General features: G+C 50.6%; 6 protein-coding genes and 1 pseudogene across 24 annotated transcripts; 2 read left to right on the top strand and 5 right to left on the bottom strand.

Moving 5' to 3' along the window:
• Positions 1 to 11,815: 11,815 nt before the first annotated feature.
• On the bottom strand, positions 11,816 to 59,200 carry ZNF669 (zinc finger protein 669). Of its 6 annotated transcripts, none has more exons than XM_078357086.1 (5): positions 59,085 to 59,186; positions 37,996 to 47,825; positions 17,353 to 17,479; positions 17,100 to 17,160; positions 11,816 to 16,700 (listed from the first exon to the last, which is right to left on the bottom strand). In XM_078357086.1, the coding sequence occupies exons 2-5, from the start codon at positions 38,053 to 38,055 to the stop codon at positions 15,794 to 15,796; spliced, it is 1,155 nt and encodes a 384-aa protein (XP_078213212.1). In that variant the 5' UTR covers positions 38,056 to 47,825; positions 59,085 to 59,186; the 3' UTR covers positions 11,816 to 15,793. The 6 variants fall into 6 exon arrangements, with proteins under 6 accessions (XP_078213212.1, XP_054104382.2, XP_035136815.3 ...); XM_054248407.2 differs by lacking the exons at positions 37,996 to 47,825; positions 59,085 to 59,186 and adding exons at positions 28,154 to 28,581; positions 29,433 to 29,584; XM_035280924.3 differs by lacking the exon at positions 37,996 to 47,825 and having other exon boundaries at positions 59,085 to 59,200.
• On the bottom strand, positions 47,243 to 59,186 carry LOC144576395 (ERV-BabFcenv provirus ancestral Env polyprotein-like). Its single transcript, XM_078357082.1, has 2 exons — positions 54,844 to 59,186; positions 47,243 to 50,100 (listed from the first exon to the last, which is right to left on the bottom strand). The coding sequence occupies exon 2, from the start codon at positions 49,419 to 49,421 to the stop codon at positions 47,706 to 47,708; it is 1,716 nt and encodes a 571-aa protein (XP_078213208.1). The 5' UTR covers positions 49,422 to 50,100; positions 54,844 to 59,186; the 3' UTR covers positions 47,243 to 47,705.
• Positions 59,201 to 70,062: 10,862 nt separating the features above from the next.
• LOC144580330 (U1 small nuclear ribonucleoprotein C pseudogene) lies at positions 70,063 to 72,773 on the bottom strand (annotated as a pseudogene).
• On the bottom strand, positions 70,063 to 76,082 carry JMJD4 (jumonji domain containing 4). 5 transcript variants are annotated; one of them, XM_078357090.1, is made up of 6 exons: positions 75,791 to 76,082; positions 75,427 to 75,592; positions 74,438 to 74,545; positions 73,968 to 74,223; positions 73,396 to 73,542; positions 70,063 to 73,096 (listed from the first exon to the last, which is right to left on the bottom strand). In XM_078357090.1, the coding sequence occupies exons 1-6, from the start codon at positions 76,050 to 76,052 to the stop codon at positions 72,812 to 72,814; spliced, it is 1,224 nt and encodes a 407-aa protein (XP_078213216.1). In that variant the 5' UTR covers positions 76,053 to 76,082; the 3' UTR covers positions 70,063 to 72,811. The 5 variants fall into 5 exon arrangements, with proteins under 5 accessions (XP_078213216.1, XP_054104300.2, XP_035137199.3 ...); XM_054248325.2 differs by having other exon boundaries at positions 73,956 to 74,223; XM_035281308.3 differs by having other exon boundaries at positions 74,414 to 74,545.
• Positions 76,083 to 76,196: 114 nt separating this feature from the next.
• Positions 76,197 to 119,441, top strand: SNAP47 (synaptosome associated protein 47). Of its 9 annotated transcripts, none has more exons than XM_035281300.3 (8): positions 76,440 to 76,485; positions 78,607 to 78,710; positions 85,935 to 86,047; positions 86,178 to 86,713; positions 96,234 to 96,727; positions 105,034 to 105,158; positions 116,913 to 116,969; positions 118,794 to 119,441. In XM_035281300.3, exons 2-8 carry the CDS (start codon positions 78,647 to 78,649, stop codon positions 118,938 to 118,940), a joined length of 1,536 nt encoding a protein of 511 aa, XP_035137191.3. In that variant the 5' UTR covers positions 76,440 to 76,485; positions 78,607 to 78,646; the 3' UTR covers positions 118,941 to 119,441. The 9 variants fall into 9 exon arrangements, 8 of the variants coding, with proteins under 8 accessions (XP_078213215.1, XP_035137194.1, XP_035137195.1 ...); XM_035281301.3 differs by having other exon boundaries at positions 86,012 to 86,047; XR_013529912.1 differs by lacking the exons at positions 76,440 to 76,485; positions 78,607 to 78,710; positions 85,935 to 86,047 and adding exons at positions 76,197 to 76,258; positions 117,147 to 118,697.
• A 22,355-nt stretch (positions 119,442 to 141,796) lies between these two features.
• PRSS38 (serine protease 38) lies at positions 141,797 to 166,427 on the top strand. 2 transcript variants are annotated; one of them, XM_035280896.3, is made up of 5 exons: positions 141,797 to 141,984; positions 143,062 to 143,224; positions 144,051 to 144,322; positions 165,432 to 165,574; positions 165,912 to 166,427. In XM_035280896.3, exons 2-5 carry the CDS (start codon positions 143,079 to 143,081, stop codon positions 166,164 to 166,166), a joined length of 816 nt encoding a protein of 271 aa, XP_035136787.1. In that variant the 5' UTR covers positions 141,797 to 141,984; positions 143,062 to 143,078; the 3' UTR covers positions 166,167 to 166,427. The 2 variants fall into 2 exon arrangements, with proteins under 2 accessions (XP_035136787.1, XP_035136786.1); XM_035280895.3 differs by lacking the exon at positions 141,797 to 141,984 and adding an exon at positions 142,155 to 142,334.
• A 61,484-nt stretch (positions 166,428 to 227,911) lies between these two features.
• WNT9A (Wnt family member 9A) lies at positions 227,912 to 255,210 on the bottom strand. Its single transcript, XM_035280681.3, has 4 exons — positions 255,071 to 255,210; positions 234,741 to 234,997; positions 233,696 to 233,958; positions 227,912 to 231,711 (listed from the first exon to the last, which is right to left on the bottom strand). Exons 1-4 carry the CDS (start codon positions 255,163 to 255,165, stop codon positions 231,229 to 231,231), a joined length of 1,098 nt encoding a protein of 365 aa, XP_035136572.3. The 5' UTR covers positions 255,166 to 255,210; the 3' UTR covers positions 227,912 to 231,228.
• Positions 255,211 to 281,196: the final 25,986 nt, after the last annotated feature.

Genomic DNA, 281,196 nt, shown 5'->3' on the forward strand with positions numbered 1-281,196 from the left:
AGTAATGTTCTCATCAGCTCAGAAGAATTTAACATTTAACCCATATATTGTATATTAAGTATATTGCTTATTTTTTTTTTCAAAGTAAGTATTTCAAACATACATAAATCTGAAGGAGCCCATATGCCAAACCCCTGGGTACCACTCTCTGGGGCTATCAGAACATACTCATATGTAGTGATACTTGCTTCAGACTTTTTGTTTCATGAACTAAAACTTATATATGAAACAAAGCCCCCAGAACCTCCCCCACAGGCTTATTCCTCTACCTATCCCTAGAGGTACCCACTCTTCTTAATTTAGAGTTCGTCACTCCTGTGCAACATTTTATTGTTCTGCTGGCCTCACTGGCACTGGTGATGCTGGTCATGCTCAGGCTCCTCTTGATCTCGGCTATGATCGGGTCGATGTCCTCCTTCTGGTCCTCCAGGTCTCCATCCCCATGCCTCAGGTGGTAGTGGGAGGTGCTGGTGTTCCCATTGGCCTCTGTGGGGTAGCAGTCCTGGAAGCCCTCTTTGCTGGGGCAGCAGTGGCCACCTACTTCCTGGTCGTGGGCCTCCAGGACAGAGGGCTCCTCCTCCAGGATGGGCAGGTGGCCGTCCGGGTGGTCCTGGCTGTCCTCAGCACAACGGCCGTAAGGGTGCAGGCCCGCCAAGTCCAGTCACTCCTCTCCTGTCCCAGGGAAGGGAGCAGACGGGGCTGAGAGCAAGGGACCTCCTGGTACAGCCCCCGCAGATGCTGAAGCAAGGCGGTGGGAGGGACTGGGTGCCTTGCAGTTCTAATGGGGGCTGAGCTCTTCACTGGTCCAGTTACGAGGCATGTTGTGTGGATGCTCCTGGCACTCGTTGGTGTCCATGGGGTGCATGCTATGGACCAGGTACTCATCCCCGTTGCAGTCCATGCCCTCCAAGTAGCTGTTGTCCTTGGGGCAGTAGCAGATGTAGTAGGTGATGCCCTCCTCCTCCTCGGGGAGGCCCTCGTCAAAGTCCTCCTCCTCAAGGGTGTTGTTCACATGGTTGGAGCTGGAGTCCCCATCAGGGCTGTGGTTGTGGCACTCCTACTCCTTGGGCATGGGGCTCTCTGGCCGCAGGGTGGCCAGTTCCAGGCCCTTGGGCACATAGACCTCCAAGGGCAGCTCCACATCTTCACTCCTGGCCATGGGAGACAGGGCTCAGCCTCGCCCCATGGTCCAACATGCCGCTCCCCAGGCTGTCACGCTTCCAGTGAGCCACGGCAGGCACTCACACGGCCATCATCTCCTCGAGGGAGCCACTGTGCACTGCAGATGACAGGCAGGCCAGCAGCCTGGGACATGCAGCGGCGACCAGCTCAGCCAAGGCAGGACTGCAGGCGGGAGTGGCCAGGCCCCTGGCAACTCAGGATCCTGGATGCACTAAGCGCGGCCAGAGCTCGGAGCGGTCCCAAGTCTCTGCCTGCTCCGTCCGCAAAGCTGAGCTCCTCAGCGAGCCCGTGAGCAACCGCACACACCTTCTGCAGCGGAGTACCCCCTACTGATTACATTTTCCATTGTTTACGTCATATTTAGCTCTTTTCCAAATATGGCTTGTCAAGCTTAGAGTTCCTTGTTCTTTGCACATTATCATGTTTTTTTCTATTTCTCTCATTGGATTGACAAGCATTTTAAATGTAAGCTCTGTAACACAGGTAACATAGGTTGTAATTTCGATTTCCCTTATGGGCACAAGCACCTTTGAAAAGACTGTCTGCAGTCAGGTTACGTGTTTGTATTTTTCCATCTGCTTTATGGCAACGGGCAAGTCACATGGATATGGTATATGTGTGATCACCAGTATGTAAGAGAAACACTTGCTTCTTAGTTTGATTAATTTCTGGTTTGTTCCTTTGGTTTGCTTCTGCAACTGGGAAGTTATATTTTTCATTCAACTCTATTCAGCATTTTAAAGATTCTTGCAACTTTTTGAGAATTTTAGCTTTCTTCAAAGTTTTTAGAATCTGGTATTTTTCTAAAGAGCACCGATGTCAATATTGAATACAAAAGGAAAATACTTTTGTGACAGTTAAGAGCAGCTCATAAATCTGATTTTACATTTTGCGCAAATTTCTGAAATAAAGGTACTCCACTGCAGAAAACAGAACCTATATGTAGTGAGAACCACTGTTTTTCTATACCACTAAGCGAATACAGCAGAATTATTTACCTGAATTCGTTTTTGGATTCAATCACTATGCTTCTTCATTGCCACTTCCCTGAATTCATTTCTAATAGCCTGTTTGGGAGACTGATCCAAGATGGCCTATTAAAAGTGGTCTGTGGCGCTCACAGAGAGGAATGAAGAGGGGTGATTGAATTCAGCATCTTCAACTAAAATTTGCAGGTTCTCCCATCAGGATTAACTAGGCAAAAAAAAAAAAAAAAAAAAAAAAAAAAGAAATCCCACCTACAGAGAACAAAAAAAGTGGGTAGAGGGGAGTGACAGCCCACCTGGGAGCGGCACAAAAGCAAAGGATCACCCACACCCAGCCAAAAACAGCAGTAAGCGGGCCAGGCGCGGTGGCTCAAGCCTGTAATCCCAGCATTTTGGGAGGCCGAGGCAGGTGGATCATGAGGTGAGGAGATCGAGACCATCCTGGACAACATGGTGAAACCCCATCTCTACTAAAAAATATACAAAAAATTAGCTGGGCATGGTGGCGTGTGCCTGTAATCCCAGCTACTCAGGAGGCTGAGGCAGGAGAATTGCCTGAACCCAGGAGGCGGAGGTTGCCATGAGCCGAGATCGCGCCATTGCACTCCAGCCTGGGTAACAAGCGCGAAACTCCATCTCAAAAAAAAAATAAAACAACAGCAGTAAGCGATGTGTGACCCCACCTGGGAAACCACATTTCTCTTACAAATCTTTGCAACCCATGGATCAGGAGATCCCCTACTGAGCCCACACCACCAGGGTCTTGGGTCAACAGAGCTGTGTGGAGTTTCAGAAGAGCAGCTGCTCAGGCAAACACAGAGACCCAAAAGTTTTACATAATCCAGTCCTGGGATTTGTGGGAAGGTAGGAAATTTACCTCTACATATCCCTAGAAAGAGCTGAATTCAGACAGCTGAGCAGCATCATTCTCTGGGCCCCACTTCCACGGCATCTCACAATGTAAGACCCACTGGCTTGGAATCCCAGCGAGCCAGTGGCAGTGGGTTGGAGTCTGCCTACAGAGTTCCTGGGGAAGAGTCAGCAGGCATCTCTGTGGTGTGGCTGACTCAGCCACTCCAGCCTGCCAGCTGTGGAAAATAAAGGTGGTCCAGATGAGGAAGGGTCCCTCCCAACGTAGTATAACTGCTCTACCTAAAAGCACCAGACTGCTTCTTTGGGCAAGTCCCTGAACCCATTCCTCTTAACTAGGTAAGACCTCCCAACAGGGGTCTCCAGCACCTCTTATAGGAGGTGTGTGAGGGTAGGCAACAGGTCAGTACCCCCTGGGACAGAGCTTCCAGAAGAAGCTGGCTGCCATCATTGCCGTTTCATGGCCTTCACTGGAGAAGCCCCCAGGCATGAAAAACCAAGGCAACTTGGGTCTGGAGTGAACCCCCAAAAAACTACAGCACCCCTATGGTAGAGTGGCCTGACTCTTAAAAAGAACAAACAGCAGCAGCAAATCCCACAAAAACCTCATTCAAAGGTCAGCAACCTCAAAGACTGAAGGTAGATAACAAACCCAGAAAGATGAGAAAGAATCAATGTAAAAACACTGAAAACTCAAAAAGCCAGAGAGCCTCTTCTTCAAATGACCACAACACTTCTCCAGCAAGGGCAAAGAACTGGGCAGAGGCTGAGATGCCTGACTTAACAGCTTCAGAAGGTGAGTAACAAGAAACTTCACTGAGCTAAAGGAGCATGTTGTAACCAATGCAAAAAACCTGAGATTCATGATAAAACAATACAGGAGCTGACACACAAAATAGGCAATTAGAAAGAAATATAACTGACCTGATGGAGCTGAAAAACACAACACAAGAATTTCACAATGCAATCACCGTATCCATAGAAGAACAGACTAAGCAAAGGAAAGAATCTCAGAGCTTGAAACTATTTTCTGAAATAAGACAGGCAGTCAAGAATAGAGGAAAAAAAAGAGTAAACAAAACCTCTGAGAAATATGAGATTATGTAAAGAGACCAAACCTATGACTGATTGGGGTACCTGAAAGAGACAGGGACAACAAAATCAAGATAGAAAACATACTTTAGTATATCATCCAGGAGAACTTCCCTAACCTAGAAAGACAGGCCAGTATTCACATTCAGGAAATGCAGAGAACCCCAGTAACATATTCCTTGAGAAGATCAACCCTAAGACACATCATCATCAGATTCTCCAAGGCTGAAATATTCCATCATCAGATTCATTATTATCAGAGTCTCCAAGGTCAGCACTTCTCAGCAAATGCTGAGAAAATTCATCAACACCAGATCTACTTTACAAGAGCTCATAAAAGCAGCACTAAATACAGAAAAGAAAAACTGGTACCAGCCACTACAAAAACACACTGAAATATGCAGACCAGTGACACTATAAAACAACCACATAAACAAGTCTGCAAAATAACCAGGTAGCATCATGATGACAAGATCAAATTCACACATAACAATAAGAACACAAACTTTTAATGTAAATGGGCTAAATTTTCCAATTAAAAGACACAGAATGGCAAGCTGGATAAAGATTCAAGACCCGGAAACGATCCAAGATGGCCGATCGCTAACATCCCGGGATTGCAGCTCTCAGGGAAGGCGCGGAGAACTAGAGGACGCCACACTTTCAGACAAATTCTGGTCGCCCACGGAGCAGGAGATCCCCCAGTGGAGGAAACACACGGGTGGCCAGCGTGACTCTTGTGGCCGGGGCAGCGGTTCCGCCGGCACCTTGGCGCAGCAGCTCTTGGAGCAAAGTAAACAGGTTCAGAGGACCGGCCCGGGTCCCCAGCAGGACACCAGAGCCCAGCATCGGCTGTGACGGCACCTCGGCGCGGGAGCGCTCGGCACAGAGTAAACAGGACCGGTTCTCCTTTTGACCGAGGTTTGGAGCCCCGGGAAGGCAGAGTCGCCTACTACCGACACAAGAAGGAAGCCCGACAGGAGAATCCTGGGCAGAAAAGCACCATCAGTTTTAACGCTGCTGCTCTGGCCCTGGGAACTAACAACCTGGACGTCCACTCAAGAGACCTAATCTGAAAGTTGGTAATTTCAAAGACGGCAGGAGGATAAATTTACAATGACGGGAAGAAACCAGCGTAAAAAAGCTGAGAATACTCAAAATCAGAACGCCTCTCCTTCTAAAGATGATCACAGTTCCACATCAACAGTGGAACAAGGCTTGATGGAGAATGAGCGCATCCTGATGACAGAATCACTCTTCAAGGAATGGATAATAAGAAACTTCGGTGAGTTAAAAGACCATGTTGTAGCCTAACGTAAAGAAACTAGGAACTTTGAAAAAAGGTTTGATGAAATCCTATTGAGAATAGACAACTTAGAGCGGAGTATGAGTGAATTAATGGAACTAAAGAATACAATACAGGAACTCCGAGAAGTATGCACAGGTTTAAACACTCGAATTGTTCAAGTAAAAGAAAAGATAACAGAAGTCAAAGTCCAACTTAATGAAATAAAACGTGAAGAAAAGATTAGAGAAAAAAGGATAAAAAGGAATGAGCAAAGTCTCCAAGAAATGTGGGACTATGTGAAAAGACCAAATTTACGTTTGATAGGTGTACCTGAATGCGACGGAGAGAATGAATCCAAGCTGGAAAATACTCTTCAGGATATTATTCAGGAAAATTTTCCTAAACTAGCAAAGCAGGTCAATATTCAACCCCAGGTAATACAGAGAACACCACAAAGATATTCCTCAAGAAGAGCAACCCCAAGGCACATAATTGTTAGATTCACCAGGGTTGAAACGAAGGAGAAAATACTAAGGGCAGCCAGAGAGAAAGGTCATGTTACCCACAAAGGCAAGCCTATCAGACTTACAGCAGATCTCTCAGCAGAAACTCTACAAGCCAGAAGAGAGTGGGGGCCAATATTCAACAACCTCAAAGAACAGAACCTTCAGCCCAGAAATTTCATATCCAGCCAAACTAAGCTTCACAACTGAGGGAAAAATAAAATCTTTTATGAACAAGCAAGAACTCAGAGATTTTATTACCACCAGGCCTGCTTTACAAGAGCTTCTGAAAGAAGCATTACACACAGAAAGAAACAACCAGTATTAGCCTTTCTAAAAATACACCAAAAAGTAAAGAGCACCAACATAAAGGAGAATTTACACCAACGAATGGATAAAACAGCCAGTCAAGATCAAATGGCAGTAACCCTAAATTTAAATTGACTAAATCCCCCAGTCAAAAGACACAGCCAAAACCCAATGGCATTTTACATCCAGACCTGTTTCACATGCAAGGATACACAAAGACTCAAAACAAAGGGATGGAGAAAGATTTACCAACCAAATGGGGAGCAAAAATAAATAATAAATAAATAAAAAGCAGGAGTTGCAATTCTCGTATCGGAGAAAATAGATTTTAAAGCAACAAAGATATAGTGGTAAAAGGATCAATGCAACAACAAGAGCTAACGATCCTAACACCCAGATACGAGACTTAGATTCAATGAGACAGAAAATTAATAAGGATATCAAGGACTCGAACTCAGATCCAGAACAAGTAAACTTAATAAATATTCATAGAGCTCTCCACTTCAAATACACAAAATATACATTCTTGTCAATACCACATCACACCTACCCATAAGTTTAAATGAAACATTGATTGGCCATTATTAATACTCAATTTTTTTCAAAATAAAGCAATATTTCCATTTACTCTCCCTCTTTCTCTTCCTCTTTCTTCCTCTCCTTTACTTGTTTTTTTTTTTTCTTTCCTTCTCTCAAAAAAAAAGAAATCAACTTGTAAACCTCTAGATCCAGGTCGGCAATGTCTCTCTCATTGCTTGATTTCCTTCCTTCCCTTCCCTTCCCTCCCTCCCCGCTTCCTCCCTTCCTTCCTTCATCCCTTCCTTCCTCCCTACCGTCCTTCTTCCCTCCCTCCCCGCGTCCTCCCTTCCTTCCTTCATCCCTTCCTTCCTCCCTACCGTCCTTCTTCCCTCCCTTCCTGCCTTCCTCCCCCCGCCAAAAAAAAAAAAAAAGATTCAAGACCCATCACTATGCTGTCTTCAAGAGGATCATCTCATGCATGAAGACAGCTTAAGTTCAAAATAAAAAGATGGAGGAAAATCTACCAAGCAAATAGGAGTCAAAATCCTAGTTTCTGACAAAACAGACTTCAAACCAACAAAAATTAAAAAAAAAAAAAAAAAATGAAGAACGGCATTACATAATGGTAAAGGGTTCAATTCAACAGGAGCTAACTATCCTAAATATATATGTACCCAATACAGAAGCACCCAGATTCATTAATCAAGTTCATGGAGATCTATGAAAAGACATAGACACACACAATAATAGTGAGAGACATTGACAGGCGTAGTGGCTCACGCCTGTAATCCTAGCATGTTAGGAGGCCGAGGCGGGTGGATCACAAGGTCAAGAGATTGAGACCATCCTGGTCAACATGGTGAAACCCCGTCTCTACTAAAATTAAAAAAAAAAATTAGCTGGGCATGGTGGCGTGTGCCTGTAGTCCCAGCTACTCAGGAGGCTGAGGGAGGAGAATTGCCTGAACCCAGGAGGCAGAAGTTGTGGTGAGCCAAGATCGCGCCATTGCACTCCAGCCTGGGTAACGAGCGAAACTCCGTCTCAAAAAAATAAAAAAATAAAAAAGTGAGAGACATTAACACCAAACTGACAATATCAGACAGATCGCTGAGACAGAAAATTAACAAAAATATTCAGAACCTGAACTTAGCTCTGGATCAAGTAAACCTGATAGGCATCTACAGAACTCTCCCCCCAAAACAAGAAAATATACATTCTTCTCATCACTACATGGCAATCACTGTAAAATTGATCACACAGGCCAAAGTAAAATACTCCTCAGCAAATGCAAAAGAACTAAAATCAGAATAGTCTCTCAGATCACAGTGCAATCAAATTAGAACTCAAAAATTTTAAATTCACTCAAAACCAAACAACTACATGGAAACTGAAAACCTACTCCTGAATAACTTCTGAGTAAACAATGAAATCAAGGCAGAAATCAAGAAGTTATTTGAAACTAATGAAAACAAAGAGACAACTTACCAGAATATCTGGGTTGCATCTAAAGCAGTGTTAAGAGGAAAATTTACAGCATCAAATGTCCACATCAAATAGCTAGAAAGATCTCAAGTTAACAACCCAACATCTCAACTAGAACCAGAGAACCAAAAGCAAACAAAGCCCAAAGCTAGCAGAAGACAAGAAATAAACAAGATCAGAGCTGAAATAAAGAAGACAGAGACATGAAAAATCCTCCAAAAAAATGAATGAATCCAGCAGCTGGTTTTTTTGAAACAATTAATAAAATAGATATATCACTAGCTAGACTAATAAAGAAAAAAAAAAAGAAGCAGCAAATTAACACAATCAGTAAAAATAAGGGAGACATAACCACTGACCCACAGAAATACAAACAACCATCAGAGAATATTATAAACACCTCTATGCACATAAATCTAGAAGAAATGGATAAATTCCTGGAAACATACAGCCTCCCAAGACTGAACCAGGAAGAAAATGAATCCTTGAGCAGACCAATAATGAGTTCTAAGATTGAGGCAATAATAAATAGCCTGCAAACCACAAAAAAAGCTTAAGACCACACGGATTCCCAGCTGAATTCTACTAGAGTTACAAAGAGCTGGTACCATTTCTGCTGAATTATAATATATTTAAATGGAGGGACTCCTCCCTAACTCATTTTATGAGGCTAGCATCATCCTAAATACCTAAATGTCGAAGAGATACAACAACAACAACTTCAGCTCAATATCCTTCATGGACATCAATGCAAATATCCTCAATAAAATACTGGCAAACCCAAGACAATCCTAAGCAAAAAGAACAAAGCTGGAGGCATCACACTACCTGATTTCAAACTATACTACAAGGCTATAGTAATCAAAACAGCATGGCACTGGCACCAAAACAGAGATATAGACCAATGGAACAGAACAGAGGCCTTGAACGTAATGCCACACATCTACAACCATCTGATCTGTGAAAAACTTGACAAAAACAAGCAATGGGGAAAGGATTCCCTGTTTAACAAATGGTGTTGGGAAAACTGGCTAGCCATGTGCAGAAAGCTGAAACTGGACCCCTTCTGTACACCTTATACTAACATTAATTCCAGATGGATTAAGGATTTAAACATAAGACCTAACATCATAAAAATTGTAGAAGAAAACAGGCAATACCATTCAGGACATAGGCATAGGTAAGGACTTCATGTCTAAAACACCAAAAGCAATGGCAACAAAAGCCAAAATAGAAAAATGGGATCTAATTAAATTTAAGAGTTTCTTAAATCCCATTTGTCTATTTTGGCTTTTGAAATAGACAAAAGAAACAATCATTAGAGTGAACTGGCAACCAACAGAATGGGAAAAAATTTTTGCAATCTATCCATCTGACAAAGGACTAATATCCAGAATCTACAAAGAACAAAAGCAGATTTACAAGAAAAAACCAAACCCATTCAAAAGTGGGCAAAGGATATAAACAGACACTTTTCAAAAGAACACCTTTGTGAGGCCAACAAACATATGAAAAAATGTTCATTATCACTGGTCATTAGAGAAATGCAAATCAAAACCACATTGAGATACCATCTCACACCAGTTAGAATGGTGATTGTTAAAAAATCTGGAGACAACAGATGCTGGAGAGGATGTAGAGAAATAGGAACAGTTACACTGTTGGTGGGAGTGTAAATTAGTTCAACCATTGTGAGACTGTGGCAATTCCTCAAGGACCTAGAAATAGAAATTTCATTTGACCCATCAATCCCATTATTGGGTAAATACCCAAAGGATTATAAATAATTCTATTATAAAGACACATGTACACCTATGTTCACTGTGGCACTGTTTACAATATCAAAGACCTGGAACAAACCGAAATGCCCATCAATGATAGACTGGATAAAGAAAATGTGGCATATATACACCATGGAATACTATGCAGCCATAAAAAATGATGAGTTCATGTCCTTTGTAGGGACAGGAAAAAATCTAGAAATCATCATTCTCAGCAAACTGACACAAGAACAGAAAACCAAACACTGCATCTTCTCATTCATAGGCGGGTGTTGAACAATGAGAACACATGGGCACAGGGAGGGGAACATCACACACTGGGGTCTGTTGAGGGGTGGGAGGCTAGGGGAGGGACAATGAGGGTGGGGAGGTTGGGGAGGGATAACACTGGGAGAAATGCCTGATGTAGGTGATGAAGGAATGGAGACAGCAAACCACCATGGCATGTGTGTACCTATGCAACAATCCCGCAAGATCTGCACGCACAGCCAAGAACTTAAAAGTACAATTAAAAAAAAAAGTACTGGCTAACCAAATTCAGCAGCACATCATAAGCTTATCCACCATAATCAAGCTTATCCCTGGAATGCAAGGTTGGTTGAACAAACACAAATCAATAAATGTGATTCACTACATAAACATAACTAAAGTCAGAAATCACACAATTATCCCAATAGATGCAGAAAAGGCCTTCGATAAAATCCAACATCCCTTCATGTTAAAAACTCTCAATAAACTAGGTATCGAAGGAACATACCTCAAAATAATTAAGAACCATATATGCCGAACCCACAGCCAACATCATACTGAATGGGCAAAAGCTGGAAGCATTCCCCTCAAATACCAGAACAAGACAAGGATGCCCTCTCTCCATGTTTATTCAACATAGTATTGGAAGTTCTGACCAGGGCAATCAGGCAAGAGAAACAAAGGGTATTCAAATTGGAAGACAGGAAGTCAAATAATCTTTGTTTGCAAATGGCATGATTCTGTATCTGGAAAACCCCATCATCTCAGCCCAAAAGCTTCTTTTTTTTTTTTTGAGACGGAGTTTCGCTCTTGTTATCCAGGTTGGAGTGCAATGGCGCGATCTCGGCTCACCGCAACCTCCACCTCCTGAGTTCAGGCAATTCTCCTGCCTCAGCCTCCCGAGTAGCTGGGATTACAGGAATGCGCCACCATGCCCAGCTAATTTTTTGTATTTTTAGTAGAGACGGGGTTTCACCATGGTGACCAGGATGGTCACGATCTCTTGACCTTGTGATCAACCCTCCTGGGCCTCCCAAAGTGCTGGGACAAAAGCTTCTTAGGCTGATGAGCAACTTCAGAAAGTCTCAGGATACAAAATCAACGGCAAATGTCACTAACGTTTCTTTTTTGCTTTGAGACCAAGTCTCATTCTGTTGCCAGGCTGGAGTGTAGTAGCGCATCCTTGGTTCACTGCAACCTCCAACTCTCTGGTTCAAGCGATTTTCCTGCCTCAGCCTCCCAAAGTGCTGGAATTACAGCCATGAGACACGGTACCCGGCCAAAAATTGCTAACATTTACATACACCAACAACAGGCAAGCAGGGAGTCAAATTATGAATGAACGCTCTTTCACAATTACTGCAAAAAGAATAAAATACCTAGGAATACAGCTTACAGGGTTTTAAGAATGTTAAATTAATGTCTGGTTGAGTTAACCTCTTTGCTGTGGCACAAGCGGGCCACAGGTATTTTCACCAATTAAGAAGCAGGTTCACTGTACAATAGCTATGAACTTTTCTGAGTACAATGAGACCAAACACATTCATACATAAATCCCATGAAGTGAATTTATTATTTACAAATAGGAAACAAAAGACAGCAGAAGTCTAGGATTCAATATGAACTGCTACTACAAGATCAGGAAAACTATCCAGAGCAGATGGATGGAGTCTTGACTGCAAGTGCTTCACTTGGACTACAACTGAGGGACCCCAGAAAGCAGCCCACCTTGGGTTTTATATCGCAGGATGTGACTTGCTGGACAAGAGTTATAGGTCATTCTGTTTCGAGAAGGGACTGTAACAAATCCTGGGCCATTATAACCTGTTATCAGGATATTGCATTGCCAGCATATTGTACAGTTAGCTTGAGAACTACCAGTAAGACAGGGAGGAAAACTGGGTCGATCTGAGACTACCTAGAAAACTGTCCTGTACCCTTAAAACTGCAGGATCAGGATATTTGTTGTGACAGAGGCACAGACAGAAGCAAGAGAATGTTCTTGTGAGCCGTCTACTAGTTTTCTAGTACCGGCTTGACTGTAGCGTGGCACCTGACTGCTTTTCTTTCCTTTCAACGGAAACTGCTTCAGAGTATTTTCAGTTTCTACATATATAAAGTTGTAGCATGTAATCACTGGCAATGTAGACGATCTGCATGGTTAAAGGAAAGCATTCAGGAGCCCATCAACACATACTGGAGATCACCTAATCCTCCAGAGAGTGCCACTCAATCTTCCCAGGGTTAGCACCACATGCAGTAAGGCCATATGTCTAAGACCATCAAGACCTGCAGTCCAAAGATTAGACTTTTGACATGCTGTTAAGAGCAGTGATAAGAAAAGCCCACACACTTGCTAGGAATTTTGCAATGAAAGCAGCTAAGATGCTCCTTCATAGGCTTTGGCAGGGGCTAATATCAAACTCTTTCTTCCCATTTTCTTTACTCATCAGTGCCTGAACCATGAGGCACCATAGATGTACACCTCATCAGGAGAGTGTACAGGACAGCAGCAAGGGGAGCAGCAGTGCAAGGAACAAACAAGGCCACTACTTCTGCCTGCATAACAGTATCTATTGTCTTGGGAGTGCACAATTAATAATGTTCACATGGCTGCCCTAAGCATACAGTGATGGTGACCAGAGTAGATACATTGACTACAGAGATATAGCCTGATTCTTGCTAATTAGGACTTAAGTGTTAGCTTGTTTATGTGCTGTGCTTTTGTGCATTAATAAGCCAGGGCAGCAAAACTGCCTGCTAAGCACAGGACAAACCTGACAAATGTCATGCTGGAGTGCAATTAAACATTCATGTCTAGGAGATGAGAGCATTTTAGTGGGGAAGAGACGAAAACACCTGATAAAGACCGCAAAACATTGTACAGACCAAAGTGAAAGCCCATCATCAGCTCATGGCTCTGACCCAGGTGACTTCTGATGTATTATGGAACCAGTTAGCCAACAGCAGTTGCAGTTAGATAAAGCTGAGCAGGTGTCCTGCATGATGGTTGGTCCATTCCATTTGCATTGCCAATTATTTCAAGTGTCTCAAGTACCCACTGATGAGAAAGGAATTAGTACCCTAGGTCTACTGGCATCATTAAACATGTGACATCTATTACTAAACAGGTAAAAGCGACATCAGTTATTAGTTACATATAGGAGGATAGTGTAAGCTCCCACAGGCCCAAACAGGGATTAAAGTTGGGAGCAGAGTGGTATAGTATTTAAAAAGTGAGGATGTTCCTTTGTTCCCACAGGAGTATGTGATTGGTTTGTCTGTAGGGAACTGAATCATGTGATACTGACTGGTAAGAACATAATACTATAATATATTATAAACTATAATACCATAATGGTGTAATACTGTGCCCTATCTAATATCAAAGGCATTTATGAAAAACCCAACGCTATCATTAAATGTGACTGTGAGACTGAATCCTTTCTCCCTCAGATTAGTTACAACATTGTCCTATCACAGTTCTCTCTCCTTCATTCAAAGTGAACTATCCAAATAAAAGACAGAAATAATAAAGAGTAAAGGGAAACAAATGCAAAGAACTCACATGAAATGATACTGTATGACAAACCTGATCTACTTAGGAATTAATACCAACTCAGTATTAGCAAAAAATAAACATCTTTACACCAAGAGTATTTTTTCCTTTAACAAAAAAAGGTGGAATGTATTTGATGGACAAGGGAAAACCAAAATTTGCCTTGTAAGGCTTGTAAGGCTAGTAAGAAAATCCCAACAATTGATACTCATTATTCACCAGTTCATTAATCACAGAACAATACATAAAAATTAAACTTACATATTAGAAAAACATCAAAATTCAACCATGAGTACAGCACATTACCAAATGAATAGACAAAAATTCTACCAACAAACTTAAGAAAATATCATTACCTATTAAAATACTATTGCTTAAAGAACATTTAGAGCTCTTACCTCAATATTTCCCTGCAAAATAAGTTGAAACACGTACTCGTTTCTTTAAAAACGAGCATTAAAAAAAAATACTTGCAACTTGCATTACATTTCATATATGTGCATTTTTTTTCAAGCACCACATGATAATCTGCATCAGGCTTTCCACATTAGAAAAACTGCATTTATAGCATTTCTTTCCAGTGGGAGTTTTCACATGACTTTTCAAGTAAATGTTAAAACTGAAAACATTCTTGTAGTTTCCAAATACTAGTTTTAATCCTGTGTACATTCTTGCATTTACAAGTTCCAGCTTCATTATGCATTTTCATATGTCCTTGAAGGGATATGAGAGACATGAAAGCATTTCCACACACTGGCAATCACAGGGTTTTTCTCAGGAATGAGTTTATGTCTTCAAATGAAATAGAACTGAATGCCTTACCACAAGTTTACATTCAAAAGGCTTTTCTCCACTGTGGGTCCTCCCAAGTCTTCAAAAAAAAAAAGAAAAGAAAAGAAAAGAAAAATCTGAAGGCTTTACCACATCATCTTACATTCTTAAGGTTTCTCTCCAGTGTGAGCACTTTCATGTTTACGAGTGAAAAGGAAAGAGTAAATGCTTTATCACATCTTACATGAATAGGGCTTTTTCCCCCCCAGTGGCTTATGTCTTTGAAAAAGAACTAAGATAACTGAATGCTTTTATACATTTCCTTTTTTTTTTTGAGACACAGTTGTGCTGTTGTTATCCAGACTGGAGTGCAATGGCACAATCTCAGCTCACCGCAACCTCCACCTTTTGGGTTCAAGCAATTCTGCCTCAGCCTCCTGAGTAGCTGGGACTACAGGTGCGCACCACCATGCCCAGCTAATTTCTGTATTTTTAGTAGAGACGGGGTTTCACCCTGTTGACCAGGATGGTCTCGATCTCTTGATCTCATGATCCACCCGCCTTCGCCTCCCAAACATTTCTTACATTCATAAGGATTCTCTCCAGTATAACTTTTTTTTTTTTTTTTTTTTTTGAGACAGGGTCTCACTCTGTCACCCAAGAGGCTGCAGTACAGTGGCAGGATCTCAGCTCACTGCAGCCTCAACTTACCAGGCTCAAGTAATCCTCCCATCTCAGCCTCTCAAGTAGCTGGGACTACAGGCATGTGCCAACAGACCTGTCTAATCATTTTATTTTTAGTAGAGATGGGTTTTGTCACGTTGGACAGGCTGGTCCCGAACTCCTGACCTCATGTGATCTGCCCCCTCAGCCTCCTAAAGTGCTAGGATTACAGGTATGAGGAATCACACCTAATTTTTTTTGGAGACAGGGTTTCACTCTGCCACCCAGGAGGCTAGAGTGCAGCGGCAGGATCTCAGCTAACTGCAGCCTGAACCTCCCAGGCTCAAGGGATTCTCCCATCTCAGCCTCTCAGGTAGGTGGGACGAGAGGTTTGTGTCACCATGCCCAGCTAATTATTTTTTGTAGAGACAGGGTTTCACCATGTTGCCCAGCCTGTTTCACACTGTTTAAATCCGGGCTGGTTATGAACTCCTGGGCTCAAGCAATCCACACACGTTGGCCCTCCCAAAGTGCCAGGATTACAGGCATGAGCCACTGCACCCAGCCTCTACATCATGACTTCTTTCATGGCGAGTAAGGTGATTGGAACGAGTGTAGGCTTTACCACATTTCTTACATTCATAGGGCTTTTCCCCAGTATGAATTCTTAAATGGAGGTGGAGGGAATTGAGACGGCTGAAGGCTTTACCACATTTCTTACATTCATAGGGCTTTTCCCCAGTATGTATTCTTAAATGGAGGTGGAGGGAATTGAGACGGCTGAAGGCTTTACCACATTTTTTACATTCATAGGGTCTCTCTCCAGTATGAATACTTCCATGGTAACGAAGGGATGTGGAACAACTGAAGGCTTTATCACATTTGGTACATTTATAGGGTCTTTCTCCAGTGTGAGTCCTTTCATGAGTTTTAAAAGAACAAGAAAATCTGAATGTTTTCCCACATTCCTCACATTTGTAGGGTTTCTCTCCAGTGTGAGTTCGTTCATGTATTAGGCAGGAACTGGAAGCAGTGAACGCTTTACCACACTGTTTACATTTATAGGGTTTTTCCCCTGTGTGAGTTCTCCGATGTCTTTCAAATGCACTGAGAAAATAAAAAGCTTTTCCACATATCATACATTTATAAGCTGGATTTCCACTGTGCATTAGCATGTGTCTTGTAACACCCGGAACAGAAACAAATAATTTCCCACAGTGCTCACATTCATATTGCTTCTCTCCATATGGTTTGTATCCTGAGTGAGCTAGAATATGCCTATTAAGAAGGGAATGATGTATAAAGACTTTTCCACAAATACTGCATTCACATGGTTTTAATCCAGTAGGAATGTTATTGTTCAGATGAAGATTTGGAATTTGGCTGACAACTTCTCCATATTGATTACCCTCTTTTCTTTCACACAGTCTCTGTACCATATGATTTCTGTAAAAAAAAAAAAAATGACAAACACATTATTATTGTTGGATAATTTTATACTTATTAATAGGTCTTAGACTTACATTGCTACCAATATCAGGGAAAATGCATTTTTTTGCCATGATTGAATTATTTGAAAGTAAATGGGTTGACTACTGAAAATGCAGCTACCACCTGCATGGCTGTGACCAAAACAGTAATATTCAGATACACAGTTTTGTAGTACTGTTTCCAAGTAAACTGTTTCCAAACGCTACATTGAAGTAAGTCACATTTTGGGTGAAACTTTTCTAAAAGTAAATAAATTTCAAGTGGCTCTTATTTGTTTTGATTGCTTATTTTTAAGTTCATGACTTGCTGAAATTCCTTCAGAGGACTTTATTTCCTCTTCTCAGTGCAAATTACCTTATATCTTTCCCAGGTTTTTTGAAGTAATCTTCAGTATTCTGGTCTTTCCATTTGTTTCCTAAAATGTACACCCATAAAATTATGAATTATTAGAAACTACAGAAACATTACTAGAGTTAATGTTCACTGTACACAGTGCCCACGCCTGATTTATTCACCAAATCATTCCCTTGCCACATTCCAAATCATAAATAGCACTGATGACCAAGAAATGCTTCTGTAAGTGAGTGAAAGGTATTGTCATTCTTACCAACAATAGCGAGGTTCCTGCAGGTTTCCTCCATCACTTCTCTGTAGAGGTTCTTCTGAGAAGAATCTAACAAAGCCCATTCCTCCTGGGTAAAGTTCACAGCCACATCCTTAAAAGCCGCTGAGTCCTAGAACATCCAACACATGTGGATAGAAGGATGGGTGAGACTGATAGCACTAGGAATCTATACTCAATTCATAAGTTGTTTACATGGTTCTATAATTTCCAAGCATTTATTCTATGACTTGTCACAACTCGTACTCTGTTCACACATACTCCCTCCTACAGAGCAGTACTAATGCTAGAACTGAACTATTCAAAAAGGAAAGAGCAAAGTAGAAAAACCAATTTCATTAGAGAATCCAGGGAGTAAGATGCACTGCTAAGCCACCCCTTAATTTCACTTTGTACATGTCAAGTATCTGTCATAATAAAGTCCTACCTGATGTGCATAACTGAATTAATACTAGCAGTCCTGAGACTACTACTTCTTAAAAATGCCTGCTCACCAAGTTCAATCTTGGTATTAGGAACCTACATTTTGAAAAGGATTCTACCAACTTAAGTAATAAGAATGACTCACTGCATCTAAATGGTTTATACAATGTATTTGCCAAACCTTTTTCTGCTAAAGGTCTATTATCTTGTGTCACTGCAGTGGTGCTTAGGGAACCAGACACCAAAACACAGTCTGAACACTAAGTGCTTACTGAGTTTCCTCAATAGGCAATATTTTACATATGCTGTCACTTCTTAATTGGGGAGTTGAGCCCATCCCATGTGATTACACCAAGAGAGAACAGGTTTATTAAATTTACTTCAATAGTAAATAAAACCAATAATTGATATTTAACAATACTAATACAATAATTTTTAAATTTCTATTGCACAATGTCAAGGCAGATGAAGTAAGAGGAAATATGGCACGTTTTTTAAAATGACATTAATGTCACCAAGATGTCACCATTTCCAGATGCTATTTTTATGAAATCACATAAATTCCCAAATCGGGCTTTTTTAGGCAAGAAAACTACTTTTTCATACTTAGTAAAAATGACAATGTCATCTAACATATTTCTAATATTTTTCAAACAAAAATATTCACAACAGTACAGTAGGAGAGAGAGAAGCAAACAGACCAAAGGAAAAAAGTCTTCAATGACCCAGCATTTACATGGAAAGTTGATTAATAATAGCAGGCAGTGCAGAATAGAAAAAGAAATCACATGCACTTTAAAACATGAGGCAAACCCAGCTGGTATCTACTTGGGAAAATGCATTGCATTCTTCTCTATTACATGAATAATAATCAATATATCCAAATATGAAAGATAAAATCAGAAAACTTTCAGAAGTCACAGGAAGATTTTTTAATGAAAGATTAGGCAGAATCTTTTTTATGTAAGAAAAAAGCGATAAAGGAACTGACAAACTCAAACATATTAAAATTAAGAGAATAAAAAGAAAATAGAGTGGGCCGGGCTTGGTGGCTCACGCCTGTAATCCCAGTACTTTGGGAGGCACGCTAAGGTGGGCAGATCATCTGAGGTCAGGAGTTCAAGACCAGCCTGGGCCAACATGGCCAAACTTCATCTTTACTAAAAATACAAACATCAGCTAGGCGTGTTGGTGGGTGCCTGTAATCCCAGCTACTTGGGAAGCTGAGGCAGGAGAATAGCCTCAGGAAGGCAGAGGTTGCAGTGAGCCAAGCCGAGATCACACCACTGCCCTCTAGCTTGAGCAATAGAGACCCTGTCTCAAAAAAAAAAAAGAGTAGAACAAAAATCTGTAATACATGCAATACTGAAGAATTAGAGTGCAGAGTAAGATGAATAAATGATTTTAAAATAAGAAAACATTAATAAGCAAAACACACTTAACAGAAAATGAGAGACTAAATATGTAAAAGGTCCATCTACTTAACTATGAGGAAATAGCCACATAAAATGTCAAATGAATGTTTGACACTGATTAGAACGAAAAGCAAGTCAGAGAATCTCAAGTGATAATGACCATAGGCAAGCAAATAAAGTTGTGCATGAATAAGGAAGTCTCTGGCACACGTCATCGCTGTTTTTGGTAAAGTTACCACAATCTACAGCCCAGTAATTTTTCTCTGAAATCCAGAGAATTTATTGTGCATCTGTACTTGGGCACTGACATAAAATTATAATGGTATTCCTTCCAAAAGCAAAAAATAAACCAGAAAGAGCACAAACACCATAACTATTGCAATAAATGAGGAAACCAGCCCACAGCTCAGACACTAGCAAGTGTGAAACATAATAAAGTAAGGAAAGCAGGATAACCTTTACATTGCAATTCCATTCATACTTAGTTATTGGAAGTTCAAAGGAGGCTAAACTAAAAGAACACTGGGTTGTGGCAAGAGAAAGATGGTAAAGTTGTGAAAAATAGCCAAAGAATTGGGATAGTGGTCATGCAAGAGGTGAGATGAAGATGAGTCTGGGAGGGACCATCAGAAAATTAATGCTGCTCTTTAAATTTCACTAACATTTAAAGAAAAGCTGGTCTGCTCAAGACCCAGTCAGGGATCCTGATAACGATTCCAAAAATGTTTTTATTATTACTAAAACTTATGAGAAATGCAATTTACTTATTTATTTATTCATCAATGAATAGCTTTAGGGGTCAATTGGTTTTTGGTTACATAGGTAAACTGTATAGTGATGCAGTCTGGGCTTTTAGCGCACGTCACCCCAAGTATGCAGTGTACCCAATAGGTGAAAATGCTTTATTCATTTACCTCTGACTATAATTCACGATAAAAATTTAAACCGTTAATTAAAATTCAAAAACCCCACAATGTATATGTTTGTCCTGTAATGTGGTGATCTCAATTTCAATTTACAGATTTTGCAGACAAAGAAAAGAAAGCAGCAGAGCTCAAAGCAGCAAGTCTCCAGCAATCAGCAGGTCAAAGTACATGCTGCACGTCAAGCAGCGGCGGGACAGCAAGTCAGAGCAAGAGAAGACAGACCCATAGGGTGGCGGGCAACACAGGTCTACAAAAACTTAAACTGTGATTAGGAATTGCATAAGTTTGCGAATTAAAATTTCCAGGGTGCCCAGTTTCAAGGGTTCCCAAAATTTATGAGCTTTACCTCCAGAAACACTTCCAGACTCTCAGAGTAAAGATCACAGAAAAATTACTTCCTGGTTCCAGAAAGAAGAAAAGTAGCCATTTTCAAATATGCCCAGACAATTCTGTTCTTTCTAACAGTCCTGTCTTCAAAGGATACTATTTCTCAAAAGCTTAACCAACCGACTTTTTACCAGAGCCAAAGATCCTGGGGTAAGAAAAATGCCCAATTCCATCTCCCTCTAATTTTCCTGACTCAGTTAAAAGGACTAAAGGCTGAGAAGTATTTATGAAGTGCTATATCAATATCAGCAGAATACACATATAAGACCAGAACCCAACTAAAAGAACTGTATGCCTCAGACTTTATTTAGGAAGTCTGTAAGGATACATCGGTAAGTGGGTAACACTGAGGTAAACATGTCCAGAAATACACAATGTACCAAGACTACTGAATCATGAAAAAATAGAAAATCTGAACAGACCTACTCTTGGAGATTGACATAATAATCAAAACCCCACTCAAACAAATACAAATCCAATACCAAACAGTTTCATTGCTCAAATTTAGCTAACACAAAGAAAAACTAATACTAATCCTCCTTAATTTCTTCATAATTCATTGGCAGAAACACTTCCAAACTCATTCTGTAAAGCTAAAATTGTGCTGACATGAAAAATTAGCAAACACTAAAAGAAAGTTAACACAAATATCCTTTATAAATATCAATGTTAAAATCCTCAAATAGGCTGGGTGTGGTGGCCCATGCCTGTAATCCCAGCACTTTGGGAGGCCGAGGCAGGAGGATCACAGGTCAGGAGAGTTCAAGACCAGCCTGACCAATATGGTAAAACCCCATCTCTACTAAAAATACATTAGCCGGGTGTGGTGGTGCACGCCTGTAGTCCCAGCTACTTGGGAGGCTGAGGCAGGAGAATCTCTTGAACCTGGGAGGCACAGAGGTTGCAGTAAGCCAAGATCATGCCACTGCACTCCAGCCTGGGTGACTGACTCCATCTCAAAAAAATGAAAACAGGCAAGGTGCGGTGGCTCACGCCTGTAATCCCAGGACTTTGGGAGACCGAGGTGGGTGGATCACGAAGTCAGAACCTGGCCAAGATGGTGAAACCCTGTCTCTACTAAGAATACAAAAATTAGCTGGGCATGGTGGTGGGCGCCTGTAATCCTAGCTACTCGGAGGCTGATGTAGACAATTTCTTGAACCCAGGAGGCAGAGGTTGCAGTGAGCCAAGATCACACCACTGCACTCCAGCCTGGGCAACAGAGTGAGACTCCATCTCAAAAAAATAAAAAAATAAAATAAAATGAAATAAATCCTCAAATGAATACTAGAAATTATATTTGGCAGTATATTAAAAAGATTATACATCATGACCAAATGAGATTAATCCCTAAAATGCAAGAGTGGTTCAACCTATGAAAATCAATGTAATGCACCACATTAGCAAAATGACTTAAACACCATAATGACCTTACTTGACACAGAAAAAGCATGACAAAATATAAGACACACTTATAATAAAAGCATATGACAAACCAGTGCTAGAGGAAAACAACCTCAATGTAATAAAAGCCATAAAAACAAAAAAACAGAAAAAAAAAACAGGAACACCACAATCAGTGGTGAAATAAAAAAGGGTTTTCCTATAAGAACAGGAAAAAAAAAAAAAAGGTACCTGCTTTGATCACTTTGTTCAAGGCAGTGTAGAAAATTCTAGCCATGAGCAACTATGCAAGAGAAAAAGGGGGAAAAGGAAGAAGAAAAGAAATGCATCCACACTGGAAAGGAAGACATAAAAATTATCTCTGTTTACAGTAATCATATATGTAGAAAATCCTGAAGATTGCACACAAACATAAGAAAAAATACTCCCAAATATTTGAAACTAATAAATTTAGCAAAGCTGCAGGATAAAAAAGTCAACATGCAAAAACCAATTGTGTTTATATATACAAACTGAATAATCTGAAAAGGAAATCCATACCACTAACATAATTGAAATACTACTCAGAAAGTAGGCAAAATATTTGTACATTGAAAACTACAAAATTTTGAAAGGAATTAAAGATACAAATGACACGCTGTGTTCATGGGTTGGAAGACTTAATTTTGTGAAGATGTCACTACTACCCAAAATGATATGCAAACTCAATTTAATCCCTGTCACAATCCCAATGACATTGCTTTTACAGAAATAGAAAGCAACATCCTAAAATTCGTATAGAATACCAACAAAAACCAACAGTCAAAACAATTTAAAAAGCAAAGTTGGATGTCTCACTCTTCCTGATTTCAAAACTTACTCAAAGTTACAGTAATCAACACAGTGGTACTGCCAGAACGACAGAAATATACACAAAGGAAATGGAAAAGACAGCCCAGAAAAACACCCTTAATATGATACACTGATTTTCAGCAAGGTACCAGGATCACTCAGCAGAAAGTCTTTAGAAAAAATGATGCTGGAAAAGTGGATATTCACATGCAGAATTATAAAGTTGAATTCTAACATTACACCATATCCAAAAATGAAATCAGAATGGTAGCATGTCATGGTGGTGCACACCTGTAATCTCAGCTGCTCAGGAGGCTGAGGCACAAGAATGGCTTCAGCCCGGGAGGCAGAAGTTACTGGCATCACTACACTCCAGCCTGGGCAACCGATTGAGACTCTGTCAAAAAAAAAAAAAAGAAGAAAAGAAAAAGAAATCTAGGGCTAGGCATGGTGGTTTACACCCATCACCCAAGCAATTTGGAAGACTAGAGGAGGATTGTTTGAGCTCAGGAGTTCAAGACTAGCCTGGGCAACATAGGAAGACCCCCATCTCTATTAAAAAGAAATTCTAGCCGGGTGTGAGAGTGGCGCCTGTAATCCCAGCTACTCAGGAGGCTGAGGCAGAAACATCGCTTGAACCCGGAGACAGAGGTTGCAGCAAGCCAAGATCTGCCACTGCACTCCAGCTTGGGTGACAAAGTGAGACTCTGTCTCAAAAAAAAAAAAAAAAAAAAAAAAAAATAGCCAGGCATGGTGACACGTGCCTATGGTCTCAGCTACTCAGGAGACAGAGGGGAGGACAACTTGGGCCCAGGAGGGGGAGGCTGCAGTGAGCTGTAATTGTGCCACTGCATTCCAGCCTGGGTGACACAGCAAAACCCCGTCTCAAGGAAAAAAAAAAAAGGGATCACAGACATAAAAGAGCTAAAACTAAACAATTTTTAGATAAAAATACAGAGCAAAAGTAACACTAAATTTTGAAATAATTCTTGCATATGACACCAAAAGCTCAGTCAACAAGAAAAAATAGACATTTGACAGTGTTGAAATTAAAAACTTTTGTCCCTCAGGTGCTATTAATAGAATAAAAAAGCAATCTATGGAATTGTTAAAAAAAAAATTGCAAATGATAAATCTATCTGGCAAGGTGTTCATATCCAGAATGAATAAAGACTCAGTATTTCACACAATTAAAGCCCCTAGTACACTAGGAATAGGAGAAATCTTCCTCAAGGTGCTGGAAGGCATCCGTAAAACCCCACAGCTAATATCATATTTAAAAGACTAAAAGCAGCCAGGTGTGGTGCACCCATAATCCTAGCACTTTGGAGGGCCCAGGCGGGCAGATCACCTGAGGTCAGGAGTTCGAGACCAGCCTGATCAACATGGAGAAACCCTCATCTCTACTAAAAATACAAAATTAGCCAGGCCTGGTGGCGCATGCCTGTAGTATCAGCTACTTGGGAGGATGAGACAGGAGAATCGCTTGAACTTGGGAGGCAGAGATTACAATGAGCTGAGATTATACCACTGCACAGCCAGGGCAACAAGAACAAAACTCCACCTCAAAGAAAATTTTAAAAAAAGAGACTAAAAGCTTCCTTTTTATGATCAGAAACAAGACGAGGATGCTTGGTCTCCTCACTGCTATTTCACATAGTAAGAGAGGGCCAGGTGCAGTGGCTTATTCCTGTATTCCCAGCACTTTGGGAAGCCAAGGTGAGCAGATCACCTGAGGTCAGGAGTTTGAGACCAGCTTGGCCAACATGGCAAAACCCCATCTCTCCTAAAAAAAAATTAGCCAGGTGTAGTGGTAAACACCTGTAATCCCAGTACTTGGGAGGCTGAGGCAGGAGAATCACTTGAACTCAGAATTCGGAGGTTGGAGTGAACTGAGATAGCACCATTGCACTCCAGCCTGGATGAAAAGAGTGAAACTCCATCTCACAAAACAAAACAAAACAAAATAGTAAGAGAGGTGCTATCAAGCTTGGAGGTACAAAATATACAAAATTTTATTTATACATACTTGCAATTAAATTATCTGAAAATGCAGTTAAAAAATAAAGTCCATTTACTATAGTACCCAGAGAATACAAATAAATAAATTTAATAAAGTATAAAACTTCTCTGAAAACCACAAACCTTGCTGAAAGCTGAAGATCTTTTTTAAAAAAAATACCATTCTCATGGATTAGTAGGACTAATATAATTAAGATAGCAATATTCCCAAAAAATCAACAGATTTAATGCAATCCTATCAGAAACCAAGGTTACCACCTTGCTGAAATTGAAAACTAGATGTGGAAATTCATATAGAACTGCAAGGAACTCAGAATACCCTGAAAATCTTGAAAAAGAGCAAAGTCAGAAAACACACACTTCACAATTTCAAAACTTGCTGCAAAGCAAAGTAACCAAGATCATAAAAGTCATTCAGATCAATAAAACAGCACAGACTCCAAGAGGGTGAGATCAGCCAGTAGAAAGGCAGAGAGAGTATCTACTCCAAACACCTGTCCCTTCACAGAAACAGGAAAAACAAGCCTAACCGGCAGAACAACTTTGTCAAAACTCTTGAAAAACAACTAAGGTTTACAGCAAATGGGAATGCAGAATGAAGAAAAACGGCAGAAAACAGCAGAAAAGCCTCTTGAAGTTTTCAGTTGTCCTTGCCTGAGCCTCCCTGCTCAGTGCCAATTTTCAAAACAGCAATGAGATTGTAGTTCCACAGACAGAAGAGCAGATCTAAATGAAATAAGGCTCTGTCCTCTATTTCCTCTAAGCTGGGAGCCAATCAGTGTAAAAAAAAATGGCAGGAATTGCTTGAAAACATGAAATAAATAAAACACCCACAGACACCTGAAACAATAGATTATGATTGAGATGGGCATTAGAACACCTAAAGCCCAGGAAGAAAAGCTGGGGTAAATGTTGGTTGTTTTTATTTTATTATTATTATTTCTTCTTTGAGACGGAGTTTTGCTCCTGTTGCCCCGGCTGGAGTGCAATGGCACGATCTCATCTCACTGCAACTTTTGACTCCTGGGTTCAAGTGATCCTCCTGCCTCAGCCTCCTGAGTAGCTGAGATTACAGGCACCCACCACCACGCCCAGCTATTAAATTCTCTGTTGTGTTAGTAGAGACTAGGTTTCACTATGTTGAAAACCTAGGCTGGTCTCAAACTCCTGACCTCAGGTGATCTGCCCACCTCAGCCTCCCAAAGTGCTGGGATTACAGCCGTGAGTCACCACGCCCAGACTGGATCTTTATTAATCTGTAATATCTATGAGGTGTCCAACTCCAGAAATCAACTCACCAGTTCTGTACATGATTCTGTATGGAGATCAAACAAAAGTTAAGAATTTAGGCCTTGAAATTAGGCCTTAATGGATTAGATTAGACCTACCTGAGCTTATTTTAAAAAGAAAACAAGGGAAAGAGAGAGAGCAAGACAGAGAGAGAGACAGACAGACAGACAGAGACAGACACAGAGACAGAGACACAGAGGAAGAAGCGGGCAGATCATGAAGTCAAGAAATCGAGGCCATCCTGGTCTAGTGAAACCCTGTCTCTACTAATAATACAAAAGGTTAGCTAGGCATGGTGGCACACACCTGTAATCTTGCTTGAACCTGGGAGGTGGAGGTTGCAGTGAGCCGAGATCGCACCACTGTACTCCACCCTGTTGACAGAGCGACTCAAAAAAAAAAAAAAAAAAAGATCTACCTGAGCTTATTTTAAAAAGAAAAAGAGGGAGAGAGAGACTGAGAGAGAAAGAGACAGGGACAGAAAGAGAGAGACAAAACACAGACAGACAGACAGAGGAAGAGACACAGACAAAGAGAGACAGACAGAGAAAAAAACAAGAGAGAGACAGAGAGGCAGAGAGAGACAGATGAAGAAAGACAGAGACAGAAAGACAGGAAGAGAGAGACAGAGAGGCAGAGAGAGAGAGAGACAGATGAGAGAAAGAGACAGAGGAAGAGAGGGGCAGAGAGAGAGAGACAGACGAGAGACAGAAACAGAGGAAGAGAGACAGGCGCAGAGAGACAGACAGAGAGACAGAAGGAAAGGAGTACTCAACAGATAGTTACACATATCTTACATGCTTTCGATGCCATCAACAGTGGCCCAGGTATGCTTTTAAAACAACAACAAAAACAATAGCAGCAGTGGCAGCAACAGACAGAGAAAGAAAGAGAGAGAGAGAGACAGAGAGAGAGAGACAGAGACAGAGAGAGAGAGAGAGAGAGAGAGATCAGAAGAGAAGAAAGAGGGTACTCAAGAAATAATTACACATATTTTATAATGCTTACGATGCCACAGACGCTGGCCAGGGTCTGGCTGGCCAGGCTTTGAAAACAACAACAGCAACAACAGCAGCAGCAGCACTCACGGATTTCCAGAAAATGAGACCTTATGAAGCACCATTTACATCAACCTGGGAGGCGAGGGTTGCCGTGAGCCAAGATTCCAGTCACCATGAAGTAAGCTCTCTCAAATAGTTACTCTTTCATTGAGTTATATAAAACTCAAAACTAGGTTGTGTTTGTTGGTGAACAGAATGAAAACTGCTTCCAGAAATGCAAAGGAAAGACGTATGTCTGCCAAGATCCAAGATGGCAGGAAGTGTTACAGACTGAATGTCTGTACACTCTCCAGAATTCTTATGCTGAAAACCTAATCTTCAGTGTCGTATTAGAAGGTGGCCTCTGGAAAACAGCTGAATAGTATTAGATGAGATATAAGGGAGTTCTATAAATGGGGTTAATATCCTCATTACTCAGATCTTCAAACCTGAAACTAAAATTCTTACACACTAATCATGGAATAAAATTCTTAAATACTTGGGCAAATTGAAATGATATAGCAGCAAAATTTTACAAAGGAAATAAAAGGAAGGCAGCTCTGGTAAGAAGGCTGTTTCATCCACAGTTCACGAGAAACCCCATACTTGGTAGGTTAAATACTTTCTCATACTTAGGAACCACTCTTAGTGTGGAGATGTAACCCAGGTGGCTCACTCCTAGGTAGTGAGTGATAGAAACCTGGGCACCTGGGGAATTTAATTGTGGGAGCTCCACACACCTGCTAGTCCCCGCCTCACATCTAAAAAAAGCTCTCTCATCCAGACACTTCCATTTTCACCAGATATCGAAACTTGCTCAAATTCAGTTTAAGATTCTGACTCATTTTTTTCTGACACCAAACGTGTGAAGCCTGCTGAACACCAACCAATTCTCCAACACCAACTAGTGTCTAACAATTCAACTGTGACACCACCCAGAATCAACAGAGACTCCACGAATTCAGATCTCATCCCTTCACACTGCCCTCACTGCAGATGCCAGTCCCACTCCCCAGGGGGCCATCAATACGTCTGAACAACTACTTACAAATAGGGGGCTCCGTAATTCCCTCCTTGAGTTCAATAATTTGATGGAAATACTCATAGAACTCAGATAAACATAGTGTTAGATATAAGTACTTTTAGGTACTGGCAATTAATGTTTACCAGTTTATTATACAGGATAAAACTAAGGGATAGGCCGGGCGCGGTGGCTCAAGCCTGTAATCCCAGCACTTTGGGAGGCCAAGGCGGGTGGATCACGAGGTCAAAAGATCGAGACCATCCTGGTCAACATGGTGAAACCCCGTCTCTACTAAAAAACAAAAATTAGCTGGGCACGGTGGCACGTGCCTGTAATCCCAGCTACTCAGGAGGCTGAGGCAGGAGAATTCCCTGAACCCAGGAGGCGGAGGTTGCGGTGAGCCGAGATCACGCCATTGAGATCCAGCCTGGGTAACAAGAGCGAAACTCCGTCTGGAAAAAAAAAAAAAAAAAAAAAAAAAGCCAATTGGGATCAGTCTAGACTGTGCGGTCTAACCCTAGCCAATAGGAGAATGGCACAGTGGTAGGCGCGCCCCTCCCTCCGCATCAGTACCCCTTTCCCTCCCTTACCCAGCTGTGCGCTGCCATTGTTCCATCTGTGAGCCGCACTCTTCTACAGAAGTAAACTGCCTTGCTGAGGAAATTTATATCCAGTGCTACTTCTTTTGTGGCACCGAAAATTCTACTTACAACACTAATTTTAAGGGGAGAAAGGCGGGACTGGAAGCCCCATGAACCACAGCACCCCACGCTGGAACCCCGCACACGGGTCACAGGCCCCGCCCTCAGGAAGCTCCAGGGTGGTGTCAGGCTGAGGGCAGAGGCTGTGGCACTGGAGAGCTCTTAAGGCTGTGGCTCACAACGGCCTGCGGTCCGGAAGCCCTCCTGGGGCAGCGCCAGTGCCTCGGGGCCTTTGGAGGCCCCTGGAAGCACCCAGTCCTCTCTTCCCTTTCTCTGGGAGTTGACAGCGCCCGTAATGATACAAACGGTTCACCTATGCGTCCGGAAACAGCAGCGGTGGGTGCAGGGACGCCGCGTCCCGCTGGAAAGTTCGGCCACCTCGGCTGCCTCTGCAAAAATACTTTCCGCCACACAAAAGTCAAAGTGGCAGGTAGAGATGGGACGCAGGGGGTCCGCTGCCGCGTCGCCCGGCCTGCACGGGAGGGGGCCGAGACCCGGCCGCGCGGGGACGCGGTCCGCAGGCTCCAGCGCCGACCAAGCAGGTCCAGCAGGTTTCAAGCAGCCCTCTTCCTCACCTCGGACACCTGGCGCGGCCCACTCACCATTCCGCGGCTTCCCAGGTCTCCCGGCGTCACCCAGGGATGTCCCAATACCCGCGGGTCACAGGCGGGCAGACGCTGCCGCACCACCACCTGGGCCTCCCAGAGCCCAGGAGAACAGCAAGACGCACAAGAAGAGCCCTCTGGCGAAAGACGAAGACTTCGCCACATCCCAGAAGCCGCCCTCTCCTTTCCGGCGGCGCCCGATTGGATAGGGCTTCAGTCCCCGCCCCCTCAGGCCCTGAGTGACAGGAGACACGATCTCGCTTGAGGCTGACTGAGGTCAGAAGGACCGCCTTTGACTGTAGCGGTTTGTAGGCGGCGTGTCCTTCCTTAGCTGGGATCTGACCATGCCCGGAGGGCATTCGCATTCACCTTGTATACAAAGTTATAGGTATACATGCATAACATACGTCTAAAACTGGAAGCAATATAATGACAATTCTGTAACTGCCAGACGGGTTCATCTTGCTCTACCTACACAGCCAATTTCTCAACACAAGGGAATTGCATTAAAGAGTAATTCACGCAGAGTGCGGGAGACCAGAGTTTTATTTTATTTTATTTTATTTATTGCTCTGTTGCCCAGGCTGGAGTGCAGTGGTGCCATCTCGGCTCACTGCAAACTCCACCTCCCAGGTTCAAGCAATTCTCTTGCCTCAGCCTCCCAAGTAGCTGGGACTACAGGTATTCACCACCACGTCCAACTAATTTTTGAATTTTTAGTAGAGACGGGGTTTTGCCCTGTTGTCTTGGCCAGGCAGGTCTTGAACTCCCGACCTCCGATAAACCTCTGCCTCCCAAAGTGCTGGGATTAGAGGCGGGACCCACCGTGTCTGGCCTCGGAGTTTTATTATTACTTAAATTAGCCTCCCTGAGCATTTGGGGAACAGTATTTGCAAAGTTTATTTTGCAAGGTTGGGGATGCGTGTGCATGACACACCCTCAGGAAGTCCTGGTGACATGTGCCCAAGGTAGTCAGAGCACAGCTTGGTTTTATCCATTTTAGGGAGACATGAGACATCAATCAACATATGTAAGATGAACATTGGTTTGGGTCGGGACAAACTGAAGCAAAATTGAGTCAACTGGAAGCCAGGATGGGCTTCCAGGTCACAGGTAGGTGAGAGACAAACTGTCACATTCTTCTGGGTTTCTAATTAGACTTGCCAAAGGAGACAATCAGATAGGCATTTATCTCAGACAAGCAGAGGGATGACTTTGAATAGAATGGAAGGCAGATTTGCCCTAAGTAGTTCCCAACTTGAATTTTCCCTTTATCTTAGTGATTTGGGGATCCTACTTTCCTTTCTAATTTTCCACTTTTCTTTTTAGAAATATTTTGGGGAAAGCACTTTAGAAGAAAATCAGTCTCTGGTCTCAGGTTTTGTCTGATCTCTCCTGGCTAGGATGATTTATTTTTAGAAGGCTGTGAAGTTTCATGAGAGAAAATAGGGGGAGGAAAGGAGAAAAACTACAACAAACAAAAGAACAATCCTGGAAATATCAATATAAGCCAGATTACTCTGAAGTCCATACATCTATAGGCAGGTGTGAATGTGGCTTATGTATGTAAACAGGTTGCTCTTTTCTATTTAAGTTGTCTAGCTTCAGTTCGCAGGGCTTTAGGAAAGTTTAGTTTTCAGTGACTCCAAATTAGGTAAAATGGGGGAAAAAAGAAAAAAATGAAAATATTATTTTGAAGATTTATAGGCATGAAAAACTAGAATTTGATCTAAACTGCAGAAAACTGAAATACATTAGGCAAAACTAGAATCTAACAACAGGTGTACTACAGTTTTTGAAACATAATTTTTCTCTCTCCAGTTTCCCATTTTTTTCCTAAAGACAAATCATGGTAGGACTGGTTTGCTTTATTATACTTAGCCTAATTATGTGTATACAGTGCAACAAGAATAATTATTTTTTACATAGGCTTTAAAATTGGCTTTGATGGAACTTAGTTCCATTAAAGGAATCTCAGATAAGACTGTATTAAAGCTGAGCCCAGCCACAGATTTGTGCCATCAAATACCTATAATAACTCTCCTCTTGAGGTTCCAAAATCAACTTGGGGCTCTCTGCCTGTCAAAAAGTGACATTCATTACCTACCACAGTTCAGGAACCCTGTACAGGGAATGTGCAGACAGAGGTATGAGGTCAGTTTTTCCAGTGGGTTTGTATTGGCTCCATAAGTCAAGTTTGATTCCTTAAAGGAAAGTATACTGTTCCAATCAAACCCTTGGTAAAATAACCAGTGTCTCCAATTGTGTCCTGTTATAAATAAAAACAGATTCTCATTGCACTTATGCAAATAACTGAATTGTCATAAGTTAAGGATACTCAAAAATAGTTTCCAAATTCTGGAAAAATAGAGAGGAAGAAATATGCTCCAAATTTTGTTCAGATGAGTATACTTTACTCAATTGTTAAAAGGTGTGAATAGCTTAAAAGTTTCCTTGATTCTGAAAAAAAAAAAAAGGATTCGCAACATTTTAAGCAAAAAGTTAAAAAAATTACTTCAGTGTTCTATTAGTTCACTTTACAGTTAACTCCTGTTCTGCTTGATATTCATGAAAATTTCAGCTCTCCATGAGAGTCCTGAAAGTTTTTTCTTCTATTCTAATGTCACAATCTCCAAAGTTATCAGAAACCTGCATTTAAGAACACCTGTTAGAGTTCTATTGCTAATTATAAAACCACCTTCCAAGGAGGATCAAAACAAGAAAACGATAGTTTATGGATGACAAAAGGTTTTGGGGCAGCCATCATCAAAGGTGCAATTGACAAAAAAATGTGTTACCTTTGTGAAACAAAATAATTTAACATAATTATAATTTTACTAATAATACATACTATGTCCTATCAGAATTAGAGGGGTTTCCCATGATTTTGGAATACATACCAATAACATATTTATACAAATACAGCCTAAAGAAAACCAAACACCATTTCACATTTGGCAATGTTTCCTGTATAATTTTTATATCAAATAAGCCAAATTATGTCATTTTGGGACTTGAGGGAACCTAATATCTTAAAGGATTAATTGGATCATAAAAGGACATAATTTATAATTTGATTTTCAATAGTTTGTCAATTATCAGTTGTTTAAAACACTTGATATCACAGGTCATTGTAAAACAAGTCATTCATTTGACCAAAGTGATAATTCAAGGATTTCCAAAAAAGGGGAAACCTTCATTCTTTAAAAGACCTAATTTTCCAAATAAACCCTAATAAAAACAGTATGAAGCCAATTATTATTTTTTTTGATACAGAATTTCACTCGTCACCCAGGCTGGAGTGCAATGGCACAATTTTGGCTCACTGTAACCTCTGCCTCCCAAGTTCAAGCGATTCTTCTGCCTCATCCTCCCAAGTAGCTGAAATTACAGGCATCCACCACCAAACACAGCTAATTTTTTTTATTTTTAGTAGAGATGGGGTTTCACCATATTGGCCAGGCTGGTGTTGAACTCTTGACCTCAGGTGATCCACCTGCCTTGGCCTCACAGAGTGCTGGGATTACAGGCGTGAGCCACCATGCTGGCCTAAGCCAATTAAATTTGTTTTTCAAAATTGTATACACACTCTATAAACTTTAATTGTGACCATAAGATATAACTTCCAGCGCCTTTTATAACCTTTATAGCTTTTATTAGGAGTTGGTTAATGCTTCAAGAAAACTTTGTTAATCTGATAGAGGGACCCATATGCTGGTCACATCAATGTGCCTTTGACATTAATGATTAATTTATGGAGAAACTAAACTTATTTTATTTCTCAAAATCTCACATGCCCACGTCTTCTGCAACAGTCCCTGGTCCTTGAGAAGTTGAATAGCTTTAATTTTTGGCCCCGTGTCTCAGGAATGCAGTTTATTTTGATTGACATCTACCAAGCCTCAATATGGTGCTTTAATTACTGTTAATGTTAAAAATTTAGCAAGACTTGGTGTCCTTTTTAGACCTAAGAGTCAAAGCCCTGTAACTCAATGTCACAAGTACTTTAAAAGGACATAAGGACAGATACATGGGTGTAATAACCTTAATTTTTAAAAAATTTGTTTTTTTCCTAAGCAAATATAAAACTTAATAATAAAATGACAGCTTGATCATATAAAAGGTTTTAGTAGTCAGGCACAATGGCTCATACCTATAATCCCAGCACTATGGGAGGCTGAGACAGGCAGGTCACCTGAGGTCAGGAGTTCGAGAACAGCCTGACCAACAAAGAGAAACCCCACCTCTACTAAAAATACAAAATTAGCTGGGCATGATGGTCCATGCTTATAATCCCAGCTACTTAGAAGACCGAGGCAGGAGAATTGCTTGAACCCATGAGGCGGAGGTTGCAGTGAACCAAGATTGTGCCACTACACTCCAGCCTGGACAACAAGAGCAAAACTCTGTCTCAAAACAAGGTGGTTTTGTTTGTTTGTTTTTAATAAATTCTCTGTGACTTATACAGATAATTGATGACATGTTTGGACTTTCTGGTTTGTCCTGAACATCCCCTTTCTTTTTTTTTTTTTTAATTTTGTTATTTCCACATGTTTTGGGGAACAGGTAATATATGGTTACATGGGTAAGTCCTTTAGTGGTGATTTGTGAGATTTTTGGTGCATCCATCACCTGAGCAGTATACACTGCATCTAATATGTAGTATTTTTTCTCTTATCTCCTTCCCACCCTTTCCCTGCAAGTCTCCAAAGTCCACTGTATCATTCTTAGGCCTTTGCATCCTCATAGTTTAGCTCCCACTTATGAGTGAGAACATTTGATGTTTGGTTTTCCCTTCCTGAGTTACTTCACTTAGAATAATAGTCTCCGATTCCATCCAGTTTGCTGCAAATGCCATTAATTCATTCTTTTTAATGGCTGAGCAGTGTTCCATTATGTATGTATACACACACGTATATACATATACATGTACATATGTATAATTTCATTATATATAATGTGTAATATATATGTATATATAATATATACACGTTATACATATGTGTGCATATATATATATATATATTAGGAGCATTAACCAACTCCTAATAAAAGTGAAAAAGGTTATGAAAATCTTCAGAAGTTTTCTCTTATGGTCATGATTAAAGTTTCTTCTGAGAATTGTTTATTCATGTCCTTAGCCCACTTTTTGATTTTTTTATTTCAGAATTAAATGTGTGTATCAACATTTGCTATGTTCTCATAAACTTCTGTAATACGTGGAAATTCCTGGTCCACATTTGTAAGCCTCTACCTGAATATTATTTTGAAGCATTTATCTTGTTTTAATATTCCAAATGTCTATATAAAATTGAGATTTGGGTTTCTGAGATGAAATTATGGTAGGCGACTTAGAAATGCTTAAAAATTAGCCAGAATTTAAAATTAAGTTGAGGTTTACCTTCAAGATTCAACCTGAATGAGTCTCTCTCTGTATTGCTGGTAATAAAAAATAAGTCTTTACAGCTATAAAAGTAAACTTCAGAAAAATTTTTCCCCCAGTTGACATCTAAAAGCTATAAAAAATTTTATAGGCTTATGCACTTTTTCTGTAGAATTCCAAATTTTTCTAGGCCTGGTGCAGTGGCTCAAGCCTGTAATCCCAGCACTTTGGGAGGCCAAGGTGGGTGGATCACGAGGTCAAGAGATCGAGACCATCCTGGTCAACATGGTGAAACCCCGTCTCTACTAAAAATACAAAAAATTAGCTGGGCATGGTGGCGTGTGCCTGTAATCCCAGCTACTCAGGAGGCTGAGGCAGGAGAATTGCCTGAACCCAGGAGGCGGAGGTTGCGGTGAGCCGAGATCGCGCCATTGCACTCCAGCCTGGGTGACAAGAGAGAAACTCCGTCTCAAAAAAAAAAAAAAATTTTCTATACAGATTCCTGTGCATTTGAAACAAATGACTTTTTAGTTGAAATGCTTAAGCAGCTTTTAAAAAGTTAAAGCTGTTTTGTTTATACTTGTTTTAAATAGTTTATTTATTATAACTACATTTTAAGAGTTTGATTTAGTGTTGTTTCACTAAACTTTGGTTAAAAAGCAGAAAGCATTACATGAGATTCTTGACATACAGTTTCAAGAAATCTCTTAAAAATGTTAAAGGTAGAACTATTCAATTTAACATAAAATTGAATCTTTAATTGTGTGTTTGCATAATTTAAAAAATGTGTCTCACAGCTTTTTAAATGAATATGAGGATAATCATCCTAGTTACCATGTGCTAACTATATGCCATACAACACGCTAAATTCTTTATGTATATGTATCTTCTACTCTTCAGAATTGTTTAATAAGCTTGGCAGGTTTATTGTCTTTATTTTTATAATCATTATTCTTGATTCATTATATAATCTCATTTTTCTGTGCTTGATTCTTTATATTTATGTTCATTTATGTGCTTTTATGTCTAATAATGTAACAAACATTTGGAAATTATAAATTAGAAAACTGAGATTTAAAAGTGGAATAAATTATCCATGGGACACCCAGCTATAAGACGCAGAGCCAGGATTAAAACTGGTATCTGTCTGACTCTAAAACCTGCAATGGTAAATACCGTAATTGCAGAAAAACTTTTTGGTTGTTCTACATGAATTGACTTATCTGTCTCTTTTTCCTTTTCCTCTTGTTTATTTTTGTTCTTAGTACTCACTACTACTTGATGTGTGTGTGTGGATTTTTGAAAATAGAGATGGGGTCTTGCTTTGGTAATCATACATGTATAGTTTTAATTTGGTATCTGTTTCTCTTGATCTTTTTTTCACTGTTCTCCTAAAACAATTCCAGGCATTTGTATGTAGTTTGTAGGTATGGGTTGATACTTAAATTAATGAATGTAATTAGCATATTCTGTATACCATTAGTGCATATATTATTACAGATGTGATAAATTTTGTGTTTTCCTCTCTTTATATTGTTATTTCTGTACTGCAGCAGTCCCCACACTTTTTGGCACTAGGGACTGGTTTTGTGGAAGACAACTTTTCCACAGACTGGGCAGGTGGATGGTTTCAGGATGATTCGAGTACATTACATTTATTGCATACTTTGTTTCTATTATTATTGCATTGTAATATATAATGAAATAATTATACAGCTCATCATAATGCAGAATCAGTGGAAACCCTGAGCTTGTTTTCCTGTAACTAGACAGTTCCATCGGGGGTGACAGTGACACCCAAAATATGGTGCTTATGTCCAGTCTACTCTGTATTCTTGTTTTGGTTGCTGTCACTGCAAGAAAACCCTGCTTCACAAAGACAGGATGTTGGAAATGGAAGCAGGTATTTCAGTGATACTATTGACAAAGAAATGTCAGTGCTCCTGTGGAAACGGCAATGGCTTCACTATCCTTACTTTTTAGATAACATTTGCTATTATTGGTCCTTCTCTGTGTTCTTATATATTTTTTTCTGGTATCTCTCCTCTCTTCTTCCTACTCTTAAATGGTACATATAATCCTGTTCTTTTATTTCTAAATTGTTTAATGCTTTTCAATGTCTGCAGGTCTTTACTGAATATCTCCATAATCATTTAACTCCAATTCTATTTCAATAGCTAAGCTGCCCATCTGACATTTCCATTGATTATTGTACTTATTACCAACTTGATAAATCTAAAATTTGGTGCTATAATTTTCTTGTGGTAGTTTAAAAATATGTCCAAAAATTATTTGAAACTCTTCAAAAAGTATGAGGGATCTTCAGTTAATAAGAAATGCATATCATGAAGAACTATGCATAGATTTCAAAAATATTTTGCACCTGAATAAACTTGTACTAACTTGTTATACCACGTATGAACAGGATCTAATTTGAAGAATTATAATAAGAAAACTAACACCAATTTGAAAAGAGGTCTCATTAGAGCAACATAAATTCTGCTAAAATCAAAGCAAGAGTAAACATCAAATATATGGCAATTTTGGGTGAAAAAATAGTAAAATGACTGATTTTTTATGACAAGTTTATGTGGACATTTGCAAGTTTACAAATGAATAACTCAATTGAAAAAAGAGATAAGATGTTGAAGATAAAGCCTGCAGTGGCAGAAAATTCACATTAATTTACCAGAAAAAATTAATCTTGTTCATGCCCTGCTTTAAGACAACAGCATAAACAACAGCCAACACCATAGCCATCTGAATTGGTTACATTTACACAATTTTGAAAATTTTTTCACTCAATAGATTAGAAAACTCTTGCTTCCTGATCAGCTGCAGACAAGAACAGAGCTTTCAAGTGAAATTTTATGTAAGTAGAATCAAGATCCTGACGCATTTCTTCAAATAATTGTAAGAGGAGTTCAAATACAGCAGTTCCAGTGAAATCCTCAAGTCAGAAATACAATCAAAGCAATGGCTACCAAGAGGTGAAAGTGGTCCAGTCACAGCAAAAGGTGACTGGTCTAGAACAAAGCTTACAGCAAGTGTCTTAGAATGCTCAAGGCAGTTTGCTTGTTGACTTTCTACAGGACCAAAAACCAAAAACCCCAATAACATGTGCTATTATGAGAGTATTTTGAGAAAGTTAGGCAAAGCTTTAGAAGAAAAACTTACAGGAAATTTCAACAGAGAATTCTTCTCCACCACAGTAATGTTCCTCCTCATTCTTCTCATGAAAAAGAAAGACAATTTTCAATATAGCAAAGTATTAGGCATCCACCTTAGCCCTGATTTGGATCCCACTAATTTCTTTTTCTTTTCTGATTAAAAAAAAATTTTAAGGACACCCATTTTTCTTCGGTTAATAATGTAAAAAAGACCGTCTTGACATAGTTAAATTCCTAGGACTTTAGTTTTTATAGGAATAGACTAAAGGTCAGTATTATGCTTATGAAATGTCTTGAACGTGATGAAGCTTATGTTGAGAAATAAAATTTATGTATTTTATTTTTGTGTTTTACTTTCATTTTTCACATGGTGGTTCTGCTTCTAGTTATTTAAGAAATCGCCACACTAGTTTACATAGTGGCTGTACTAGTTTACATTCCCACCAGCGGTGTAGAAGTGTTCCCTGTTGACCACATTCATGCCAACATATACGGTTTTTTTTATTATGGCTTGCAGGAGGTAACATACTATTGCACTGCGTCTTTGATTTGCATTTCCCAGATTATTAGAGATGTTAAGCATTTTTTCATGTTTGTTGACCATTAGTATATCTTCTTGTAAGAACTGTCTATTCATGTCCTTAGCCCATTTTTTGATGGAGTTGTTTTTTTCTTACTGATTTGTTTGAGTTCATTACAGATTCTGGATATCAGTCCTCTGTCAGATGTGTAGATTGTAAAGATCTTCTTTCACTTTATAGGTTTTCTATTTACTCTGCTGACTGTTCCTTTGCCATGCAAAAGCTCTTTAGTTTAATTAGGTCCCAGCTATTTGTCTTTATTGCATTTGAGTTCTTGGTCATAAAATCCTTGCCTATGCCAATGTCTAGAAGGATTGATCCAGTGTTATCTTCTAGAATTTTTGTAGTTTCAAGACTTAGGTTTAAGTTCTTAATCCATCTTGAGTAGATTATTACATAAGGTGAAAGATGAGGATCCAGATTTATTCTCCTACATGTGTCCCAACACTGTGTGTTAAAAAGGGTGTCCTTTTCCCACCTTATGTTTTTGTTTGCTTTGTCAAAGATCAGTTGGCTGTAAGTATTTGGGTTAATTTCTGGGTTCTCTATTCTGTTCAATTGATCTATGTGCCTATTTTTATACCAGTACCACACTGTTTTGGTAACTATGGCCTTACAGTACAGTCTGAAATCAGGTAATGTAATGCCTCTAGGTGTGTTCCTTTTGCTTAGGCTTGCTTTGGCTATGTGGCTCTCTTTTGGTTGCATATGAATTTTAGGCTTTTGTCCTCTTGGGATTGCTGATTTGTTCTTGCAGTCCACCTGGAGCTAAAATTCACGATGCAAGCCTCAAATGTTCCTCTTTCCAAAGCTGCAATCTAGTCCTTCCTCCCATCCGCTATGATCCCCTGAATTCCCTTATATTTTAGTTTTTAATTCTAGTTTATGAAAACCACTTTCCTTTCCTCAAGACTTAGCATAAATGACCTCAAAAATCTCATTAAAGAACACGTTTAATAATTCACCAGATAACAATAACATGCTTTTGCAGTATGAGTTAAACATTTAGAGAATGTGTGGCATGAATTAGAGTGTATGATCTGCTTACCCCATGGGGAGAGAGAGAAAAACATTAAAATTCTTACCTATGTTATTTTATCTAATTTCATTATTTCTTTATGGGATATGACTTATACACAGTATATCTGTAAATCTCTGTGAATTCACTATATGTGACTCACTTTCCTAATATACTGCACTTACGTACATGTATCTAGGACAATAATAAGAGACAGTAATTACAAAATTATTCAGTGAAATTGTGTGTTTATAAAGGATTCTAATACAGAGATATCTTCCTTAAGACATGGGGAATTATCTTTACTATTAGAGAAATTAGTATTTTTCCAAGATATGAGAAAGTATTCCGCTATAAAGTCTCAAGAAAAGGACTGCCATGCAATTATTTTAATGCAAATACATCGATGTCATAAAGCAGAGAAAGGTGATCTTTGTCCTTTAACATTGAGAGTTGGATTTTAGCGATTTCCTACTCAGATTAAAAAAAAAAAGTTTACGTAGTATGCCGGGATAGAAACAAAACTGGAAAAGTCAGGATTATTTTAAAGACGTAGTTAATTAGCCCTGTGGTAAGTGAAATAATGCTATAAAAGATGCCTATGTCTCACCCCCAGGGCCTAGAAATGTATCACGGTATATAACAACGCATAATTAATGCTGCAGGTGAAATACAGGTTGGTGATCAGGTGACTCTAAAGTAAGAATATTAACTTGAATTCTAAGCCTGGCCTAACGTAATTACAAGGGTCCTTAAATGTGGAAGACAGCAGTCTAAGCTCAAGTCTCAGTATAATGCTGGTTCTCTAAATTCTGCCCGGGGCTCTTATAACGGGGCGTCATTCCACACTCCATCCCATCCTGTGCCTCTCCCGGTGCACTGTGGGCCTCAACTGCAGGGACTTGGAACTGGGAGCCCTCCCCAATAGACTGGCCTAGCCATGGACTGGTGGGCCTCAGTCCCAGGGTGAGATACCCTGGGCAGGGCCTCTCGGCCAGCTTTTGTACATTCCAGCCATTTAACCTGGTGTCCTGGCCTTGCTGGGTCCCCAGCTCTGTGGGGTGGAATTTCTCCCTTGTGTTACAGTGGAGGAAACTCAGCACAGGACCAGTGAATGACAAAGTCAAGGAGATGCTCTAACTGCGAAATGCCCCTGAGGCCCCGCAGGTCCCTCCAGGACACAGTATCCCTCAGGCTGCTGCATCAGTGGGCTGTTGGCTTGGGCACCCCAAGCTCAGCACCATGTGGGGATGACACTGGGAAATGTGGGGCAGGGATATTCATCTCTCACATCAGCACAGCAAGAGTTTCATTCTCTGATGTGTGTGGATATCACTGCATGTGTGGGTAAGAGTGGGACCCCCATTTTGTTAAGAAGGAGCCCTTCCTGGGGTCTCTGGGGAAGCCAGGGGCACCATGTGTGCCTGGCAGCTATCCGAGGTGTTGAGGGGCTCCACTGGCTTCTCAGGAACCCTTTTACACTATTGGTGGGAGTGTAAATTAGTTCAACCACTGTGGAAGACAGTGTGGTGATTCCTCAAGGACCTAGAAATAGAAATCCATTTGACCTAGCAATCCCATTACTGGGTATCTGCCCAAAGGTTTATAAATCGTTCTATTATAAAGACACATGCACACGTATGTTCACTGTGGCACTGTTTACAACAGCAAAGACCTGGAACCAACCCAAATGCCCATGAATGATAGACTGGATAAAGAAAATGTGGCATGTATACACCATGGAATACGATGCAGCCATAAAAATGGATGAGTTCATGTCCTTTGCGGGGACATGGATGAAGCTGGAAACCATCATTCTCAGCAAACTGACACAAGAACAGAAAACTATACACTGCATGGTCTCACTAATAAGTGGGCGTTCAAACAATGAGAACACATAGACACAGGGAGGGGAACATCACACACCGGGGCCTGTTGGGGGGCTGGGGGGATTGGGGAGGGATAACATTAGGAGAAATACCTAACGTAGGTGATGGGGGGATGGCTGCAGCAAACCACAATAGCAGGTGTACTGGCAGGTGTATACCTATGTAACATTCCTGCAAGACCTGCACAAGTATCCCAGAACTTAAAGTATAAGAAAAAATCATAATAAATCATCCCATTTGTAATAAAAGGCATTCTTCAAATGTTAAAATAGACATATCTGAGTCCAAAGAGCAGCATCACACTTAAGGAGGCAACACTGGAAGACACCTATGCTCCATCTCTAGAAATATTCAGCACTGTACAAGAGGTACTGTTCAATTCAAATGAAGAAAAACCAAAATGAGAAAGACTATGATTTGCATATGATTTAAACCTAGAAAACCCAAGAGATTCTTCTAAAACTATTCCAAATTAGAAAGCTCAATATATAACCAGACGATAAAAAGTCTTCATACATGTAATAATATTCATATTACAATAAGACAATGCATATAGCAGTACATTTAACAAAATTAGCATAGAGCTACATGGTGGGAGGGGGGAAAAACTGAGGGATACAAAAGAGAATTAAGCAAATAAAAAGAAACACTATGTTTATGAACAGGAAGAGTCTACATCATAAAGAAGCCAATTCTTCCTAAGTCAGTGTAATACTTTAATATCATCCTATGAAAACAACACATTCTTAGATATAGATAAGCCAGAAAAACACTTTTGTGGAAAACTGAACAAGAATAGACAGTGTGTGGCAGGTTATATTTCTGTTCACCCAAAACCTGGTCCTTCCTTCCTGTATTAGTTAGCTGTGTCTGTCATAATACATTCCACAGACTGGGTGACTCAAACAACAGAAATTTTGTTTCTCACATTTCTGGAGACTGAAACGTCCAAGATCAAGGTGCCAGTCAAATCATTTCCTAATGAGGTATCTCCTCCTGGTTTACAGATGACACCTTCTTGATGTGTCCTTATATAATAGAGACAGGCAGCTCTCTCTCCTTTCCTTTTCTTTTAAGACCATCAATTCTACTGGATTAAGGTATTACTCTTATGACTTCACAAGAGGTTACATGGGTGCCTGCATAAGAGGGCACCCTTGGCCAGGTGCAGTGGCTCACACCTGTAATCCCAGAACTTTGGGAAGCCAAGGCAGGCAGATCACGAGGTCAAGAGATCGAGACCATCCTGGCCAACATGGTGAAACGCTGTCTCTCTTAAAAATACAAAAATTAGCTGAGTGTGGCAGTGCACAACTGTAGTTCCAGCTACTTGGGAAGCTGAGGCAGGAGAATTGCTTGAACCTGGGAGGCAGAAGTTGCAGTGAGCTGAGATCTCACCACTGCACTCCAGCCTGGTAACAAAGCAAGACTGTCTCAGGCATGGTAGGCATAATTTGCGTATTTCTATGCTGTATGAATTGCTCCTGTGGAAGAAAGACTTGACTTGGTGTAGTTAAAAAAAAAACAGAGAAATAATGAGACAGACAATCTGAAGCAAAGTCTAGAGTAGAGCAAATATACCTGTGACACAGATAGAAATATTAAAGAGAGATGACAGACTTTTTTGTTTTTGAGCCGGAGTTTCGCTCTTGTTACCCAGGCTGGAGTGCAATGGCGCGATCTCAGCTCACCGCAACCTCCGCCTCCTGGGTTCAGGCAATTCTCCTGCCTCAACCTCCTGAGTAGCTGGGAGTACAGGCACGCATCACCATGCCCAGCTAATTTTTTGTATTTTTAGTAGAGATGGGGTTTCACCATGTTGACCAGGATGATCTCGATCTCTTGACCTCGTGATCCATCCGCCTCGGCCTCCCAAAGTGCTGGGATTACAGGCTTGAGCCCACCGCGCCTGGCCAGACTTTTTTTTTTTAAGACAGGGTCTCAATCTGTTGCCCAGGCTGGAGTACAGTGGTGCTATGTTGGCTCACTGCAACATCAACCTCTCAGGTTCAAATGTTTCTCCTGCCTCAACCTCCTGAGTAGCTGGGAGTACAGGCATGCACCACCACACCCAGCTAATTTTTGTATTTTTTTGGTAGAGACGGGTTTTACCATGTTGGCCAGGCTGGTCTTGAACTCCTGGCCTCAGTGATCCATCTGCCTCGGCCTCCCAAAGTGCTGAAATTACAGGCCTAAGACACCATGCCAAGCCGGATTTTATAATATAAATTAAAAGGGGGAGGGGCATGCCAAGAAAGCCAACTAGAAGCAATGGCAATAGGAGGCTCCCATCCAAAAGATCCAAAACAGTGTACAAATCCTGCATCAGCAACTGAGGTATCCAGATTCTGTTATAAGGATTGACTAGGTGGCTGGCATGACCTATGCAGAGAAAAGAAGAAAAGTATAGTGCAGCAGCCCACCTGAAAGCGACAAGGGGCAGGAAAGCCCCCACTCCCAGCCAAGGGAGATGGTGAGTGAGAGTGCCACCCTGTCTGGGAAACCATGCTTTTTCCACAGAACTATGCAACCCACAGATCGGAAGATCCCACTAGGGAGCCCATGCCATTGGGGTCTTGGGTCTCAATCAGGAAGGTGCACAGTCTCAATAGCCATTTGGCTAGAATCAACCTAAGCCTGATGAGTTCCCAGACAGAGGAGTGGCCAACACCACTGCTGCAGCTGTCTGCAGTCTAAGCAGTCTGAGATCCTTGGAGGAGGGGCAGCAGCCAACGCTACAGCTGCAGGGCCTCCCTGCAGGAACTCCAACTGTATCCAGGGACTTAGGAACAGAACTCCGATCTCCCTGGACTTCAGCCCCTAGGGAGAAGGGTGGACTTAATCTTTTCTCCTGCTAGCTCTGAGGAATCTGGGCAGCCCAGACGAGTGGGTTTCCCCCGAGTGTAGCAAACCCCTTCCACCAAGGGACAGCCAAAGTGCCATGTTAAATGGGTCCTGCTTCCCGTGCCACCCAAATGGGTCAGACTCCCCAACAGGGGATATCAGACATCCCATCAGGAGCATTTACTAGCATCAGGTTGGTGCCCCTCAAGGTCAGAGATTCCAGAGGAAGGAGCAGGGACCCATCTCGGCTGTTCTCCAGTGTTCCTGAGTGACATCTCAAGGTGCAGAAGCAAACGAGATCAACAGGGACTGAATCAAGCCCCAGCAAACCACAGCAGCCCTACAGAAAAGGAACTTGACTACTGAAAGAAAAACAGAAAGCAACGACACCATCAACAAAACAAGTACCCACAAAAACCTCATCCATGGGTCAGCAGCCTCAAAGATCAAAACTAGACAAACTCATGAAATGAGAAAAAGTCAACCAAAAAATGCTGAAAACCCAAAAGGTCAGAGTGCCTCTTCTCCTCCAAATGATTGCAACATCTCTCCAGCAATGGACACAGAATTGGAAAGAGGATGACATGGACAAATTCACAGAAGTAGGCTTCACAAGATGGGTAATAACAAACTTCACTGAGGTAAAGGAGCATGTTCTAACCCAATGCAAAGAAGCTCAGAACCTTAAAAAAAGATTAGAGGAGATGTTAACTAGAATAAGCAGTTTAGCGATGAACATAAATGACCTGAGAGAGCTGAAAAACACAGCACGAGAACTTCATGAAGCATATACAAGTCTCAACAGCCAAATGGATCAAACAGAAGAAAGAATATCAGAGATGAAGACTATCTTGCTGAAATAAAGCAGGCAGACAAGATTAGAGAGAAAGAATAAAAAGGAATGAACAAACCCTCTGAGAAATAGGGGACTATGTGAAAAATCTGAATCTACAACTGATTGGAGTACCTGAAAAAGACAAGGAGAATGGTACCAAGTTGGAAAACACACTGCAGGATATTATCCAGGAGATATCCCCAACCAAGCAAAACAAGAAACCATCCAAATTCAGGAATTACAGAGACCACCACAAAGATACTCCACAAGATACTCCAAGACACATAATCAGATTCTGCAAGGTCAAAACGAAGGAAAAAATGTTATGGGCAGCCAGAGAAAGGTCAGGTTACCTACAAAGGGAAGCCCATAAGAATAGCAGGGATCGGCCGGGCGTGGTGGCTCAAGCCTGTAATCCCAGCACTTTGGGAGGCCAAGGCGGGTGGATCACGAGGTCAAGAGATCAAGACCATCCTGGTCAACATGGTGAAACCCCGTCTCTACTGAAAATACAAAAAATTAGCTGGGCATGGTGGCACATGCCTGTAATCCCAGCTACTCAGGAGGCTGAGGCAGGAGAACTGCCTGAACCCAGGAGGCGGAGGTTGCGGTGAGCTGAGATCATGCCATTGCACTCCAGCCTGGGTAACAAGAGTGAAACTCCATCTCAAAAAAAAAAAAAAAAAAGAAAAAAGAAAAGGAATAGCAAGGATCTCTCAGCAGAAACCCTAGAAGTCAGAAAAGTGTGGGGGCCAAAATTCAACATTCTTAAAAAAATACTTTCAACTCAGAATTTTATATCCAGCCAAACTAGGCTTCATAAGTAAAGGAGAAATTAGATCCTTTTCAGACAAGCAAATGCTGAGGGACTTTGTCACCACCAGGCCTGCCTTGCAAGAGCTCCTAAAGGAAACACTAAATATGGAAAAGCAAAACCGTTACCAGCCATAGAAAAACACACAAAAATATAAAGACCAATGACTCAGTGAAGAAAAGCATCAACTAGTATGAAAAATAACCAGCTAGCATCATGACAGGATCAAACTCACACACAACATTAACCCTAAATGTAAACAGACTAAATGTCCGAATTAAAAGACACAAACTGGCAAATTGGATAAAGAGTTAAGAACCATCAGTATGTTGTAGTCAAGACACCCATCTCATGTGCAAAGACACAAAGAAGCTCAAAATAGAGGGATGGTGGAAAATTTACAAAGCAAATGAAAAGCATTAAAAAGGAGAAGTTGCAATTCTAGTCTCTGAGGAAACAGACTTTAAACCAACAAAGATCAAAAAAGACAGAGGGTCATTATATAAAGTTAAAGGGATAAGTTCAACAAGAAGAAAAGCTAACCATCCTAAATATGTATGTAACCAATACAAGAGCACCCCAATTCATAAAACAAGTTCATAGAGAACTACAAAGAGACTTATATTCCCACACAATAATACTGGGAGACTTTAACATCCACTGTCACTATTAGACAAATCAACGAGACAGAAAATTAAAAGGATATGGCCAAGTGCAGTGGCTCACGCCTGTAATCCCAGTACTTTAGGAGGCCAAAGCAGGAGGACGGTGAGGTCAGGAGTTTCAGACCAGCTCAACCAACATGGTAAAACCCCACTTCTACTAAAAAAATACAAAAAGTAGTCAGGTGTGGTGGCAGGCGCCTGTAATCCCAGCTACTCAGGAGGCTGTGGCAAGAGAATCGCTTGAACCCGAGAGGCACAGGTTGCAGTAAGCTGAAATTGTACCATGGTACTCCAGTCTAGGCGACAGCAAGACTCCGTCTCAAAGAAAAATAAAAAATAAAAAGAATATTCAGGACTTGAACTCAACTCGGGATCAAGTGACTCTAATAGATATCTGTAGAACTCCCCACCCCAAAACAACAGAATATACATTATTCTGAGTGCCACATGGCACTCACTCTAAAATCAGCCACATAATTAGAATTAAAACACCCCTCAGCAAATGCAAAAGAACTGAAATTGTAACAAAGCCTCTCAGACCATAATGTAATTGTGCGACCCCTTGTAGACCCCTGCCCGGTACCCGATCCCAAGTAACAGCTCGAGAGTTGGAAGCCGAATTCAGGTTTATTGAGACCAGCGGGCAGGCCAGGGAAGGAAGAGGATCTGGGCTGGCTGCAGCTGCGTAGCTGGGGTAGGAGGATTTTATAGGGGGTGGACGGGGCGTGGGCACAGGGCTGACGGTGTGTCATGGGAGCCTAGGATAGGCTGTCCGTCTCTGGGCAGACTGCTGGGGTAGCTGAGAGGGTTATGTGTCGATTGAGGATTGGCCGGGGCTTGGCGGGCTGTTCTACCGTGGTGATTGGCTGCTGCTTGTTGTCGGGCAGAACAGAGCAGCACCTGGGGGCTCTCCTCCGGGCAGCAGGAAGCCTGGGGGGAGGGTGGCGGGCAAGAAGCCTGGGGGAAAGGTGGCGGGACTTTCTACCGAACATTCCCAACTCCTTAAAAAAGGACAAAGGGCGGCGGAGTCGTTCTGGCTACTTCCTGCTGGACAGGGGCGGAGTGGGGTCTTTAAGGAGCCTGGGAGGTCGGTAGTGGGGTATATGCGCAATCTGGGTGGTTGGGGACTGATTGTAGCATCATCTGGTTGATAGTGATCCGGGTAAGCTCCTGGAAACGGCGCTGCAAAAACTGAAAGAAACACGGGGCGACAAGTAAGAAAAGGCAGATGATAAGCAGAGGCCCTATCAGTGGGGATAGGAGGGTGTACATGGATGACGACCACCATGTGGTGGCTTCGGTGGTGAACTTGTGATTTTGTAGCTCTGTCTTAATTTTCTGGAGATTTTCGATACGGGTTTCTACTATTCCAGATTCATTGATGTAGTAGCAACATTCTTCCTGTAAGAAGATGCAGGTCCCTCCTCGCTCGGCCGTAAGCAGGTCCAGAGCCCTTCGGTTTTGTAGGGCTACTTGGGCAACCGAAGTGACCTGTCGTTGGAGAGATGCTAGGGAGGCAGCAGAGTCATCAATTGCAGTCTGTAGCTGTGAGGAAAGGCGGGCTAGGGCCTGGTGAGTATTAATCAGGGCCCCACTTCCTAGGCCTGGAGCAGCCGCGGATCCTGCGAGGGAGAGCCCGATAGCTATGGGAAGAAAGGCAGCTCTTCGTTGACGATGGGAGCTGGGGCGTGCGGAAGGCATGCTAGTGTGCATCATAAGGAACTCAGCTGGTGTATAGACAGTGAGGCGTGGGACCAAGGCGACAGGGAGACAGCGGGAACGTCCTCTAAGGTCGGACTGGGTTAGTAGTTTGGACAGGGTACCGTTGCACCAAAAGTAAAAGCCTCGAGGAGCTGTTAGATTGGTTGTGAGCTGTTGGGTCCTGTTACATGTGGGGTCTGAGCCCTGAGAAGAGTAGCAGGCCGGAAAGAGTGAAGTGTTGAGGTAGAAGAGTGGGACATCTGGGATTGGGGGGTGTCGGCCTGTCCCGTTGGTGTGATTTGTAGGAAACATGGTCGGGACTGCGACTAGAGGAGTTTGTCCAAGAGTCGCACAAAGGAGGCAAGAGGTCAGATTGGTCAGCCCTGTCTGATTGGCAAGCTTTAGGCCTTCTCTCATGAGGGTTAACCACGAGAAGGGGGTTAGCTGAGTTTTTAATGTAGTTTCTTGTACTTGGATCGTGTTGTGGATTTCTGGAGAAGTGAGGACATATGCTCGCCAGATATATAAGTGTGAGGACGGATAACTTGTGGTGCTGTCCTCATAGACTGAGGCTTTTTGAGGTGTTTTCCACCTATCGTCCCAGGGATCTGTAATGGTTAGAGTAAGCTGGGTTTCTTTGCTGGGATTGCCTTCTGAGTCAAATTTTTTGGTTCTCTTAAGGAGGGAAGGGTGGCGGCCTTCCTGCTCGTCTTCATCAGCTGTGGGGTCAAGCTGACAGGTGCCCCAAACACATCCCAGACAAGAGTGCCAACTGGAGGTCTGGCAGTCACCTTTCTGTCTAAAGTGAAGGCACAGCAATGGGTGGGTGTTGTGGACGTTGTTAAGGTTGGAGAAGTTTAGTTGGATGGGAAATGCACATCCTGTGGTGGGGCAATCTGTCGTGGTTAAGAGGTGGTTATGAGAGTAAGGAGGGGTTGAGCAAATCTCGGTAGTTTTGGTATAATTTTCAGTGAGAAAAAATCTCCAGACATACTGTGGGTTAGCTAGGGACAATTCAGGGCTTAAAGAGCTTAAGTGATAGAGGACCAGTAGGAACACACTCCCAACGGGAACTGGAAGGGCCATCGGGATACTTTTTTACTCTTGAGAGATGGACCCAAGATGGAATCTGAGCAACTTTGATGGCCGTTGGGGTAGCTAAAATGACAGTATAGGGCCCTTCCCACCGGGGTGAGAGGGGTTTTGGAGTGAGAGATTTAATGAAAATGGAGTCACCGGGAGCAACCTTTCCCAGAGCGGGTGAAATTTCTGAGGTTTGGGGTATGGAAGCGTTGGCGTGTTCCCTGAGTAGATGTCTGAGGAGAGTAAAATAGGGAAGGTAGGTGTTCAGGGGGGAACTCTCCGGAGAAGGTGGAGTGGATAGCAGGAAGGGTCGCCCGTATAGGAGCTCGAATGGACTGAGCTGTGAGGCTCCTCGGGGGCGGGCCCGCAGCCTGGTAAGAGCTAACGGTAGTAAAGAGACCCACGACTGCTTAAGCTCGAGAGAGAGTTTGGTAAGCTGATACTTGATGAGTCCGTTAGCCCGTTCTACCTTACCCGATGACTGGGGGGTGGTAGGCCGCATGCAGCTTCCACTGAATTCCTAAGGAAGCACAGACAGCATTAGTAACTTTGGAGACAAAGGCTGGGCCGTTGTCTGACTGAATAGTGGCTGGAAGCCCAAACCGAGGGATGATGTCCTGGATGAGATGGGCAGCAACAGTGTCGGTGGACTCCGAAGTGGTGGGAAAAGCTTCGATCCAGCCTGAAAAAGTATCAACAATGGTTAACAGGAACCGAAATTGTTTATGTCTTGGCATGTGAGTAAAATCAATTTGCCAATCTTGTCCTGGTAAAGATCCACGCAACTGGTGGAGCTGTTGACGGAGATGACAGGCTCCTTGGGGGTTGGTCTTCGCATAAATGAGGCATTGGGCATGGACCTGGTGAATAAGGGAGGAAAGCCCTTCTGGATGTAATATGGGCAGGAGGAAGTGGAGCAGGGCTTTAGGCCCGATATGAAGGGAATCATGGATGTCTTTTATGATGGTAGTTTTTTGTGCTTGAGGAAGTATCAGAAGGTTGTGATTGAAGGCCCATCCATCCCTAAAGGTCACTCCAGGGTTTTGCTGTAAAAGTTCGAGCTCAGAGTTGGAATACTGGGGTTTGTAGCAGCGTGACAGAAAGTAGATTTCTTTTGGGGGTGGGCAGGTTTGTGCTGTCTCCCTGGCCGTCCTGTCCGCAAAAGCATTACCTAGGGCTACTAGGGACCCGGAGGTTTGGTGTCCTCGACAGTGAATGATGGCAACTTGCTTTGGAAGCTAGATGGCTGAGATAAGATCAGCTATAAGTTTTCCGTTAACTACCGGGGTGCCCTTGGTGGTCAAGAATCCTCTCTCTTTCCAGATCATACAATGGGAGTGTGCAATAAGGAAAGCGTACTTTGAGTCTGTGTATATCTTGACAGTTTTGTCCCTGGCCCACTTGAGAGCCCGGGTGAGGGCGACTAACTCAGCCTGTTGTGAGGTGGTTCCCAAGGGGAGGGAATGAGTCTCAATGACGTCTGAAGGGGTCACTATTGCATATCCAGCAATATGGGGTTTTCCTGGGCGTAGGAAGGAGCTCCCATCTACAAAGAGTGTTGCTTCGGCCTCAATGGGGGTAGAGTATAGATCTGGCCATGGAGACTGAGTTTCAACAATGACTTCAAGACATTGGTGGTCTAGTATTGGGGCAGCGGGAGAAGGAAAGAGGGTGGCTGGATTAAGAGCAGAACAGTGAGAGAGGGAGACATCCGGATTTTCCAGGAATAGAAGGTGCAGGAGCTGTATCTTGGACGGCCCAAGGTGTGGTAAGGCCTGACTAGACACGAGTTCCTGCAATCTGTGGGGGGAGAATACTTTGAGAGTTTGTTGGAGGTTGATCTTAAGAGCTTCTGTTGTAAGCGTAACGGCCGCTGCCAAGGCTCGAAGGCAAGGGGGCCACCCTTTTTCTGTGGGGCTGAGCTGCTTGGAGAGGTATGCTAGAGGAAGGAGGGTGCTACCGACTGGTTGAGCAAGTACTCCTATCGTGGTGTGAGCCTTTTCGTCCGTGTATAGGCAAAAAGGGAGATTGGGGTTTGGCAGAGCAAGAGAAGATGAAGCACATAACGCTTGCAGGAAGGAGCGAAAAGCTCGAGTAACTGTCCCCTGGGAAGTAAGTGGGCCTTCAGGGGTATCTGCGGCGGCTTGGTATAGTGGTCGGGCCAGGAGGGCGAAGTTCGGAACCCAATGCCGAAAGAATCCTACTACTCCTAAAAAGGAGAGTATTTCGGCGGCTGACTGTGGGGACTGGAGGGTTTTTAGAGCCTGTAGTCGATCGGGGATGATGGACTTCTTCCCTGGGGAGAGCTGCAGGCCTAGGTAGATGACTGACGGGGTAACAAGTTGAGCTTTCTTCCTGGAAACTCTACACACTTTGTCCCCTAAAAAGTTAAGTAGAGCAGTGGTAGCTCGGGTGCATTCTTCCTGACTGGGGGAACAGACAAGCAAGTCATCAACATACTGGAGAATGACGGAGGGGGCTAGACGGCAGCCTAGGAGGTCTGTTGCAAGGGCCTGACTAAACAGGTGAGGACTGTCCCTGAAACCTTGAGGGAGGACTGTCCAGGTGAGCTGACAAGAGGTATCAGTAAGTGGGTCTTCCCAGGTGAAAGCGAAGATGAAATAGGAATCGGGGTGTAGGGGGATGGTGAAAAAAGCATCTTTAAGATCAAGGACTGAGAAAAAGGTAGTATTAGAAGGGACTTTGGAGAGTATAGTATATGGGTTTGGGACTACAGGATGTATGGGGACAACTGCAGCATTGACTAGTCGAAGGTCTTGGACTAGTCGGTATTCCCCTGAAGGTTTCCGGACAGGGAGGATGGGAGTGTTACATGGGGAATTGGTAGGTACTAGGAGGCCACGACTTTTTAGCCTCTCAATGATAGGGCGAAGTCCTAGGCGGTGTTTCTTGGCAATAGGAAACTGAGGCCGGCAAAGAAATCGGGAGGAGTGTTCCTGGAGGCAAATCTTGACTGGCTTGTGGTGTGTGGCTACTACAGGTGTGTCCGTTTCCCATACCTTAGGGTGTACTTCAGGGAGAGTGATATTTGGGGAAGCGTGTTCTAGGTCGGAGCTGAGGTGGTGGGCAACTAATAGGAGAGGTTGGGGGGAGGTGGGAAAAGTAATATGGGCTCTGAGTTTAGTTAGGATGTCCCGTCCTAACAAGGGGACAGGGCAAGAGGGGATAATGAGGAAAGAGTGGCTAACGGGACAGTATTGTACATGCATGTGAGCGGTGGGGTTTGGCGCGGAGTGTGTGTGGCTCCATCGATTCCCATAACAGAGACCTGGGAAAGTACAGTCTGGCCTCGGAATGAGGGAAGTACAGAGTAGGTAGCCGCCGTATCAAGCAAGAAGGAAACGCTTTTACCCGCTACCTGAAGTGACACCCTAGGCTCGGCAGGGGTTACTGGGGTCGACGAGCCTGGGCCTCCCTAGTCGTCTAAAAGCCCCAGTAGCTCAGGGTATAGGTGGTCAGGAGAGCCAGACTCCCGAGCTGGAGGATCAAGGGTTGGCCCTCCTGGAGAGGCACCCCTTGGTCCACTACTCTGGCTTCTGTTGGCCGGGGTCCTAGATCCCTGGGGGCACTCTGATTTCCAGTGGCCACTGAGCTGACAGAGGGGGCAGGGCCTGGTGGGCGGCCGTTGCTGAGGGCAACTAGAGGCCCAATGTCCTTCCTTGCCGCATTTGAAACACGCCCCCGGCGGGGGCTTAGAGCGGCTATTCGGACCCTTGGCTCCTGCCGGCCGTAGGGCTGCCACCAGGGCTTGGGTCTGCAGCGCAACCTTTTGCTTCAATCGAGCTTGGCGGGCAACCTCTGCTGCATCTTCCCTGGCGTTAAAGACTTTAAAGGCCATCTTAACCAGATCTTGTATAGGAGTCTCTAGGCCGTCTTCGGCCTTCTTTAGTTTCTTTCGGATATCAGGAGCAGATTGGGAAATAAAGTGGGAAGCTAGGACAGTAGCACCATTTTGGGAGGCTGGGTCTAGGCAGGTATAGCTGACAAGGGCTTCCTGAAGGCGGTTGAGAAAAAGGGCAGGGTTCTCATCTGGCTTCTGTGTAATTTCTCTTAGCTTATCATAGTTAACGACCTTGTTGTATACAGCTTCTAACCCGCGCAACAGGTACTGAAGCATGCGGTCTCGAGCTGGGATGTGGGAGCCAGCTCCGTCCTGGTATACCCACTGGGGATCTGTGGTGGGAATAACTTCTGTACCTACTGGGACTTGGTTGGGGTTTATGGCATGATCTCTATCTGCTTGATGCCTGGCTGCCGCTAGGACGCGCTCGTGCTCTTCGGCAGAGAGGGTCGATGTACAGATGACCCGAATATCGTGCCAGGAACTCTTTAATGTAGGTGGAGGGGTCTGCCGAGAAGGACCCGAGGCGGCGTTCAATTTGGGCCAAGTCTTGGAGAGAAAAAGGGACATGGACTCGGACGAGGCCCTCTGCCCCAGCTACTTCCCATAGGGGCGCTATGACAGAGGGAGGCACTAAAGTCTTGGTACGGGTGTGGGCTGCTACGGGAGAGGGAGGTGGAGGGCAGACAAGTGGAGGTGCGGTCGGGGGGGCAGCGGAAGGTGTAGGTGGGAGGGGAGAAGGAGGAACAGAGGGAGGGGGGCTAGATGGGGCGGAAACTTCCGGAGTGGAAACAAAGCGGGGAAGACAGATGGTCAGGCATCTCTTCCTGTAGGGTATAGGGAGGTGGATTGGTTAGGGAGGTAGGGGTCTGCAGTGGAGGGGTTCAGGCTAAAAGGACTTGGTGAGTGGAGCAAGAAGAGCAGAGGTCAGGATGGGAACGCAGGTCCCAAAAAGCCTGAACATAGGGCACTTCCTTATCTTTGCCGGCCCGGCGGCAGAAGTTATCTAGGTTGCGGAGCACATTGAAATCGAAAGTGCCAGTGGGGGGCCAATGCGACCTGTTATCGAGCTGGTACTGGGGCCAGGCCACCTGGGAGAGGAAGATAAGCTTCTTTCGCCTAAGGGTTTGGGAGTAGCCCAAGCGGGTAAAGTTAAGAAGTAAACAACCTAGTGGGGTGTTTGTAGGAATTTTGGACTCCACGTTCCCCATGATGCGCGCGGCAAAGGATTCCTGCCAGCCGAGGGCGGTCTCGGAACAGTATCCGAGTGGGCTGGGGTAGTGTGGAGGGGAGGCATCCCTCCAACCCACCAGCTTCCCCAGAGGAAGGTGGATAGGAAAGCCCAGAGAAGGCGTCCCCTGTCTGATCGTTCCTATTTAATGGTGTTGGATTGGGTGGGTCAGAGAAGGCGTCCCTTGTCTGCCGACCCAAGGCTCCTGGAGCCTGGTTGGGGGATCCTGCTCGGGCCGGCCGGCGCTTGGCGAGGGATCCGTGGAGTGGGACTGAGAGGAAGGGTCTTTGCCACACGCACCACGGAAGGAGAAGGTAAGAAACAGGACTTACCTGGTCCGGAGTGCTGAGGCCAAATTGGAGGAGGGCTGGAGAGGTTGCTGGAGGGAGGGGGTCGCTAGGGGGGCTAGCGACCCTCGCTCCTGGGTTTCGGCACCAAATGTGCGACCCCTTGTAGACCCCTGCCCGGTACCCGATCCCAAGTAACAGCTCGAGAGTTGGAAGCCGAATTCAGGTTTATTGAGACCAGCGGGCAGGCCAGGGAAGGAAGAGGATCTGGGCTGGCTGCGGCTGCGTAGCTGGGGTAGGAGGATTTTATAGGGGGTGGACGGGGCGTGGGCACAGGGCTGACGGTGTGTCATGGGAGCCTAGGATAGGCTGTCCGTCTCTGGGCAGACTGCTGGGGTAGCTGAGAGGGTTATGTGTCGATTGAGGATTGGCCGGGGCTTGGCGGGCTGTTCTACCGTGGTGATTGGCTGCTGCTTGTTGTCGGGCAGAACAAAGCAGCACCTGGGGGCTGTCCTCCCGGCAGCAGGAAGCCTGGGGGGATGGTGGCGGGCAAGAAGCCTGGGGGAAAGGTGGCGGGACTTTCTACTGAACATTAATCAAATTAGAACTCAGGATTAAGAAACTCACTCAAACCCACACAACTACATGGAAATGGAAGGACCTGCTCCTGAATGATTCCTGGGAAAATAATGAAATTAAGGCAGATGGCCGGGCGCCGTGGCTAACACCTATAATCCCAGCACTTTGGGAGGCCGAGGCGGGTGGATCACGAGGTCAAGAGATTGAGACCATCCTGGTTAACATGGTGAAACCCCGTCTCTACTAAAATTACAAAAAATTAGCTGGGCATGGTGGCGCGTGCCTGTAATCCCAGCTACTCAGGAGGCTGAGGCAGGAGAATTGCCTGAACCCAGGAGGCGGAGGTTGCGGTGAGCCGAGATCGTGCCATTGCACTCCAGCCGGGGTAACAAGAGCGAAACTGCATCTCAAAAAAAAAAAATAGCTGGGCATGGTGGCACACGCCTGTAATCCCAGCTACTCGGGAGGCTGAGGCAGGAGAATCAGTTGAATCTGGGAGGTGGAGGTTACAATGAGCCAAGATCGTGCCACTGCACTCCAGCCTGGGCAACACGGCAAGACTCCATCTCAAAAAAAAAAAAAAAAAAATCCTCAGTAAAATACTGGCAAACTGAATCCAGCAGCACATCAGAAAGGTCATCCGACACGATCAAGTCAGCTTCATCCCTGGGATGCAAGGCTGGTTTAACATGTGCAAATCAATAAACGTAATCCATCACATAAACAGAACCAGTGACAAAAACGACTATTATCTCAATAGATGCAGAAAAGGCCTCCGATAAATTCAACGTCCCTTCATGTTAAAACGCTCAATAAACTAGGTATTGATGGAACATGTCTCAAAATAATAAGAGCTATTTATGACAAACCCACAGCCAATATCACACTGAATGGGCAAAAGCTGGAAGCATTCCCCTTGAAACTGTGACTCATCCCACCACTGAATTCCAGCTCGGGTGACAAAAGTGAGACTGTCTCTAAAACAAAACAAAAAGGAAAGAACAAAAAAGGACTTTTATGATTTTCAAGAACAGGTTATTAACTGGGAAAAACTGTAATATTAACCACTTGGGCTCATGCAAGCCACAGAAAGTACTGTAGAAAAAAGGATAGGCTTGTTCACGGCAAAGTTTTCTAAAACAGCATTTGTTGTAAATTGACTGCAGTTCCTAATCTTAAGGAATCTTAACAACAAACAGGAGTTTTATTTAATTGCGGCAAAACAGAAACACTAGTCAAAAAGTCAAACAACATTCCTGGAATCTACTGGCATTCTCAAAGCCAATTTTTTTTTTCATCTTTCTTTTAAGGCAGAAATACATGGGCAAATTCTTTCTGAAATACCAAGAAGAGACCACCAGCATATTTCTAGACATCAAGTGTGGTGACAGACTTGGTTTGAGAGAGCTCCAGTCCAAGAAATAAATGAGGGTAGAATGAAATACAGTGAATATCATACTGAATTACCAAGAGCTGGAAGCATTCCCCTTGAAAACTGGCAGAAGACAAGGATGCCCTCTCACCACTCCCATTCAACACAGTATTGGGAGTTCTGGCCGGGGCAATCAGGCAAAAGAAAAAAAATAAAGAGTATTCAAATAGAAAGAGAGGACGTCAAATTGCCTGTTTGTGGACAATGTGATCCTGTATTTAGAAAACCCCATCATCTCAACCCAAAAGCTTCATACAAAAAAAAAGCTTGATACAAAATCGATGTGCAAAAATCACAAGCATTCCTATACACCAACAATAAATAGACAAGCAGAGAGCCAAATCATGAACTCCCATTCACAATTGCTACAAGAGAATAAAACACCGAAGAATACAGCTAAGGAGGGACATGAAAGACCTCTTCAAGGAAAACTACAAACCACTGCTCAAGGAAATCAGAGAGGACACAAACAAACGCAAAAACATTCCATCTTCATGGACAGAATCAGTATCATGAAAATGGTCACACCGCCCAAAGTAATTAATTCAATGCTATTCCCATCAAACTATCATGGACATCCTTAAGAGAATTAGAAAAAAAAAAGACTTTAAATTTCATATGGAGTCAAAGCAATACAACCTTGTTTTACTGTGCTTCACTTCACTAGGATTACCAAATACTGTGTTTTCCACAAATTGAAGGTTTTCAGCAACCATGTGGGGCAAGTCTATCAGCATGATTTTCCAACAGCATGTGCTCATTTTATCTCACAATATTTTAAACTTTTTTACTGTTATATCCATTTATAGTGATCTGTGGTTTACTTTTTTTTTTTTTTAGATGGAGCCCAAGCTGGAGTTCAGTGGCACAATCTCAGCTCACAGCAACCTCTGCCTCCTGGGTTCAAGCAATTCTCCTGCCTCAGCCTCCCAAGTAGCTGGAACTATGGGCACACACCACCACGCCGGGGTAATTTTTCTACTTTTAGTAGAGAGGGGGTTTCATCATGTTGCCCAGGCTGGTCTCGAACTCCTGACCTTAGGTGATCTGCCCACCTCAGCCTCCCAAAGTGCTGGGATTAGAGGCGTGAGCCACTGCATCCAGCCAATGGGATCAGTACTTTTCGATGTCACTATTTTAATTGTTTGAGCGGAGGGTGCTACAAATCACACTCATATAAAACGACAAACTAAAGTGAGGAATGTTGCCCATGTTCTGACTGCTCCATGGACTGGCCATTTCCCTGCCTCTCTCTCCCCTCAACTCCCTTATTCTCTGAGTCACAAAAACTTTAAAATTAGGACAATTAATAACCATATAATGGGCCGGGCGCGGTGGCTCACGCCTTTAATGCCAGCACTTTGGGAGGCCGAGGTGGGTGGATCACGAGGTCAAGAGATCGAGACCATTCTGGTCAACATGGTGAAACCCGTCTCTACTAAAAATACAAAAAATTAGCTGGCCATGGTGGCGCGTGCCTGTAATCCCAGCTACTTGGGAGGCTGAGGCAGGAGAATTGCCTGAACCCAGGAGGCGGAGGTTGCGGTGAGCCGAGATCACACCATTGCACTCCAGCCTGGGTAACAAGAGCGAAACTCCCTCTCAAAAAAAAAAAACCAAAAAAAAAAACCATATAATGGTCTCTAAGTGTTCAAGTAAAAAGAAGAGTTGCAAATCTGTCACTTTACATCAAAAACCAGAGATAATTTCCTGAGGAATGCGCCACTCAGCCAAGCTGTGAGCGCAATGGGAAAGGAAAAGCACTATTCCAGTGAGCAAACGAGACAGGAAAGCGAAACAGCGAACGCGGCTACAAGTCTGTTCAGTTCTATAAAGACTGAGAGAGACGGGGAAAGGCGGAAGCAAGCACAAGTTGGGTCACGCGGTTTAGGGACAGAAGCCGTCTCCGTAACATCAAAGTGCAGGCTGAAGCAGCCAACGGAAGCGCCGCAAGTTACCCGGATCCGACCAAAATCATCCATGAAGGTGGCTACACTCAGCAGCAGATTTTCAATGAAGTCTCATATTGGAAGATGCCTTTCTAGCCGGGGGAGCCCCGCCAACCCCCAGCCCACAACGCCGCTACCATCTCGGGCCCACCCTGGCCGTCCGATTCCCGAACCGCTTCTGGACCCAAAGGCCACACCTGTCCTTCCCAGCACCGCCTCAGACGCAACCGCCAAGGGACGGCGCAGCCTCAGTCGCCCAAGCCCCCCACCCTCGCACCAAGGGAGCCCCGTCTCGCTCCTAAGGACCCCCAAGGCCGCGGTCTCACCTTCGCCCTCGTAACCACCTTCCGGGACGCCCAACCCGACCCCAGAGCTGCGGGCAGTCCACAGAAGGTAAAGTTCAAATTCACCGGGCAAGATGGCGGGGCGGGGTGGGGCATGCGCAGAAGGAGCCCAGGAGCTCCTTCTCCTGAAGGAGGGAGACTACATTTCCCAAGCGCCTCTGCGGCCTCTGGGGTGATCCGAGAGAGGAAGTGTGTTCACTCTGGGAAGTCAGTTCCGCAGGTCCCCGGGAGCCTGAGGGTCAGAATTGCTCTTTCTCACGGGAAGCGCCGTGGATTCCGCTTCTTTATCAAACCCAGGACTCGCAGCCAGGGACGCTGCGGGGCGGATGGGGAAGCGCCATGTGGGCGCACCGATCTGTGATATCCACCGTTAGGGTTTTTTTGTTGGCGAAAGGTTCTGTAGTTTTGGAACCTACATCTATTTTTTGCAGATGAATCCCAAAGAATGAGAATCGTGTCTCTTGTACTTTAAATTTGTTGACAGAAAATTAATGTTAACACTGTTCGAACCTATTAAAAGATGTTTGTTCTCACCCAGTAAACTAATTTGTGAATCTTCAATGGGTCGTATTACACAGATGGAAACACTGCTCTAGTGTATAGACTACAATAAAATAGCATGTTCATAGGGATGGTGCACTCCATAATCCTTATGCCAGTTTACATTCCAGCGTCCGATCATTATTTGCCCAGAAACTCCGAAGTTCCATCCACTCAGCTATCAAATCTTTACTTACTTGGTCTGAGTGCGTAAACAAAACTTTAAGCCCCCAGCTCTCCCCCAGCCATCTGAATGGAATTCTCTGTCAGGACATTCCAAAGTTATCCTGAAAGAGTGGTTCTGACGGGAAGTGGGGGGTCAGGCATGCCTCATTATACCCTCCAGCACTCTATTGACACAGACCTTAAGTCTGATAGGAAACATTTAGCATCTCTTGTCTCTGAAGCCTGCTACCTGGAGGCTTCATCTGCATGACAAAATTTTGGTTTCCACACCTCTTAATACAACCCAGACATTCCTTTCTGTTGATAATAACCTTCTCAACCAATTGCTAATCAGAAAACTGTTACACCTACCTAGAACCTGCCTTTCTGGACCAAAGTAATGTTTTTTTGAGATGGAGTTTCGCTCTTGTTACCCAAGCTGAGTGCAATGGCGCGATCTCGGCTGGCGCAACCTCCGCCTCCTGGGTTCAGGCAATTCTCCTGCCTCAGCCTCCTGAGCAGCTGGGATTACAGGCACGCGCCACCATGCCCAGCTAATTTTTTGTATTTTTAGTAGAGACGGGGTTTCGCCATGTTGACCAGGATGGTCTCGATCTCTTGACCTCGTGATCTACCCGCCTTGGCCTCCCAAAGTGCCGGGATTACAGGCTTGAGCCACCGCGCCTGGCCTGTATATCTTAAATGTTTTTGATTGATGTCTCATATCTCTGCAAATGTATAAAACCAAACTGCTCCAACCACTTTGGGCTCATGTTCTCAGGACCTCCTGAGGGCTGTGTCATGGGCCATCGTCACTCATATTTGGCTCAGAATAAATCTCTTCAAATATTTTAGAGAGAGAAAAAATAAAAACATTAAAAAAAGAAAACCAAAAAAAAAAAATATTTTAGAGATTGACACTGTTCATCAACAAGTGTGTGTGTGAGATGGCTCTGACCTAGGCAAGAAGTTTTGCACAGGGCTTTCTTGGCACCCCTACCGTCACTGCCCTTTAATCACCCTGGAAGAGACATCTATAAATAAATGTTGCCCTGTCTTGAAGGTGGTTTCTACTAAATCTGGCCTAACTTTTATGTGAAAGGCAATTAAATCTAAACACAGGTGTTCCTTTTTTTTAAATAGTGGGTCCTCTGTGAAGAAGCTGGCTGGATTAAGCAAATTATCTGTGGGTCATCCTTTTCTAATAAGATAGCTACAAATTTTAAGATCCTGGAATCAGTCAGCCATCTTCCAGCTTTTTATTTTTTATTTATTTATTTATTTTGACATGGAGTTTCGCTCTTGTTACCCAGGCTGGAGTGCAATGGCGCGATCTCGGCTCACCACAACCTCCGCCTCCTGGGTTCAGGCAATTCTCCTGCCTCAGCCTCCTGAGTAGCTGGGACTACAGGCACGCGCCACCATGCCCAGCTAATTTTTTGTATTTTTAGTAGAGACGGGGTTTCACAATGTTGACCAGGATGGTCTCAATCTGTTGACCTCGTGATCCACCCGTCTCGGCCTCCCAAAGTGCTGGGATTACAGGCCTGAGCCACCGTGCCCGGCCCAGCTTTTTAATTTAAGATGACTCTGACTTGATGAGGTGTACTCACTGTCAGGCATCCTCCAAACGTTAGCTTTCTACTTTCCTGGAGTAGTATTGCTGTGGCTGCCACAGATTGAATGCACTGTGGCCATCTGCAGGTGACGGGGTCTAACATCTTGGACAGGAAAGCCACTGGCTGCCAGTGGCCTCCATATTCCTGAGTAAGCACTCCTAAAGTGACTCCATTATTTACGTTAATAAAAAGATGACATGGTTTCTCCAGGGAGGGTAATGCCAGGACAGGAACAGTTATGTCTTTCCTTTAACTCTTCCACCTGATCAGCTTCCTCAGGGGACCATGAAAGTGGATCATGTCCCTGGCTAATTAGCTTTTCACATAGAAGTTTGCTTCTTAATGCATAGGTGTCAATCCATAAGCAACAACACCCAACTAACCCTAGACATTTTCTGAGTTCTTGCTTAGTTTGAGGCAAAGGTAAAGTCACAATTCCTTCAACCCATTCAGACCCTATTCATCTCTTGCCTGCACTAATTAAGTGACCTAAGAATTTAACTTCATGTTCTACGTATTGAAGTTTCTCTTTTGAGACTTGTAACCCTTCAGATTGCAAATAATTATGAATATATCTGGAAAACTCAGCAACCTTTAATACATCTTCACCAGATATAAGGATATCATCCATATATTTGTTGGAAATAGATGGTGGAAACGTGCTCAGTGCTGCAAAGAAAATTAGCATTGATCTTTCAGCAATGCAATGTTTACTTCCTGGACTGCAGGAAGGGTACTCTCGCTAGCCATCTTGCCACAAGAGTACAATGAAAAAAGGAAAACAGACACATCTATTCCTTATGCATTTGGGGTTTTCCTTACTGCTGTGTCTGATCTCCATTGGCTGGAGCCAGACCTCACAATCTAAACTAAAGCCCAATTGGCTAACAAAACTTCTCTAATCAGGTAAAAGCAATGGAGAGCTGGGACATGTCTGAGAGCATGTCCAGCACAGATATCTTGGTTAAAGCACAAGGATATAGAATATACTATGTGCGTGTAAGTATAACATGTTTAACAGCTACATAGGATAGGGCTTAACAAAGAGATATTAGCACACTTATGATTTAACAAGAAAGGAAACTTTAAAACTGGAAAACTCAGCAACCTTTAATACATCTTCACCAGATATAAGAAACTCACTTTAAAAAGGAACTTTTCTACTTCCCACATATTGAAGTAAATGCAGCTACTTCAGAAGAGCAAGTTTCTCCATAATTCACTCTAAAATTTGGCTAAATAGGTTAGGTGAGTCTGTAAATCCTTGTGGTAAAACTGTTGTTACAGTGAACCCCAAGTTTCTCTTCAGAGAATCAGTATGTCAGTATGTTCAGCTCTCTGATTCTGTAATTCTCCATTTTAAAGTTTACCTTCCTTGTAATTCTAGTAAACAACCTTCTCCACCGGTTCTAATCAGTGGTTCTTATCTGCTTTCCCTCCCCCGGCTCCATCCTGAGTTATCCTGGTTATTACACCGGTTATCCTTGGCTGCCTATTCCGACACACCTATAGACACCCACCACCAAAACACCCACCCTGCCACTCCAGCTTGGACCCCTGCTTCTTTTAAAATAGCAATCAGGATTAGTCTAGCTTGTGCGGTCTGAACCTAGCCAATAGGGGACAACAGAGCAGTAGGGACGACCCCCATCAGGCATAAGCACCCCTTCCCACCTTGTCCAAGCCTGTGGTGGCCATCACTGCTGCATCCCATGCACCCCACACCCTTGGAGAAGTAAACTCCCTTGCTCAGAGGACATATCTTCGAGTGCCATTTCTTTCGCAGCATCGAAATTTTACTTATAACACTGTCCGTGTATATTGCTACTTTCATCCTGAATGGGGATCTTCTCATTTGAAAGAAAATACAGCTCAGCTATCCACAGCCAGGGGACATGCCCAGAAAGCATGTCTATTACTGTGAACCACTGGGGATTGTAGGGAATTTTACTAAGAACAGTGTAGGGGTCGGGCGCAGCAGGATTAGTGACCTGGACCACCTGATTAATAGCTCTGAGGTCCTGTACTAGTCGGTATGAGCTGTCTGGCTTCTTGATGTCAGAACTGGAGTGTTGTATAGTGACATGCAGGGTTCAAGAAGCCCATCTTTAACAAGACTTTCTATTACAGGTTTTAACCTGCTTCTTCCTTCCAAAGATTTAGGGCTTTGCTTCCTTCTATTTCCCCTGGAGGCTTATGTTTAATGTGTATTCAGGAAATCAGTAGCTTTCCCCGCTTTCCTTCCTTTGCCCACACATCAGGAGACATGAACTTTTTGTCTATTGTCGTTAGCAGATTTGCAGAGCTCAGAGACCCTGTCAGGCCAAGCTGTAAAAGGATACCGAGGTTTAACATCACATCTCTCCTAAGCAGATTAGTTTCTGCTTCGGGAATTAACGAAAAATTGGATGTAAGTTGAGTGATTTTCTTATTTCACGTCTGTACTTTCCAAAGCTTTTGCTTTAAATCCCACCTCTTTACCCCAGAGATTAGCAATTCTTCTGGGGAATAAGTGAAATCAGCTGCGGAAAAGCAAACAGATCAGCGAGCGGTGCTGAGTCAATTAAAAAGGTAATTGATTCACGTACGGGTCCCTAAATGTTTCAAGGGCTCCTGGTGGGACTCAACATCAAAAAGACAGAACCCCTGACGCCCCTACTCTTTTCTTCAACGGTAGGCATGAGCACAAGGATTTCCTCCTCTTTCTCTAATTCAGCACACTCTCTCTTGAAAGGCCTGCTTTCCCACATTTGTAGCATCTACCCTGCGTCCCTTCTCCCCAGCTCGTGCCTGGCCCTTTTGTCTTTGTCTTTACAAAGAAAAAACATTTGCTTTGATTCTCTTTTCTAACATACGGACCTTGCCATCTATCTTTCTGAATTCCTGAATTCCTTGCCCTCCCTCTCTCATGTATTCAAGCCGATCATCTAAATTTAGCCCCTGGTATCACTTGCCTTGGCGAGCTCTGCCAAAAGATTCTCGCTTTCTGTCTTTGCTTCTCTTCATCTCTCCTTACACACACTTTTTGGGCCTCTCCCAGGAGCTCCTTCATAGATCCATTTTTCCAGTTATTCTAATTTTCGCAACTTTCTTGCAATGTGTGGCCAGCTGTGACAAAATATAGCTTTTACATGCTTTGTCCCAGAGGTTCTTCTGGGTCTAAATCTGCATATTTCCTCATCTGTTCCCTCAATCTGTCTAAAAACTTCATGGGCCCCTCATTTTTTTCTTGCTGTATATTAAAAGCCTTAGAAAGATTTTGAGGTCGGGGTGTGGACTCTCGAATCCCTTTAATTATAATTTCTCTTAAATCCCTCATATCATTGGCCAGGTGTGGTGGCTCACACCTGTAATCCCAGCACTTCGGGAGGCTGAGGCGGGTGGATCACGAGGTCAAGAGATCAAGACCATCCTGGTCAACATGGTGAAACCCCGTCTCTACTAAAGATACAAAAAATTAGCTGGACATGGTGGCGCGTGCCTGTAATCCCAGCTACTCAGGAGGCTGAGGCAGGAGAACTGCCTGAACCCAGGATGCGGAGGTTGCGGTGAGCCGAAATCACGCCATTGCACTCCAGCCTGGGCAACAAGAGCGAAACTCCGTCTCAAAAAAAAATAGATAAATAAATCCCTCATATTATCTCCGTGGGCTGCATTTTTATTATCCCACTGTGGATCCTAAGCTGGGAATTTAAAGTCCACAGCTGGGACGTTCTGGCCTGGGTTATGTTCATGCTCCCAGACCGCCACAGTAGCTCTAGGGATCATGCTCCTTCCCTCCGCTGAGAAGAGGACACTTAGAATGGACATTAACGCAGCCCATGAATGTAACTGGGGGCCTCGAAACCGATCAGTTTGTCCTGCCACTCCACAGGGATCATCTAAAAGTGGCTTGAGTTCCTTCTTTTTTTTTTTTTAATTGAGACGGAGTTTCGCTCTTGTTACCCAGGCTGGAGTGCAATGGTGCGATCTCGGCTCACCGCAACCTCCGCCTCCTGGGTTCAGACAGTTCTCCTGCCTCAGCCTCCCGAGTAGCTGGGATTACAGGCACGCGCCACCATACCCAGATAACTTTTTGTATTTTTAGTAGAGACGGGGTTTCACCATGTTGACCAGGATGGTCTCGATCTCTTGACCTCGTGATCCACCCGCCTCAGCCTCCCAAAGTGCTGGGATTACAGGTATAAGCCACTGCGCCCGGCCTGAGTTCCTTCTTTAAACTTTAGACTTCAGATCTGGCCAAGGGGGCATTCACAAAGCCAACAGCCCCCCACCCTACCACTCCTTGTGGTACTTACCTCAAAGGGAAGAGCTTTGGGGTAGAGTCCTTAGATGCAGAAGGAAAACAGAGACTCTGGATATCTCTCCTACATTGTTCTGCTTCCCACTGAAGCCCTTTCCTCAAAGAAGGGTGCTGGAGCTGGCAATGTGCAGGTCTTTGGGGTGACAACTCCCAAGAGTCTGGGTTATATGGGGGAGAAATAACCTGGACAGAAGGGTCTGGATCCAGGTCCAGAACAGGATCCAAAGGAGGAGCAGGCAGGTCAGGATTGGGGAATGGGGGGAGACGGCTTGAAGGGTCCCAATAACATTAGAGGCAGACTTTGTCCTTGTCAAATGTGGCGGTTTCTGATTCCGTCTTTCCCTCTGTCTCCTTCTCTATCAATTTTAAGGGATACAGAAGGACAGGCCCTTGCTGCCAAGAGGGTGTAGTCTATTTCTTCTTGTAAAACAGGACTTTTGCTGGTGACATACATCATCAGGAGTCGCCAAATGCTATCTTCATCCTATCCAAACTTTGGCCAGAGAACTGTGGATTTAAGGATTAACTCCCTTGGCCAGACGAAGCAGCAATATTTTATCATCTGCTGCTGCTGCTGTTCCCTAGTCCTCTCATTGTCTTTCCACTATTTTAATATAAGTCCTAAGGGACTGTTAGGTGTCATTTGATCATCTGTACTTGTCCCCATTCCTGCCTTCCTGGAAACATTCCCCATACTGGGTACCAATTAAACTCAATCTCAACCTAGAGATTTCTTTTTTAACCCTTTTCTGTCTTGTTCAAGACTCAAACCCACGTGCTTGAGATTTCTTGCCTTTCTTCTCCCTGGGAGAGGATCTTAATCCCCTCCTGGAGGTTTCTCACACTTTCCACCTGCTTCGTCCTACATAACTGCTTCCCTCCTGGGAACTTAGGACCCTCTTAGCATTAGCATGCTGGTATAAACCCACAGCAGAACCTGCCCTAAGCTGTATGAGACAGCCACGGAACCACAGATAGGACCCACCCACTCTGTCCAGCAGTGGGACTTATCACCAATCATGTGCACTTTCAACCTCCAGAATATCCTGACCACCAAGGAAGTACTTTTTCACCCTCCTGCCTTGGTCTGTGCACATAGTTGCCTGATCATTATGGTTTTGCAAGCCTTCTTTTTCCCCGCGTTGCTAAGAATCCAAGGTTTATTCCTCACATCAGGTGGGTCCTGGCTCCCTACCCCTGAGGCCACTGCAAGAGGCAGTGAGTGCACTGCCTCACGAGAGAGAACCAAGGGCCCTTCTGGAGGGGAATGACTCCCTGTACAGGCCACCAAATTTGTTGGAAGTAAATGCTTATTCTCTGGTGTCACCAAGAGTTAGCACTCATATCATAAATTTTCTCAGAAGGCAATTTTACTTTCTGCAGAAAGAGCACTACTGGCCAATAGTCTTGCCACAAGAGTGCAATGAACAAAGGAAAAAGGAAAAAATTTATTCCTTATGCAACTGGGTCCCTATTGCTGTGTCCTGCATCTGTTGGCTGGAGCTGGACCTCACAACCTAAGCTAGACCCGACTGGCTAATATCTTAAAACTTCCCTAAATAGGTAAGGGGCAGGAAAGAGCGAAGAAAAGAGACAGTTACTTAGAAAAGAATTGACCTACCCAAATAAGGAAAAGTATGCTATGCGTTACAAGTTAAACATGCCTGGGCATGTCTGCTAGGAAACAAATGGAGTCAGGGTTCTTGGTGCTTGAGAGCAGATAGAATATGCTTCATCTGAGGAAGAACTTGGCCATATCTTTCACGGGTTCAAGCGATTCTCCTGTGGCAGCCTCCCAAGTACCTGGGATTATAGGCCTGTGCTACCTTACCTGGCTAATTTTTGTATTTTTAGTAGAGATGGGGTTTCATCATGTTGATCAGGCTGGTCTGGGACTCCTGACCTCAGGTGATCCACCTGCCTCAGCCTCTCAAAGTGCAGGGATTACAGGCATGAGCCACCATACCTGGCCATTCAGTGTATTTTCTAATGTCCCTTTTTATTTCTTTTTTTTTTTTTTTTGAGATGGAGTTTCGCTCTTGTTACCCAGGCTGGAGTGCAATAGTGCGATCTCGGCTCACTGCAACCTCCGCCTCCTGGGTTCAGGCAATTCTCCTGCCTCAGCCTCCCGAGTAGCTGGGATTACAGGCACACACCACCATGCCCAGCTAATTTTTTTTTTTTTGTATTTTTAGTAGAGACGGGGTTTCATCATGTTGACCAGGATGGTCTCAATCTGTTGACCTCGTGATCCACCCGCCTCGGCCTCCCAAAGTGCTGGGATTATAGGCTTGAGCCACCGCGCCCGGCCTCTCTTTATTTCTTAAGTTTGAAGTGCCTTGATTGCTTCCACATATTTGAATTGCCTGCAGTTCCTTCTGAACTGAAAGCAGCCTGTGGGGCTGGGAGACCAAGGACCAGGGGTGGTGCAGTCTGTGGCCTGGGCTCAAGCACAGGCTGGGGTGAGGAGTCAGCGAGTCAACAGAGCACCTCTGGGAGGCTTGCAGAGGAAGGAGGGCCAGGATCCACCAGCCAGATGGGGCTGTTTGGGTGTGGGGTCCAGGTGGAGTCTGTTTGGGGCATGTGGCCCCAGGCAGGGTCTATGCAGGGGTGCATTTCTGCAGGATTCTGCCTGCGGATTTTCCTCTAGCTTCAGGACAGGGTCTGGCTCTCCCACAGGAACAGGGTAGGAGCCTAGCTCCAGCTGTTTTCCTGTATGTCAGAGCCTGCAGTGGGAGGGCAGCTGGGACCTGTGGAAAGGACTTCCAGGGTCAGCTCCCAGATGGGTGAGAGGCCCAGGTCCCTGGAGTTCCTGCCTCCAGGGCTGCAGAGTTTGGGGGTAGACCACAGGACACTGGACACCTCGGTCCCTATCTTGGCCAAGCTCAGGCTGAGGGCTTAGGGAAAGGGACTGTCCATACTCCTCCAGTGGCCCGAGGTTGCAGCCACTGGCATTGACCACATGACTGACCATCTGGACCAAGCGATCATATCCTGGATAAGCCCTGCAATTCTGATGATGTCTTTCCCCACCCACATGCCCCCTCCCCTTCCCTGGACAGGAGGAAGGGAAGCCTGTGAAGCCAGGGCTGGGAAACGCAGTCTTCTGGGCCAGTGAAAGGAGTCACTGACTTGGAAACCAAGGCCTGCCTTCTCTCTGCCCGGGGATGCAGCTGGTGGTTGGAATTCTTGGGACACTGGCACCATTACCTGCCACAACCAACCACACAGTGGTGGACAGGGCTGAGGCTGACACTTGGAGCATGGATGAACAAAGGAAAGGACATGGCCTTGGATGTGGCCATCAGAGATGTCACAGACCTGGAATGTGGGCTCCAGGGTAGCTGGCAAGGAGCTGCTTCTTCTACTGGGTCAGCTGGGTGAGGGGCACAAGCACGAGGATGATGTTGGTCACTGGGGCAGGCACCTTCTGGAAGCCACAGTCCTCTGGATGCAGAGAGCCTGGCTTTACCACAGCTGGCAATGATGTGACCTGGGGCTCCTGTCTCTGCCTCCATGGATTCTGGCCAATCACAACTGCAAGGCCAGGGCAGGCATGTGCTGGGGGTGCCCATAGGCCCCGTCATACTCTCTGGCCCTGTGTCCTCCCAGCATAGTCTGCAGACAAAGCACAGCCTGACTTTTCCAGTCTTCCAGTGGGGTCCCATAGGTCCCACTCCCCAAGGGATCTGGGCAACTGCACGCACTCGCCCAGGCATGGTGGGGTGCACAGCCATCGTCCCCATACTTGCAAGTATGTCTACCTTTGTGCGGCTCCCATGCAGCCTTAGGTCTTGAGCGTCTGCAGTTTCTCTGACCCCTTTCCTCAGGAGTGTCAGGTAGCTGCGGCCTGCCTGTCCTTCCTCAACACTTGGCAGGGATGACACACAAAGGGCAGGGGCTAATCTCTGCACCTGTGCAGTTCCTCACCTCGCACTCAGGAAGGAGGCTGCTTCTCAGGGCAATGCAGCCCAGCCCGTCCAGCCTCTTGCAGAGGTGCAATTCCCTTTGCAAAGGTGTCCTGACATCATGCCTACGACCCCACACAGGCTCCCAGGGCGGCATACTTGGGGAAGGGGCATCCTGCCTGACACCTCAAACTGCTGCCTAGCCACACTCCGCACAGCGGCTGCCCCACACCTCACCTGGCGCTGATGTCAGCATTTTTTCCCCAAGCTGGAGCCAGGTAGGCTAAAGGAGTCACCGTGGGTAATGAGAGAGCCTTCGATGCTGGCTGCAGTTCACATGTTGCCCTGTGGAGGGCTCTGTCTCCCCCAGAGCTGCTGGCATTTGCTTCCTTGCTGCCTAACAGCCCAGCCCGAGATTCTCGATGTTTTTTTTTTAAAGGAGTTGACAGTTTTATTTTCACATTTCCCAATACAAATGAAAACTGCATCTTTTTGCCCCACTCTCCCCTCCAAAACTATTCTCTTTGATCAGACAGGGGAGCAAGTCTTCCTTATGCTGTTTAGAAAACCCAGCATCACGGCAGCATGATCTCCTGGTGAAGCCCAACAGGTAACATAAAGCTGATAGAATGAGGCCTCCCCTCTCTCCTTATCTGTCTGGTCGAGTCATTCCAGGCCGAATGGGCACCATCATGGGACGGGCAGTTCTCATCATTGGGGGCCCAGGCATCATTGGCATATGGCCTCCCATGGGTGGCCTCATTCCAGGAGCAGGTCCCACTGGCATCATCCCAGGAGGCGGAGGGCCCCCCATATGGGGTGCTGGCATCATCCCAGGGCGAGGAGGACCCGGAAGACTTGGGGGAGATGGTTTCATCGCCCCTGCAGGAGGAGGAGCAGAGAATGGAGTAGGAGGTATCTTTCCTTGTGGAAATGCAGCTGTTGTTGTGTGAATCAGGCTCTGAGCCTGCTCTTCCATCCATTTCTGATAGTCGTCTTTCACCTTCTCTTTGTGTTTCCTACCACTGCAGTGTGTCTTTCTCACAGATGGAGTCATGGGTGAAGTATATATCGCAGTAGTCACAATAAAACTTGGGCACGTTGCTCTGCAAGCCGTTGGCCACTCCGTTCCATGACGCCCGGAAATGACGTTTGCTTTAAGCAAGAAAAAGTGACTGAGGCCAGCAAGGCCCTCGGGAATGTCTGTGCACTGCCTTCTGACTGCAGAAGCACGAGGGTCCTCACACCCAGGTCAGGAGCGCAGGACCACACAGGCTGGACAGGAAGAGACTGTGACCTGTGCTACCTTGAGCCGCTAGCTGGCACCCCTTGCCTCTACCACGGTTTGTGACTATGGTCTTAATACATGATCTCAAGCAGAACACACTACCCTCACTCAGCTAACAGACTGGAAGACACAGACATCTGGGACAATTCCCTCTAATCCTGTTTCAACACCGAGAGCTCTTCCTGCTGGGGCTGTCACCAAGGATCTGGGGGCTTGGTCTGGGCCCTGGCCGCCTGGGGGTCTGCAGAAGCTGAAGGACAACTGGTGCCCACCACTAGGTTGTGACCCTCCCCTGCAGGTGCTGAACCTGCTGCTCAAAGGGGAGCCCCAGCTCCAGCAGAGGCACCTCGTCACAAGTCCTCGGGGCACAAACCCACACCTTTGGTCTCAGCCTGTGCCTGAGTGGTGGGGTGCCAAGAGGCCCAAGTTCAGAGGTTGGCAGAGCAGCTAAACGGGTGAGCCACATCCCACACTCAGCCTGGGTCTGGCCCTGGTGAGGCTACAGCCATGCATGTTTTACCTCCCCTCCTCCCTTACAAGGCACCTTTGCCATGCGTGGTCTGGGCAGCGCGGGCTCCATCTGTAGGAGGCTGGATGACATCTCAGAGCATCCCCACGCAGACCAGGGTCCCAGCATACGGGTCCCTAGAAAGTTGTTGGCTGGAGCTCATTCGATACACACATATGAAGCACCTACTGTGTAAAGGTGTCTCTGCAAACGCTTTGCATGATTCACTGAACAGAGCAGACCCTTGCCTGCCTTTCTTGGAGGCTTCCATCCTAGCTAAGTGCCAGCAGCCCCAGCAGATGCCACAGGCAGGCAATGCACAAGCCATGGCATGTGCCACCTCTGTGGATTCGGATGCCTTCTCCCCTGCTGGGGTGAGGCAGCTGACCAGGTGAAAACATGCTGGCCTCTGGGTCAAGGGCAGGGCTGGCAGAGTGCCAGTCTCCACATACTGTGGATTGCTAGAGGGCTGAGGCCTGGGGGCATCCTCTGCAGGAGGACCCCACAAGAGTCCATTCCCCACCACAGGCCTGGGCTATTCACTGCTGAACAGACAGAACCCTTGATTGGCCTGGACAAGCCTGCCCACACCTCCATCATGCCCAGTGTGCAGAGGGGCCAGAGACACACCGCTCCTGAGAACAGCATCCTTGGGAAGACCCAGCTGTGAGTGCACAACAGACACAGCCTCTCCAGGCCCAAGTGTGGATTCAGCAGCAGATGGGATTCCACCCCAACATCAATGGCTTCTCCAGCTGCCCACAGGCCCTGCAAAGGCTACCTTGAAGGCAGGGAAGTGGCCGAGGACAAGGCTCTTTGCCAGCCCTGCTTAGAGGCCAGCCCAGCCTGGCCATCCCCTCTGGGGACCCATAAAGGCGCAGGCCACTGACTCTGCAGCCTATCACCTGGAGGATGGGCCAGCCCCAGCCCTGCCTGGAGGCCCTGGTGAGCTTGCACAGCACTGCTCCAACCCCTCCCTGAGCCCACAGGGCAGAGCCAAGGGTGGCCACCTAGGCCTGAGATGAGGGGATAGGGCTGGTCTAGAGAGAGGAGCCTCCAGAGAAGACATGGCCTCCTGTCAGCTTAGGCATCCCAGCCTAAGAAGGCAGGGCCCCCGAGAGAAAGGGGTCATGGCGCCACCCCTGAGCTCCCAGCAGGCCTGCTGCAGGTCAGAAGGGCCACATCCCATCTTGGGTTCCTGACCTCATTGGGCCTCACCCGAAAACAGCCCAGTGGCCATGAATAGCCAGGCCACGAGGCTCGACAGGGGTGGGCCCCAGGTCATAGGGAGGGCGCTCTTTATTTCTGGAAGGGCCCTGGAGCAGGAGGCTGGCTCTCATCCTCTCCTCCGCCCATCCTTCTGTCCTCTCGACAGGTGCTATGGGGCGGAGGTGGCAGCAACAGCCTTCCTCAGCTGCTGCAGCAGCTCCTTGGGCTGTGGTGAAAACATGCTGGTGTCCACTCTTTGGAAGTCGGGGTGCGCAACCAAGGAGGCCAGCACGTCTGTGAGGCGCCCAGCATCAAAGGCTGCCTGTTCGAAGCTCAACCCAGCATCATCCCTGGCGGCCGCCTCCCCCAGGATCAGAAGCCTCTTCTCGGCAATGACCTTGAGGAAGTGGTAAAACTCTGCAAAGTTGATGCCTGAGCAGGACCTCATGATGACCTGCGCAGAAGGAAGAGGCCAGTGAGCTGAGGACACAGTGCAGGCTGCAAAGAACCCGACATGCGCCCATTCTCCAAGGACGAAGAGGGGACCAGTAAGACAGAGGCACTGAGAAGCCGGGCGGGGAACAGGGGGTCTGAGCCACACAGCCCAAAAGCCTCCCGGGGGCTCAGCCCAGGCTACTCCACACTCTCACAGCCCGCGCCTACCCGCAGCTCGGCCTCACAGCCACACCCACCCTGAGCCTGCAGGCCTCACGAGGACCTGGCCCCAGTGGCCTCCGTGTGCAGCCGCCCCACCTGGCAGTGGTGGTGCCAGTCTGGCATGGAGTCCCTCCACTCGCTGACCTCCTCCTGCACGGCACGCAGCTCCTGCTGCAGGAAGCACCACATGCTGGCCAGGTTGAAGCCATTGACCCAGTTGTGGTTGATGGAGATGGTGTCATCCTGGAAGGGGCACGGTGCGGGCAGGCCTGAACCCACGGCAGGAGCCCCCAACCAGCCCACACCTCCTGCACCAGGAACCCACTGTGGGGTCCAGCCCTCTGCAGCCAGAAGGGCCCTCCTGTCTCACCGTGGGGCTTGCTCAGCAGGGAAGTGGGTATTAGACTGGGACCACCTCATGCCACAGCGAACCCAGGGCAAGTAGATCTAGGGACCAGCAGGGGTGAAACAGGCTGGGCCTCAGTGATGCCACCTTGTGAAGGGACCAGCCTCACCCACGAGCCACCCCATCCCAGCCCCGCTCTGGCTGGGACAGTGGGGAGGAGGTGCTGCCGTCTTCCTGCAGGAAGGCCCCTGACAGGAGCAGGAGAGCAGCACATCCTGGATCCAGGCCTCAGGGCGCCTCACTGCCTTACCAGGTTGTGTACCTGGTGGTGCCAGCCACTGGGCACAAACAGCATCTCGCCCGCCTCCTGCGTGACCTCCAGGGGTGGGCAAGCAAGCCGGCCCTGCGGGTACAGGTGTGTGTCGCAGAGTGCCGGGGAGGTGACGTCGTAGGGCAGGCTGCCGTGGCGGTCCCGCAGAGTCTCCTCCTGCCCTGGTGGGAAGAGGAGCCACTTCTTCCTCCCACAGATGTTGACGGACCAGCTGAAGGAGCGGAAGATGTCAGCGTGGAATGGGGACCTGCAGCAGCAAGAGCGTCTGGTTCGTGCCTGCAGGAGCTGGTACGGGCTTTGCTTGGCACCCTAGAGGCCTCCAACTGAAGGAGGGTGGCCCCTTGGTCTCGAGGCACCCACTGTGAGGCCTGTGCCAAGCAGCCCCCTCTTGCCACCCTGAGCCTCCCAGCCCGCCACCCCCACATCTGTGGTCTCACCAGCTGCCTGCAGGCCCTGCGTACACAAAGCGGTAGTCGTCCACCTCGAGCGCGTCCCAGAACTCATTCAGCCAGTCAGAAGAGAAGTACACTGGCAGGGTGAATGCGTCCTCTGCTGCCGCCGGGAAGTCCCTGTGAGGAGGGTGCACCACCAACAGCGCGTGAGACACAAGACCAGGGCAACACGAGTGGGCACCTGAGAACACCCACCTCCAGTGCAGCTGCCAAATGCCTGCAGCCAAGGGGCCGCAGCACCTTCTCTGAGCCAGCTGCTGCTGCTGGTGGGGTGGGGGGAGATGGTCTGACGCCAATGGTTCACTTATGAAAAAGTTCTGCTCATGCCTATAATCAGTGTTTTGACCCCAGGAGTTCAAGTCCAGACAGGGCAACATGGGATAATTTAGTCTCTTACCAAAAAAAAAAAAAAAAAAAAATTAGCAATTAGCTGGGCGTGGAGGTGCATGCCTATAATCTCAGCTACTAGGAAGGCTGAGGGGATCCATTTAAAAAAAGGAAAAAAAAGGCCGGGCGCGGTGGCTCAAGCCTGTAATCCCAGCAGTTTGGGAGGCCGAGGCGGGTGGATCACGAGGTCAACAGATCGAGACCATCCTGGTCAACATGGTGAAACCCCGTCTCTACTAAAAATACAAAAAATTAGCTGGGCACGGTGGCGCGTGCCTGTAATCCCAGCTACTCAGGAGGCTGAGGCAGGAGAATTGCCTGAACCCAGGAGGCGGAGGTTGCGGTGAGCCGAGATCGCGCCATTGCACTCCAGCCTGGGTAACAAGAGCGAAACTCCGTCTCAAAAAAAAGGAAAAAAAAACCATATTGACCTCCCAAAGAACAACACTTGCACCCATGCCGAAGACAACCCAGTTTCTTTTAAACAGATTAAAGTACTTCACGGGGGGAAACAGCTCCTCTTGGTGCCGCCTGGGCCACCTCCCTGAGAAAGGCCTCTGGGTTCCCGTGCTAGGGAAGGCAGCGCCTCGGTGCATCCCAAGCCCCATTACCTGCAGAGGTGCCAGTCTTTGAGGTAGAGACAGCCCCTAGGAGAGGAGTAGCCCCCCCGGATGTACTCTTTCCAGTAGGTGATGTAGTCTCTGAGGGGCATGTGCTCTTTGGGGTTCGAGTTGTATTCCTGGACCCCACAGTTTGCCACTGGTACAACCACGTCTCCTGAAATGAAAGTCAGGCACGGTCCATGCCATTTCCCTGGGCCCCGTCCACACTCCAAACCGTCTGCAGAGGAACTCTCGAGGCGCCACGCGCCCGGCCCCCTCACCCTCCCTGGTGCCCCTCTCTGGGCGGGGACCTCATGAGCCCGGGTCCCGCCGGCCGCCCCTCCCTGCCCGGGGTCTGCGTCCGCCGCCCCACCGTAGGTCCGCAGCAGGTGGTCGAAGTCGGGCCTCCCCGCGGGAGTCACCCAGCGCCGTCGGCTGCCCCAGCCCTGCGTGAAGGCTCTGGAGAACACGCAGGGCAGGTTGGGCAGCAGGAAGCCCCGCACGAAGTCGGCGTAGGAGAAGGCGCCCGGATCCGAGACAAAGGCCACCCGGTCCGGGGCCCGGCCGACGCCAGCCACACCGCCCCCCAGGCCTCGGAAGTGGCGGTCAGCAAGCGCGCGCGTCTCGCGGTCCATCCGGCCGGGCTGGGGTCGAAGGACCCCCTCCTCACTTCCGCCGGAGCAGAAAGGGTAAGGACAAGCCTCGGAACCAGAAAGCGCAAGGCGCTGCGTTTCCGCCCGACCCGCGCCTGGGGCGCCCGCCCCGCACGCCCGCCCTGCGCCTGCGCAAGGCTCGCCGCGGCGCCTCGGATCTGCTCTGGGGCAAGTCTGGCGTCCCTCAGGTGAGCGACGGCACTGACCTGTTGGGGGCCCGGCCCAAGCACTGGTGTCCGCCCTTGTCTCCGTCCGCGCGCTGTGGCTGACACAGCCCGAGCCCTCCTTCCCGCATCTCTGGTGGGGGGCGGGGTATGCGGGCAGCGCTGGGAGAGGGGCGGGGACAGAGGCGGTTCTGGGCGCGGGGGTGCGGCGGTGTGGGGGCGCCTGGGGATGATGGAACCCGGAGGGAACGGTGGGACCCAGAGGGAGATCTAGGGGGGCCCTAGGATGGTGGGACCTAGCGGAGATGGTAGGGTCCTGGAGGGGACGATGGGGACTTGGAGAAGATGGTGGCACTTGGAGAGGATGGGGACAGTGGGGACCTGGAGGGGACGAAGGGACCTGGAGGGGATGGGGGTAGTGGGGACCTGGAGAGGATGGTGGGATCATGGACGGGATGGGCGGGTCCTGGAGGGGATGGTGGGGATCTGGAGGGGATGGTGGGGATCTGGAGGGGATGGTGGGGACCTGGAGGGGATGGTGGGATCTGGAGGGGATGGTGGGGACCTGGAGGGGATGGTGGGGATCTGGAGGGGATGGTGGGATCTGGAGGGGATGGTGGGGACCTGGAGGGGATGGTGGGAACTGGAGGGATGGGGACAGTGGGGGCCTGGAGGTGATGGTGGGGTTGTGGAGGGGATGGTGGGGACCTGGAGGGGATGGTGGGGGCCTGAAGGGGATGGTGGGGATCTGGAGGGGTTGGTGGGGATCTGGAGGGGATGGTGGGGACCTGGAGGGTATGGTGGGACCTTAAGGGGATGGTGGGATCTGGAGGGATGAGGACAGTGGGGGCCTGAAAAGGATGGTGGCACCTGGAGGACATGGGGCAGTGGGGACCTGGAGGGGATGGTGGGGGCCTGAAGGGGTTGATGGGGATCTGGAGGGGATGATGGGGACCTGGAGGGGATGGTGGGGACCTGGAGGAGATGGTAGGGGACCTGGAGGGGTTGGTGGGGATCTGGAGGGATCGATCAGTGGTACCTAGAGGGTATGCTGGGATCTAGAGAGGATGACAGGGACCTGGAGGAAAATGTAGCGGGGGGAGCCGAAGGGGTCAGGGTGACCTAGATGGGAGAATGGGGCCCACAGGGGACCTGGAGGGCATGGCAGGGGGACCCAGGGGACAACGGTTGTCTGGAGAAGATGGTGGGGAATGAGAAAGAGTGTGAAATGAAGGTGTGGTGGGACTGTGGGTGGGGATTTGGGGCTTGCGTACACATGAGCAGGGCTGAATTTAGAGGACATCAGAGTGGTGACATGAGGAGTGTTTTGCCAAACTTGCAACTGGAGTCACCCCAAAAGTGGCAGCAAGGGAGTTCCCCACACTATCCTCAGGTGGGACCAGTTGGGATTCCAAAGAAAGAAGTGCTAAATGCATGGGGAGCCCAGAGCAGTTTTTTGTTTTGTTTTTCATTTTGGAGATGGTGTGCAGTGGTATCATCACAGCTCACTGCAGCCTCCACCTCGTGGGCTTAATCGGTTCTCCTGCCTCAGCCTCCCAAATAGTTGGGACTACAGATAGGAGCCACCATGCCCAGTTTAGTTTTCTTTTCTTTTTCTTTTTCTTTTTTTTTTTTTTGAGACAGAGTTTCGCTGTTGTTACCCAGGCTGGAGTGCAATGGCGCGATCTCGGCTCACCGCAACCTCCGCCTCCTGGGCTCAGGCAGTTCTCCTGCCTCAGCCTCCTGAGTAGCTGGGATTACAGGCACGCGCCACCATGCCCAGCTAATTTTTTGTATTTTTAGTAGAGACGGGGTTTCACCATGTTGACCAGGATGGTCTCGATCTCTTGACCTTATGATCCACCCGCCTTGGCCTCCCAAAGTGCTGGGGTTACAGGCTTGAGCCACTGTGCCCAGCCCTCTTTTTCTTTTTTTGTAGAGACAGGGTGTACAAAAATAACGCAGACACAGGTCTCTGTGTTGCCCAGGTTGGTCTTGAACTTTTGAGCTCAAGTGATCCTCCTGCCTTGACCTCCCTAAGTGCTGGGCTTACAGGTGTTAGCCACTGCACCAGGCCCTGCCTAGAGCCTTTGTTAGCAGAACTTTCACACAGAGTTGACTGTAGCAGTCCTTGAGATGGGCAGTAAGGGAAGAGGGATGTCCTCTCCAGGTATGTGTCTGGCAAGGGAGGTGGGTTATGGAGTTTATAGGAAGCTTTCAGGAATTTGGCCCAGGGGCAAGATCATTTTATTTGTAGATAGCTTCTTCCAGGCCTGGAAATGTTCAGGGCCCTGGATTGGGTTGAAGCCTGGTGGGAAAAACCTATGGCTGGGACACAGCGGGGGTCAGGGTACTCCATGATTTTTGGCCAGGACATGAAAGTGGGGGGCCACGGGGAACTCTATGTGATGTATGTCTTGGTGTGCTGGAGAAATAAAAGACTTGACAGCTCAAAGCTACCCACATGGACACAGAGGTAAGAGAGCAGATTTATTGCCCCTGAAGCCTGGCAGACTGTGTGCATGTAGGCGCTCTGCGACAATGTGCAGAGTCTGGGCATTTTCCCAGGCGCCTTGACAGGCAGATGGAAGGAGGAACAGTTAGAACTGCTCATCTCTCCCAGAGAATTGAGAGGCAGCTTTTGCTGGTTTGCTCTCAGTGAGAGGCCTTTGATTTCGGTTTGGCAGTCTGATGACAGTCTAGGGGCTGGCAGGCCATGACTGTGTTTTGTGAAATCTGGACACTGGCCTGTCTCATCCCAGACCAAACGGAGGCATCCTAAGGGAGAGGGGGACACCTGCCTTCCCTTTATGAAGTGATGGCAATGTTGTTTTATTTACTATTATGAACCGGGATAAGGGAGGTTCTGGGAGTGCGGGGGCTCAGATCCTTGCTGGGGACTCTTTCCAAAGAGTGTGAGGTTTACCCAGGAGAACAGGGAGGATCAGAAGAGGGGAGGACTAGGAGGAAAGTGAGTTTTGGGAGTCTGAGTCCACTGGAGGTGGGATTGGGGGCCATAGGGGCAGGGACAGGAGGTGGGCAGTTGCTTTGAGGATTGTGTGATTGAGTATATGCTGTGGTCCCTTCCTGGTAAGCCCCACTGTGACTTGTTTGGTCACAGTATGGAATTCTTTATTCGGTTCTTTTACACTAGAAAACGAGAATGTCTGGAGAAGTTACAATTGAGGAGAAAGAATCATCTCCAGTTCCATCAGAGATGACTGTTTTTTTTTTTGAGATGGAGTTTCGCTGTTGTTACCCAGACTGGAGTGCAATGGCACAATCTCGGCTTACCGCAACCTCCGCCTCCTGGGTTCAAGCTATTCTCCTACCTCAGCCTCCCAAGTAGCTGGGACTACAGATGCGCACCACCATGCCCAGCTAATTTTTGTATTTTTAGTAGAGACGGGGTTTCACCTTGTTGACCAGGATGGTCTCGAACTCTTGACCTCGTGATCCACCCGCCTCAGCCTCCTGAAGTGCTGGGATTACAGGCGTGAGCCACCGCGCCCGGCCTGAGATGACCGTTTTTGTTTGATTTTTTTTTTTTTTTTTAGACAGAGTCTCACTCTGTTGCCCAGGTTGGAGTTCAGTGGCGTGATCTTGGCACACTGCAAACTCCGCCTTCTGGGTTCAAGTGATTCTCTTGCCTCAGCCTCCTGAGTAGCTAGGATTGCAGGTGTGCACCACCATGTCTGGCTAATGTTTGTATTTTTAGTAGAGATGGGGTTTCACCATGTTGGTCAGGCTGGTCTCAAACTCGACCTCATGATCTGCCAACCTTGGCCTCCCAAAGTACTGGGATTACAGGCTTGAGCCACTGCGCCTGGCCGAGATGACCGTTTTTTATTTCCTGGTGTAGAGCCAGCTTTTCTACGTTCCTTCACACATGCATTCATTCATTCATTCATTCATTCTCTCTCTTTGCTCTTCTCTCCCCCTAGTCCTTGTCTAAATGTTCATGCACATGTGCACACACACACACACGTGCGCGCGCGCGCACACACACACACACACACACACACCGTTTCTTTCTCCATAATGTATAATATGCGTATGTGAACTTTCGCTGGTTTTAGTCTTTTTTAAAAATTTAACAATATGCTGTAACATCTTGCCACATATTGACCTGAATATTGACAATTAATTGACCTTGCCATGTATTGTTCCTTAATTGCTAGTAGTCATTTGATTTTGGTTGTGGCACATGCAGATCGAGGGAGGTCAATGGGAAAGATGTGGGGAGCAGAGTGTTTATAATTGTCCCGAGATCTTGGTATATGGTTCCAAGTTTGCCTCATGGGGAAACTGAAATTCAGGTGGGCATTGCCTGGGAGGAGTTCCTGAAGCCCTATGGTTGAGCCTCAGTTTCCTAAGAAAGGGGCATTTGGGCCACCAGATCCACAGCTCCCCTAGATCACTGAGTTTCTAGGACTTGATGGGAGATGGAGGTCTCGTTCTTGAGATGGAACTCTGTGCTTTAGTTCCCTGGTCCGCAGGTGCCCCCTGGGGTCAGTGTCACCACTGTGTACACAGGAGGCCTGGAGCACCATCTGCTCTGATGGGACTGGAACACAGGCTTGTGTCACCCAGAGGCCCCCTAGATCAGCCCTGGCATCGCTTGGGAATGGCAAGAAATGCACATTCTTAAGCCCCACACAGCACTCCATCAGGGTGGTTTTTTGTTTTTAAGACAGGGTCTTGCTCTGTCGCTCAGGCTGGAGTGCAGTAGTGCAATCTTGGCTCACTGCAACCTCTGACTTCTGGACTGAAGCGATCCTCCCACCCCAGCCTCCCAGAGTGCTGAGATTACAGGTGTGAGGCACTGCGCTTGGCCAGGATGGGGTTTTAAGTCAACACTTTGGAGACATGCAGTTTGCACTGTGCGGAACCTGTGCTCCTCTGTCACTGTGTTGCATGCTGACAGCCCCGGTGGGCGTGTCTGCACCTTGTGGCTAGAGCTGGGAACCTCTGAGGGAGTGGAAAGAGGGTCTGGGGAGCAGGGGAGGGGAGCCTGGAAAGATTGGCCGCACCCTGCCGCCCCCGTGGGCACACACAGCCACCACTGTCCTCGCTGAGCTTCTCGGTCGCAAGGTAGCGGAAGGTGTGCAAGATGTTTGTTCTGTGACTGTGGAAATTAACTAAAAATAAGTTGTTTACTGGATACTGAGCCTCACTCAGGGGACCCTTGAGTGATGGAAATGCTGAAAGAGACCCATTGTACAGATCGCCCTGTGTGCTGCAGACTTCCTCCCCAAGAGCGTCACTTGTGTGGGTTGGCTGCAGACACCTGTGGGCCCCTGGCCATGACCTCCCTCGAGGATTCAGCTGTGTGTTCTCAGGGTCAGCGCGGGTCCCCAGGCCCACACCTGCACTGGAGGAGACAGATTGCAGATTGCAGCAGGGAGGGACCCGTGAGGGCTGCAGAACTCAGCACAGGTCGCAGAACTAGGTGGTACAGGAGGGCATGGGCACAGCCCTGCTTCCATGTGGCGTGCTCATGGTCCACTCAGCACAAATTCATTGGGTGCCCATGGTGTTTAGGCCTTGTGGCCCTCCCATGACAGAAGGTGCCTTCTGTAGTGGGACAGTTGTAAAAGCACCAGCTCTCTGGAGTTTTGCTTGGGCTGTGGTTGGTGACAGTGCATTAGGAGGGCAAAGAAACCCTCTGAACAGAGATCTGAGGAGTGGAGCTGCCAGTGTGACTCGTGGCATGGAACGGCTGCTGGGAGCAGAGGGCAGAGGGCGACCAGGGCGGGGAGGTCGCAAGTTCTGCAGAGTCCATTAGGCTGATATGGGGAACTTGGATCTCATTCCCAGTATGCAAGGAAAGGCTCCGGGCAGAGGAGTGACATTTTCTAATTCTGTTCAATGACTGTCTCGTTGGCTGCTGGAGGAGAATGGATGGTGGGGACAGGATGAGGTCAGGAGGTTGCCTGAGAGGTTGTCCAGATGTGGAGGGAGGAAGGACTGCCTTGGATAGTGGAACTGCAGAGAGTGAATAAAACTAGGTTGTTTTTCGGAGATTGAGTCTCACTCGGGCACATGAATGCTGGAAAGGCTGAAAGAGATCCATTGTACAGATTGCAGTGTGTGATGAGTGAGTCCCTGTGACTGCAACTCCTTCCCCAAGGGTGTTGTTTGTGCTGGTTGGCCCAGACAATGCCTGTGCCAGGACAGTGGTGTGGTCTTGGGGTGGAGGGCGGGGACACAGCTGTCAGAACATGCTGATGATATGTTTTCGGGGAGGAGGAAGAGACGAGTCAGAACTCCTGGGCCCATGGCACCTTTACTGAGAGAGGAACTGATGCTGGGGGTGTGAAACTAGGGTGCCCATTAGGGGCAGGGGCAGGGCAGGTGCCCAGCAGGTGGCAGGAAAGGAACTGGTGGAGGGGCTGTAAAGTTGGGGTGCCCATTAGGGGCGAGGGCAGATGCCCACTGAGTGACCGGGGAGGAGCTGGCAGAGGACCTGTGAAGTTGGGGTGCCCATTGGGGGGGGCAGATCAGCAGGTGATCAGATGCTTGAGTTTGAAGTGTGAGGGGGTCTGGCTGGAGTGGGTGTTTGGGAGGCAGCGGCTAGGGGGTGATGTTGAGTTTCTGGCCTGTGTTGTCTCACCTGGGAAAAGAGGGTACAAGGAGGACAGGTTGTGCCCTGTGCAGTCAGGTGCACAAGGAGGCTATGCCAAGGAGAGTAGTCGTAGGCGCTCATAGAGGTGGGGCTGGAGACCTGGAGAGGGTCGTGGCCAGGGAGCCAGGGGCAGTGACTCACAGCAGGGCGCCTCTCGGCCCATGGCCAGGTCTAACTAACGTTTTTGTAAGTGAGGTCCTGTGGGGCAGTGGACCCCATGTCGGTGTCTTGTGGCCACTTTCACTCCACCCTGGCAGAGCTGTGTAGTTGTGGAGAGTGGAGACTGTGCGTGGTCCTTCATGGAGAATGTGCAGTGCCTGGCGTGGGAAGGCCAGGGAGATCTCGGGGCTGAGAGAGAGAGGGTGGGATCAGGGCCCCTGAAGGAGGGTCTGGCCTTGGAGGTGAAGATGGATTGCGTTCCCCCGTGGCCTCCGTATGGGGCCAGGTGTGTCACTGGGTGGGGGAATGGCTGTCCCTCATGGGAGCAGTGTCCAAAATTGGGATGCTTCTGATGTTCCGTGGGGTGTCCTTGCTTCTGTCCTCGCGCTTCATCTCTGTTTACTTAGGTTTTCTGGGAAGGAAGTCCTGGAAACCTGCGGCTGGAAAAGTGTGGTCACAAGTTTCTCCTCTGGCTTCTTCCTGGGTTGTTGGCAACTTGAATACTTTTTTTTAATGTTTATTGTTTAAAATGTGCTAACGAGAAGAGCCTTGGTTCTTCATGTCCTAATTTCTCGGTCCTTTCCCCCTTCTTTCTTTCTTTCTTTTTTTTTTTTGAGACAGAGTCTCATTCTGTTGCCAGGTGACAGGCTGGAGTGCAATGGCGCTGTCCCGGCTCACTGCAACCTCTGCCTCCTGGGTAGCTGGGACTACAGGTGCACATCAGCATACCCAGCTAATTTTTATATTTTTAGTAGAGACAGGGTTTCACCATGTTGGCCAGGATGGTCTGCATCTCTTGACCTCGTGATCTGCCCGCCTTGGCCTCCCAAAGTGCTGGGATTACAGGGGTGAGCCATCATGCCTGGCCTCCCCTTCTTTCTTTTTTTTGAAGAGACAGAATTTCACTCTGTTGCTCAGGCTGGAGTGCAGTGGTTCAATCACAACTCACTGTAGCCTCAACCTCCCAGGCTCAGTGATCCTCCTGCCTCAGCCTCCCGAGTAGCTGGGACCACAGCACCCCCAACTTTCTTTTTGAATTCAGAACATTTCATAGCTGGTGACCTTAGGCCTTTTACTTACTTTAGTGGTGGGTCCACAGGTCCAGAAGGTGAGGCGATCTTTCCAGAACTGTATACTGTGCTGCCACACCAGCCACAGGGCTCTTCAGGGAGCTTGTGCATAGTTTTACTCCGTTCTCCTGGAGTACCTCCCAGCCATGCCTGCTGAGCAGTGGTTAGCACAGCCTCACTGCCCACGCCGTGTCTGGCTCTCTGTGGAGGTAGTGGTGGTGAGGTGCGGTCCCTCCCCTCGAAGGCCAGGTGTGGCGGAGGTCTGGGCAGCCTCTTCAGCTGGGAGCACAGGCACAGCAACTCTAGGGCTGAGCAAGGAGGGCTGCGGCCCCTCCTGTAGCTACTGGCTTGCCTGACTTTGAGAACCAGGACTGAGTTAGTGTAGTTTATCCTCCTCCTAATTCTGAGAAGCAGATGCCTTTGTGTCCCTGTAGTCTGGGGTCTGCTGGGTGGCCTTGAAGTCGTTGTGGCAGAAAAACATCCATCATGGGTCCTGTGTGCAGCGTGCTGGGCCCTTGCCATTGCCTTGGTGGGGAGTGGGTGGCCCTGGACAGGGCGGGTCCTGTGTGCGGCCCACTGGGCCCTGGCTGTGGTGCTGGGGGTGTAAGTAGGTTGGCCGTGGTACCCTCCATGTGCTGAGTGCTGTGCCCCAGAGGGAGGGTGGACTTGGGCTGGTGTGGGAGAAGCTGGGTGGGGGCTCTTCCGTTGGCCACACGGGCAGTCTGTGGACTGGGGAGACTAGCCAGGCAGCCCCCACCGTCCAGTCACGCCTCCTTCCCTGTGGTCTGCATGTGACGACACATGGTGTGTTCTCCGATGGCTGTGTCCTCATAGAATGAGGGTCCCATTTGAGGCAAGCTCTTCAGGTGCAGGTGTGGCATTTCCTGTCCATATGTCTCGTCCAGCCCTGTGTTGCGGGACATGGTGTGTTGTGCAGCAATTACAGGGAAGACCTGGCTTCTGCAAGTACAACCGTGGTGAGCTGCAGGAGCCAGGGACTGGATCAGGGTGGCTGGTGCCCAGCAGGACATTTGACACATGGAGGGACTCATGAACATGTTGCCAGAATGTGGAGGCCCCCACAGCCTCTCTCTGTGCTGTGGAAAGCCCACACTTTTCAGTATCTGAAGGGCTTACACTGGCTGGCTGTCCTGGTTGTGTAAGTGAAGCCAGGTTGCAGTGAAATTCTGTGAGAGAGAGGTGGGACAACTGCCACCCTCCTGTGGTCCCCTCTCTGCTGTCAGAACCTTGGTGAGGCATCCCCGGCCTGGCTCTGGCCTGGCAGAGTCCTGCGCTCGTGTCTGGATCTCGCACAAGGCCCTCGCGTTTTCTCAACCTTATCTGTACGGCGAGAAGGTTGGGCTGCGTGTTCCATGAGGGTTCATTCAAATCTGTCATTCATGACTTTCCAGACTGGACTGATAAATGTAGATGTGAAAACATGGTAGGACCTGCAGCTGTGTCAAACTGTACACGCAGTCAGCTAATGCACATACGTGTTACCAGTCAGGTCTGTGGAGTGCTGTGTGGTTAGCTGGGGTTAGGAGAAAGGGAAACGCTTGTCTGCAGGATTGTTTCTCTGTGCAGCAAAGTTGATGAATGGCAGTTTCCAAAGGGGAATGAGCATCTAAAGGGAACATCATGGCCAAAAGACAGCACTCCTTGGAACGGTCTGAGAGTAAGGCCTGGGACTGAGGTCCGAGGCCCAGGGCCCTGGCAACGTCTCTAGCGATGCCCTCCTCAGGTCTCATCCAGCAGTGGACGCTGATCCAAGCAGGGTGGCTTTGCTGGGTGCAGGGGCACAGGGTGGTGAGGGGGATGACGGTGTGAACCCTCTGCTTAGGGGATGGGCATGAGTCTGGGGCTCAGGGTCCTGGTTCCAAACCAGCCCTCTTGTTCTGGCTGCTCCTCCTTCACCAGCTAAGAGGGCACATGAGCTTCGTCCTGCAGCCACAGGTGGGTAGAGTTAGCCGTGTGCTGCAGCCTGTGTGAGCCCAGAGCCGCAGGGGAGGTGGCATCCTTGTTGGGTTGCTTGTGTCTCCAGTCCATGGATGACAGCACAGCGTCACTGTCTCTTCTCCTTCAGAGGCAGAAGAGGCCTGGACCTCGGCTCAGGCAGACCCAGGAACAGATGAGCAGGGATGTCTGCATCCACACCTGGCCATGTACCTACTACCTGGAGCCAGAGAGGCGATGGGTTACTGGCCAGCTGTCCTTAACGTCACTGTCGCTCCGGTTCATGACTGACAGCACTGGAGAGACTCTGGTCAGCTTCCCCCTCTCCAGCATAGTCGAGATCAAGAAGGAGGCTTCGCATTTTATCTTCAGCTCCATCACTGTCCTGGAGAAGGGCCACACCAAGCACTGGTTCAGCTCCCTGCGGCCAAGTCGAAATGTGGTCTTCAGCATCATCGAGCATTTCTGGAGGGAGCTGCTGTTGTCTCAGCCTGCAGCAGACACGCCTGCCCCCAGAACCCGGGGCAAGGAGCTGACCGGACTCATGGCCGGATCCCAGAAACGCCTGGAGGACACAGCAAGGGTCCTGCACCACCAGGGCCAGCAGCTGGATGGCGTCATGAGAGGCCTGGACAAGATGGAGTCAGACCTGGAGGTGGCAGACAGGTGGGCTTGCTGTGCACACTTTGCAGGGCACACACAGAGTAAGGTGCACTTGTGCAGAGGCTCACCGCGCCAGGCACTGCCGGGCCACGACACAGCATCTGTGCACACCCAGCATCCTGAGAGCATGACTCTGCACTGCTGCTGTACACGCTCAGTGGGTACACACAGTGAGATCCAGCACTAGAAGAGCGAGGCTGTGAATGCACTGTGTACTCTGCTGGAAACACGCAGTGAGATCCGAGTGTGCTGGCTCGCTGCGTGCCGGGCGCCCCTGCCGTCCACTGCACCGTGCAGAGTCCACACCCAGCAAGCAGAGACTGTGCTGTGACCGTCCCGTGCACTGCTCTGCTTCTGGCTCCTCTGTGGTGATGCGGACAGGCCCTGGCCTCTGAGGTCACAGAGAGGGGACTAAGGTCTGCCTTGGCGATGGTGCCTCCTGTCAGTGCCTGCCGTTTGTTCATGAGCTATGTTCTTCCATTTCTATGGAAATCCTAGTATATTTCCAGACCGTTTCTTCAGTTTGTTTAAATGTTATTTTCTTATTCCAAGTCCCCTTTTGTGCTTTCTGAGTCCTGCTGTCTTCGGTCTGGGTATTGGTTTCCTGTTTGGCTTTCCTCCTGTGTTGCTGTTCCAGTGTTTGCTTCTGGTCTTTATCTTCCTACCGTTTATCATTTGTACTTGTAGTTTCTTAGAACTCATGGGTGCCTGGGACAATGACACTCAGATGTCATGGCCTGAGTGTCTTCTCTGTTTGGATATTATTAACAGCCTTGTTTTGCTTATGGTTTCTGACTTTTCAAGGGACCTGTTTATTGCCTGTTTTTTTTTTGTAGTCATTTTTCCTGAGACGGTGTATGTGGGGCTGAAGTATCAGCCCTGGGCTCTTTACTGGGACCCTCGGTTCCTCATCCTGGGGTCCCCTGTCTGGAGTGTGAGTTTTGAGGGGCTGCATTCTGGCTCAGGTAGAAGGTTCACTGACTCTGCCCTGAGGTTCCCTCCAGCCCCTCTTCCAGGACCGGGGTTTGCCCACTTGGGTGGGTCCATCTGGGAGCCGAGGGTCTCCAGTGCAGTGCCACGTGGACTTGTGCCTGTGTGTTCCTGGTTCTTCCTGCCGCTGCTGGGAGGGTGCTGGTACCACCTCCTCGTCACCCCCTAGGGCTCTGGTGTCCTAATCGCATGGTCTCTCAGCGCCTGCTGCTGGCACACTGTTCACCTTCCTGGGTTTGCCAAGTCTGCCTGCTTTTCAGTGTCAGGCTGCCGCTGTGTTTGTCTTTGGAGAAGTGTGTGTTGAGTCCTTTTCTGTTGCTCTCTGCCCCTCTCTTAAGGGCACATCCTTGAGATAGAGAGAGTGTGCGCGCGTGTGTGTATCTGCGTCTGTGTGTGTCTGTGTGTTTGTTTGTGTGCATATGTGTCCATGTGTGTTTGTATGTGTTGTCTGTGTGTGTGTTTCAGTACACATAGCTCAGGTTTTTACATGCTTTCAGTTATTTCTTGAAAAATCATTCTGAAGCATGTTATTTCTCATTTTGTGATTACTCAGAGGACAGTGAGAACTTCCTCCCAGCACCCACGGCTGCAGCAGGCAGGCAGAACCTCTGTGTTCCCTGGGCACTGGCCGCTGTCCCTCAGCCCAAAGCTGGAGTTGTGTTGCTGCATTGGTGCTGCATGCGGGTTCGTTGGACTGAGGTCGCATCTTCTTGACTAAGAGGAGATCCTTTCAGTCAAAGAGATTGGCTGGCACAAGGGTGGAGCTGGGAGATGACAGAGCCTCTCACAACCTCAGCTCCTCCGTGTAGCTGACAGGCATGTGTTCTGCCCTGCCCAGAGTCTGCAGGGGCAGTCACAGCCCCAAGGCCATGGCTCTGTGGCTCGGGTCAGTCTGTGTTCTGTTAAGGCCTTCAGTAGGTTGCACGGGGCCTGCCCACATTACGGGCACAGCTACTTTTTGGGAGTCTGCTGATTTTGATTTAATTTCATGGACACATAGCATCACAGACACGTGCAGAGTAGTGCTTGGCGACTGGGCCTTGTGGCCCCGCTGCATGGACACTAATGTGACCATCCTGGCCTCTGGGAGACACATGCCCTGGTGAGCTGGGACTGGCCCTCTGCCCTCCAGCCTGTGGGGTTCTGGAGCCCTCCCCATGGTGCCTCTGTCCTGGCTTCCCCTGCCCTGGCTCACTGCCGAGAAGTGTCCCTGGGCCGGACCCTGAGGGCATCTGCGGGGGGAGGCATGGGGACAGCACAGAGCACTGGGCCCCAGCCCTGGGTGAGGGCAATGTGGTCCTGGAGGGGAGGGTTACATTGTGGCTTTCCCTGCTTCCTGGAGTATCGTCCTGCTCCTACTCACAGACAAAACAAACAATGTGGAGAAGGAGCATCTTCGTCTGTGCCCAGCTGAACTTCCGCCTTGCCACCTGGCAGTGGCACTAGTATTCTGTGTGCGGAGATGGCGCAGAGAGATGGGAGGAGGCTGCCAAGGCACATGATTATCCACCACGTGGAACCAGAGCCCCTGTGTTTGCTGTCGACTCCTGCTGGGAAATGAGCCTGGCACCCAGCGATGGGCCGGTCCCTTCTAGAAATGGAGTAGGTGACTGAAAGACAGGCTGAGCCAGAGAAACAGAGTTCCACCCAGGGTGCCAGCATCTGACCCAGCACCTGGGCCCCTAATTGTGTGGTGAGGAAGAGCCCGCCCTGTGTTGCCCACTCTCATGGGACAGGCCATCCTGTGTTCACCTGCCTGGTCCTGCGCTGCCACGTCTCTCTCCTGCTCAGCAGCTGCCTCCCAGGAGCAGCCTACCACCACACCAGCCCACCGCTCATCCCACCACCTGTCCTGGCCACTGCAGGCCCCACCACCGGTTAGGCGTGCTCTCAGCTGGTCCTCTGCACCCCCAACCTTGTGTCCAAAGAGCACAGTGAGGCCCTGTGCCTGCCTGCATTCGTGCCGGTTCCTTCCTAGTGTTGGTGCTCACAGCCCTCTCCCGCCAGGCAGGAGGCAGGACTGCAGGTCACAGTGTCCAAGACCACCTGGCCTTTGCCCATGCCGCCTCCTCCAAGTGTGGGCAGCTTTGGTGCCTTCCCCAGGCCCACAGGCAGGGCTCCCAGCCTCCAGGACCTGCAAGAAACAGAAAGACACAAGAAAAAGACAAATTTGACTCAGCATTTTGAAAAGCAGGTCAGAAAAACGATGTAAAGGAATAGGGCCAATTACATAAAGACTTTGTTTTTAGGTATAATTATTTTTTCCAGCTTTATTGAGGTACTGCTGACAAAAACTGTGTGTGTTTGAGGCATGTGGCTTGATGATACAGTGTTTGTACCCAGCAGTCATGTCCGTGAACCTGTCTCTTGTCTCACATACCTGTCATTTTGTTTGTTTTTCTTTTCCTCCTTGAGAAATGAGAACACCTAAGATGTGTGTTCTTGGCAGATTTCGAGTGTACTGTAGGAGAACTGCACCCCCACCATGTCATTACTGCCCAGAGCTCGTTCATCCCGTAACCGAGGCTGGGGGCCTTGGCCACCCTCTCCCCACTTCCCCACCCGCCCCGCACCTGGCCTTCTCAGCTTCTGCAAGTTTGGCTCCTTTAGGTCCCACATGTGTCATGCACAGTTTGTCTCTCTGTGTCTGACGCCTTCCACTCAGCATAACATGCTCCAGGTCTGTCCATCGTGGTGAAATGGCAGGATTTCCTTCTTTTTTATTGCTGAATAAAATTCCTTGGCATATAGACACTGTATTTTTGTACCTGAACCCAGGTCTTGGCCACTCATTGCTTGAAAGCCAAAACTCAAGAGATGAGCTTTGTGAAAGGACAGTTAGCTTTATCAAGGAAGTCCGTGACCTCAGGGTGGTGGACTCACTTCCAAAGACCACCTCCCCGAGTTGTGACCCCAGACCAGGGCTTTTTAAGAGAAATGGGGGAAATGATCAAAGCATCCCTGTGAAAATTGCAGAGTCTCAGGTGGGCAGTTAATCCTGCTTGCTTGGTCAGTGCTTTGTGGACTTCTGAGGCACCATCGGTCTCTTCTTACCAGGCTGGTCAGCCTGTGCCCAGAGCTGTAGAGTCCCAGAGCGAGTTGTTGGTTCCCAGAGTTGTTGGTTGGTGTATTTCCTTATATTTCTGTTGAAGGTCCTGTTTTCCCAAGGCATTTTTAATGAATAATCTACAGGTTAATGATCTATAGATTATTCATTAAAAATGAATGATAATCTAATCTTCAGTGAAGCAATAGTTATATACAAGTAAACAAGCTTTTCTCTTCCTTGGAGTCAGTACTGTTCCACTTTCTCTATCCTTTGGCCTGTGGATGTACACTTACGTGGTTTCCATGCCTCGCCTGTAGTGAAGCACGCTGCAGTGAACGTGGGAGTGAAGGGTCGCTTTGAGACACTGATTTATTTCCTTTGGGATTGTGGAGGCTGAAGCAACTCCATCGTGGATGCTAACCGGCCTTGTTAACATCTGGTGAATTCATCTCCACCTCACCTGTCGTTCCTTGTATGAGAGCAGGTACCTACCACACACCCTGTTCTTAGGTGTGCAGGGCACTCTTCCTGCGGGGTCTGTCCTACACGTATGTCCCCTGTGGTGCAGAAGCCCTGGGTCTGTGGACCATGGCATGGGATCCACTGCCTCATGTCATCGCTGCCTGAGACACAGACCTGCCTTCTGTCCACGTCACTTAGATGCTTCCTTCTGAGAAGCGGCGTCTGTCAGCCTCAGTTTCCTCACGTCAGGGGCAGGTTTAGGTAGGCCTGCCCATCATGGAGCAGGTGTAACCTACAAACAGGATCGTGGAGTCATGGTGGTTCTGAGACAGGAAAGGTTGCCTTGTCCCCATCACGGGGCATTCGACAGGGGAGTGGCTGGCTTCTTCAGTGACCTGCTGCTCGGACCTTTAGGGGAGCATGCAGACAGGCAGGCTGTGGGGCTCCGATCCCACCACAGCGTCTAGGGCTGGACATTTACAGCTCCTGAAGCCCCAGTGGGCATGTGCTACCATGTGCTCTTTTAGTTTAGCCATCTGTAGGTGGCTTGTGTTAACCAGCTCAATTAGATCCTCTATGCTGTTGCAAGGACAGAAGGCTGTATCCTGGGATTCTTGCCTTGTATACTGGAAGAATCAGATCGCACATGGACTTGGAGAATGAGTGCAAAGTTTTATTGAGTGGAAATAGCTCTCAGCAGATGGGGAGTGTGAAGGGTTTCCCCCTGGAGTCGGGCCATGCAGTGGCCTGGGCTCTCTTCCAACTGCCCCAGCCAAACTCCGCGTCATTCTGCCGGTTGGTGGCCTCCTGGCGTGCTGGTGCCTGTCTGTGTGTCCCTCGGCTGGTGGGCTCCTCTCAACGTCTGGCCACCTGTGTATGCCTGCTAGGGTCTCAGGGTGTTTATAGTCACAGGATGGGGTGTGGCAGGCCACGGTGGTCTTGGGAAATGCATTTGGGCAGGAAAACAAAAATGTCCTCACCTTCCTCCGTCCGTGGGGGTGGAGCCCTAGCCAGGGACCATGCCCTCCTCTCCCCAGCATTTCTCCCCCTGCCCCTGCCCCTTCCCTATCATTTAAAGGGACCACTCGCTTCCCTTCCCAGCACTTCTGAAATGGTTCCTGGTTAATTTTTTGAGGAGCCTCTATGCTGTTTTCCACAGTGGCTGGAGATGGAGATGTTTAAAGTATGTGCAGCCATGCCATTGTGTGCTTGGCAGGTCACCTCATGGAACAGCACTGTGATGAGAGCTGGTGGCCTGCCCTCCCGCTTCAGGAGGCACAGGAACACTGCAGGCCTTCAAGGGGAACATGTGACAGGAAAGTGAAAGGTCTAAAACCAGGACGTGCAGAGGGAATCAGAAGTGTTTTGCCTCGAGAGGAAAGCTGATCAAGACTGCCTAAAGTAACTGAGGTGGTCGCATGAGACCATTTTCTCTGCAAAACTAGATGCTTTAGTTGTGTAAACCAGAAGTAAAACCCTAAGCACCCCAGCTGACCAAATGCATCCCCTCTTGACCAAGGGGATTCCAAAATAATCCTGAAAAACTGGTTCAGACCATGGAGAGAGGGAGGGGTCACACATGTCTCATTATGGAAACACTTGCCATCTGTCATCTCTAAGTGCCACCTATGAGACCTAATCTCTGTAACGGCCTTGGCCTCCCTTTGTCTCTAGTCCAGAAACTCCTTTCTGTCGATTCCAGGCTTTTATTTTACTTTTTGAGACAGGGTCTCACTGTCACCTGGGCTGGAGTGCAGTGGCACGCCACAGCTCACTCCGGCCTCCAGCTCCTGGCTCAAGTGATTTATCACCTCAGCCTCCCATGTAGCTGGACCACAGGCATGCACTACCACGCCCGGCTAGCTTGCTTTCTTTTTTTGAGACCTGGGATTCCAGATTTTTAGATAATAACTCTTAATCAAGGGTGACAGGAATGCACTGACAGGCACTGGCACGCCTGCAGGCCACCAGCTGGGCAGAGCAAGGTGGCGTTTGGCTGGGGTGATTGGAGGAGAACCTGGGCCACTGAGTGGCTCAACTCCAGGAGAAAACCATTTTGTAACTAATTGCCAATCAGAAAATCTTGGAATTTACTGTGACCTGTAAGCCCCTGCTTTGAGCTGTCCCGTGGTTCCAGACTGAACCAATGTATTGATTGATGTCTTTTTTTTTTTTTTTTTTGAGACGGAGTTTCGCTTTTGTTACCCAGGCTGGAGTGCAATGGCGCGATCTCGGCTCACCGCAACCTCCGCCTCCTGGGTTCAGGGAATTCTCCTGCCTCAGCCTCCTGAGTAGCTGGGACTACAGGCGCGCACCACCATGCCCAGCTAATTTTTGTATTTTTAGTAGAGACGAGGTTTCACCATGTTGACCAGGATGGTCTCGATCTCTTGACCTCGTGATCCACCCGCCTCGGCCTCCCAAAGTGCTGGGATTATAGGCGTGAGCCACCGCGCCCGGCCTCCTCTTTCTTTTTCAGTATCAGTTTCCTGTAAGATCTAATTTGCAAACTAGTCACCTTTAAGAAAATCTCCTGTGTATGGCCGGATGCCACTTTGATACACAGAATATTTCTGGCGCTCGCCCCGGCCCCTGCCGGTTAGATCAGCTCCTGCCCTTCCTACCTGCTCAGAAGCCTCCAACCATCCTCAGCAGGGCCCTGATGGTGGTGGCTCTGCCCGGGTTTCTTTCCCACGTGTGTTTCCAGCAAACAGTCAGGGTGCTGCCCGTCTGAAATGGGGCAGGTCCTGGAGGGGATGTCCCAACCATGTGGAGAGGCTGGTGAGGGACTCATGCCCAGGGTCCTGGGGATTGCCCCTCCCATGGCGTGGTGCTGCCCAGCAGCTGCTCTAGGTGTCTCCTTAGGCCGAGTTACTGTGCACAGCACCCTGGGCTGAGTATCCCGTTCCTGCCGTGCCCCAGTGTTTCTGGCTGTGTTCAGGATGTTTCTCCCTTGGCAGTGCTTCCCATGGATTGAGGCAGGAGCAGACCTGCCAGGGAGCCCAAGAAGGCAGGGAAACAGTTGTTCACCTCAATCTCACTTTTTCCAGGTTCAAGACTGTGAGCTGGGGAGCTTTCTCCGGGTGAGGGGTATGTCGGATGTGGAAGTTCAGTTCCCATAGTCTCTGCTTGGAATCGTTCCTTTTTCTGTGGCCAGCATATTCTCACATTTTAGTTCTGGGATATTGCTGGTGCTGTGCCTTTGTTTCTGGTTTTTGGTGGGAGGAGTGTAGCCAGCCTGTGTCTAGGCCATGCTTTTGGAACCAGAAGTCTCCGCATTCACCCCCAGACCTTCACTGTAGGGCCAGGAGTTATCACTGTGACAGAACACATAAAGTCATCACTGTAAAAGAAAACGCACACATCTTGCTCTTGGAAACAAACAGTCCATCTAGGGTGCAGCCACACAGGGCACCACATCTGTCTACTGCACCAAAAATCTTCCATTCACTTAGAAGTCAGGGCAGGGAAGAAGCCACAGAGTGCTCACTCGTCTACCCTCATCGAAGTCCCAGACGCCAGGCAACAAACTGACTGTGCACCTTTTGTCTTAATTTGGATAATCATGCATTATCTTGGCTAAGAATGGCCTGTAATACATGCGGGATGTGTACTGTAAACCCTTGCTGAGGTCATGTGAGGTCTTCCTACTGATGTATGGGATAATGACGCCGCCAGCAGGTCCAGGAACTGCAGTCGTGTTCAAGCAGGGCTTGATGTGGTCATGTTGAGATGTGCAGTAACTAACGCGATGAGATTTCTGTTGGTGAGAGTTGAGGTTTGACTAATGCAGAAGCTGTTTACATTCACGCTGAAGGGGAATGCCACATTCAGCTGGAAGCTGGTGAAAGTGGCTGTGATTTTCCCCATATAATCTTGCTAATAATTCTAATAGGCTGGCCCATGGCAGTTAGCTTAGGTACAGCGTCACAACCACGGGAGCCATTCCTTCAAATAAGCCCTTCCCTTCCTTTCCCCGACACGCCCACCAGTTCTCTTCTCTGGAGAACCATGACTGACACAGTTGCCCCACTGGGCAGCGTGGGGAAAGAACCGACTGAGCTCAGAGTGCTGCAGGAACAGCCTGGATGTTTCCGGATCTGCCCCAAAGGAAGCCCTTCGCTTTCTGAAAACAGAATCTGGAGTCTCCTGCTGCAGGTGGCTGAGTTCTAACTGTGCGTGACATCTACCGTGACACTGAGGGCGTGACCGAGAAGGAACAGGACCCCGAGAACCCAATGCAGACGCGTGGCAGCAGCCTGCAGAAGCTGGGGACGTCGAGTCCCTGAAGGCTGCAGAACCTCCCTGGCCAGTAGAGGCAGCCTTTCCTCCCAGTCTAGGGAGATTCATCCTGCAAGACGAACTGGGTTCTCCTCAGCTCCTATCCTCACCTGTAGATGCTCAGCTAGACTCTGATCCCAGCGGAGCCTGCGAGACAGGATGCAGAGTGTTCCCCTGAGGAGGAGGTGCACGCCTTCCAGTCAGCACCGGCAGGAATCTGGAGCACGCGGAAGAGAGCCAGTGTTGAGAGAGTGGGCGGTGGGAACCACTCTAACACTGTCTGGCCGAGGCGGGGAAGGGGCCTGCTAGGCAGGGCTGCAGTTGTCACGTGTGCCTCCTACGATATGGATGGCGCAGACATAGAACATTCCATCACTGCAGAAAGGTCTGTTAGATAGTCCCCTAGACAGTAAGTACAGGTTTTATTTTGAATCAGGACCGGATCAAGGTAGCATGGTGTGGGCAGAGTGATATTTTAGGCAGAGGGTGTGCATTTTTGCTGTCTTTCTGCTGGTTGGCCTGGCATCTGTGGACAAATATTCTCACTGCCCTGGTCCCCGACATTCTCTTCTCACACTGGAGACAACAGTCCCTGTGCCTCCTGCTTCATGAGTGCTTGTGGAAAAGTACTATAAAATGGTAACATGCTTTACGAAGGTTAAAACAGTTTTCAAAAAAAAAAAAGTATTACTCCTTAAAAATGAACTGACCTGGTTTTCCATGTTTTGTTTGCTTTTTCAGATTGTTGACAGAACTGGAATCTCCTGTTTGGTGGCCCTTTGGCTCCAAGCTTTGGAAGACACCATCAGAAACAAAGGCCAGGGAAGGCGTCTCTGTGAAACCAAGTTGTGAACCCCTTGGGAAAGAAGGGATGCTGATCCAAATTCCTGCCATTATTTCTCACAGAACCGAGTCTCACGTTAAGCCAGGGAGGCTCACTGTCCTCGTGTCTGGGTTGGAAATCTATGATTCCAGTTCTTTGCTCATGCACAGATTTGAAAGAGAAGATGTGGACGACATCAAGGTCCACTCACCTTACGAAATCAGCATCCGCCAGCGGTTTATTGGAAAGCCAGACATGGCCTATCGTTTGATATCTGCCAAGATGCCAGAGGCTATCCCCATTTTAGAAGTGCAGTTCAGCAAGAAGATGGAGCTGTTAGAAGACGCCTTGGTGCTCAGAAGCGTGAGAACATCTTCCCCCGCAGAGAAGAGCCGCTCGGTCTGGCATGCAGGTTAGTGACCGACAAGGCAGTGAGCGCGTGCACAGACTTCTGAAATTACAGCCAGACTCAGCACGCCTGTGGGAAATGCCTAACAGATGCGTCACCTAGAGCAGCTGCTGGCCTCCAGCACGCTAGAGACAGCTCGTTTGTTTATACTTAAAAACAATTCCAGACCGTTTTCCTTGTACTTGACATCTGTGAATCTGAAATCACTGAGCGGTAACCTGTATGCTTGACAGGTGCGTGGGTCCCAAAGCCACTGCCATACTTTGGGTACAGTTTGTCCTCACCAAAGCTCCTGTGGAAATTTGGTCCCCAGTGTGGCAGGGCTGTGAGGTGACTGGTCACGAGGGCTCTGCCCTCTACGTGGCTTGGTGCTATTCTCGTGGCAGTGAGTGAGTGCTCCCTCTGGGAAGCCTGGATGAGTTCTGGAAATGCATTAGTTCCTGAGAGTGGAGTGTTGGGAGGCAGAATGTCCCTCTGGTTCTCTTTGCCTGTATCCGCTTCCCACTTGAGTGTGTCTGCCACAGCAGGAGAGTCCTCACCAGAAGCCAGGGCACGCTCTTGGACTTCCCAGCCCACAGAACTGTCAGTTGATGAAAGCGTCGTTCTTTGTTAATTACTGAGTCTCAGGTGCTCAGTTAACGGCGATGCGGAACCTGCTACGACACAGAAAGGGCTTTCAGAATGGGTGCGTTGGAGCGAAAGGAAGCTCCCGCTGTTGTCTCTCTCACCTCCCCTCATTCCGACATGGGAACCGGTACCTCAGGATTGTGACTGGCACCATCTCCACCTCCCCTGGTGGGGCTGTTCCCATCACCCCTACTTTGCCCACTCCTGTTTCCCTGGGCATTTAATCTAGGTTTTCCCAGCCTGGTACCCAGACATGCTATGAGGGGTCTGTGTGTGAGAACTGTGCAGCGTGCTTCCATGTGTTGGTGGTATACTCAGGTGTGTGTGGCATGGCCATGGTGCCTTCCCAGACTCCACTGTGGATTGTGAGTGCTCCGCTGGCCTCTCCCTGGGGCCGGGCTGAGGGGCAGACACCCTGGGTCTTGGCATGTCTGCCACGTTCAGCCCACCTCCTCCCTAGCACAGGACTGAGGCTCAGCTGTTGTCCTGCCAGTCTGATGGGAGGCTGGTGGCACCTTGGTGTTAATTCTCACCTTCACCCTTTCCCTGGTTGGGAGGTGGGGCCCCTGATGTGTTATATTTGTTTTGGCCCTGCAGGTTTTTCTCTGTGGATAGCCTGTTCTGTTTCCTTCTTTTCTTGTGTGCTTTCTTCCCTCGTGGATGTGCAAGACTTTCCTACTGTCCTTGGATGTGCAAGACTTTCCTACTGTCCTAGGCGGTCAGGCTTTAGAGGCTGCAGCCACTTCCTCTGGATTCTCTTCCTCCCTTACAGAAATCTTTGATCTTGCCATGGCAAAATCCACTGATTTTCCCCTGCAGTTTGTCTTGGAGCCCCGATTAAGAAATCCCAAGGTCATAAAAGACTCCATTTTCTAATATTAGCATCATAGCTAATACACATACATGTATACATACGATGCACATGTGTACCAGTGCATGTGTATTGTCATGTATGTGATGTGCACGTCCACACTGTAATGCGTGTCTGTATGTACAGCATGTAAAGCTCTGCTCTTACGGATTTCGATTGCCAGATGTCTGTTGTAAGAGGAATTTGCTGCTCTTTTGGTTTCTCTAATTTTTCTCTTATGACAAAGATTTCAGTTCCTGTAACCTGTTTCCCTAACATGAAAATATTTTGCTTGCTGTTCTAGATGGCTTCAAGTTTCAGAAAGAAATACACATAATAATAGATTGAGTCCCATGAAGTCCAGGGCTGAATACACACCTTAAAAACAAAAGGTGCACACCTTAGTTACGCAGCACGTGGTTGAATCACAGAGAACCTACCATCTTCCTGTATATGCCTGAAAGTCAGGGGTTGCAAAGAGAGACATTGACCCCTATGGAGCACAGTACACGGTGTGAAACGTAACGAAATCCATTGATCAAGATGAGAAGATCACAGGTCACTGGGAGCTGCTGTCACTAAAGTGCAGGCCCAGACCCGAGTGTCCTAGTGGGAGAGAGGCTACAGAAGCATAGGAAGAGGGTCTTCACCCACATGTAGGGCGAACGGCACAGCTGTACTACTGCGTGGGGTGAACGGCACAGCAGTACTACTGCACGTGGCTCGGGGAGGACGTATGTGACATGCTGTGGAGGTGGGGACTGTCCTGCTGCTGGGGACTGAAGAGGGGGCCCCAGGTATGTGTGTCTTCAGGCAGGAAGTTTGTAACATTCTGTGGCGTTAGGACTGCTCTCCAGGGTCCCAGTAGAGAAGTGCTGGGTGTGCTCAGTGGCCCTGCCACGTCACCAGGCTGGCTGCACCGTGGTGGCCAGCACTCCGTGTTCCCCAGCCTGGCGTTTGTAAGTGGGTTCCTGCAGCCTATGCTGTTTGAGGTCAGAGGGGAATCATGGCCTCTTCTGGGGGCCTCAGTGTGCATTCAGGATTCAGGACTGATAGCATCACCCTCCCTGCTTGTCTAGGAGGGCCCCCTTAGGGCTGTAGCCACAGTGAGCATCATGTGTTCACTTGTAGGGCTGCATCCAGCTCATGCTATTTCGAGTACCTGGGCAGCCATCTTGCCACATGGCACACACAGCACACAGGGAGCCCTGGGGGACTGCCGCATGTGTGGAATGGACTGTGCCTCCTGTGAGGGACTGTTGCTCACTTTCGCCCCCATGGGCAGCCTGGCCTTTCCGGGTAGGTACTGGGCAGCTGCACCTCCAGAGGGTGTTTGTGGAGAGGCTCCGTGCAGGGGTCAGAGCGTGCAGTGCTCTGCCTGGTGCTGTGTTAGCAAGAAGGCAGCACCCCGTTTGCCGGGAGCTCGGTAGTGTGTGGGGCACCCACAGCTGTGAGGCCTTGCCTCTGCTTGCCGCCTGCTGCTGTTGTCTGTGTGTAGGCACGGGGGCTCTGCCAGCTTCCCTGTGTTTACTGATCTCAGCTGGAAACTACAGGCTGCCCAGAGGTGGAAACCATGACGGATGTCTCGGAAATCCCTGCCTCTGGGGCGAGCGCTGGTGTGCGTGTGGCCACAGGGTGGCAGCCTCGCGATGCTGGACGGGCGCCTGTCAGGGAGGGACATGGGGCGGGGACCCTTTCCAGAGACCTCTGCAGGCCTGTGTGGCCAGCATACGTTTCCTGCTCGTCCTTGCCTGATCCCGCCTCATGCTGGAGGAGCACCCAGGACTTCACCATCACCATCCTCGCACGTCCCTGGACCCTGTGGGTTCTGACAGCCGTCGAGAGGCCGGGCCAGGGCTTGCACGGCCCCCTCCGCCTCAGATTTTCTTGCAGTCAGCCTGGGCTGTGGTTTGGGAGGAAGGCCACAGGATGAGGTTTCCTTCCCACACCTCCTACCAAGGGACATGCACAGCATTTTCTTTTTCTTTTTATTTATTTTTTTTCTTTTAGACACGGAGCCTCACCCTGTCACTCGGGCTGGAGTGCAGTGGCGCGATCATAGCCCACTGTAACTTCAACCTCTTGGGCCCAAGACAGCCTCCTGCCTCGGCCTCTCGAGTAGCTGGGACTATAGGCATGTACCACCATGCCCGGCTAATTTTTTTTCCCCAGAGATGGGGTCTTGCTGTGTTGCCTAGGCTGGTCTGGAACTCCTGGGCTCAAGTGATCCTCTAGCCTCAGCCTCCCAGAGTGCTGGCATTTCAGGCATGAGCCTCCCCCCTGCTGTGCACAGCATATTTGAAGGCTGTCTGTTCACTGAGTTTTTCTTTGTCACTCACTGCCTGTCTTGGGGCTAAGGCCTCCCTGGGCTTCCAGCTCCCTGATGACAGCCATGCCTGTCCCCTGCTTCCCCTGGCTGCGTGTCTGTCCACATGGCAGCACCAGCAGCAGGGCGGGGCAGGAGGTAGGCGCGTGGAGTGGGTAACTAGTCAAGGACGCGAGCATCGGGTCTCTGCAGGTTGTTAGTGCCAGGCATCTTTTGAGGTAGGGGAGTTCCCGCTGGAGCTGAAGCATGCAGGAGCCTGCTGTGGCACCACGGGCCCAGGGTGGGCTGACTGAGGAGCCGGGGGGCACTGCACTAGCTGGCCTGGAGCCTGTCAGGATGCCACCGCCTGTGCACCTGGGTTGGTTGAGTGGGAGGTGGAGCACGCAAGCTGCTGTCTCCTCCGTTCAGCTGCTGTGCTATCCTTACCTATGCACCAGTTTCATGGGCCTGTGAGGCCCAGTGGAGGCCTTCCCTGGGTGATGGGTGAGTGTTAGGAGGCCAGAGCTGAGGGAAGGGGTGTGCTGGGGACAGACAGGCTGGCCCAGGTACCTGATCCCCAGAGGGTGCAGGCAGCCTCTCCTTGGCACTGCAGTGAAGATGGATAGATGTGTCCTACACAAGGCCCTCTGGCCTCAGGGCACCCTCTTCCCAGCTGAGCCGGGCATTCTGCAGCCTGAAGAGCCCGGCATTCTGGGCTCTTCCTGGCTGGCGTCCTGCACCCCCAGGCCAACAAGGCCTTGCCTGGGTGCCTCAGATGCCTCAACTCATGACAGTCGAGTCACCCCACCCCTCTTGCTGTGAGCCACCTGCAAGGCTTTGGTTTAATTGCAGTCACTCATGACCCTGAGACAGAAACCATCCTTACAGAACCAAATTAAGCTTTCCTGGAAGAAATGTCAAAAAGTATAACTCAGCAGCTCCACAAGGGCTGTGGCTCTGGAGATGGTGGGATGCAACCTCACGAGGACCCCAGCAGAAACATCCACGGCTTGAGGCTTAAGCCCTCTGTCCAGCTTTCTGAGTGTTCAAGCAAAATCCTATTTGTTCAAATTCCAGAACGGCCTGAGTGTCTCTCTCTGTCATGCTGCTTCAGGTGCTGAAGTGTCCTAGGTGGGGAGGCCCAGGGGCTCTGCCCTTAAGAGCCTGTGTGGGCTGGGCATAGTGGCTCATGCCTGCAGCCCAGCACTTTGGGAGGCCAGTGTGAGAGGATCACTTGGGTGCAAGAGGTCAAGACCAGCCAGGGTAACATGACAAGACCCTGTCTATAAAAAATACAGCGGGTCCTGTGTGGCAAGCCTGTGCTCTCAGCTACTTGGGAGGCTGAGGCCAGAGGATCACTTGATCCAGGAGTTTAAGATCAGCCTGGGTGACATGCTGTCTCTACAAGATAAATAAATATATATTTTAAAGCCCATGTCGTAGCCAGGGAATTGCAGCCTGAGAAGATGCTGAGGAAAGCACACGGTCTGGCCCGACATCCAGCAGATCAGAGGGCACAGCACAGAGCACATGTGTAGCCCTTCATGCAGCAAACTACAGGCCAGACCACAAGAGCCTGGGGCGGGGCGGGGTGGAGTGTGGGGGCTCTCGGAGAAAGGGGCGCTGGCAGAGTACAGGCTGGGCAGCTGGTGCTCTTCCATTCCCATGGCCAAGGCTGTGCTGGTGCTGCGAGGTGGACGGGACCACCTTGTGATCTCAGGTCACCAGGGGCACGCATCCTTTGGCCTGTGCACTATGGCTCAGCATTTCAGAGAGAGGCTCCTCAGAGCAGCTTCACGTGAGGGCCTGTGGGCTCCGTCGGGGAATGCACAAATTCACAGATGTGCAGTAGTGGGCCGCAGCTCCCCAGAGAGCACCCGCATACAACATGGGTGTTGCAAACCCAGGTTGTGAAATCATTGTGGTTGGTTGCAACCAGATTCTGTTCCTGAAGAGTGTGTTATGAAAACAGCCTTCTGGGCCATGTCCCACAGGTGCCATCTGTGAGGAGAGCCCATTACTTCCCACTGAGTCTCACTGACTCCCCCACTGCACCTGCACCCATCTGTTGGGCCTGGAGCCATTCCCTCTTTAGGGCCATCCCTGTGCCGAGTCCCCTGTGGCCCTGGGCAAGGCCAGTCCTTCTCTGCTCAGCCGAGGTGAGCTTGTAAGGATCATTTGGGGGGTGATAGACTGGTGGGGGTGGCATGTTGGAGGTGGCATCTCCCCTGTGGAAGGTGGGGTTGGAAGGTGAGCTTTTAAGGATCATTTAGGAGGTAATAAGCTAGAGGGGCCGTGCCCTGGTCCCAGCGAGAGTGCGCCTCCAGACGTCCCCCCTTTCGTCTCCTTTTCTGAGGGCATGCTCAGCCACTGCTCCCAGGCTGCTACATTCATCAAGAGTGGGAAGCATGGGCTATACAGGCTGAGGTAGGATCCTGGGGAGGACGCTGAGGCTGCCTGCCTGCCCCATCGGGAGCTGGCACTGCAGCTGCATTTTCCCTGCCTGCTTCCTGGCATCCTCGTAAATGGCAGCTGCACCAGATGTGGGGGAGCTGTGTGTCCTGCAGAAGAGCAAACAAGAGGCTTTATTTGCACTCTTATCTGGGCCCTGGGGTGTCAAGGCTGCCGTTGAGGTTGCTCTGTAAATAAAGGGCAGGTGGCCTCTGCGGGAGGCACACCGGGCCACCTTCTGTGGGGTGAGACTGCCCCTGGCAGGTGGCCTGGAGCACCCCAGGCTCACTGCAGGGTGGAAACACCCAGGTCCTTTCTGAGCCTGACCATGGGCAGCTCTGACTCACCTCCCACCTCGGTGGCGCGGATGGTGGCTGTGCTTGGCCCTGGGCCGCGGGCCACTTCCTGTGCTCTCGGGAACCACAGCCTTCTGGAGAGCAGCTCAGATGTCACTGCAGTTCCCCAGTCATGCGTCTGACGTGCATTTCACCAGGGCTCAATGATTCTTGTGTTTTATGCTGCAGATCTTCAGTCTTTCTCAAAAAAAAAAAAAAAAAAAAAATACCATGTGGGATGTAGGCCTCATATTCTGAGAGGTGGAGAGTGGCCCCCGCGTGTCTGCAGCGTTGCGCGTGGGATGTAGGCCTCTTACTCTGAGAGGTGGAGAGCGGCCCCGCGTGTCTGCAGTGTTGTGTGTGGGGTGTAGGCCTCATACTCTGAGAGGTGGAGAGCGGCCCCGCGGATCTGCAGTGTTGTGTGTGGGGTGTAGGCCTCTTACTCTGAGAGGTGGAGAGTGGCCCCTGCGTGTCTGCAGCGTTGCGCATGGGATGTAGGCCTCATACTCTGAGAGGTGGAGAGCGGCCCCCGCGTGTCTGCAGCGTTGCGCGTGGGATGTAGGCCTCTTACTCTGAGAGGTGGAGAGCGGCCCCCGCGTGTCTGCAGTGTTGCGCGTGGGATGTAGGCCTCATACTCTGAGAGGTGGAGAGCGGCCCCGCGTGTCTGCAGTGTTGCGCGTGGGATGTAGGCCTCATACTCTGAGAGGTGGAGAGCGGCCCCGCGTGTCTGCAGTGTTGCATGTGGGGTGTAGGCCTCATACTCTGAGAGGTGGAGAGCGGCCCCGCGTGTCTGCAGCGTTGTGTGTGGGGTGTAGGCCTCTTACTCTGAGAGGTGGAGAGCGGCCCCGCGTGTCTGCAGCATTGTGTGTGGGGTGTAGGCCTCTTACTCTGAGAGGTGGAGAGCGGCCCCGCGTGTCTGCAGCGTTGTGTGTGGGGTGTAGGCCTCTTACTCAGAGAGGTGGAGAGCGGCCCCGCGTGTCTGCAGTGTTGTGTGTGGGGTGTAGGCCTCTTACTCTGAGAGGTGGAGAGCGGCCCCACGTGTCTGCAGTGTTGCACGTGGGATGTAGGCCTCATACTCTGAGAGGTGGAGAGCGGCCCTGCGTGTCTGCAGTGTTGCACGTGGGGTGTAGGCCTCATACTCTGAGAGGTGGAGAGAGGCCCTGCGTGTCTGCAGTGTTGTATGTGGGGTGTAGGCCTCATACTCTGAGAGGTGGAGAGCGACCCCCGTGTGTCTGCAGCGTTGTGTGTGGGGTGTAGGCCTCATACTCTGAGAGGTGGAGAGAGGCCCCGTGTGTCTGCAGTGTTGTGTGTGGGGTGTAGGCCTCATACTCTGAGAGGTGGAGAGCGGCCCCGCGTGTCTGCAGTGTTGTGTGTGGAGTGTAGGCCTCTTCTTACTCTGAGAGGTGGAGAGCGGCCCCGCGTGTCTGCAGTGTTGCACGTGGGTGTAGGCCTCATACTCTGAGAGGTGGAGAGAGGCTCTGCGTGTCTGCAGTGTTGTGTGTGGGGTGTAGGCCTCTTACTCTGAGAGGTGGAGAGCGGCCCCGCGTGTCTGCAGTGTTGCAGACCCTGATCCTTCAGGGCTGGCCGGTAAGGCAAGGCTCACAGAGGCCAGGACAGGAAGCAGTCCTGCGTGTGGTGGCGGAGGAACACCGCCTCAAAGACCTTGCTCTGCCGTCCAGAGCGCGTGAGGGCTGTCGCACCTCCGAGAGATGTCGCTACTGACCATCTGCTCTTCTTGCAGCATCTGGGCTGATGGGCCGCGCCCTGCATCGTGAGCTGCCCGCAGGAGACCAGGAGGGCACGGCACTGCACCTGCAGATGAGCCCGCCAGCCCTGTCTGAGGCAGATACCCAGGAACTAACCCAGGTAAGGTGTCCCCAGTGCCACGCCAGCCAGCGCTGTGTCCCGGTCCTCCCACAGGCTGCTCCCTTTGCTTTCCTGACCACAAACAAGCTCTGGGTCATCCGTGTTGGCCTCACACCCAGGAGGAGGTACTGGCCTCCACTCAGCAGCTGCAGGGAGGGAGGAAAGGCAGTGTCCATCCCAGATCCACACGCCTTCTGGAAGGAGTACACATGGTTGCCCTGGCTATCACCTGCACCCATTGTACATGTGCACGTGTGTGTGCACACAGGTGTTTATGTTTACTGCGCATGTACATGTGCTTGCTGTGTGTCATGTGCATGTACTGTACACACGTGCATTTATGTGTACTGTGTATTCTCCGTGTACACATGCTATGCATGTACTTATACTGTTAGTACACGTGTATATTACATGTGCATGTGTATGTGTGTGCTGTGTGTAAATGTGCTATCTGTACCTTGTGTGCAGTGCATGGGCATGTGTGTTTGTGTTGTATGTGGAGTGTGCGTGTACTATGCCTGTACATGCGCATGTTCTCTGTGTCTGTGTGTGCTGTGCATGTATATGCACGTGTGCTCTGTATTCTGTGCGTGCATGCTGGCACACGCCTGCTGTGTGTTGCGTACTCTGTGTGCACTACATGTGTACATGCACAGTCGGGTGAGGGCTCACTCAGCTCTCATGTGCTGAGCACTGGTTCTTAAGGAAGCTGAGCACTTTGTGCCGAGGAGGCTGGAATTTTACTGTTCAGTGTCAACACCCCTGTCTTGTCCAGGGCTTACTGGCCACTCTACTGGCTTTCCTTTTGCCTTCTCAAGTAGTTTCTGAAGCTGTATCCAGTCATCATATCCCTCTGTTTGTAAGTATCTCCCTATGTATCATTAAAGGATGAGAGCCATTCAGAAAGAGCCATTCATCCATTTTCGCCTTAGGAGACAGGACGTTGTCCCTCGGCACCATCCAGTCTGCAGGCAGTGCTCTGACCTGCCGAGCCCTGGCTGAAGGGCGTGTCCCACAGGTGCGTGGTGTGCACGCAGCTCATCTCCAGGTGCAGCTTCCGTCCTGTCTTCCCTTGCAGTTGATTCCTTGAAAAAGCGAAGCTGTTTTTTGGGCTGAGACCGTGCACTTTGGATCTTGCAGTTCTGTGTCCACGCAGGGCGTGGGCTCCTCGTCCCTGAGCCTCTGAGTCGGCAGGTGGGTCTGGGGCTCTGTCAGGCCCGGCCCTGTTTTTGGAGGGAGTGTTCTGTGGGTAGCTCTGCCCATGGCCACCAGGAGGTGGATAAAGACGCTCTGTCTCTTATGCCTGTTTTTGAAAACCAGTTCTTACTTTATGTGTCTGTGTATGCATTAACTCCTGAGGCCAGCTTGTTTGGGGAAAAAGGTGTTCATCTTTGCTCTGGGGTAATTCAAGTGGACACAGCTTGTCACTTTTTCCTCCCAGCTTCACTTAGTCATGTCTGGTAATGGCACACACAGCGCTGCCTGGTAGGTGTTGCCAGCTCACTGTGCAGGTTCCTAGTCACCTTCACATACACTCATTGCCTCCAAAACGTTCTTGGCCTGGGTCTCGTTTGCTCAGGGTTTTTGAGAAATCCCAATACTACTATAAAGACAGGCTTACCTGGTTCTTCCCCAGCCATGCTCCTGAGAGCGCCTCAGGGTGCATGGCTGGGACTGGCAGAATGTCAGCACACCCCACTCCCACACCCCACAAAGGTGTCCACGGCTGAGATGCTCACTGTGTTCCACGGTTGTGTTTAGACTGAAGTAGGAACGAAGCTTTAGGATGCAAAGTCGGAAGCTTATCTGTTAACTGTGATGGTGGCCGTGTAGTTGGAGAGGCCCTCCAGTGTCCACACATCAGGCTCTCCTGCCACGTGTGGCATGTTCTTCCCCTCAAACCCAGGAGCGATGGGGAGGTGCTCAGGTGCCTGCGTGGAGCTGCGGGTGAGCGGGGCTCCCCAGGACGATCCAGGCTGCATCTACCCTGGGACTGTGTGGGAGTCATCATTAGATATCCAGCAAGCCCAGTGACTCAACGCCAGAAGGAGCAGCCTCCACACTCAGGGCTCTGGCTTTAAGGCCAGCAGCGGAGCGGGAGGAAGCAGTGACCTGAGGGGTGGCTGGGGAGGGCCTAGGGGGCAAGGGCAGCACATTGGTCAGATGCGGGCCCCCTTCCTTGCAAGAGGGGCCTGGTTGTAACAGGGGACCATCTTTTTGAGGCAATACATGTGTTTCCTATTTAGAGAATTCCTAGTGCACAGTTGAAGCTAAAGCAGAAGCCAGAGTGAGTTACATTTCTGGGGAAAACAAAAATGCACGAAACCCCCTTCCTCCCGTCATCCAGCTGTGGTTTCGTTGCAGATGCTATTAAAGCCATCACGCTGAAACGTGTCCCAGTGGTGGTGTGGGTTGCAACAGGGGTGCTCAGGAGAGAGCGGCTGTGACCACAAAGGCCAGGCGGGGCCCAGGCGGGGATGGTGCAGTGAGCCCTGCTGTCTGCTCTGCGGGGGCCTGGCTGCTGCTCACGTGGCGGCGGAGGGCAGAGGGAGGGCGGGGGCTGTAGGAGGTGAGTTTGCAGAGCGCTCGGCTTGCTTCTGTTGTCTGCTCCTCTTTTCGGCTGTGGAATCCGCTGGGGGCCACGCCATGGCTGTGGGACCTGGACACGGTAGAACTGGAGGTGGTGTCTAGCAGTTCCCTGGGACACTCCAGCGCACGTTGCATCATCTATCTTGTCCTGCTTTGGGGTTGCTGTGTCCATGTCCCTCTGTCTCCAGGAACCAGGTGGACACTCAGTGTAGACAGACACTGGGTCTGGTGGGAGAGTGGATGGGAGCCTCACTGGCAGCCGATGGTGGGAAAGAAGTCTGCTGCACTCTTGCCGAGGCTCCTTCTAGGAACAGATGTGCCATGGCTGGTCCCTGTGGGCGCAGGTCCTAGTGGGTGCTTGGGTGATGCCTCAGCCTCCTGCCTCGTGGCATGGGGCGGCCAGTCTGCCACTGCCTCTGACCTCTCCATAAACAGCAAATGCAAACACACATGGTAACGGGAAAGCCGCAAGACTCGTTCTGTGCAAGTCAGAGGGTTCCCAGGAAGCAGAGCCTGGGGCCACAATGGGCGAGTCTGCGGGTGCGGCCAGGCTCTTGTGCGGCTCACAGGGGGATGTGGGCTGGCGGCTTCTGGGCATGGGGGGACCCAGGTGTTTCTGTCCTCGCGTCTGTGGCAGAAACCCTCTGCCCGCCCCTGGCATCATGTCCCCCGTGGACCTGCTCTGGTGATTAGCTGAAACATTCCGCAGTCATTCTGGGCTCCCTGCTTTCTATGAAACCATCTTCAGAAGGTAACTGCTTTTCTTTCCTTTTATGTTTCTCTTTTTTAGGAAGTGGAGAACACATTGTATCATCCTCAGGGACCCTCTTTCTGGTCTGCCTTCCCTCACTTCTCTGTCCCTGATGTCTATAATGTAAACTTCCCTCAAGTCACCTGTGTCCTCTCCTAGTCGTGGGGTGGGAGGATGTCGGTGGTTTCCTGCAGACCTAAGGAACAAAAGATAATCATATTCACAGAGTGTCTCCCTGCCTGGGCTAAGGGTCTTGATCAGAGTGTGACCACCCTGGCTTCTTTGAGCTCACCGACCATGTTGGGGCCGACAGCCCCATGTGACATTGGCCCCCACGGTCCCAGGGGCAACACTGTGGGGACACCATGATCTGTCCAGAGCACACCTGACACAAGCGTTGCTCTCCTGCCTGGCCCCCGTGGGAGTGTGGAGAAGGAGCCACCCCAGCCCTGGGAGTCGGAGGGCGAGTTATAGGCAGAGGGGATGGTGGGGCTGGGCTCTGGGGGGACACTGGACAAGGTACCCACCCTCTGAGACCAGCCAGGCAGGAGTGGGCCTTGCCTGTGAGTGAGGAGGGGCAGGGAGGCCAGGCTCCTCCTCCTCTCAGGCTCTCAGTGTCTTGTGCCTTCCTGCTTTTCCAGGCTGTTCATGTCAGGTGTTCATCACAATGCAGGCAGGAGGTCGATTCTGGGGGTCTGCGAGGTTTTGTGATGCTGTTTTCCTTGATGACCTTCACACCAGTCAGATGAGCACTGAACTAAGCCGAGTGTTTGGGGATCTGTGCCTTCACTGCTAGTTCCTATTACTCATGCTCCTGATGCCACGTCACATGCACTTTCTAAACACTGATCCAGAAGAGCCTAGGAATGGGGACAGGGTTCCCTACAGCCCCTGACATCCACACAGCAGGAGGCCACTTCCCAGGGGCCCCTGGACCAGGCATGGGAGCCCTGCATGCACAAGGCTCAAGGGCACCCTGTAACTCAGACCTGCGGCGGCTCTGTGGAGGCGGCATCACAGGGAAACACCACGCCTTCCCTTCTGGCCTGCGTGCTCTTTGGTAATGGGCTCATGCCGGTAAGCACCTGCTCGCCCGCCTCTGTGCACTCTGCCCACCCCTATCCCCCGCACTGTCTGCTGTTGCTGGTGAGCCACTCCTGTGCCCACACCCCCAAGCTCCCATTGCACTGGGCATGACTGTGGAGGACCCAGGACCCTGGGCTGAGCAGGGCCCATGGCTTCAGAGTGATGGGGACAGGAGGCCGTGCCAGGCACCGCCCTAGGGGTCCTGATGCTCAGTGCTCACACCAGCTGCTCTCACTTGCCCAGGGAGTACCTGGGAAACTGCCATTGCAAGGGGCCTGGTGGGAGAGAGTGTGGGACCTCTGCTGAGGGTTGAAGACCAGTGCCTGCTGAGCCCTCCCAAGGCCACTCCCCGGCTGCACCGGCTGAGCGGTTGAGCAGAGACTGAGTGCTGAGTGGGACTTGAAACTTGGAGGACTCGCCCCACCCCGAGCCTTTGCTGTCCTCCCAGTTGTCGCGGTAATGAAGGCTGTGTGCCGGGCAAGTGCTGGGTGTCACGGAGGCCCTGGCTGTGGAAGGTGATACGTGTTATAGCAGTGGGGAGTTTCTCTTTATTCCCTTTTTAAAAATTGTGGTGAAATACATAAAACACAAATTTTGCCATTTTAACCATTTTTAAATGTATGATTCAGTGGTTAATGAAATTCACTTCCACTCCATCCCACATAGAAACTGTTTCTGTGAAACTCGAACCCATGTTTCTGCCCCAGACCCTGCCCACCACTCTGCGTCTGTCTCTGCCAGCCTGCCACACTGGGTTCCTTATAGCAGGGGAGCCACGCAGCACTTGTCCTTTTGTGCCTGCTCATTTCATCGGCATGCCGTTTGCAGTGAGCTGGCTGACCCTCCCCGCTGCGAGTGGACGCGCGGCTCCTTCCTCCTTTGAGCTGCTGCGGAGAATGCTGCTTAAGTGTTCACGTGTGAGCATCTGCTTGAGGCCTTGCTCTCAAGTCTGGGGTACACAGTGGTCCCCCTTATTATCAAGGGAAATGCTCCAAGACCCCCAGGTCATAAAGCTTTACCCTGCATTTTCTTAGGGGTTCTGTGGTTTTGGTTTCCTCCGGTGTGAGCCCATTCTGAGTTAGTGTCTGGCACAGTGAGGTGAGGACCCAGCTGTATTGTGTGTGTGCGCATCCAGTTTTCTCAACACCATTGGTGAACCAACCATCCTTTCCCCACTGAATGGTCTTGACACCCTTGTTGAAAATCCATCAGCCACAGATAAATGAGTTTATTTCTGATTTCTCACTTAATTCCATTCTGTGGTCTAATGTCACTATTTTGATTGCTGTAGCTTTGCATTTTTTATTTTGAGACAGGGTCTCACTCTTGTCTCCCAGGCTGGAGTGCAGTGGCATGATCTCGGTTCACTGCAACCTGTGCCTCCTGGAATCAAGTGGTCCCTCCCACCTCAGCCTCCCGGGTAGTAAGGACTGTAGCTGTGCATCCCTACGTCCAGCTTATTTATTTTTTTTTTTTAAGACGTGGAGTCTCTCTATGTTGCCCAGTCTGGTCTTGAACTCCTGGTCTCAAGTGACCTTCTCTCCTCAGCTTCCCAGAGTGCTGAGATTACAGGCATGAGCCACTGTCCCCAGCTAAAAGTAGAGTAAGTTAAAAAGAGAAAACAACAGATAGGATGAGGATATGAAGAAAAATTTTTCTGGCACAGCTGTATAATATTTGTGTTTTAAGTTAAGTTTTATTTCAGAACAGTGTTAAAAACAATTGTAAAGTTTGTAATGTGCAAAAGTTACAGGAAGCTGAGGCTCAGCTATTATTGAAGGAAGACTTTGTAACGTAAACGCAGTGGAGCCTCAGTTGCGGTGTTGATGAAGTTCACAACAGCGTTGAGTCAGGCCTGGGCCTTCACGCTCACTCACCATATACCCAGGCAGTGTCCAGCCCTGCCAGCCTGCTCACGGGGCACGCCCTATGCCGTGTGCCCTGTTCAGTCAGGCCTGGGCCTTCACGCTCACTCACCATGCATCCAGGCAGGGTCCAGCCCTGCCAGCCTGCTCACGGGGTGCGCCCTATGCCATGTGGCGTTTCCTATCCTTATGGTGCACGTTCACCGTACCTTCCCCACGTCGAGATGCGCAGGTGACTGCCGTGGTGCTCCAGCTGCCTCTGCGCCTTGGTGCCGTGGCATGTCGTGCAGGCCTGCAGCCACCGCAGGTGTGTGTGCCTTGCTCTAGCATTGCCCTATGACGAGACCCCGAGCCACAGTTCCTCGGGATGCATCCACGTCGTTAGGCAGCCACGATGATTTTAGCGCATCATGCTTTTGTTTTCATTAATCTCTGAGAATTTACTGATTTCCCTTCCTGCACCTGTTGGTTGTTTAATTTGTGAACGCTTCAGTTTGCCGTGTTGCTACCTTCCGTCTGCTGTGGTCGGAAGAGGCACCTGCTGTGGATCCGTGTCTCTACGCTTGTTGAGGGCTGTCCCCCGGCCTGTGTCCCATGGAGGCAGCTGGTGCGGAGGAGAATGGGCTCCTGTGGCTGTGGGGGAGCACTCTGCACAGGTCTCCCGGCCATGGGTTTATAGTGCTGTTTTTGTGTGCATCCTCTGCTTAGCTGTTCTGTTCGTTTTGACATGTTTGCTAGCCTTTAAATGTGGTCAGCAGGCATTACACAGTCTTGGTTCAGGCTGGGAAGTAGCTTATGCAGCTGTTGAAGGGTGAAAGAGCCATGCAGGGGCAGGTTCACCAGACCAGGCGTCACCCCCTGGGAGAGGGTGGCTGCAGTGGCCCTGGATGGCAGGGCCAGCACCGTGGCTGCTTCTGAGCTGTGTATCACAGCCCTGAGTGTTGGACCCAGTTCCCGTGACCTCTGTGTGCAGTGGTGTCCCGCCTTGAGGTGCAGGTGAGAGGCAAGGGGCTTGGGGTCACGGCGTGCAGGGCAGAGTGTGGGCGCTTGGCATGTTGCAAGCAGACTTACTGGCCACGGCTCTGGCCGTGTTGCTTCAGGCTGGGGAGTGGGTTTTGTGGGGCAGTGGCCATCCCCTTGGAAGAGCCACGTTTTAATGCATTCTCAGTTCGTTTACTATTTTGAGGGTACCACTGAGGTTCTTCCACATGTGAGATGCACCTTCATGGTACCCAGTCCACAGTCACTGAATGCTTTGTTTGGTGAGGGCTCATGGCCCGTCAAGCACTTGGCTCACTTCATGGGAATCTCTGTCTGTAGTCTGGGAGCAGGGAGTGCTCTGGGGCAGGACAGGCAGGCCTGGCTCCTCGCTTTGCACGGCGTTTCCTGTGCGCGCCTGGTGTGAGCGCAGCTGGCCCAGCCGACTCAAAGTCCCCTCTGCGTAGCAAGGCTGGTCGCCGTGCTCACTACCTTCCACCACCGTGGGGGCGTCCTGCTCCCGGCTAGTGCACAGACCACCGTGGCCTCCAGGAATGCAGCGGAGGGGACTTGGTGGGCCGCAGGGTGGTCTGCGAGTGCCGAGTGTGACAGGTCGCAGCGGAGAGTGTTCTTTACAGCCTCCAGGGCTTGGCTGCGGTGAGAGCCAATTTTCCCCCTTTACGTTCTCTGCAGCATATTAATGGCCCCAACTGGTAGAACTATTTTGAGTTGTAGACAGCTTGATTTATCCCAGCTCTGTTCTTAAATGGTTGCTAATTTCTCACTGCAAGAAAATTCACAGTTCCTCAGTGAGTCAGCTTAATGACACGGCCAGGGCAGTGCAGCTGACGGCAGACCCCTCTTGGTGCTTGCCTTGGTGCAGTGATGGGCCGCACTCCGGCGCTGCGAGGGAAGCCAGAGCAGACACGTCCTGTGGGACCTGAGAGCTGACGTCCCGCAGAGTTTGGAGACTCAAGGCCCTGCGTGCCTCCGGAGCACCGTCTTCCTGGGCCGCTGGTGGCAGCAAAAGCACAGGCCCCGGACACCTTGGGGCCCTGGCGCTCAGCCTTGTCCAGACAGTGCGTGCAGGGGCACAGCTGCCTGGTAGGTGGGCCCTCCCCACTTCATTAGGCCCTTTTTCTGTATTTATTTTTTTGTCTCTAGAAACAAAATGGAGATGGTGAGAAGGCTAAACACTCTTGTCTTTGCTCTGCTGGGCTTCTGGCCTCTGTTCCTGTCAGCCCAGCAGTGTTGGGGATGCTTTGCCCCGAGTCTGCGGGAGCTTTATGGAGACAGACGCTTCCCTAGTAGGGCACCAAACAGAAGCTTTTCTTCCAGAACAGCCTTTGCCCAGGGCACGAGGGAGCTGGCCAGGCCTGCAGCACCCAGGGCTGGCTCCTCACGGGTGTGTGGGAGGAGAGTGGCTTTGGTGCTCTCCTGGGGGACCACGGCCGTAAGCTGCAGTGTTGGCCACGCTCAGTTGCGTTTCTTTGTTCAGGTCGTGCCTCCTGCTGCCTGCCTGAGTCACCTAGAGATGCTCCCCTTCCCAGCTCCGATGTCCTCGGTGGGTCCCACACCTGCTCAGGACCACAGAGTCCGGGGGTGGGTCTGGCCAGGCATCCACGGTGGCGCTGAGCCAAAGCTTCTCAGAAACACTTTTCTCAGGCCTGGTTGGCAGGCGTGCCCCAGGGCCGGACTGGATTGTCTTTCTTCAAGCACTCCCTGCTCTGTTTCTTTGAAGTTTATTAAAGTTTGTTTCCCCCAAAACCAAAAGCACTCTTTTTTTACTTGAGACAGTCTTGCTCTTGCCAGGCACCAGGCTGGAGTGTAGTGGTGTGATCTCAGCTCACTGCAACCTCCGCCTCCCTGGTTCAGGGAGTTCTCCTGCCTCAGCCTCCCAAGTAGCTGGAACTACAGGCATGTGCCACCACGCGCAGCTAATTTTTGTATTTTAGTAGAGATGGGGTTTCATCATGTTGGCTAGGATGGTGTTGATCTCTTGACCTCATGATCTACCTGCCTCGGCCTCCCGAAGTGTTGGGATTACAGGCGTGAGCCACCGCGCCTGGCCCAAAGCACTTTTAATCAGGTAGTTTCTGTGGAGGTAGAACTTGCTGGAAGGAAGGCCAGTTTCTGGGTTTCTTTACTTATGTAGCAGGGACTCGGGAACTCTGATTTGCACCCAGCCTCTGACTCAGAGCCCACGAGGCTTCCTGCACGAGGCCACTGGCTGCCCCGGAGCTGACAGCATCCTGCATAATGGCTAGATGGCTTGTCACCCCAGGCCACAGAGGAACAACTGTTTCTAGGGTTTGGCCAGACTTCATGTTCTCCATTCTTTCCATCCCCGTGATGTGGAATGCACACGATGCCATGTAATTACTTCAGTCCCTTCTTAAAGGAGAAAGAATCTGGACCCGCACTCCAGGACGCTTGCAGTTTGAGGGTTCGCTCAGGAATGTTCTTTGTCTGCAGCCCCAGCAGCTGCACAGATCGCTCCTGTGTTTTCGCACTACTAATTAGCTTCAAGTGCAATTTTGGCAGGCAAGCCAAGGGTCTCAACAGGCTGTTTGGAATGAGTTCTCTTTTAAGGTCTTCAGCGTGGTGAGAAATTTTCAAATCAAAAAGTACAGCAGGAGCCAGCTTTTATTTTGTCTGTATATACAGTAAAATACTCCACTTCTGCAGGCAGATCAGCTGGTCTTGGTCACAAATTAATTACCTGTGCATATTATTACCCCAGTGCTTTCTTATACACTAGACAAAGGTATGAATTTGTTGTCTTTAAAAGAAGGTTATTTTATTTTCTTTATATTTTGGGGAGATGTCATAGACAATTTTTTTTTTTTTGAGATGGAGTCTCACTGTTGCCCAGGCTGGTGTGCAGTGGCACGATCTCGGCTCACTGCAACCTCTGCCTCCTGGGTTTAAGTGATTCTCCTGCCTCAGCCTCCCAAGTAGCTGGGACTATCGGTGCCTGCCACCACACCCAGCTCATTTTTTGTATTTTAATAGAGATGGGGTTTCACTGTGTTGCCTAAGCTGGTCACGAACTCCTGAGCTCAGGCAGTCTGCCCGCCTCAGATTCCAGGCATGAGCCACTGCGCCCGGCCGACGCTATTTTTAAGTTGAGAATAATTGTACATACTCATGGGTTACGTAGTGAGCGATCACGTCACATCAGAGTCACTAGCACAGCCAGCATCTTGGGCATGTGCCACTCAGCCTTGCAGGGAAGGTGGTAGCCAGCAGTGCCGGGCTGTTGGGGTATGCGTGTCGGTGGCCCTGGGGGACAGGTGCCGTGTGGGGAAGGGGCTGGTGGGGTCTGTCGGAGGTGGCCCTAGGTGGACAGGCTTCATGTTGCACTGTGGTCCTGGTCTCCATGTGGCTCCTGATCCCTGAGTTGTTGCTTGTCTCTGCTGGCCTTTGCTGTGGGTCTAACCTTCATGGCGGCTTGCTAGGACTGGGTATAAAAGACGAGCATGATGTATGTTTAATAACTGTTGGCACTGATATGTGCCAAATGGTACTCTGTGTCTGTTGGCTTCAGTACAGTATTTTATTTTCTGTATCATTTTTGCCTTTGAACATCTGGGTCAGGGTTAGCAGATTAACGTGGCTTATTCAGCTGCCCTTAGTGTCATCCTGCTGAAGACGCTCCAGAATGAGAGTCAGAGCAGGTTCTGGTCCAGCCTCCCTTGGATGTCCCAGGGCCCTGCCACCACCTTTAAGGTCTGTGTGACTTCTGGCAGTGACGTGGGATGTGGCCTGGGTCATGCCCCGCAGCATCTCTCTGTGTGCAGTGAGTGTATTCTCAGGACTGGGGCAGGCCACCCTGTCTGTGAAACAGAGTTGGAGGTAACTGTGCCATGTTCCTAGAACAGTGTCAGCTGACATCGCGAAGCCAGTGACTCAGCTTTCATTCAGGAAAGCGACGAGATGGTAAAAACAGAAAACAAACTTGTGTACTTTAATCCCAAATATGAGTTATTTGCAAGAGTGAATGGACACAGCAACGGGGAGAAAGCCAGATGGGGGTGTGCTCGTGTTGCTCACGGGACCAGCCTGATTCATAGTGGTCTGGATGATGGACAGATTTTGTTGTTTTCCTTCTCTCTTGTTTCCTGGTTTCCTACCTGCACAGCTATTAACAGAAAAGACAAATAGTGGTGTCTCCTGATAGCAGTCCACGCCATGGTCATGGGGAGGGCCGGGCTGACACAGGGGCTGGTGGGAGGCACTGGAGCTGTGGGTCCTGGCAAGGGCTTGGGCCATCTCCCCAGCTGTCAGCTCACAGGAACCCTGTGGCCCTGAAGGACATTTAAATTATAAACATGCTGAAGTCACATTTTAGCATGGTCGACGAGCGACATAGGCACTGAGAACAGAGCCGGAGCGGACCCATATCCCTGGCTTCCGGGAGGCCTCCTCCCGGGACGTGGGCGCTGGGACGGCGTGAGCACACAGCCCTGCCCTCCCTTCTAGGGGCCATGCCTGCCGGTTCCAGCAGTGCCTGAGGATCACACTGAGAGCAGGGGGCAGGTGAGAACGGGAGCGGGTTAGCAGAGCGGGCAAGGGGTGGGCTGAGCTTTCTTCCCTCTCACAGCACAGCTTGGGTGTGGGCCATGTGAGATCATGGGCCAGGCAGTGGAAAGACCTCCTGTGTGAGGTCATCTGCCCGTCCTCTTGGAGCCACTGACCCCACCGTATACTTTCCAGAGCCCCATCCAGCGATCTCAGTCATGACTCAACAGATGAGTTTCCGCCAGCTCCCGAGGGTGCAGAAGCCCTGCCGTCTACGACCGCAGCTCAAGTCAGGCATTTCTCCATCTGTCTCATGACAAAGATCTCAGCAGGAAGGCTGCATTTGGAAAGGGACATGTGGCTCATTTCACCTCTGCCATGTGCCCGTGTGACCTCAGCCCCTCACTCCTGTGGCATCTGCAGAGAGGGGCTGGGTACGGCCGGGGAAGGGCTCCCTTCTGTAGCGCAGCAGTGGCCCTGGCTGGGCCCTTTCTGGTTTTCACAGCTCGTTTGCATTTGTGATCTCATGTGAGCTGCACCGTTCTGCGGAGGGAGCTGGATCTGACCGGCTGGGCCTCTGTGTTGGCTGCCTCCATACTGTTTCTCATGGGTCAGACAAAGGCCGGACCGTGGGCGGGGGCATCGCTTGAGACCCTGAATCCTTAGCTGCATGCGTCTCATGGCCAGCCACCCCACCCCGCAGGACGCTGAGCCTCCTGCCATGTCACTGGGTGGAGCGTGGGGAGGCTGCTCCCTCAGGGCTCAGGTGCACTGTTCCTGGAGACATCCAGAGGAACCGTAGGGGCCCCCTCAAGATCACCACCCCCCGGACCGTGTGTGGTCACTGCCGTCCAACTCATGGGGACACAGAGCACTGAGGGTTCCTTCTCCTGACCTAAGCAGTGATCCAGAACTTTCCCTGAAAGAGGACATGGACATTTATTGTGAGTGGTGGGTCACTCACATTTCCTTTCTAGTGTATTATTGTCCGTGGTCAAGTGGGCGTATGAGGTTTCTGGACCAAGGCTGAGTGTGCAGAGCAGCGCTTCACAGTGTGGTTCCTAGATTCCTCACCAAACACAGCTGGCCATGCCAGGAACACAGCACCAGCTCAGTCCTCAGCCTGTCACCCCCGGTGCACCACCCAGTGGACGTAGCTCTGTGCTAGCATTCCTGGGGCAGTCCAGCTTTCCCCATCCACACCTGCCTGGCCCTGGGTGACTCCAGCTTCTGCATCTGCTGGGCCGGGTCCGTCTCCCACACCTCCACGGTGCTAGCCGCCCTCCACTGCATGGAGAGTTTCGTTCTGTCGTTTGTGTTGTGCATGAAACATCCCATACCTAGACACAAGAGAAGGGGTTGTGTTTCTTTTAATCCTGCTTTCCCACTTCAGTCTGCAGTTAGGGACCCGCGTGCAAATAGGTCATGAGCACAGTGGCCAGGCAAGAGCTGGGGTTCAGATCCAAGCTGCCTGCCTGGGTCCCTGGCTGCCTTGCCGTGGGCTGGAATTCCACACCCACATGCAACACTCCCTCAGGGTCAGCCAAACAGAGCAGTCTGCAGCCTGGGGACAGCAGGCCAGGGTACGGCCACAGCACCAGGAGGGAGGTGGGGGCAGACAGCTGGCAGGAGGTGGGGCGGGCACCTCATCTCTCCAGGTCTGTGCTGGCAGGAGCAGAGCTGTGCCCTGACCCTGGTGCTGGGCTCTGGGCTCCCTCTTACTGGCTCGCAGATGGCGTCACCCAGGTGATCACCCAAAGATTCCCGGGGGGAGACAGGGAGATGTCTGTGCCAAGGTTTGCAGAGAAGCAGCCTCTGCTGTGATCTTGTGCTTCTCCCCAGATCCTGAGGAGGATGAAGGGGCTGGCCCTGGAGGCTGAGAGCGAGCTGGAAAGACAGGACGAAGCCCTGGATGGCGTGGCAGCAGCCGTGGACAGGGCAACTTTGACCATTGACAAGCACAACAGGCGGATGAAGAGGCTGACTTAGGGGTAGACGTCCCTGCATCCTGTCGTGCCCTGCACATCCCCCTGAGATGACGGGCTGGGAGGTGGTGCCAGGACTACAGAGGCCTGTGGCCTTCCCCTGGATGGGGCTGCTGCCGTGGGGCCGCCTCTGCACCAGGGGCCTCCCCAGATGTGTACCATGCCTGCCCCCCACGTGCTTCTCCCTGTTGGCAGGCAGGACCTGGCTGCACATTCTGCAGATGGCGCAGAAGAATGGACATGGTAGGGCCCCAGGAACAATGGGCACAGGCCTGGAAGGGGCCAGTGTGCCGCCCTTCTCATCTTAGTTCCCTTCCGTGGACAGACCGGCCTTCCTAGCTGTACTATGTCTTTGTGAGTGAAGTTAGAGCCAGCTCACCTGAGGGCATCCTGTAACACCCAACTGTTCTTTTATCATCTCGGTTTTAGCCAGAAGTGAAACTAGCATGACTGCACTTTTTGGCCCCATTTCCATCCAGAAATAAAGGGAAATGCTGGCCTTGGAGTGGTTTTTGAAGGTGGGCGTTGGTGTTTCCACCTGGTGTCTTGTGTCTGGTCATTGGCTGCTCCCTTGGGGGCCCAGGCGGAGGTGAGCATGGCCTCTGGCGGGACTGCGTGTCACATTGCAGGCAGTGCCCCATTGCCATGCTGCTTCCAGATGCCCCATGCAGGGCTCCAAGGAAGGGTGCGGGCACATGGGAGGTGAGGTCTAGGACCGCACCATGGCCCTAGCCAGCAGGGCGTCTACTCTGGTGCACCCAGTTCCCAGTGGTGCTGCCTTCCCGGGGCTGCTCAGTGAGCCTCTAATGCGGGGGCCTCGCAGCTCTGCAGCCGGAAGCCCCACATCAAGGTGTGCTCTCTCCAAGGGCTCTGGGGCGGACACTCTAGCTCCTGGTGGCTCAGGCACCTCAGGCACATGGCCACACACTCCAGTCTCTGCTCCATCCTCTCATGGCCGCTCCCCATCGGTACATCTCAGATCCTCCTCCCCTTTCTCTTAGAGGGTACCTGACACGGGTCCAGGGCCCACTCTAGTCCAGGATGGCCTGGTCTCAATGTCACTCACTGAGGGTGTCTGCCCAGACTCCAGTTCCACACGAGGTCCTGCTCTGGGGCTCCAGCGGGACTAGGGGCTGCGGTGCCAGACTCCAGAGCCAGTGCAGGTGCCTGGCAGGAAAACTGGGAAGCAGCCTCTCTAGAAAGCCACATTCCAGGGAGCTCTGATGCTCTTTTGTGCTTGATTTGGAAATAGTTTTCTGCTCTCCTTTTCCTATTGATTTATACTTAGCAGCCGGCAGAAGGGGACCTTGCACTATCTCCCCTGGGGTCCTTACACTAAGACCATGGTGAGTGAGTGCTTTCAGCCTGTCTGGGCACCCCAAGGAGGCCAGCGTTGGCCCCCAAGCCTGCCCCAAGGCACCTGAACACCAGGGCCCCTCCCTCCTCTCAGTGCTGGGAGCCAGCAGCAAGGGCTCACCACCTGCAGCCCCCACATGGACCCCCATCAAGCCTGGAGGAGGCTGCGCCCTGTTCTCATGACCTCACAGTGTGTGTGGGTAAGGTCTCCCCGTCGCAGACCCCTTGCTGTCCTCAGGAGCTCACAGTATGGGTGGGGTCTTCTATGTTTTCCAACCTCTCACTGTCAGCAAGTTCTTGGAATATCGGGTGAGACCTTTTGTTTCACTTGACCGCTTCTTGTCCACTGGACCTCAAAGCTAACATGCTGTACAGTAGGGAGAATATAGGAACTTTCCCTCTAAGATCGCGACCGAGGCCCGCACGTCCGCTCTCACCACTGCTAACATGCTGTACAGTAGGGAGAATGTAGGAACTTTCCCTCTAAGATCGCGACCGAGGCCCGCACGTCCGCTCTCACCACTGCTAACATGCTGTACAGTAGGGAGAATGTAGGAACTTTCCCTCTAAGATCGCGACCGAGGCCTGCACGTCCGCTCTCACCACTGCTAACATGCTGTACAGTAGGGAGAATATAGGAACTTTCCCTCTAAGATCGCGAGCGAGGCCCGCACGTCCACTCTCACCACTGCTAACATGCTGTACAGTAGGGAGAATGTAGGAACTTTCCCTCTAAGATCCCGACCGAGGCCCGCACGTCTGCTCTCACCACTGCTAACATGCTGTACAGTAGGGAGAACGTAGGAACTTTCCTACTGAGATCGCGACCGAGGCCCACACGTCCGCTCTCACCACTGCTAACATGCTGTACAGTAGGGAGAATATAGGAACTTTCCTACTGAGATCGCGACCGAGGCCCGCACGTCCGCTCTCACCACTGCTAACATGCTGTACAGTAGGGAGAACGTAGGAACTTTCCCTCTAAGATCGCGACCGAGGCCCGCACGTCCGCTCTCACCACTGCTAACATGCTGTACAGTAGGGAGAATATAGGAACTTTCCCTCTAAGATCGCGACCGAGGCCCGCACGTCCGCTCTCACCACTGCTAACATGATGTACAGTAGGGAGAATATAGGAACTTCCGTACTGAGATCGTGACTGAGGCCCACATGTCCGCTCTCACCACCTCCTTTCCACACTTGAAGCTCCAACAGTTGGAACAGGGCAAGAAAAGGAAGTTAAAGTTTAATGATACTGAAAGAAGAAACAAACTGTCTTGGTTCACAAATGACATTTTCCAGGTAGAAAGTATAAAAAGGGGATCAAAGAAACGCCACTAGAATAATAAACAACTGTTCAAGATTTCAAAATATACAAAAGTCAGCCACTTTCCTACATACCAACAAGGGATAGGGATGAGTGCATTTGAAATTAAAAACAAAATACTTTTATAATACTTAGATACAAGTTAAAAAATGTGCACTATATACATACATATATATATATATATATATATATATATATATATATATATATATATGAAAAACTACAGAAGCCTGATGAAAGGGACAAAAGAAGCAAATAAATGGAGAAAAATTCCATGTTCATGGATGAGAAGAGTCAATTTGCAACATGTTCTTCCACTTTGATCTATAGATTCAATGCAATTTCAATCAAAATCCCCACAAGTTATTCTGTGGATATTAACAAATGATCCTAACGTTTATATGGAGAGACAAAAGACCCCGAATAGTCAATTCAATCCTAAAGGAGAGGAGCAGAGCTGACACTACCTGACCAGAAGACTCACTGGAAAGCTGCAGTTACCAAACCAGCGTGGTGTTGGTAAAAGGAGAGACAAATCATAGAGTAGATTAGAGGACCCAGAAATAGACCCATATAAATACAGTCAACTCACCTACGAAGATTCAAAGGCAGCACAATGCAGGAAAGACTTTTCAACAATGGTGCTGGGACAGCTGGACATCCACATGTGCAAAAGAAATCCAACACAGGCCCCACACCCTAAACAGAAATTAAAAGGAGCTGGGTGCGGTGGCTGACCCACCACTTCGGAAGGCCAAGGCAGGCAGATCACCTGAGGTCAGGAGTTCAAGACCAGCCTGGCCAACCTGGTGAAACCATGTCTCTACTAAAAATATGAAATTAGCTGGGTGTAGTGGTGAGTGTTTGTAATCTCAGCTACTCAGGAGGCTGAGGCAGGAGAATGGCTTGAACTTGGGAGGCAGAGGTGGCAGTGAGCCAAGATCACGCCATTACATTCTAGCCTGGCAACAGAGTGAGACTCTGTCTCAAAAAAAAAAAAAATTTACTAAAAGGAATGGATGGCCCTTGGTAAAATGCAAACTGTAATATATAATTGGAGAAAATGCAGGTTACCTTTGGTAAGATGATGGCTTATAATTTTTTTCCAATCATTTATTAATATTTGTGGGTACATAATAGGTGTTTATGGAGCACGTGAGGTATTTTGATAACAGGCATGCAGTGCGTAATAATCACATTGGGGTAAATGGGGTCTCCATCCCCTCAAGCATTTATCCTTTGTTGAAAACAATTATACTCTTTTAGTTATTTTTAATGTACAATTACTGACTATAGTCACCCTGTTGCACTGTCAAATCAAAGGGCATATTCCTTCTTTCTAACTATATTTTCATGCCATTAGCCATTCCTGCCTCCTCCCCAAGACCCAACTTACCCTTCCCAGCGTCTGGTGACCGTCCTTCTGCTCTCTATCTCCATGAGTTCGATTGTTTTAATTTTTAGCTCCCACAAATAAGTGAGAATATGCGAAGTTTGTCTTTCTGTATTTCATTTATTTTAATGATCTCCAGGTCCGTCTGTATTGTTGCAGATGAGAGGATCTCCTTCTCTGACGGCTGTGTAGTCCTCCATCATGTGTATCATCATGCATCATGTGTATGCTTTCTTTATCCCTTGGTCTGTTGGTGGACCCTTGGGTTGCTTCCAGATTGTGGCTGTTGTGAACACTGCTGCAGCAGACGTGGGTGCAGGTGCCTCTCTGATATGCCGACTTACTTTTTTGGGGTGTATACCCAGCAGTGGGACTGTTGGATAATATGGTAGCTCTCTTTTTTAGTTTTTTGAGGAACCTCCAAAGTGTTCTCCCTACTGGGTAATTTGTGTCTAATTTACATTCCCTTGGTGATGGCTTTTTAGATATAATACCAAAGCCATGATCTATGAAAGAATGAATTGACAAGCTAGACTTTATGCAAATTTAAAACTTAATGTCCTTGAATGACACTGTCAGGAGAATGAAATGACAGGCCATAGACAAAAGACGTCTGACAGAGGACTTTATCCAAAATAGAAAATGAACCCTTGAAGTCAGGCATGGCTCCCAACAACTCAGGTGGCTGAGATGGAGGAGGATCCTTTGAGGCCGTAAGTTTGAGACCAGCCTGGGCAACCAAGCCAGACCTCATCTCTAATAACAATACTATAATCTAAAAACTTTTTTTGAACTCTTAAAACTCATCAAAATTAAAAACCTAAGTGAAAACGAGTAAAAGACCATAACAAACACCTCACCAAAAAGATGCACAGATTGCAGCTGACCATCTGAAGAGAGGTTCTGCAACACATGCCATTAGGGAACCGCAAATCAAAACGGAGGTGCCACCACACACCTGCTGGCACACCAGGATCCCAGACACTGACACCACCAGCTGTTGGGGAGGGCGTGGAGCCACAGGAACTCTCATCTGTTGCAGGTGGCAATGCAAAATGGTACAGCCACTTTGGAAGACAGTTTGGCGGTTTCTTACAAAATGAAACATGCTCTTACCAAATGATCCGGCAATCATGCTCCCTGGTATTTACCACATAAATTAAAAACATGTTCACACAGAAACCTGCACATGAATGTTTATGGCAGCTTTATTCATAGTTGTCCTAATGTGGAAGCAGCCAAGATGGGCTTCAGCAGGTGAATGAATCAACCGTGGCCCATCCAGACAATGGAGTAGTATTCAGTGCTCAAAACAAATGAGCCATCAGGTCATGAAAGGAAATGGAGGAAACATGAATGCATATCGCTAAGTGAAAGAAGCCAGTGTGAGAAGGCTACATGCTGTATGATTCCAGCTGGGGGATGCACTGGAACAGGCTCAACTATGGAGACTGGGAAAAGATCAGTGGTTGCCAGGAACAAGGGGAGGGATCAGCAGGCGGACTGCAAAGGAGTTTAGGGCACTTATAGTGCTCTGCTTGATGCTCTTGATGGGTGCATGCTGTCGTACACTTGTCAAAACCCCTAGAATGTACATCAGGAGTGACCCTTCATGTAAGCTTTTGGTGATGCTGTGTCAAGCTGGACTCATTGACTGTAATAAATGTACCACTGTGGTGGGGGATGTTTATATTAGGAAGCTGGGGTATATGGGAACTCTCTGTATTTTCCACTCAACTATTCTGTGAACCTAAAACTATTCCTTTTTTGAGATGGAGTCTCACTCTGTCACTCAGGCTGGAGTACAGTGGCACCATCTCGGCTCACTGCAACCTCTGCCTCCTGGGTTCAAGCAATCTGCCTGCCTCAGCCTCCCAAGTAGCTGGGATTACAGGCATGCGCCACCATGCCCAGCTATTTTTTGTATTTTTAGTAGAGACGGGATTTCACCATGTTAGCTGGGCTGGTCTCGAACTCCCTACCTCAGGCCATCTGCCTGCCTCAACCTCCCAAAGTGCTGGGATTACAGGCGTGAGCCGCTGTGGCCGGTCTCTTTCTTCTTACTATTTTTAATTAGTATTACCATTTTTGAAATAGTGTCTCACTCTATTTGCAGGCCAGAGTGCAGTGGGTACAATCACAGCTCACTGCAGCCTTGACCTCCTGGGCTCAAGTGATCCTCCCACCTCAGCCTCTTGAGCAGCTGGGATTACAGGCACATGCCACCACACGTGGCTAATTTTCGTGTGTTTTTGAAGAGACACAGTTTAACCATGTTGGCCAGGCTAGTCTCAATCACCTGCCCTCAAGCAGTCCTCCTGCCCCAGCCTCCCAAAGTGCTGGGATTACAGGCATAAGCCAGCGGGCCCAGCCTAAAACTATTCTCAATTAAAGAAAAAGAGACTGGTGGCTTATGCCTGTAATCTCAGCACTTTGGGAGGCTGAGGCAGCAGATCACCTCAGGTCGGAAGTTTGAGACCAGCCTGACCAAAATGGAGAAACCCCGTTTCTACTAAATATATATACATATATAAATTAGCTGGGCATGATGGTGCATGTCTGTAATCTGAGCTGCTTGGGAGGCTAAGGGAACTGAGATCAAGCCATTGCACTCCAGCCTGGACAACAAGAGTGAAACTCTGTCTCAAAAAAAAAAAAAAAAAAAAAAAAAAGATAAAATGGGATCACCATTCCCCAGCAATATTGAAATCCAGTAGAACAAATTGCATGATAATGATTTTCTGCGATTCAAGGCTTTTGCCTCTTTTAAGCCAATGTCCCACCTGTGGGGTCATCCTTTTTCTTTAGGGGTAGAACCTGTCTGCAGTCCAGTAGCTCCATCAGCCTGTTTCCTGCCTGTAGGATGTTGGGATTCCAACAGCCCTTTTTCACTCTGCCCTGGTTCTGCACCTTTCATCCAAGCTGGAAGTGTTTCTGCTGATCTAACAGTCTCAAAATCCTTGTCAGTCTCCTGTGCATGTCACAGGGATCAATGCCGTTAGACAAGAGGGTCCTCCACAGAGCTTTGCTGGCCAACCCCATGTTCCGGCCTCTGCTGAGAGGGCAGAATGCACCATGAGTCACACTGTCCACTTACTGCCCGGCCTTCTCTCCAGATCACATTTTCCCAACAATGGTGCTCCTCATTCTACCATCTTTTTTTTTTTTTTTTCTTTTTTTGAGATGGAGTTTCACTGTTGTTGCCCAGGCTAAAGTGCAGTGGCAAGATCTTGGCTCACTGCAACCTCCACCTCCCAGGTTCAAGTGATTCTCCTGCCTCAGCCTCCTGAGTAGCTGGGACTACAGGCATGCGCCACCATGTCCAGCTAATTTTTTTTTTTTTTTTTTTTAGGAGAGACAGGGTTTCTTCATGTTGGTCAGGGTGGTCTCAAACTCCCGACCTTAAGTGATCCGCTTGCCTCAGGTTCCCAAAGTGCTGGGATTATAGGCTTGAGCCACCGTGCCCGGCCATTCTAGCATCTTTTGCTATCTGGATAGGCTGAGGATTTCTCAAATCAATAAGAGCTGGTTGTTGTTTTTTATTTTTGCAGTTCCATCCTCAGTGTTATTTTCCTTTTGCATTTCACTACAAGCCTCAAGGAGAAAACGCCACACTTCCACCGCTTGGCTCAGGAACCTCCTCGGGTTCACCACTTGCCAGCTGTGCTTCCTGCGCAGCAGCAGAACACGTCCAGCCAAGTTCCCTGCTGCACTATGACGTGTTCCCTCGTCTCCAGCAGCATGGTCCTCGTTTCCCTCTGAGCCCCCACTCACAGAGGCTTTGCCGTGTTTCTACCAAATGCTGTCTTCAAGCCAGCCGAAGCTTTTTCTATCACATGCCTCAAAAGTTATCAAGCCTCTACTGCTTTCTTAATTCCAAAGCCAATTCCACATATTTTGGTATTTGTTATAGCAGCACATCACTTCCTGGTAACAAAATCTGTCCTCTTCCCTAGGGTTGCCATAACAAAGAACCACAAACTGCATGGCTTGAAGCAACAGACATGCATTCCCTCATAGTCCCAAGGCCAGCATTTGAAGTCCAAGTGTCGGCTAGACTGTCCTCATCTGGGCTCATGTGAGGGTCTTCCAGGCTCATGCAGTTCCTTGTGGCCATGGGACTGAGGTCCCAGTTCCCTCCCTGGCTGTCAGCCAGGGGCCACTCTGAACTCCTGGAGGTCACCTGCTTTCCTTGACCTGTATCTTCAAACCAGCAGCAAGACCTGGTGCAGTGGCTCACGCCTGTAATCCCAGCACTTTGGGAGGCTGAGGCAGGCAGATCACTTGAGGTCAGGAGTTTGAGACCAGCCTGGCCAAAATGGTGAAACCTGTCTCTACTAAAAATACAAAAATTAGCCAGGCATGGTGGTGGGCGCCTGTAATCCCACCTATTCAGGAGGCTGAGGCACAAGAATTGCTTGAACCCGGGAGGCAGAGGTTGTAGTGAGCCAAGATCGTACCACTGAACTCCAGCCTGGGCAGCAGAGCAAGATTCCAACTAAAAAAACAAAACAAAAAAAAAAGAGACTAGGTAATTTACGAAGAAAAGAGGTTTAATTGACTCTCAGTTCCACATGGCTGGAAAGGCCTTAGGAAACTTAGAATCCCGGTGGACAGCGAAGCAGAAGCAGGCGCCTTCCTCACAGGGCGCCAGGAAGAAGGGACTGCAAGCAGGGGAATTTCCAGATGCTTATAAAACAGTCAGATCTCGTGAGAACTCACTATCACAAGAACGACATGGGGGAAGCTGTCCCAGTGATCTAATCCCTTCCCACCAGGCCTTTCCCAACAACATGTGGGGATTACAATTCCAGATGAGATTTGGGTGGGGACACAGCCAAACCATGTCACTGGGCCTTGATTACACCTGCAGAATCCTTTCCAGCCCTTAAGCCATGTTTGACCGAGTAGTTGAGAGAAGCTTCACGTGCACCAGGGCTGGCGTCTCGGGTGTCTTGGGATCCACCTGCCCCGTCCCTCTGTGCTGGCTCTGCACCATGTGCTGGGCCTCAGGAAGGTACTTCCCATCTCTGAATGTCTGTTTCTGAATCAATAATGTGCGGATGTCCACCCTTCCCAGGCACAGTTCTGAACACACAGTGTCCCACCCGCTGGGGACCTGACCCCAACCCCACAGGCAGGCCCAGTGAGTGGGCGTTGCCAGCTCTCTGCAATTTCTTGTCCCACTCATAGCACATGTCACCACCCGCCACTGCTGCCCTCCTCCCTCAGCTCGGGCTGACGGAGATGTGCTGATGCCCCTCCTGACGGTCACTTGTTCAGAAGTCCCAGAGCTGGTGAGCCTGGGAGACATTCTTTTCCTCTCCCTTGGTGTCTCTGAGGGAGATGGGAGGCACACAGCACACCGTGGAGAGACCCTGCTGCTGAGAAGGGTGGGGCACCTCTGGCTGCTGTGACTGCCTGGGCATGGTGGCTGCAGGGTGGCAGCCATCTCGGAAAGCCAGGATGGGTCAGGGAGGTGTGGCAGCCACAGCCACTGCAAGCCCCAGGAAAGGCAGGGCTTCTGCGCTGTTGACTTGCTGTGAAAAAGGCCAGCTTGATATAAGCCTGGGCCATGGAGATGCTAGAATTTGCGCCACATGTTTTCTTTTCTTTTTTTTTTTTTTTGAGACGGAGTTTCGCTCCCGTTACCCAGGCTGGAGTGCAATGGCGCGATCTCGGCTCACCGCAACCTCCACCTCCTGGGCTCAGGCAATTCTCCTGCCTCAGCCTCCTGAGTAACTGGGACTACAGGGATTACAGGTTTTCATTCAATGGTTTCTAGCGGTGGAGGATTGCAGCAGTGAGGTCAGGAGTCCTGTCCAGTAGAGAGGGCACCTCAGTCCCAGGGAGAAGGCAGTAGGAGAGGCCATGGGACCAGGGACCGGGCCTTCAGTGGCTTCCTGTGCACACTCGGGGTTTGTGGCCCACTGGCTCTTGGGGAGTCCGGTCGGTTGTGCATGCCTCAGGGCAGGAGACTCGGGGCCAAGGCCACCCTCTTGCACCCACCACTCTGGGAGGCTCCAGAGCACGGCCTGGAGATCGTGCCACACTCACGACTGTCCCTGGGAAGAAAGCAACTCGGAGTGCCGGGAGGAAGGAACAGACACGGGCCTCCCTGCAGACAGGGAGAACGTGGTCCCCGGTGGTGTCAGGGAGAGGCCAGTGCCGCTGTGGGGGGGAACCAGGAGCCTCCACTGTGGCTCCCAGCAGGGGCCCAGGGCAGAGGTGAGTGTGTGTGATGTGTCTCAGGAGGGCGCTGGGCAAGGCTAGTCTGAGGGAACGAGACTGTGGGGCAGGGACAGCCTGCGGGCCGCGGTGCCTCTGAAATGCAGGGGAGGGAGCAAGTCACTGCAGCTGCAGGGAGGTGGGCGCTGCTAAGAGGCCACCCGTGCACAGAGAGCAGCTGACACGGGCAGTCCCCAGAGGAGCCAGCGTGCCCGACCTCCGCAGGGTCTCCGGGATGCGGAGAAGGTCGCCGTGCCGGAGCGCTTCACTGTCTGGTACCCAAGACGCGGGTTTCCTTTGCTTTCCCTCCTTTCTGCACCTGGAGTGGGAAGGAATTCGGGTGCAGGAGAGAACGGAGGGGCCCCGCAGGGCCAGGCCGGGTCAGGCAGGGCGAGCCCAGCAGAAGCGCCATCCTGAGGCCCCCGCGCGCCGACTCAAGGCCCCGCGTGTGCGCGGCAAAGCCGGGCTTCCCCGAAAGCACACGCTCCCCGCAGCGGCCGTCCCGGCGAGCGCGCAGCCGAGGGAACCAGCGGTCCTCCGCAAGCTCACACTGGAGACTGGAGAGATGGAGCCTGTTGGGACAACTGCCCCGCGGGATGCGCGGCTTGGACGAGGTTCCAGACGCGCTGAAGAGGCGCCTCCCGGCCAGTTCCTGAGCGCGCTCGGGTGGAGTGTGCGCGGCGGGTGCGGGCGCCGGGACCTAGGAGGGCGACGGAGGGGCTGCGGCCTGGGCGGGGAGTGCGCGGGAGATGGGCGCGGCCCAGAGGCGGGCCTTGGGTGGGCGCAGAGGGCGTGGGGTGGGTGCGGAGCGCGTGGTGGGCCGGAGGGCGGGGCCCCGGTGCGGGGGGGGGGGCGGGGGCGTGGCCGGGGGAAGTGGCGGGCCTGGGACTGGGGTCCGCAGACGCCCGCGTTGGGATCTGTGCGGGGCGATGCGCGCGCCCCGGGGAGGAGAGCAAAGGAGGGGAGATGCGGACTCCTCCACGTAGCGCAGGAGCCCCTCCGGCTGCTGGAGCCCCGCGAGGGCGCACGTGGAGGGCGGGAGCCGGGGCGGAGGCGCAGAAGGGAGGCTGCGTTGCCTTGGAGTGTCAGGGTCGGGGAAGGAAGACCCGAGGACCCCCGTCCTTCACCCCCGCCGCGGAGTCCCGGGGCGACACGTCTCTGTAGCTGCCCCGCGGCCTCCTGTCACCTGGGACCCAGCACCTTGCAGGGGTCCGCCCGGGAGCGCCACCAGAGCGGGCCTCCTCGCCGCCGCTGCAGAGGTGGCTTCGGGCAGGTGGGGAGTCCCGGAAGGCTGGAGGGACCCTGCCTAGGCAAGGTGAGTCGTGTGTGCGCGGTATGTGCACTCGGGTGTGTGTCAGCGTGTGTGCACTGCGTGGTGTGTGCGCTCCGGCGTCCTTGTGTGTGTGAGTGGGGGCGGGGCCGTATCCACTGCACACTACGAACTCTGTGGCTGTCAAGCCCCCATTTGGGGACCACTCTGGACTTTTCACATTCCTTCCAGTCTATCGCATTCCTCCCCACACAAGGCGCCTTCCCAAGGCGGGAGGGATTTCCCAGGTTGTGGGGCTTCAGTGCTGAACCAGGCAGCCCTGAGCAGGCCGGGACAGAGCTTCCCAAACTTCACCGGGGAGGAGCCAGGGTGGATGTGGGATCCACAGAGAATCAGCTCACAGCTCACCACCCCAGCGACTTCAGGACAGGCCACCTTCCCCCGCGCTCCTCAGATGAGCCAGGGAGTGGCTCCTGCTTGGAGTATCTTCCCCTCTAGACACTGCAGGCCCACCCGCCCCAGCTGCCCTTCACCCTCCTGCAGCCTTCTGGGGGTACTGTGCGTCTGAGGCCCAGTCTTCTGTCCTCCTGCTCCTCATCGGGGCCTGGGCACTCTCCCTAATTAATCGTGAAGACTCTGACACCCAGTGCCCATCTTCAGGCCCCAGCAGATGCAGAGAAGTAGAGAAGGGGGTTTCACACCCACACCTGCTGAACCTCAGGTGCTGGCTCCTGCAGCCACAGCCCTGAGCCCGGGCCCCTCCCGGCTGTCTCCTGCTTGTCCAGGTGGGCATCAGCTGGTCAGTTCCTGGCCGCTGCTCTTCAGACCCCGTGCCTGGACTTTGGGATGGGCTCTGAGCATGGCACTGGCCAGGCCTTTCAGACCCCGTGTCTGGACTTTGGGATGGGCTCTGGGCATGGCACTGGCCGCTGCCCTTCAGACCCCGTGCCTGGACTTCGGGATGGGCTCTGGGCATGGCACTGGCCAGGCCTGGGTGCCTCGTTGAACAGCCACGGGCTGGGAGGGGGCGACGTAAGCTGGCTGCCCAGTGGCTGCAGCTCTCACAGGCTGGGCTCCTGCTTTCCCTGGCTGCCCTCTTTGGGGCAGGAGACCCTCAGTGGCCTCACTGAGGGCTGCTGGACAGGCCCTGTGTGGAAGCGCTGTGTGGATCCGCTGTGCCTCATGGGTCAGAAGATCCCTGAGAAGTGTATGGTGTTTTCGGCGGCTACCACAGGAGGCTCTGGCCAGGATTGCACCTCACCGTGGCTATCATTTTTTTCACTGCCCAGCTCACCTCCTTCCTGAGCAGCTGATGCCTGCACAGAGCACAGAGCCAGGTGGAGGAGGAACCCAGATGATGAGAAGCAGAGGCCCTTGGTTTAAGCCTGATGTGACAGACAGGAAGCAGAGACCCACTGAGGGAGCTCAGGCTGCCCAAGGCCACCTGCCCAGCAGGCCCCATGTAGTTCTGCTGCTCCAGGAGCACTGCAGCAAGGTGCCCTCTTAGAAGCCAAAACGGATGGCTTGACCCCACTCAGAACCTCAGTGGTCCACCCCTGAGTCGCCCAAGTGGGCAAAACCATCCCTGCCCAAGGAAGCTGCCCTGACTCAATGTTTGCCTTTGCAGGTCTGCGTTGAAAGAGGCCAAACACGTTTTAAAAACTTTAAGAAAATCAAACAGAGGCAGAGAAAAATAAAGCCACAAATACGGAATCATGGAATAATGAGGGTCCACCATAATTTTTTTTTTTTTTTTTTTTTTGAGATGGAGTTTCGCTCTTGTTACCCAGGCTGGAGTGCAATGGCGCATTCTCGGCTCACCGCAACCTCCGCCTCCTGGGTTCAGGCAATTCTCCTGCCTCAGCCACCTGAGTAGCTGGGATTACAGGCACGCGCCACCATGCCCAGCTGATTTTTTGTATTTTTAGTAGAGAAGGGATTTCACCTTGTTGACCAGGATGGTCTCAATCTCTTGACCTCGTGATACACCCGCCTCGGCCTCCCAAAGTGCTGGGATTATAGGCGTGAGCCACCGCGCCCGGCCAGGGTCCACCATAATTAACTGGCCAGTCTCTTCAGCCAAAGCATGTGCTTTTTCTTTTTTTTTTTTTTTGAGTCTCACTCTGTCACCCAGACTGGAGTACAGTGGTGCGATTTTGAACCTCCCCTTTTCAAGCGATTCTAGCAATTCTCCTGCCTTAGTCTCCCAAGTAGCTGGGATTACAGGCATGTGCAACCACGCCTGGCCAATTTTTGTATTTTTAGTAGAGACAGGGTTTCACCATATTGGCCAGGCTGGTCTCGAACTCCTGACCTCAGGTGATCCACCCGCCTTGGCCTCTGAGAGTGCTGAGATTACAGGCGTGAGCCATTGTGCCTGGTTAAGGCATGTGTTCTTATGCTTGAGATAAAACATCTCTACCAACGCTTGACGTTGAATAGACATTAGAGAGTGCTCACGGTTTGGAGAGAAGGCAGACGGTGAAACTGGGTGGGCTGGGGGCCGTGGAGCACAGCTCTGGCCTCTGAGACGCTTGGGGCTGAAGCCAAGGGTGGGTAGTTCTGTGTTTCTGTGCCTCACAGCATGAACCTAGACAGCTGATGCTTCCTGGGAGAAGCGGGTGTCATCCAGGCACTGATTTCCACAAAGAGCGGTTCTCAGAGGCCTTCTCTGAGTCAAGGCAGGATCTTCTGCCAAGGCATGCTGGGTGGATGGGGTTCCAGATACCCACAGCTGCAGTGGGATTTACAGGAGGTGCAGATAACCTTAGCCCAGTGCTCTTCATCACCTGCCCCAGTGCCTAGGAGCCACATAACACTCATCCTAACTGTGACCCTAACACTAAGCCTGATCCTCTACCTAACACTGACCCTACCAATAACCCTGACACTAGCCCTGGCCCTAACGCTGCCCCTGACCTTAACCTGCATTGTATCACCGACCCTCACTGTGGCACTGTGACTAAGACCCTGACCTTGACCCAAGCCTGGCCCTCAACCTGATCCTAACACTAACACTGACCATGAACTTGACCCTAATGCTAACCCAGTCTCTCACCCTAACCCAGAACCTGACCCTATCATACTGACACCCTAATGCTAACCCTGACCATGACTCTGACCATACCCTAGCCCTGACCTTATGACCTTGATTCTAACCCTAACTGTGACACTGACTCTAGTCCTGACCATAATTCTGATCCTATCCCTGACCCTGACCCTGACCCCACCCGACCCTGACCCTGACCTCACCCGACCCTGACCCTGACCCCACCCAACCCTGACCATGACCCCACCGACCCCGACCCTGACCATGACCCTATCCCTAACCCATGTTTGAACTAAATGTCTTCACCTATCAGGGATTGTTTAAAGGTTCTTGTAAGTTTCGGATGCATCTTGCTGACTTGTATTATTTATAATTAAAAACACAAGCAGCTGTGATTGAGCTTTGCAGCAAATGTTTTCCTTTTTTGACTTCTGGGTCAGTTTAATTAAATTGTCCTTTGCTGTTGCAAGTCAAGCTTTTAAAAAAGCCATTTATTGGACAAAACACAATACATTGTAGCTGAGATCGCGTGGGCATTCATAGTGCCACATTTTGCATTTTTTGTGTGTGTCAAAACAGTCCTGTTATCCTTACTGCCTTTAGAAGTGTTCTGCTTGACGTACATAATGCATGCATAATTCAAAATACTGATTTCATTTGATTCACTGCCAAAAGTAAGTTTGAAATCCATAAACACATAGACACAGGCGCACAGCAGCAGGCAGACGCTGAGAGGCCGTCTCAGGCACATGGGATCCACACACAGACACACAGCATGTGCACAGAGCACCGTGCGGCACGGAACATCTCCAAAAGTAAAGATGGAGTTACCAGAGGTCAGCTGCTTCCCCAGGCGAAGCACGGAATCCCTGCAGGGGCCCTGGGGTCTTACTTGTGTGCAGTCCAGGACAGGCCCTGGCAGCAGCAGCTCCCTGCGGAGGCCTCCATGGCCCTGTGGCGCCCGCCCTGAGGTCCAGGCTCCAGGGCCCCAGATCTCCATGCCTTGTAGTCTTCAGTGTCTGGGCCATCAGGAGCTGTCCTCTCGGGGCCACATGTGACCTGGGGATCACAGTGGGCGCTTTGAGGAGGGGCAGGGCTTGCGTTTGGACCCCCCCAACACACACACACTGTGTTCAGTCTCCTTCCTGTGTCAGGACAGAGGGGGGCCTTGGGGCCCAGAGGCCTGTCCCGCTGGGTCCCCGCGTGCTCTTTGGCATCTCTCCCTCCACGGTTTGCCATCTGAACAGGGAGGGCTGAGATCTCAGCCCGGTGGAGCGAGCTGCTGCTGCTCAGGCACTGTGCATGAGTGTCCGGCGGAGGGGAGGGCTAAGGGCCTGAGGGGGCTCCAGAGGCTCCCAGAGCTGCATCCTCAACTTCTCCCTGTGAACGCCAAGAGCCACACGGACCCCGCAGCTGAGGCTGGGTGTCTGCTGGCTGTATTCCCGCCAGCCTGGAGCTGTCAAGCTGCGCAGCCAAACTTGGGCCATAGAAACCTACCCGGGGGAGGGGTTCCTGGGTTGCTGCCCCAGCTGGGGGCAACTCGGGGACACACAGGCCCCAGGGGTTGACCGCAGGCTCCTCAGCCAGGGTCTGGGCCCATCATGGGTGCTCCAGGGGCCTCTGCTCCAGAGCATGGGTCTGGGGGCCGCAGCCCTCCACCTCAGGGCTGTGCCAAGCTTCTCGGGGGTCAGAGTCCTCTGTGGCATCTCTTGGTAGGCACAGCTCACCCCAACCCATGGCAGACACTTGGCTGGAGACAGAGGCACAGCCTGATGTGGGTGATCTCCCTGCAGGGGGCTGTCTTCCTGCCCCATGGGGCCTGTGCTCACGGAGGTGCAGGGCCCCAGAACTTCCCCAGGGATAGATCAGCAGGAGCCTCTTCAGGAGGCTGGGAATCAGGGCCTGTGCCCTCCCAAAGGGTCCTGGTCCTGGTCACTGTAGCGTGACCTCCTGCATGAGTAACTGCGTGTGCCACCCACTGCTCTCCCCATGCTGGGCCAGGGCAGCCCAGCCTCCAGCCAGCTGCAGGGAAGAGGGACTGGGAGAGGAAAGCTGGGGCCGCTGAAGTCAGGGCTGAGCTACCCCGGGGTCCTGTGCCCTTCCGTTTTGCTGGGCAGGCCCTGCGGGACTAGGGAGTGGGCGGTGTATCTTATCGCGTGCCCCAGAGCTCAGAGCCTGTTGGGCTGGGATCAGCCAGTGCTTGGCCCTGGGACTACAGGCAGCCCTCATGCCTTCAGAGGAGGCCTGGGAAGCCAGGCCATGGGAGGAGACCTCTCTCCAAATAGGTATCCTGCTGGAAGCCACATCCCAGCTGCACTTCCTGGGAGCCCCCCAGCACTCTGCGGCCAGGAAGAGGCAGGAGCAGTGCTGCCTGCACTGCTGGGCTGGAATGTGGGATGAGGGACTGGGATCAGGTTTCCGCCCCTGCCTGTCTGGCTCACTTCAGGAGGGGAGCTGAGCCCTGCTCTAATCAGGACCAGCTGTGCTGGCTGGGGCGGTGGGGGATGTGCCTGCTGGGAGAGTGGGCCACGCACCCCTTCCTGGCTCCCAGGAAATCCCCAGGAAGCTCTTACAGTGGGAGAAACTGAGTCCTGGGGTACAGAGCTGCTGCACACCCCTGTCTTGGCCATGCAAGGCCCTCGCAGGTCCCCAGCTTCCCCAGCACCCAGTGCAGTCAGAGCTGCTCCTGCGCCTCTTGGTGGCGGGCCTGCAGGATGCTCCTCAGGCCAGCTGCAGAGGGCCTTCCCCGGGGCACCACAGCAGTGGTACAGGGACTTTCATCCTGGGAGCACCCGGCACCCCAGCCATTGCAGAGGGAGGGTCTCGCCATGTCCGCACCGCTGAGCCAAATTCCTCCACACCAGCTTGGGCACAGGACCAATGCCTCGGGCGGCCACGGCTCTGCAGGAGCTGGAAGTCAGGCTGGCCTCCAGTTGGGGAGCCCAGGTGGGTGGGCCCACTGGGTGCTGGGGAGGAGACAAGAGATCAGTTTCAGTTTGGCTGAGACTCATGAAGAGGCTGGGCCCTGGACCAGGGATCACAGAGAGTGAGAAGGGCGCTGTGGCTGGCTCAGGGCTGAGGGCTGGTGTGAGCCTGGTGGGAGGATCCCTGGCTGGGAAGGTCAGGCATGGGGCAGGGACTGCAGGGCCCAGCTGCAAAGGAGGCAGTGCGCTGGGACACCTGCACTCCAGACCCCAGGGGCTTCTCTAAGCCGGGAGCCTCAAGGTCTAGCCCGCACCACACTGGGCCTCACACTGCTCTCCAATCAAGGGCAAAGAGGGTTGGAGGAACACAACTTGGGACAGGCCCAGCTGTGGGGAGGGGCAGCAACACACAGGCAGGCCCCTCCTCCACAGGCCAGGCTGCCTCCCAGCCCAGCAGGCAGCAGAGGCACCACAGCCTCGCCAGGCCCCTGGCAGTGTCCTCCCACGACCCCAGAACTCCCCCTTCCCTCCAAAGGTTCTACCAACCCCTTGTTTCCACAGGAGACCCCCCAACCCCCCTTTCCTTTAGTAGCTCCCCCTACCTCTTCCTTCCCACAGGAGCTCCCCCTATGCCCTCCTTCCCACAGGAGCTCCCCCCACACCCTCCTTCCCACAGGAGCTCCCTCCCACCCCCTCCTTCGCACAGGAGCTCCCCCCACCCTCCTTCCCACATGAACCCCCCACCCCCTCCTTCCCTCAGGAAGCTCTCCCCACCCTCTCCTTTCCACATGAACTCCCCCCACCCCGCTTCTTCCCTCAGGAGCTCCCCACCCCCTCCTTCCCTCAGAAGCTCCCCCCACCCCCTCCTTCCCACAGGAGCCCCCCACCCCCTCCTTCCCACAGGAGCTCCCTCCACCCCCTCCTTCCCACAGGAGCTCCCTCCACCCCCTCCTTCCCACATGAACTCCCCACACCCCCTCCTTGCCAGAGGAGCTCCCTTCACCCCCTCCTCTCAGGAGCTCTCCCTACTAATCCCTCCTTCCCACAGGAGTTCCCTCCACTAACCCTTGCTTCTCTCAGGATTTCCCCCACCCCCTCCTTCCCACAAGTGCTCCCCCACGCCCTCCCCTACCCCCTCTTGGCCTCTGGTGCAGAGTGGACTGGGGCTCTGGCCTGAGACAGGGCCAGATACAAATACAAATATCCCTGAGGAACATAGATACAAAGGTCCTTAACAAAATTCTAGCAAATCAAACTCAACAGCACATTAAAAAGATCATTCACTATGATCAAGTAGAATTTATCCCTGGAATGCAAGGATGGTTCAATATGTGCCAATCAATAAATATGATTCATCATATTAACAAATGAAGAATAAAATCATATGAGTATTTCAATGGATGCAGAAAAAGCATTTCACAAAATCCAATACATTTTTTTTTTTTTTTTTGAGATGGAGTCTTGCTCTGTTTTCCAGGCTGGAGTGCAGTGGTGCATTCTCAGCTCACTGCATCCTCCACCTCCCAAGCTGAAGCGATTCTCCTGCCTCAGCCTCCCAAGTAGCTTGGATTATAGGGATGTGCCACCACACCTGACTAAGTTTTGTAGTTTTAGTAGAGACAGGGAGGGTTTCACCATGTTGGCCAGGCTGGTCTTGAACTCCTGACCCCAGGTGATCCACCCACCTCAGCCTCCCAAAGTGCTGGGATTACAGGTGTAAGCCATCACTCCCAGACTAAAATTTAATACTTTTTTTTATGATAAACATTGTTAACAGAATAGGTATACATGCAATATAACTGAACACAAAAAAAGCCGTATATGACAAATGCATAGCCAACATTATATTCAATAGTGAAAGTTGAAAACTTTTCCTCTAAAATCAGGGACAAGACAGGGATGCCCACTCTCATTACTTTTTTCAACGTAGTTCTGGAAATCCTACCCAGATCAGTTAGACAAGAGAAGAAAATAAAAGATATCCTAACTGGAAAGGGAAAAGTGAAATTGTCTCTGTTGATAACATATTATATAAAGAAAACCCTAATGACCCCACCAAAAAGTTGTTGGAACTGATAAATTCAGTACAGTTGTAGGATACAAAATAAATATATAAAAATTAGTGGCATCTTATACACTAATGGGAAACTTTCTGAAAAAGAAGAAAACAATTTCATTTACAATAGCAACAACAAAACACTTATTATCTATATTCATATTTTATTATCAAATACTTCTTTATAAGACTTGTATACTAAAAACTATAAAACTCTTGTGAAAGAAATTGAAGAAGACACAAATAAATCTAAAGATATCCCATGTTAATGGAGTAAAAGAATTAACACTGTTAAAATGTCCATATTACCCATAGCAATCTACAGATTCAGTGCAATTCATATCAACATTCCAATGTCATTTTCATAGAAAATGTCATAGGAAAAAAAACCTTAAATTTATATGGAACCACAAAAAACCTGGAATTGTCAAAACAATCTTGAGCAAAAAGAACAAAGCTAGAGGCATTACACTACCTGACTTCAAAATATATTATAAAGCAATCAAAACAGAATGATACTGGCCTTAAAAAAAAAAAATAGACTAACTGACCAATGGAATCTGATAGAAAGCCAAGAAATAAACCTATGCATTTATAGTCAATTGATTTTTGACAAAGACACTTAAAACAAACACTGGAGAAAGGACAGACTATTCAATAAATGATGTTGGGAAAACTGATTATCCTCATGCAGAAGAGTAACATTAGATCCTCATCTTACACCCGGCACAAAACTCAACTCAGAATGGGTTAAATACTTAGACCTGAAACTGCAAAACTACCAGAAGAAAACATAGGGAAAAACTTCACAACATTGACTTAGGCAAGAACTCTCTGGATATGACCCCAAAGGCTCAGGCAATAACAACAATAAATATAGACAAATGGAATGGCATTGTATTAGTCCGTTTTTACACTGCTCATAAAGACAAGCCTGAGACTGGGTTGTTTATAAAGAAAAAGAGGTTTAATGAACTCATCGTTACACGTGGCTGGGGAGGACTCACAATCGTGGAGGAAGGCAAGGAGGAGTAAGTCATTTCTTACATGGTGGCAGGGGAGAGAGAATGAGAACCAAGTGAAAGGAGTTTCCCCCTTATAAAACCATCAGATCCCATGAGACTTATTCACTACCATAAGAACAGTATAGGGAAACTGCCTCCATGACTCAGTTATCTCCCACAGGGGTCCCTCCCACAACACGTGGGAATTATGGGAGCTACAATTCAAGATGAGATTTGGGTAGGGACACAGCCAAACCATATAATTCCTCCCCTGGCTCCTCTCAAATCTTACGTTCTCACATTTCAAAGCCAATCATTCCTTCCCAGCAATCCCCCAAAGTCTTAACTCATTTCAGCATTAACAAAAAAGTCCACAGTCCAAAATCTCATCTGAGACAAGGCAAGTCCCTTCTGCCTGTCAGCCTGTAAAATCAAAAGTAAGTTGATTTTATATTCCTTTTGGATAGATATGCCCATTCCAAATGGGAGAAATGGGCCAAAATGAAGGGGCTAAAGGCCCCATGCAAGTCGGAAATCCAACAGAGCAGTCAAATCTTACAGCTCCAAAATAATCTCCTTTAGTGCTATGTCTCATATTTAGGTCTTGCTGATGCAAAAGGTGGGTTCCCATGGTCTTGCGCAGCTCTTCCCTGTGCTTTGCAGGGTACAGCCTCCTTCCTGGCTGCTTTCACAGGCTGGCATTGAGCATCTGCAGCTTTTCTGGGTGAATGGTTCAAGCTGTTGGTGGATCTACCGTTCTGGGGTCTGGAGGACAGTGGCCCTCTTCTCAAAGCTCCACTAGGCAGTGCCCCAGTGGGGACTCTGTGTGGGGGCTTTAACCCCACATGTCCCTTCTGCACTGCGCTAGCAGAGGTTCCCAATGAGGACCCCACCCCTCCAGAAAACTTCCGCCTGAACATCCAGGCATTTCCATACGTCCTGTGAAATCTAGGCAGAAGTCCCCAAACCTCAGTTCTTGACTTGTGGGCACCCACAGGCTCAACATAGTCTGGAAGGTGCAAAGGCTTGGGGCTTGCACCCTCTGAAGTCATGGCCTGAGCTGTACCTTGGTCCCTTTTGGCCATGGCTAGAGCAGCTGGAATGCAAGGCATCAAGTCCCTAGGCTGCCCACAGCATGGGGGCCCTGGGCTTGGCCCATGAAACCATTTTTTCCTCCTAGGCCTCCAGGCCTGTGATGAGAGGGGCTGCCAGAAAGCTCTTTGACATGTCCTGGAGACATTTTCCCCATTGTCTTGGCCATTAACATTTGGCTCCTCATCATTACTTATGCAACTTTCTGCAGCTGGCTTGAATCTCTCCTCAGAACATGGGTTTTTCTTTTCTATCACATTGTCAGGCTACAAATTTTCTAAACTTTTATGCTCTGTTTCCCTTTTAAAACTGAATGCTTTTAATAGCACCAAGTCACTGCTTGAATGCCTTGCCGCTTAGAAGTTTTTTCCACCAGTCACCCTAAATCAACTCTCTCAAGTTCAGAGTTCCAGAAATCTCTAGGGCAGGGCAAAATGCTACCAGTATCTTTGATAAAACATAGTAAGCATCACCTTTACTCTAGTTCCCAACAAGTTCCTCATCTCCAGCTGAGACCACCTCAGCCTGGACTTCATTGTCCATATCATTATCAGCATTTTGGTCAAAGCCACTCAACAAGTCTCTAGGAATTTCCAAACTTTCCCACATTTTCCTGTCTTCTTCTGAGCCCTCCAAACTGTTGCAACCTCTGCCTCTCTCTTCCTGGCAGGGAAATGGTTTTGGTATGATTCAAGCACATTACATTTATTGTCCACTTTTTTTTCTATCATTATTACATTGTAATACATAATGAAAAAATTATACAACTCACCATAATGTAGAACCAATGGGATAAATTTTACCAGGTATAAATCAGGGCTTAAGGTATTCTTTGTTTTCTGAGATGGAGTCTTGCTCTGTTGCACAGGCTGGAGTACAGTGGTGTGATCTCGGCTCACGGCAGCCTCCACCTGCCAGGTTCAAATGATTCTGCTGTCTCAGCCTCTTGAGGAACTGGGATTTCAGTTGCATGCCACCATGCCTGACCAGTTTTTATATTTTTAGTAGAGACAGGGTTTTGTCATGTTGGCCAGGCTGGTCTCAAACTCCTGACCTCAACTGATCCACCTGCCTCACCCTCCCAAAGTGCTGGGATTACAGACATGAGCCACCATGCCTGACCTACTTTCTCTCTCTCTCTCTCTCTTTATGGCTGGGCAGCAGATGTATAAATTGTCATCGACCTAACAATTAAGTTGGCCATGGAGAAAGCTGAGTACATCAGGATTTAAAACACAGAATTCTCAGGTGGACCTGACTGTGGGATGGAATGCCAAACCGAGGCTGAGGTATCTTGGGCAATGTCACATGGCCGGCTTGGGAGCCATCATGTGCCCAGGTCCAGAGAGGTAAATCCCGAGACACAGACATGTGCTGGGGGTGCAGTCACATGTCCAGGTCAGGCGCCCTCACCTGCTGGGAGTGCCATCAACTGGTGGGGGCCAGTCACGGGTTGGCGTGCAGCCATCTGGCGGGGCCCAATCCCATGCTGGAGACACGGTCACGTGTCGTGGGGCACAGTCACCCGCTGGGGGCGCTGCCTCCGGCCTCATGGCTGCCCCTACTTCCGGCATGGGTACACCCGGGCCCTCTGCCCTGGGCCTTCTGCTGCTGCTCCTGGTGGGGCCCCCAGCCTGGGTCGCTGCCTCGGGCCACAGACACGCGGAGAACCAGGGAATCTCCCTAACTCGCAGCGTGGGTAGGTCCTGTCCCCGGGGCGGGCGGCTGGAGACAGTGCCCTTGGGCGCTCTCGGTGCCAGGCCTCCCCCTACATGTCTCTGGCACCACCCCGCCCCTCCCCCGTTTCCCCTGCTGCCCCTTCCACCTGAGTCCCCGCCCCTCCCCGATGTCCCCCACTGCTCCTTCCACCTGTCGCCGCCCCCTCCCCCACATCCCCTGCTGCTCCTTCCTCCTAAGTCCCCGCCCCTCCCCCACGCCCCTGCAGCCCCTTCCTCCTGAGTCCCCGCCCCTCCCCCACGTCCCCTGCAGCCCCTTCCTCCTGAGTCCCCGCCCCTCCCCCACGTCCCCTGCAGCCCCTTCCTCCTGAGTCCCCACCCCTCCCCCACGCCCCCCGCTGCCCCTTCCTCCTGAGTCCCCGCCCCTCCCCCACGTCCCCTGCAGCCCCTTCCTCCTGAGTCCCCGCCCCTCCCCCACGGCCCCCGCTACCCCTTCCTCCTGAGTCCCCGCCCCTCCCCCACACCCCCCACTGCCCCTTGCACCTGTCGCCGCCCCTCCCCCACGTCCCCTGCTGCCCCTTCCTCCTGGGTCCCCGCCCCTCCCCCACAGCCCCCACTGCCCCTTCCTCCTGGGTCCCCGCCCCTCCCCCACGTCCCCTGCAGCACCTTCCTCCTGGGTCCCCGCCCCTCCCCCGTGTCCCCTCCCGTGGCCCCAGCGTGGCTCCACCGTGAGCTCCGTCCTCCCTGCAGCCTGTGGCCGGCCCAGCATGGAGGGGAAGATCCTGGGCGGCCGCCCGGCGCTGGAGAGGAGGTGGCCATGGCAGGTCAGCGTGCACTACGCGGGCCTCCACGTCTGCGGCGGCTCCATCCTCAACGAGTACTGGGTGCTGTCGGCTGCGCACTGCTTCGGCCGGTGAGGGGGCGCGGGCCCGGGACGGTGTGGGGAGCTGGGCCTGCACGGCGTGCCCATAGCGGCTTGGATGGACCCCATGCAAGCCTCCCCCTTCACCACTGTCCACCCCTACAGGGCCAGGTCTTCACCAGTCAGGCTGGGTCAAAGCACACAAATCGCGTCCCCACCCTCCCCCAAGTGCACAGCCAGGTCCTCAAGAGTGACACTGGTCCCCAAGATCACGGCCAGTCCCCACATGCAAAGCTGATCCCTTAAGGGTATGGTTAGGTTCCCACGAGCTAAGCTGGTCCTCAGATGCAGAGCCTGATCCCCCAAGTGCACAGCCAGGTCCTCAAGAGTGACACTGTGGTCCCCAAGATCACGGCCAAGTCCCAGAAGAGTGAGGCTGGTCCTCAAGTGCACAGCCAGGTCCCCATGAGTGAGGCTGGTCTCCAAGCACCTGGCCTTCCTGGTGGCTCCTCCAGCAGCCGGTTCACCACAGCTGCCCCGTACAGCAGGCATGGCTCTCCTGTGGTCATCTGGCCTCCACAGGGATGTGGGCAGCCAGGTTGTCGGTAAGAATGAGAGCAGGTCTCACAGGCATGGGCTGCTGGCCTGTACAGCTGGTGGCCGTGTACAGACTTTGGTCCCCAGAGCCTCCATGGGCCAAGTCGACTCCTTAGGGGGCACCTCTGCCAGACAGCCAGATAGGTCCCTGCTGTGCTGCCGGAAGAAGCTGGCTTTTCAGTCCCACTGAGTGCCAGCCTCCTGTTCTTGGCCTCCCCGAGCCTGTGGGCTGACCACACAGGAGGCAGCAAGCATTATCCCTCTGTTCTCACCCCCACAGGGACAAGAACATCAAAATCTATGACATGTACGTAGGCCTCGTGAACCTCAAGGTGGCTGGCAACCACACCCAGTGGTATGAGGTGGACCGGGTGATCCTGCATCCCTCATATGAGGTGTACCACCCCATCGGAGGCGACGTGGCGCTGGTGCAGCTGAAGAGCCGCATTGCGTTTTCTGACTCCGTGCTCCCGGTCTGCCTTCCACCTCCAGATCTGGACCTTACCAGTGCCAATTGCTGGGCTACAGGATGGGGACTAGTGTCACAACAAGGTAGGAATACAGTGCAGGGCTTTGTGGGCAGAGTGAAGGCTTCCATTCCACCACAGGGAAGAAAATGGTCTGCCAGCTCAGGGGGTCCAGATGTTTGGGGACTGGAGTCCTCACCCGTCAATCTACATTTGTTTGTCAGTGTGGGTGTTGTGTTGTTTTATTTCTGATTGGCTTTGTTGTATGCAGAAAAATACATACGGCTGCTTTGATGTGAAGTTGCTGGGCAGTATATCAAGAGCACAAATTTAAAAGCATAGCTTTCCTTAAGGTTGTAAATTGAACTTAGAAATCCTTTAGCTCATTTAAAAACCATTCGTTATTAAACTTTCCTCCACAAAGCCCTGTGCATTCTTTCTAGATTTATACCAGGGCACTCTTCAATATTTAGGACTATTCGAAACAGATTTTTATGATTGCATTTGCTAATCAATCACAGCTATTGATTTTTGTATATTGATCTTATATCGTCATCTTATAGAACTCATTGTTAGTAGTTTATCAACTGATTATTTTGACAGCTCTAGATAAAATATTATGTTTTCTTCTAATAAAGACTATTTTATCACTTTCCTCCCATATTTGATTGTTTATTTCTTTTTCTTGTCTTCTTACAATGGTTGGAACCTCCAGTAGAGATGATGCCAGGTCTTTTCGTGGTTCTCTTTGATTGGAAATTCTTCTAACGGTTCACTATTGCGTTTGCAGCCTGGCCTGCAGATTTCAGGTTCATATATTACACCAGATTAAGAAAGTTACCTTTTATAGCTGAATTACTTAATTTAAAAAATTATAGATAATTATTGATTTTATCGAAATGCTTGTGGCAACTCTTGAGAGGATCATATAGTTTTGCTCTTTTAATCTATTGATGCCAAGAATAGGCATTTAAGCTGGGCACTGTGGCTCACACCTGTAAATCCCAGCCCTTTGGGAGGCTGAGATGGGAGGATCGCTTGAGCCAGGAGTTTGAGACCAGTCTGGGCAATGTAGTTAGACCCCGTCTGTACAAAAAATGCTGAATTAGCTGGGATTGATGGCATGTTCCTGTAGTCCCAGCTTCTCGGGAGGCGAGGGTGGAAAGACTGCTGGAGCCCAGAAGGTCAAGGCTGCAGGGAGCCAAGACTGCATGCACCAAAGCCTGACCGACAGTGTTTTCTCTTAGCTGATTTCATGTTTGTTTGGCATCAGTGTACTGCTGACTTCGTAGAATGAGTCAAAACTTTCCATCTATTTGTATTCTCTGGAATAGTTTCTGTTAAACTAAAGATTAGCTACTTCTTGAAGGTTTGATGTGGCCATAAACACTCTGATCCTGGTACCTTTTGCAGGAATGAATGATTACTACTATCTTACCTTCTGTTATGGCTACTGGTTCATTCCAATTTTTACATTTATTCTTAGGCCAATTTTGATGGATTATATCTTTCTAGAAAGTTCATTTTATTCCAGATTTTGAATATAATGATACTGTGTAATGTAATTCATGTACTCTGTTATTTTTCTGACCTTTCTTCATTCCTGATCATAGTTTCCAAAATTGTCTGTTCTATTGTATTTTTTACATAAAACCACCTGCCACAGATTTTGCACTTGTTCTGTGGGGAGAGAGTGGTGCATGGGACTTTATATGTTGGGTGCTTTGCTGTTTGTTCCTAAAGCCATCTATTCATTCGTTAAAATACCAAACTTTTCTAATTTTTCAAATTGAAAATACAAAAGATATTCAACATTTTATACGTTTTCTACGAGCGAATTGAAAATTATAACTTGTCTTTTGAAGTGTCCTTTGCTCACGTTACAGGGTTTGAATTTTTGTATATTTGTTATTCATTTCTCAAAACTACGTGCTCCCTATTTTGATTTCTTTTCTATATCCAATAATATAGGACAAAAATTTTCATATCTACAAAAAAAGCTATCGGAATTTTATAGGCATTGCATTTAATATTCAGACCATTTTGAGTAATGCTGACATTTTAACAATATTAAATCTCCCTATCCATGAACATGGAATGTATTTTCATTTATTTGAGTCTTTAATTTCTTTCAGCAATGATTTGTAGATTTCAGTATACAAGCTTTTCACTTCCTTCATTAAATTTATTTCCAAAGTATGTTATTATTTTAGATGCTATTGTAAACGAAATTGCTTTTATAACTATCTTTTTTAGATTGTTCATTGGGTGTGTATAGAAATACAACTGATTTTTTATGTGTTGACCTTATACTCTGAAACTTTGCTAAATTTGTTTATTATATGTAGTAGTTTCGCTTTTCTTTTTTACAATAATTTGTTGGGATTTTCTATGTATAGGATCATAATCTATGAATAGAGAGAGTTTTACTTCTTTGCTTCCAATTTTGATGGCTCTTATTTCTTTTTCTTGTCAAAATTATCTGTCTAGAAATTAGCAGTGATCAAAGCAGACATCCTTGTTTTGTTCCTGATCTTAGGGGAAAAGCTTTCAGTCTATAACCATGGAATATGATGTTAGCTATCTGTTTTTAAATAAACACCCTTAATGTTGAAGTTTTTCTAGATGAATTGAGATGATCATATGTTGTCTTTTTTTGTTGTTCTGTATTATTATTAAAAATAATGGTATATTACATTGATTGATGTCCTTATGTTGAATTACACTTGTATTCCTTGGATAAATCTCACTTTGTCATGGCTTCATATGCTGTTGGATATAGTTTGCTAATGTTTACTAAGAGTTTTTACATCTATATTCTTAAAGGTATGATCTGTAGTTTTATTTTCTTATGATATCTTTGGCTTTGGCATTAGACTAATGCTGGCCTCATAGAATGAAACATGAAGTGATGCTTCCTCTTCTATTTTTTGGAGGAGTGTGATAAAGATTGATGTTAATTCTTCTTTAAATATTTGGTAGAATTTACCAGTGAAGCCATCTGGTTCTGTACTTTTCTTTGTTAGAAGATTCTTATTATTGAATCAATCTCCTTACTTGTTATAGGTCTATAAAGATTTCCTATTTTTTCTTTGTAAGTTTTGATAATTTGTCCATTCATAGAAATTCGTCTATCTCATCCAAGTTATCTCATTTATGAGATAAGTTATTTCACAAATTTATAATCATTTTTATGCATTTGTCTTTTGAATCTGTGGCAAATAAAAAGTGGAATTAAAAACCAAAATGGCAATAATAGTTTTTATATTTGCCCATACATTTACCTTTACTTGTCATATGGCTTTGAGTTACTGTTTTGTACCCTTCCGTTTCAAGGTGAAGCGCTCCCACTAGCATTTCCTCTATGGAAGATCTAGGAGTGCAGACTTCTGTGGCTCTTGTGTCTTCGTAACATCTTCATTTCTCCCTCATTTCTGAAGGGTGGTGTTGCCGGATACAGGATTCTTGGTTGAAAGGTTGTTTTTCCTTTCAGCACTTTAAGTACGTCATAACACTGTCTTCTCCTTAGTTTGTTATAGGAAATTGGCTATCATCTTATCGAGGATATTTGTACATGACTAGACACTTCTCTCTCGCTTATTTCAAGATTCTCTCATTGCCTTAGTTTTTGACAATTTGGTTATAATGTGTCTTGTTGGGTATTTGAGTTTATAATACTTGGAGTTTTTTCAACTTGAATTTGTAGATTTGAATCTTTCAGCAGATTGGGAAGTTTTGGACCATTATTTCTTCAAATATTTTTTCTACCTCATTCTGTCTCTCTTTTCCTTTGGAAAATACCATAATACATATATGGTTCATTTGATGGTGTCCTAGGAGTCTCTTAGGCTCTCTTTACTTTCCTTCATCTTTTTTCCTTTCTACTCCTTAGATTTTATAATTTAAATTGTCCTATCTTCAAGTTCACCTATACTCTTTTGTACTTGCTCAAATTGCCTGCTTTGCCCCTCTAGTGAAGTTTCCATTTTAATGGCAAATATTCTGTTTGATTACTTTGATAATTTCTGTTTACTAATAGTATCATTTTGTTCATATATCACTTTCCTGATGTTCTTTAATTCCTTGTCTGTATTTTCCCTTAGCTCTTTGAGTATAATTAATAAACTTGTTTGAAGTCTTTGTCTAGACTTTTTTATGGATGGTTTCTGTCTACTTATTTTGTTCTCTTGAGTGGGCCATAGTTTTTTGTGATTTTTGTTGTTATTATTACTGTTATTGAAAACAGGAGTATTGGGGTTTATACTTTTGAATATATAATGAATATTATATGTGGCTAAGTATTGATTATAATAATATGTTAACACTGGAAATAAGATTCTCTCCAAACTCAGGTTTTTCTGTGTTTTTTTTTTTTTGAAACGGAGTTTCGCTCTTGTTACCCAGGCTGGAGTGCAATGGCGCGATCTCGGCTCACCGCAACCTCCGCCTCCTGGATTCAGGCAATTCTCCTGCCTCAGTCTCCCGAGTAGCTGGGACTACAGGCACGCACCACCATGCCCAGCTAATTTTTTGTATCTTTAGTAGAGATGGGGTTTCACCATGTTCACCGGGATGGTCTCGATTTCTTGACCTCGTGATCCACCCGCCTCGGCCTCCCAAAGAGCTGGGATTACAGGCGTGAGCCACCGCGCCTGGCCCCCTGTGGTTTTTTGATTGTTGAAAACTATAATAGTCTGTTTAATAATTTTCCCAAACTATTTTGCAAAGACTGTATTCCTTCTCATGTGTGGTCACTGAAATCTCTGTTTCTTGGCTTCTATTAGCTACTGTTTCAACACATACTTTCTTGAATGCACGAGCTAAAAACTAATCAACCTAAAAAAATTATTCTTATGATCTTTGCAGATTAGCTCTGTGCCAAGGCACTTTTTCAATACTTAGCCATGCTTGCACCAAGCCTAGAGATCAGCCTGAGGTGGAAGTTTTCATCTTCTCAGGTTTACGTACGTGCATGTGTCTTACCCTGGGCATGTTCATGCCCTTCTAAATTCCCTCAAGTACAGAGGTGCTTTTTCTAAAAATCTTTTCCAATTTATTTACTTTTCAAATTATATATTTTTTATTTTTTATAGGTTTAGGAGGTACCAGTGCAGGTTTGTTACATGGATATATTGCATAGGGTGAAGTCTGGGCTTTTAGTGTAACCATCACCCAAATAGTGAACATTTTACCCAGTAGGTAATTGCTCATCCCTCACCCCCTTCCCATCCTCCTACCTTGCTGAGTCTCCAAAGCATATTATTTCACTTTCTGTGTTTATGCGTGCACTTTATTTAGCTCCTACTCTTTTTTTTTTTTTTTTTTTTTTTTTAGCTCCTACTCTTAAATGAAAACAAGCATTATTTGACTTTCTGAAGTATTTCACGTAAGATAATGGCCTCCATTTTATCCATGTTGCTGCAAAAGACATAATTTTATTCCTTTTTATGGCTGAGTAGTATTCCATGGTGTGCATGATATATATTATTTATTTATGAATTTAAAATGATATATGCACACAAACACACCACATTTTCTTTATTCAATCCTTTGTTGATGGGCACTTAGTGTGGTTCTAGTTTTGTTTTGTTTTTTTTTTTTTGCATGCTGTTTCTGGGTGAGTTCAAAGGTTGACGTGGTTTGGATGTTTGTTCCCCCCAAATCTCATGTTAAAATGTGCTCCCCAGTGTTTGAGGTGAGGCCAGTAGAAGATGTTTGGATGATAGGATGGATGCCTCATGAATGGCTTGGTGCCACCTGTGCAGTGATGAGTGCATTCTTGCTCCATTTGGTTCATGTAAAAGCTGGACTGATGTTTAAAAGAGCCTCGCATCTCTCTTGTTTATCATATGACATGCAGCTCCCCTTTCACCTTCTGCCCTGATTGTAAGCTTCCTGAGGTCTTCACCACAGGCAGATACTTGCACTATACTTCTTGCACAGTCTGCAGAACTGTGAGCCAAAATAAACCTCCTTTCCTTATAAATTCCCCAGTCTCAATTATCCTTTATAGCTATGCAAAACAGACTAATGGTCGTATCTTTGCTATTGCAAATAGTGCTTCAATAAACCTGTGAGTGCAGGTACTGTTTTGTATAGTGATTTATTTTCCTTTGGATGAATGCCCAGTGGCGGGACTGCTGGATTGAATGGTAGTCTATTTTTAGTTCCTTAAGAGATCTCTGTATAGTTTTCAATAGAGGTTGTACTAATTTTCTTTTTTATTCTTTAACTTTTATTGTAAGCTCAGGGGTACATATGCAGGTTGTGCACGTTTGTTACATAGGTAAACATGTGCCACGGTGATTTGTTGTACAAATTATCCCATCATCTAGGTATTCAGCCCAGCATCCATTAGCTATTCTTCCTCATGCTCTTCCTCCCTCCATCCCCCATAACAGGCCCCAGTGTGTGTGGTTTTCCCCCTCCCTGTGTCCATGTATTCTCTTAACTCAGCTCCCAGTTATGAGTCAGAACATGTGGTGTTTGGTTTTCTGTTCCTGTGTTAGTTTGTTGACGATAATGGCTTCCAGCTCCATCTATGTCCCTGCAAAGAACATGATCTCATGTTTTCACAGCTCCATAGTATTCCATCATGTGTATGTACCACATTTTTAAAATCCAGTCTATCATTGATAGGCATTTAGGTTGATTCTTTGTCATTGCCATTGTGAATAGTGCTGCAGTGAACATATGTGTGCATGTATCTTTATAACAGAATGATTTATGTGACTTTGGGAATATACCCAGTAATGAGATTGCCGGGTCAGACGGTATTTCTGCCTCCAGATTTTTGAGGACTTGCCACACTGTCTCCCACAATGGTTGAACGAATTTACACTCCTACCAAGAGTATAAAAGTGTTGCTTTTTTCCCACAACCTCACCAGCATCTGTTGTTTCTTGACTTTTTAGTAATAGCCATTCTGACTGGTGTGAGATGGTATCTCATTGTGGTTTTGATTTGCATTTCTCTAATGATCAGTGACATTGAGTTTTTTTTCATGTTTGTTGGCTGCATGTATGTCTTCTTTTAAGAAGTGTCTGTTCATGTCCTTTGCTACTTTTTAATGGGGTTGTTTGGTTTTTATTGTAAATTTGCTTGAGTTCCTTGTAAACTCTGGATATTAGACCTTTGCCAGATGGATAGATTGCAAAAATTTTCTCCCATTCTGTTGGTTTTCTGTTCACTCTGATGATAGTTTCTTTTGCTGTGCAGAAGCTCTTTAGTTTGATTAGATCCTGTTTGTCAATTTTTGCTTTTGTTGCAATTGCTTCGGTGTTTTTGTCACGAAATCTTTGCCCATGCCTATGTCCTGAATGGTATTGTCTAGATTTTCTTCTAGGGTTTTTATAGTTATGGGTTTTACATTTAAGTATTTAATTCATCTTGAGTTAGTTTTTGTAAATGGTGTAAGGAAGGGGTCCAGTTTAGACTTCCTGCATATATCTAGCCAGTTCTCCCAGTACCATTTATTAAATAGGAAATCCTTTCCCCATTGCATGTTTTTGTCAGGTTTGTTAAAGATATGATGCAGTCTTACTTATGAGTTTCTATCCTGTTCCATTGGTCTACGTGTCTGTTATTGTACTGGTACCATGCTGTATTGGTTACTGTCGCCTTAGAGTATGGTTTGAAGTTGGATAGTGTGGTGCCTCCAACTTCATTCTTTTTGCTTAAAATTATCTTGGGTATTCAGGCTTTATTTTTTGTTTTATGTGAATTTTAAAACAGTTTTCTTCTAATTCTGTGAAGAATGTCAATGGTAGTTAATGGGAATAGTATTGAATCTATAAATTACTTTGGGCAGTCTGGTCATTTTCACAATATTGATTCTTCCTGTCCATGAGCATGGAATGTTTCTCCATTTGTTTGTCTCCCCTCTGATTTCTTTGAGCAGTGGTTTGTAGTTCTCCTTGAAGAGGTCCTTCACTTCCCTTGATAGCCATATTTCTAGGTATTTTATTCTTTTTGTAGCGATTATGAATGGGAATTCGGAATTCCCATTCAAATTCATTATTTGGCTCTCTGCTTGCCTGTTGTTGGTGTGTAGGAATGCTAGCAAGTTTTGCACATTGATTTTGTATCCTGAGACTTTGCTGAAGTTGCTTCCCAGCTTAAGAAGCTTTTAGACTGAGACAATGGGGTTTTCTAGATACAGGGTTTCTAGATCATCGTCTGCAAACAAAGATAATTTGACTTCCTCTCTTCCTACTTGAATACCCTTGATTTCTTTCTCTTGCTTAATTGCCCTGGCCAGAACGTCCAATACTATGTTTAATAGAAGTGGTTAGGCCAGGCACTATGGCTCATGCCTGTAATCCCAACACTTTGAGAGGTGGAGGCAGGCAGATCACCTGAGGTCAGGAGTTTGAGACCAGCCTGGCCAACACGGTGGAACCCTGTCTCTACTGAAAATACAAAAAAAGTAGCTGGGCGTGGTGGCGCACACCTGTAGTCCCAGCTACTTGGGAGGCTGAGGCAGGAGAATTTCTTGAACTCAGGAGGCCAAGGTTGCAGTCAGCCGAGATTGCACTACTGCACTGCAGCCTGAGTGGCAGAGTGAGACGCCGTCTTAAAAAAAGAAAAAAAAGTGGTGAGGTGAGAGAGGGCGTCCTCTGGCGCTGGTTTTCAAGGGCAACGCCTCCAGCTTTTGCCCATTCAGTAAGATATTGGCTGTGGGTTTGTCATGTATGGCTTTTATTATATTGAGGCATGTTCCTTCAACACCTAGTTTACTTAGAGTTTTTAACATGAAAGGATGTTGAATTTCGTCGAAGGCCTTTTCTGCATTTATTGAGATAATCGTGTGGTTTTTGTCTTTGTTTCTGTTTATGTGGGGGATGACATTTATCGATCTGTGTATGTTGATCCACCCTTGCGTTTCAGGGATGAAGCCAACTTACTGTGGGATAAGCTTTTTGATGTGCTTGCTGGGTGTGGTTTGCCAGTGTATTGTTGAGGATTTCTGCATCGAGGTTCATCAAGTATATTGACCTGAAGTTTTGCTGTGGTTGTTGTATTATCTCTGCCAGGTTTTGGTATCGGGATGATGCTGGCCTCATAGAATGAATTAGAGAAAAGTTCCTCCTTTTCAATTTTTTTGTAATGGTTTCAGTAGAAATGGAACCAGCTCTTCTTCGTACCTCTGGTAGAATTCAACTGTCAATGCTTCATGTCCCAGGCATTTTTTGGTGGGTAGGCTGTTTAGTACTAACTCCATTTCAGAACTTGTTATTGGTCTGCTCAGGATTTCAGTTTCTTCTTAGTTCAGTCTTGGGAACATGTATTGTCCAGGAATTTATTTTCCAGTTTTTTAGTTTATTTTTTAGATTTGTCTAGTTATGTGCATAGAGGTGTTTATAGTATTCTCTGATGGTTGTTTGTATTTCTGTGGGGTCGTGGTGGAATCTCCGTTATCATTTCTGATTGTGTTTATTTGATTCTTCTCTCTTTTCTTCTTTATTAGTCTAGCTAGTGATCTATCTATTTCATTAAATTTTTTAAGAAAACCAGCTCCCAGATTCATTGATTTTTTTTGAAGGGTTTTTCATGTCTCTGTCTCCTTCAGTTCCTCTCTGATCTTGGTTATTTCTTGTCTTCTGCCTGCTTTGGGGTTTGTTTGCTCTTGGTTCTCTAGTTCTTTCCGTTGAGGTGTTAGGTTCTTAACTTCAGATCTTTCTAGCTTTATGATGTGGCCATTTAATGCTTTGAGTGAGTTTCTTAATCTCGTGTTCTAATTTGATTACACTGTAGTCTAAGGGACTGTTTGTTATGTTTTCAGTTCTTTTGCATTTGCTAAAGAGTGTTTTACTTTTGATATGTGGTCAATTCTGGAGTACATGCCATGTGGCGATGACAAGAATGTATATATATTCTGTTGTTTTGGAGAGGTCCGGAAGTGTCTGTTAGGGCCACTTGGTCCACAGCTGAGTTCAGATCCTGAATATCTTTGTTAATTTTTTTGTCTCGATGATCTAATATTGTCAGTGGAGTGTTAAAGTATCCCACTATTACTGTGTGGGAGTCTCAATCTCTTTGCAGGTTTCTAATAACTTGCTCTATGAATCTGGGTGCTCCCATATCAGGTGCATATATATTTAGGATAGTTGGCTCTTCTTGTTGATTTGAACCCTTTACCAAGACTTGAATCCAGGGAGCCAAGCAGCATCATTTTGTGAGCTCCACTTCTATGGCACCTCATAAGTTAGGACCCACTGGCTTGGAATTCCAGCCTGCCAGTTGTGATAGGCTGGAGACTGCATGAGAAGGACCAGTTCCCCAGGGAGAGGAGCAGTGCCGTCTCTATAGTTCAGTCAGCTCTGCTGTTCCAGACTGCGGGCTCTGGAGAGCCAGACAGTCTGGATGAGGAAGGGTCCTCCACAACGCGACACAGCTGCGCTACCAAGAAGCAGCCAGACTGCATCTGTAAGCGGCTCCCTGATCCCATTCCTGCTGACACAGGACCCCCCTCCCACTGTGTTAGCCGGGCTGCTGTCAAACTCCCGACCTCAGGTGATCTGCCCACGTCAGCCTCCCAGAGTGCCGGGATTAGAGGTGTGAGCCACTGTGCCTGGCCTTAAAGAGCCTGATTTCATAGCACACAGTTGTTCATAGTAGTCTCATTAATTGTAATTTCTAAAAGGGGAGTAGTCATATTTCATCTTTCCTGATCTTGGAAATTTGCATTCTATTTTCCTCTTGGTCACTGTAACTAATGGTTTATCAATTCTGGCTGTCTCTTCAAATAACTGATTTTTGGTCACTGATTTTCCGTATTACTTTTCTGTTTTCTATTTCATTGATTTCCACTCTCATCCTTATTATTTTTTTCCTTCTGATTGCTTTGAATTTAATTGTTCTTTTTCTACTTTCCTAAGGTAGAAATTTTGAGTAGCTTGTGACCTTTCTTCTTTTTCTAATATAAGCATTTAAAGCTATAATTTTCTTCTGTGCACTGTTTTAAACGCCTCCCACAAATTGGTATACCGTGTTTTTGTTTTCATTTAGTTAAGAATATTATCTAATTTCCCTCATAATTTTTTCTTTAAAGTTTCTTATTTAATTTTTAGTATTTGGTATATTCCAAATAAAATTTTTTTCTGTTGTTAATTTCAGTTTTAATGCCCTTATAGCAGAAAAAAAATACTTGGTATAATTTTAACCTTTCGAACTTATAGAGACGTGTACTATGGCCTGGCATATGGTCTGTCCTGGTACAGGATCCACGTGTGTTTGGAAAGAATATGTGTCTTGCTGTCATTAGTGTGGACATTTTTATAAGTCACAGGTCAAGTTTGAGACATAGTTTATAAACTGTAAAATCCACAATATTTATTAAGTGTACAGCTTATTTTAATATATTCCTTTTTCATTTTTAAAAATTTTATTTCCTGTGACATTGGAGTTACAAGGAATTTTTAAAGCAAATTCTAGACACTATTATATTTCATCCATAAATATTTCAGCATACACAAACATTTTATGTAATCTTACTTTATTCTTTTAGTGACAGGGTCTTGCTCTGTCACGCAGGCTGCAATGCAGCGGCAGTCATAGCTCAGTGCCACCTCTAACTCTTGGGCTTAAGTAATCCTCCTGCCTCAGCCTTCAGAGGGGCTGGCACTGCAGGCATGCCTGGATAGTTTTTACACACGGATAGTCCTGTTGCCTCACCATCACCCTCCAAGATAAAGGACATTTCCCTCACCAGAGAAAACTTCCACTCTCCCAGGCGATAGAGCCTCCTTTCCAAGGTAACTACCATTCCGAATTTGTCATCATTTAGTAGCTTTTCCTGTTCTTAAACTTTGTTAATGAAATCATACAGCATGGATTCCTCCGTGCCCAGCTTCTTTCAGTCACCACTGTTTTTGAGATTCATTTGCGTTGTTTCTGTATCAGCAGCTCATCCTTCTTTCCTGTTGCGCTCTCTGAGCATCGGCACGTGGCAAAGTTTCTTCTGTCCGTAGTCCTGCTGCTGGACACCTGGGCTGCTGTCAGTGTCTGGGTCATGAGGCTAGGTCTGCAACAAACGTCACTGTGCAGGTCTTTTGGGGAATAGATGTACTTGTTTATCTTGGGTCTGTGCTTGGTAGTAGAATCTGTTGGCTGTGGTGTAGGGATAAATTTAACTTTATTAGAAACTGCCAAACGCGTTTCCAAAGTGGCCATGCCATTGTTCAGTCCCGTGAGCCACACGGGAGAGTGCTAGCTGCTGCACCTCTCTGTCAACACGTGGTAGTGTCCGTCTTTTTCATTTCAGTCATGCTACTCGTGTGTCGTGGCCCCTGCTCAAGGTTTGCTGCCTTGTAGGAGTTGTGTGTATACTCTGGATATCTTGATATGCATTGCAAATATTTTCCACCAGACTGTGGCTTGGTTTGGAATTTTCTTTTTTCTTTTTTAGAGATGGGGTCTTGCTCTGTTTCCCAGGCTGGTTTCAAACTTCTGGCCTCAAGTGTTCCTCCCACCTCAGCCTCCCAGAGTGTTGGGATGACATTCGTGAGCCACTGCACCTGGCCAGCTTTTAGTTTTCTCAGTAGTGTGTTTTGATGGGAAAAAGTTTTTAATTTTGATGAAGTCCAGTTTATTATTATATTAATATTTTGGTTTCACACGTAGGGTCCTTTATATCCTGTTTATAAAGATTTGCCTATTGTAAGTTTACAAAGGAAGTTTTCAACATCTATTCTAGAAGGGTTCTGAATTTAATGTTTACATTTAGGCACAAGATCCATCTGAAATTAATTTTTGCATATGGCATGAGGAAAAAGCCAAGTTTCAGTGTCCACTTGTTCCAGCCGTGTCGGCGCTGAGTGGTGGTTCACGCCTGCTGTGAGCCTGTGTGTGGCCCCCCCCGACCCCGGGTTTCCGCGCTGCCTGTGGCCCTCTCCTGAGCACTGCCGCTGTAGGTGCGCGTTGTAGTCTGGTAGTCAGAGCCAGCACGGGCACTCTGGAGTCTCTGCACTTCCACCTGTGTTTGGAGTCAGCCTCTTCATTTCTACGAAATGCCTGCAAAGGCTTCCAATGACCCATTGTTCTCCATGGCTCTTGGTCCATTCCCTGAGACAGCCTTTCTTTTGCATCGCCTCCTTGGCTACTCCTTAGGCAGGCTTTCAAAATGTTCATTTTCTCTGTCACCTTGTGGTAAGCTACAGGACTTACATACTCAGCTTTAAGTTTCCTTTGCTTTGAGCAAGCTACGTGGATGTTTTGGCCACGATAACGTGAAAACTCTTATTTCTTTGTAGTATTCACCACTTTGCGTGTCTATGATCATTGTAAATACATATGATATATGCATTTCTTTTTTAAAATGGAATTCTTTATTTTATTTTTCAAAATTGAGCTCAGGCCTTCCTATGTTGCCCAGGCTGGTCTCGAACTCCTGGGATCAAGTGATTCACCTGCCTTGGCCTCCCAAAGTGCTAGGATTACAGACATGAGCCACTGCGCTTGGCTCTACTACTCCATTTTAATGCCAAGGAATAAGTATTCTGGCAGCACAGACCTGGTCCATGCGAGGTAACGTGGGTACATTCAGGTTCAGCCAACGATGTTTTGCATTTTTATTCCTCTTTTCTGCCAGCCCTAAGGAAGCTAATGTTGCCTGAATTCTTCAATAATAAAACACATCCCTGCTTAAATGTATGCACTGAGACAGGTGCAGCAGCTCAAGCCTGTAACCCCAGCACTTTGTGAGGCTCAGATGGGAAGATCGCTTGAGACCAGGAGTTTGAGACCAGTCTGGACAACATAGTGAGACCCCCATCTCTACAAAAAATGGAATAAAATAAAATAATTAGCCAGGCATTGAGGTGCATCCCTGTAGTCCCAGCTACTCGGTAGGCTGAGGCAGGAGGATGGTTTGAGCTCAGGAGGTCCAGCCTGCAGTGGGCCATAATCTCCCCACTGCATTCCAGCCTGGGAAACAGAGCAAGACCCTGTCTCAAAAAAAAAAAAAGGTATGTAACTGAAAAATAAGTTTTTTTTTGAAAGCCTTTATATATATTGCATTTGAGCAACTTTCTCAGACCTTCTTGAGGGCTTAGCGGCCTTTTGACATTGTGAACTTCTTGGAGTTCAGACGGGCGACAGTTTTCCAAGTGCAGATCTCAGATTCCCATGTCTTCTGACATCCTCAATGCACCAAAAACCACACCCACCACGCTTTCTGAGGTAACACTTCCTAAATGTCTTTGCGGCTTCTTTGGGTGTGCTAGGCTGTTGAGGAGCAGCAACCTGAGGGCACCTAGAGTCACTGTCATCCAGCAGAGAGTGCCTGCCAGGCACTTTCTTAATTCTTCCCAGGACTTAGCACAGGTGGCCACAGCCACATGCTCAGCGGGTCTTTATTCCATGTGTCGCTTGATGTTCTCTGTGTCCGCAGGCTTTATTTTATCTTGAGAATATTCTGTTAGCCAGAAAGACTTGAGAACAGACGCAGTTTAATTTTCCAACCCAGAAAACTCCAGCTTCTGTCAGTAAACTACAGACAAGGAGTCAGATCCACTCCATTGCTTGGTTCTGAGTTGTCTGAGCTTAGGATGGCTTTTACGCTTTCATTTTTAAAATCTTATTTTATATTTTGAGACGGAGTCTCAGGCTGGAGTGCAGGGGGCTGATCACAGCTCCCTGCAGCCTCAAACTCTGAGGCTCAAGCAGTCCTCCCACTTCAGCCTCCTGAGTAGCTGGGACTATAGGCGTGTGCCAACACCCTTGGCTAATTTTTGTATTTTTTGGAGAGACGGGGAATCTCACTGTGTTGTCCAGGCTGGTCTCAAACTCCTGGGCTCAAGTGATCCTTCTGCCTCAGCCTCCCAAAGTGCTACAGTTAGCAGCACTGAGACAGTGCACCCAGCCAACACTTTTAAATGATTGGGGGAGAAAAACCCAGAAGAAGAATATTTCATAAAGCATGAAAATTATTTAAAACTCAAAATTCAGTGTCCCTACGTTTTTCTTGGAGCACGTACACGCCCGTCTATTTACATGTTGCCTCTGGCTGTTTCCACTGCAGGAGAGCAGGGTGGAGCAGGGCTGCAGGGAGGAGGCGGCCTGCAGAGCCCAGTGTCTATTCTTTAGTCCCTTACGGAGTTTGCTCACCCTTCTTCACTGTGTGTCCCCTACAGACCGTTTGAAAAAGGGCATCTTCTCTTCCGAGTTCCTCTCCTTTCTGTAGTGCCTTCCTCAGCCAGGAGCAGCTGCTGGCCTTCTCCATTCAGCCTGGAGGTCATCTTACCAAGTCTCTCAAGTTCATTAAGCACATTTTGTATCTTCCATGTCTCCACCAGCAACAGTTTGTGCCACTTCATCCCCCGAGCCACCATCTTCCCAACCTCCTGTATCAGTTTCCTCTTCATTTCTCCAGATTCCACTGTGAGTGCTGCCAGCCACCAGCTCCCCAAACCAACACCACGTTTTTGGCATTTTAAAGAAGCCTCTAATTACTAGATACCACTTCTGTATCATTTATTTATTGCCACAAAAACGCTGCGTTATAAAGAGCGAGGAGCCCTGGTTCATCCAGCAACAGGCCTTTACTGAGCTCAGGCAGCTGTGGGTCGGTGACGTGACCTGTGTGTTCTTCTGGTTGGGCTGAGCTTCTCCCATCGGGCCGCTGGCTGGCCTGGGACAGCCTGAGCTGGGGGGCTGTGAGAAACAAGTACTTTTCCAAGCGGCTGCTTAACTCCGTTTGACCAAACTGTGTCTGTGGCAAAATTGAGATGCGCAGATTGGTGAAATGTAACACCGCACCTCGACGGGAGGAACCACAAGACCTGTGGCAGAGGGCACCCTGTGGGAAAGGTGGGGAAGGGGACCTACATGTGGCAGACGGCACCCTGTGGGAAAGGCGGGGAAGGGGACCTACATGTGGCAGAGGGCACCCTGTGGGAAAGGCAGGGAAGGGGACCCACATGTGGCAGAGGGCACGCTGTGGGAAAGGTGGGGAAGGGGACCCACATGTGGCAGAGGGGACGCTGTGGGAAATGTGAGGAAGAAGACCCACATGTGGCAGAGGGCACCCGGTGGGAAAGGCGGGGAAGGGGCCCCACATGTGGCAGAGGGCACCCTGTGGGAAAGGCGGGGAAGGGGCCCCACATGTGGCAGAGGGCACCCTGTGGGAAAGGCGGGGAAGGGGCCCCACATGTGGCAGAGGGCACGCTGTGGGAAAGGCGGGGAAGGGGACCCACATGTGGCAGAGGGCACCCAGTGGGAAAGGCGGGGAAGGGGCCCCACATGTGGCAGAGGGCGGGGAAGGGGACCCACTAGAGCAGTTCATCCCCTAAACTCAGATATCATACTCAGCGTGCAGACCCTTTACACTGCACAGCTGTTTTCCTCTTTGACTGTGTATGCTTGTGTTCTGTATTTTGCTTCTACACATTACACTGGCGTGGATGCTACTTTAAATCCAGTAATCCTTGACCACAGTTTTCAACAGTCTTTCATTTTTAACCACAACCAGGAAAGGGTTGACCCAAGGTCCAGATTGAGTTCATCCGGAACCAGGACCACCCACCTCCCAGTAAAGCCTCACCCTGCAGCTCCTCACAGACGTCTGCACCCTCCTCCTCTGCCCGGCCGTGTGGGTGGGCAGGCGTCTAGTCCACCTGTGTTGCTGTAAAGGAATACCTGAGGCTGTGTAGTTTCTAGAAAAGAGCTTCTCAGAGTGTGCAGAAGCATGGTGCTGGCATCTGCTGCTCCGACTCATGGGGAAGGCGAAGGGGCCGCATGGCCAGAGGGGAGGGGAGGCCCCAGTCTCTTTTTAACAACCAGCTCTCTCAGGAACTAACAGAGTAAGAGCTCACTCCCCCCACTCCTCAGCACTAATCAATTCATAAGGGATGTACCCCCAAGACCCAAACCCCTCCCATTAGGTCCACCTCCAGCATTCAGAGTTGAATTTGGGATTTGGACAAACATCCCAACTCTAGCAGCAGGGCAGGAATGCTGCCTGCATGTCCACCTGTGATCTCTAGGCCCAGGGTGCATCCTCGCTTCAAGGAACTCTTGTTCCAGGAAAACTTTCCCACTCTCAGCTCAGCCTCTCTCCCCTCGGAGACACTGAATGCATTTCATATGTCTGGTGTCTGTCCATCTGTCTTTGTTTGGGGCACAGAATTGGATTCATTCTGATTCTTGTTCAAAAAACAACGGACTCTTGGTTGGTTCCTGCCGAGGTGTGCTTTCAGCGTTCGCAGGCTCATAATAACACGGACGCCAATCCCACAGGGAGACTGGAGCACTGACAGTAATTCCTGCCAGTGGCCCTGCCCCATCTGGCCGTCCACCTCTCCTCCTCTGAGGGAACTTCTCACCCTGAGTCTTTGACAGACAAGTCATGGAAAGTACATCCATGGATTCCCAGGCCTTTGCAGAGAATCTGTTGCCCTCGGGAACCACAGCCCACAGATTGGAAAGCTCCAGCCTTGAACAAAGGAGCAGCAGACTTAACCCTCTCTAACGAGGACTGGCCTTTCTATTTTCCGTAGTCCCTGAGACGGACACTGGGAACCCTCTCTAACGAGGACTGGCCTTTCTGTTTTCTGAACTCCCTGAGACGGACACTGGGAATCCTCTCTAACAAGGACTGGCCTTTCTGTTTTCTGAACTCCCTGAGACGGACACTGGGAATCCTAACGAGGACTGGCCTTTCTGTTTTCTGAACTCCCTAAGACGGACACTGGGAATCCTAACGAGGACTGGCCTTTCTGTTTTCTGAACTCCCTGAGACGGACACTGGGAATCCTCTCTAACAAGGACTGGCCTTTCTGTTTTCTGAACTCCCTGAGACGGACACTGGGAATCCTAACAAGGACTGGCCTTTCTGTTTTCTGAACTCCCTGAGACGACACTGGGAACCCTCTCTAACGAGGACTGGCCTTTCTGTTTTCTGAACTCCCTGAGACGGACACTGGGAATCCTAACGAGGACTGGCCTTTCTGTTTTCTGAACTCCCTGAGATGGACACTGGGAACCCTCTCTAACGAGGACTGGCCTTTCTGTTTTCTGAACTCCCTGAGACGGACACTGGGAACCCTCTCTAACGAGGACTGGCCTTTCTGTTTTCTGAACTCCCTGAGACGGACACTGGGAATCCTAACGAGGACTGGCCTTTCTGTTTTCTGAACTCCCTGAGATGGACACTGGGAACCCTCTCTAACGAGGACTGGCCTTTCTGTTTTCTGAACTCCCTGAGACGGACACTGGGAACCCTCTCTAACGAGGACTGGCCTTTCTGTTTTCCGAACTCCCTGAGACGGACACTGGGAATAGCCTTGCCCTTTCTATGAGACACGTGTGGCCTTCTCTCGGCAAAATTCAGTAATACTGCAGCCCAGGGCTCCAGGATGCACAGGTGAGCCACGGGCCGCGTGACTGGCTTACAGAGCCCCAGCCAAGGCCAGGAAACCCAATGTAACTGGAAAGTAGCCCTCATGCTTATTTGGGTCACTTGGTGACGTTACATGAGATCGCATTCCACAACAGCACGTATTTCCTCTTTCAGTTTCCCTCTTCTCCCATTCTCCCACACCCAACAAGTCTTTGAAAACGTAAACAAACAAAACCAGCCAGGCATGCTGGCTCATGCCTGTAATCCCAGTACTTTGGGAGGCCAAGGCAGGCAGATCAGCTAAAGTCGGCAGTTCGAGACCAGCCTGACCAACATGGAGAAACCCTGTCTATTAAAAACACAAAATTAGCTGGGTGTGGTGGCAGGTGTCTATAATTTCAGCTACTCAGGAGGCTGAGGCAGGGCAATCACTTGAACCCAGGAGGCAGAGGTTGTGGTGAGCTGAGATCATGCCATTGCACTCCAGCCTGGGCAACAAGGGTGAAACTCCACCTTGAAAAAACAAACAAACAAAAAGACCAGGCACAGGGGCTCACACCTGTAATCCCAGCACTCTGGGAGGCTAAGGCAGGTGGGTCACCTGAGGTCAGGTGGTCACCAGGCCAACACGGTGAAACCTTGTCTCTACTAAAAATACAAAAAGTAGCCCGGTGTGGTGGCGTGTACCTGTAGTCCCAGCTACTCGGGACGTGGAGGTTGCAGTGACCCCAGATGGCAGCACTGCACTCCAGCCTGGGCGACAGAGTGAGACCCTGTCTCAAAACAACAGTAATAGCAACAGCAACCAAACCCTCTGTGTGACTCTTAACCCCCAGACTGTCCTGTCTCCCCCAAACCAAACTCTCTCTGTGACTCTCAACCCCCAGACTGTCCTGTCTCCCCCAAACCAAATCCTCTGTGTGACTCTCGACCCCCAGACTGTCCTGTCTCCCCCCAAACCGAACCCTCTGTGTGACTCTCGACCCCCAGACTGTCCTGTCTCCCCCAAACCGAACCCTCTGTGTGACTCTCGACCCCCAGACTGTCCTGTCTCCCCCAAACCGAACCCTCTGTGTGACTCTCAACCCCCAGACTGTCTGGTTTCCCCCAAACCAAGCCCTCTGTGTGACTCTCGACCCCCAGACTGTCTGGTTTCCCCCAAACCAAACCCTCTGTGTGACTCTCGACCCCCAGACTGTCCGGTTTCCCCCAAACCAAACCCTCTGTGTGACTCTCGACCCCAGACTGTCCGGTTTCCCCCAAACCAAACCCTCTGTGTGACTCTCGACCCCCAGACTGTCTGGTTTCCCCCAAACCAAACCCTCTGTGTGACTCTCGACCCCCAGACTGTCCTGTCTCCCCCAAACCGAACCCTCTGTGTGACTCTCGACCCCCAGACTGTCCTGTCTCCCCCAAACCGAACCCTCTGTGTGACTCTCGACCCCCAGACTGTCTGGTTTCCCCCAAACCAAACCCTCTGTGTGACTCTCGACCCCCAGACTGTCCGGTTTCCCCTAAACCAAACACTCTGTGTGACTCTCAAACCCAGACTGTCCTGTCTCCCCCTGACTTGACTCTTCATAGAATACCTCTCCTACTTTGTCTGATGTCTTTTATTTGTTTTAACTTTTATAATTGTTTCTTTTTTGATGTAAATATTTAGGAAACCAAACATATTATTGGGGTTAGGGTCAGGAGTTAGGCTTACAGTTAGCACTCCTTCAATACGTGGTGGAGCTCCTCCCCATCTGTGGTCAGGACCCCCCCTCCTGGGTCATTGGTGTTACTCCCTGTCTGTGATCAGTCTTCCTCCCCTACACCCCATTAGTGGTAAGGTTTTTCTCCCTATGAGTGGGCCGAGCTTCTCCCTATGTATGGAGGGGCTCCTCCCTCTGAGTGGTCAGGGTTCCTATGTGTGGTCAGGACTCCTCCCTGTGTGGTGGGACTCCTCCCTATGTGTGGTGGGACTCCTCCCTATGTGTGGTGGGACTCCTCCTTATGTGTGGTCAGGGCTCCTCCCTATGTGTGGTTGGGGCTCCTCCCTATATGTGGTCGGGGCTCCTCCCTATGTGTGGTGGAAATCCTCCCTATGTGTGGTCAGGGCTCCTCTCTATGTGTGGTGGGACTCCTCCCTATGTGTGGTCAGGGCTCCTCCCTATGTGTGGTTGGGGCTCCTCCCTATGTGTGGTCGGGGCTCCTCCCTATGTGTGGTGGGGCTCCTCCCTCTGAGTGGTTGGGGTTCCTCCCTATGTGTGGTCGGGGCTCTTCCCTATGTGTGGTGGGACTCCTCCCTATGTGTGGTCGGGGCTCTTCCCTCTGAGTGGTCGGGGTTCCTCCCTATGTATGGTGGGACTCCTCCCTACATGTGGTCAGGGCTCCTCCCTATGTGTGGTGGCCCTACATGTGGTCAGGGCTCCTCCCTACTTGTGGTCAGGGCTCCTCCCTACGTGTGGTTGGGACTCCTCCTTACGTGTGGTCGGGGCTTCTCCCTATGTGTGGCAGGACTCCTCCCTATGTGTGGTCGGGGCTCCTCCCTATGTGTGGTGGGGCTCCTCCCTCTGAGTGGTCAGAGTTCCTCCCTATGTGTGGTCGGGACTCCTCCCTATGTGTGGTGGGGCTCCTCCCTCTGAGTGGTCGGGGTTCCTCCCTATGTGTGGTCAGGGCTCCTTCCTATGTGTGGTGGGACTCCTCCCTACATGTGGTCAGGGCTTCTCCTTACATGTGGTCAGAACTCCTCCCTACATGTGGTGGGGCTCATCTCCATGGGCTGCCCCTTGCTGTCCACTGTGAGGCAGGAACCCCCTACCCCACCCGAGGCAGGTGCTGCCTTCTCACAGGAGTTCCCCTCCCACAGGTGAAACCTCAGACGAACTGCAGGAGGTGCAGCTCCCACTGATCCCGCAAACCTGGTGCCGCCTGCTCTACGGACACATATCCTACATCATGCCTGACATGTTGTGTGCTGGGGACATCCTGAACATTAAGACCGTATGTGAGGTGCGCCTGCCTGGTCTGTGAGGCAGAGGTCATGGGTGCCCTGTGCCTGCGGCCCCCAGGGAACCCCCACTCTGGCCTCCCACTGACTAGCAGGAGCCCTGCAGCTATACCCTGAGCTGAGCAGGGCGATGCATGGCAATGCGTGAACGCCACAAGCCTGCAACCGGCCTCCCCTGCAGCTCTGGGCTGTTTTGCAGCCAGTAGGGGGGCTGGGTGAGAGGGGGGCACTGGCTCCTTCCAGCAGGGTCTGCAGGGCCACCCCCTTGCACCCTGACAGACAGGTGCTAGAGGCAACAGGTCTGGGACTCCCAGTTCACAAGAACTCCTTCCTTTACAGGGCGACTCCGGGGGTCCACTCGTCTGTGAATTCAACCGCAGCTGGTTGCAGGTTGGAATCGTGAGCTGGGGCCGTGGCTGCTCCAACCCTCTGTACCCTGGAGTGTACGCCAGTGTTTCCTATTTCTCAAAATGGATACGTTATAATATAGAAATCACACCCGCTCCTGCTCAGCCAGCCCCTGCTTTCTGTCCAGCTCTGGGGGCCACTCTCAGCGTCCTTGTGGCCATGCTGGTTGGCTGGTCAGTGCTGTGAGGCCAGGACACACCTCTAGCATTCTCATGGCTGCATACTCTGCCCCAGCCCAGCTGTCTCCAGACCCCTAAGCACCTCCTGCCCTGCTCTCTCTGGAGCAGGCAAGGTCCACCCATCCCGTGGGTGGATGCTGAGTCAGGAGATGCCGAGCAAATGTGCAGAAGAAGAGAGGGAAGGGGGAGAGGGGCTGGCCAGGCACGACCCAGCCGGGCAGAGTGCACCTGAGATTTGATAAGATCATTAAATATTTACAAAGCAAGCCTCTGAGATCACCTGTGTGGGTCCTTCTGTCACGGTCGGAGCTGTTGCCAGTGTCCTCTCCCACACACAGAAAGGAGGGATGGTCACTCCTCCCGAGGCTCTCAGGAAAGAAACACAGACTGAACCAGCTCTTTCCAGAAACAGAGGGGTGATGACACAGACACTCTCCTCTGAATCCGTGAGGTGTGGTGAAAGCCCAGACCCGGGGAAAGGCCATCGCGTACATGTATGTACACACCTGCACACACAAAACAGCCGCAGGCATTTAAACATCCAACTGCAAAAAGAAGAAGTGTGTGGTGGGGGTAACCTGCGCTGAAAGTGAACAAGGAAGGGGCAGAAGCAGACGTGAGGGAGCCCAAGTCAGAAAAGCACTGACAGCTCGTATTGCAAAGGTCTGCTCCTTGGAAAAAAGCAACCAGTAGGCAGAGGCTGGGGGGCATCACTAACCTACTCAAGAAAGGACATGAGAACAAAACACACAAAACGAGAAGTGAGTGAAAATGATCCACTGACAGAAGAAATCACTAAAACGAACTCCAGTAGAGAGAGAGGTTTCAGGCTGGGCACTGGGGCTTATGCCCGTAATCCCAGCACTTTGGGAGACCAAGGCAGGAGGATCACTTGAACCCAGGAGTTCAAGATCATCCTGGGCAACAGAGCAAGACCCCTGTGTAAAAAAATGAGCTGGGCATGGTGCTGGACACCTGTAATCCCAGTTACTCTGGAGGCTGAGGTGGGAGGATCGCTTGGACCCTCGAGGTTGAGGCTGTAGTGAGATGTGATCGTGTCACTTCACTCCAGGCTGGACCACACAGTGAGAACCTGTCTCAAAAAGAGAAAGATAAGTTTTATTAAATAGAGGCAAAATTGGGCAGGTTATGGACAACAATGACAAGATGAAAAACTCAAGGCGGGAAATGGAGCCAGGGAAATTCTGGAAAACAAGCTTCCAGAGTTATGCATGCTTCCAGAAAACAATGAAAGATGTTACCCTAAAGTATGCTTCCTTCTAAAAGCACCAGAAGATCAGTTTCGCACAAACACAAGCAATGGAAAAGTGTTGAGGTCAAATCCTCCGAAAGATTATTGCAAGAGAAAAGAGGATAGCAATATCCCTACAGGCGATGAATGCATGCCGGAAACAGAAGCACTCGAAAGAGATGAAAACTGTAATCTGCTGTTTCAAAACAGGTGAAAAGAAAATGTCTCTACGGACACATGTTGACATGCCACCCCACCTGGCTAATTTTTGTGGTTTTGTAGAGATGGGGTTTCACCATGTTGCCCAGGCTGGTCTCGAACTCCTGGGCTCAAGCCATCTGCCCACCTCAGCCTTCCAAAGTGCTGGGATTACAGGCTGTGTTTTTAATATTTTATCCACTTCATAGTTATTTATGGGAAGGTCGAACTGATAGGAACTGCTTAGCCATTAACAGAAACAGAAAGTACATTAACTCACAGAGAAAATCATATGACTATCCCAATTAATGCAGAAAGAGTTTATAAGGTTCAACATCTATTCATGATTAAAATACATGTAGGGCAAACTCGAAATATCAGGGACATTTTCCACCTTGGCAGTGGTGCGGTCACAGCTCACTGCAGCCTCACACTCTGGGCTCCAGTAATCCTCCTGCCTTAGCCTCTTGTGTAGCTGGGATCACAGGCACACACCAGCACAGCTGGCTAATTGTTTTAAAATTTTTTGTAGAGACAGGAAAAAACATTTTTGCTATCTTGCCCAGGCTGGTCTCAAACTCCTGTGTTCAAATGATCCTCCCACCTTGGCCTCCCCAAGAACTTTGGAAAGGTCAGGCACTTGGCTCATGCCTGCAGTCCCAGTGCTTTGGGAGGCCGAGTCAGGAGGATTGCTGCAACCCAGCAGGTTGAGACTGCAGTGATCTGTGAATATGCCACTGCACTCTAGCCTGGGCGATAGAGGAAGACCCTGTCTCTAAATAAATAAATAAGATTTAAAAGGAGCCAAAGGTGGAAACAACCCCAGAGTCCATGACCTGATGAGTGGATGAAGCAAACGTGGGCCATCCACACAGTGGAATACCATTCAGCCATCAAAAGGAATAAATGACTCACACCACAATGTGGATGAGGCTGAAAGTCTGATGCTGAGTGAAGGAAGCAAGACGCACAGGGTGGCAGAGGGTGCGATTCCGCCGGGGGCAGTGCTGGGAGTAGGCAAAGCCCCAGGGACAGGAAGCTACTTAGTTGGTGCTTGTGTAACTGTGGAGCCAGGCCGATCAGGCTCAACTTTTAGATAACAAAATTGCGAATTGTGTTTCAGTGGCCACGGGCCCCAGGTTGCAAGTTACCTGAACGCACCCAGATGAGCCAAGGTTGCAGCCTCAGGCAGAACCTAAGTGCCAGACCAAGGAATGGGAGAATGAATCAAGAAACTGACACCGCAGGCTGGGCACGGCGGCTCACACCTGTAATCCCAGTACTGTGGGAGGCCGAGGCGGGCGGATCACGAGGTCAGGAGTTCCAGACCTGCCTGGCCAATATGGTGAAACCTGCTTCTACTAAAAATACAAAAATTAGCCAGACGTCCAGCTACTCGGGAGGCTGAAGCAGAAGAATTGCTTGGACCCAGGAGGCGGAGGTTGTAGTGAGCAGAGCTGGCACTGCCACTCCAGCCTGGATGACAGAGCGAGACTCTGTCTCAAAAAAAGAAACTGACACCGCACAGCAGGATCCATGCTCCAATCAGATTAAGCCCTGGTGTCACCGCATGGCGTGACCCAATCAAATCCCACCTCTCCATCACCTCATTGGAAGATCACCTCATTCATTGGAAGATCGAATGAGATCATGCCTCATGACCCTATGTCTATAAAACCTGCCTCGGACCCAGCTCTGGGAGACAGACTTGAGCACATCCTCCTGACTACTTGCCAGTCAACACGCAGTAAAGCCTTTCTTTTCTCAAAAGCTGCTGCCTTGGTATTGGCTTCCACACACGGGGGCAGCGAGCCCACGACTCGATGGCAGCTGTTTGGGGATGGGGGAAGGGAATGCAGTGTGATTGCTCATGGGTACAGGGTTCTTTTCGGGGTGATGAGGAGACTTTGGAACTAGACAGAGGTGGTGGTCGCACAACATTGTGAGTGCACCTGCGGCCACCAAACTGTTCACTTTGAAATGGTTAATTTTATACACAAAGCTCACCTAGCTAACAAAAAGAAAGTCATTTTTCACACAAAATGGTCATGCACACATTGCAAGAATGTATTCCAGTAAAAGTGCACCTTAAAAATACGTCAATGATTACCTCAGGCAGAGAGGGAAAGGAGGGCGAATGTGGCAAAAGACAGGCATAAAGAAATGCACAGGTGCTGGAAAAAAGAAAAACAAAAAAGAATGCACAGATGGTACCTAAAAAGGGGAGCGGCCTGCCCAGATCAGCGAGACCAGAGGGGAGGGAAAGGAGAGAACGCCGCTGTCCCTGTCCCTCTGCTGCTCAAGCAGCATGGCTTGGGAGGCCCCTGTATTGGTGAGACTTGGGCCAGGCTGGGGCAGGGAAACCCCAGACCCAGGGTGGGAGTAGGGGAAGGCGTGGGTGGGGTCAGCAGAGGTATCTCCTCAACCCTCCTCGGGGCTGTAGAAAGGCAGGTGCCACCCCACTCTGCTCTTCCTCTCAGACTTGAGGTTGTGCAGGCCTGTGCCTTGGCATGCCTCGTGAGCTCGACAGGCACTCCAGACCCTTTGTATAAAAATTGTACAGGAGCTGGGCAGTGGGTCATGTCTGTGATCCCAGAACTTGGGGAAGCCGAGGTGAGAGGCAGAGTTTGTTTGAGCCCAGGAGTTCAAGAGCAGCCTGGGCAACATAACAAGATCTCATCTCTAAATATGTTAACCAGGCATGGTGGTAACCTGTGCCCAGCTGGGAGGCTGAGGTGACAGAATTGCTGGGGACCAGGAGTTTGAAGCTGCAGTGAGTTACGATTGAGTCACTGTGCTCCAGCCTGTGTGACAAAAGGAAAAGAAGGAAAAGTTGGACAAGATGCAGATGACATTGCTTATGGAATGTGCCAGAACTGGCAAGTGCCTGGGAAAGACCTTTACAGGCCCACAGCTCACCATGACACCGGCTTGCCACTGAGGCCAGGCTGTTCCCCAGCACCCCTCCCCACTCTGATCTTTGTCCTCCAGTACTACAGGACCAAGCAAAGGCTCGTTTAGATGAGCACCCCCTGGTGCCTCCAGTGCACGGCTGATGCCTGCCCCTTCTTGGGCAGGGACCGTCAGCTCCAAAGACCTGTTCCAGAAAGTGACCTGCAGCCTTCATCTTCCAAATTCACTGGCCAGGCAAGTCCCATGACCTTGCTCTGGAAGGGGAGGGCTCAGGTCCGAGGAGGAGCCCACCTGTGAGCAGAGGAGGGTCAGAGAGACTGGACTGTCTACACCTGCTGCTTGGGGTGCCTGAAGATTCCAGGGTTCACGATCCAGAGTCCAGGGTCTGCCTCCCCACCCACCCCTGCGGGTGTGGTGGGCATCCTCAGCCTGGTGTGTTTATGCAGGAAACTATTCCTGGGACCCTAAGGCCAGCAATCCCATGCCGTTTCCAAGCATGGTGTTCTCATCTGTAACTCACAAGTTTACAAAGTTACATTTGTAACTCTCAAATGATTTTCCTCCAAGGACCGACCAAGATGCGGCTTTTTTCTGGTGGTGGCATCCTGAACTCTCTTACCACCAGGGGGCATTTCTCTGATGTCCAGGAAGCGGAACTTCCCAGGACCCCAGTGAATTCGCGTGGGCTTCCCAGTGGGTCCCTCCACTGCTCAGTAAGGCCTGCAGTGCCCAGAGACCCACCGGTGTGAAGCACTGTCATGACATGAGTGACACTAGGTTTGGGGGTGCTGACATTGGTGGTGGCAAAAGGCAAGTTGAATCTGGGGGTTCCCCGATCTTTCATTTGTCTTGAGGGTTGGAACGCCCCCACCAATAGAAGCTACCAGAGAGACTGTGTCTGTGCACTGGTCGCAGGTTGCAGAAGGCCTGGCCCATGGGGCTCCAGGAACACCTCTCACACTCTGGCCAGGCCCCGCAGGGGCACACGGAGGACTAGGCCCAGCAGGCTGCCAGGGCAGAGGCTCCACTAGGGTGCCCGCCGGCCTGTGCTCTCCAGCCTGGGTCCGAGCCACCTAGCACTCAATTCTGGCTGGGCACTGGGCCCTAGGGAGAGGTCCTGCAGAGCGGGCACATCCACCCCTGCAGGGGCTGTCTCCGACTTCATGGGGCCTCTGCTTTGCCACCCCGTGCTGGGGATGCCATGCGTGCTGTGCGGAGGAAGCTCAATCCGCCCTTCCGCGGCCTATGTCTATTCCTGAGTTAGTGGCAAGGAGACGTGCTTCCCACACCAGCATGGTTTCTCCCCAGATCCAACCCCTGGTCAGCTTCTGGTGGACAACTGGCCGTGAAGTCTGGTGCTTGGGGTAAGGGTTCAGAAGACAGCCAGGAGCACCTGCTCCTAACCCACAGCAAACTCTTCTCTCTTTTTCCAGTGAACTCTGGGACACCTGAGTCTGTCAGCTGAACCACATCTGGAGGTGTGGTCACAACCTGGAGACGTGAGTTGGATGACACACCTACAGTCTCCCTGGGGTCCCGGCATTCATGCCAGTGTCTCTTGCTGCATAGAATGAATCCATTTTGCATTGCTGTGTCCCACCACCTCCCCAGGAAGGCTCCAGCAGGCCACACCCGCTCTCTGGACCCTCTCAGTGCCTCAGAGCCTCAAGGCCCCCTGTGTCTGTCATCATCCGAGGGCCACTCCCTGTGAGGAGGCCTCCAAGGAAGCTGCCCATTTCCTGTTCTCCCCCTGGTGGTGCGTGCTTCCACCCAAATCACTGTGTCTTCTGCCCATCCCTGCACCCATCACACGGTCAGAAGCCTCCCCTGAAGTTTGAAATGTCCTCTCTGAAATGCGGAGGGCAGTGCAAAGTCTGTGACATTCTTCTAATAGCAACTGTGGAAGGACGGGATTGACAGAATGACGGGTCATAGCACCTGCAGATATAATGGCCAGTCACCTTCCGTTAACGAAGAAGCATGTTTTCCACTTGATAAATCTCGCTGAAGATCTAGATGCAGATTTTTAAGTTCATTTTTTGTTTCTTTGTTTTTACTTTTTTCCATTTCCATTATCAAATCAGTGGCATTGCATTAAGTTCGTGTTTTTATACATCTTAGTAAAACTTTGGAAAACCAAAAATAGATAGAAAAATCTTAAGTGGTGAAAATAAATGGAAGGAGATTCAAAGTGAAATCAAGTTGTCTAATGAGGAATATACTGAAAACCAAAGGATGTAAGGTCATATCTTCAAAGACGCAGGGAAAAGAATCGTCAGCGTAAGTTTCTACGCCCAGTCAAGCCAACACACCTGAGTGAGAAGGAAATGCAAGTGTTTTGTCAGATCTAAGAGGCCTCGGAAAGGGCACTACACTTGGAAGGCACTGAAAGTCGCTACAGAATCTACACAGTGAGGAGGAAACTGAGCTCACACGTGTTCTCTGATTACAGCGAAGTTGACTGCAAATTAGTAACAGAAGTATATCTAAGAAGTCTCAATGTGTTTAAAAATTGAGAAATGCACTTCCAAATGACCCGTGAGTCAGAGAGGATATCAGAAAATAGTTCAAATTGAATTTTTTTTTTTTACCCAAACTGGACTTTTAAAAAGGAAATTAAAAAAATTAAAATAGGGAACATCAAAACCTGCCCTGCAAGAGCTGCCCCGTGAGAAATGCCAAGAGAGGCCTGCAGGCCGAAAGGAAAGGACACTGGCTGAGAATTCACAGCCACACGGAGAAGTGAAGGGCACTGGCGATGTGAAGGCCAGTAGAAGTGCGAGGTTTTTCCCTTCTTTCCCTATGTGATTTAAAGGACAAATACATAAAACAACAGTTATAAATCATGCTAATGGGCACTCAGTATAGAAAGATGTAATTTGTGAAAATGACAAGGAAGGCGGAATAGAACTGTCAGTTCAGAGCTTCGTATGCTGTTGAAGCTAAGTTAGTATTAATGAAAACTAGAACATTATATTAATAAGTTTAATGTGTTACTTGTAATCCCCAAGGAAACCACTAAGAAATAACTAAAACATATACAAAAATGTAAACAAGGAGAGACCCAGAATGGTTTTAAAAAAAACCTCAAACTAAGCAGAAAGCAGTAATGGAAGGATTGAGGAACCAAAAGTAAATGAAACATCTCTAAAAATAGCAAAATGGCAGTAGTCTTTTCTTATCAGTAATCATTTTAAATGTAAATTGCTTAAATTCTCCAATTAAATAGCAGAGATTGGCATAACGGATAGAAACAGTAATAAAACCCAAACATAGCTTATGGTTCATCTATCTGCTATAGAAGAGACTCCTTCAGATCCAAAGACACACATAGGTCAAAAGTGAAAGAACAGAAAAAGAAAACCCATGAAAATCATACCAAAAGAGAGCTAGGGTGCCTATCCCGACAAATTAGGCTTTAAGTAAAAAATAGTTACGAGAAATGAAAAGGGGCATTATATTCAAAGGTTTAATCCATCCAGAAGAGACAATAACCGTAAGCGTATATACACCTAACAAGAGATCTCTAAAAAACATGAAGCAAAAATGGACAGAATTGAAAGGAGAAATAAAGTTTCACAAGAATAAAGACTTCAATACTCCACTTTCAATAATGGATAAATAACCAGACAGAAGATCAATATGAAAATGGAGGGTTTGAACAACAGTGTAGACCAGCTAGATGGAGTAGACATGTGCAGAACACTCCATCCCCAGAAAGCAGAATATGTATTTTCCCCAAACACACATAGAACATTCTCTAGGATATATCATATGTTAGACCACAAAACAAGTCTTAATACATTTCTAAAAGTTAAATTTATACAACTTATCTTCTCCAACCACAGTGGAATGAAACTAGAGATTAACAACAGAAGGAAAACTAGAAACTCACAAAAATGTGAAAATCAAATGACATATTTTAAAATAATCAATGGGTCAAAGAAGAAATCACAGGGAAATTAGAAAACATTTTGAGGTGAATAAAATCAAAGACACAAAATATCAAAAGTTGGTTTTGTAGCAAAATCAGTGCTCAGAGAGAAATTTATACCTGTAAACATCTACATCAAGAACGATCAGTCCAGTGATCTGGTGGAGTTGTACAAAAAAGAAAGAGAAAAAAAGGAAGAAAGAAAGAGAGGAATGATGGAAGGAAGGAAGGAGGAAGAGAAGGAAGGAAAGAGGGAAAGAAGGAAGGAAAATGGAAGAAAAGATCAGTTAATACAGTTGAAAAAAAAGAGAAATATCTCATAAAAGTAACCTAGCTTTACACCTTAAGAAACTAAAGAAAGAAGAACAAACTAAACTCAAGCTAGCAGAAAGAGGAAAATAAAAAACTTTAGAGAAGAAATAAAGAACAGAAAAATAGAAAAAATAAATGAAGCAAAAGTTGGTTATTTGAAATGATTAACACATTTGCCTAACCTAGACTTTCTAAGAAAAAAAGAAAACTCAAATTATTAAAACAGAAAATGGGACTGTTAGTACTGACCTTAGAGAAGTAAGGTTTGTAGCAGAATGCTGTGAAGAATTGTACACTGACAAACCAGATAACCTAGGTGAAAGCGACACATTTATAGAAATACAAAAAGTACCATATCAGCCTCAGGAAGAAATAGGAAATCTGCACTGACCTATAATAGGTGAAGAGCTTGAGTCCATTTAAAAAAACCTTTCTAACAAAGGAAAAGCTTAGGGGACAGTGGCTTCACTGGTCCTAAGGGGAGTGCTGGGTGCAGTGGTTCAAACCTGTAAACCCAGTGGTTTGGGAGGCTGAGGGGGGAGGATTGTTTGAGGCCGGGAGTTTGAGACCAGCCTGGCCAACATAAAGAGACCCCATCTCTACAAAAATAATTAAAAATTAGCTGGGCATGGTGGCGTGCATCTGTAGTCCTAGCGATTCAGAAGACTGAGGTGGGAGGATTGTTTGAGGCTAGGATGTCAAGGCTGAAGTGAGCTATGATTGTACCATTGCACTCCAGCCTGGGTGGCAGAGCAAGACCCTAGTTCTAAAAAAATAAATAATTAAAATAGCATCAATTCCTCTTGAACTCCTTTAAAAATTAGAAAAGGGAAGAACACTTCAAAACTAATTCTACGAGGCCAGTGTTATCCTGATACCAAAGCCAGACCAAGACATCATTAGAAAAGAAAATTAAAGAGCAATATTCCTTACGACTATATATAAGAAAATTCTCAACAAAGTACTAGTAAAATGGAATTGGCGTATTAAAAGCAGCATACAGCATGGAGTTTATTATAGGACCCCCAGGGCGGTTCAACATACAAAAAATAATCAATGTGAAACACCATATTTATAGAATGAAGGGGATAAAAACATAAGCATCTCAATTGATGACAAGAAAAATTTAAGAATCACTTGACAAGAGCCAACATCTTTTCATGATTAAAAAAAAAAAAAAACCTCAATAGGCCAAGCATGGTGACTCATGTCCATAATCCCAACACTTTGGGAGGCCAAGGTGGGTGGATTGCTTAAACTCAGGAGTTTGAGACAATCTTGGGCAACATGGTGAAACCCCATCTCTACCAAAAATACAAAAAAATTAGTTGAGCATGGTGGCACATGTCTGTGGTCCCAGCTACTTGGAAGCCTGAGGTGATAAGATCTCTGGAGCTGAGGAGGCAGAGGTGGCAGTAAGCCAAGATCACACCACTGTACTCCAGCCTGGGTGACAGAGTGAGAATCCATCTCAAAAACAAACAAATAAACCCATTTAATAAGCTAAGAATAGAAGGAAACACCCTCAACACAAAAAGGGCATATTTGAAAAATCTACAGCTAAGAGCATAATCAATGAGAAAAAACTGATAATATTCCCCTGCAAATCAGTACAAGACAAATACGCCTAATTTCTTTGCTGTCATTCAACATTGTACTGGATGTTCTAGCCACAGCAATTAGACAAGAAAAGGAAAACTCATTAAACTTGGAAAGGAAGAAATAAAACTATCTCTGATGTCACTTGGCATTGTTTTACATATAGAACACAAAGGATTAAAAAAAAACCTATCACATCTGATAAATAACTTCGGAAAAGCTACAGGATAAAAATCAGCATGGATTAAAACATTGTATTTGTATACACTAGCAATAAACAATCCAGAAAGGAACTTAAGAGCACAATTCCGTTTTCAATAGCCTCTAAAACAATAAAATGCTTAGAAATACATTTTATCAAAGAGGCACAAGACTTGCACACCATAAACTACAAAACATGCCTGTAAGAAATTAAAGAAGACCTAATAAATGGAAAGACATCCCATGTTCATGGATTGGAAGGCTTAATATTGTTAAGTTGCCATTAGTCCCCAAAGCAATCCACAAATTCAATGCAATCACTATCAAAATTTCCATACGGTTTTTGCAGAAGTGGGCATGCTAGAATATGAGACCAGAAAACCACCAGCTGGCACATTCCACAGGAGCCTGAAAAACACTGCGTTTATCAAGAACATACATTATGTCCCAAATGGCTGTCCTCTATGGGAGCTGCTTTTCCTAAATGGGTAGAAATGTTGGGACTCTGGAAGAGTAGTAGCCAGGGCAACACAACTATCAGAAGCAGCATTGGCATAATTACCATTATAGTCAGCAAAGTCAGAACAGCAGCTATGGGAATCTGACCCTTGAGGGTCCATGGAAATGAAGTGAGTAAGAACTTGGTGGTCCTGTAGCAAGTCCAACAGGCAGCCAACAGGAGTATCACTAATCTTTAGAATGGGAAGTGGTCACTGATGAACAGGAGGCTGAGGTCAGCCATCCCAGTGGAGAGTCACAATGTGTTTCCTTGCTCCAGTTCTGAAACAGCTTTCAGATCCAGAACCTGGGTCCTTATGAGGAGAGACCCTACAGCTCCTAGAAAGACTGAACAGTATTGATCCCACATTCCTTCCCAATAGGATCTATGGCCACTTCCACAGCAGTCATATCTTAGGTAATGGGAAACCCCTAGATATTTCAAGGGCTGTTGAACATAGCGTCCAAGTGGACACTGACCACTGTGGATCCAAATGGCCCATGCTACTGCATTGTATAGGGGCCCAGAGCAAGCAAGGGCTCCAGCTGCTGTAGGAGCAGACACACCTCCAGCTGCAGGTTCTAGCTGCAGTACAAGCAGACCCACCACTTGCATGGCATGTCTCAGCAGATTCCATGGTACCAGATAGATTTAAGGTAGAAACAAACCCTGTGTGGGGCATCTGACCAACCCCAATAGGAGGTGGGTAGGGCAGTCCCTCCCCTTGAGCCACTGTTAAAATGCTGTCCTGGGCATGCCACCAGAGCTTGGTAGAAATGGAGCATTCAGCCAACTGACCATGTGGCTGAAGCTGCCCCCGATGAGGTGAGTACTGACAGACCCACTGAGCCATAAACTTAGGTGGGCCAGCTGCTAACCATTGTGATACATAGGGATTGTGTCCAGACAGGTTGGGAGGGCACAGTAACCTGGATGCCTTTCCTCCATTCACCCCTGGCCCCATGGAAGTCCCTAAGACTGGCTGACAGAGAAGGAGGAAGCCTTGAAGTCAGTGGTGGGAGGAGCCTCCCAATGGTGGAGCTCCCAGCAGGGCACTTGGGTGTCCACCGTGTTCAAGAGAGGAGAGGTTCAAGATAAGGCTGTAGGGGATACATCTAGTGAAAGATGAGCTGCAAGTAGCTTAACTGGTTGGTCAGGAGACCAGGAGGAGCAACTTCCGGGAAAGAGCAGTGACAAGAAGACTGAAGGAAGAGACATCCGGCAGACTTACGGGAGTCGGTACAAAGTGTGAGAATGTTTCATTGTGTGCTAAAGCCCAGCTGAGATCATGAAACTGAGCTGAGAACATCATCCACTGAGATCATCCACTGCAGAAGAGGCCCCCAACCACCAAAAGGACAGGATGACGGGCCCAGAGACATCAGCAAGCCTCTGTCCTCAGCCACACCATGAACCTCCGTGAGGTCATGGAGCAGCTCTGAGGGCAGAGAGGGAGGCCATGCATGAGCCCTCCAAGGTGAGCTCCTTTGTCTCCCCAGAGCTGGCTTCACTGGTGTTGTGCCCCTGAGTCCCCACTTGCCAGCAAGGGAGACCAGAGCTCAGGCCCTGTGCAGTACAATCTTTTGAAGAAACCAACCAAGAAATCTGGGGGTGAGTTGATCATCTTGGGCAAAATTTTACTCAGACAAGGACTGACATGTATCCCAAGAATGGGTCTGCCTCTCGGGCCTGCAGCGATTCAGCCAACACCGACCTCTGACAGCTCCTGAAGGTCTGACTGACACACATGGGAACCCACCGAGCCACAAGTAAGGAGTGGCAGAGTGCACACGTTTTGCTGTGGGCAGGTCTATGCAAACCTGTCCCCAGAGTCTGAAGAAGTTGAGAGGCCAAAGAAAGAGGCTCGGGGAGGGGACTCAAGATGGCGCTGTGAGAACAACCCAGGATTGGAGCCCGCGTTGAATTCGCAAAAGGTGAGTCAGTGCTGCATTTCCAGACTGATCTTTGTTGCCCACAGAATGGGGAAACTCCCAAGTATAAAAAGACACGGGACGCCAGGCAGTAGGTCTGCCTGGCGAAGCCGGCAGCCGGGGCGGCGGCGGCCGGCCCTACCCAGCAATCCCCACAGGGCGCGCTTGTCCGGGTGCCTTGTTGAACCGGCAACCTGAGACTTGAGAGGGCTGGACTTGAGACTGAACGAGACTTGCACAGTAGCCCAGCCCAGGGGATTGCAGGGACAGATCGTTTGGGATACCCAGTGGGACGAACAAAACCGCGATTTCAAACTATCCCGGGCAGACGGTCCGAGACGCTCTGTGGGGGAGGGGCGTCCACCACTACGGAGGCAACCTGCCCCAACTGATATACACGCCCACTGCTGAGGCAGCCAGCCGTTGCCGAGGCAACCCGCCCCAACTGAGATACACGCCCACTGCTGACGCAGCCTGCCATTGCCAAGGCAACCCGTCCCTACTGAGATACACGCCCACTGCTGACGCAGCCTGCCGTTGCTGAGGCAACACGCTACAACGAAGAGACTCCGCCGCAGGGCGTGGCGGAGACCACAGCAGAGCCGGCAGGAACAGCGCGAATCACACAACAGCAGGGCGGAGCCTTGGCAGCCAAACAGTGGCTAGTCTGCCTTTGAGCTGGGCAGGACACCTGATCGGACATCCAAAAATAAAGCCCAAACCCCTCAACACAGAGCATTTGAGAAAAAAAAAAAAAGGGTTGTTTAATGAGCTGTGTTGCAGCAGAATCAAACATAGCAGCCTAACAGCCCTGAATGAACAACAGAGTGCACAGCTCAGCAATTAAACCCCTATAAAGTACAAACTGTCTCCTCAAGCAGCTCCCTGACCCCTCTATATCCAAAAGACTGTCATTAGGCAGGCATCATCCTGGGACAAAGAGAGCAGAAAAAGAAACTGGTAGCATCCCTCGCTGTGCCACGGCTACTAGAGGTGCACCCCAGACAAGCAGGGTCTGGAGCGGACCTCAACAGTCGTACAGCGAAGGGGCTAGACTGGTAGAAGGAAAACCAAGCAACAGAAATACTTCATCATCAACATTCTGGGTGTCCACTCAGAGACCCAAACGAAAAGTCAGCAACTACGCAGACGACCAGCGGACAAATCCACAAAGATGGGAAGAAACCAGCGCAAAAAGGAGGAAAACACCCGAAACCAGAACACATCGCCTCCTAGAAAGGACCAAAACTCCTCACCAGCAAGGGAACAAAGCTGGACGGAGAATGACTGTGACGAAATGACGGAATTAGACTTCAGAAGATGGATAATGAGAAACTTTTGTGAGCTAAAAGATCATGTATTAAATCAATGCAAAGAAACTAAGAACCTTGAAAAAAGATTTGAAAAAATATTCGAGGAAATGATAACAAGAATGGATACCTAAGAGAGGAATATGAATGAATTAAAGGAGCTGAAAAACACAATACGAGAACTTCGCGAAGCAAACGCAAGTTTCAATAGCCGAATTGACCAAGCAGAAGAAAGAATATCTGAAGTCGAAGACCAACTCAATGAAATAAAACGAGAAACCAAGATCAGAGAAAAAAGTGCAAAAAGGAATGAACAAAGTCTCCAAGAAATGTGGGACTATGTGAAAAGACCTAACCTACGTCTGATAGGTGTACCAGAAGGGGACGAAGAGAATGAATCCCAGCTGGAAAATACTCTTCAGGACATCATCCAGGAAAATTTCCCCCACCTAGCAAGACAGGCCAACACTCAATTGCAGGAAATACAGAGAACACCACAAAGATATTCCGCAAGAAGAGCAACCCCAAGGCACATAATCGTCAGATTCAACAGGGTTGAAATAAAGGAGAGAATACTAAGGGCAGCCAGAGAGAAAGGTCGGGTCACCCACAAAGGGAAGCCCATCAGACTCACAGCAGATCTCTCAGCAGAAACACTACAAGCCAGAAGAGAGTGGGGGCCAATATTCAACATTCTTAAAGAAAAGAACTTTCAACCCAGAATTTCATATCCAGCCAAACTGAGCTTCAGAAGTGAAGGAAGAATAAAATCCTTTGCGAACAAGCAAGTACTCAGAGATTTTGTCACCACCAGGCCTGCTTTACAAGAGCTCCTAAAAGAGGCACTACACATAGAAAGGATCAATCAGTACCAGCCATTCCAAAATCACACTGAATGCTAAAGAGCTTCAACATAATGAAGAATCTACAACAACTAACAGGCAAAACAGCCACTTAGAATCAAAATGGCAGTATCAAATTCACACATAACAATATTAACCCTAAATGTAAATGGACTAAATGCACCAATCAAAAGACACAGACTGGCAAATTGGATAAAAATCCAAAACCCATCAGTGTGCTGTATCCAGGAAACCCATCTCACATGCAAGGATACACAAAGGCTCAAAATAAAGGGATGGAGGAAGATTTACCAAGCTAATGGAAAGCAAAAAAAAGCAGGAGTTGCAATTCTCATCTCTGATAAAATAGACTTTAAAGCAACAAAGATCAAAAGAGACAAAGAAGGCCATTACATAATGGTAAAAGGATCGATACAACAAGAAGAGCTAACGATCCTAAACATATATGGACCCAACACAGGAGCACCCAGATACATAAGGCAAGTTCTTAATGACTTACAGAAGGACTTAGACTCCCACACAATAATAGTGGGAGACTTTAACACTCCACTGTCAATACTAGACAGATCAACCAGACAGAAAATCAACAAGGATACCCAGGGCTTGAACTCAGACCTGGAGCAAGCAAACCTGGTGGACATTTACAGAACTCTCCACCCCAAATCCACAGAATACACATTCTTCTCAGCACCACATCACACCTACTCTAAAACTGACCACATAATTGGAAGTAAAGCACTGCTCAACAAATGCAAAACAACTGAAATCATAACAAACAGCCTCTCAGACCATAGTGCAATCAAGTTAGAACTCAGAATTCAGAAATCGACCCAGAACCGCACAGCTTCATGGAAACTGAACAACTGGCTCTTGAATGTTGACTGGGTAAACAACGAAATGAAGGCAGAAATAAAGAAGTTCTTCGAAACCAATGAGAATGAAGACACAACGTGCCAGAACCTCTGGGACACATTTAAAGCAGTCTCTAGAGGAAAGTATATAGCAATAAGTGCCCATATGAGGAGAATGGAGAGATCCAAAATTGACACCCTATCGTCAAAATTGAAAGAGCTAGAGGAGCAAGATCAAAAAAACTCAAAACCCAGCAGAAGACAAGAAATTACTAAGATCAGAGCTGAGCTGAAGGAGATTGAGACACGAAAAACCCTTCAAAAAATCAATAAATCCAAGAGCTGGTTTTTTGAAAAGATCAACAAAATAGACAGACCACTAGCCAGATTGATTAAAAATAAAAGAGAGAACAACCAAATAGATGCAATAAAAAATGATAAAGGGGAAATCACCACAGATCCCACAGAAATTCAAACCATCATCAGAGAATATTACAAACAACTCTATGCACATAAACTAGTAAACCTGGAAGAAATGGATAAATTCCTGGACTCCTGTGTCCTCCCAAGCCTAAACCAGGAGGAAGCTGAAACTATGAATAGACCAATAACAAGGTCTGAAGTTGAGGCAGCAATTAAGAGCCTACCTCACAAAAAAAGCCCAGGTCCAGATGGGTTCACAGCCGAATTCTACCAGACACACAAGGAGGAGATGGTACCATTCCTTCTAAAACTATTTCAAACAATCCAAAAAGAGGGAATCCTTCCCAAATCATTTTATGAGACCAACATCATCCTGATACCAAAACCCGGCAGAGACCCAACGAGAAAAGAAAACTTCAGGCCAATATCCATGATGAACATAGATGCAAAAATCTTCAATAAAATATTGGCAAGCCGATTGCAACAGCAAATCAAAAAACTTATTCATCATGATCAAGTAGGATTCATCCCAGGGATGCAAGGCTGGTTCAACATACGCAAGTCTATCAACGTAATTCACCACATAAACAGAACCAAAAACAAAAACCACATGATTATCTCAATCGACGCAGAGAAGGCATTTGACAAAATTCAACAGCCCTTTATGCTAAAAACCCTCAATAAACTCGGTATCGATGGAACGTATCTCAAAGTAATAAAAGCTATTTATGACAAACCAACAGCCAATATCATACTGAATGGGCAAAAACTGGAAGCATTCCCTTTGAAATCTGGTACTAGACAAGGATGCCCTCTCTCACCACTCCTATTCAATATAGTACTGGAAGTTCTAGCCAGAGCAATCAGGCAAGAAAAAGAAATAAAGGGTATTCAAATAGGAAAGGTGGAAGCCAAATTGTCTCTATTTGCAGACGACATGATAGTATACCTAGAAGACCCCATCGCCTCAGCCCAAAAACTCCTGAAACTGATAAACAACTTCAGCAAAGTCTCAGGATATAAAATCAATGTGCAAAAATCACAAGCATTCGTCTACACCAATAACAGACTTAAAGAAAGCCAAATCAAGAGCGAACTGCCATTCGCAATTGCTACAAAAATAATAAAATACCTTGGAATACAACTCACAAGGAACGTAAGGGACCTCTTCAAGGAGAACTACAAACCACTGCTCAACGAAATCAGAGAGGACACAAACAGATGGAGAAACATTCCATGTTCATGGTTAGGAAGAATTAATATCATGAAAATGGCTATACTGCCCAAAGTAATTTACAGAATCAACGCTATCCCCATCAAGCTACCATTGACTTTCTTCACAGAACTGGAAAAAACCACCATGAACTTCATATGGAACCAAAAGAGAGCCCGCATAGCCAAGTCAATTCTAAGCAAAAAGAACACAGCGGGGGGCATCACACTACCGGATTTCAAACTATACTACAAGGCTACAGTAATCAAAACAGCATGGTACTGGTACCAAAACAGAGATATAGACCAATGGAACAAAACAGAGGCACCGGAGGCAACACAACATACATACAACTATACAATCTTTGATAAACCTGACAAAAACAAGCAATGGGGCAAGGATTCCATGTTTAACAAATGGTGTTGGGAAAACTGGCTAGCCATGTGCAGAAAGCAGAAACTGGACCCCTTCCTGACACCTTACACTAAAATTAACTCCAGATGGATTAAAGACTTAAACATAAGACCTGGCACCATAAAAACCCTAGAAGGAAATCTAGGCAAAACTATCCAGGACATAGGAGTAGGCAAGGACTTCATGAACAAAACACCAAGAGCATTGGCAACAAAAGCCAAAATAGACAAATGGGACCTAATCAAACTCCACAGCTTCTGCACGGCAAAAGAAACAGTCACTAGAGTGGATCGGCAACCAACAGAATGGGAAAAAATTTTCGCAGTCTACCCATCTGACAAAGGGCTGATATCCAGAATTTACAAACAACTCAAGCAGATTTACAGGAAAAAAACAAACAAGCCCATTCAAAAGTGGGCAAAGGATATGAACAGATACTTTACGAAAGAAGACATATATGAGGCCAACAATCATATGAAAAAATGCTCATCGTCACTGGTCATCAGAGAGATGCAAATCAAAACCACATTGAGATACCATCTCACGCCAGTTAGAATGGCGATCATTAAAAAATCTGGAGACAACAGATGCTGGAGAGGATGTGGAGAAAAAGGAACACTTTTACACTGTTGGTGGGAGTGTAAATTAGTTCAACCATTGTGGAAGACAGTGTGGCGATTCCTCAAGGCCTTAGAAATAGAAATTCCATTTGATCCAGCAATCCCATTACTGGGTATATATCCAAAAGACTATAAATCGTTCTACTATAAGGACACATGTACACGAATGTTCATTGCAGCACTGTTTACAATAGCAAAGACCTGGAATCAACCCAAATGCCCATTGATAATAGACTGGATTGGAAAAATGTGGCACATATACACCATGGAATATTATGCAGCAATCAGAAATGATGAGTTCGTGTCGTTTGTAGGGACATGGATGAATCTGGAAAACATCATCCTCAGCAAACTGACACAAGAGCAGAAAATGAAACACCGCATATTTTCACTCATAGGTGGGTGATGAAAAATGAGAACACATGGACACAGAAAGGGGAGTACTAAACACTGGGGTCTATTGGGGGGAAAAGGGGAGGGCCAGTGGGAGGGGGAGGTGGGGAGGGATAGCCTGAGGAGAAATGCCAAATGTGGGTGAAGGGGAGAAGAAAAGCAAAGCACACTGCCATGTGTGTACCTACGCAACTGTCTTGCATGCTCTGCTCATGTACCCCAAAACCTATAATCCAATAAAAAATTAAAAAAAATAAATAAATAAGAAAGGCTCACATGTGGTAAGTAGAAAGAGAGGGAAAATATACAGATAGATAGATAGATGATGCAGATATAGATACAAAAATAGAAAAAAGAAAGAGGCTGCATAATCCAGTCTTTCAAAAAGAGACATTAACAGGGACTTACAAACAGAAGCCAGGTGCGTGTCCTGGGTGGCGGTGAGACAAGATGGTGGATCCCCATACCACTGCTCCCAGACCCAGGGCTTATATAAACAGCGAAAGAGTATACATGATTCAGAAGAGCTGTGTGGGACCACTGAAGTATGATAACATCAAGATTGTTTGACAAAGGGCAGGATTTATGGCAAGTACCTGCTCTTACACAAAGAACAGCAGATAAAGTGAAAATCTTAGACACCCTCCCAGAACTGAGGTTAATCGGAAGTCAACATGGCAGAGTGACAACCAAGATGGAGCTGTTTTAACTCCACAGCATGTGACCCTGGAATCCGTCCACCTTCTAGATGCTGCACCATTCCAGCTGATAAAGTGATGGGCAGGTTGTCCTCTTGAAGGTGCAGCTGAGGCTCCAGCTTGAAGGTAAAGCCCTATAAGGATAGGGTCCTACCTTTCAGGACATGGTATAGACCTTTAACCAATGGCCACTATATGGGGCTGTCTCCCCAGAGGGTAGGATACATGGATCCAAGAACCGAAGGAAAGACACAAGAGTAACTCCATTCACTCCCTCTCCCACTTGGAGAATGTGAGCTTCCCATCCCTGCATCCTCAAGGTCTGTGGGTCCAGAGATCTTGGTTCCTGACAGGTTGGATGTTTGTCACCTCCAAACTTCACATTGAAATTTCATCTCCAGTGTTGGAGGTGAGTCCTAGTGGGAACTGTTTTGATCGTCTGTCATGAATGGCTTGGCGCCATCCTCATGGTAATGAATGAGTTCTTACTCTATTATAGTTTCCACGAGATCTGGTTGTTAAAAGGGGCCTGGGCACCTCTCTTCTCTCTCTCCCCCCACCTCCTTCTCTCCCTCTCCCTCTCTCACCCTGTGATCTCAGCATATACCAGCTCCCCTCATCTTCCATGAGTGGAAGCTTTCTGAGGTCCTCACCAGAAGCAGATGCTGGCACTGTGCTTCCTGTGCAGCTTGCAGAATGATGAGTCAAATAAAACTCTTTTCTTTATAAATTACTCAGCCTCAGGTATTCTTTTTGTATATATACTTTAAGTTCTGGGGTACAGGTACAGAACAGGCAGGATTGTTACATAATTATGTAGGTGCCATGGTGGTTTGCTGCATCCATCACCCAGTCACCAACATTAGGTATTTCTCCTAATACTATCCCTCCCCTAGGAAGTTCTGGCTAGGGCACTTAGGCAAGAAAAAGAAATAAGAAAAAGAGGAAGTCAAATTGCCTCTATCTGCAGACAACATGATTGTATATTTAGAAGACCCCATTGTCTCAGCCCAAAATCTCCTAAAGCTGATAAGGAACTTCAGCAAAGTCTCAGGATATAAAATCAATGTGCAAAAATCACAAGCATTCCTATACACCAATAACAGACTTAAAGAGAGCCAAGTCAAGAACGAACTGCCATTCACAATTGCTACAGAGAGAATAAAATACCTAGGAATACAACTCACAAGGAACGTAAAGGACCTCTTCAAGGAGAACTACAAACCACTGCTCAACGAAATAAGAGAGGACACAAACAGATGGAGAAACATTCCATGTTCATGGTTAGGAAGAATCAATATCGTGAAAATGGCCATACTACCCAAAGTAATTTACAGATTCAACGCTATCCCCGCCAAGCCCCAGATATTCTTATTTTTAAATTTTTTAAATTTTTTCTTTGTTTTTTGGTCATTCGTTCTGTTGCCTCAGGTATTCTTTATAGCAACACAAATGGACTAAGACAGTTCCCACAGGGAGGAGACACCCAGCAGGAAATGGAGCAAGATCCCAGCTGACTTAGCAGCTGCTTCCACCTGGTCACTCCAGGCAGGGAAAGGAGTCACAATGACAGCAGAGCTGATGGACGCGGCAGCATGAGGAGTCAGGGCTGGCAGCACGCACGGGGGAAGGGGCACTGGTGAACTTACCTGGTGCCCAGGTGATGTCCCTTGCTGTCCCTGTGCCATAGGCTGTGAAAGGTCACAGACTCCTCAGGGATGAGGACCTGGGCTGCCGCACTGGGCCATCTCCATCAGCAAAGGGAAGCGGCCATGGCATGGCTGGTGGAGGAGGGAGATGAACATCTCTTATGGCCGCAGGATGACCTGCAGCAGCCGGCTGTCTTTTATTATCCTGCTGACTCTCCATTTGAACATCTTCTCAGGAATTGGACCCATCAGAACCCTGAGGAAGCTGGGCCAGATGGAGTGCATTTGGTCAGGGAAGCAAGGATGTGGTAGATGCTGTTGGTTTCCCGCCCAGATCCTCTCCAGCAAGCAGTGCCCTGTGCCAGCTGCGGTGAGTGTTGGCTGCCAGCCCCCCACAGCTGTCCTCAGGAGTGTCAGCCTGAACCAGGCAGAGTGCCCCACAACACTGCCCACTGCAGACCAGACCATGGGCATGGATGACCCAGCAGGAGGTACACAGGGCAGCTGCCTTGCCCGGAGGTGGCCACAAGTCTGCCAGCTGCTCTTGGGCATGAGGTTTCCTGCAGGGTCCTGCTGAGACCACATCCTGCTTAGCTTTCCTCCTCTGTTCTGCCTGCCACTTTGCTGCTGTTCTCCTGAGAACACATCCTCCCTCGATAAATCTGCTTTAACAAAATCAATAAACTCAACCTAAGACAGGTTACCATTTCAATAACTCTTTTAAAACTCATGATTGATAACAGAGAATTTCATCATCTACTTAGGAATTAATCTAGCAAAATGTGTGTTGGATGTCTACCCCAAAAAGCTACAAACAATATGGAAAAAAATTAAAGAATATTTCAATGAACAAAGAGCTGTGTCAAGGTGCCTCTCCAAAATTCATGTGTTGGATACTTAATCTCATTGCAGCAACGTTGGAAGGTGGCCCCCAAGGCCAGATGTTTAGGATGTGGGGGCTCTGCCCTCAAATGGATTAATTACTCTATAAAAAGGGCTTTTGGGAGTGAATTTGCTGTCTTCCACTCTTCTGCCATGTAAGGACATAGTAAAAAGTCCCACACCAGATGCTGGTGCCTTGATCTTGGACTTCCCAGCCCTCAAAGCTGTGAGAGAGTACATTTTTGTTCTTCATGAATTGCCCAGTGTGTGGTGTTATTTTATAGAAGCACAAACAGACTAAGGCACATAGTCATGAGTTGGAACACTCAGTATTGTAAGGTGCCAATGCTCTTCAAACTGGTCTATAAATTAAATGCTATTGCAACAAAAAACTTCATTGTATTGTGTAAATTGATCCTGATGCTAAAACTTACATAGGAAAAAGTAGTCAAGACACACTTGAAATCACACAAGAAGTCAAGACACACTTGAAGAAGCAGGACAAGGTGGGGTGACTTCCTCTGTGGAATATTAACAAAGTATGGTAATTGAGACAGAGGGCATTGGTGTGTGGATAAACGAATAAGCCCATGCAATGGAATCGAGAGTTGAGAAGCAGTCATATCCTCATATGGACACAATGCAAACCCAAAATGATTCAGCTGAAAGAGAAGTGTTTTCAATATGTATGTGGAAAAATAATGAAATTTGACCTCTATCTCCCAACTTGTCAGTTCCAGGTACATTTAGGTCCAACTGTGAAGATGAAACAAAACTTGTAGAAGAGAATATAAAGTATTTTCACAACCTCAGTATAGACAAATATTTCTTTAAAAGAATGCATGAATTAGCCAGCCATGTTAACACGCACCTGTGGCCCCAGGTACTCAGAAGGCTGAGGTGGGCAGATGGCTTGAGCCCAGGAGGTTGCGGCTGAAGTAAGCCATGATTGTGCCACTGCACTCCAGCCTGGGTTATAAAGCAAGACCATGTCTCTAAACAAATAAAAACCAAAAAAAGTTAAAATTAAAAAATTAAGGAGACCTGGGAAAGATGGCCAAATAAAAACAGGTTCGGTCTGCAGCTCTCAGTGAGATCAACACAGGAGGCAGGTGATTTCTGCATTTCCAACTGATGAACCCAGTTCATCTCACTGGGACTGGTTAGACAGTAGGTGTAGCCCATGGAGGGTGAGCAGCAGCCCCAGTCAGGGGCTTATAGATAAAGCTCCCATCTCCCTGAGACAGAGCAACTTGGGAAAGGGCAGCTGAGGGCTCAGCTTCAGCAGACCGAAATGTTCCTGCCTGCCAGCTCTGAAGACAGCAGTGGATCTCCCAGCACAGCATTCAAGCTCTGCTAAGGGACAGACTGCCTCCTCAAGTGGGTCCCTGACCCCTGTGCTTCCTGACTGGGAGACACCTCCCAGCAGGGGTTGACAGACACCTCATACAGGAGAGCTCCAGCTGGCATCTAGCAGGTGCCCCTATGGGATGAAGCTTCCAGAGGAAGGAACAGACAGCAATCTTTGCTGCTCTGCAACCTCCGTTGGTGATACGCAGGCAAACAGGATCTAGCAGTGGACCCCCAGCAAACTCCAGCAGGCCTGTAGCAGAGGGGCCTGTTAGAAGGAAAACTAACAAACAGAAATGAATAGCATCAACATCAACAAAAAGGACATCCACACAAAAACGCCATCCAAAGGTCACCAACATCAAAGACCAAAGGTAGATAAATCCATGAAGATGAGGAAAAAACAACACAAAAAGGCTGAAAATTCCAAAACCCAGAATGCCTCTTCTCCAAAGGATCATAACTCCTCATCAGCAATGGAACAAAATGGACAGAGAATGAGTTTAATGAACTGACAAAAGTTGGCTTCAGGAGGTGGGTAATAAGAAACTCCTCTGAGCTAAAAGAGCATGTTCTAACCCAATTCAAGGAAGTTAAGAACCTTGAAAAAAAGTTAGGGGAATTGCTAACTAGAATAACCAGTTTAGAGAAGAATACAAATGACCTGATGGAGCTGAAAAACACAGCAAGAGAACTTCATGAAGCATACGCAAGTATCAATAGCTGAATCGATCAAATGGAAGAAAGCATGTCAGAGATTGAAGATCAACTTAATGAAACAAAGTGTGAAGCCAAGATTAGAGAATAAAGAATAAAAAGGTATGAACAAAGTATCCAAGAAATATGGGACTATGTGAAGAGTCCAAACCTACATTTGATTTGTGTACCTGAAAGTGATGGGGAGAATGGAACCAAGTTGAAAAACACTCTTCAGGATATTATCCAGAAGAACTTCCCCAACCTAGCAAGACAGGCCAACATTCAAATTCAGAAAATACAGAGAACACCACAAAGATACTCCTCAAGAGGAGCAACCCCAAGACATAATCATCAGATTCACCAAGGTTGAAATGAAGGAAAATGATGTTAAGGGCAGCATTAACATAAGAGAAAGGTTGCATTACCCATAAAAGGAAGTCCCTCAGAAGTGGCTCTCTGTGCAGGTACCCTACAAGCCAGAAGAGAGTGGGGGCCAATATTCAACATTCTTAAAGAAAAGAATTTTCAACCCAGAATTTCATATCCAGCCAAACTAAGCTTCATAAGTGAAGGAGAAATAAAATCCTTTACAGACAAGCAAATGCTGAGAGATTTTGTCACCAACAGGCCTGCCTTACAAGAGCTTCTGAAAGAAGCACTAAATCTGGAAAGGAAAAAGCCAGTACCAGCCACTGCAAAAACATACCAAATTGTAAAGCCCATCAACACTATGAAGAAACGGCATAATAACCAGCTAGCCTCATAATGACAGGATCGAATTTACACATAAGAATATTAACCTTAAATGTAAATGGGCTAAATGCCCCAACTAAAAGACACAGACTGGCAAATTGGATAAAGAGTCATGACCCATCAGTGAGCTGTATTCAGGAGACTCATCTCATGTATAAAGACACACATAGGCTCAAAACAAGGGGATGGAGGAAGATTTACGAAGCAAATGGAAAGCAAAAAAAAGCAGGAGTTGCAATCCTAGTCTCTGATAAAACAAACTTTAAACCAACAAAGATAAAAAAACACAAAGAAGGGCTTTACATAATGGTAAAGGGATCAATGCAACAAGAAGAGCTAACAATCCTAAATATATACACACCCAATACAAGGGCACCCCAATTCATAAAGCAAGTTCTTAGAGACCTTCAAAGAGACTTAGGCTCCCACACAATAATAGTGGGAGATGCTAACACCCCACTGTCAATATCAGACAGATCAACGAGAAAGAAAATTAACAAGGATATCCAGAACTTGGACTCAGCTCTGGACCAAGCAGACCTAATAGACATCTACAGAACTCTCCACCCTAAATCCACAGAATATACATTCTTCTCAGCACCACATAGCACTTATTCTAAAATTGACCACATAATTGGAAGTAAAACATTCCTCAGCACATGCAAAAGAACAGAAATCATAACAAGCAGTCTGTCAGACCACAGTGCAATCAAATTAGAACTAAGGATTAAGAAACTCACTCAAAACCACACAACTACATGGAAACTGAACAACCTGCTCCAGAATGACTACTGGGCAAATAACGAAATGAAGGCAGAAATAAATAAGTTCTATGAAACCAATGAGAACAAAAACACAATGTACCAGAATCTCTGGGACACAGCTAAAGCAGTGTGTAGAGGGAAATTTATTTCACTAAATGCCTGCAGGAGAAAGCAGGAAAGACCTAAAATCGACACCCTAACATCACAATTAAAAGAACTAGAGAAGCAAGAGCAAACAAATTCAAAATCTAGCAGAAGACAAGAAATAACTAAGTTCAGAGCAGAACTGAAGGAGATAGAGACACGAAAGACCCTCCAAAAACTCAAGAAATCCAGGAGCCAGTTTTTTTTAAAGATTAACAAAATAGATAGACCACTACTAGTAAAGAAGATTAATAAAGAAGAAAAGAGAGAAGAAGAATCAAACAGACACAATAAAAAATGATAAAGGGAAGATCACACAGAAATACAAACTACTATCAGAGAATACTATAAACACCTCTATGCAAATAAACTAGAAAATCTAGAAGAAATGGATAAATTCCTGGATGCATACACCCTCCCAAGACTAAACCAGGAAGCAGTCAAATCCCCGAACAGACCAATAACAAGTTCTAAAATTGACACGGTAATTAAAGCCTACCAACTATAAAAAGTCCAGAACCAGACGGATTCAGAGCCGAATTCTACTAGAGGAACAAAGAGGAACTGGTACCATCCTTTAGAAAATATTCCAAACAACAGAAAAAGAGGCACTCCTCCCTAACTCATTTTATGAGGCCAGCATCATCCTGATACGAAAACCTGGCAGACACACAACCTAAAAAAGAAAATTACAGGCCAATATCCCTAATGAACATAGACATGAAAATCTTCAATAAAATACTGGCAAACCAAATTCAGCAGCACATCAAAAATCTTATCTGCCACGATCAAGTCAGCTTCATCCCTGGGATGCAAGGCTGGTCCAATATATGCAAAACAATAAACGTAATCTAACACATAAACAGAACCAATGACAAAAACCGCATGATTATCTCAATAGCTGCTGAAAAGTCCTTGGATAAAATTCAACACCACTTCATGCTTAAAACTCTCAATAAACTAAGTATTGGTGGAACCTATAAGAGCTATTTATGACAAACCCACAGCCAATATCATACTGAATGGGCAAAAGCTGGAAGCATTCCCTTTGAAAAGCAACACAAGACAAGGATGCCCACTCTCACCACTCCTATTCAACATAATATTGGAAGTTCTGGACAGAGAAATCAGGCAAGAGAAAGAAAGAAAAGAAATTCAAATAGGAAGAGAGGAAGTCAAATGGTCTCTGTTTGCAGAAGACTTGATTGTGCATTTGTAACCCCCCATTGTCTCAGCCCAAAATCTCCTTAAGCTGATAAGGAACTTCAGCAAAGTCTCAGGAAACAAAATTGATGTGCAAAAATCACAAGCATTTCTGCACACCAATAACAGACAGACAGAGAGCCAAATCATGAGTGAACTCTCATTCACAATTGCTACAAAGAGAATAAAATACCTAGAAAAAAATGTACAAGGGATGGGAAGGACCACAAGTTCAAGGAGAACTACAAACCACTGCTCAAGGGAATCAGAGACACAAACAATGGAGAAACATCCCATGCTCATGGATAGGAAGAATCAGTATCATAAAAATCGCCAGACTGCCCAAAGTAATTGACAGATTCAGTGCTATTGCCATCAAGCTTCCATCGACTTTCTTCACAGAATTAGAAAAAACTACTTTAAATTTCATATGGAACCAGAAAAGAGCCCATATAGCCAAGACAATCCTGAGCAAAAAGAACAAAGCTGGAGGCATCCTGACTTCAGACTATACTACAAACTATGACATCCTGACTTCAAACTATACTACAAACTATGACATCCTGACTTCAAACTATACTAAAAACTATGACTACTATACTACAAACTATACAAACTATACTACAAACTATGACATCCTGACTTCAAACTATACTACAAACTGTACTACAAACTATACATTCAAACAATGAATGCTACCTGACTTCAAACTATACTACAAGACAGCAGTAACCAAAACAGCATGGTACTGGCACCAAAACAGAAATATAGACCAATGGAACAGAACAGAGGCCTCAGAAATAATGCCACACTTCTACAACCATCTGATCTTTGACAAACCTGGAAAAAACAAGCAATGGGGAAAGGATACTCTGATTAATAAATGATGTTGGGAAAACTAGCTAGCCACATGCAGAAAACTGAAACTGGACCCCTTCCTTACCTTACACAAAAATTAACTCCAGATGGATCAAAAATTTAAATGTAAGACCTAAACCATAAAAGTCCTAGATGAAAACCTAGGCAATACTATTCAGGACATGGGCATGAGCAAGGACTTCATGACTGCAGTCATAGAAGAGGGGAGAAGGCAGGGACACACAGCTGTCTGAAGCCTGATGTCTGGCAAGCACTGAAGGGAGGCTGCCAATTCCTTTCTCAAGTGGAACTTCGTGAATGCTACATGCTGCTGACTTCTCCCATGCGTCTCCTCCAACATGCAGAGGTGAACCGCAAACACAAAGTGATGGGGGCCTTGGCAGGTGGCTGCGGCAGGTCAGCCTGCAGTACCTGGGTCACCCCACCTGCCACCTGCAGAGACACCCTCCTCCGCCACCACTGAGCACTCACTGCAGCCTGCTGCTTCTCCACATGAGTCTGCAGGGCCAGGCTGGAGTTCTCACCCCGAGTGGAGGGGTGAGGCAAGGCTGGGGGCTTCTTGCCCTGAGCAGAGAGGTGGCGCAAGGGGTACGGGGCTCACCGGCCAGGCGCAGTGACATGGAGGTCAGAGGTCGAGGCACACTGACTGGCTGGGGAGCATGGGTGTCCAGGCCTCGGCTTCAGGGGCGGTCACTGGGGTCTCTGGAGGGCTCTCTGACTCCTGATGGTGAAGTGAGACCACCCGTTTCCCACAGATCCATTACATCAAGAATTGGAGTCCTCATGGGGTCCCCCAAGCTCAAGGACAGAAGCTGGAAAAGCCAGAGAGCAGGACAAAGTGGCTTGATTCACCCCGTCTGAGGACGCCAGCTGGAGGCCTCAGGAGCCAGGCGAAAGCTCTCGGCCCAAGCCCAGTGTTTCTTGTTCTTGGGGCTGGGCAGTTGCACTGGCTCTGTTCGTGGTCCTCTGAGTATCAGCTGCACGAGCCCTGTGTGCCCACCCCTAGCTCTGGCCCTGACAGACCCCCATCATGTGGAATATCCACCCAGCCCTGCTCAGCCTCCAGGGGCCACTGCCCACCTGCACGTGCACGGTAGCCTCAGCTAACTGCTTGGCCCCTCCTAGCCTCACTTGCCCATGCACATGGGGGTCCACTTGGCATCCCCAGGTCTCTGTAGACACTCAGGGCTGTGCCAGCCAGCTGACTGGGCTCACATGGGAGCAAGTCTTGTCTAGAGGGAGTGTGGCCAGAGGCAGGGCCGCTGAGTCTGAGTCCCCTGGTGCCCCTCACCGGGGTGTCACGAAGCTGCTTTTGCCTCGCCAAGGGCTGTTTCCTCCATGAGATGGGACTGTAGTATGCTGTGTCATGAGCTCATTCCCACATGGATGGCACTTGGAACCCATGGCAACAGACCCACGTCTCCCGGCCCCTGTCACTTGGGCAGGTGACTAGAGTCTGGTGGGTCCCTGGGGTGCTTGGAAGGTGTGTGCACAGGGTCCACCTGGAGCCTGATGGACAGGAGGGTGTGGGGAGACTGACCCACCACAGCCTGGAGCCCCCATAGCCCTGGATGATCATCGAGGGCATCAGTCTCGGCCCCTCCCCTGAGCCAAGCCTTGACCAGACTCGATCCTGGTCCTGTTCCTGGTCCTGGTCCTTTCCTGTGTGGAAAGGCGGGGCAGGCAGGGGGATGAGGGCACCCCAGGAGCAGGCTGCACCACCCCTCCACCCTCAGTCTGTGCCCTGGGCTGGGCTGCCCATCTGGGTCCACGAGTGGAATCAGGAGTATGTGAGTGTTGCTGAGTGAGTGCCGTGCAGGCTTCCCTGCTTGCCATCACTCCTGCGTGCACAGATAGGAGGTCTCAGAGTCCCTGCCCACACCACACGAGGAAGCCTGGAGGAGGGGCTGCAGGACCCCCACTCACAGGGATGTTCAAGGCATCTTTGCATCAGGTAGGACATTTGGAGGAGAGGGGGATCCGTGAGTCACAGGCCCACTGGCCCTGGTGCCCCCCAACTCCCATGCCCAGTGATCGACCTCTTTGCCTCTTTGCCTAGTGTTGCCCCCTCCTTGGAGAACCCCCTGAAAGCCCCTCTCCTCACCTTGTCCCTGTGATCATGGGACCCTCCCCAAGCCTGTTGGAAAGCTCCTCTCCTCCCTCTGTCTATTCCTTGGGAACCCCCCAAGGTCCCTCTCTTCACCCACCTGCCCCCTTCCTGGGAACCCCCAAAGGCCCCCTCCTCCTCTGTCAGCTCCACTCCTCACCCTGCCCTCTCTGCTCTCCGGTCAGGCTCCCGTGGGGCTCTGCCTGCTCCCTGCACCCTGGAAGGTGGGGGGCCCAGGTGAAGTGGAGGGTGGGTGGGGGATGCAGCTGCTGTGAGCAGGGCGGGCCCAGAGCTGTGTCTGCGCAGACTCACATACATGCCTGGGTGCCAACCACAGGCCAGCTGTCCCACGCGGTCTCAGTGTGAGACCTCTCTGCCGGTGAGCGCCTGTGGTGGGGAGATCTGGATGCAGGCCAGGCTGAGGCTCCAACCCTCGATCCAGGACCCTGCTCTTCCTCTGCCAGGGTTCTGTATACTGTTCGTGCTTAATAAGTGCTAGGCACCCAGGATGGCCTCCCTGTGACCTTTGGAGGCTGGAGCAAAACCCCAGTATAGGGTCCAGCCCTACAAGGTCAAGTGAGTCCCTCCCTGCAGGTGTGGAGACAATAAATTGGAAATAAAAGACACAGGACACAGAGACAGAGAAAAGGGAGTTTGGGCCCAGGGTCCGCTGCTACCCAGTGTGGGGTCCGGCCCCGAGTGCCTGGACGCTCTGACTTTTTCTGAGTACAAAGCAGGGGGCAGGTAGGTAGGGTGAGGTAATGGGGGTCGGTGACAGGGTCAGACGAGTCACGTGCCTTGGACACAGGGGCTCAGGATTTTCAAGAAGCTGAGGCGAGGAGAAGACCTAATGCGTCAGCACGTTTTTCATATTTGTCAAGACTATCAAGGACATTAACATTTATGTTACTGTGATTAATTCTTATCTCAGAAGAAAGAGGAACCAGGTGCAGAGGCAGGACTTGAAAGCAGCCATGGGGCGTGACCGCTGAGGCACAGCACCGCACAGACAGTGAAGTCCCCGGCGTCTGCGGGCCTCCCCGACAGCCGCAGGCCCACCGCAAGGGCTTGGACAAGCGGAGTTTTCTCCTCACTCCCCCAAGGAAGGGGATGCCTCGGCCATCTTGGACGTTTCCTTCCCTCACTGACTGAACAGCGGACGTTTTCACAGCGCTGGCGCTGCCGCACAGCCAAGGCGCCCTCCAGCAGCCCTCATGCGGGCGGGACAGAGGGCTCAGAGCACCTTGCCTTAAGGTCCCCTCTTTTCCAATGCCACTTCGGTTCCATACTTCCCGACCTGAGACTTACTAGTAAAACTAAAGCGTATGTGATTGTATATATGTATATTTATGATTACATGTGAATAGCTATGTGATTATTTCATGATTATATAGATGAATCACTGTAACAATGTCTCTAATTCTTTTATAATTCTGTATTTATATGAGAACAGGCCGAGTCTTCAGGCCCTTGCCTCGGCTCTTGTGGGGTTCCCCCAACACCCTGCCCAGGAAAATGGATAAAGAGAGGACAGCAGGGTCCTTCACTGCCCCTGTGGCCGGGACACCCCTCGTGCCCCTGCAGGGGCTGCGAGACAGACCCACCTTGCTGACGCCCAGCTAATCACACAGGCAGCCTCTCACCCACCAGACTCGAAGGCGGGTCTACTGGCCTCTCCTCAGTCTTAACGACCAAAACAGACCTTCCCAGTAACAAGCCATGCTTTGACACTGCGGCCAGGACCCAACCCAGCAGCAGATCCCACGCGGTTCCTGTTCACTGTTCATTCACCCAGAGGCCATGAGTCAGCCCTGGTGGCCTGAGGCCAGCTGAGGAGGCAGCCCGGCCTAGGCAGCAAGGCGGGAACGTACCTGTTGTGAGAGGCCAGTGGCCACCCAACCCAGACCGTCACAGACTAGGATAGTAGGGGCAGGACCGGACCCCCGGGTGCCAGCAGTCACTCTTGTCTACTTACAGGAAAAGCAGACCCGGGTGGTGCCCGTGTGCCCAGCCGCTGGAGAGGTGGGCCGAGTACTGTGCTGGGGAAAGAGGGTTCGTTTTTTCAGGCTCTACCCTGGCCCCAGCCTGTCCAGAGCTGGTGGCAGAAACACAGCATGATCTGTAAGCCGGCCAGCTCCGGTCAGCTGGGGTCCCTCCCTGTGGCCCCCTTGTCCAGCAGGGACTCCCTTGTGGCCCTGCGGCAGGGCCGAGGTAGAGGGGCCTATGGGGGGCTCGGTGGCTGCAGAAAGAGCTCAGGCCTGACCAGAGGCAATCTGCAGAGAGACCGCCATGGTTCTCAGTCACAGAGGTAGGGGCTGCCTGGATCTCCTGGGATGCCCAGGCCTCCTCTTGCCTGCCCAGCCTCCCCCACCACATGCCTCTCAGCTGACCCCTTCCCAGGAGTTCCCTCCCTAGGACCGCTCCCCGCAGGCCTCCTGTGCTCCCCTCATGAGCGGCAGAGTCAGCCAAGCTTCTCAGCTCCTAAGTGGGGCTCTTGCCTCTTTACGAGTCTCCCACCCCATAAAAGAGATCACCGCAGAGCTGCCCAGAACCCCTGGAAACAGCTGGGCCGGCTGGTGGCAGGGTGGGCGGAGAGAGGCGGCTCAGAGCACAGGCAGCCTGGGGTCGCCCTGGGTGCTCCAGCCACCCTGCCCAGCCCCCTGCCTCCAACCCACGACCCCTGAGCCTCTCTGCTGGCTGCAGGGGTGGGGGGTGCACTGGCCCCTCCAGGACATCCAGGGGGATCAGGCAGGGCTGACAACAAACGCCCGCTGATTAATAAAAGCTTGAAGGGAATTTCACAGCTGCCTGGATCCTAAACATTCTCCAGGAACATCTGGCGGAGACCGGGCCGCCTGTTTATGTTCACAGTGAGAACATTTTTTCCGACGCGCCCGCAGCGATTGTCTCCCTCAGAAGCAGCGCTGGGGACGCCCTCCCGGGCCCGGCCGCCGCCAGCCTTCCTGGGGCCCAACCCCTCCTCGGCCGGCCCCGCAGCGTGGGACCCCACCCCGGTGGGAGAAGGAGCCAGAAGCCAGGCCCGCGGGGGCGAATCCTCACCCCACCCGCGGGGAGGGTCTGGTGGGCTCTTCCCTCCCTCCTCCTCCCTCTCCCAGATTCCAAACCCCCCACCCCACAGAGGGGCTCCCTGGCTTCTGGCCCCGCCGCGGCCTTGCCAGGGAGGGGAGGAGGTCAGGGGAGCGGCGCGGGTCACCCAGGAGCGGGGGGCACACCCAGCCTCATCGTACCCGCGGGGACCGGGCCCCTTGGGCCCTCACCTACGCGACTGCGTTCAGTCCCTCCCGCCCTGAGCCTGGGGCCTCCAGGGGTCCCTCTGGGGGCGTCCAGGAAGTGGAGGGCAGCCGTGGCGTGGAGAGGGCCTTGCACACCCAGACGGCGGTGAGGGCGGGCGGGGCGCGTGCAGCCGAGACCGTGAGGGACCCGAGGTCGAGCCCCGGGCAGGGGCGGCGGCGCCCTCTGCGCTCACCCCATCCCGACCGCAGTGACCGCGGGGTCAGGGTTTCCAGGCGGCCGGTCCCTCCCGGGGCTGCCCCGCCGCTGTGTGTGGTCCTTGTGGGAGACACTCATTTATTTTTCTTTCTTTTCCCCTCCTCTTCCTTTTTAATAAAATGCATCAGAGCAGACGGCAGAGACGCCACCGCCGATGTCCTTGTAAAATGTGTGCGCGCTGGGCCGGGACCCTCTGCGAACTCCCCTCTCAGGGGCACCAGCCTCCCTGCTCGTGGGGAGGGGGCGTCAAGCCCGACGAGCTCATGCTGAGCCTGGGAGACCCCCAACACTTTGCACATACACAGGGAAGCCCCAAGTCCCCAAGGCGGTGGGGGCCAGGCTGGGAGGGGATGGGCGGCCACCCCCAGGCCTCCCTCCACAGCCCCGAAGAGGCAGGGCGGGGTCCACCAGCCGGGGACCTAGGGCCATGGCTGCCAGTTCTCGGCTGTAACCCCTGCCCCTGGACCATGCTCAGGCAAAGAGGGGGAGCCTGAACCCACAGCAGCTCAAGGTTGAATCCCACTCCAGCTGGGTAGGGGAAGGGTCTGGCCTCTGTGGGCGGCTGTCCCCCACGGCTTGCCTGGAAGTGCTGGGTAATGTGTGGGCACCCAGGCCTCCCCTCCAGAGGGGCACCCAGCACTGTGGGAATGTGGGTGACTGGGACAGGCACTCCCAGAACCCAGACACTTGCTCGAAGTGACAGCCCCGGTGTTCCCTGGTGTTTGCTCTTCCTGCAGAACTCATCTCAGCACCCACCTGCCCACCACACAGGCAACTTCAACAAACCCCTGTAGGTAGGCCCAGCCCAGCCTCCCCTGCAGAGCCTTAGAGACCTGCCACCCCCTCCGAGTCCAGACACTCACTCGGCCATCCCAGGCTTCAGGTGCCCAGAGGGCAGGCGCCCACAGCCCAAGTGTCCACAGCCCTGGAATCCAAGCCCCAGGTACCTACAGCCCAGGTATCTAAGGCTCAGGTGTCCACAAGCCAAGTATCCATGGCCCAGGTGCCCACATCCTGGTTCCCACAGCCCAGAGAGTGGGGCTGAGCGTCCTGGGAGGGCTCTTCACCCCTACACCTGGCTGGGCCAGCATCATCATGTGTTGCCGCCAACTGCTGGCTGGTATCTCCTGGAGCCCCGTCCTTCGACGGCACCGACAGGACCTCCTCTTCTCACTCAGCCACCAGCCCTGTGCCCTCTCCCCACCCCATCCCCTGCCCTTCCCATGCACCCAGGAGCCTGGGAGGGCGTGGACTGTAGACACTTATTTAGGGCCAGTCACCTGCTGGACAGAGCCCCCCAGGACACTGCCTCCCTCTATCCCTCCTGTCTGCCCCCCACACTCCAGACACTCCCCTCAGATGTAGAAAAACCACTCCCAGAGACTGTCCCTGCTACCTAGGCAACCCCCTTGTCCTGTGCCGGGGAGGACCTCTGACCCTCCTGGCCCTTCTGGAGGGAGCTGTGGAGCAGAATGAAGGCTTGAGAGGATGTTGGCAGCCACAGCCCCGGCCTCAGTGAGGGGGTGTGGAAGGAAGGTCTCCAGCCACGCCAAAGGCTTCCAGCAGTCTTCACTCGGGACAGCAGGACAGCATCTGGGAAGCTGGAGATTGGTGGCGGGAACCACCCTGAGATTTTCCAGCCCCCTGGAGGGGGTCCCGCAGAGAGGGAAGGGCCAATCCCACCCTTTGAGGTATCCAGGGGACTGTCCTAAAGGCAGGATGATTCTGGAACCCTGCCCTGGGCCCCCAGCCTCCCAGTGTCCATTTTTGTGTCTGGAATGCTGGGTCTGGAGGTCATCAGCCAGGAAAGCCCCCAGCCATCATGGGCAGGACTTGGCAGAAACAAAGGTTTTTCTAGAAGACTCTAACTTGCCTTGGGTCGGGGGTGGCCTGAAGGACCCACAGAGCAAGGCAGAAGGGGTGTGGGTGGCCTCACAGAGGTGTCGCAGCTTCAGACATAGCCCCAGGAGCGGCCATGTTGTGAGGACACTCAAGCAGCACTGTAGTGAGATCCCCCACGCAGAGAAACCAAGGCCCCCTCCAACGGCCAGCTCCAACTCCAGGGAGCTGGAGCCCATTCGCCTCGCAGAGGCCCCTCCCAAGTCAGCCCCCAATCCTGACCCACGACGCAGCAAACAATGATCAAACAGGAACTGTTCACTCAGGTTCGGAGCGCGTGGTTCTGCACCCAGAATACACACCCTAAAAGTCTGTTGGCAGGTGATTTCCTGGGCACCATGGGTGTGACTTGCTCTGCTGCTGGGAAGCTGCTCCAGGGCCCACTGAGGCACAGGGTCACACACATGCACACCCAGACATGGATGGCTGTGGGAGGGCATGGCCCGAGAGTGCAGCTGCGGCACCCAGGGCCAGGGTGGGGCTTCCATGTGCCTACTGGGGCACCAGAGGGACTGCTCATCTACTCACACCACAGCCAGGGGGAGACTCCAGGTCTCCAGGTCAGAGAGAAGATGGTGGGATCTCAGGACAAAGAAATGGGATGCAGGGGACACCTGCAAAGTCCTTCTGCAGGTGGGGGGCAGGTTAGGAAGGCCGGAGGTCGTGGCTGTCCTCATGCGCCCTCTGTGGGAGGCCTCAGGTCCAGCGAGCCACCTGTCTATCCCTGAACAGAGATAAGTGTACCCAAGGAGGGGACCACACTCCCCTCAGCCCCCTTGTCTGTGGCCACCCAAGCCCAGGGTCCACCCCGTGCGCAGGTGGGGAAACTGAGGCTCAGAGAGCTGGTGAAAGTGCTGACTCTATATGGCTTCCTCAGCCCTGGGATCAGCTAGAGGTGCTCCTGGAGTTTAGGGGAGATGACATACAACTCTCTGCCTATCCAGGGGGTGGAGGAGTCAGGCCCAGGTGGGGCAGGTGGGGAAAAGTCATCCTGGCACTTCTGGGCAGCAGATGAAGCTGCATAGGCGAGCAGGAGGAGACAGAAGAGCCAGCTTGTGCTCAAGCAATGTGTGCACGCACACACATACGCACACACATACACACACCCGCACATGAGCGAGTGCACGCACACACACCCATGCAGAGTGAGCACACACACACCCATGCAGAGTGAGCACACACACATGAGTGAGCGCACACACCTGTGCACATGCGTGAGCACACACATGCACATGAGTGAGCACACACACACGCACGAGTGAGCACACACACGCACATGACTGAGCGCACACACACATGCACACGAGTGAGCACATACACACTGCCGTGCACGAGTGAGCACACACACACGCATGTGAGCACACACCCCCGTGCACATGAGTACACACACCTGTGCAAGAGTGAGTACACACACCCGTGCACATGAATGAGCACACACACACTTGCACATGAGTGAGCGCATGCACACACGTGCACATGAGTGAGCACACACTTGCACATGAGTGAGCACACACACCCGTCCACATGAGTGAGCACACACACCCATGCACATGAATGAGTGCACACACACTTGCACGAGTGAGCACACACACCCGTGCACATGAGTGAGCACACACGCACGTGCACATGAGGGAGTACACACACGCACATGAGTGCGTGCACACACGCACGTGCACATGAGTCAGCACACACACACGTGTGCCTGCCAAGTTGGCATGATATTGACCTGGGACTCCCTAGCCCAGCTTCCACCCTTGCCCCGGGAAAGGCTCCGTGGGAGGCCGGGCAAGGCCAGCTGCAGCTGCACCCAGACCAGCCCTGGGGGGGCTTGGCTCCCTGGAGGGCAGCCATGGGGGCCAAGCACATGTGCTAGAGGCCCTGCCACCCCCTGCATGGACACAAGGGGCACTCCACGCCTGATTTACAACGGGGCTCCCGCACATGTGTCAAAGACGCCGGGTTAAGCACCAGCATAAAAATAATATATAGGTGACCGCAACGTTTTTATGACCTTCCTCAGCCCAGCCTGGAATGCCGGGATCCAGCAGGTGAAATAACACACATTTCGGCGGCTGCAGCAGCAGCGGCCCAGAGCAGGCAGGGAGTCGGGGAGGCTGGGTCTGGCCTCAGCCCTGGGGGTAGCCTGTTTTGGCGTGTGCAGGGTCAGAAGAGAAGGCGGATGCCAGGATGGGGTTAGGACGGAGCCCCAGAGGACTCAGGACACACAGCATGGTGGGTCGGCCTGGGGGGTCCTGTGGGAGGGCCGCCCAGCAAGGGCTACAGTGTCCCTTCCTGTTGACTGTGCACCTGCTTTCTGCTGCAGGGAGCGGGAACACAGTGTTCCACAGACAGGCTGCAGGAGAGCCTTCCAGAGCCTGCACCTGCTCTAGGGTCTGTTGTTGATGGGGGCGTCGCCCCAGGGAAGCACAGCCCTTGAATTGGTGAGGACCTTAGGCTGCAGCAGTGGGGAGGCTGGAGATGGCCCCAAGTGAGCTATGGTGAGAATGCAGCAGCCAGCACTCGCTGCCCGACAAACACCCACTGAGCTCCTCCTGACTTCTAGTAGGAAGGGCCAGGAGCCCCTGTAAAGGTGGGGCCAGCAGGGCCTGAGGGTGCAGCCTGGGGCCCTGGCAGAGGCTGCATTTGGACCATGACAACACTGGGCTTGCAGAAGTGGCCACACCCCCATCAGCTCCAGCCTCCCACCTCCCACCAGGGAGGAGAGGCCCCCAGGCCTGGGCGGGGGTTTGTGAGGCAGGCAGGCAGGCAGGCAGGGAGATGGGGGGCTCCAGGTCTGGACAGAAGGGGGCCCGGCTCCCAACCATGTACTCTATCTCTCTGTCTCTGCCTTTTTATTTTTCTCTGTCTCTGTCCCTCTAGCTCTCTCTGGGTCTCTCTCTCTCTCTCTCTCTCTTTCTCTCTGTCTCTGTCTCATGTCTTCCCCCCTCCCCCCCTCTCCCCAGTGCCGGGTGGTCAGGAAGCCCCTGGCCGTCGGGTGGCCCCAAAGGAACCCCTAGGCTGCAGTTCTGATTGTGCAGTCAGACAACAGCTCCCGTTGCACCCGAGAGGCAAGCCCCGCCAGGCTGGTGGCCGTGTGGCCCGGTGTGGAGCCGGGCTGACATGGCGCTGTGCTGGAGAGTAAGTGGCCGTAGGAGGCGCTGGGAGCACAGAGCCTGGATCCCACCCAGCCCAGAAAGAAGATGGGGAAAGAATTCCGGGAATTCGCAGGGAGTGGGGGAGGACCGAGGCTGGCGGGGCTTGGGTGGGGCTGAAGTGCCTGACTGTTCTGTTCTTCCCACTTCTCTGAAGTCTGCAGTAGCACACAGTATATTTGGGACAGAAAAAACAACTTCTAACCCCAAGGCTCCCCTGCCCTCAGGCCAGGGACAATATCGCTTCTGGTTCTCAAAGCCTGTGTCCCCGTCACCCCTGTGACCACCTCCAGCCCAGGCCCCCCACTCCCCCTCCAGCCACCTCCTCCCTGCAGCCACCCAAGGCTGGCCTCCCGATGGTGTCCCGTGAGCACTTTCGAGGGAGCTGAGCCGGCAACACGGCAGCACCCACCTGTTGGGGTGTGGGGAGGGCAGAGGGGCCAGACGGCTGGGGGCTCTTCCACTTGCAGTGCCCTGACGGCCATCAGAGGTCTCGGGCCTCTGTGCCTGGCCCACTGAGACTCAAGCTCTTCTATCTTAGGGCTCAGGAGAGTGAGGGAGTGACGTCCAGGACAGGGAGTGGCTGGGAAGAGGAAGGCCACAGGCTAGCAGGGCCTGGGAACCCCCAGTCACTCTCCAGGCTGTGGTTTGACACCACAGGAAGGCCGTGGTCAGGCCAGAGACTCCCCAGCGCGGACTGTGGGTCGTGCCAGGGCCTGGCATGCCTGCTGTGCTCACCACGCTGGGAGGACAGAAGAGGCAGCACTGACCTGCCCTCACCCCTAGGTTGGGGCTGGCTGCAGCCAGAGCTGTCCATCACCCACAGGCCAGTGGCAGGTTCTGGCAGTGGCCCTGCTGGGTCTCCAGCCGACATGGCTGGGGAAGGGGAGTGCTTGCAGAGGAGGAGAATGCAGGCGTTGGGGGGGGTGCTGAGCCTGAAGTCCCCTACTGGCAGGTGACCCTTTATGAGTGTGACATCCACAAACCCAGTGGGATCCTCCTCTTGGCCAGCACAGCCTCCTGCAGGAAGCCCTCTGACCATTCTCTTCTTCCAGAGAATCTGGGGTGAAACAGGGGTTTCCCAAGGTCCTCAAGGCAGCACTCTGGGGCTGGGGAAGGTAGGGGGCCCCCAGATGTCTGCCCCTGAGGACCCTCTTCCAGCATGGAGACTGGCTGTTTTGTCCCGGCTGCCCCTTGTCCACCAGCAGCTCACCCCACCCATCACTGAGTTCTCAAACATTCACAGCCTGAGTCGGAGGCAGCAAGAACAAAAACGCACAAACCCACTGTGAAGGGAACGGACTTATCCGTTGTGGCATCTTGGACATTCTTCTTCTGAACTGTGGAAGCACAGCCTGGGGGGAGCTTCTCTCCGACTGCATCCCGTGTTTCCGAAGGGGAGGGAAGCCGGTGAGGTGCAGTGGCCGCAGACTTTGGGTGCTGGCATGGGACAGGTGGGTGCCCGAGATCCCTGGAGCACAGATGTCTGTGCTCGGCTCTGTGCACAGCCCAAGCCCAGGGCATCCACGGCTCTTGAGCCACAAGTGCACAGCTAGGACAGGTGTGGGTACACAATCCCAGGACGTGTGGTGCCTGCAGGCACTCGCCCAGGATGTGTGGTACCTGCAGCCACTCGCCCAGGACCCACAGTGGCCACGAACACACCCACGCCCTTCCCACAGACTCGGACGCAGGGTGTCCATGACGCACGCATCCATGCCAGTGCCCATGCCACATGCAAGCAACCACGAAGGGTGTCCACACACCAGCCCGGACACCTGGTGCTTGCAGGCACATGCCTGGGACCTGTGGTGTTGAATGCGCCCATGCTCTTCACGTAGACTCAGATGGAGGGTGCACACGACACGTGTTCATGCACACACCTGTGAAGCCAAGCGTCCATACACAAGCCCAGATGCATGATGCCTGCAGGTGTGTGCCTAGGACACTGGTGCTCACCACGCCATACACAGGCCTCCACCACTGTCTCAGAGTCCACAGCTGTGAGCACACGCATAGATCCCTTTTCTCTGTCACAGGCCAGGTGGGAGCACATGCTCCTGCTCACAGACATGTGGCAGACACTGGAGAGCACACGTGCACAGCCTTCGTGACACGCCCACCCCCAGGCTTAGAGGGTGAGAGCCTTGGGGGCTTCTGGTGGGGGATGGGGCACGGGCTCGGCTGATGCAAGATGGAGCCCCTAGACCCTGGGCTGGCTGGTGATTCAGGGTCGTCCACCCTTCCCGTCGCCCCTCATGCCATCAGCCAGGACAGTAATATTCCCGTTGCCACCGGTGGCCCATCAGCAGCATAGGGACATGGGGTCATCCACTACACTTGTTGCCACGCCCTCTGTGAGGAAAAATTCCTCGTGTTAACGTCAGTGAGGAAGACTGCTCCAGGGTGCAGCCCGTGGTGTGGGCCCTGCCTCGGGGCCTTGGGGAGATAGGGCTCAACCCTGACACAGCAGGGTGGGGGCAGAGAAGCTGAGGAGCAGCATGGGGTCCGTGGATGGGAATGACTGAGAGGAGACATTAGGGCTGAGGGGTCTGGCTAAACCCACCTCCCAGGGTCCTCGCTGCAGACAGGCAGGGTGATCAGACGTCACCTGCGGACAGTGGAGGATGAGGGCCCCGATCGGGTGTCATCCAGGGTGAGCAGATATCCAGGGTGGGTTCTTTATGAAATTGAACCATGCAGGCCGGGCATGGTGGCTCACGCCTGTAATCCCAGCACTTTGGGAGGCTGAGGCAAGAGGATCTTGAGGCTAGGAGGTTGAGATCATCCTGGGCAACATAGTGAGACCCCATCTTTACAAAAATGAGAATAAAAATGAGCCCATCAGGCACAACTACAGACGTGCAAAAGTCAGGCCTGGGGCAGTGAGCTGGCAGCAGGCTGAGGGGGCCCCTGACTCTCCCCGTGCACCTGCCACCTCCAAGCCCAGGTTCTCGCTGGGGCCGGGAGCGGGCAGCACCCAGGGCCCAGCACCCCAGGCCTGGACTCCTGGGCCTCTGCTCGCTCTAGACTCAGGTGTCTTTCCCAGGAGGGGCTCTGGGTGAGGGCTGGCCCTGCAGGTCCCTCAGCCTGTTGGGAGAGCCACCCAGGACAGGGGCTTCAGGACCCCGGGCGCTCAGCTCGGGAGGCCCAGCCTGGTTTCCTGCATTCCAGCAGAGGGCCAGATCTGATAGAGCAGCATTCCTCTTGCCGAGCGTGCCCGGGGCGGCCGGTCGGCATCAGGCCCCACTGGGAGTCTCACTGGGCAGAGGCGCCCAGCATCTAGCTGCCTCCCCTGCAGGACCGCAGGAGCAAGGCCTGGGCTGCCAGGTGGCCCTGGGAAAGCACAAAGAGCTGTTTGTCTTCAGCCTCAGGTGAGGAGGAAGGGCCTGCCGGGAGGCTGGAGCCAGACTCTGACCCCCTCTGACCCCTGAGCTCTGTCTTCCCAGCAGCTGCAGCTGGTGCCTCCCCTCTCTGGTCCTCAGCTTCCCCGCTGCCATCCATCCGCTCAGTCGATTTTCCCAGAGTGGTCACTCTCGGCCTCTGTTAGGCTGCAGGGGCTTGAGCCCCCGCCCTCCCAAGGAAGGGCCCACGGTAGGGAGGGAACTGAGGCAGGCAGCCATGGGTCAAGCCCAGGACAGAGGGGGGGAGCTGGCAGCGTCCAGGTCCCCAGTGAGGGCACCTCTGAGATGGGCTTTGCAGTGTGACTAAGAGTTCACAAAGTGAGAAGTGTGTTCCCTGCCGGAGGACACGGCCCAAAGGAGGGTGGTCCTCAGGGGCCTGTGGTTCCAGGGACCCATGGCTAAAGCCTGGGCCCAGGAGAGATGAACCGGGGCAGGGTGAGGACAGACAGGGCCAGGAGGCTTCCACAGGGTAGACGCCTTGGTTAGAATGCCCTCTCCTCTTCCTGCAAAGCAGTAGCCCATGGGCCAACCCTCCCACACCCCCTGTACCTGTGAGGCTTTGAAACAGCCCACAGGGATACATAGGGCCCCTGGCCAGTATCTCAGTCCTGTCCCCAGGTGTCCCCAGTGCATGGAGGCTTCAAGAGGCGCTGGCTGCAGACATTCAGTGCTTATTTCCACCACTCGGAGCCAGCCACCCCTCCCGGGTGTGTGCTGTGGGCCAGGTCGGGGGACAGAGGGTTGCTCCTTCCCACTTGCTGTGTGATTCCAGGAACTCTAGGTCTCTCTGGGGCTTCACGTGGGCCCCATGGGAAAAGCTCTGCTCCCAGCTGGCCAGGCCCAAGCTGAATGCCCTGGAGGGACCCAATGCCACGAGCTTCAGAAGTACAGGAGCCAAAGGCCAGGGGGTCTCCAGCTGCCCACAGAGGAGCCACAGTGACACCTTGTAGCTTCATGCTCACCTCCCTGGGAAAGGCCCTGTGGCCAGCCTGGTGGGCACTGCCTGCCTGCCCTGCTGAACTGCACAGGGCCCCCCACCTGGGGAAGCCTATCATGCCATGGACGGGGGCACAGAGCCTGACCCAGCACTGCCTGGAGGCTCCCAGGGGATGTAAGCTGGAGGGGCCCGGTCTCTACTGCCAGCTGCTAGAGTCCACACCTCCAGCTCCCGCATGAACCGAAGCCGGGTAGACGGAAGCAGGGGAGCCCCCTTCTCCCAGCGCTGCAGCTCCAGGTCCTGACCAGCTGCGGGCTGCCAGGCCTCCCACTGCAGTGGTTCTCTTAGGAGGCTCAGCCCAGCAGCTTGCTGGGTTCCCAGTCCCCGTGGCCTGGCCCTGTCACCATTCTTCAGCCCCAAGTTCCTTCTGGCAACTGAGGTCCCTCACACTGGCTCCACAAAGCACCTCCCTGCCTTCCTGGCCTCTGCCCACCCTGCCCACCTCTCTCCGCTTCCCTCCTCCTCCCTCTTCCTCCCACCCTCCTTCTCCCTCTTCCTCCCACCCTCCCCCTCCCTCTTCCTCCTTCCACCGTCCTCCTCCCTCTTCCTCCCACCGTCCTCCTCCCTCTTCCTCCCACCGTCCTCCTCCCTCTTCCTCCCACCGTCCTCCTCCTTCTTCCTCCCACCCTCCTCCTCCCTCTTCCTCCCACCCTCCTCCTCCTCGAGGCATCACCAGGCCCATGCGTTTGTCTTTTCACAGTGGAGGCTTGTGCTGACAAAGGCCGTGAGCTGCAAGGAGCTCCCAGGGAAACAGTGCTCCTCAGTCCTTCCCGTTCACTGGGTAGTCAGGGCCAGCACCCAGACTCCAGCCACTGCACTGGGCAGGGGTTACTGTCACCATGCATCAAAGCACGAAGTCATACATAGCAGTACAGATTAAACATGCCACAACCAAGCAAGAGAACATGGACAGGAAGAGGGGTCAGCGACCTGGTCCAAGGACAGCCACTTGGATAAGGAGCGTGACCCCAATGAATACCAGTGTCTTGCAAGGAAGAGACCTTGATGTGGGCGGAGCCTCGGCTGTGGGGGCTGAGCCTGACCCTGAGTGACAGCAGGATGGGGCCTGTTACGTGGCCCCCTTGAGCTGGGGAAGCCCTGCTGTTTCTATGGCCACAGAGACCTTGGCAAGGACGATGGCAAAGAGTGTGCCTGGCCATGGCCTTACTTGGTGTTGTGGGGGCAGTCTCTGTGGATTAGGTGAGCGTCTGGTCCCTGCTGGCCTGATGCCCCCTCCAGGGCAGGAGGGGGTCATTTCCTAAGAGGGAGTGACTCTCTGAAGGGTGCTCTGCACACCTTGCAGCTTGTCCCATGCCCCACCCATGCCCGAGCAAACCATGCCAGCCCCCATGCCCGCATGCCAGCCCCATCCTAGTGACCCTGGCACCTGGACTCCAGAGAAGCCTGCCCCTCCCAGCCCCTCGAGGGGAGACTGGATGCCCACAGCTGCCTCACCCAGGGTGGCCCCTGCAGGCCCCTTGGCTTCCTTCCAGATGTGGCACCTGTTCTGCCACCTCGGGCCATTGGCTCAGAGTTACAGGGGTGTCAGGGCTGTGCTGGTGTGTGGGGGTCCCTGCCACTCTGAGTAGACAGGGATTTGATGTGTGACCGAGTGCTTAGGAAATCCCCCAGGGCTAGGCACAGAGGCTCACACCTGTAATCCCAGCATCTTGGGAGGCTGAGGCAGGAGGATCGCTTGAACCCAGGAGTTTGAGAGCAGCCTGGACAACACAGTGAAGCCCCGTCAAACAGAAAATAAAAAGTCAGCCAGGTGCGGTGGCACATCTGGTCCCTGCTGGCCAGATGCCCTGACAAGGGCAGGAGGGAGTCTTTTCCTAGGCGGGAGTGACTACGCGCAGGGTGACAGAGTCTACTATGGCTACCTGGTTGGCTCAAGTGGGAGGATCACTTGAGCCCCGGAGTTTGAGGCTGCAGGGAGCTGTGCTTGCATCCCGGGACTCCAGCCTGGGTGACAGAATGAGGCCCTGTCTCTAAAAAATATTAAATAATAAAATAAGAGGACCTTCGACCATGCCACCAGCCCCTACACTTACTAAGCTGGGCTCTAACTGCCTCAGGGTTTCCTTTTTAAGCTCTGGCCTCCAGCCAAGCAGTTCAGACCATCGCTCGCCAGCTCACAGAGGTGGCCTCTCCCACCCGCTGCTTCACCAGCCGCGGCGGCAGCCTTCACTGGACAGGGCACTGACTTCAGGAGCTTCCTCGTGATGAGAGACTGCGGCCGTGGGCTGGTCCTGGCCGGGCCACCCAGGCTGTGGGCCTGCGCACCTTTGCCTCCTGGAAAGACCCAGCTGGATACAGTCACGTGTGAAGCCTCACCCCAAGGTGAGCGTCCGTCACTGGTCACGTGCGTGTGTGTTCCAGGCACACGTGTGAGGGCCGCCCTCACGGGTCTCCCAGCCCTCCCGTGGCCTGTGGAATATGCGTGTGTGGCCCCTGGACTGCACACCCCTCTCATTCTGCTCCCACTAGCTCCTCCTCATGGTCTGTGCTGCCCCTGCACAGCCCCCCAGAAGCTGCTCTGGCCACACGCAGGCTGGTCAACGACCTCCCAGGCCAAGTCCAGTCGCTGAGTTCCTCCTTCATCGCGCTGACCGTCAGTCCCCGTCCACACGCTCTCCCGCCATTAGAATGACTTTCAGAAAACCAAAACTAAATGGTATTCACTAGTGTCACGTATTTGTAAAAATCAAGCAGAATATAAATGCTCTGTGAGAGTAAAACACGACCCCAGATTCCTTCCCTGAGAGGCGAACTGTGCTAACCCTATGACACTTAATCCAGGCCTCCCCACCGGCTATTCTGTAGGATCTCGGGGTTAACATACAGGCCAAGACATCTACCCTTTATCTAATTATAGGGCTACCTTATGCACACTGTTGCCTGTAAATATGTTCTTTAAACTATGGGAAGGAAGGAAAGAGAGAGACAGAAAGAGGAAAAAAGAAGAAAGAAAGGAAGAAGAGGGAGGGGAGGAAGAAAAGAAATAAGAGAAACAAGACAGATGGGAAGGAATGAAGGAGAAAAAGAAAATATGAAAGAGAAAAAATGAAAAGGAAAGAAGAGAGGAAAGGAAAAAGAAATCAAGAAAGAAGGAAGGGAGAGGGAAGGGGAGGGAGGAAGGAGAGAGGGAGGAGGGGAGGGAGGAGGGGAGGGAGGAGGGAAGGAGGAGGGAGGAGGGAAGGAGGGGAAGAACAAGGGGAGCAAGAAAGGAAGGCAGGAAGGAGGCACGAGGACAGGAAGGAGGGGAGGAAGAAAGCTAGGAGGGAAGGGAGGGAGGAAAGAGGAAGGAGGGAGGGAAGGCAGGAAAGTGAGCCTGCTTCGAAGGATTGCTGAGGAACCCTGAGATCTTTGTTTAACATGTGAGATTCATGTTAAACAATCCTTTCTGCCAGACGTGGTGGCTCACGCCTGTAATCCCAACACTTTGGGAGGCCAAGGCAGGCAGATCACGAGGTCAGGAGTTCAAGATCGACCTGGCCAACATGGTGAAACCCTGCCTCTACTACAAATACAAAAATTAGCTGGATGTGGTGGCAGGTGCCTGTAATCCCAGCTACTCTGGAGGCTGAGGCAGGAGAATTGCTTCAACCCAGGAGATGGAGGTTGCAGTGAGCTGAGATCGTGCCACTGCACTCCATCCTGGGTGACAGAGCAAGACTCTGGTCTCAGAAAAAACCAAAAAACAATCCTTCCATGAAAAGAAACGGGCAGGACAGGGGCTGTGAAGACTTGGAGTTGGTTTGCTTTCAGCCGTACGGGAGGCTCCACTGCAGGCAGCCCCAGCCCCAGGTGTTACTGTGCTGGGGACCACGACGCCAAGCAGTCTCTGCTCCCTTCCTCCAGGGTTCAGGCCTTGGTCTAGGATACGTGGGCTCTGATCCACTCACTCTCAGCCCAGGCTCCTCTCCAGATGTCTCCATGTCCAGGTCTTTACTTTTATCTTGACACAGGACCTGCTTTATTCTGGTTTTGCTTTTGCACAGGACCCACACAGCCTGGCTGTCAGGACATGGCTCTCCCCACCTCTCTGCCTCCCTGTCCCAGCTGCTTCCCTCCTCACCCACAGGGAGCTGCTCCGTGGGACCTCCGGAATTCCTCTCCTTGGTTTGTGCCCTTGTTTTGTGAAGCACGTCCTCAAAGAGTTGACTGGAAAAGATGTGAGGGTGGTGAACTTTCTGGAATCTGCCTGCCTGAAAATGTCTTTATTCTAGCTTTTTAAAAGCAAGCTTGGCTAGGCGTGGACGTCTGGGTTGCAAGCGGCCCTCCCTACGAGTGCACGGGAGCTGCTGCATTTCAGCGCAGTGTCCCTGCTGCGGATGGCAGACCCAAGGCTCAGGGCTTGATCTGCACAGCCCAGCATCCCTGCTGCGGATGGCAGACCCGAGGCTCAGGGCTTGATCTGCACAGCCCAGCGTCCCTGCTGCGGATGTCAGACCCTATGCTCAGGGCTTGATCTGCACAGCCCAGCGTCCCTGCTGCGGATGTCAGACCCTATGCTCAGGGCTTGATCTGCACAGCCCAGCGTCCCTGCTGCGGATGTCAGACCCTATGCTCAGGGCTTGATCTGCACAGCTCAGCGTCCCTGCTGCGGATGGCAGACCCAAGGCTCAGGGCTTGATCTGCACAGCTCAGCGTCCCTGCTGCGGATGGCAGACCCGAGGCTCAGGGCTTGATCTGCATGTTAAGAACGGCTTGGGTGTCAGATGACAGAAAACAGCCAACTCTAGCTTAAACAAACACACTTTCATTTGTTTTAAATCACACACACACACACACACACACACACAGACACACACAAACAGGTTTGGCTGGGCATGGTGGCATGGTGGCATGGGGGTGTGGTGGTGGCGTGGGGGTGTGGTGGTGGCATGGTGACATGGTGGGCGCCTCGCCTGAGCCCAGATGTTTGAGATCAGCCTGGGTTTACATGGATGGTGTGACCCAGTCTCTACCAAGAAGTGTCTTTATGAAACTCATATAAAGCTGGTGCCTGTGGTCCCAGCTACTTGGGAGGCTGGAGTGGGAGAGTAGCTTGAGCCTGGGAGGCTGAAGATTGCAGTGAGCCGAGCGTGCACCACTGCAGTACGGCCTGGGCAGCAGAGCCAGACCTTGTCTCAAAAACAAAACAAAACCTCCTGCTCACAAGGGGCAGTGAGCCCACCGCCTGTAATTTTTATTTTATTTTATTTTTTGCAGAGAAAGGGTCTTGCTGTGTTGCCCAGGCTGGTCTCAAACTACTGGACTCAAGCAATCTTCTCGTCTTGGTCTCTGGAATTCCTCTCCTTGGTTTGCACCCTTGTTTTGTGAAGCACGCCCTCAAAGAGTTGACTGGAAAAGATGTGAGGGTGGTGAACTTTTCTGGAATCTGCCCGCCTGAAAATGTCTTTATTCTAGTTTTTTAAAAGTAAGTCTGGCCAGGCATGAACATCTCGGTTGCAAATCACAGTGCTGTGATTATTGGTGTGAGCCACTGCCCTAGATTTTTTCTGCAGGTCTTCCTAATGATACTTATTAGAGTTTATTTAAAACTCTCATCTGTGCCCTGGATTATTTCTGTTTCTTCCAGTGTCTTTAGGGTTCGCGCTAGACATGGTGGCTCACGCCGGTAATCCCAGCACTTTGGAAGGTCAAGGCAGGTGGATCACGAGGTCAGGAGATCGAAACCATCCTTGCCAACGTGGTGAAACCCCATCTCTCCTAAAAGTATAAAAATTAGCTGGGCATGGTGGCGTGTGCCTGTAATCCCGCTACTCGAGAGGCTGAGGCAGGAGAACCGCTTGAACTAGGGAGTCGGAGATTGCAGTGAGCTAAGGTCACACCACAGCATTCCAGCCTGGTGACAGAGTGAGACTACAAGTCAAAACAAACAAACCACTAGGGTTTGTGTGAGGGCGCCATGAGGTCACTGGAGCATTTTCTATTTTTCTCTGTCATCCTTAATGGGTCACTTCCTTACTCATGATCTCAAGACGGCTGCGGTGACTCCACCATCACATCCTGCATCCGAGGCAGGAAATGGGCGCAAGGGAAAAGATATCCTGAGCAAAATGGGCACCCTTTCAGGAAAGCGTTGCCTGCTTGTAGGAGAGGAGAGCCTCTCGCTGTAGGAATTTATCATGATGTCTCATTGGCCAAAAGGGTGTCAAGTGCCCACTGTAGATTTTCCTACAGCCAAGGAAAAGCTGACATATTTTTTTCTCACTAGATTTCTCAGGCTTTATCTTTCCAATTTTTATTTAAAAAAAAACCATCACTTTGCTGGTCACATTTTTGTTTACTTTTTTGTTTTATTGTTCCTTTTTCATAGATGATTTTCTTTCTTTTTCCCTTCCTTCCCTCCTTCTTTCCTTCCCTTCCCTCCTTCTTTCCTTCCCTCCCTTCCTTCTTTCCTTTTGACAGAGTCTTGCACTGTCACCCAGGCTGGAGTGCATTGGCATGATCTCGGCTCACTGAAACGTTCACTCCCAGGTTCAAGCGATTCTCCTGCCTCAGTCTCCCCAGCAGCTGGGATTACAGGCGCGCACCACCACACCCAACTAATTTTTTGTTGTTGTTGTATTTTTAGTAGAGACAGGGTTTTGTTATGTTGGCCAGGCTGGTCTCGAACTCCTATTTGCTGGCCTTGGCCTCCCAAAAGTGCTGGGATTCCTGGTCTTTCTTTCTCTTTCCCTTTCGTTCCCTCTTTCCCTCCCTCCCTCCCTCCCTCCCTCTTCCTTCCTTCCTTTCTTTTTCTTTCTTTCCTTCTTTTCTTTCTTTCTTCTATCTCTCCTTCCTTCCTTCCTTATTCCCTTTTTTGAGACAGAGTAGTAGCCTTGATCTCAGCTCACCGCAACTTCAACATCCTGGGTTTAAGCAATTCTTCCACCTCAGCCTCCCAAGTGGCTGGGACTAGCAGCACCCACTACCTGTAATTTTTAAATTGTTTTGCAGAGACAGGGTCTTGCTATGTTGCCCAGGCGGGTCTTGAACTCCTGGACTAAAGTGATCCTCTGGTCTCCATCTCCCAAAGTGCTGTGATGAGAGGTGTGAGCCACTGCCCTAGATTTTTTCTGCAGGTCTTCCTAATGATACTTATTAGAGTTTATTTAAAACTCTCATTTGTGCCCTGTATTATTTCTGTTTCTTCCACTGTCATTTTTCAGTCTGTCTCCCTGGAGCACCCACACTGATTATGCGCCCACATAAATCAGACCACATCTTACTTCTGTCTCAAACCCCTGACATCCAGAAAGCAGGGAAGTCCTCAGAGACTCAAAGCATTGCATTGAAACTGAATTTGAAAGAAGGAAGGACTCGTGCATCTTTAGCATGCACACATACACAAAACACAATCTTTAGCATGAACACATAGCATAAAACACAAACAAAGAAGGGAGGGAGAGTTTTCTTTCCTGAATGCTGGCATCTCGTCAGTGCAGCCAGGGATACAGAATCAGAAAGCTGGAAGTGCTCGGGCTGGGGCAGGAGGGCCCGTGGGGCTGGGGCAGGAGGACCCGTGGGGCTGGGGCAGGAGGGCCCGTGGGGCTGGGGCAGGAGCATCACCGTTCAAGGGCAACGACCACTTCACTGATGGAAGCAGACATTCCCGGAGGACAAGCTGGCCTTGATTGGAGCCTGGACAGGGGAAAACCGGAGCAGCTGGAAGGAGCACCCCGGGAGGGAGGATGGGGCGGGTAGTGCAGACACTGTGGGCATAGCCCGTCTGTCATGTGAAGGAGAATGCCAATTCCAGTATGGTACTGGTCCCTCCAACTTCCTCTCTAAGAAGCTGAAAAGCAAAAAGACATGCATCTTGTTTTTAGAGACAGAAGAAAAGAGAAATCAAACGACTACAGCTCACACTGGAACAGCATGGGGTTTAGGGCACGGGCCCTCACGCAGCTGAAAATCCCAACATGGCCGGGCCTGGTGGCTTGTCTGCAATCTCAGCACTTTGGGAGGTAAAGGCGGTGGATCACAAGGTCAGGAGATCAAGACTGTCCTGGCTAACACAGTGAAACACTGTCTCTACTAAAAATACAAAAATTAGCCAGGCGTGGTGGCATGTTTCCTGTAATCCCAGCTACGTGGAAAGCTGAGGCAGGAGAATCCCTTGAACCCAGGAGGCGGAGGTGGAGGCGGGGGCTGCAGTGAGCTGAGATCACACAATTACACTCCAGCCTGGGTGACAGAGCCAGACTCCATTTAAAAAAAAAAAAGAAAAGAAAAGAAAAAGAAAATCCCCACATAAGTTCTAGCTTCCTGGAATTGCACTGCTAACAGTCTCCTGCTGGCCGGAAGTCTTGAGGAGAACATGACCAGGTGATGAGCCCGCGTTCTGCGTGTCAGGTACTGTGTAACATGACCAGGTGATGAGCCCGCGTTCTGCGTGTCAGGCACTGTGTAACATGACCAGATGATGAGCCCGTGTTCTGCGTGATCTGTGTCAGGCACTGTGTAACATGACCAGGTGATGAGCCCACGTTCTGCGTGTCAGGTACTGGGTAATATGACCAGGTGATGAGCCCGTGTTCTGCGTGTCAGGTACTGGGTAACATGACCAGGTGATGAGCACGCATTCTGCATGTCAGGTACTGTGTAACATGACCAGGTGATGAGCACGTGTTCTGCATGTCAGGTACTGTGTAACATGACCAGGTGATGAGCCCACGTTCTGCGTGTCAGGTACTGGGTAACATGACCAGGTGATGAGCCTGTGTTCTGCGTGTCAGGTACTGTGTAACATGACCAGGTGATGAGCCCATGTTCTGCGTGTCAGGTACTGTGTAACATGACCAGGTGATGAGCACGCGTTCTGCGTGTCAGGTACTGTGTAACATGACCAGATGATGAGCCCACATTCTGCGTGTCAGGTACTGTGTAACATGACCAGGTGATGAGCATGCGTTCTGCATGTCAGGTACTGTGTAACATGACCAGATGATGAGCCCGTGTTCTGCGTGATCTGTGTCAGGCACTGTGTAACATGACCAGGTGATGAGCCCACGTTCTGCGTGTCAGGTACTGGGTAATATGACCAGGTGATGAGCCCGTGTTCTGCGTGTCAGGTACTGTGTAACATGACCAGGTGATGAGCACGCATTCTGCGTGTCAGGTACTGTGTAACATGACCAGGTGATGAGCCCACGTTCTGCATGTCAGGCACTGTGTAACATGACCAGGGGATGAGCCCGTGTTCTGCGTGATCTGTATCAGGTACTGTGTAACATGACCAGGTGATGAGCACGCATTCTGCGTGTCAGGTACTGTGTAACATGACCAGGTGATGAGCATGCATTCTGCATGTCAGGTACTGTGTAACATGACCAGGTGATGAGCATGCATTCTGCGTGTCAGGTACTGTGTAACATGACCAGGTGATAAGCACGCATTCTGCGTGTCAGGTACTGTGTAACATGACCAGGTGATGAGCCCGTGTTCTGCGTGATCTGTGTCAGGTACTGTGTAACATGACCAGGTGATGAGCACGCATTTTGCGTGTCAGGTACTGTGTAACATGACCAGGTGATGAGCCCACGTTCTGTGTGTCAGGTACTGTGTAACATGACCAGGTGATGAGCCCATGTTCTGCGTGATCTGTGTCAGGTACTGTGTAACATGACCAGGTGATAAGCACGCATTCTGCGTGTCAGGTACTGTGTAACATGACCAGGGGATGAGCCCATGTTCTGCGTGATCTGTGTCAGGCACTGTGTAACATGACCAGGTGATGAGCCCATGTTCTGCATGTCAGGTACTGGGTAACATGACCAGGTGATGAGCCCGCGTTCTGCGTGTCAGGCACTGTGTAACATGACCAGGGGATGAGCCCGTGTTCTGCGTGATCTGTGTCAGGCACTGTGTAACATGACCAGGTGATGAGCCCGTGTTCTGCATGTCAGGTACTGTGTAACATGACCAGGTGATGAGCCCGTGTTCTGCGTGTCAGGCACTGTGTAACATGACCAGGTGATGAGCCCGTGTTCTGCGTGATCTGTGTCAGGTACTGTGTAACATGACCAGGTGATGAGCCCGTGTTCTGCATGTCAGGTACTGTGTAACATGACCAGGTGATGAGCCCGTGTTCTGCGTGTCAGGTACTGTGTAACATGACCAGGTGATGAGCCCATGTTCTGCGTGATCTGTGTCAGGCACTGTGTAACATGACCAGGTGATGAGCCTGTGTTCTGCGTGTCAGGTACTGTGTAACATGACCAGGTGATGAGCCGGCGTTCTGCGCGATCCGTGTCAGGTACTATGTAACATGACCAGGTGATGAGCCCACATTTTGTGCGATCTGTGTCAGGTACTCTGTTCACACAATGCAGCAGGCTGGAGTCTTGACACCTTAGTGAGAAAATCCCACGGAAGAAAAAATGTCATTCCCCTTCCCTGCGTGGAACGGACCCTCCTAAAGGCCTTCGTCCTTTTGGTCTTCATCCTGAGAGGCTGCAGAGGAGTAGGGAAGGAGGCTTGGCCTCACCATCTCGGGGTGGCAGAGGCAGGAGAAAATCTGCATGTAAGAGACCCATGTGGGCAAAACCCACACAGTTGTTCAAGGGCCAGCTGTAAATGTGGCAGTTGGTGAATCCCGGTGCAGGATGCTGGGCATAATGACAGATGGCCCCTCAGGCCTCCTGTGACCCCTGCACTCCGGGCTGCTGCCCTGACTTGCTTCCTGCCCAGCAGAGCAGAGCAGCTGCCCCCCGACCCCCGTTAGCAGCTCTACAGACTTTGAGGCCCCTCCTTCCGGAGGACTCTCTCCATCACCTTGGGATGCCGAGGAAGCCACCCCTCAGAGAGGTCCTCATGGCAGGGAGCTGAGGAAGGCCTCGGGGACGGCCCCTGAGGACCCAGGCCCTCCCTGTGACAGGGCACAGAGCCTGGATGCAGAACCTGCCCCAGGCGAGCCTCAGATGAGACCCTGGCCCTGGCAACACCACATCCTCAAGAGACCCCAGGTCTTAGGCCCTAGCCCTTGGAAATGGGCGCTGATAAGCCTGTGTGGGTGAAAACCCACACGTGCACTCACCTGTGACCTGGCCCTCCAGGACAGACCCAGGGAGCCTGCAAGAGCCACTGCTACCTTCCACGGCCTAGGACTTGCTGCAGAAGCCAGGGAGGACTGGCTGTAGAGCCAAGGCCACCCCTGAAGCCCTGACCTGGGCCCCACCCCACCCCAACCCCTTCCCCTGTCTCTCTCCTCCCTTCCCTCCCCGTCCCCTCTCCCTCCTCCTCTTCTAACTCCCTTCCCCCATCCTCTCCTCTTCTCCCCTCCTCCTTCCCCCTCCCTCCCTGCTGGGGAGGCCTTGGCCTCTGGCTGGTAACCACAGCAGGAGCCCCCAGCTGTTGCCATGGACATGGGCCCAACACAAACACAGGATGCTGGGCTCCCCTGCCAGCCCCGGACCCCCCACCTCCATCCTGGCTGTGCGCAGGGTTGGGTGGCCAAATGAGGTCATTGCCACAGGAGCCCCCTCCGCAGGGCTGCAGGGGGAGTGTTTATTTGGTCTTGTTTCCCTGGCAACCTGCTGGACCCCTGTTCCATTCCATCCACCAGCAACAGGGGCGTTCCGGCAAAGCCACCCAGTCAGGCCCTGCCGCCCCCAGCACCCACGCCAGCCCCTCCACCTGGTCTGGCCAGCCCCACAGCAGACCCCTGCCCAGAATCCCAGGCTGTCAGGCAGGGACCGCCTCCCAAGGGTGGATGGGGAAACCAAGGCCCTGGAGCCCGGTAGAGGCAGGACCAGGCAGGGTCAGAGCTCTGATACCCAGCCTAGACCCTCTGCAGCTGCCAGAAGTGGCCTGCTCTTTCCCGATCAGCCCCCTGTGCCCAGCTGACCCAAGCAAGGCCACTTCCAGGGAGGTGGCAGCGCTGCCCAGCGTGGGCTCCTCCTGGACCAGCCGGCGGCTGTGTGCATTGGCTTCCAAAGGAGCATAGAGGCTGCAGCGAGGGCCCAGTGGGGCTTGGAGGAACAGGGGCTCTGGTGCACGTCAGGGGCACTAAGAAGACAGGCAGCACGGTCAGGGGATGAGATGCTGGACAGGTGGAGGCCACCTCCTTGTGGACAGCCACCCCGGCCCCAGGATGGGGCCCACCCACATGGAGAGGCCCCAGGAACAGAGTGCACATGCAGGGAAGATAAACCCCTGGGACCCCAGGCCCCAGTGCAGGGGCTGCAGCCTATGTAGCCAGGTGGGGCTGGGAGTGAGGCTGAGCCTCCCACCACCTCCAGACTCCTGCACCCTGGGCCTCCTGGGCCACCTCCCTCTACCCTGACAGCAGCTGCCGCAGGAGCCGGCCCCACAGCACCTGCAGTGTGCAGCCTGGGCCAGACCCCATGGAGCCGGTGAGGACATCATCCTGGGGTCCCTAACCGTTCCCAAGGTCCATGGCAGAGGAAGGGCGACACAGGGCCCAACCACAGCCTGCCTGGGCTCGAGTGCCAAACTCCCTCTGCGCCCTCCCCTCCTCCTTCTCGTCCCTCCCCTTTTCTCCTCTCCTTTGCCTCCCCACCTCCTCCTTCTCCCCCCCGCCCCCACCTTCTTCCTCCCTCTCTGAAGTCAGCCTGGAAGGATCCTGCCCAAACCTTCCCGCTGCACACCCCAGGCCCTTCTGAGACATTACCTAACCGCGCCTTCTTACCTAATCCCCTAGCCATCCCCTGCCACCACCTGGAGGAGAGCCAGATGCCTCAGCCGGGCCCTGGAGCCACCCCAGCCCACCCAGCCTGCCTCGGCCTCAAGACTGGGCTTGCCTCTGGCCACCTGTGTGTCCTAGGCCTGTCTCCCACCTGCGAGTGGCACCTGAGACCGCTCTGCTGGAGTGACTCCACGCCGCATGGGCCCTGCTTTCCTTGCCCTAGCAAGCCAAGATGTGGATGCCCTATTGTCCAGAAACTGCCTAGGAGCCTCTGACTGGTGCTCGAGCAGGTGGGGAAGCTCCTGGCGGATTCCAAGGTATCTCCACCCCCTTGGTGGATGTCGTTGGGTAGGGTGGGCCCAGGGCCAGTGGGAGCTTGTCAGCGGGAGGAGGCCAGAGTGAGGGTGAGGGCCCAACCTCAATCACCCAGGAAAGGTGAGGTAGGTGGAGAGAAAGATGAGCTATAGCTTAGCACACACCCACAGCACTCAAGCACGTGTGTATGCAGAGACACGCATGGCACAGACACATGGACACACATGGACACAGACACTCAAGCACATGTGTGCATGCAGACACACAGATGTCACAGACACACGGACACATGGACACAGACACTCAAGCACGTGTGCATGCAGACACACGCATGGCACAGACACACAGACCCACATGGACACAGACACTCAAGCACATGTGTGTATGCAGACACACGCATGGCACAGACACATGGACACACATGAACACAGACACTCAAGCACATGTGTGTATGCAGACACGCATGGCACAGACACACAGACCCACATGGACACAGACACTCAAGCACATGTGTGTATGCAGACACACATGGCACAGACACACGAACACACATGGACACAGACACTCAAGCACATGTGTGTATGCAGACACATGCATGGTACAGACACACAGACCCACATGGACACACTCAAGCACATGTGTGCATGCAGACACACAGATGGCACAGACACGAACACACATGGACACAGACACTCAAGCACATGTGTGTATGCAGACACACGCATGGCACAGACACATGGACACACATGGACACAGACACTCAAGCACATTTGTGCATGCAGACACACAGATGGCACAGACAGACCCACATGGACACACTCAAGCACATGCGTGCATGCAGACACATGCATGGCACAGACACACGAACACACATGGACACAGACACTCAAGCACATGTGTGTATGCAGACACACACATGGCACAGACACACAGACCCACATGGACACAGACACTCAAGCACATGTGTGTATGCAGACACACACATGGCACAGACACACGGACACACATGGACACAGACACTCAAGCACATGTGTGCATGCAGACACACGGATGGCACAGACACACGGACCCACATGGACACAGACACTCAAGCACATGTGTGCATGCAGACACATGCATGGCACAGACACACAGACCCACATGGACACCCTCAAGCACATGTGTGCATGCAGACACACGGATGGCACAGACACACAGACCCACATGGACACAGACACTCAAGCACATGTATGCATGCAGACACATGCATGGCACAGACACACAAACACACATGGACACAGACACTCAAGCACATGTATGCATGCAGACACACGCACAGCAGACACACAAACACACATGGACACACACAAGCACATGTGTGTATGCAGACACATGCATGGCACAGACACACAGACCCACATGGACACAGACGCTCAAGCACGTGTGCATGCAGAGACATGCATGGCACAGACACATGGGCCCACATGGACACACTCAAGCACATGTGTGCATGCAGACACACACATGGCACAGACACACGGACACACATGGACACACTCAAGCACATGTGTGTATGCAGATACATGCATGGCACAGACACACGGACACAGCACTCAAGCACATGTCATGCAGACACACGCATGGCACAGACACACATGGACACAGACACTCAAGCACATGTGTGCATGCAGACACATGCATGGCACAGACACACAGACACACATGGACACAGACACTCAAGCACATGTGTGCATGCAGACACATGCATGGCACAGACACGGACACACATGGACACAGCACTCAAGCACATGTGTGCATGCAGACACACACATGGCACAGACACACAGACACACATGGACACGGACACTCAAGCACATGTGTGCATGCAGACACATGCATGGCACAGACACGGACACACATGGACACAGCACTCAAGCACATGTGTGCATGCAGACACACACATGGCACAGACACATGGACCCACATGGACACAGACACTCAAGCACATGTGTGCATGCAGACACACACATGGCACAGACACATGGACCCACATGGACACAGACACAAGCACACATGGGCACATGCATATACATGCACCTGCGAGCAGAGACAGATGACACAGACTCATGGACACATTAATGCACACACATATCAATGAAGCTGCGTAATCCAGTCACACGTGTACACACACATACTCACACATGTAGACAGATACACAGACCCAGCCATACATACATACATGAAGAGACAGACACAGATGCATAGACTTAGCTGCATGCATGGACGCATACTCACAACAGATACACACACATATACATGCATGCACAAACACCAATGCATGGACCCAGCCACACATAGGCACAAAGGGACACAGATGAACAGACCCAGCCACATGTTTGCATGCAGAGACATGCACAGCACACACACACATGCTCACATGTGGACGCAGACACACAAACCCAGCCACACACACACATGCATGCTCACATATAAATGCACACAGAGGGGACACAGACATACAACATACACACATACACAATGCCTGCAGAGATGCGCTGACATGCAGACCCACATGAATCCACACACACACACACACAGATGCAGACCCCAAAAGACTGACCAGACACAGAGCATCCACCACACACAGGGGACCCCACCCCACACAGCAGGGATCCAGGACAAATGGGAGGGTTGGCTGTGCACAGTGGTCTGTTCAGCCAGTCCACCCACCAGCGACATGTCTCCTCAGCAGCCTGGCCGCCGCCTGCCCACCACCTGCACCCAGATTGAATTCAGCTATGGTTTCACTGCTGTCTCATTCAGGCCACCTGCTCCCTTGCTGGACAGCACACCTCCCCCTCCTGCCTGGGCACAGAGGCCCAAGCCCCGGGCCTCCCTGACCTCCAGAGCCCTGTCCCCCCAGGCAGAGCTATCCAGTGGCTTCACCCGGCAGAACCAAGGCTGAGGGCCCCAGACTGGCTCAGGAAGCCCACAGCAGCCTCTTGGTAGGAGCTATGCGCCTGGAATAGGGGGCCTGGACTGTTCCCATCAGGGACATAATCCCACATTCCTCAGCGGGCAGCCTCCTCCCCATTGCTGTGGTGGGCGTGGACCTGGAGGTCCGAGAGGGCACAGACCAGACACAAGGTGGCAGGAGAGGGGCAGGCAGGGTCTGGAAGGGCCAGCAAGGGGTTTCCAGCAGGGCATGCCATGGTGGTGGGGGACCCACGATGTGGGCTCAGAGGGCGATGGAGGTGAGGGGAAGGTGAGGACTGTGGGCCTGGGGCTGGCTCCTAGTCAGGGGGCTGTGCCCAGAAGACCCAGACACAGGGCAGGTGGATGATGAGGCCCTTCTGGGGACCTCCTTAAGGAAGAGGCTGTGTGCAGGAGTGGGGTGGAGCCAGGTACCTGAGAAGATGGGGCTGGACAGGGCTTCCTGTGGTATCCCAGGCCTTCCAGCCTGGACAGGGGAGGCACAGGGACCCGGGTGGGCTTGGGCCATACGGCAGCCTAGAGATGCCTGCCCAGCAAAGGTACCCAGTGTGGCTGGGAGACGGGGCTGCTCCACAGGGGTTCCTTCTTAGATCCTCCTCCTAACACGGTCCTCCTCCTCCTCCTCCTCAGGTCCTCCTCCTCCCCAGGGTCCTCATCTTCAGGGTCCTCCTCCTCCCCAGGGTCTTCCTCCTCAGGGTCCTCCTCCTCCCCAGGGTCCTCGTCTTCCCCAGATCCTCCTCCTCCCTAGATCCTCCTCCTCCCCAGGTCCTCCTCCCTAGGTCCTCCTCCTCCCCAGGGTCCTATTCCACCCCCGGGCCCTCCTCCTCCCCAGGGTCCTCCTCCTCCCCAGATCCTCCTCCTCCCCAGGGTCCTCCTCTTCCCCAGGTCCTCCTCCTCCCCAGGGTCCCCCTCCTCCCCAGGGTCCTATTCCACCCCAGGGTCCTCCTCCTCCCCAGGGTCCTCCTCCACCCCAGGGTCCTATTCCACCTCAGGGTCCTCCTCCTCCCCAGGGTCCTCCTCTTCCCCAGAGTCCTTCTCTTCCCCAGAGTCCTTCTCTTCCCCAGAGTCCTCCTCCACCCCAGGTCCTCCTCCCCCCCAGGGTCCTCCTCCACCCTAGGGTCCTCCTCCACCTCAGGGTCCTCCTCCTCCCCAGGATCCTCCTCCACCCCAGGGTCCTCCTCCTACACAGGTCCTCCTCCACCCCAGTGTCCTCCTCCTCCCCAGGGTCCTCCTCCCCCCCAGGGTCCTCCTCCACTCCAGGGTCCTCCTCCAACACAGGTCCTCCTCCACCCCAGTGTCCTCCTCCTCCCCAGGGTCCTCCTCTCCCCAGGGTCCTCCTCCTCCCCAGGTCCTCCTCCACCCCGGGTCCTCCTCCTCCTCAGATCCTCCTCCACCCCAGGTCCTCCTCCTCCCCAGGATCCTCCTCCTCCCCAGGGTCCTCCTCCTCAGGGTCCTCCTCCTCAGGCTCCTCCTCCACCCCAGGGTCCTCCTACTCCCCAGATCCTCCTCCACCCCAGGGTCCTCCTCCTCTCCGGGTCCTCCTCCTCCTCACGGTCCTCCTCCTCCTCACGGTCCTTCTCCTCCTCAGGGTCCTTCTCTCCCCAGGTCCTCCTCCTCCCCAGGATCCTCTTCCTCCCCGGGTCCTCCTCCTCCTCAGGGTCCTCCTCCCCAGATCCTCCTCCACCCCAGGGTCCTCCTCCTCCTCCTCACGGTCCTTCTCCTCCTCAGGGTCCTTCTCTCCCCAGGGTCCTCTTCCTCCCCAGGGTCCTCCTCCACCCCAGGTTCTCCTCTCCCCAGGGTCCTCCTCCCTGGATCCTCCTCCACTCCAGGTCCTCCTCCTCCCCAGGATCCTCCTCCTCCCCAGGGTCCTCCTCCTCAGGGTCTTCCTCCTCCCCGGGTCCTCCTCCACCCCAGGGTCCTCCTCCTGCCCAGATCCTCCTCCACCCCAGGGTCCTCCTCCTCACGGTCCTTCTCCTCCTCACGTTCATTCTCTCCCCAGAGTCCTCTTCCTCCCCAGGGTCCTCCTCCACCCCAGGTTCTCCTCTCCCAAGGGTCCTCCTCCACCCCAGGGTCCTCCTCCTCTCTGGATCCTCCTCCACCCCAGGTCCTCCTCCTCCCCAGGATCCTCCTCCTCCCCAGGGTCCTCCTCCTCAGGGTCTTCCTCCTCCCCGGGTCCTCCTCCACCCCAGGGTCCTCCTCCTCCTCACGGTCCTTCTCCTCCTCAGGGTCCTTCTCTCCCCAGGGTCCTCTTCCTCCCCAGGGTCCTCCTCCACCCCAGGTTCTCCTCTCCCCAGGGTCCTCCTCCACCCCAGGGTCCTCCTCCTCCCCGGATCCTCCTCCACCCCAGGTTCTCCTCCTCCCCAGGGTCCTCCTCCTCCCCGGGTCCTCCTCCACCCCAGGGTCCCTCTCCTGCCCAGATCCTCCTCCACCCCAGGGTCCCTCTCCTGCCCAGATCCTCCTCCACCCCAGGGTCCTCTCCTCCTCACAGTCCTCCTCCTCAGGGTCCTTCTCTCCCCAGGTCCTCCTCCTCCCCAGGGTCCTCTTCCTCCCCGGGTCCTCCTTCTCCCCACGTCCTCCTCCTCCTCAGGGTCCTTCTCTCCCCAGGTCCTCCTCTTCCCCAGGCCCTCCTCCCTAGATACCCCTTCTCCTGAAAACCTCCGCCTTCCTCCTCCCTGATCCCTCCTCCCCATTCCTCCTCCTTCCCAGGCACACCTCCACAAACCCACCTCCCCTCCAAGCCTCCTTTCTTGTCCTCCTCCTCAGGCCCACAGAAGCCCCTGTGAAGGCAGCAGACTGAGATGAGGCTATAATTTAAAATACATTTATTTCGTGTTTCCATTTGTTTCCGGTTCTGTGACACAAAGCTGTTAAATAAATACATTCTCCACAGTCCCTCTGGGACGGGCCACACAGATGAGGTAGAGAAATCATTGCACGCATGGAGACTCGGAGCACACACGGGGCCCCTCCCGCCCACCCACACCTGGCCAGAAGCCACCCGGGGGTCCAGGTTCCTCAGGACAGGGCCCGGTGCAGAGAAGGTGGCTGGGTCCCCTGGCCAAGGAGCGGGCCGAGCCCCTCCCAACAGCCCTTTGTCCTCTACTGCCCCACAGAAGAGAAGCGCATGAAACAGGAGGCTCCGGCCAAGCGGCCTCTTAATCCAGCAAGACATTCCAATATATGTTTGTATAGAAACCAACTCGCGAGCAGACATTTTCAGTCTGCCTTGTTTAAAAAAATACTTTTCTGAATACTTATGACATAGAGCTAAATGTGATATTTGATTAAAAATAAAAACCTTCCTCTGACTTGACGCCCTTCATAGACCCAATAGTGACTGAGCGACAGTCTTGTCATGTCATGAGGGTGTGTGGCCAGCTGTGCCTCTCGGGGTCCGGTGGGTACGGACACAGCAGAGGGCAGGGGCCACCCCCCGCCAGCCAGGCCTGCACCAGACCAGGGACAAACCCAGCGTCCTGTACCCACACTGCGGTCTAGTGACACAGCCACAGACACGTGTCCGGTGCCCTCTGAACCACAGGAGAATAAACGTTCTTACGTACTACAACACAGGAATGGCGAGACCCACAGCAACATAAATAGGTTTTCTTTTAAAAACACAGAGCCCCCGCCGGGCTTTCTGGAGACCTTTGGGGCTCTGAGACACCCATTCATTCAGTAGTTCCTGTGTCCACACTGTCAGCCCACCCAGAACCCAGCCCACAGCTGCTGGAACACCCACCAGATGGAGCCCGGGGCGAGAGGCTCTGAGAACCTAAGGCAGCACCATGCCACTGACAGCAGAGCACGGCCAAGCTGACCACGCCAGTACATGCACTCACACACACTGACCATGCCAGTACATGCACTCACACACACTGACCACGCCAGTACACACACACACACACTGACCATGCCAGTACATGTACTCACACACACTGCCCACGCCAGTACACACACTCACACACACTGACCACGCCAGTACACACACTCACACACACTGACCACGCCAGTACACACACACTCACACACTGACCATGCCAGTACATGCACTCACACACAGACCACACCAGTACATGCACTCACACACTGACCACGCCAGTACATGCACTCACACGCACTGACCACGCCAGTACACACACGCACAGACCACGCCAGTATATGCACTCACACACACTGACCACGCCAGCACACACAAATGACCATGATAGCACACACACAGATGCCAGTACACACACACACACACACACACTGACCATGCCAGTATACACATGCATATACAGACCACACCAGCACACACACACAACCAACCACACCAGTATACACACACAGATGACACCAGTACACACACAGACACACACACTGACCACTGACCACACCAGCACACACACCACATTCACACACATGCAATGACCATGCCAGCACACACACACACCCACACCAGTGCACACACTCACAACACACACGTACCACACCCTCAAACCAAGCCAGGTTAGTGCAAGGCACACTGTCCCCAGCAAACACAACAGCAGGGCCATAAAGCACGGCGTTCTGTGGCCAGATGCGAGCCTGAGACTCCCTCCACTGGCCTCTGTCCCAATCTGTCCCCTAGTAACACAGTGAGGAAGAGCAAGCGGCTTCCTCATGATATGACATGAACCAAAGGGCCGTCCTGCCCCTCACAGCGCCCACACCCCACCACCAACTCCAGCCCAAGAATCTGCGCGGAGCCGCCAGGCTGGGCCCTCTGCCCACAGGGTGCAGGGCAGGGGCCCCTACTGGCCCACCACGTGGCAGTGGCCAGCTGGCACGGGGTGAGGGGAGCTGGCTTCCAGAAGCCCCGAGGGCTGTGGCCAGACACAGCTCACCGTGTTTTCTTAACTACACAACAATCTCGATTTAGTGGTTTCAAACGAAGCAGATCAGAGGCGGGGTTGGGAGGCAACAGGTCAGGGACGGAGGTGGGGCCTCCCAGACTGGAGCTTAGCTGAGAGCGGGAGGTGGCAGGGATGGAGAAAATAATAATTATTATATTAGTTAAATAATCATAATAATTTAAAAGTCACTGATATTTACTCCAAAGAGAAGTGCTCAACGTCGGAGGTCGGCAGTGTCCCCCCAGCCTGGGCACCTGCATGGCCGGGCCCTGCGGGGGCGGAACAGGCTGCGTCCTCCTCTAGTGGTTTCACTCTCCGAAGACAGTGCTGGTGTCGGGGCAGCCTGGGCCAGGCCAGTCCCCACGGGCAGCCCACACACAGGCCACATGGTCATCAAGGTGCACCTGCCCCTGTGCCTCAGAGGCGGTGGGGAGCAAAAGCCAGTGGGCTGGCATGGGGCGCTGCTCCCCGGGGACTGGTGTGCTGGGGACGGGAGACAGCTCAGAAAGCATTGGAGCAATGCTCTCGGGTCAGATGGAGGAGGTCGTGGCCCAGGGCGTAAGCAGAGGTTGCACACACCAGACCAGAGCCAGCTCCTGCCTCTGGGTGCTGGAGATGGGGAGACACAGGGCTTAGATAGCCAATTCAGATGGCCCCCGTCCCCCTGCTTCAGCTGTATGCCCCAGGGTGCCAGGAAAGACCCTCAGTCCTTGCAGGTGTAGACCCCTCACACTGTGTGCATGGCCCTCACCCTACACAGCAGGGATGGCCAGGCCTGGGCACTCGTCCCCTGCAGGTGGAGACCTTCTCACACCATGTGCAATACCTGCACTCGGAGCAGCAGGGCTGGCTGGGCCCAGACACTCAGCCTTGCAGATGGAGACCCTCCACACCGTGTGCAATGCTGGTACCCCACACAGCTGGGGCTGGGCCCAGACACTCAGCCTTGCAGGTGGAGACCCTCCATGCCGTGTGCAATGCCGGCACCCTGGGCAGCTGGGCTGGGCCCAGACACTCAGCCTTGCAGGTGGAGACTGTCCATGCTCTGTGCAATGCTGGCACCCCGGGCAGCTGGGCTGGGCCCAGCCACTCAGCCTTGCAGGTGGAGACCCTCCATGCTGTGTGCAATGCTGGTACCCCACACAGCTGGGGCTGGGCCTAGACACTCAGACTTACAGGTGGAGACCCTCCACACCGTGTGCAATGCCTGCACCCCGGGAAGCAGGGCTGGCGGGGCCTGAGGACTCAGCCCTTGCAGGTGTAGACCTCCTCGCGCTGCGTGCACTGCCGGCACTCCACGTAGCAGCACCAGCGCACCTGACACTGGCAGGGCCTCGTCACCACCCGGCTCTGTGTGTTATGGCCGCGACCGCAGCAGATGCTCTCGCAGTTCTTCTCGCGGTGGCACCTGCGGCCAGCGGTGCCTGGGGAGAAGCGGCCGGCCAGGCAGAAGCTGGGTGAGTCGTCCAAGTGCACAAGCTCCAGAGTGCGGGGCAGCGGGTCACCACCCCCCGCCCCTGAGACGCGGCCTCGCGGCGGGGAGATGGCGCCTGCCTCGCCGGCAGCCTCGTTGGTAATGCTGCCCACCTTGAGCGCCGTCTCATACTTGTGCTTCAGGTGCTTGCCCACCTCGTGGAAGGGCGCCAGCTGCCGCCAGCAGGTCCGCACCGTGCAGGAGCCTGACACACCGTGGCACTTGCAGGTGGTCTCCACCCCGGCCTTGATCACCTGGCAGGACAGAGCAGGAGGGAGGACAGCGTGAGGGCTGTGTAGGGGGGGCAGTGAGCGGCCCCTGCCCCTGACCCCCCTGCGGACCCGTGCCTCCGCCCAGGCCACCACTGCGTATCCCACATCCAGCTCAGGCTCCTAGCATGCACGGCCACTCTGCCTCCAGGTGCCCCTGCACCTCCACAAAGCCCACACTGCATTGGGGGCTGCCCTCGGCAGGGGCTGGAGCTTCTGTCCCCATGCTCATAATCCCAGTCCCACCAGGACTTCATGTCTGCTCTCAGCACAAGACTCGCTGGACAGGTGAGGACAAGCATGGCCTCATCCAGTGGTGTATGTGTGAGCTGACCGTGACTTCCCTACCCCTAGTATCGGGAACCAGGTGCTATCACTTGTGCAGACACGGCCCCCAGCCCACGAGCGCTGAGGGTCAGGCTGCTGGGAGGCCAGTGCAGGCACTGCAGGAGCAGGGAGGCCTATGCTGTGGGTGAGAGGGGCTCCTGGGGGGAGAGAGCCCCTTACGCCTCGATAGAGGGTCCAGGCTAGCCCCAGAAAGGGGTGCACCCCTCACCCACAGCAGGGAGGGCCAGGTACCCACAATCCACACTGGGGACTGCTACAGAAGCCTGGCTAGGTCTGTCCCCTCCTGGGACTTCGGGCCCCACCTGCAAAGATGGGCCCGGTGGGGAGGCCCCTTCCCAGGTGAGACCTGAGCCAGGTGGCTCAGCTCCCAGGCCAGCAGCCCCCAGGAGGGCTGGTTCAAGGATAAAGACATGGCAGCCGCCTCTGGCCAGCAACCGAAGAGTCACATTTTATGATGCTTTGCAGAGAAGCCGGGACCAATCTAATTAAAAAGCTCTGCGGAGCTAAGGGAGCACCCTTCCTGTTCCCACTTCTCATTAATCTCTTACAAAGCGTGAAGAGGGGAAGTGGAGGTCAGGCACAAAGGAAAAGAAGGAGCCTTACCTGGGGCTTGAATCCACTCTGCAGCCCCTCCCCTGCCCACCAGCCATCCTGAGAAGGCGGAAGGAGGCACGAGAGGCCCAAAAGGGGAGGCTGATCCTTTAGAAAGGGGGCTACTGGGGGCTTGGACTTCTCCACAAGCGAGGCTCACAGCAGGCCCGGCTCTCACTACCGCACCCTCCCCAGGCTAGGGCTCCACATTCCTGGCCTGCCTGGTGAATATGAAGATGAGGGCAGGAAGGAGAAACGCCCCTCAGCTTCTAGCAGATGTGCCTACCCTGCCCATCCCTGCTCAGGGACTGCGGAGATGCTGGGGGCTCTGTGCAGAGTGGGGTTACAGGGTCCAGCCTGGACTCCCCCAGACATGTAGACCTGGGCACTGAACCGCTGTAGGTAGCACAAAGGATGAGCAGAGAGCCGCAGTCACCCCTGGCCAGCCACGGCCGCAGCCAGCGCCCCCCTCCCGCTGAAGGGCTTGGGAGAGAGCTGATTCCCTTTCCCTCCAAATCTTTAGGGCAGGATTCTGTCCCTCAGAACAGAGGCCTGGCCACGGAGAGGGCTGCTGGGGCAGAACTGGACTCCCCTGATTTGGGTGAGTGGGTGCCATACCCCTAGCCCTTCCCCGGGACCCGCTGCCCACCATGCCTGCCACCTTGGTCTGCAGGACACGTCTTACTCCCACCAGTCTTGGTGACAAGCCTGCTGGCTGGCTGGCACATGAAACCCACAGTCCCATGATCCTGGTTAGACCGCCTAACCAGGAACACCCTCCTGGGGCCCCACGGGGACCGGGCAGACATGGGGCACCCCTCCATGGCTACTGCCCCGTTTGGTGGGTAGGGAGCCATATGGGCATGAAAGGTTCTAGGCCCCTGGCTGGCACTGCACAGCCTCCACCCTCTTACAGGGAACACTCAGCTATGTGCCACCCTGCCCTGTAGCAGCCCCACCCCACCCACCTGGTGCTCTTCCTTCTGGCCCTCCCCTCCCACCCGCCAGCCCTGCGCCCTGCCCCACTTGCCTTCACACCCACGAGGTTGTTGTGGAAGTCCACGCGGGCTCGCAGATCCTTGCTGGACCGCCGGCCCAGGAACTCCTTGACGAACTTGCTGCTGTACTTGAGGTTGTCCCCGCAGCCCCCCCACTGCCAGGCCTCGCGGTTCTCCAGGTCGGGCGCCTCATCACAGGTACAGCGCTCCATGCGGCCCGCGCTGCATGCCTTGGCCAGTGCGTGGGTCAGGCCAGCCGAGGAGATGGCATAGAGGAAGGCGGTCTCCTTGAAGCCTGGGGTCGGCATGGGCGGGTCGGTGAGCTCCCCCTTCACTGTGCTGAGCCAAACCACCCCAAGGGTATGAATCCCATGTGGGGGCTCCAAGCATTTTTCCTGGGGCTGCGCTCAGGACAGGGTGTGGACGTGCCCCAGGCACAGGGCTGGCTGGGGTGGGGAGAAACCAGAGCCGCCTTGGCCATGGCTCCGGGTCCGTGGTCACAGTCCACGTCAGGGTCTCGACCCTCCCAGCCTCATCATGGGGCCACTGGCAAGCTCTGCCTTGCCCTGGGCCTCGGGTCCCCAATTTCTAAACAAGCTACTGCAGTGCAGGGGCACACGGCTACAGCCCCAGCCACCCCCGGGCTGAAGTGAGAGGGTCATTGAAATAGGCGCTGGAGAGGAGAGCCCCTGGGAGGGGGTGGGAGGAGCCCCAGGTGGGAGGGTGGCTGAAATAAGGTGGTGGAGAGCCCCCATGAGGGTGGGAGGAGGTTCTGCACAGGCACAGCCCACTGGGCACTGGGCCATCTGGCAGAAGCCAAGGGCTATCAGGGCAGCCCCGGGCAGCCTGGGTCCCCATCTAAAGCCAAGCCAGCACACCCTGGCCACCAGCAATGACTGTGCCTATAGCAGGGCAGGGCAGGTGGTGCCCAGGGAGCTAAGGGGCTACCCTTTCCTCTGGCAGGCTGGGCCTGGGTCCCCAGGAGAGCAGCCCAAGAGGGGCCTCTTGGGACACGGATGAGGCCTGGGCTGCCGCCTCTGCCTCAGCCTCCCTGAGGGCCAGGCCCGCCACACTCACCTCTCTTGAGCAGGCTGGCCCGGTAGCGGCCCTCCAGCGTGCAGTTCCAGCGCTCAAAGCGGAACTGGAACTGGCACTCCAGCGCGCTCATGCTCACGGCCTCCAGCAGCGTCTCCGCCACGCCCGGGTCCCGGCGGCACATGCGCCGCTGCTTCCGCTCCAGCTTCAGCCGGTCGCAGGCCTTGTAGTGCGCCTGGGCGGCCGCCTCGGGCTCCAGGGTCAGCGGGAGGACGGTCAGGGGCTCGCTGCCCGTCAGCCTGGGCACAGAGAGGTCAGCGTGAGCCCGGCCCCGGGAAGCCCTGCTGGAGCTGGGCCAGATGTGTCAGTGGCCAGGGGACAGGGGACAGGCGTGTCCATCCGCAGGTGAGAGGGGCAGACAGAACCCAGGATGAGCCAGGCAGGGGAGGGAGGAACACCCACGGCCCCCATTCCAACGAGCATGGTCTCAGCAACCGCACGGCTGACTCTGCTGCTGACTCCACCCCCACACCACGTTTCAGGAAGTCTAGCTGACTGGCCACACTGGACGGACGAGACCCCCACAACACACACATACGCAAGAGGACAGCCTGGCCCAGAACTGTGGGCAGGGAGGAGGCTCTGGAGCCTGAATCCCAAGCTACGCCTGATGGGCATCTGCCACACCCTCCACCTTCTTCAGCCCCACCCAGCTGACCCAGCGTGAGGTCACCCCACCCTCTGCCATGACCCCCTGTGGCCCCTGGAGCCTCCTAGCACTCCTACAGTCTGCGCAGATATTCCCAGGGTCCGGCTGGGGTGTCCCCACCTCAGTGGCTCGGTGTGCGGCGCTGAGAAGCTGGCTCTTGGTTCCCTCTACTCCCCTCACCTCACCAAGCCTGGACACCCTCTTTGCAGGACAGACCCCATCTAACCCATCCCTTAAGCCACTCCTGGGGGCCTCTGAGCTAAGGCACACCACCCTCCATCTTCACACGAGGCCCGAGCCGCCGCAGCACTGAGGACGCACCCCCAACCTCCACTGCTCCAGGGACCCGGCTCCACCCCACTGGGTGCCCCCTGTCTCCAGGCCGCTGCTGGGAGGCTCACTGCACAGGCGTTCCTCGCACCCCACCCTGGCCTAGCCGAGTTCACACTGAGCCAAGGCCGCCCATGTCACGTGTCAGACATGCCAGCCCAGTGTCCTCACACTGAACATCGGGGGCCCCAGGCACAGCCCCATGGGGAGGGCAGGAGGGACCCGCCAGTCTTGGAGCCTAGATGCTGCTGTGGGCTGATGCTGGGAGAGGCCTGGGGTGAGGGAAGTACGTGCAGTGCTCACAGGTCCCTTCAGACACCCTGGGGGTCAGTACAGGAGCACCGGTGGCGCTGTGGGCATCCATGCACAGAGGCTTCCAAGTCCCAGGTCCAGCGATGGGATATCCCAAGACAGCTGGGCACACAGAGCCGGGCGGGGGTGGGGGACACGCTGGGGAGCAGAGCCAGGAGAGCCGCACTCCACACACAAAGGCAGCCTGCAGACGGGGACCTCCATCCCCAGATGGAATGCCACAGCTGTGCCCAGAAGAGCCCTCAGGACAACAGCCTCCCACCTGTGCCTCTCCCTAGGCCTGGACCTGCCAGGACCCACAAGCCCAAGCCAGTGTCCAAGAAAACCCCTACAGCCAGGCTGGCACAGGCCCTCCACAAGTGTGGACAGGGGACAGGGAGGCAGGAGCCGGAGGGCGCTAGGAAGAGGGGGAGGGGAGGAGAGGAGGGGCCCCATCGACCAGAGCCAGCCCTCCCTCCCTGTCAATGGGGACTGGGAATATCAGCCTGCCCTGCCCCCTCCCTGTGACCCACCACCTTGCCCACACTGATCAGGGTGAGGCCTGAGCAAGTCGGGGCACTGAGAACTGGTTTGACAGTGGCAAACCGATTCCTCCAGCCTTCCCTAGGGCATCCCTGGAGCAGGTGGACAGCAGGACAGCAAGTGTGGCTGCACCTGGAGACTTGCTGGGCAGCTGCCCTCCCCTCCGGCCCCAGGACACCACTCCATCAGAGGCAGCTCTATAAACGCAGCCGCAGGGGACTGACCCTGATCCAAGGCTAGGCAGGGTGGGCTGTCAGCATTGGCAAAAGGGTGTGGAGGGATGGTGACGCCCAGCCCAGGGGCCACGGGGGGCAGCCTGAGGCCCTAGGGCAACGCCATTCCCTGGAGTAGTCACTGAATGCTGTGCTGCTCTGACCATGCCTTCTTAAGCCCCCACCCCTCACCTCTCCTGCCCGGGGGGGCCCCCTGCCCCATGCCCCCTTTACTGTCAGGGTGGGCTCAGCATTAGCCAACCAGGGGGACTCAGAGCCTCGGGGGCTGCAGCTCTGAGGATAAATAGGCAGACGGCGCCACCAGGCACACTGAGGAGCATGGCGGGCAATCTTGGGGACTGAGCCCAGCAGAGGAGGCCCAGACCCTCCTGACAGGTGCGGCTCTCAGGACAAGAACCTGCCACAAGGGCTGAAGAAGGGAGGTGTGGTTCCCAACACAACCTCAGAACTGGGAAGCTTCTTCCATGACACTCAGAACCCAGAAGACGCTGAAAAGCAAATACATTTGACTACTTAGAAGTATAAAAATCTCTGCATGGCAATGACAAAAAGAGGTGGCACGAAGTCATCTGGGGCAAACCCTGCGACTCCCATCCAGACCACGGCCCAGCGCTGTGCACACGTGTGTCCACATGTGTGTGCCTGGATGCAAATCTCTTCCTATAAACCAATAACAAACGAACCGACTGAAGACAGACAATGAGTATAAACCCACAGGTCAAGGGAAGGAAAGCAACTGGCTCTTCAAACCCTTGAGCCGACACTCAGCCCCGCTCCAAGACATGCTGTGCCTGCTGTCCCAGCCGCTCCGGAGACCGTGACGGGAGGGTCGTTTAAGCCCAGGAATGGGAGAGCAGCCCAGGCAACAGAGCAACACCCCATCTCAGAAAATATATATTAGATAGATAGATAGATAGATAGATAGATAGATAGATAGATAGATAGATGATAGATAGATAGGTACATTATGCTTCGTTAATTAATACGCACGTATCGAATGTGATGAGAATACTGCTAAGGACACGGGGAGACACTGTCATCCCATCATGGCTGGAACTCCAGACCGACATGTAACCCACCGCAGGTCTCTGAATGTTTGCATCTTCCCCAAATTCATAGGCTCAAACCTAACACCATCGAAGTGCTGGCATTAGAGGTGGGGCCTCTGGAGGGTGATTGGGTGGTGAACCGGATTATGTCCTTAGAGACCCCAGGCCAGGTGCGGCGGCTCACCTGTGTAATCCCAGCACACGGGGAGGCTGAGGCGGGAGGATCACCTGAGGTCAGGAGTTCAAGACCAGCCTGGGCCACATATTGAGACCTGGTCTTTACAAAGTATTTAAAAATTAGTCAGGCACGGTGGTGCATGCCTGTGGTCCCAGCCACTCAGGAGGCTGAGGTGGGAGGACCACTTGAGCCTGGGAGGTCAAGGCTGCAGTTAAAATACTAATAAAATAAAAATAAATAAAAAGGGCCCTAGAGAGACCGTTGCGTGAGGACATGGTGAGGAGGCACTGTCCATGAACCAGAAAGTGCCCCCTCCAGACACGGAATCTGCTACACCTTGACCTTGGACTTCCGGCCTCCAGAGCTGAGCAGCACACTCCTGTGTTTTGCAGGCTCACAGGCTGTGGTGTTTCGCCACAGTAGCTGCGTAGACTAAGACGCCTGACAGTTCTCTTTCTGGAAGCACAGGCTACACATGCATTGCACCTTCCCGGCACACCATTCAGCGCAGGCTTGTGACAGGAACGTGCTGGAGACAGCAGTAGAGCAGCCGCGAACATGGGATCCACATGCTCCGTGGCGTGTCACGTGGTCCGTGAGAGGCAGCGCCCGTGTGCATCCATGCCGAGTCGCCATGGGCGTGCTCAGAGGACAAGCGGAGCCCAGCGGTATGTGCATAAGCTCAGCAAGCGCTGCACGTGCGTGCGCGTCTGTGGCTGCACCGGACCAATCATTCCCAAGATGGAGAAAGCGCATTCTTCCCCACACAGCTGTGAGTTGTGCCGGTGCATGGATGGCCTATCCAGAATCCACGCAGCTTGTGCCACACTCAGCAAATGGTCCAGACCTGGGCCCGGGAGGTGAGGGCTGCAGTGAGCCACAGTCACACCACTACATGCCAGCCTGGGTGACTGAGTGAGACTGTCTATAAACAGAAAAAGCAGCTTACATCACCCCGGTTTATACGAAGCTGACAGCAGCCACCCTGGTCTTGTTCTTCACCTTCAGAGGAACGCCTTCAACATTTCAGCATGAAGCCTGACGCCCAAACACCGTTTCAGGCCCCAGAGGCACCTCTGGTTCTTTGTTTCTAAGAACCTTTAAAATCATAAATGGGTCCGGGCACAGTGGCTCACACCTGTAATCCCAGCACTTTGGGAGGCCAAGGAGGGCAGATCACTTGTGGTCAGGAGTTAAGAGACCAGCCAGGCCAACATGGTGGAACCGTGTCTCTAAGAAATAATAACACAAAAATTAGCCAGGCGTGGTGGCGCAGCCTGTAATCCCTGCTACTCGGGAGGTGGAGGCAGGAGAATCACTTGAACCTGGGAGGCGGAGGTTGCAGTGAGCCGAGATAGCACCACCGCACTGCAGCCTGGACAACAAGAGTGAGACTCCATCTCAAAAAAAGAAAAATCCTAAGTGGATACTGAATGTTATAGAATGTCGTCCCTACATCTTTTGAGGTATGACTCCTCCCTCATAAGGTGAGAAGCTAGAGAAACTGACTGACGGTCTGTGGGAGTTTGTCTTCCCAGACTCAACCTGGCCAGGACAGGCTCCGTCCTTTTCTCCAGGGCTGGCTGTCTTCTGACAGTGTCTTCCTAGGATTTTCACACCCGTGTGTGTGATCTTCGTCCCACTGAGTTTCAGTGCCTGGGTGAGGGGTCCTCTGTTTAACTTTCCTGGAAGAGTTTGTATCAGGTGAGAATTGTATCTTGTTTGTTTGTTCTGAAGAACTAACCATGAAGCCGTCTAAGGACTGAGCTATTCTTGGAAAAGATTTCCTTTCTGATCCAGTTTTTCTTTTCTTTCTGAATAGCTTTACTGAGATACACAGGCACACCTAGGAAATCTTAAAGCTTTGCTTCCAGACCATCGCAGTAAAGAGAAGGTCACAGCCGGCAGTGGCTCACGCCTGTCATTCCAGCACTTTGGAAGGCCGATGCAGGTGGATCATGAGGTCAGGAGTTCTAGACCAGCCTGACCAACATGGCAAAACCCCGTCTCTACTAAAATTACAAAACATTAGCCAGGCATGGTGACACACGCCTGTACCCTAGCTACTCAGTAGGCTGAGGCAGGAGAATTGCTTGAACCTTGGAAGCAGAAGTTACAGTGAGCCGAGATCACGCCACTGCACTCCAGCCTGGGCAACAGAGGGAGACTCCATCTCAAAAAAACAAAAACAAAAAAAACAGAGGTCATAATAAAGCAAATCACAGGAGTTGTTTGGTTTCCCAGTGCTTCTCCAAGGTGTGTGTACTACAGTGTACTAAGAGGGCAACAGCATTATGTTTAAAAAACACTACGAACACTTTATTTAAAAATGCTGGATCACTAAAAGGCTCACCATCCTCTGAGCTTCACCGAGTTGTCATCTTTTTGCTGGGGAGGGTCTTGCCTCCATGCTGAAGGCTGGGGTGGCTATGGAAATTTCTTACAGCTATGAAGGTTGCCACCCGCATCATGGACTCTCCGTTTCCTGAAAGGCGTCTCTGTAGCAGGTTTACCCGCAGTGGAACTGTCTTCACAATAGGAGTCTCTCTTCTCAAACCCTGCCACTGCTTTATCCGCTCAGTTCCTGTCAATTCTAAACCCTTTCTTGTCATCTCCACGTCTCCTCCACCAGGAGTAGATTCCATCTCAGGAAACCACTTTCTCTTTTCTTTTTGAGACAGAGTCTCACTCTGTCCCCCAGGCTGGAGTGCAGTAGTGAGATCTCAGCTCACTGCAACCTCCGCCCCCCGATATTCAAGCAATTCTCCTGCCTCAGCCTCCTGAGTAGCAGGGATTACAGGCGCCCGCCACCATGCCCAGGTAAGTTTTGTATTTTTAGTAGAGACGGAGTTTGACCATGTTAGTCAGGCTGGTCTCAAACTCCTGAACTCAGGTGACCCGCCTGCCTCGGCCTCCCAAAGTGCTAGGATTGCAGGTGTGAGCTACCGTGCCAGGCCTCAGAAACCACTTTCTCTGTTCATCCATAAGAAGTAAGTCACCGTCCATTCACGTTTCTCAGGAGGCTGCAGCAGTTCAGTCCCACCTCCAGGCTCCACTTCTAACTCTAGTTCTCCTGCTGCTCCCCCACATCTGCAGCGACTTCCTCCCTGAAGTCTGGAACCCCTCAGAGCCACCCACGAGGGCTGGAATCAGCACCCTCCGAACTCCTGTTCACGCTGCTGTTTGACCCCCTCCCATGAATCATGAGTGTTCTGAAGGCATCTAGAACGGTGACTCCTTTCCAGCAGGTTTTCAATAGACTTTTCCCAGATCCATCAGCGGAATCACTGTCTGTGGCAGCTGCAGCCTTATCAAATGTAAATAGTAAGACTTGAACATCGAAATGACTCCTTGATCTATGGACTGGAGACGCATGCTGTGTCGGCAGGCATGGAAACCGCGTGTATATCCTGGCACATCTCCATCAGAGCTCTTAGGTGACCGGGACACAGCCAGTGCGCAATAATACTCTGCAAGAATCTTTTTCCGAGCGGCAAGTCTCACAGTGGGCTTAAAACACTCAGCAAACCATGGTGGGAACAAACGTGCCATCATCAGGCTTTGTCACACTGTTTCTAGAGCACAGCCAGAGTAGATCTGGGGTAATTCCCGACAGTCCTAGAATTGCTGCAATGGTCAATGAGCATTCACCTTTCACCAACTGCATGAGCCCCTATCAAGCGTCACCCCGTCCCTTGAAGCTTTGAAGCCAGGCACTGACCTCTCTCTAGCTACGACCGTCCCAGATGACATCTTTGGGTAGAAGGCCGACTCACTTGCACTGAAGACCTGCTGTTAGGGTGCCCCTGGGTCAGCGATCTTGGCTGGACCTGCTGAGAACGTGCTGCAGTGTCCCCATCAGCTCTTGCACTTCCGTGTTACAGAGACGCCTTCTTTTTTTAAACCTCACGAACCAACCTCTGCTCGCTCCCACCACGGCTTCTGCAGCTTCCTGGCTTGTCTCAGCCTTTGATTTTATGCAGAGGCTTGGGGCCTTGCTCCGAGGTCGGCCTTGGCTGAGGGGAACGCCGTGGCTGCTTCCATGTTCCACCCACACCACTCACGCGTTCCCGTCCGCGGTAAGCCTGCCTCGCGGTGCCAGGTGTGTGTACTGGAGCAGTGCCTTCTATTTCCTTCCTTCCACTGCTTGGCTAACAGGCGCAGTTTCCAGCCGGCCTTGGCTCTGGACATGCCTTCCTCGCTAACCTGAATCGTAGTGACCCCACTCGCAGCCTCAGGCCACCAAACAGGCCCCAAGTCACAGGCTCCAGTCACTGCAGAGCCTGGTTCACCCTCTGGCTCTTTCCTCCTCCTCCTCTCGAGATTCCCTCTGCCCCAAGCCCTCCGAGTTGGTGAGTTCTCGCCCCTCCTGTAACATTTTACATCCTCCAAGTGTCTCTTACGGGGCATCTTAGTTAGCCCCTAATCACACCTCAATCAACCCAGCCTTACACCTGGAGCAGTTCATCTCCCAGGGCCTCAGTTTACCCTCGTTTCGCCCTTTCTGCTGACCACACGTGCTGGTTTTCATCCTCGTTTCCTCTTTTGGGGTTTGTTGTTGTTGTTCTACATTTTCCCTCTGCTCATCTGAAGCTGCAGCGTCTGGCTTGTAATTTCACGGTCACTGTCAACGCTACACCACGTGTCTGTGACGTACCCAAACCTCCTGCTGCTCAGTGCCTTCTCTACCCAGGCAGCGCAGGGCCAGAGAACACATTCCCTTCGACACTCCCGCCCTGAGTTGTGTGCTATCGCGTGTTTTAGCTCCATTTGGAGGCCCAGCAAGACCCTGTTTTACTGCTCAGCACTCCCTCCATGGCACCCTCAGAGCCCATGCTCTGTCCTGACTCCTTCCCGCATCTTGGGAGGCGGCAGGGCCTCCGCTTCCCGAGGCTGGTGCCAGGTCGGTGGTGTCCTCACGCCTCATCTGTATTCAGCTTTTATGATTCTTTGTCTTCAGTGCTGTGACTTTTTTCCCATTGTTTCAATTTCTTTACTCTTTTTTTTGAGATAGAGTCTCGCTCTATTGCTCAAGCTGGAGTGCAGTGGTGTGATCTCAGCTCACTGCAACTTCCACTTCCCAGGTTCAAGCGATTCTCCTGCCCTAACCTCCCCAGTAGCTGGAATTACAGGCAACTGCCATGACACCTGGCTAATTTTTTTGTATTTTTAGTAGAGATGGGGTTTCGCCATGTTGGCCAAGATGGTCTCGAACTTCTGACCACATGTGATCCACCCACCTTGGCCTTCCAAAGTGCTGGGATTACAGGCGTGAGCCACCACACCTGGCCACTCATCTAATTTGTGTTTTTAGTAGAGACGGGGTTTCACCATGTAGTCCAGGTTGGTCTTAAACTCCTGACCTCAGGTGATCCACCCACCACAGCTTCATAAAGTGCTGGGATTACAGGTATGTGCCCCTGCGCCCAGAATTTTTTTGTTTGAGATGTGGTCTTGCTCTGCTCAGCCTGGAGGGCAGTGGCACTGTCTCAGCTCACGGCAGCCTCCACCTCCAGGACTCAAGTGATCCTCCTTCCTCAGTCTCCCAAAGTGTCAGAATCACAGGTATGAGGCACCGTGCCCTGCCTGCTGCGCTCTTCCAACCTGTCATGTTCCAGCGGGATTTTTACTTTCTGCCTGGGAAGAGGCTGGGCTTCTGGCATCTTCTTTACAGCTTTGGAAAACGCTCGTCCTCTCCCCTCATCCACACAAGCCCTGTCCTGCTCCCGCACCCTCTCGGCCTCTGGCAAGCCTCCCCGTGCCATCGAGGTACGCTGCCCTCTGCCTGCCACCTCGCCGCCTCTCTGCTACGCTCCGGGTAATTTATCCTGACCTATCTTCCTGTGCGCTGATTCCCTTCAGCTGTTTCTAATCTACTGTAAATCAGGCCATTACTTTTTTCCCCTCTAGCTCTATTTGGTTTCTCCAGACTTGCTGGGTCAGTCTTTGTGGTTTCCCGAGCCTCGAAGCCATCCCGAGTGTCTTCCTTCCTGAGGCGCAGCGAGGAGAGCTGCTGGCTGAGGCTGTCTTCGCGAGGCCCCCCGCTGTGTTTCTGTGCAGGCCTGGTTAGCTCTGACCCCGAGCTACTCACTGTACTTGGGAACAGTTGGCAGGAACAATTTGAAGCAGAGGATAAAGGTGCTACCTTAACCTCGCCAAATGCAAACGGCGTCCCCACCAACTGTGTCTAACAGAACCTCAGACGGGCCTTAGGAGGAATAAGAGGCTTTGCAGAGATCACCGAGATAAGAATCTCAAGGCAAGACCATCCCAGACACGGTGGGCCCTAAAGCCAGTGGAGCCTGTCCTTACAAGAAAAAGGAGAGACCGGGTGTGGTGACTCATTCCTGTAATTCTAGCACTTTGAGGGGGCTGAGGCGGGTGGATCACCTGGGGTTGGGAGTTTGAGACTAGCCTAACCAACATGGAGAAACGCTGTCTCAAAAAAAAAGGAAAAGGAAAACAGAGAAGAAACTGAGGCGGAGAGGGCCACATAAGGATGGAGGCGGGGCGTATGAGGATGGAGGCGGGGCGTATGAGGAGGGAGGCGGGGCATATGAGGAGGGAGGCGAGGCGTATGAGGAGAGAGGCGGGGCGTATGAGGATGGAGGCGGGGCATATGAGGAGGGAGGCGGGGCATATGAGGAGAGAGGCGGGGCGTATGAGGAGGGAGGCAGGGCATATGAGAGAGGCGGGGCGTATGAGGAGAGAGGCGGGGCATATGAGGAGAGAGGCGGGCGTAAGGTGCAGCTGGGAGAGGCAGGAAGGACCCTCCCCTCAAGCCTCCAGAGGGGCTCGGCGCTGTGGACACTCTGATTTCTGACTTCCTGCCTCCAGACCAGAGGCAGGAGTCCTGTTGTTTGAGGCCAGCTGGTCTGTGGTATCTGACAGCAGACCCAGGATGCTGGCACAGATTTGGAAAGGTTCTTGTGTGCACACTGGCCCAGCTCCTAAGGCCTGCAGTCCCAGAGCCAGGCCACCCAAAACCCAGCACAAGGCCAGGGCCGGACCATGTTGGTGACTCAGGCCTCGGCACACACATGGTGACTGTGTCCTGCCCTGGGGGCCACCTGGGGCGTGGGAGAGTCTCCTCCGATATTCTCTCCTGAGTGGGCCCTGGCGTTTACCAGGCAACCTCATCCCCTTAGACCAAACGGACCTCACGCTTTCATGTACAGAATCTGCTCCTGCCGTCCATCCATTTCATCAGCTCCTTGACAGCTATAAAGTTAAATACACACACATGCACAAAGACAATGACACGCCCAAACTCACACACAGACACACCCATACATACCCATAAACCCATAGAGGCACACACACACAGATACACCCATACTCAGACACACGTATACATACGCATACACACAGATACACCCATACACACCCATAAACCCATACATACAGACAACACTCATATACACATGGAGGCACACCCAACACATACACACAGATATACCCATACACAGACACATCCATACAAACCCATACACACAGACACACCCATACATACCCGTAAACCCATACACACAGAGAGGCACACACACACAGATACACCCATACTCAGACACACATGTACATACACACGCATACACACAGATACACCCATACACACCCATACGAACCCATAAACCCATACATAGAGACAACACTCATATACACATGGAGGCATACCCAACACATACACACAGATATACCCACACACAGACACATCCATACACATGGACACACCCATACAAACCCATAAACCCATACATACAGACAACACTCATATACACATGGAGGTACACCCAACACATACACACAGATATACCCACACACAGACACATCCATACACATGGACACACCCATACAAACCCATACACCCAGAAATACACATACACACATGCACAGGAGCAAACATACCTACACAAACCCCACCCACACACAGATACACCCATACAAACCCATAAACCCATACATACAGACAACACTTATATACACATGGAGGCACACCCAACACATACACACAGATATACCCACACACAGACACACACATACACACAGACACACACATACACACAGACACACCCATACATACCCATAAACCCATACACACAGAGGCACACACACAGAGATACACCCCTACTCAGACACACGTGTACATACACATGCATACACACAGATACACCCATACACACCCATACGCCCAGAAATACACATGCACTGGAACAAACATACCTACACAAGCCCCACCCACACCCAGACACACAGATACACCCATACACACAGGCATACACACAGACACACATGCACATACCCATCCAAACCCAAACACCATACATGTACACACATAAGATCCATGTGAAAATCCAGGTTTAGGTGTTTCGAGCAGAAAACCCTCTGAGTCTCCTGGGCCTGTGGCTGGAAACGGGCATCTACACTAGCAAGTGTCTCGTCTTCATGTCCTAAAGGACCTGGTGAGTGTGTTTTTGACTCTGCTACACCAGCAGGAGACTGAGGTTCAGGGGATTAAACAGTGTGGCAGGCTGTGCAGCCCATGAGTGCGGAGGCAGGGCTGGGACCTGAGAGCGGCCTGTGACCCGGCTGCACCCCTGCCAGCCCCACGGCAGCGCCAGTTCATGGCTGCTGTCCCGGTGAAGAGCCTGGATGACGACTGCACAGGACACCCACGCCCTCGAGCCCTGGCCACCTCCCACCTCTGGCTATGGTTCCAGATACAACCACGCAGGAGGACACAGGCCAGGTGGAGAGAAGGAAGACGGCACAACACCCACACGTGGCTGTGGCTGTGGCTGTGGCTGTGTTGTCACAGAACAGTTCCACGCTGCAGACAGGAGCAGTGACCTAGCCACCTCCTAGAGCCCTGGAAGCTGGCCGGGGTGGTCAGCACTGACCCCTGCAGAAGCTCCGCAGAGACCATTCCCCAGCCCCACAGGGAGCTGAGCTTAGCACACATGGTGCTGAGTCTGAGTGGGGACGGCCCCTGCTCCTTGGGCTGGGCCTGATGCTGCCATGTCCTGGCTGCTTGGGGATCGGGCCACCCTTGGAGGACTCAGACACTGCCCTGAGCCTGAGGGTAGCCAAGTGGGCCTTGTCCCCAGAGGCAGCCCGAGACACAGGCATGGCCACCCTACACTGCCCGGTCCATAGAGCCACAGGCTCCTTCCTACTCTCAGCACGATGGACAGGAAGTCCAATGGAGGGAGCTCACATCCCCAAGCTGGCCTCTGACCTCCCTGCCTCCCGCCAGCAGGCCCGGCCACCCCGACGGCCACCCTGACTGGGACCCAGCTCTCTTCCCTGGGCTGGGGCGGAGGGAGAGGCTGCAGTTCCAGAAGCCACAGCACCCCCCCAAGCAAAACCTCAGTCCTGCCACACAGCGTTTAATTTCTGTGTGAAACAAAATCAAAACAAGTTCTAGCACTGAGATCAACCTTCCACCCTCCCCGGGGTCTGCAAGTCAACCCAGCCCCAGCCCAGCTTCCAGCCCAACTCCCCCTTGGGGCTGCGACTCCGCTGGGGCCCAGCCATCCGCTGGAGCAAGCGGGGCACGTGCCACAGGGATGCTGGTGCAGATGAGGGGGCTCCGGCGGACTGCAGCTTGGCTCACCCAACGCAGTCCCTGAGGGAGGCTGGGCTCCTGGTGGGGGGACAGAACACCCACGGCACCCAGCAACCTCCACTGCCCTGACACCAGGCACCCACCAGGCCAGGTGTCCTGGGGCCTGACAGAAACGCCCCCCACCCTGCTGAAAGCCCCAAGTCCCACAGCAGCCCCTGGAGAGAGCTCTGCTCTGCCTGTGTCTGCAGCACCCATGTGGTCCCCCAAACCAAACCATGGAGCTCAGCCCAGCTCCCCCAGTGTCCGAGGGCCACTTGAGTTGACTGTCTTTTTCTGGGGCAAGGCCCTGGACCCCAGAGGGGGCCCCAAGACAGGCAACCCAGGCTGCACACAGGACCCCTGGGAGGAAGGTGAAGAGCAGAAGCTTCCAGGAGGCCTCTGTGCTCAGTGACCACAGCTCCCATGGCCTTTCCAGACAGCAGCAGACCCACATAGCTGCTCAGCTGCTCGGAAGGACAGGGAGAACCAAGGGACCTTCTAGCAGCCACCAGTGTCACCTCCCACACCATCATCCCCTCTGGAGCTCACTCCCGTGGGTATCACAGAGGGGGCATCCCAAAGTCCACCTGGCTCTCCTCCCTACCCCACAGTGACCCCAGGGCTGCAGCCTCTGTCCCCATCTGGCCAGGAGGGATGCCGGCCCTGACATTCTCCAGCTCTGGGAGGCTCCAGAGCAGCTCCTCCCAGGCCAGACCTCCAGCCCACTTCCCCTGGCTGCGCCAACCTCAGGTATCGCTAAGAAAAACAAACGCAGCCTGCGGCTTGCCTTTTTCCACCGTCCCGTCCGGCCACCGGTCCTGAGGTGCTGCGGCTGCCAGCTGGACAGCTGGGCTTCCTCTGGCGGGCAGCAGCGCCCAGTCAGCCACGACCACGCCAGGAGGGGGACAGGCTCCAGGGAGGGCCCAGGCTGCAGGTCACAGAGCCAGGGGTGGCCCAGTGCCACCCAGGTCAGCGGGCACAGTAAGACCGTCCCCATCCACCTGCCACCCTGCCCGGCCTGGCCCATAGATGTGCTTGAAAATGACCCCTGAAGGAAAACCAGGTCACATCCCTGCTGAGGCTGCACTCTGCACGGCTGCTTTGGGGCGGTCACCAACACGTGGCCCACCGTCCACACACGGGAAGCTGCAGCAGCCTGGTGGCCAGGTTGGCACTCCATCACATCTGACAGCAGATGTAGACACAGCCCTGCCAGAGTCAGGGTCCCATAGGAACCGGGGCTGGGCTTTCAGGTGAATGAGTGACACAGATCCTCCTGGTAGGGGGAGCTCGGGCTTGAGGGAGTCTTGGGCTGAGGGGTCACAGAATGCAGCTTGGAGGAGACCCCATGGGACCCTCCTGGCCAATCCCAGAGCTCAGTGACCAGGGAGGGAACGAGGTGTCTGAGGAGATCCCCGGGGACCCTCCTGGCCGACCCCAGCGTTAGGCGCACAGGTAGTGAAGGAGGCGTCTGGCAGTCACTGGGCTTCATGCAAGAAGCGGCCGAGGGTCAGGTGAGCCCTGGGGCACAGGGCAAATGGCACTGCTGTCCCCCCAGGGCCTCACCTGTCCCTCAGGGTCAGCCCCATCAGAGATCAACTTCTAGCCAGAAGGCTGAGGTCTGGGGAACCCCCACCCGCGGCTCACCTTCTGGGTTCCGGGGGCCTGGCTCAGTCCCCAGTCGGATGCTGCTGCAGGGGCTGCCCTACTCCCAGACAACTGCGCCGGTCCTGACCCCTCCGCCCAGCACAGTGCACAAAGGGAGCCCTGGGATCAGGCGGGAGACCCATGGAGGCCTGTCAACAGGTGCCGCTTCCTGCTGCCCCACCCTCCCACAGGCATCACCTCCTCCCCTCCCGCCCCAGGGCCCAGAGCATGGGGAGGAATCCGTGCACTCCTTCCTATGGGAAGAATCACCCACACGCTTCTTCGATGGCCAAACCCCGGAGTGGGGCACCCACAGCCTTGGGGCACCCCAGCAGCCGTCGGGGGGTCTGAGGCCAGGGTGGGCACTAGGGCGTCTGCAGCCAGCAGCAGGCGGGAACGAGATGAGGCCAGCTGTCTCCCTGTCCAGACAGCCGCCGGCTGTGGGCAGGACATCTGCTTCCTCAGCTGTGGGCGGCCAGGGGCTGCTGCTCTGTCCTCACCACACACCCTCCACAGCCTCCAGGGAGCCAGGACCCCAAGCGGGTGGGGCAGGGAGGGGCTGGGGGTTCCAAGGCCCCTGGGTACGGAGTGGGAGGGAGGAAGGGCCTCAGAGCCTGCAGGGGCCATCAGGCTGCCACTCCAGGCCCTCCCACCTGTGGCCCCACTGGCTGGGAAGCTGGCCACCTGGGTCCCTGTGCAGGCCATGAGTCCTGGAGAAATGCCCCCATTATCCCCTGCCCCGTCCTCTCCTCTCCATGTTGAGAAGTCCCCAGGGAGCCCTCCTGTTCCCCAGCCCACCCCCAAAGCCCTCTGCTGAGGTCTGTCCCACTAAGCCACTTCTCTGGTCTCTCAAAACAAGGCAGCCGCCTGACCCCTTTCCTCCCCGCCCTCCTGGCCTTCCAGAGCACTCTGTGTGGCCTTTCCTCCTGAGGCCAAGCCCCACATGCTTCCTGGGGTGTCCTAAGTGGTTGGGGGGGGTCTCCAGGACAGCACCTGCCCAAACCCCAGCCTGTGCTCTCAGCTACTCCAAAGCCCGTGCCTGTGGCACCCAGAGCACCCACCCCAGGCCCGGCCAAGGGCTTCCCCAGATGTCCCCTTCCGAGGGTTCTCCTGCCCACCACACAGCCCTCTGATTCCACACTTCAGGCCCACTCCCCCTTCTCTGGCACCTCCAGAGACCTGCAGGTGCCCTCATCCAGGCAGCCAGCTGTGCCCCAGGCCTGGTACTCGGAGTCAGAGCCATGGGACCAGCCGGGCTTGTCTCGCCCACAGCTGGTGGCCTCCCTCTTGGACCCTGTGGGGTCTGATGTTGGCACTAATGTGGGAAACACGGCCCCCTCCCCACACCCTTGACAGTAGCCTCTCCGAAGCCTCCTCTGCCAGTCCCCTGAGCACCCACAACTTCCCCACACCAGGCTCTAGGAAATGGGGGACGTCCCAGCTGCCCCCGCGCACCTGGTGCGACAGTCAGGGAACAGTGCCCACAGGGTCGACGGGTGAGGCTCTCCTCAGTCCAAGGAGAGATCCAGAATATGGAAAGAGCTCTCATAACTCAACAGCAGAAAGACAAGCAGCCCCCCACGCACTAAAAACAGGCAGAGGAGCAGCAAGGACATTCTTCAAAGGAGACCCACGGCCCACGAGGCCAGGAAAGTGTGCTCAGCGCCACTGGCCACCTGATAAACGCAGTCAGAGCCACGCAAGGTGCCATTCCACACCCACTGGGACGGCCACAGGAGAAAATAAAACAGAAAACCAGCGTCGGCGATGAAGTGGAGAAACGAGCCTCGTGAGCTGCTGGTGGAAACCTCGAACACTGTGTCTAGAAGGCAGTTTGGCAGGGCCTCAAAAACCTCAACGCAGCTGGGGAGTGGGGCTCACGCCTGTCACCCCAGCACTTGAGCCCACAAGTTCAAAATCAGCCTGGACAACATGGCAAAACCCTGTCTCTACAAAAAATAAAGCTTAAAAAAACGAGCCAGGCGTGGTGGCTTGTGCCTGTGGTCCCAGCTCCTTGGGACGCTGAGGTGCGAGGAGGCTGAGCCTGGGAGGTGGAGGCTGCAATAAGCCTGCACACGTCACTGCACTCCAGCCCAGGTGACAGACCAAGACCCTGTCTCAATAAAACAAAACAAAAACAAAGACATAACAGCAGACTTCCACGTGACTCAGCAGCTCTGCTTCTAGGTACCCCAAGAACCGAAAACACACACACATAACCACACACCAACACTCACAGCAACGGTACCCATCAGAGCCAAATGGTGGAAACGGTGCAGATGTCCCTCAACTGACGAAATCTCTGAGGTTCATCCAGTCGGGTCTGACTCAGTGATAAGAAGGAAGGCGACAGGACGCGTGCTACGGCGGTGATGCTAAGTGAGAGCAGCCAGGCATGGAGGCCACACCGCACAGGATTCCATTTCTAGGAAACGCCCGGGACAGGCGGACCCATGGAGACAGAACACAGACGAGTGCTTGCCAGGGACTGGGGGAAGGGATGGCAGCGACCGCCTAATGCGTATGAGGTTTCTGGGGTGAGGAAAATGTTCTGGAATCAAACAGTGGTAAGAGCTGCAAGGCCTGGCAAATGAGGTACTCAAAACCACGGGGATATGTACTTTAAAAGGGTGGATTTCACAGGACGTGAGTTACATCCAATAACAAAAGCCACCGGGCCCCTGATTCGCAGTGGTCACTCCCTTCAGCCTGGGCTCTGGATCAGTTCCAAGCACCTTCCAGTCCCGACGGCTGGCTCTGGAGCCACAGCCGGGGGCACCTCAACAATCCCTCAGTGCCAGCCTTGCTCATGCCTCTTCCAGGCAGGCCTCCAGGCTACTGAGGCCCAGAGAAGGGGACAACCTGGCAGGGCCGGGCCTCCCACCATCTCGGCCCCCAGAGTGGCCTGCAAATGTTTCCTGAGTTATCTACAAGGCCACCACCACAAAACAGCCTCAGGGCCTTTAGAGAACAGCCCCCGTGGGAAGCTGCTGCCCTTGTCCCAAGCTAGCCGGGACCCCTAAGGATAAGGCCACAGTGCCAGGGAGCCAGGCAGCCCACCAGCCAGGGGCAGGGGTTCAAGCCCCACTGGGCACCAACAGCCCCCAGACCCAGCCCCGACACCACATCCAGTGTGTGGGCCCAGCCGAGGAGCAGCCCCAGCGTCTAATCCGGACCCACCATCTTACCTGAGACCACAACCCAGCAAGGGTGAGGCCAGAGGGGCCTCCCAACAGAGGACAAGCCATGTCCTCAGGCCACCCCCAGGCCTACCCTCTCGCTGCAGCCTCAGGAGAGGGTCTGAGTCTGCACCCCAAGCCCTCCCCATGGCCTCAGGCTGGCCTCCCTGCTTACCCCTCTGTCTAGAAGGGCTTGGGGCCAAGCCAGCAAGGAGGCATGGGGACACGGCCCTGGGAGAACCAGATGGAAACTCCACCTGCTAGCCAGGCGGAGGTGCAGGGCCAGGCCAAGGGAGCCTCTTCCCCACAGGGGGTCCAGCCTGGTGGCCAGAGGCTTCCAGGAGGGCAGCAGGCACCGGCCAGGGTTGGGTTGCAGCTCAGGGAGGGGGCAGCGAGGACTCCCGTGGGCCCACATGACCCTCCCCCAGGCCAGGCTCTCCTCTCCGGGTTCCTGGGCTGTAACTGGAGCCGCGTTCTTGCCCGGGAGCCTCCGTGCCAGGCAGAGCTCTCAAGAGGGGGGAAGGGAAAAAAAGGCCCTAGATCCCAGCCCCTTCTCCCTGCTCCCTGGACTGGAGCTGGGGAGGGCCACACTGGCCCCGATCCAGCTCCACCTGGCCTCTAATGCCCTGGGCCGCCCCTGCCTTCGCTGGGCCAGGAGCCACAGTCCCAGACCCCAACCAGCAGGAGAGGCCTTTCTCTACACACAAGCCAGCCTGGAGCCCTTTGTGCCCTCTTCCCCTCCACAGCCCAACCTCAGGAGCTGACTAGAGTTGGGGAGCCTGGCCTGCCCTGACCCAGGACGCCTCCCCAGCCCCTGGTTCGGGAAGGCGCTCATTCTCCGTCAAACAGAGTCCTAGCTGCCCTCTTGCAATGCCAGCTGTCCCTGAAGGCTTTGCCCTCTGGACTTCCCACATGGCGGCTATGTGGAGAACTGCCCTCAGGACAGGACTCAGGAATCCTCCCTTGATGGGCCCTTTGCAGCTAAGAAGCAGGGCCCAGGGGGCCTGGCCAGAGAAGCCACCACAGCAAGAAAGCAAGAGAGCTGAAACACACGCACTCAGCTAAAGCAGCAGAGCCCCTTGACCTCCACCGGGGCGCAGAGCCCAGAGACAGATCAGAGGAGGAGAGGCCAGGACCCAGCCCCACCCCGTCGCCAGGAATCGGATCACAGCAGGGACAAAGCCGCCCAGCCCAGACAAGCCCAGGGTGTGTCCGGAGCCAGAGGAGCAGAGCCTCCGCTGGGCCGGAGAGCAGGGAAGCACAGCTGGCTGGCAAGGCCCCCGTGACTCACCGCGGACCTGTGGCCCTCCCTTCTGCCTTCCCGGGTGAGGCTACGGGCTGCACAGATGGCGTGCCGTGGCGTGCCAGCCCGGCCCAGGGCCGTACCCACAGTCGGAGCCAGGAGAGGGTTGTGGGTGGGGGCCCCAGGGAACGGAGACACCGAGCTGACCCTGGAAGACGACCCAGAAGAAAGGAACGGAGAGAAAAAAGGCGGAGAAAGAAAAACACAAAGGGAAAGTTTCCCATGAAAATATTTTATTTTCTTTGAGAACAGGATACACCTGCAGGGCTCCTCGGCCCAGGCGGCCTCTCCCCACCCTGGCGGGTGCCAGATTCCTGGACCAACGGGGCCCTCTGCCGGCCAGGCAGCCTCGCGCCGGCGCTCGGGCCAGAGGGCCGGGAACAGGTGACCGGCGGAGGGCGGCGGCCCAGGGAGCGGCCCAGGGCGCCCAGGTCGGGGGCTGGGATCCGAAGGCCAACCAGGGCTCCCAGGGGCGGCGCCCGGGGCAGAGGTGGGAGAGTGGCGGGGAGGCCGGGGGCGCTGCCTCGCACGGTGCCACCCTGCACCTCGGCGTGCCCGAAGCGCGGCGAGGTCCCTATAAGGTCGCTGGGCTGGGCATCCCCGACCTGGGAGGGGGGAAGGGAAGGAAAGGCAGAGAAACGCGCCGACAGCCCGGCAAGGCGCCGCTGCAGACACACGCGAGCACCGGCAGTGACACCGCGGGACGCTCCGGCCGGGCCCTGCGCTCCAGGCCAGGTCCTGCAGACGCGCTCCCGCGGGCAGGGGTCCACGCCACAGCGTCAGAAGCAAAGCGCAAGAAAAACAAATTCCTCCAGCTTGGAGGGTTTTTTTTTCTTTCTTTCTCCCTTTGGGGCTCAGCGCAAGGAACATCTGGATTTTGTACGTATTTTTGTTACTGTTAAATAACTTCTCGAGGAGAGAAAGGCGGGGAGCTGCTAGGTGGGCGATGGGCTGCGGCCGAAGACTCAGGCTCCAGCCGTTTGGCAAGCACAGGGCGGCCCCAAGAAGCCGGGACCTGATCCCAGTCCCTAATCGAGAGGCGGTCCCGCTCACCGCGGCGGCGACCACCACGATTCCGCGGTCACGGAGGACGGCGGCCCCGCGCAAGCCCGACGGGTCCGCCCGCCTCTCTACCGTGCCCCGCCGCGGAGCGGACGGAGCGACGCGCGCGCGGCAAACACACAGCGCCAGGCAACCCGGCGGCCCCGCCGCGCCCCGGCCCGAGCCACCCCCGGGACTCCGACGCCCCCGCCCCGGCTCTGCCGCCCCCGCCCACCCGTGCGCGCCGGCCGCGGAAGGCACCTACCCGAAGTAGGCGGCCGAAGGGCGCAGCGCGGCGAGCAGCAGCGTCAGCCCGAAGGCCGCGGCCAGCCAGCGCGCCAGCGGGGGCCCATCCAGCATCTTGCCGCGCCGCGGCGGCCGACCATCGCGCTCCCAGCTCCGCGCAGGACGCGTCGCGGCCGCCGCCCTCTTATAGCGCCCGGAGCGCGGCCAGCTGGGCCCGGCCCCGCCCCGCGCCCGGGAGGGGATCACGCCGGCGCCGGGGGCGGGCCGAAACCCGAGCCGCGCGCGCGCCCGCCCGCCCGCCGGCCCCTCCTGGCCACGCGGGGCCCCGGCCGCCTCTCCCGGCGCGGGTCTCAGGCGCGCCCCGCCCGCGGGGACGGAGGAAGGAGGGGCGGAGAGCGGTGGGAACCGAGGGCGGGGCGGGCGAGAACTCTGGGCGGCCGCCGCGGGACGGCTTCGGGGGGCCGGGGGCGGGCGCGGGGAAGCGGGTAGAGCGTTGGGGGCGCTGCCGGCGGAGCTTGGGGTGGCCCCGGGGGCGGGACCGAGGGGGAGGGGAGGGGAGGCGTTGGCGGCCGGGCTAGCTGCCGGCGGGGCTCGAGGCTGGGACGGTCGGGGATGCAGAGGACCCGGGCGTCTACCCCGAGTTGGGCGCTGCGCTGCTGCCCTGGGGGAAGCCTGGCGAGGAGGAGGCGGGCTAGCCGGCGATGCCTGCGCCCTTTGCGCCTGCTAACCCCCTCAAGAGCGGGGCCAAGGAAGCGCTCCTCTCTGGCGGGCACGGTGGCTGCTTTGGGCCTGGGGATGAAGCGACGTGGCCTGTTGGGGCTGAGAGGTGAGTCGCTCTATCTTTTGGGGTCCTGGTGGTCTCCCCATTCTTAAATTGTGGGAGGGGAGCTAGCGGCTAAGACACTGCCACACCAGCCATCGGGCGACGCCCTTCTCCTGTTTCCTGGCCGGGACTGGGGAGAAAGAGGACTCCTGGGATGGAAGGTGCACGCCCAGGCAGCTAGAAGGGCAGAGTCGCCGCCCAGAGACTCGTCCCCGCTGCTGATGCGGATTCAGAGCCGCTTCTGAAGCAGGATGGTGTCAGAGGACCCAGAGCTGGCGTTAGGACACAGGTGCACACGTTCCAGACGGAACGTCCAGGAGAAGGCTTTGAGGTTCTTTGGATGGGGCCTCTGTGCCGCAAAGCAAGAGACACAAGAACGGGTTCCGGATCCAGGCTGGTGGAGGCATGTCATTCACCTGCCACCTGCAGACCCTGGTCAGTGCGGGGTGGTGCCCCCCCCCCACAGGCCAGGCTGCCAAGACCAAGAACACTTAGGGCCAGCGAGCCTGCCCGGCCACGTGCTGCAGGGGCCTCAGAGACCTGGGCTTCGGGACCAGCACTGCCCCCGGGAAGGAAGGCCTCTCTAGGCAGTGACCTCTGCGTCTGCAGGGGCTGATTCTGGCACAGTGACCGCAGGACCCGGGGGGAAGAGCAAATGCCCCAGAAGGCTGTGAAACCCTGCCCATCAGCGACCTGACTGTGGCAGTGACAGGTGGATATGAGGAGTCCTCAGGAGAAGAAAACAGCAGAAAATGGCCCCCATGAGGGTTCTGAGCCACCCTCACCACCTCTTGGGCTCTTGGCCCTGCTTCCCTGGGAAAGCCTGGCCACGTGGGCCACCCTGGTGACCATGCCCTTCCTGAGTCCATCCTGGCCAGCTTGCCACGTGAGCTCCAGGTACATGTGGGGCAGGGTAAGGCTGGGGCAGGGAGGAGACTGGGCCCGGCAGTCACTCCCTCTTGGGCCTTAGTTTCCCCGTCTGAGACCCAACCAACTCCAGTGACTGGTGGCTTTTCTCTAAGGTGTGATGTCCTGTATGAGAGCCCTGGCCCCTGGTTCTGCTTTTCCACTGAGTGTGACTGGCCTCACATCCTTCCCCATCCATAGGACCCCCTCCTGTGGGGTGGGGAGAGGGCACTCATTTGTCCTCTTTTGCTCATGAGGGGATGAGCCGCCTCCCTTGAAGTGGGGCTGGCTCAGCAAACGGAGGGCAGACGGCAGCCCAGCCACCCAGGCTGCAGCAACCCCGGGGAGGCCCACGTGCTGCACAACCGTGGGCACCAGTGAGCCCCCAAGGTCCAGCTCTAGCACCTGGAGGCAAGAGGCAGCAGAGGAGAGCAGGCAGGCGATCACAGGCTTAAAGGCATGGAGATTGCCTCCAAGAAGAGGCGTGAGATTGTAAACATGCATCACAAGCCTCTGGCAACACAGCTCCCGTCCACTGGGCGTGAAGCGCTCTCCCGGTTAGCTGTCCCAGGCAGCGTAGTGGTCCCTGAGGAACGAGGCAGCTGCCTGGCCGGCTGAGGGCGAGGGGTCTCTAGTCCCAGCCCTGGACTCTGGGAACACATTTGGTGCACGAGGGTGCTGAGAAGGAACATCCAACATCCATGGACTCAGGAAGGGCCCTGCTGTTTCCCCAGAGGAGGGAGGCCATCAGCTCCTGGCAGCTTTCGGTGGTGGTGGGACTGACAGGCCAGACCTGAGTGGCCCCACCAAACCCCCACTTGAAGCCCCCGCCCAGCCAGGAGCCTATCAGGACCCAGAGCATGTGGCTGACAGGACCCAGGGCACATGGGTGGTAGGGCCCAGTGCCCTATGCAGGGGGTAATGCCACAGATACCCCTGAGGTCTGGCAGACTGGCCCAGCTCTCACCTCCCTGCACCTGGGATGATGGTGACAGACCGAGGTGGTCCCCTCAGCCTACCTGGACCCAAGGGGAACCACACTCCCTCCCACAAATCTCCCACACCCTCTTCCACAAATCTCCCAGCCTCAAACTCCCTTTCATGTCTGGCTGCCCTCACCCACCACGGTCTGCCTGCTGTCTCAACTGCAGCAGCTGGTGGCCCCTCCCAGAGGGCAGCGTTCACCCGCCCAAGGGCACATGGCGCTAGGGAGGCAAGCGCCTGCTCCCGCCCCCTGCTTCTCCCACCTAAGCCACATCCAGACAACCTTGGGCACGGTGTGAGGGGGAGACATTTCCCAGGGAGGGTGGGCTTTTTCACTGCCATCCAGTAGACTGCAGTCTGGCCCATGGCAAAGTGGCCTCTGTGTTTCCATTGGAGAAGCCGAGGCTGCTGGTTCTCTGGCTGGAAGGTGCGTCGTACCCACAACTTCCCACGGCCTCCCAGCCCTAAGAAGCTCTCCAGGTAAGGGGAGGGGAGTAGGCAGGATAAGCCATCTCCGGCCCACAGTCGGGTGAACAGAAGTCTAACGCCAATCAATACCAGGCCAGGTGTGGGGCTTACCCCTCTATTACCAGTACTTTGGGAAGCCAGGTATGGACGCCAGAGGCCCGGAGTTCCAGACTAACCTGACCAACAAAGAAGACCTTGTGTCTATAAAGAAAGAAAGAAAGAAAGAAAGAAAAACAAATTAGCAGGCTGGGCACAGTGGCTCATGCCTGTAATCGCAGCACTTGGGGAGGCTGAGGCAGGTGGATCACCTGAGGTCAGGAGTTCAAGACCAGCCTGACCAACGTGGTGAAACCCTGTCTACTAAAAATAAAAAAATAAAAAATTAGCCTGGTGTAGTGGTGGGCACCTGTAATCATTATTACTCAGGAGGCCAAGGCAGGAGAATCGCATGAACCTGGGAGGCAGAGGTTGTAGTGAGCCACGATTCAGTCATTGCACTCCAGCCTGGACGACACAAATGAAATTTCATCTAAAAAAAAAAAGGAAGAAAAACAAATTAGCTGGGCCAGGCACAGTGGCTTATGCCTGTAATCCCAGCATTTGGGGAGGCTGAAGCAGGCGAATCACTTGAAGCCAGGAGTTCGAGACCAGCCTGGCCAACGTGGTGAAACCCTCTCTACTAAAAATACAAATAAAAAAAATGAAACAAGTTAGGTGGCCATTACAGTGTGTGCCTGTAGTCTCAGCCACTCAGGAGCCTGGGGAAGGAGGATTGCTTGAGCCCAGGAGTTCAGGGCTGCACTGAACTATGATTATACCACTGCACTTCAGCGTGGGCAACAGAGCGAGAGCCTGTCTGAAAAAAATTATATTAAAAATTCCGAAGTCCAGGCTCCTCAGTCAAGTCCCAAATTTGAACCAGTTGCAGACCCAGGCCCCTTGAGGGGGGACCCACTGTGCTCCAAAATCTTACTGTTCTTATCTCTCTCCCAGCATTCCCCAAAGGCCCTTAACGGCCTTTTGCCAGGGTGACTGTTCAGTGCGGAAGGAGATGGTCAGACCTTTCAGGGATAGCTAGACATGGCTCCCAACAGACATCGACTCCAGGAGACCCAGCGGGATGAGGTGGCCCCAGGCAGAGCAGGGGCTTGTGAAGGTCCCAGAACCCATGGAATTGTAGCTCAGTCAACTCCCAGTGCTTCCCATGGCACCCGGAGCCCCTCCTGTGGTGGCGTCCCCAGCTCCAGATGTGTAATTGGAGTGGACACGCTGGGCAGCTGGCCAAAGCCCCAAGGGACTGCAGGAAGTGTTTAAGGCCAGGCTGGGTTTTCCCTGCCCCACCCGCCCTAGGGTTCAGCATGCTTTCCAAGGGATGGGGGAGGCACAGCACAGACAGGTCCTGTCCGCTGTGAGGGGAAGGAGCCTCACCATAGAACGTGAAAGCAAGCCGGCTGTGAATGCTCCTCACGTCCAGGCGCTCTTGCAGACATCCGTCTTCGTGCAGGCCCCTGCCCTGTGAAATGCTGAATCCCCCCACAGCCGCAGCCCCTGACTGTGCCCGCAGGACGGCATGTACTGGGCTGCCACGGTGTCTGGGTGCTGCTGGGACGCTCTGCTTGGCAAAGGCAGCCACCTGCTGAGGCCAGGCTCATCCTGACCTCCCTTCCAGGCCGGTCTGGATTCCTCAGGGAAGTGCTGTGGGCTCACACCCACCCCAAATGGAGGGCCCCTCTGGAAAGCCAGGGTGCCCCCACCAAGCAGAAGCCACGCTCTCCTTGGATCCACTCAAGTCACCATGTGACTGGGCAGAAATGAGTCTTGTTCCCCTAGGCCTCGCCAGAAAGCTCAGGAGGCAGGACCCCTGGGAAACGGAGCGACGCCTCCCCCGAGGCTCCTCCTGCCCCACTGTCCCTGGCCTGCGACTCCTACCCCCACCTCACCCTGCTCCACCTCCCCAGTCCAGTGATCCAACCTCCTCAGGCCCCTGCTCCCGGGGCCAGAGTCACAGAGAGAGGGAGACAGAGATGGAGAAAGGGGAAGAACAAGAGAATGAGAAGGATGGAGAGAGAAGGAGAGACAGAAAGAACTAGAGGCACAGAGAGAAGGAATGAAAGATGGAGACAGAGGCAGGAAAATGAATGAATGAGAGAAAATGAGAAACGGAATGAGAATGTGAGAGAGAGACAGCATGAGCGAGAGAGAAAGGGAGCGTTTCCTGTGGGGCACGGAGGACAGAGCAGGAATCCCCGAAGTCGCAAGCCCCAGAGGGGTGTGCAGACCGGCTGCCTGAGCTGCCACCGTGTAGGTGCCGCCTGGACACCCTACACCCACCCACCAAGGCCTCAGAGAGCAGGGGAGCCGTCTTCCCCAGCCGATGTGCCCCCCTCTGGACCCGGCCCAGCTAACAGAGGTACGTGAGAATGCGGTTCCCAGGAGCCGCACACCACTGGTCTGTGCCAGGAGGCAGTGGGGAGGCCCATGGTGGGAAGGCTGTTGGCACTGCCTGGGAAATGGGGCCAGTCTCTTGGGTGGTCTTGGAGAAGTGGGGCAAGAGGCTGCTTATCAGGAAACGTTGCCTCCTTGGGAAGGTTTATGAGGCCAGGCAGGGGGCGTCCCTAGGGGAGAGGGCAAAAACCACTCATGAGTCACTTGAAATGGAGCTGGACAAAGAGCTCACGCAGAAGCAACCCACCAAGACTGCCAGCCATGGGCAGAATGAGCTCCTGGGCTGTGTGTGTGTGTGTATGAGAGACACGAACAGCCCCTGGGCTCACGAGGCCAGGCCTGGGAGACCTGTGTGTGTGTGTGTGTGTGTGTGTGTGACACGAACAGCCTCTGGGCTCACAAGGCCAGGCCTGGGAGATGTGTGTGTGTGTGTGTGTGTGTGTGTGAGAGAGACACAAACAGCCTGGGAGACCTGTGTGTGTGTGTGACACGAACAGCCCCTGGGCTCACTAGGCCAGGCCTGGGAGGCTAAGCGTAGACCAGGGGCCTCTGGGGAGCCCAGGTCCCCACAAGGTGGGGCTGCCCCCTGCAGGCCAGCTAGAGGAGGTGCCTGCATCCCTGCCGGCACAGACACAGCCCAGGCGGCATCCAGCACAGGACCTGCCTGCACTGCTTATTCCCATGGACAGTGCCATGTCCTCTGTCAGATGCGTGTTGGGCACTGGCATAGAAATTGTGCAGGATACCCCTGGTATCCTTCCCCTGGTTCTCCCCAGTGGTAACCGCTTGTCAAACTCTGGGACGATATGACAGCCAGGGAGTTGCCACTGATACTCTCCACCGACCTTGTCACAGGCACGCGTGCATGGGGGTGTTTGGTTCTATGCGAGCTTCGCGTGTCCACTGCCACAGTCAGGATACTGGGCATTACCATCAGCACGGGGCCCCTCATGCTGCTCCCGCATAGATGCAGCCCATGCCAGGCACCCACACATCTGCTCTCCAGCTCTCGTTCTATCTTCTCGAGGATGCCATTTACCTGGAATCTTACAGCGGGTAACTGTGGGATTCACTTTTTTACTCAGCAGAATTCCCTAGAGAGCCACCCCAATGGACCACTAGTTTCACGGATCAGTGGTTTATGACTTTTCACTTCGGCAGAGTGTTGCACTCCACAGATACGCTACAGTGCAGTTCACCGTTCACCGTGGAATTGGGCTGTCTCCAGTTTCTGGCTGTGAGCATTCATGTCCATGTTTTTTGTGAACATAAGTTTCCTATCTCTAGGAAATATGCCCAAGAAAGCACAGACTGGGTCATAGGGTAGCTGCATGTTGATTTTGTAAAAATCTGCAAACCATCTTCCAGGGGGGCTGTGCCGGCAGGCACATTTTGCACCCACACTGACGGTGGGGAGTGATGCACCAGGGGGGCTGTGTCGGCGGCACATTTTACACCCACACCAGCGGTGGGGGGTGATGCACCAGGGGGGCTGTGTCGGCAGGCACATTTTACACCCTCACCGGCGGTGGGGGGTGATGCACCAGGGGGGCTGTGTCGGCAGGCACATTTTACACCCGCGCTGATGGTGGGGAGCGATGCAGCTTCTCCACACGCTCACCGGCATTTGTAGTTGGCACTGTTTGTTTTTGTTTTGTTTTGTTTAAGGCGGAGTTTTGCTCTGTCGCCAGGCTGGAGTGCAGCGGCGCAATCTCTGCTCACTGCAACCTACATCTTCCCAGGTTCAAGCGATTCTCCTGCCTCAGCCTCCTGAGTAGCTGGGATTACAGGCACCTGCCATCACACCTGGCTAATTTTTGTATTTTTAGTAGAGACAAGGTTTCACCATGTTGACCAGGCTCGTCTCAAACTCCTGACCTGGTGATCCACCCGCCTCGGCCTCCCAAAGTGCTGGGATTACAGGTGTGAGCCACCGCACCCAGACGTCACTGTTTTTTATTTTAGCCATTCTGATAGATGTCCAGCGATGCACCGTCGTGGATTTAATTTGCGTTTTCTTCATGGCTAATGACATTGAACACTGACGATGTTTCTCTGCCATGTGTACACCCTCCTTGATGAAATGCGTGTTCATCTTTTGCCTGTTTTCTTTTTTTATTTTAACAAATATTTTAAATATAGATAATTTATGCTTTTTGCTAATGGAGGCAAAAAGCCTCTGAAGGTCCTGAGAATATGTGCTCCTGCCCGCTCTCTAATTGGATTTTTAATGTCGAGTTTTGAGAGTTCTTTATATATTTTAGGTGTAACTCCTTTGCAAATATAGTTTACAAATATGCCCTTGCAGTCTCAGCTTATCTTTTCATCCTCTTCACGTGGACTTTTGCAGAGCAAAACTTCCAAATTTAACGAAGTCCCACTTACCAATATTTCTTTTTGTGGCTCATGCTTTTGGTTGTCAAGTCTCAGAACTCTTTGCCTACCCATAGATTCTGAAGATTTTCTCTCATTTATTTTATGCGTTTTATGGTTTTACAGTTACATTGAAGCCTGTGATCCATTTTACATTATTTTTTGTGTGACGTGTGAGATTTCCGTTCAGATTTAGAGGGCTGCCTTTTCTCTACTGAAGCATTTAGTGCCACAAATGTCCCTCTCAGCACGGCTTTCGCGGAATCCCATAATTTTGATACGTTGTATTCTCATTTTTCTTTCCAAATGTGTATGCACCAAACGACAGAGCGTCAAAATCCATGAAGCAAAACCTGATAGAGCTAAAGAAGATGTAGACAAACCCGTGACTAGAGTGGAGGACTCAAAATCTGTCAGCAGTTGAGAGAACGACTCCCAGAAAATCAGCAGGGAGATGGAAGAACGCAGTAATGCCGTTACCTGGAGGGTCTGCTTGACGTCTGCAGACCTCCACCCAACGACGGCCGAATATACATTCTTATCGAACACCCATGGAACTTTTGCCAGGATAGAACACACTCTACACTTCAGTGGGTTTAAAAGAATCGAAGTCACACAGGATGCACTCTGACCACATAGTGAACGATAAGGACACCAAGCATGAAGCTGGCCAGTCCCGTGGGGAGGCAGGGGAGGGCCAGGGCCAGCTTTTGGTGCTCCCACTGGGTTGGCAGCCCTTCTCTCCCCAGATGTTCTCCAGACCCAAGATTCACATCTGCGGTTTCCTCCTTCATTTTGGCAGGAGATTTGAGCGGCAATGCAACTAAAAGTAGCTCCAGGTTCTGCCTGGCCTTTCTCCTGCCCATGGTACAGCTCCCTGGTGGGCCTCAAGGGGCATGAATTCCTGCATCCGGGCCCTTCCTGGCCCTAAGTACTTGTCCCTCCAAACCCCAAAGCTGCCCGAATCTAGTCAGGAGCCCCTGATTCCCCTGGGAGGAGGGCGTGGACAAGCCAGAGGGTGCTGAGCTGTTCACTCTGCTCATGGGCCAACAGTCCCCAGGGTTGGCTCTGAACTAGGAGCTCTTCCCAACATTTGACAGGCTCAGCCTTTGAGGCCAGAGGCCTGTGAGTGGCCACTTGACTCCTCCGAGCCTCTCTGCCAGATTGAGTTGACTCCCTGAGCTAGAAACAGACTCCAGGGAGTGTGGATCCCAGGAATTGGGTAAAGGAGCACCCTGTGTCTTCAAGCCTGGATGCGGGTACACGCAGGTGTGTCCCACCTGGCAGTCAGCATGGGACAGTGGCCAGGTCCATGGCTCCCTACTCCTGCTGCATCCTATTTTATTTGTTGAGATGCTATCTCACCCTGTCACCCAGGCTGGAGTTCAATGGTATGATCATGGCTCACTGCAGCGTCAAGTGATTCTCCCACCTTGGCCTCCCAATGTGCTGGGATTATCGGCATAAACCACTGCACTCAGCTTTTCTGCTGGGTCTTTTGCCTTGGCCCCTGCAACCCTGGCCAGCCGGCAGGTGCTTAATGCAGTACAAAGGGTAACATCATCTCTTGCATGGACCCATCACTGGGAGGCAGCAGGAGAGCCCCCCGGGTCCTGCTGCACCTTCCTGGGCTGTGACTCTCCCTCACAGGAGCCTTGTGTCCACCTCACGCCCATCCTTCACTCCATCTTCCCATGCCGTGAACTTCCAAGTCAACAGCTTTCAAGAGACAGTCTAGGCCGAGCACGGTGGCTCAGGCTTGTAATTGCAACACTTTGGGAGGCCGAGTCAGGCAGATCACCTGAGGTCAGAAGTTTGAGACCAGCCTGGCCAACCTGCTGAAATCCGTCTCTACTACAAATACAAAGAATGCCGGGATTGGTGGTGGGTGCTTGTAATCCCAGCTACTTGGGAGGCTGAGACCAGAGAATCGCTTGAACCGAGGAGCTGGAGTTGCAGTGAGCTAACAGCATGCCACTTCCCTCCAGCCTGAGCAATGACAGCAAAACTCCATTTAAAAAAAAGAGAGAGATGGTATAAGAAGCTCCCAGAGTGATGTGAGGTCAAATCTCTGCCATTAACAAGTAGACATCTCCAAGCTGTTCACTTCTCCAATCACACCCTGACTGATAGAGACCATGAGGTATGATGATAAAGACATCTTGTCTCCGGGCGGTGCCTCAAGCCTATGCTCCCAGCATGTTGGGAGGCTCAGGCAGGAGGATTGCTTGAATCCAGGAGGTCGAGGCTGCAGTGAGCTATGATCGTGCCACTGCACTCCAGCCTGGACACAAGTGAGACCCTGTCTAAAAAACAAAAGACATCTTCATGTGTGAGCCAGCTTTGCAGTGGGCAAAGGTGCTGTGGTCTGGAGCTGGTTGGTACAGAGTGGTTCTGGTATCCATGTGCACATCATTAGCGCAGGGCTGTCCGGACAAAACTGGGGTAGATGCCAGGGCTCTGAGAGAACACCTGGTCCTGGGGATGCCCCTCCCCAGCCAGACACACACCCCAGGCCCAGAAGCCAGTGTTACCGTGTGGCTCCCTTGCAAGCACCCAGGTGCGACCCCAGCTCAATTTGAGGAGGGGAGGAGGGAGAAGATTCCCGCAGAGACATGCCCACGGAAAACCATTTTGAAGAGAGCAGATCAGCTGCTTCACAAATGACGAAGTCACACCCCAGCTTATGCCATAAACAATTTTTGGGTGGATTAAAGAGGCTTTCAAACAATGAAAATGTAGGAAACTTTTGTATCAATTCCAGAGTGAGACAGCACTTTGTAACCACAGGAGGGAAGCATTGGTGGCATCTGGGTGGAATGACACAAAATTTTTGGTGGCCATCTGGTAGTAAACCCCAGAGGTTTTAATTTTGTCAAAGATTTGACCCAGTCTCTAAGCATCTGTGCTAGAAAAGTAACAGAGATGCACAAAACAGTCTTCACAAGGGCAGTGATCAAAGCGTTATTTATAACAGTAAAAAGTTACAAGCATTATAAATGTCCCCCAGGAGAGCATCTGCTTTCAAATAACGTTTCCAGGAAAGTCAAACTGTTGGAAGGCAGCTTCACCTGTTCGACACACACTGGTTTCTTCTTCCTTTCAAGATCTCACTAAAATAATCATGAATGAATGAAAACACAGAAGACCCATGGGGACAAGTTGATCAGGAGAAGCTCACTCAAGAGATTGCAACAAATCTTTGAAAGAAAAAAAAAAGAGGGAGAAGAGGTAACTGATCAGGAGGGTGGAGAGAGCTGTAAGCAGACGGATGGCAGGGTCTCTGGACAGCAACCTGGAACTCTGCCAGGGGCGGCCAGGGCTGGGATGAGGATGGGGCAGAAAACAAGAGGGCAGGTGAAGCATCTCTATCGTGAGACATTTTTTTTTTTTTTTTGAAACAGTCTTGCTCTGTGGCCAGGCTGGAGTGCAGTGGCATGACCTTGGCTCACAGCAACCTCCGCCTTCCAGATTCAAGCAATTCTGCCTCAGCCTCCCAAGTAGCTGGGATTACAGGCGCCTGCCCCAATGCCTGGCTAATTTTTGTATTTTTAGTAGAGACAGGGTTTCACCATGTTGGCCAGTATGCTCTCGACCTCCGGACCTCATGATCCGCCCGCCTTGGCCTCCCAAAACGCTGCGATTACAGGTGTGAGCCACCACACCCGACCTATTGTGAGACTTCTGCTCCCAGCCAAGGTTAAGTAAAAAGGTTCAAATTTACCCTCCCTCCTGAAACAACTAAAAAATCTAGACAATATAGATGGAACCACAGCTTCCAACATTAGCCAACAGGCAGCACAGGACGGCGGGCCCTGGGAGGGGACTGAGTGAGCTGGGTCCAGGCAGCAGCCAGCAGTCCCCTGAGGAGACAGAGCCGGAGTCCCACAGGCTGTTCAGGGCTGAGCCCTGACCCTTTCCCACCCCCAAAATCCATATGTCGAAGTCCTAACCCCCAGTACCTTAGAATGTGACCAGATTTGAACACAGGGTCTTTAAAGAGGTGCTGGAGCTAAACTGAGGCCACCAGGGGGTCCCTAATCCAACCTAACTGATGTCCCCATAAGAAGAGGAAGTGTGTAAGCACAGACACCAGGCTGCGTGTGCACAGGAAGGGCCACATGAGGACACAGCAGGGAAGTGGCATCTGCAAGCCATGAGGGGAGGCCTCAGGAGAAACCGGCCCTGCCCACACCTTGACTCTTCCCAAACTCATAACTTCTGTAGTTTCAGCCCACCAGCCTGAGATATTTTGTTGTGACAGCCTGAGGCAAACTAACACAGAAGCCAGGCTTGCTGGAGTTCGCAGGGCAGAAGGCTGGAGAGGAGGAGGGAGCTGCAGAGTGTCCTCAGCGGGACTGGTGAGTGCACAAGAACCACTGGAAACGCAGGAGGAAAACTTGCTGGAGCTCACGCAGAACTGGGAATAGGTGGCTAATATTATCCAGATCAGAAAACCTTGCAATTCGCAGGACATTGAGAAGAGAACAAGGGGGACTAAGATGGCGAAATGAGGCCTTACTATGGGTCATTCTGTGCTTGTTGAAAAACACTTAAAAGCAGTCTTTGAAAGGATCCAATTGCATCCCCAAAGAAAGCTCAGAAACATTGAAAGAAATAGGATTCGACAAGGTGAAGTTCACAACGCCAGACCGCGGATCAAATACAACCAGGCATGCAAATAAACGGGAAAGTATGACCCATAATGGGAAAACAATTTATCAATAGAAATAGATCTAGAACTGAAAGAGACGATATAATTAGTAGATATGCTCATTTAAGCAACTATTCTAAATACGCCCCACATGTGCAAGAAGATAGAGGAAGACAAGAGCAGATGGAGGAGGGCTGGGTGCAGTGACTCACACCTGCAATCCCAGCATTTTGGGAGGCCCACGTGGGAGGACGGCTTAAGGTCAGCAGGTTGAGACCAGCCTGGCCAACATGGTGAAACCCCATCTCTACTAAAAATACAAAAATTAACCAGATGTGGTGGCGCACATGTGTAGTCTCAGCTACTCAGGAGGCTGAGGAGAATCACTCAGACCTGAGGGGTGGAGGCTGCAGTGAGTCAAGATCACCCCACTGCACTCTAGCCTGGGTGACAGAGCAGGGCTCTGTCTCAAAACAAAACAAAACCCCTCAAGAAAACAGAAAAAAGGAATTACAGAAGAAAAGAGTATATAAAGGAGATGTAGAAAATATTTTAAATTCTTAAATGGAGATTATGGAGATTAAAATTTTCAAGTAAAAAAGACACTGGATGGAACTAATATGTAGTGTGCGCATCAGACACCACAGCAGAAAAGATTAGTGAACTGGCAATAGAAACCATCCAGAATGAAAATACGGAGACAAAAGGGACAGCAGAAAATGGAACAGAACTCCGGTGAGCTCTGAACCCATTTCGAGCAGTTTAACACCTGTGTAATTGTGCTCCCCAGAGGGGACAGGACAGAACAGATTTCAAGTAAAAATGACTACAGTTTTTCCAAACTGTAAGAGAACTATCAACCCACACATCCAAGAAGCTCAACAAATCACAGCAGAAGGAACACAGAAAGGGCTCCCTTGATCTAATGTGCCATAAACAAAATAGCAAGGCAGGCGGTGCCAAGCTCTTGCCCCTACCCCCACAGAACTGTCCAGAAACAAGCAGAGACGCTCAGAATCAATTTTGCAAGACTTCTGGGAGACAGTAAAAGGGTCACAGCAACCAAACAAATGCTGAATCAAGAAACAGGTGACTTTAAAATGGTAGTGAGTCTCCGTGGCCCTTTTACTTGCCCTTGCCCATTCTCCCGGTGCCACAGCAGTCCTGGAGAGGGAAGTCAACATCCCCATTGTGGGACCCTGGTCTCATACAACAGGAGCACAGCAGACTTGATTTACAAGTTATTGTGCATGTGTGTCCTAAGCTGCCTGGGGGCGGAGAGAGGTGGCCTGATGGACTCACACAAGGGGTTTGTCTTTGTTTGCCTAACTCAGAAGGCAGATGGAAACATGGCAGACAGAGTTTATATATAAACGTATGTGTGTGTGTGTGTGTGTGTGTGTATAAAATATCTGCATATATATATTACAAGGTAGACTCACATCATCCTGTGGATGCCTAGGGCAGACGATTATAGTTGAGACCTACAATAGAACACTTAAGACCCAGTAGTAAAAGCTGGTGAGAGTGTCTTTGGGAAATCAGAAAATTCAAAGGCTCCCATGGGTACAAGGGGATTTAGAAGGCCACATGCATGCCCAGGGCAAGATGGGTGCTCAGAAAACACCTGAGGAGATCCTCAGCTTCCACTTTGGGCTGATCCCTATGCGAAGCACAGGCTTGGGTAAGTGTTGAAGGGGTGCCCTGGCACCGAGCACTCTGCAAGGTCTGGGACTAGTGATCTGGTTTCTGCTGTTGTTTGCTTGTTCGTTTTTAGTTCCTGATATGCAAGGACATCTCCGTCAAAACACAAGCTGAGGCCAGGAGCAGTAGCTCACCCCTGCAATCTCAGCACTTTGAGAGGCCAAGGTAGAAGGATCACTTGGGCCCAGGAGTTTAGAACCAGTCTGGGCAACATAGTGACACCTGTTTCTACGAAAAAAATTTAGAAATTAGTCTGGCATGGCGGTGCACAGCTGTAGTCCCAGCTACTCAGGAGGCTGAGGGGGGAGGATCACTTGACCCCAAGAGATAGAGGCTGCATGATCACGCCACTACACTCCAGCCTGGGTGACAGAGTGAGACTCTGTCTCAAAAACTAAAAATATAAAAATTTAAAAAGCACAAGCTGAACACGAGCTATGGACAAATGGCACTGACTGAACATGACAAGGAATACAGTTTTTGCATAAAACAGTTTGAGAAACTCATTACAGAAATCATCTGCTACAGCCGTCAACAATCAACAATCCAGCAAACATGGGGAAAAGGATAATCTGATTTCCAAAGCTACCACATTATAATATTCAAATGTCTAGTTTTCAGAATGATTCCAAGGCATAAAAATAAACATGAGGCCAGACGCGGTGGCTCACGCCTATAATCCCAGCACTTTGGGAGGCTGAGGCGGGTGGATCACAAGGTCAAGAGATCGAGACCATCCTGGTCAACATGGTGAAACCCCATCTCTACTAAAAATACAAAAAATTAGCTGGGCATGGTGGCACGTGCCTGTAATCCCAGCTACTCGGGAGGCTGAGGCAGGAGAATTGCCTGAACCCAGGAGGCGGAGGTTGTGGTGAGCCGAGATCACACCATTGCACGCCAGCCTGGGTAACAAGAGCGAAACTCCGTCTAAAAAAAAAAAAATATATATATATATATATATATGAATAGAAAAAGACTTTCCGTGTAAATAGTAAGGAAAAAGAGCTAGGATGGCTATATTATTGTCAGAAAAATGTACTTTACAAGAGACAAAGAAAAGCAAATATATATCGAGTAAAGTCTTCATACAGCAAGACAATATAACTATAAACATATAAACACCTAACAGAGACCAGAAATGTATGAAGCAAACATTGATAGAATTAAAGGGACAAACAGTTCTACAACAGTAGCCGTAAACTTCAACATCCCACTTCAGTAACGGATAGAAAAACCAGAGGCACATTAAGAAAACAGAGGATTTAGAAAATACTATAAGCCAATTAAAACTAAAAAACATACAGAGCATGCCACCAAACAACAGAATGCACATTATTTTCAAGTGCACGTAGAACATTCTCCAAGACAAGTCATATGCTAAGCCACAAAACAATTCTTAATAAATTTTAAAAGATTGAAATATCTGAAGTATTTTCTGATTAGAAGGGAATGAAACTAGAAATCAATACCAGAAGGAAAACTGGACGTTTTAGAAATATGTGTAAAGTAAACAAAACACTCTTAAATAACCAAGGGTCAAAGAAGAAATACCAAGGGAAATTAGAAAATACCTGGAGACACATGAAAATAAAACGCAACGTACCAAAACTTGTGGCATACAGTGGAAACAGTGCTAATGGAGAAATGCTGTAAACACCTACATTAAAATAGAAAACACAATCTCAAATCAATCATTGTACACCTTAAGGAATTAGGAGAAAAAAAGAGCAAACTAAACCCAAAGCTTCCCATCCAAGAGATCACAGCAAAGATAAATTGAACAGAAAATAGAAACATAATAGAAAAAAATCAATGAAATCAAAGTTATTTATTTGAAAAGATCAGCAAAAAAATGGCAAATCTTTCACTACAACAGTCAAGAAAGAGAGACACAAGACTCAAGTTAATAACACCAGAAATGAAAATGTGGATGTTACTACAGATTTCACAGAAATCAAAAAACTGTGAGTGAATGCCATTGTATACTGATAAATTGGAGAGCCTGACTAAAATGGAAATTTCTAAAGCACACAATGTGTTAAAACTGACACATAAAGAAACAGAAAAATTGGAACAGGCCTATAGCCAGTGAGGAGCAATAAAATCAAAGCCAGATGACTTCACTGGAGAATTCTACCGAACGCTTACGAAAAGAACTGGCTGGATGTGGTAGCTCATGCCTGTAATTTCTTGAGCCCAGAACTTTGAGACCAGCCTGGGAAACTTAGTCAGAACCTGTCTCTACAAATAATAATAATTAGCTGGGCATGGTGACACATATCTGTAGTCCCACCTACTTGGGAGGCTGAGGTGGGAGAATCACTTGAGCCTGGGAGGTCAAGGCTGCAGTGAGCCATGGTCATGTCACTGCACTCCAGCCTGGGCAACAGAGCAAGACTCTGTCAAAACACACACACACACACACACACACACACACACACACACACACACACATCAATCCCTTTCAAACTCTTCCAAAAAATTGAGGAGGGAAGACTTCCTAAGTCATTCATTGAGACCAGCATTACCCTGATACCAACATCAACAGAGACACTACAAGAAAACTATAGATCAATATCCCTCATGAATATTGATGCAAAAATTCTCAAAAAATAATAGCACAATGAATTGAGTAACATAGTAAGAGGATTATACACCTGACCAAGTGGGATTTATTCCTAGAACGTAATAACGGGTCAACATACAAAAAACAGTCAATAGAATATATCATACCAACAGAATGAAGGGGAGAAAACATGACTATTTCAATTGATTAATAATAGATTAGAAAAATCATTCCACAAAGTCAAACACTCTTTCATGATTAAAAAGAATAATAAATAAATAAATAAAACAACCCAGAAATAGAAGGAAACTTTCTTTAGTTAAAGGCCATATATAAAACCCCCACAGCTAGCATCATGTAAACAGTGGTAAAAGACAGACAGCTTTCCCTGGAAGATCAGGAACAAGAGAAGGATGTCCACCTTTGCTTCTTCTATCCAACGCAGTAGTAGAAGTTCTAGCCAAACCAATTTGGCAAAAGAAAAAGAAATGGCCAGACATGGTGGTTCATGCCTATAGTCCCAACACTCTGGGAGGCTGAGCTGGATGGATCACCTGAGATCAGGAGTTTGAGACCAGCCTGGCCAACATGGTGAAACCCTGTCTCTACTAAAAATATAAAAAATTAGCTGGATGTGGTGGCAGTCACCTGTAATCCCAGCTACTTGGGAGGCTGAGGTAGGAGAATCACTTGAACCCAGGAGGTGGCAGTTGAAATTGCACCATGGCACTCCAGCCTGGGCAACAAGAGTGAAACTCCATCTCAAAAAAAAAAAAAAAAAAAAAAAAAAAGAAATTAAAGGCACATTGGAAAGGAAGAAGTAAAATTATCTCTGTTCACAGATGATATGATCTTATACAGAAGAAATCCTAAATGATCCACAAATAAACTATTAAAGGTAATAAATAAACTCAGTCAAGCTGCAGGATATAAAATCAACATGCCAAAAAGTCAGTTGCATTCTATTCAGTAGTAATGAACAATCCAAAAAGAAAGTTAAGAAAACAATTCCAGCCTGAGCATGGTGGCTCACGCCTGTAATCCCAGCACTTTGGGAGGTTGAGAAGGGCAGATCACCTCAGGTCAGGAATTCGAGACCAGCCTGGCCAACATGGTGAAACCCCATCTCTACTAAAAACAAAAAACAAAAATTAGCTGGGTGTGGTGGGATTATGGGCATAATCCCAGCTACGTGGGAGGCTGAGGCAGGAGAATAGATTGAACCCAGGAGGCAGAAGTTGCAGTGAGCCGAGATCATGCCACTGCACTCCAGCCTGGGTGACAGAGCAAGACACCAACTCAAAAAAAAAAAGGAAAAAAAAAAGGAAGAAAGAAAGAAAACAATCCCAAAAGCTACACTTATCAAAACAGTATGGTACAAGCATAAAGACAGAAATATAGAACAATGAAACAGAATAGAGAGCCCATAATTAAACTCTCATGTATATGGCCAAATGATCTCCAACAAGGCTGTCAAATCCATGCAACCAAGAAAGAATGCTCTCTTTGATAAACAGTGTTGGGAAAAATTGATATGTACATGCCAAAGAATGAAGTTGCACTCGTAGTTTGCACTACAAACAAAACTTAACTCAAAATGGATTAGAGGCCTAAACTTGAGACCTGAACCTATAAAATTCCTAGAAGAAAACAGAAAATTTCATGACATTGGATTTTGCAATGGTTTCTTGGGTATGATACCAGAAGTACAGGCAACAAAGGCAAAAATAGACAAATGGGTCTAGACAAGACTTTAACACTTCTGCACAGCAAGGGAGACAATCAGCAGAGAAGACAACCTACAGCACAGAAGAATGGGACAGCATATTTGTAAGACATATATCTTGATAAAGATTAATATCAAGAATATATCTAAAAATTCTTACGACTCATCATCATCAACAAGCGCAACCAAATAACTTGACTAAAAAATGGGCAAAAGACTTGAACAGATGACTCTCAAAAGGAGACATACGAATGGCCAGCAGGGACATGCTCAGCATCAGCTAATCATCGGGGAAACGCACATCCAGACCAATGAAAAGCCATCTCACACTCCTCAGGACGGCCACCATAAAGAAAACAGCAAGTCCAGGCAAAGATGAGGAGAAACTGGAAGGCTAATGCACGTTGGTGGGCATGTAAAATGACACGGCTGCTATGGAAAATAGTACCGAGGTTTTCGCAAGATTGAAAATATAATTACTGAGCCAGGCACAGTGGCTCACACCTGTAATCCCAGCATTTTGGGAGGCTGAGGTGGGTAGATCACCTGAGGTCAAGAGTTCAAAACCAGCTTGACCAACATGGTGAAAACCCATCTCTACTAAAAATACAAAGTTAGCTGGGTGTGGTGGCGCATGTCTGTAATCCCAGTTACTTGGGAGACTGAGGCAGGAGAATCACTTGGACCTGGGAGGCGGAGGTTGCAGCAAGCTGAAATCATGCTGTTGAACCCCTAGCCTGGGCAACGAGAACAAAATGTCATCTCAAAAAATAAAAGTAGGCCGGGCGCAGCGGCTCACCCCTGTAATCCCAGCACTTTGGGAGGGTGAGGTGGGCAGATCATGAGGTCAAGAGATCGAGACCATCCCAGCCAACATAGTGAAACCCCATCTCTACTAAAAAATACAAAAATTAGCTGGGTGTGGTGGCGTGCACCTATAGTCCCAGCTACTTGGGAGGCTGAGGCGGGAGAATTGCTGGAACCCGGGAGGCGGAGGTTGCAGTGAGTTGAGATTGCGCCACTGACTCCAGCCTGGATGACAGAGTGAGACTCCATCTCAATAAATAAATAAATACAATATAGAATTACCTACCATATTAGCTACAAACCCCACTCTGAGTATAAGTCAGAGAACTGAAAACAGGATTTTGAAGAGGTTTTTGCACATCCATGTTCATTGCAGCATTAATTACAGTAGCCAAAGGGTGGAAGCAACCTAAATATCAGTTAACATAGGAATGGACACACACACACGCATGCACACACGTGCACACGAATGCACACACGCACACATACAAACACAATATATATAGTACATATACAAATGTGATATATATACACAAATGTGACACATACACATGTACAAATGTTGGCCAGGCGTGGTGGCTCACACCTGAAATCCCAACACTTTGGGATGCCAAGGTGGGCAGATCACCTGAGGTCAGGAGTTCAAGACCAGCCTGGCCAACATAGTGAAACCCCCTCTCTACTAAAAATACAAATATTAGCTGGGCCTGGTTGCTTCTACCCTTTGGCTACTGGTGGCATGCGCCTGTAATCCCAGCTACTCAGGAGGCTGAGGCAGAAGAACTGCTGGAATCCGGGAGGTGGAGGTTGCACCACTGCCCTCCAGCCTGGGTGACAGAGTGAGACTTCATCTTAAAGAAGAAAAAAAAAGTGATATATACACACATATTAAAATGTGATGTGTATGTGTGTAATGTATATTATATATATATGAATGAGATACACACAGTCAGTCCTTCAGCAACATGGATCTGAACTTCATGGGTCACACTCAGATTTTCTTCTGCCGCTGCCACTCCTGAGACACCAAGACCAAGCCTTCCTCTTCCTCCTCTTCCTCCTCCTCCTCCTCCGACTCAATGTGAAGACAACCGGGATGAAGACCTTTGTGATGATCCACCTCCACTTCACAAATAGTAAATATGTTTTCTCTTATGAAGTTCTTTATAACATTTTCCTTTCTCCAGCTTACTATGTCGTAAGAATATAGTATATAATACACATACAAAATACGTGCTGTTTATGTTATCGGCAAGGCTTTTGTGGTTAAGTTTGGGGGAGTCAGAAGTTATTCAGGGATTTTCAACCATGCAGGGGTTGGCATGCCAACCCCCAAGTTATTCAGGAGTCATCTGTGCACACACACACCAAAGGACACTATTAGTAGAGTGAAAAGACACCCCACAAAATGGAAGAACATACTTGCAAATTATATATCTGATAAGGGATTAATATCCAGACTATATAAAGAACTCCTACAACTCAACAGCAGAAAACAAATTTAAAAATCAGCAAAGGACTTGAACAGACATTTCTCCAAAGAAGATAAATAAATGGCCAGTGAGCCACACTGGAGGAGGTCAGAGAGACATGACAGCTAAATGCAATGTGTGATTCTGACCAAGACACCTTTTCCAAGCAGGGCTTCACTGCGACAACCGGTCACCCTCGAACTGCTGCGACAATTAGAAGCAGTAATGGGTCCAGGTGGTGTCTTGATTTGTAAGTGGTTGTATTGTAAGTACAAAGATACTTACAACGGTTGTATTGTAAGTATCACAGTTCCCAAGACCCTGCCTTGTGGGCCGCCACCCATCCCTCCATAGGGACCTAACCTCCCACCTAGGCCCTGGGCATTCACTCATTCCTTGGTTCTTTGACTCAGAGACCAGGCTGCTCAGATTAGACAGTCAGACAGTCAAGCGGAGGGGTGGGGACAGTTGTTCTGATGACATTGGTGAGGGTTCTTTCTGAATGTCAGTTTCATGATATGTAGCAAAATCTTCAATGTGCTGACACCTTGGGGCCAACGGTCCCACTATGAAGAATTCATCCTAAGAAGGCCTTCGGGGACGGAAGAACACAGCTGCCTGTGGGCAGCCCAGGACGTAATCGACAAGCCTCCCTGAGGAATGAGATTGTGCCCCGCCAGCAGTGTCTCTCCCCCGGAGGCCCCCTCCGCCCTCTCTGTGTACAGGCTTGCGAAAGCAGTCACCGCGGCGGGGAGGAGGCCGATGGGGATATGGGCCACATAAGAGAGAAACGTCCAGCACATGCCCTTGCACACGAACCCAAGATGGAATTCTCCTTGTGTTTCTTTGTCTTCTCTGGAAAGGGCCAGAATGGGTACCCAGAGAAGAGGGAAAGCCCCACGAGAAAGGGAGGGAGCAGAGGCAAGAGCAAGTTAGAATCAGAGGACGTGCAGAGAGAGCGGGATGGCCCAGCCGGCCAGGGTGGAGGGTCGGGAGGCACGGGGGGGGGCTCCAGACCAGGCCACATCCCTATGTGCTATGTCTGGATGCAAGTCCATAGTCTCTCTGGACTGGTTTGCCCACCTGTGAGATGCGAGGCTGGGCGTGTGGGCTGGCATTCTGGGATTTTCTATTCCATGGCACTGCCTAGGACAGAGTAAGACCCTGGAGGCTGGAAGTGTGGCATTAGCGTCTATTTTCCTACTGTCACCATGGCTCCCCTTGAGTTTATGACGGTCTGAAAACTGAGCTATTTTCTGAGTCAAGCTCTGACAGAACTGGGCTACAAGAGGGGGCTCTTTGGAAACCAGAGCCCAGCTAAGCACCTGCCATACAGCCGTGAAGGGTAAGCTGCTAACTCTGCTGAGAAACCCGGTATCTTGGTCCATATTCTGTTGCCTATAACAGCATGCCTGAAACTGGGTAATTTATATTTAAAAATATATTTCTTACAGTTTTGGAGGACAGGAAGTCCGAGACAAGGGGGTGTACTGGTGAGGGCCTTCTTGCTGATGCGGACTCTGCAGAGTCCTGAGGAAGTACCGGGCATCCCATGGGAGGGGGCTAGGCATGCTAGCTCAGGTCTCTCCTCTTCTTATAAAGCCATCAGTCTCACTTCCCATTAATCCATTGATCCATGAATGGATTAATCCATTCATGAGGGCAGGACCCTCTGACTCAATCACCTCTCAAAGGCTTCACCTCTTAACACAACCACATTAGGGATTACATTTCAATATGAGTTTTGGAGGAGAGAACATTCAAATCATAGCACTCAGCTTGAACTAGGCCAATGTAAGGCCCACCTTGGCAAGTGATGAACAGGTGAGCTCTCCACTGTGGTTTTCCAGGCTGACCAGAGCCAGCTTAGCTCACACGTGTCCTGACTGCAGGGAGAGCAGAGCTCACTTCCCAAAGGAAGAGCAGGGACCCCTCATCCCAGGCTCTCTACCAGCTCCACTAGAGATTGAGCCATCCATGGCACTAGCCACTAGCTATGCGTGGCTACCTACATTTAAGTTGAAATTCATTAAACTTAAAATTCAACACTGGGTTCCTCAGTCGCATTAGCCACACTGTCTAGAGAGAGTTACACGCAGCAGGGAGGAGGACTGAGTCCAGGGAGTTCAAGTTGGCTGGGGTACATAAGGCAGAGCACCAAAGAGGAGCAACTGCATGGAGAGAACTCCCAAGACTTGTGGACGGGTTCCTCAGTGTATCCATCGGAGTGCTGAAGAGTGCACATATGTGATGAAACTACTCCCTCAAAGAATTCTAGAAGCAATCCTCAGAGCTCACATAGGGCTAGCAACAGTTTGTGTTCCCAATAGCCAGAGTGGAAAAATCTAGTGACTCATAGGACATCAGGTGGAATAGTCAGGAGGGTATTGCCTCAGTACTGGGGAGAAGTCAGCCCTAGAGTAAATGCTGCTTAGGTTCTAACAAACAGAGCTTAAAAGCAAGCCTCAGAAGAACTAAACTGTTTTCAAGTAATTTTACTGCATTCCAGAATAAAGCTGAAGAATATTTACAAGAATACAAAAGTATTCTGCACAAAGAAAGTTAAAATTCACAATGTCTGACATCTAATCAAAACTTAGTAGGCATGTGAGTAAGCAGGAAAATATGACTCACAAACGAGGAGGAAAATCAATCAACCAATAGAAACAGACGATAAAATTAATAGACGAGCACATCGAAAGAAGGTAGAGGAAAGATGGAGCATGTTGTGTGTGGAGAACGAATAGATATTTAAGAGCACAAATCAAACTTCCAAAGATGGAAACTGTGATATCTGAGTGGATACATGCACTGGCTGGCATTGATGGCAGTTTAAGCAGAAGAAAAAAATGAGTGAACTTGAAGACATGGCATCGAAAAAAAAGACTGCAAATATGAAAAGACAATCAGTGAGCTGTGAGAAAACTTCAAGCAGCCCAACATAAATGTAACCGGAGCCCCTGAAGGCAAGACAGAGTTATCACAAGGAAGTGCCTTATGCGTTTGTGGAGGCTGAGCACATCCAAAATTCATAGGCCAGGACTTCTGGAAGAGAAGACCATGGGTACACACAAACCATGGGTTTTCTGTCTCTATCCAGACAACCCAGGAAAAAGAGAAAGGACAATGACTTATATCAATAATTAGAAAGGTGACATCTCTACAGAGTCCATAGATACTAAAAATAAACAGGAATATCAACATATATATGCCAATAAATTCAAATTGGTAGTTGATGCTACCAAAGCTCACAGAAGAAACTAATAGTCCTATAGCTATTTGAAGAACTGAATCTGTAGCTACAATTCCTACAAAGAAAACCTAAAGGCCAGATGGCTCCATTGGCGAATTCCACCAAACATTTAAGCAAGAAATGATGACAATTTCCACAAACTCTTTCAGAAAATTAAAGAGTTGGAAATACTCTTCTATTTTGGTGTGGTCATTAAAAAAAAAAAAGAGTTGGAAATACTCATGAGTATTCCATGAGGCCAGAATTCCCCTAATGCCCAAATCAGATAAAGATGCTATAAGGAAAAAGAATTCTAGATCAGTACTTCTCAGGAACATAGATGCAAAAATTCTTAACAAAGTTTTAGCATATCCAGTCCAACAATATATAAAGAAGAGGATACACCATGACCGAGTGGGATTTGTCCCAGGAGTACAAGGTTGGTTTAATATTTGAATATCAATTAATGTAATTCACTATATTAGTTGACTAAATAAAAACATATATTTGTCTCAATAGACACAGAAAAATCATTCAATAAATTCCAATATTTATATAAAAACTCTCAGCAGATTAGAACTAGCTGGAAACTTCCTAAACCTGATAAACGGTATCTATGAAAAACCTCAGCTCACATCACTCTTAAATAAATAAAACACTGCATGTTTCTTCTCTAAACAACAAGACCAAAACAAGCACATCCACTCTCACCACTTTTATCTGAGTGTCATGGAATTTCTAGCCAGTGCAATAAGGCAAGAAAAAGAAATGAAAGTCATCTAGAATTTAAAGGAAGAGGTCATCTGTCTTTATTCACAGGTAACACAATTGTTTATATGGAAAACGCTAACAAATCTACAAAAAAGAGAATAAATTGCGGGAACTAATTGGTGAGCTTGGGACAGTTGCAGGAAACATCAGTGTACCAAGAGTCAGCTCTAGCAACAAAACACGGAAACGAAAATGGAAAGAAGTAATACCACCTTAAACAGCTGAACAGCTTCTGGAGTAAGAGGAAGCTGCAGGTGGAGAGGGCAGGTGGAAGAGTCAGGAGAGGATGGAGGTCGCTGCTGAGCCTCCTGTAAGCGCTGGGAGAGAACAGGAACGAAGGGTTTGCCGAAGCTTCTGGACCCACTGGGCTGGAGGACAACCAGCTAGGAAATCTCACCTCTGTGGAGGGAGAGACAGAAACCCTCTGCAGAGACTGCAGGTTGTGAACAGAAGCCGCTGGCCTCGGTTTCCCCTCATGGAATGGGAGAGTAGGGTGCCGTTGATAGGGAGAAAGGGTGAGCAGGAGGTAGATGCTAGGGAGGAAGCCCACAAAGGGGTTCATGGCCTCATAGGAAAAAAACCATCATGTCTCCTTGGACCCAAATGATGGTGACAGTGGAAGGGAGTGGACAGAGGAAACCCTGGCATCCGGGCCCACCTGGCACCCTGGCCCTGCTTTGTGCACTCACAGGAGCACCCCTCACTTCACCTCACCGTGCCTGGCCAGGCACAGCAGGCCCGGAGATGAATCTTAGCGTTTACAGTCACGATGCCCCAGCCTCTTCCACCTAGGGAAGATGGCAGCCAATGGATACCCCAATGGCTTTCTCTCTTCACCTGTTCCCCACTATCCTGTGCCCTAGAACCATGTTCCCACATAAACCACCTGCACAGAGCACTTATATCAGGTTCTAAAACTCCCGCCATGTCCCTGGAACTCAGGATCTTCAAGGCTGAGGGGAAGCACTAAAGGCGAAGCTGGGGGTGAACCAGAGGGGAGGATTGCGTTTCCAGTGATGAGGGACCCAAGACCCGTGAGCCTGGGTGATGGGGTGGACAGGAGGAGCATGACTGTCAAGCCGCCAGGCCAGGCCCACGTGTGAACAGCTGCCCTGCGAGTCTTGCTCTTGGCCTCTGAGCCTCAGCTCTGGCTTATGCTCCAAAGATGGTGCCATCGCATCTCCCGTGGTCTCAGGGATCCGCTGGGTCAT

This window comes from Callithrix jacchus, chromosome 19, assembly GCF_049354715.1.
Source record: "Callithrix jacchus isolate 240 chromosome 19, calJac240_pri, whole genome shotgun sequence".
Classification (NCBI taxonomy): domain Eukaryota; kingdom Metazoa; phylum Chordata; class Mammalia; order Primates; family Cebidae; genus Callithrix; species Callithrix jacchus.

Coding starts and splice junctions, on each gene's coding strand:
- SNAP47 (XM_035281300.3), top strand. CDS start 78,647: ATGTCTTGGTGTGCTGGAGAAATAAAAGACTTGACAGCTCAAAGCTAC. Junction 78,711..85,934: donor CTACCCACATGGACACAGAG/GTAAGAGAGCAG, acceptor CCCTCTGCTTAG/GGGATGGGCATGAGTCTGGG. Junction 86,714..96,233: donor GACCTGGAGGTGGCAGACAG/GTGGGCTTGCTG, acceptor TTGCTTTTTCAG/ATTGTTGACAGAACTGGAAT.
- WNT9A (XM_035280681.3), bottom strand. CDS start 255,165: ATGCTGGATGGGCCCCCGCTGGCGCGCTGGCTGGCCGCGGCCTTCGGG. Junction 233,959..234,740: donor GGCCAGCCTGCTCAAGAGAG/GTGAGTGTGGCG, acceptor TGCCGACCCCAG/GCTTCAAGGAGACCGCCTTC. Junction 231,712..233,695: donor ACAACCTCGTGGGTGTGAAG/GCAAGTGGGGCA, acceptor CTGTCCTGCCAG/GTGATCAAGGCCGGGGTGGA.
- PRSS38 (XM_035280895.3), top strand. CDS start 142,187: ATGGCTGCCCCTACTTCCGGCATGGGTACACCCGGGCCCTCTGCCCTG. Junction 143,225..144,050: donor GCTGCGCACTGCTTCGGCCG/GTGAGGGGGCGC, acceptor TCACCCCCACAG/GGACAAGAACATCAAAATCT. Junction 144,323..165,431: donor GGGACTAGTGTCACAACAAG/GTAGGAATACAG, acceptor CCCCTCCCACAG/GTGAAACCTCAGACGAACTG.
- ZNF669 (XM_008985650.5), bottom strand. CDS start 29,600: ATGTGGCGAAGTCTTCGTCTTTCGCCAGAGGGCTCTTCTTGTGCGTCT. Junction 17,480..29,405: donor GGCCGCGCCAGGTGTCCGAG/GTGAGGAAGAGG, acceptor TGGATGTTCTAG/GACTCAGCGGCTTTTAAGGA. Junction 17,161..17,352: donor CAGGAACCTCGCTATTGTTG/GTAAGAATGACA, acceptor TGTACATTTTAG/GAAACAAATGGAAAGACCAG.
- LOC144576395 (XM_078357082.1), bottom strand. CDS start 49,421: ATGGCCCTTCCAGTTCCCGTTGGGAGTGTGTTCCTACTGGTCCTCTAT.
- JMJD4 (XM_008985658.5), bottom strand. CDS start 76,052: ATGGACCGCGAGACGCGCGCGCTTGCTGACCGCCACTTCCGAGGCCTG. Junction 75,593..75,790: donor CCACCTGCTGCGGACCTACG/GTGGGGCGGCGG, acceptor CTTTCATTTCAG/GAGACGTGGTTGTACCAGTG. Junction 73,097..73,395: donor ACTGGCACCACCACTGCCAG/GTGGGGCGGCTG, acceptor CCTTCTGCGCAG/GTCATCATGAGGTCCTGCTC.